A 288358-nucleotide genomic window follows, 5' to 3' on the forward strand; every position below is an offset into this window, starting at 1 on the left:
ACAGATTTCTATGAGCATAATTTATAAGCTTGGGGTTTTTTTGGAATCCTGCCTCTACTGATGTTTAAATATGTGACATTGATCTAAATAGTAGATACAGTAGTAGTAGGTATTACGTAAATTTAATAATGCACATTTCATTGTAGGCATATCTTTGTGATGTCATGCTGTCAAGAAATAAATAGTGGGCATTTTATCTTGCAAGGGGTTATCACAGACACCTCACTGTCACAACCTATTATCATCCCTGTTAGTGATAAGTAGGGGAAGATCAGGTTTATCTTGCAAATGACCTTGAAGCTTCCCTAACTCAGCCCAGCAGAGGCAAGGAAATGTCACAAACCTCTCAGCAGCTGTAATGGTGTCAGGTTTTTGTTAGAATGAGGTCTCATTATGAGGAAAGAAGTCAGAGAAACGAGAATGAAAAGGACAAGCAGCAAACCAAAGACCTCTACTAAAAGAATTTCTTGGATAAGTTAGTAGAAACTTACATTCCCACTCTCACTTGAAGCAGCAGGGTTTTTATCAGGACAGTTCATGCCCTTACACGTGCCTGTGAGTAGGAAAAGGGCAGCTGTGACAGCTATTTGAGATGACCTTATGTTACACCCTTGTAAAAGCTGATGGCAGTGATTTCAGCAGAGCTGGCATTTTGCTCTCCCTCCGGTGTCTCCTACTGGTGACACATCACAGGCAGGCGGCAGCTGGAAAGGGTTCCAGTCCAAAATTAGAAAAGAAGGTAATTAAAAAACACTTGTAGTAAACGTTGCATGCTACAGCAATGTGCAAAAACTATTTAGTGACTGTTTTTTCAACAGTTCTCGTGTTAAATGAGACAACATAGCAACCCAAAAAAATCCTAAGTTCAAATTCTGTATTTTGAAATCATTGTTCTTTCTGAAAATGGACATATAAATTAGTACTATAGGAATTCTGTTTAGGCAGGAGGAAATGGTACCTTCAGTTATGCCTGCAGTGAATAAAGGAAAATAAACCAGTCATAGTTTCCTAAGTTGTTTAAAATGGAAAAAAGAAAAGGACTGAAGAATGTGCTTCCAAAAGTCATCCATACAAAAATACCAATTTTACCACTTAGAAGTCTTAGATATTTTTACACTAGTGAAGCATCTTTGAGTTGCTGACTTCTCTTTTGTTAAGAAAACTGTTACAGTGTGTCAAGCTATACTTGATGCACCTAAAATGTTTAAGATACTCTGAATTATCCATTGCAAAAAACGTCAGATACACACTCACATGCATTCACTCTTGTCCCACTTATCGTATTGACAAGTAGAAAAGACTTTAAGTGGAGTATAAATGATACAGAGCCTCATGAAGCAAGGAAACTTGACTTGATGCTCTGCTTAGCTGACAGAGAACCAAATACTTGACAGCAGTCACAGCAGCAAATGTTACTGGTAAAGTTTTAAAGGATTGCCTGGTAGAAGCAGAAATACACTTCCAAATCTGCTCTGAGATACACATACAGCGTATGTGAAATACACACCAAAATCTGAAAAAGTACCCTTTAATCTGCCCAAAACTAAATGCTGTCTTTCAGTTCAGTTTTTTTCTGATGTATACAGGAGATGTTGGAAGTCTCAGAAGTGTCTGGAAACAATTTCTCTGTGACTGTTGAGAAACGAGTCCTATGTCTTATCCTAAAGAGTTGAATGTGTTTCCAGTGGTCATTTTCTGATTTGTCATATTTTCATGCTTCAAAAAGCATCTTAGAACTCAATAGTAATATATGAAACAAATTAATGTCTGGGTGATAGGTTATCATTCATCAAGGTAATCTGAAGTGATTATTGAAGATCAATTTGTAAGGAAAAATTTCAGTAGGGAAGATAAGATGACAAAGTACAAGTATTTTCTGCTTTTCTGCAGAAATGTAGAAAGTATCCTTAAAAAAAGTAAAATTCATAGGTAAGTTATGAAGCACAAGAATATTGCCTTAGAGAGTACTATGTAGGTCTTCTCTGTGTTCTATCTTAATTTTTTAGTTTGTTTTTTTTTTTTTTTGGCTTGCTTGATTTCATAACACTATCCTGAGTCGATTTGAGTAATTGTGTGGGGTAACTCCACTACTGAGATTATTTGTCTTTTCAGAATTTCTCAGGTAATGTACCTTGGTCTATCCTTGCTCCTTTCTTTGAATCCACCACAAGGATATTTCCAAAATGGCTCTGGCTCTTCTCTGAAATAGAAGAGGGGTGGATTGGAGAGTTGATAACTCAGAGCAAATTGAAGTGGAGAGGAATTAAAGCTGTTCTTTGATCCCCAATTCTGTGGTGTATTCTTGTTAGGGAAAGACATCCCTACAGAAGGTGGATACATGCTTTAGCAAAGGAGAAGGGTTGGGTCTTGTCCCAGTCTATGCATCATCAATATAATTTCATACCTACAGTAATGTGGTAACAGCTGTGGCCTGCTCAGACAGAACTCTCTGGTTTAGTATTAGTAACATCTGAGATCTCTTATCAAATCTAAAAATACTTTTAGGGATTTTTTTTTTTTTTTTTTTTAAACTTCACTCATTAGTTCTAGTGACTGCATGAGGAGCACTCATGACCATTTGGGAAATTCCATAATTTGAGTTCTTATTGTTTTTTCAGAATGTCAAAAATGATCCAAGGAAGGGTTCTAAGGCCCCAATGTAGAATTTATTCCATCTTTGTTTTTGGTTTTTTTATTTTATTTTAATCTTGCCAATCTAACTGGTTGTTGGAGGAGACTGTTAGATGGGGAAATTGATGTGAAATACTTTAAAAATGTATGTGGGGGAAATTCTGTCCTTATTCTGCTCCATATTTATTTATTTATTTATCCCTACCACAATTTTATTGTTTGTATAGCAAAGGGTGTGCTGCTCTTTACTGTTTCATGTACATTTCTGTGAAGGGCATGGAGTATTAATATGGCAGATCTGGTAGCTCCTCACTTCACTGCCCATGAAATAAACTGAGGAAAAAAGAACACAAGGTTACCTGCACAAATACAACACACAGGAAATGTGTTTAGTCTCACAAGATGGCGTATAAGAGAAAATACATTTGTGCATTTAGACTGATGCAAGGTGAATAATTCTTAGCTAGCAATGAACTATGCAGCTGCTGTCATTCTGTGTTCAGAGGTTGGGGTTATATTACTGAGGGCTCCTTAGTGTTTATCCAGAGCTTTTGCAAAGCCTTTTGCAGCAGCTAAACATGAGCTTCCTGCTTTGCTGTTCCTTTATTCACAAAACATGCCATAACTGGGATTTTAATACTTGTATACCGCTTTGATATCAGAGTTTCAAGTGAAATGTGCTGCATATTTACAAGGTACTGATTTGTTTCCATGAACTGGCCCTGGAGCACCTGAGTACAACCAAAGAGATGTATCACAAGGGGAAGCAGAATCTGGTCTGAGGGTACTGGCTGCTATCTTAATAGCAAATCTTTAGAGATAGATCTGTAGAAAGCATCAATTAGTCTCATACTCTACTCAGTTCACAATATCTGGTTTCAGTGACACATTAAGGTTTTCTGGGATTCAGTTGTTCTTGTGGTTCTAAAAGTCAGACAAGAGAGTATTTAGTAGTAGCAGGTGTTAGCAAACTATCATTATGCAGCTCCCTCAGAAACAATTTATGATCTGTTTTATAGATCCTACCACGCTCATGAATCTAAGCTTCATTCTTGATGCAATTGATCAAACTAAGCCTTGTAAAGGCAATAACAAGGCAGAGGGAGGGGATGCTTTTTAGAAGATTCTTTAAGGAAGTGAGAAAATGAAGAAAAAGAAACAGGATGACACTATGCTGGTTAGTACACCCAGCTGATTGATAACCTTATTATTAGCAAAGGCTAAAATGTCCCGCTCTGGGAGCCTTTTGTACAAACACCATTGTAATTGGGTGAGGATGGAAATGGGAGCTTGTGGGGATGCATAAGGGAACAGACACAGTGTTTGGGATTTCAGGCCATTCATTATTTACAAACTGCTTGTGGCTGGTAGCGTTAATTACTTCACTTCTAAAGAAAGTGGAGGGCTTGTTCTGCTTTTCTTGTTGAGAAGAAGCTCTTTACTATGCAGGATTATTTATGTGTTTCCAAGGAAGCAAACTTGTCAGTTGATCTCCTTATTTTATTTAAAAGCTGAAATCATTACAAACTGGTGAAGCAATAGTTGAGGTGAATCATGGCTGTTGGGGAGCTGCAGGAAAAAAGCATTCAAAGCCCCTGCCACAGCCATGCTTGCCATTGGAAGGCGATGAGGCTCCTGCTGATCCCATGGGAATTCACACCATGGGGCAAGGAGCTGGCTGGGATCAGACCAGTGGCCTTTCTCAAAGCAAGACAAAGAGAGAAGGAGAAAGAATGTGTTGCAGTTGTTTGACAGCCCCTGGTAAATTATGCCTCTTACCTGTAAAGTCTCTAAATCCCCTTTCAGCATCTCACAAAGAACAATAATTGTTTATTGATCTAAACGCTAACAATGTATCGCTTGTTCTTCAATAAGGTCTAGAAATGTAACTCAAGGGCAATAACTGCTTTGGATAAACAACAGACTTGATGGATGTGTGGCTTTTTTTTTTTTTTTTTTTTTCTTTTTCTAAACTGTGAGCATACTGTTGAAGCATTTTGTTGTTATCTTGATGTGATCCTTGTACACACCTGTACCTGTATCGGCTTCAGTCTGTCTTTCAAAGTGGCATTCTTCTTAGCAGTGTTTAATACTTCCCTATAAATGGCTGTTTTAAAGCACATAAAATGCAGAATTCTGTTTCAAATAGTTCTTTTTACCTTCCTGCAGCATCTGTGCTTTGTCAGCTGCTCAGATGTTATATAGAAAAATAAAAAGCAAAGTGATACAAGATAAAACACTTGGCAGCATAAACATCAGTGGAGAAGTTTTCCATACAGTACCAGCATACACATTTCCATACACAACCAGTCACACTTCCAGAGGAATGTAATAATATGGAAGTTTGTATTTGTGTATATTTAGTGGATTTTTAAATGAGTCTATTCTGTTTCATTTCAAGATAGAGTGGTAAGGTTAAAATGAAAGTGATTTGATGGCTGCCTAGCAGAGCAACAGGCAGGGGTTCATCCTGGCCTTTGATAATGACACTGACAGCAGGAGGCTCTAACCAAGTATATAAACCTCTGCCTCATGCAGAATGAGTACAACAAAATTTCCAGATGTAGGGCTTTCTCCGACCTGGTAGATCTAGACAGCTGATAAACCCTAGGGTATCTCAGCGACAATTAGTTACTTATCTTTCAATCCTGAAAATGGAGGTGGAAAGTTAAGTAGCCGCATAAAGCTAAACACCTCTGGGACAGGTCTTGGGTCCAAGCTAGGCAGAAATGACAGAAAATCATTGAGAATTGAAGACATTAAAAGGTCAGAAATAAATTGTGATCCAGCCGTGTTTGACCAGTTTATCAGTTGGTATTTTGGTCTCATTTTAAGAATAAAACAACATTTTCCCTTCTCTGAAGCTGTTTGTGTTGACATTAAGGTTTTACCTACCATCTAAATATGTCATCTTATTTAGATGTGTTTCATACTCAAGAAGGGTCATGTTATTAGAGGAAACTTTGAAAACTTTTAGTGGAAATATCAGTGATAGTGTAAGAAATGAGTGGCAGAGGACTGGGAAGATGCAGCTGCCTGACTTAGTTACATTACAGTATATTCTGGTAATTCCTCCTTCCAACACGGTGAGCAAGCCAAAAGGGAAGCTGTTCTTGATTTCTTTGGCATCTCAGATTTTTAGCTTATGTAATTTCTATGCAACTAATCAGATATAGTAGATTTAATGTAGCAAAGACTGTAAATAAAAATAAAATATAGCCCTTTTTTTTATGAATATATCTTTTAAATCCTTTATATGTACTCCTTTTAGATTTGTATCTTTCTGGGGAATTTCAATCACTAAAATATTTCCTCTTCCCTTATCTCCCATATTTACAATTTCTCAGAGACCAGTTCTGGAAATGTAGGATTTTCCTAGAAATTTTAGACCAGTCTTATGAATTTGGAAATAATAATTCCCTTTGCTGCTATAGTCCATGAGGTTCTTGGAGCTGCAGCAGTTTTTGCTAAGTCACTGGGGCCTTGGAATGAGTGCCTAGATATAACCCTATTTGTTTGGATATCCACATCATGGTCTGTGACCCATGGTTCCTGTTAGCCCCCATTTCCAGATCCCAACAAGGAATTAGTCCCTAGCCTTTTTCTGCTTGCTCAGTTATGCTGGTAGCTCAGCGTGATGCACTTCAACAGCCTCAACAATCAGTCTCTTATAGGAACAGATCCTTGCCTTTGCTTGTGCCCAACATACTCACAATAGAGAAGCCAAAACTCAGTCTTTAGCAGAGATCAAAGATTTCTCTGCTGCTTGAACTGAAGGTAAGTTGTTGCTGTCCATTTTGAAAGATTCTCACCAGAAAAGCTCAGACTCCTTTCTCAGGCAAAACTTTTTTTCCAGATGCTTCAGTTGCACTAGGTATTTAGGTGGATTTATATAGAGACAGCAGCTGGATATAAACTAAAGTGAAAATGGATTTTTTTTCATCATTTTTTCTTCTATTCCAACTATTTGCTACATTTCACTATTTAATGTGCTTCTTTTTTTTTTTTTTTTCCTGAGGCTGAAAACTGCTTTCGGCTGCATATCTTGACTCAGTTCAGATGGTGTTTTGTTCTTCACAACTGTAATACTTTGAAAAGAGTTCTGACAAGAAACTTCTTTCTATGTTATTTCATTAAATTTCAAGATTCTGTTTCCCTGGAAATTCTTGGACTGAAAATGATTTAAAAGAAAGTAAAGAAAACACAAGGAATGGCTTCACTGAATGTAGTGGAAATGTTCCTGGAAATCCAGTGTGTGTGTTTCACTGGATACCACCCTTTCTTCTAGGTGAACAACTTCCTAATCTGTGCCAGTCAGAATGATTCATTGTGTTTTACTGGCAAAGCAGTTAGTAGGAAAACTAAGCTGAAGATGAAAAGAACAGCAAAATAGAGAAGAAAATTCAATTGTCTGATTCTTTTGTTCAGATTGATTTTAATTACTCTATTCCTGTTTCTTTAAAAATCTTAACACTGCCTTTTAACTATATGGCTCCTTCCCTAGTAAATTGTATTTTATACCTGAGGAATCTGGGGATTGCTTTGGTTGATTGGTAATGGTTCACATTAAGACATGTGCCGTAGTTTCTCCAGAAACAGCTCTGAGCCACCAACAGCCTGAATATTTAATACACAATATTAGAGTTTAGAGGGAGATGCAGGCAGGGATTTTGGGGGAAATACTGTTTGGAGCAGTCTAAATCTATTCTCTGTGGTTTTGTGCCTCCTGAAATACATGCTACACTCTCTTTTAAATCATCTCCAGGAAATATATTAAGACATATTGGCCATGTCACTGTGTGTTGTGTGGAACTGTGAGTGATTTAGAGGCCCAGTTCTACTTTTTTAGGTAGAAATTCGTAATTTGAACTCCCCTACAGATAGTTGTGGTAATGGGCACTTTAACATTCTGATATGTGGTTGCTACTTGCTTTTCCTTCAGTCAAGTGCATTAGAACTTCAGCATCATTCCTGTGGAATATTTGTAATCAAAATTTTTATTTTTAAGTCGCCTGGCACTAAAAGTGTGAACTCTTAAATATCCAACTATAATTCTGTCTCATCTCTTTTACTGTCTTCTAATCACAAAGGAAATTAGTCAACTTGTCTTCAAGGGCACAAATACTGAATTTGCTGTGGTTCTTTATCTCCTTAAAGTTTGTCAGTGGGATTGGCTGCTATACTGGAATTCTTTGCTAGCTTTGCTCTATTAAGAAATCCAGTGCTTGCTGGAACCCAGTGTGGGCCAAAATCTTCGAGTACTTTGGACTGAAACTTTCTGAAGGGTAAATGTTTTGTAGGTATTAAGAAGAGAATCTGCAAATGCTTGGTCGATATTATTTTTAGGTTTGGTTTGGTTGTTTTTTGTTGTTGTTTTTTTTTTTTTTTCTCTTGTTTTTAATTCCTTCTATGTTTCCGTGTAGATAAGTTTCATGTTGACCTGGCAATGTTTGGCATTTCTATATTTTCTGGATAACTGTCTTATAAACCAGCTGTTGATGATCCTGCTTTTGTACCTGAGGTCAGTATGGGATTCTTTATCTCCTGTAATGGATCTTATTCTGTAGAGCTTGGTATCAACTGAAATTCATCCTGATTTATCCCAGAATGCACTTAAATGCCCAAAGGTGTGAAGTGACTACAGCAAATGGGCAAAAATACTTCTTTAATGACTGCAGATATCTTTTATCTGCTTGCTTCTGATATAAAGACAGGAAAGACTACTCTTTTTAAGTTTACATGATTATTTTAGGGATGATGTCTGGGATAAAATGTTTTGCATTGCTATACACCAGAAAATAGTTTCATTCTCTCTTCTGTGTCGCCATTTTCCCTGTAGCAAAGGAGTCTAAGAGGATTAATTTTGGGGAATATCTTTGAGTGGTATCTAAGGTGGAGATTATCCAAATTCTAACACAGTGCTACTGTACATGTGTGAACTGAGATTCTCAAAGCTTTCAACTTAGCAGAATAGGAGGATATTCTTTCAGAGAACAATTTGAATACTCTCATATCAGGATGAAACCTTTGTCAAAATTAGTTTATTTCTTGGAAGAAGCAGAAATGTGCTAAATGACATGGGAAAGAGAAATAAAAAAATTAAAGAAAAAAGTTGGGCCTTGGGGCTAAAAAATCTTATAGCTACAGTCAGCTGAAGAGAGAGCCCTGTCACGGGAAGTGACTCATAGATTCTACTTCTGGCTGCTGTTGTCACCTCTGCTTACAATACATGTAATATATGAATGAACACTTGGTGAAGTGAGCATTTTATAAGTACACATTTTTTTTTAATCTGAGCATACTTCAAGGATGAAGATAGCAAAGTAAAAGCAATATTACAGGCCTGTGTCCTGCAATTCCTTTGGCACATGCATAGTTTTATGATGCAAATTTACAAGCTGAATGAAGAATATTCTGTTGCTGGTTTTGAGTAGCATTAACACCTTCTTTGCTGTCATTTTGCAAAGCTATTCCAATATTTTTTGTCTTTTTGCTCCTGTATTTGCTGTGATACTCTTTCTTAGGCTCAGCTCATCATTTGTGCACAGGTCTTTGTGGTACACATTAATTTGATAGTTTACTGCAGGTGAAGGAAGTGGGAGGAAACTTTCAAGCAAAAGGAAATGCCACACCTGGACAAGAATAAACTGAAACACAAATAAAAGCAGAGGGCTGGCTGGCTGAAAATCTGCTGGTCAGAAGAGGACCTGGGGGTCTCTGATGGACACCAAGTTGACCATGTCCTGACAATGCACTCCTGCAGCAAAGCCAGCAGCCTCCTGGGCTGCATGAGGCAGAGCATTGCCAGCAGGCCAAGAGAGGTGATGCTTTCCCTGTAGGGAGAACAAACCACAAGCCATGGGGTAGGTGCAGATATCCAAGTCTTTAGCAAAATGCCAACAGATGGCTTTGCATCACCGCTCACTGCAGCTGGATGGATCAGGCTGCTTATATTCATCACCTGCATAGGTCTGTGTTTGGCTGAAATCTGTCCTCAAGCAGATGGTATGGCCAAGTTCTCATCATCAAGCACAGCAAACTCACTCCAGAATACTTTTGCCAAAGACAGAAGAGTGGAATCCCACAATTTTTTATGAACAGAAGGCTTTTATTTCTTCTTTTTCCACCTTGTTGATGTGGCAAGCTGCTAGTCCCTACCACAGAGAGTAGAGGTATTTTGTTTTGTGTCTCAGTTAGAATGCCTAATGGCCCTTCTTACGACAGAAGGGTTTTTTCAGCTCAACTTTTTCTTAGCTGGGTGTGATAAACAGCTGTCAGCACTAAATGCATTGATATTAAGGTGTCCAAATGCTAAGCTGAGCTTCCAGAAATAAGAAAGATGGTTCTTACCCATCTGAGATTCAAGAAACTGAAATGCAATTCATCAAGCTGTGATGGTCAAGTGATGTAAACTTGTGGAAAGTGGAAAAGGCAAAAGCTGTGGGTCTGTGGCTGTCTGCATACATTTGGACATGCACCTTAGGGCTGTGAAGTCACAGAATTTAAATACATCCTCCCTTTTTAAGTCATTTTGGGCCTTTGACCAGACAGCAAGGAGTGCATAGAATGTATGTCTATGTCCAAAGGCAGAAGCAAGAATAACTTGTTTAACTGTATCCATATATAGAGAGACAGGGGGTTATTTTAATAGTAGCTTATTCTAATGAATTATGTAGGATTGGTGGGTGGTTTTTTTCAATTTGCATAGAAACTACTTACATTATTATATCCTTGCTGATGGTTCTGTTGATGAAAACATAAGGAAAGGGGAAAGGTGAAACTATGCTGCCAGTTGTACAGCAATGCTATTATTTAATTCCACAGCTCTGCTGTGAGGTAGCTGTGGAGGATCTGGCTGACAGATTAAAGTATGCTTTTTCTTGTTGTGTCATCTTTTCATAAGAATTCACTCCCCAAATGCTTTACTTGTACATATAATGTACTTACAGAGATAATTGAAATGGTAAAAAATGGGTTAGGAGCATGAGGGACAAATAGAGATTTAACCTGAGATATAATGGTAAGATGGACAAAAAAGAAATGGGTTATTGAAGAGGAGAGGAAGTCAAAGAGCTGGCCTTATTCCTACTGTTATCTAAGAAGTAGAAGAAGCCAATCTATTTTTGTATAAAGACTGTTAAATATGATACAGGTTTGCTGTAGCAAAGGTGACAAAAGACTTTATATACCTTTTTCCCCCCATCTCTGGTATATTGTTTCCTAAATAGTGAAGCAAGAATTGTTGTAAATGATAGAGATGGAGATACAAAATCCCAGGCCCAAATTCAAGTAAATATTAATCCCCATCTGGCATAATTTATTCCATCTCTTTCAATAAATTTGCAATTCTGATCTGCTAGATCTCTGATCAAATTTTTGAAAATACATTTTTGCTTTTTCTTTTAATGACAACTGCATCTAAAGGTTTGTTAACTTGGACTTTATTGTTCAGCCACTGGCTGTCCCTGTAACTTTTGACACAGTGGCTCATACTAAACAAAGGAGACTAAGTAGGACTGCACAGAATGGAGTCCTGACTCTTGGTGTTTTTTCTGAGCAAGTTTCTTCTGCCTCAAATAGGTTATATTTAAAGCACTATAACTCTGTGCTTTCTCTTAACATTTGATTTTTTTTGATATTTATCAATGAACCATTTCCTTTACCTGTGTGGCTGTGTATGTACCTATATGGAGAGATAGAGAAATGTAAACAATATTAATTATAAAGCTGCACAGAAAATAACTAAAATTTAATTATCATGTCACTTTCTTCTTGCAACCTATAGGGAGTCCCATGGGCTTCCTTGGAAGTCTCTTTGGATATACATGTTCATCTGTGCAAGTCAAATTTCTTGGCTGGAATTATCTAATGAGATGACACAGTTCCTTGGATAAAGTCATCTTTAGATTACTTTAGATTAAAAAAGAGATGTAAAAAACCCCCAAATACTTAGTTTTATTTTAAGTGTATGATGACTTTTCACTTTGCATTTGAAATCTAATTAATACCTTTTCATTTTTTTTGTCACATCTGCTTCTTCTTTCTTGCCCTTTCTGGCAGACCATGTCTGTGAGCTAACTGCACAAGCAGCACTTGTTATTTGCTTATTCAAGTATTGCAGGATATTCAATTTCAGATTTGTGAATTAAGGAGAGACAAGATGCCTCCCAGATCTCCAGGTGATGCTTAAAAGAGCTCAGAATTTTATAGTTCACTAGTTAAGATATCTTTCTGAGGTTAAGCTAATGACATTTTTTATACCTTATTAACTATCTGATGGTGCACTAACAAAAATATATTAAACTTTATTTAAAGAAAAAAAGATAACGAATGCAATCACAGGAAACATCAGTTAATTCTGAAAGCCCCAAGCAATATTGCAGAGCTGCACTCTAAGTTTGAATTTAATATATTACAAAAAAATAGAATGTTTATGATCCACTGTTCCTGCCATCTTCTTTAAGTGATTTTTTTTTTCATTTTCTTTTTTCACCTGTTGTATCATGAGTGGGTTAAAAAGCAGAATATGTCTTCCCAGTCTTGATTCCTTGTCCTCAGTAAGGAAATCAAATATACAGAGAAGGAAAAAAAAAAAACAAAACAGGACCAAAAACCTTAAAGAATTACAACATCAGTTAAAAAACATCAGCTATTCTTGGGTCTTTGGAACACCGAGGAGCAACAGAATAAATGATCCAAAATTTTATCTTGCAGGATCCAACTCTGATAATCTGCTTTAGTCTGGCTTCATTATTTCCCTAGCACAAGTCCTAAGTGATGCAAATATGCCTCTTCTCTTGGTTAGAGATGTCTATTTATCTTGTACTAACACCCAAGGATTCAAGCTTTACTGCTGCATCATGTTCTGTATAATTGTCCTACAAAAGCATGGAAAGAAAAAAATTTCTGTTCTGAAGAGCTTCCAATTCAGATACTCTGAGAGGTAATGGGTATTTAAAATGAAGGAAGGAAGGAAGAGTAAGTTGGGAGTTAATTCTGGAAAAAAAAGAATTTTAATCTGGGGCAATAACATGTAAACTGCCTTATACCTGTGAGGTGTTCACAGGTGTGAAAAGGGAAAAAGGTGACAACCAACACCTGCAGCTCCAGAATCATCTTGATTCTGAGCAAAACAGAAGCAGGAATAGTGAATATGGTCGCATGCATTAAAAAATAGTGCTGCTGTTCTCCTTTGTATTATTCAGATAGTCACTTTTACCATCCAGGCTTCAGCACTGATACTGCTGACGATAGTAGCCGTAAAATGGCAAACCCATAAAATATCTTATGCTCAGAAAGGAGTTTGCAGAGATAAATGTGCCAGAAATCTATGAGCCAAAATAGTTATTTTGGCAGAAAAATTTGAACAGATAGAAGTGAAGACATATGGCATTTAGGCCAGAGGGGTGGAAACTGCAGCAGCTGAGACACACAAGAGTGAAGACTTGGATGCAAACTCATTTCTCCTTCTCATTCTGGACAGCTCAAGTGCCTGAAGAACCTTCAAGATCTAGATTATGTTGCATGAGATTATATGAATGGACAGCTAAAAAAAGATTATAAATTGTGTAACTGAGTTGGAGAAAAGTTAAGGTTTTCCTGAATCTGAGACTAGACTAACAGTAAGATATCTAGGGAAGGAAAAGTGAGAGGGCTCTGTTTGAATTGTGCTGAGGTTGGAGGAAAGCTGGGCAGTAACAAGAAAACCTTTGAAAATAAGGCCAAGATGGGTTTAGAGAAAAGAAAGAATTCACAGTCACCTGGACTTTCCTTTAGGAAATATTGCATTAATAAAGTATAAAGTGTGTGTCTACTCCATAGTTTCAAGATTTTCCCAAATGTCCCTGGTTGCCATGGAGATGAGAGCCTAAGGACTGAAAAAATAGTTTGTTGAAATTTAAAATTCTGCTCTGTAATACTAAACATGGGTTTTGCCTAAAGTGTGGAGACTCTTTGGGTCAGAAGAAGAGCAGCTTTTTCTTTCAGAAAGAGTTTGCCAGTGTCAGGAAAAGTATTTTCACTGGTAGTTACAAACAGCTCAATTCAGTGTAAATCCTCTGTGTTCCTTAGAGGAGATATTGTAAGAAATGGGAGCGGTGTTGGTGAGGTTCACCTCCTTGTCTCAACCTGAAATGCTCTGATACATGGAGCAGTGTCAACCAGGCAGGACAAAACACACTTCAAGCTAATAACTGAAGCAAAATGCTCCCTCATCCGTGCGTGGTGAGGCGATAGGGATCTATTCCCCCTGTGTGCAAATTACATCATCCCGCGCATCGCGGGGCTACCAGCGACGGAAGAAAGGGGATTGCTGAGTGAGGATAAAACACAGCCCTCACATTTGTGTGACCAGCATAAAGCCAGAAAACCTGTTTCTGAAGCTATGAGTATGAATCCTCTGTTATTTTCTAAAATATGCCCAGAAAGCTTGCTGCTTCGAAAGAAAAGTGCAGTTCAGGAAATTTCAAAAGGGGAAAAATAATACTGTTGCATTTGCCATTGCTCCTCTGTTTCCTTCATTTTCTCAATACATTACTGGAAATTGAAGACAAGCTTCTGATACGTACATCAAAAGAAAACTTCCCCTGTGATGGATGATAGCAGGACAGGGTCAATAGCAGAGGTGATTTAAGCATTTGCTAAGATTTGGATTATTCCACTGCAATGTCTACAAGGCAAAAACACACTAATAAATACTGAGACACATTATTCCACTTATAGCTCTCTGTTCATAGGAAGAAATCTTTCTGGAAATTCCAAATTTGACATTCCTTCCACCACTTCAGGTGGCTATGATTTCATGTTTGCTTGAAAGATGCTTAAGAAGTGTTTACAGGTATTTAGGAGTAACCAAACCATTCTATGAACTTTGAAACAGAAGAAAATGTAGATTATTAAAGCTCAGAAAGCTCAAAATAATTTACATCATGTTACCTTAATAATTGTATAAGAAAAATAGCATATATTTTTTCATTTTTTTTAAAAGAAATTATTCCTGAGTTGAAGAAAAAGAGTTTACATTAAATTATTGGCTCAGCATATTGATAGTAACAATAACAAACACTAGCAAAACATGCTCCCTTTGGGACAGTATCACTGTCATGAAGAGATATAAAAACGTGTTAGGAAGGAAGGGGAACTGGAAGGAACAAAGAGAAAGATGTAAAATAAAAGCACATTTACACATTTCATAACTGTAGCTATCTCCTCAAGTGAAACAAAGAGGGAGAGGTGGTACGAACAATATTTCCCTGATGAAATATTATTGCCAGGAAGAGAGTCTTGGTGTAGCACAAGCTCCCTATAGTGTACATTTTTTATTCTACAGTCTCATCTACAGCACACTCCTCATCATAATTGCACTAATAGATTTTTGTTTCCTGGAGTGACCAAATGTGTCTTGGCAGGAATCACACAGGCAAGTGTGTCCAGGCAGCATCATCTGTGACCCTTTCCACACTCCCATGGCACAGCCCTCCCCTGGTCAGGAGTGACCAGGCCATGGGGCATAAATTTTTTGGGTCCATAGGACTGGGAGGAGCCCTCTATGCACTGTTAATTCCCTAGCAATCAAATCTGCCAACTTAGGACTTCTTTGCCCTATTGTTTCAGCAATTCAAAAATTATTGTACCACAGTGAAATTCTTTTAATAAAGATTTCATAAATAATTAATGCATATTAGGCCTTAAATAGAAAATATTTATAAGGAATAAATGGTGTTCAATTAAGAAGCATAATTTCCAGTAACTTCTCTTTTTTATTAATATTTAGAGAATTTCTTCTGTAACCCTTTTTAGCAGACTGTTCTGCTTGGGGCTGCTGTTTCAATGGTGCTTCATTCTTGGCCTTGTCATTTAAGTTCCTCATTTAATTTACATATTAAAAATTCAATCAGTTTAATGTACTAGTTTTTCACTGTTTTAAATTAAAGTGGAAAATATATCCCTTTGTATACCACTGAATATCTGAGCCAGTTAAGCAGTTTTAAAGAAATCTTTTTACAAAACTTTCCTTTTCTGTGTTCTTCCAAAAGACAAGGAAGATGATAAATTTTCCTGAACTGAATCTTGAATCTATAAGAAATATGATGATCAATAATAGAATTTTGCTTTGCCAAGGCATCTCTAGGTTTTGCTTTCCTGTAAATTAACCCAGACCACCGATTTCAGTTGAGTTTTTTATCAGACATCTGCTTTCACTATCTATGGCACAGATTGCTCTGGTGATAAGTTGCAGGGTTTAAAAGACCTTTGCTTTTCCACAGTTGTGGCTAATGCTGTTGGGTTATATGAAACCATCCATTTCTGGCACTAGGAGCTCTGTATCTCAGCAGTGCCTGCTGCCTCCAAGTGGGAAGCCCTGGTTTAAGTCCAGAAAAACTAAAGAAAGAGTGGTGTTAACTTTCTGGAGACTCAGGTCAGGACCTGTGACACCACCAAATTGTTTGCCCACAGAGTGCTCAGAAAGTCCTGTCATAGAGGCTCATTGCAGTTTTTAATCTATTTCCATTCAGAGCTTTAACAAATCAAGTCTGAAAGGCAGAAACTACCTCCTGTTCAAAGAAGTACTAAAATGATCCACTTCAGTCAGGTAATCTTGCACTAGATCAGAACCCCTCAGGGAAATATTTAAATTTTGCCAGTTTACACAGAGGAACGGGTCTGGGGCTCTGGAGATATCCTCTGCATATATATATATATATATATAAATTTTTTTTAACTGCAGGAAACAGTGCTGCCAGAGCTGAAGCTAGTGATTTAATCATAGGATTGCTAGGGGCTGCAGTACCCTATCTGCTCAGAAATCAATATCTGTACTCTCAGTTATATTAGAGAAATGTTTACTTCTTTACCTGACCAAGATATTAATTTCTATATGCTGTGTTTCTGATTTTTTTTTTTTTTTTGAGCTAATGATTTGTGGGGAGAGTAGCCTAATTTATTTTGAAATCCTTTAATACTGCACAATTTTCCCGTTATTGACTGGTTATTCTGTGTGTATATATAGCACCATTCACATGCATCAAGATGCTCTGCAAAGGATTTGGAATACTCTGTATGTAGGAAGCAATGCTCTTTGCTAAAATGCAGCCATCAGCAGGGCAGGGTGTAGTAGCAACCTTTTTGTTGCTGGTGCTACTGACTTCAGCTGAGGAGGTGAATAGGAGAACTCAGCCTGTGCATCAGGGGAATTTAAGCAGGTGAAATGCAATTACCTGCGTTGGAATATGATCAGGATACCGGTGCTAAGCCCGTCTGGTGAAAAGCGCTCTGGGATTTTTAATGACCACGAGTCAGAGAACGTTTATTTCTCGTCCTGAGGACAAAACCTCTATTAGCAGAGTGTCTCCTGCCACTCACTGCAATGTTGGTTTAATGCAGACCCGCGGGGAACAGGGTCACCTCCTGTGGCAAGTCACCGCCGCCACATCTGCTCCCTGCGCAGGGGAGGGGGACGCGGAGGCGAGAGGAAAGTGCAGACATTTGCTGGCTGTCACGGGCGGTCTGTGGCAGGACACGGGGCTGGGTGGGATGGCAGGGGCTGCTCCGGTGTGGCTTTGGTAATGGCTGAACGTATTTCCTGGTGGGAGCTGTCCCCAGGGGATTCCCATCCACAGACTGACCTACCTGAGCGTCGTTTGCTTAATGAGAACAGATGAGATCGCGGCTCGAGGTGCTTGGTTACAAAAAGCACATTAAACATGTCAGGGCCACTGATTCTCCCACTATAAAAATTGACAGTGTGGGATTAGCTGGTGCTGCGGTGGAAATCTATTAACACTCGAAGCAGTTTGAATTAGAAGTCTTGATAGAATTACAATTACTTTCCTTCTCCTCTGTGAGCTTTGTTGCTATCTTTGTGTACCTTGTAATGAGAAGACTTATAAGCCAAGGAAGATATTTTCCAAAGTCTTACATGGAGCCATATTTTTCTGTCAGATTTACAAGCCTGTACGTATAAGGGAATAGAAGAAAATGGACAGAGGAAAGAAAGGCAGTGGATTTCTGCTTATCGAGTCTGACAGCACACACCAAAGCATGGAAGTGGGCAAGTGGGGAGGCATAAAGGTCACAGCCTTGGGAACAGACAGGCATTGGTGATGTTCAGAATTACCCAGGACATGGGTAAGAGTATCCTGCTTTCTATACACTCAGTGCAGGCTGATGCAGGTAGAATAATAAGAGAAGGCATCATCTCAGTCAGAGAGATGGATTCATGTAACTTCTTCTGACTGGGATTCTGTTTCCTTTTGTGTTCAAGCTGACAGACAGGAATTAACAATGTGTGCTAGTGCTACAAAGTTGAGGATATGCAATGATTTCCTCATAACTGCATCTAAAAAGTTAGGAAGCTGCAATCTTCTTCACTCCTCTGGTAAGTGACTCCTAGACAGCCCTATAGCAGCAAAGTAAAAAATTACTACCGCTGATTTTAACTTGTGAGTGGAGTGGTGCCAGAATTAGTGCAGCATGAGAGGAGGTAAAGGCAGAAAACCAGGAGATGGAAAAGTGCAGCTGCCTGTTTGGGGAGCTTAGGATGGAAACCTGGGAGAGAGTTTTGAAATACACATTGGCCTGCTGAGCAGCCACAGAAAGGCAAAAAGGGAGGGAGAAAATGATGACTAATATCATCTGGGGGAAAAGTGAGTGACCTATCAGGAATGTAACCCCTGGCCCTTTCATCCCCATGAGAGAAGGGTTATCAAAGGAGGTCATGTAGATAAACAGATCTACATGATCTGTAGATAAATTGTGAGCAGGAAGAAAACCAGAAGGACCTGAGAACTGGTCTCAAGATTTTGACATGAAATAAAAGGCACAATATGGAAAAATATTGCCTGCTGTACGGATGCAGATATGTCATTACATATTTTTTCCCAGATCCCAGTTTGCTTTAAATTAATGGAGACAAAAGAGGGGCGACCATCACACGTGAGCTGCAAGAAAGAGAAGCACTATTAAGTGATTACGCATTATTTATAAAAAGGCATTACTTATAAAAATAGCCTTTGTTTCTCATACTGTACTTCAGATTTCTTATAGAAACTCAGAGATATCTTAGATTTCGTTTTCATCAGGCCTACTGTTTATTTTTTTAACTTCAGAATATTTTAGCTCAAAATGTAAAACTATTCTTTTTAAAGCTCGATCCTTGTGCATCTCAAATAACTCATCTTTGGGTTTAGTTTATATCTTGATCCTTACAAAAGTACAACACCTATATACTCAAGTAATGCCTCTTTTAAATAATCTCTGTTTGTCTTTTGCTGATGGAACTTTCCAACATATTCCAAATTGGTTTTGTTCTATATGTCTTGGTCTTCATCTCTGGATGTTAAAATATTAACATTTTCCATTCCTCATAATGTATTTCAGACCTTCACCTGGCACAGCCATCTTTGAGTCATGCCAAGAAAATAATAATTTTTTTATCTCAATATACAAACTTGTCAGCAGACCCATTTCCAGCAGGGCTCTTTGCGGCCTCTGGTCAGCTTGTAGACCTTATCTCTGGCAGAGAGCATGACATTTCATGCCATTTTCACCCCCTTCTCCAGCAATGTCCAGGTTGCCTGTATTTCCTATTCCTTTACATCCTCCAGGTAATCCTTCCAACATAAAAAGTTCTATCACATGCTCATTTGAGGGTGTCCACTATATATATATGTATATATATATATATATATCACATCTGAATTCAGTTATTTTGGTTCATTTATGCAAAAATTGTATTAATCCCTTTATCTAAGTAACAGTTCATCTGCTGATAATGTCTACAGTTTCAAAGCTCTTGCAGTTCATTGCTTAAAGGTTATATTTCCTTCAGTTGACTAAGAAGAAAATCATCTATGAGATTAAAATATAGGATTAACATTTCCTGAATATAGCACAGGTATGACAAAGGAGAACTTTTAAATTTCGGAAGCTCAAATGTATCCTAATTATGAGGGGAAGACATCTAATTACCATTGTTGATAGTCTATCCAAAGTGCTCAGGGAACTAATATTTACTAATCACTGACAATCTGGGTTTCCAAATATCATAGGTTCTGATTTTTTTTTCATCCATCAATAACTTGACTTTGATATTAGTAAAAATATAGATGGTAATCCAGTTCTGAAAACAGTTTATTTCATTAAAAGCAATAATTCCATTATATCATATGAAATTATTAAATTTATGTTTATCTTTTAATATACTTTTTAATTTCTACAAGAGAAAAAAAAATCTTATATTAATTTATGCTATGTACCGTTAGAAATAATAAAAACCCCTGTAGTCCACAAAGGTCATATTGTCAAATATCCTGTAATGTATTTTATGGTGTCTTCTAACAAAAAGTAATTAAAAGAGTTCATGAAATGGGAGCAAATCAGATAGAGACACTTCCTAAAATCTGTAATGCTAAGTCCACTGTTAACTCCAACACAGAACATTTGAGGAAAAATGGAAAAGAATTATGTTTTAGTTTATAATAAAATCCAGAGCAGAAAGGAAATGTCAGACAAGCATCACATTTTAAGTAACAAGTGAACAAGTCAATATTTGCACTACATAATCAAAATGGACTTAACCACCTTCTCTGTACAGGTCTGGGGAAACAAATGTCTACAAAATTTGAATCAAAGAAAATATTCTTCCTTCATTTTAATCATGAACGACCTTGGAAACTAGCTGGACTTATTTAAACAGATGTTTCTTTCAGTGTATCTCTTTTTGGTATAAAATGATTTCTGTTTTTTTTAAATATTTTTTTAAATATTGTCAGTAAAAGTGCCTTTAAAATATTGGGTAAACTAAAACAAGTAAAATTTTGAGACACCTCTGTCTCCACTAGAAGTTATAAATAGATGGAATGTTTCCAAGCATGGATGAATGGAACAAATGATTTATCAACTAGATCAATATCACTCGCTGTATCTAAAACCAGAAACATGTGAAAGGAGAGCGATATTTTCAGGCAATATATTTTCTTTCCCCTAACTAACCCACAGTGCACCTTGCACCGAAAAGATCCTCTACTTATTTACCTGAACATCTGTCAGGCAATTTGCAAGCTGTTTTCTATTCATGGATTATTTTCATGCCTGCAAAAGAGGGATCCCCCAGAATAGGGGGGCCCAGGGACTCCACCTCGTGCAGCTCTATCTACATAGATGGGGAGATACACCTGGTGAACTCACTTGTAATAATTGGATAACTCTGGTAAAAATAGAAGAAGCAGGGTGCTGAAAATGAGTGCACAGGTGATGCTTTGGAGGGTGTGTGATCCCTGCTCTATTACCTTCTTTCTCTCTTTTGAACTGTTTTATAACAGAGTGACTGAGTCAGTCCACAGCATTTTACAACTGCTCTCACTTTTCTCCAGTGGCTAAGTCACTTTCTCATCTTTTGGAAGCTCTCTGACCTTTATGTTCCTTGATCAGTAAAAAAATCAGTCTCCTGGCCAGTCTTCATGTGCAATGAATTGTCAGGAGGCAAAAGGCCCCTATTTGCATTAATGAGGCTGACAAAGACCAAGCAACACAGGTAGCAGAGAAGGAATTTATTTATGTCCATCCGCTGCACTCGCAGCATGACAGCAGGTGTCTGTTGTTTTACGATATTGAGACCTTCTCAGTGCAGCTCTTTGGTCAAATGGCAGGTTGCACTTAAGGACTATGTGGCTCAAATTTTAACTTCCATTGCAATCTGTGATTCCGGCCACAGGGAAGTTTCATTTGCTAGCTCCCCCCTGGACAGCATGAGGACACCTTGACTTTCTTGCCCTTGGAATGCAATACTCTTCTCTACATATCACAGTGAGGGAGTCCATTTCCCCCAACAATAAGATGGGCTAAAGAGACCTTGTGTTATAAAGACTTATACCAGCTTCTTCCCATAAGAGGTTTGAGCTGAAGAAACAAAAATTATTTCCCTCTCCCTCCAAAATCTTGAAGAAAGAGACAGAATTCCAGATTGCTCAGGACCTACATACTATACCGAGTTCAGGATGAAGTGGGAAAATAATATCCAGAACTAACAGAAACTTAATACATAAGAAATGCTTTTTTATTCTTGTAGACTGTAATTGTATACACAGAGCATGTATAACCTAAGAACATGCATATAAACACGTGAGATATATATATATATATAAAAGGTAATTTACATGTATATAGATAAGCAGTATTATATGTTTTATATATATGGTTATGATTTTATTAAGAAATAAAGGGTAGATGCTTTATAATTAATATTTTTTTTACTTGTGGTGCTTACCTCTTTTCATGCCAAAATGTCTTTTACAATGTCTAAATACAGACAAAAGGTCAAATTCCTTTCCTGGCAATTGCATATTCTAGACCAATCCATATCTTCTAATTTTGGCCTAGAGCTAGGGAAATTCTCTTTTTTGTTCCTGTCAGTGGCAAAACTCCACTTCTGATCCCAGTGGGATCAGAGCTTACACCAAAATGTTATGTGGTACATGTCACCTGCCTGGTGAGACTAAGGCAGGAGCTGTAGCACTTCATTCCCTCCTCTGTTTTCATGCAATACAAAAATAACCTTATAGTGTGTCATCTTCAGGCTGAGGTCTTTGGAAGCAAGGAAACATGAAGATTTCAGCCTTTTTGAGTATGAAGCTGGAGAATATGTCATGTTCTTTCCCCTCACTTTAAAGCTTGCTAAAGTGAATAATCTCCATGCTTCGAAACACAAGATCTGCTGGAAAGGAGAATGTGATGGCTTATTCCTGATGTGCAGTGTGGATATGGCATGATGAGATACCTGGATTTAGATGAACAAATTAACTGTGCTCAGGAGCCACTTGAAATTTTGTTTTGCCCTTTTCTTTTCCCTTGTTGCACAAATGTTTGTGTGCTCTTGTTTACCTCCCACCACCTGGCTTCCCTCTTTCAGAGATTAAAATGTGGAATTTTTTGTTCTGGAAATAAACTAGTTTTTGAAAGGAAGATTATGTATGGAAAGAATTATGTATTCCAGTGTCATTTACGTGGATAATTTGGAACATGTTTTGTGAAAAGGTTTGTATTTACAGGACTTGCATTCTGAAGCTATTGAGAGGTGCCAGGGAGAATGCACTTCTCTTCCTCCTGCTCTTACAGAGTCCTTGTGTGATGCTAATCAGAGCAGATTTACAGAGTGCATAGTAAATAAAGCCTGAACAAAGGGATGTATCTTTAGAAGAAGTAAAGAAAGTATTGACTAGTTGTTAGGAAGAGTAAAGTGTGTATTGTGTGCTCTGAATGGCGCTAGTATTGTAGGGAAAAGGAAACTCACAGTATTAAAGCCAGCCTGTAAGCACAGTCACAGCATACCTTCACGTTTCCATTTAAAGTTGCTGAGGCAACTGCAAACGGCATTTTTCTAGGTTGGTTTTGGTTTTTTTTTTTTGTTTTTTTTTTGTTTGTTTGTTTGGTTGGTTTTTTTGTTGTTGTTTTTGCTTTTGGTTTTTTGGGGTTTTTTTTTGAAAGTTTGGTTTTGAAACATTAATATTCTTTAAAAGGGGAATTTTTGCTTTCACTCAGTATAATTGTATCTATGTTGATTTATAAGTAGACTTTCTGACAATAACAGCTTGCCTTACAGATCTTTGAAGAAAACTTGGCAAAGAGACCTTAGGTTAATGCCTGGTATGAAGCTGTTATTCCCAGCCTCACAGTACACACAAAATTACTGACCTGCCTGAATAAGAAAATTGCCATTTTATCACGAGTTGATTTGCTGTCTGGATAGATCTCTTTAGCTTAAGAACTTTCTGTTTAAGTAATCCTGGAGCAATTTGTTTTGTTTCTAGCTAAGCCTGAACAGTAAATGTATAGGATTTATGCAGAGAAACTAAACATTTGAAAGTCATAGTGGATCAAAAATTGCTGCATTACTAAATTATAAGTGGCCAGGGGTTACTTAGTAAGGTTGCAAAGAGTAAGTGAAAGATACCAAAAAAAGGTTAATTACAGATGTTGAAATACTGTATCAATGCAAATTGCACAATGAACTTGTTTATTACAGCAATTCAGATTTATTCCCAGCTGGTGTGTAAATACAATAAAAATGTTTATGGTATTTGGTTAAATACATTAGCAAAGAATATAATTGATTTTCCCTCAATTTATTAGAAGATAAAGAATGAACAAGTGACCTGGGATGGGCAATGTAATGACAAAGGATATGGAAAGAGTCTCTGCCTTCTTTGGCTCAGTCTTTACTGTGGCAAGGTTGGCTTTCATGCCACTGACATGTCCTGTGTCCAGTGTCAGTCCCTAGAAATGTGGACTGCTAATGGTAGAGGAAGACCCGGCCAGGGGGAGCTTAAGGAAACAGGAGAAGCATAAGTCTGTGGGGCTGGATACGTTCAAGGATGCTGAGGGAACAATCTGAAGTCATTGCAAGGCTTCTTTCTGTCATCTTGGAGAGGCTGTGGCCATTTGAGAATGTCACAAATTATGAGAAAATGGCAAATCAATCTATAGTCATTAAAAGCAAGGGGAAATATTCAGATAACTACAGGCCTGTTAGTCCACCTTTGGCCTTGAATAAGCAAATCCTACAGATTTGCTGTTTGTAGGGACACAAAATACCCCAAACATGTTCTTATCTACTTTGCATTCCCTAAGGGGAAGTTGTGTCTTACAAACCTCTGATTGCCTTTGGGGATGACGTGACTGGTTTGGTGGATGAAGAGAGAGCAGAGGATGTTGTTTATTCTGATGGCAGCAGAGCTTTGGACATGGTCTGTCGTAGTAGAATTTCTGCAGCCAAAGTGGTAAAAATAGGCTGGACAGATGGAAAACTTGCTGGGCTGCCAAATATGATCAGTGGTGTGGAGTCCAACTGGCATGTGATTATTAGTGGCATTCCTCAGCAGCTGATACAGGGGCAAATACTGATTAATGTCTCTATTAATGAGCAGAGTGGTGGGAATGATGACAAATCCTCATCAAGTTTGCAGATGACACCAGTGCTGAGACCAACAAATAAGTTGGAGGGAAGGACTGTCATTCAGAGATAATTCAATAACTTCAAGAAATGGGCTGACAGAAATGTCATGGAGCTCAGTAGTGGCAGACTGAAGAACATAAGGCTAGGGGAAGATCTAAATGTCACTTTCAACTTCTTAAAAAGGATTTATAGAGAAGATGGAGCTAGACTTCTGTCAGAGTTTCACAGCAAAAGGGCAAGAGGCAATGAACAGAGGCTGCAGGATGGGAAAATGTAATTAGATCTAAAATAAAAAATTCTTCACTGTGAGGATGGTTGAACACTGGACTTGGTTGCCCAGGGAGTTTTGGATTCTCCATTTCCAGAGACAGCTAAATTTAAATTATCCCTGCACTGAGATGGGAGTTGATACAGTTGACTCCCAAAGTCATTCCAACCTGGCTTATTTAATGATACCGTGAAGAGGAGACTGAATCACAGAATAACAGAAGTCACAGAAGTCCAGGACCCAAGCTTATAATGTTAGAAAAGGCCTGTTAGATGGTCAAATCTATTATTTCTAAGGGACAAAAAGAGATTTTTTTTTTGACGCAGGCACAGAGGAGGTCTTAGACAAACCTCCCTGTTTGTGAGAATGTAGGCCAGGAACTACCACAGTTACTGCCCTCCACAAAACATTGCTGAGAGTCTTTTGGCCTCTGAAAGACAAACTGTAGCAGAGCAGCACGCCACACATACAGCGGAGCTTTGTTTGCAGTTTAAGTGAGAATGGAGCTCACCCTAATTTATGTCCTGCTGATAAAATAAGAGTCTGGACCTGTGGAAGGACTTCAGTAGGAAGTATTAGGAACTCATTTACTGGCTGAAAACTGCTCAAGTTTTTGTATGACTCCTATGGTAGAAGATTCTCAAATCTTCTGTCCTGAAACCCTAGCAAGTATTTCCAAATACTTTGTTTTAAGGGTTGCAGTTATCCCTAGAGAGAAAATGGAGCCCCTCTTGTTCTATATAGTAGTTAACCAATATGTAGTCATACTGACTTAGATCAGGTATAGCCACTTTCTTGCATTTGACTAACTCTATTTTAGCTTTGACCTTTTCACACACTTTCAACTTTCTTTCAACTAGCTTAATGCTGATTTTCTGTATGCTACTCATATCATTAATGTAGATTTTCTTGTTGTAGACTGGTGTAAGAAAGTCAGAGTTTAAAAACCTGTTCCAGTTGTTAGCAAAACCACGGTCATCCTAAGGAAAGGGGAAAGATTTAATCATTTCCAAGAATTTAGGATGTATTTGTAAGTATTCTGATAATTTTGTTTCATGCTGTGATATACTCCCTTGAGAATCATTGTGATTTTGGTATTTATGGTCATTTGTCCCTCAGCTCATTTGTCACCCTTTAAGGTGTGTCATGAGACATAAATACCAAGGTGCACTTGCAAAATAGATTAATTAAAAGGCATTATATTAATAATTTCTTGTTTATGCCAACAAACAAGTATTATAAGTGAATCTTGCATAAAATCATTGGCTGTGCATACACTAACTTGCACTGTAGAGTGAAATTAGAGTTAAATATGTTCTTTTTCATTTCTTTCCTTCAAGAAGTAAGAATCTATTCGTTTGAATAATTTTTGAGACAATTCAGCACAAGATGCAAACATCAGTGTACATTTTCTTTCTGACAGTACGGCCCTAAGCCTAAGGAATTCATAAATGACTTTTTTGACCTTGATTCTACTCATTTTGCAGACATGAAAATCATTGGTCTAAACTTTGGGGCTTTTTAAATTTTGTTTTTGTTCTAAAGGAATGTTTTAGCTGTGATAAGCACAAAAATTACCAAAGAAGGAGAATTTATGTTGATAGTCTCTCTTTAAAAGCCAAGCATGACTGCAGGAATCTTCTTAATTGATCCTTCAGTCTGTGCACGGTAGATGGACATTGAAGAGAGAATCTTAATTTTCTAACATTTTGTTAGGAACATTGAGATCTATTCTTTCCAAGATGGATGCAAGACACTACATGGCTCAGGAAAGTCGTAATGCAACACCAAGTCTATTATTACCCAATTCACAGCCTCAGATTCAGACATGGTGATGACTGAAAGTCATTACCATCTGACAACTGCTCCATAAATTTACGTCAAAGGCAATGATGATTCCAGTCTGGTTTGCTAAGGGCATCTGTCCGCCTAATAAAATCATCTCTGTTATTGGTTTAGATTTCAAAGACTAAACAGGCATAGAAAACAACCATTCAGACAAAAAGCCCAGGAGTGCAGCAGGGTTGTGCAAATAAATACACACAGCCCTCTCTCCTCCTGGGAGCTTTCTGGAATCCTTAATTGATTCCTAGACCTCAGCCGCTCTGGAACGATAAGCAAACTAAAGGCAGTTTGCTTGGCTGTTTTCCTTGAGAGAGTCCATGATATTTCCTCACAAATATAAAGATGTTGCATTCAATCACTGAGGTTGGAATGGGGATCTGTCTCTCCCAAAAGCAATAATTTTCTGATATAGAACTTAAACATTTTCTGAAGCTCGTGAAGAAGTTTTTCAGTCCCACGTTCCCACTGTTGCAGTTTAATGTTTATAGGATTGCATCTTCAGTGTGAGGCAGTGATTAGCTCCCTGTTTCAGAGGAAAACAAGACATCTGGCAAGCTGTCAAAGCCATATCTTTTCGTACATGTCCTATGTTCTTTTGTTCTCAAAATAAGCAGCATAAATGTGATGAATGTATAGATGTGAGCATATAAATAACTAGTTCAAGCCTTCTTTCATGCAGCCATGTTGAAGGTATCAAAGTCAGGAATTTAGGCCAGCTTATTTCCATAGCTGGAAAATTATCTAGATTTATTTCATTTTCCAATAATGGAAATGAAAAAGAAGCTTTTTTTTTAATGCTATTACTCATAGTGTGTGCAAATTTGTGGGTATTTCATAAAGTAAACTTATTTTTTGCAAAAGACAGGAAAGGGTTTTATTGTAAGCTTATCATGCTTGATTTTTTTTTTTTTTTCCTTTGCATTGCATTTCCAAGTGAGATTAAACCTCTTAGAAACTGATTCTATTCAAAAGCAATTTCATGTAGCAGCTACAGGCCAGTGGATATTCAGCATTTCTTTGACCAGGCCTGACAGGTGTGCAGGTGGTGGTTGCCCTGTTCAGTTGCATCTTCTTAAGTTAGTTTCCCTGCTGGTGTAAACCGATGTCATTCCATGAAATTCAAAGGATATGTCTGAATTTAGTTACAGGTGCATTTTATCGGAAAAGAAAATTCTGAGTGTGTGTTCTGGGTGTATTCAGACCATGTCATCAAAAGCTGAGGCAAGACCTAAATATGAAAGCTGCAGTTCAGCATCTTGCTAAGTTAAGAAGAAAACGGTAAGTGTAAAATTCAAAACTATGTATTGTGGGTTTGGGATGCCTAAGTAAGAGTGTAGTAAAACTGAAATTTTAGATTTCATTTTCCTAGCCGTTCCCCTCTTACATCCCCATTTTCCTGTTGCTATGCAGACAAACATCCTCGGTTATGTTTAGGATGCCTGTTTATAGGGCTTTCTTTCAACCCAATCAGGAAACTGATTTGGGCTAATAAAAAAGGCAGTCAGGGAAGGCTTTTTCCATTTTTAAGAGAGAATCCTAATCAGAGCTGTTGCACAGAGTAGCAAATGATTGTGCCAACGTAGTAGAAAGCAAAGTGCACCATGAGACAGGGGAAGAAATAGTTTAAGGTGCCATTGCCACCAAACACTTTGCATTTGAAACGATATCTTTAGAGGAGTTCCTATAAACATGCAAGTACTGCCGTGTGTTTGTTCAACAACATGCTAACAGCTGCCCACCAAAGACTCCAACAAGTGTAAAAGGGAAAGACAAGTGGGTTTACTTATCAGAGATTCAGATTATGTGGGGAAAACTGGGTTTGATACCAGCTGTATGTCTTTACTTAGAAACCAGGTTCATGATATTTTAGATATTTAGTGTGTGAGTCAAGAAATTTGACTCATAACCTGACATGAAATAAAAAGCAAAGCATATGAGAAAGTAGCAGACCAGAGGGATCAGATTTTCTGGCTGTTACCTTGATACTTTTTTTGGCAAGTGATAAAGGTTAAAGGATAAAGGATTTTAAGCAGCCAAGAGGGTGCACAAGTGAAGCAGGGTCAATATCACAGGAGGAAATAAAAGACATGTTCTTCCCCAAAGTCTAACATATAAAATTGAATAAGATGTCAGCTTTATGTAATATTTACTCTAGGGTGGAAATTAGTAGTTACCTTAGCAACACTGGCATCACCAGAGACATAGCCATGCTGACTCTGATTTACAGAGATGCCTTTACTTTGACAATGTATTAAGTAACCTTTCTGAGTGTTTTACTGTGTTTTTATGATGAACGAGGCACACTGCAACCAAGAAAAATGGAATTCTCCAGATTTCAAAACACTACATGCTGGTCAGATCCTTATCTGGCATAAATCTAAGGCTTCATTTGCCAAGGAAATAATGTTGATTTATTGCAGTGGAAGAACCAGATCATCATTTCGAGCAGCACCATGGTTTATTACCAGTCACTCTTTTAACTTGTCAGCTATGAGGGGCTTTGATTTTGTAATATCATGGTCATGAAAAAGAGAATGGTTAACAACCCTCAGTGCTGCCAGATCTACTGGGGTAATTGAAGTTTGCCTTTGCCTCTAAATTCAGGGTTGGCTTAGATTCCCTTCTGTCACAGAGTGCTTCAAATATTAGCAACACAACAAAGAAGTCATTACTGAAAGCACAGCTTTTTATCAGGAAAGTTCTGCGTTTAGTCCTACGATTCTGCATGGTTCATATTACATGCTAGTTGAATTATTTAATCCAATAAAGTTCTCAGCACTCTGAGTTTCCCTATACACATACCACACAGCCATCTTCAAAGTATACATTAAAGTATGCTGAATCTTATTTTAAATACTCCAAGCAAGAGTGAGTCTCCTGTCTTCCTGGCTGAATTATTAGCTCTCAATACAAGGAAACTGCTCCTTATTTGGATGCTGAATTTACTAAATTTTTAGCTTCTTCAGTCATGTACTGTGAGTGAATTCTGATACTGCCGACTTTCAGGTGAATTTAAAGTATAAGTACACTACTTACCATATTCTGTAAAGTTTTAAAATTATTTTTCTCCATAGTAAACAAAACAGATTGAATTTATGGCATGATTCTCTGAGTTATTTTGGGGATCTTCTTATAACTCTACTAAAATCTCTCCTTAAACCACAAGCACCAAGTGGTGGTACATGTTATCCTTTTACCACCTGTAGACACCTTGTCCCCAGAGGCAAAAACACATTCCTAATTTTGTTTCACTTTTTTATGCCTCCCAGGTCCACAGCTTATTGGGTGCAAGGAAGCTAGGTATTGGTTTTCATTTTGTTCCTCCACTTATATATTCTCTTTGCACCTGGACGTCTTGTCCTGTCAATTTTGAGAACTTGTTCTTTTGGCCAGGATTTCCAGGCATGTATCAGCCAATTCTAAATGGAGGGCTCCAGCCATCATATGGAAGTGGGTTATAAGATGCATGAAGGAAGCCACAACAGCTACCCCATGTACAGAAATCTGAGGTATTGGCCAGGGAAACACACTGAGCATAATGAAAAAAGATGCAGAGTAACCCCATGGCTAAAATGTGAAATTTGTCTATAGATTACAAAGATACAAGCCCCACTTATAAACAATGCTGTGATGTGAGATTTCCAAACATGCTTGCATTAGGCAATTCCCAAACAATGCATATGTGCTGTTTTCTGGCAAATTCTGAGTTAACCAACAACTACTCCATTTCCTGCATTATTGACTCTAGAGCTCATGTCCAAGTTGCTCCCTGCAAAGACTCTGTAGCCTTTCTTTGATTGGTATTTTCTGCAGCAAACTCTGCTGCCCTGCAGGGCAAAATCTTCATTCCTTATTACCAAGTGCATTTTCTTGTATTTTGCCATATTAATATACAATGTTGCTTTGATAGCAACCCAATCACTGAATTTACACCTTTCTGTAGCAGATCTTTTTTTTTTAATTTTTCCTTACTATAATGAACCTTCATGCTACCTACAGACATCACTAGGTATCACACAGACTGCTGATAAAATTACTCAATAATTTTGAATGATAGATTTATCCTTACTGGACTTTGCTAATAATGCATTTACACTCTATAATCAATTATTATTTTTAGAGATCTACCACATATTCAACTCTCATTCCATCTATTGTGCCATGTTAATTTTTTGTTAAAAATCTTGCCAATACCACGGAAAAAACAAGGTAAACACTTTTAAGAAATGCTGGTATATTCCATTGCCATATAAACTAGGCATGTGACCATGTCCAGAAAGAGATAACAGTCCTGTACTTTTTAATAAGACCCACATCTCACAACTACCATTAACTTTCTGGTTCTGATGCCACAGAATCTTGAGTGAACTGACTTTTAATTATGCATAAAGTTTGAATCAAGTAGTGTTTGTTTAGTACCACCAGCAATCTCCTTATCAGAAACCTTTTCTAATATCACAATTTGATCTTGATTTTTAAAATCCTTTAGCACTTTCTCAGATTGATTCAGATCCTTGATTCAAGCCAAAGTCCTTGTTTGTAGGGATGAACTCTACAGCTATTTTTTTGAAAACACCCATTCTAGTCAGGTTAAAACATAATATTTTTAAAAGGTTATGGATTCTGATACTGAATCATATTCTTTTGTTATGCTAATAATTTTCTTTTTTTCCATCCTTGTATTAAATTTGTTGTTCTTGCCATAACATTTTATCTCATGTGGAAACATCCTCTTACTTTGTCTCAAGTGTGATTCCAATTGCCAGCTGTATATTTATTTACCACTACTTCTGATTTTTCTGTCTGGGGTTGATAATGGCCTATTTTATCATCAAATATTTTTTTCTTTTCCTACTATATAAGATATATATCTTTTTTTTTCTTTCTTATTGGTTACAGATTTAGTTTCTGATTGGTTTTGGTTTTTTTACCTAGGGCTGTAAACTTGCTTATTGTCTTCTAAAATTAAACAATTAAAATTAACTTTATGTTACTATGCAAAAATAAATGTGAACTAGTAAATTTATGTTACTAGCAAAAAAAATGTGAAATATAGCTTCAAACTAATGGATTAATTTGTAGCCAATATTTATCAAACACAAAGATTGATCAAATATTAAATATCTGCATTTTCAGTGGGAATTAGAGGTTTTAACTAATTAAAATTTTAATGGTATTAATCTGTCCAGTCTGGGGTGGAGAAGTATGTTAGCCATTTCCAGGGTTTGGGTGTGTTTTGGCTATTACCTGCCTGTTATTTTTGTTCATAATCTTATCAGTTTGTTTTGCATATGCTGTCATTATTTGAGATGAAATCAGGGATTTTTTTAGCTTTTATTTATTCTTCCTATTTCTAATGATTAAGAATAGCTAAGTGAGGTCCCTAGTCCTGTTTGAAATTTCTGTGATCTGTGGACTTTTAATAGATGCTCAAAAGATTACTAATGGTACTGCATAACCCTGGAGGGATTGTGGGAACTGATTAATATCCATTCCCTTGTTTTGCTAAACATACAGAAGATAAGAATATTTAAATGTGCCTGCTTGGGAGCTGGCCTGTATTCCTTTCACCATGAGCTATTTGAAGCCTTTGTAGAATGCGTGGAGCAGACTAGTTCCTGACTTGGTTATTGTACCACTGAAACACTTGTGAGTGAGATGCATGTTTGTGGCTCTCCTTTTCTTCACTGCTAATTTCCAGTTCAAATCCATCCTGACAGGTATTATGCTCTTTGTGCTTTCTACTGCACTCAGTTCATCCCACAAATGAACAGTGCAGGACTGGGTACATCGTTGTTTGAACCAGATCTTAATGAAGGCCACCTATTTGTTCTCATTTCATTCAATTTAGTGTGCAGAAGTCTGAACAGCTGCACATAGAGTAGAAACCCCCCTTAACTGGAAGGTTTCAGGTGTAGAATCTGTCTTCAAGGTGTACAGCTGAACACAGTGCTCTTGAGCCATTGTTCACGCTCTTGCAGCACCAAACCTCCTTGCAGAACAGGTGGGTGCAAGACTGGACACTTTGGCTCTTAGGTTTCCCTTTCTTGAGTCACTACAATATTCTCTTCGCTAGCAAGCTACACAACAAACCAGCTGCCATGTATTAGAGGTGTCAGGAGTTAAGGAATTACTTCCTAAACCCACTATGAACTTGCAAGCAAATGTTATGGGGGGAAAAAAGGGTTCTGTTTAAGTGACAGATGAAACATGTTTTTAATTGCTTTGAGAGCTGCAGAAGTGTCTAGAGAATGGCTGATCCTGTGAATCCTAGTGCATCTAGCCCTGCAGTGTTGCAAGGGCACAATACAAGTCCATGAACTAAGGCAGAGCATGGATAAAATAGAGATGTATAACAGCTCTAGGAAAAAAAAAATAAAAAGAATAAATTAGAAATACTTTTTTCTACTGGTAAACACACGGATAACAGTAACAGTGCCACTTCTGAAAATAAAGGTTAAAATCAACTCCTTAGGTGCAAAAGAAGAAAAGCAAACATTTTTTGCATACATTTCTGGATTCTGTGGATTTCTCCCATAACAGTTTCCTTGGAATTACTTCTTTCTTGATAGGAGGAACTAATTTTTATGTACAGGAGCAGTGCCTGAAGAAATCATTAGGGCAATGAATATTTCAGAAAGAGCATGGGGAGCACTTCGGGGAGAAAGGCATATCAGCAGGAAACCTGTTCTGAGGAAGTTTATGGCATTTTAAATCATTTCCTGGCCTCTTTTTTTGCATGTTAGGAGATCATTATATTGGCAACATATTCATCACAATTTTGAAAGCTGGATTTTTCCCTGCTACAAGGGGAGAGGGTCAACAATAGCTGTGTAAGAAGTGTATTATATTTCTTATTTGCTGCAATAGTGTTTGCATTCTGATTTTATTGTCTGTTGGCATTATTTTTTTTTAATGGGAGTTATGAATGACCAAAGGGTCAGAATAAAAAGCTAGATCTTGTCAATCCACAGATGCGCGGGGTGAGAATATGATACTGAACACAATGAGAGGTGGAAGCTTGTATCTTGCTGCCGATCCTGTGCTTGTCCCCTTTGCTTTAGGTAAGGACACCAGCTCCTGCTCTGCCTGAGTTCCCATAGAAGTGAAATGAGCTGCTGTCACCAGAAAAAATGTTTGCATTGTCTCTGTGCAAGGTAGGGGCTCAGAGTTCCTGTTGCTCATTCCTGTTGTCCTCGGGAGCAAGCCTAGTTTGTGATTCCAGTTTGTGAAGCTAACTATGGGATATAATTTTTTCCCTTCTGCAAGCAACCACACCCCAAAGACAGGAAGCAGCTGTGGTGACAGTGTCCTTTGGAGGCCTTCCCCACCCAGCCCAACACCCAGGTCTGTGTCAGCACATTCACCTGCAACTTCAGGAACTTGTGCTTCTGGGTCCTCCACAATTTTAAGGCCAGGCAATATAAGAGGGGGAGGACAATACAAATTATTTTCTTTCTGTTCTTTCCTAGTTAGTGAAGAAAACAAGAGGGAAGAAGAGAAGTACATAGTCACAGTTTTCTTGTCTGGGGACTGCCTACTCCATCAATAGCAGGCTTGCTTTCAGTTCAGTCATCCCTGAGAGCTGTGCCTGCTGTGAGGGACGAGGACTCATTGACACACCTCCAGGTCTCACTGCCCAACAGGGACAATGAAGAGTGTGCTTAGGTGATGTTTTCTGTGCAATTTTCCTTCCAGGTGATTTTTGAGCCATCATTCCCAGTGCAGTTCTCAGTCTGACTGTGGCTGGGGTTCATAGTCCAGCCAGCAGCTCTGCCCTGCCTGTCTGCAGCTCATTCTGCCTCATAGCACATGGCTCTGAAATGTGCAACTCTGTGCCTGGGTGATAATGAAGATGGTTAAAGGAAGGAGGAAATAACCAAACTAATTCTAAACCTGCTGGAATATCCTGGAGGATTCTGGATAAACCATTGTGACTCAAGTCTTGTCAAAAGTCATCCCTGACTTTAGCCATTTAGGGAAGGATTGATGAACCTTCCTCATGCTGAAATATCTTCACAAGGAGTGAGTTGATCTTGGTTGGCAGCCAGGCACCCACCCAACTTCTTTCTCACTCTTAGTGCTTGGAAGAACAGGGGGACAAAATAAAAAGAGAAGAGATCACGTGCTTAGGTGAAGACAGGGAGATCTCTTGCTAATTACTGACACAGGCAAAACAGACTTGGCATTAATTAATTAATGAGGAAATTAGTTAATGGTAAAAATTAATTTATTGCTAATTAAGCTAGAATTGGATAGTGAGAAACAAAGAAAAAAACTAAAGCATCTTTCCTGCACCCCATCCCTTTCTCCCAGGCTCAACCTCACTCCTTCATTCCCCATTCTATCTCCTCCCCATTCCAAGCCATGTAAGAGGTTGAAGGGTTGTTTCTTTCTCTTAACATCACCTATCCCCTGCTCCAGCATGGGCCCTTCCCGTGGGCTGCAGTCTTTAAGGATAAACCTGCTCCAGTGTGGGCTCTTCATGGGCCCCCCTTCCTTTGGGAAATATCCATCACTCTAGCATGGGGTCTCCCACAGGCTGTAGTGTGAATATCTGTCTCTTCCAGCATGATTTCTCCAAGGGCTGCAGAGGAAGCTCTGCTCCAGCATCTGAAGCACTTCCTCCCCCTTTCCTCACATCTTTTTTTGTTCCCTTTGTCTACTGTGTTCTGCTTTTCCTTAACCAAGTTTTCCTTGAGACACCACTAGCTTTGCTGTATCCTGTGGTAGCTCAATTTTGGAGCCACACAGGGCAGTCCCTGACCTCTTCAGCACCTGAGAGTTGCTGTCTGTTAAAAAACTCTACCATGGCTGGGTGGGATGGAGTTAATTTTCTCCATAGCAGCCTCTGTGGTATTTTACTTACAGAACTGTCTTTATTTCAACCCACGAGTTTTCAGCATTTGTTCTTTGATTCTTTCTTCCATCCCACTGGAAGTGTGGGAACAAGTGAGTGACTGGTTGCCGGCTTAGCTCCTGGCCAGAAACAACCCACTACAAAGTCAGGATTTTGCCCAACAGGTAGCCTCAGGAAGACAGCAGCTCCCAGCTTCTGCTGAGTTGGAAACCTCTGCTTCATGTATAGATAATATACTTGTCACAGCTCAAGGCAGCTTGTGTCACAGATCAGGAGCTCCACAGCAGAAGGAACCTCTCATTACAGGGGAGGGGGACAGGAACTGTCTTGAGATGAAACTTCACTAAAAAGGTTTTGAAACAAATTTAAAAAATGAGTAGGAATAAATTGCCAGGGCCAGGTGCCATTCACCCATGAATATGAAACTGGTGAACTGCTAACTGTGGTTTGCAATATATTCTTTGTATCATCCTCAGTACCCAAGGAAAGAAAGTGCTAAGTATGACAGAAACTTCTAAAAAGAACTCCAGAGCAATCCTAGTTAATATAAACAAGTAAATCAGATTTCCATGAGAATAAATTTGGTAGGAGCTGTAAAATAAGGAGAATTAATTAGCAGAGCCATGAATAAATATGATGCAGCAAATGAAAGTCAATAGGTTTTTTGTAAGGGGAAGTAATTTTTCCCTCTATGTGACAGGCACAGGTGATACAGTCAGTGTCATTTACCTAGTTATGTAAATTAGCCCTGAAACACAGGGCTTCCTGAAAAGCAGGAAATTATCATTAGGAGGTGCCTTTGTTGGATGATAAATCATTAGGAGGTTAGGGTTTATAATGGAAATTCATTATCAGTGAGGGTCCAGGTCCTCTGTTTGGGACTCACCGTGCTCAATATGCAAGCATATTTTCACCTTGGAGAAAGGGATGAATTGGAAAGTTAAACATGGTGACACCAAGCAGGCTGCAAAGATGCTTTGTGTGATGAACAATTAGATAACACGGGGTCAGGCAGTAGATAGTCCCAGTTTTGTGTATTTTTCTTTATATGTGTGCATATGTGCATGTATTTGCAGCCTTGATGAACTCTAAATAAGCTGTCATGCAGGAGTGACCTGTGCTATTGTGAATATCTTAGTTTTTTGAGAAATTTTCCTCATTTTGCACCACTCTGTGTATTTCTAGTACAACGAGAGTTTGAATGCTGTGATGTTGCACTTACCCCATCTCAGAGAAGGAGCATTAGAGCTCAAAACAGCATGTGGAGAACAGGAAGGCCAATTATGGCTTCATATGACAAAAGATGAAAAAGATTAGGTATATTTGTCATGGAAAATAAGTGGCTGAAATAGAGATATGGCCTGAAAATTAATTAATGGGGGGAAATTTAGGTATCAATTCCTGGCTGTTGTACAGGAAGTAGGGGACATCTGTTGAAATTATTGGAAAATAAGATTAAAGCAAGTGAAAATGTTTAGGTTTTGTTTTTTGCTAAGCATGAATTGTGGTGAACATAGTCATACATTTCCATGGGTGTTTGCATACAAATGAGTTCAAAAAGGACAAGGACACTGACAAATGTTAAACTTCGGGGATCTGCATTTATCTGCTGTCTTAGTAAATTTGTATGTTTTAGTCTGCCAGATCTAAGTGACTCAGCATAAGGATCATAAGGATCAATTTAATGCTATTTTACCTAAACATTTCTTCCTAGTCTATAATTTTACAGTCCCGGGAATAATGAAGAAATTTAGCCTTTTCACATTAATTAGTTCTTTTTATATAACTTCTGTTTCTATTATTTAAGTGCAAATAACTGCACTCCTACATCCATGACCAGCTTAGTGGAGAGTCACAGAGGAAAGGCAGCAAATTCCCAGATTAACTAAAAGATTACTTTCCAATGAAACAATACTTTACCTTGGAAACAGAAAAAAAATTTAGTAATGCAAAAAACTGTACTCTTGGTATGTACTGAATGTTGGATCAGCAAGCACTTGCTAATCAGCACCAGAATAGGTGGTCACAGAGGCTGAATTTGTCCTTTTTTACATGTGCCTCCAGATTGCTGGTTGGGAAGACTGGGATATGGGAAAGAATATTTTGCAATTTCCTTAAAGTGCAGCAATCTCTATGAGACAAGGAAGCTTTGTCTTGAAACATTCTGCTGTAGTGTGCTCATAATCCTAATGATACCTAATATTAATAATATATATGGGATATATATTACTTTGCTACAGCATATATATTTTAAAAAGACACTTTGCTTTACCTGGTGGCACTTCTGTGTATTAATCTTGGAGGGAAAATTGGAAGGAGAAAGGGTGGATGTTTCCAAGCTAATATAGACAAGGACAAGGTTTCTCACCTGCAGGAAGGGATAGAGGCTGAGGCTTGCTAAAGAAGTAACCTAAAGAGGAGTTCCCTAGGCTGTAATTAGGCATCTGTCTGCTTTGCTGTGGTGCAAGGCGCCTACAACAAATCATGTGGAGAGGCTGGGTGCTCATCACACTTCAAGGCAAAAAAGTGCCTAAATATGACCTTTGGTAACCCAGCTTCAGGAATTTATGTTTAAATGATGCAACACCCTTTGTGAGAATTGTCTAGAAATGTTTGTTTATGGTGGTATGTTTCATGATTTTCACCACGAAAAGAAGTTATACTTTGAAACATCTGAAAATTGCAAGTTCACTGAAAAATCTCATTTGTAAAATTATCATGTTCTCTTTTTCTGTTTTCTGCCTTAGAATCACATCTCAACCTTTAAAGGACAAGTGCCGCTACCTTGTGAAAATGTGCTCTCAGCCTTGCTCTTCAAAGTTCAGATCAAGCAGTGCTGCCAAGATGTATCCTTCTGTGGCAAATAATTCACAGATGCCAGCTCATTGGAGAATCCAAAAGCTTTGTCTTATGCCAGCCTAACTTCAGCAGTATTTTCCAGAGCTGTGGATTAAGTTTGCTGAAGCAAAAAAATGACGATGTGTCTGATCTATTTCAGCAGCTCTGCCAGACGTGAAGATGATTCATCAGTGTTCCCTCTCTAATAGTGACTATCTCCAGTGGGCAGTAAAGAATGACCAAACTGACTATCAGATGGCAAGGAGCACAAGTTGGAACAGCATTTGCCTTGCTCACTTTGTACTCGATTGTGTATCCAGGCATTCCCATCTAGACTTGCAGGGGTTGCTCGAGCATTTAATTGCTTGAATTCCAATGAGCTGAAACTGCTTGGTTCAGGAGATAGCATAATAATGGCATTCTCCTGAGGTGGCTATATAATTTTTTTAAGCTTTACTGACGAGCTAGAAATAGTCACAGATTTTAAATGTTGCCAATGATTGTATTCAAAAAGCATGGAAAATATGAGCCTACATTTTCTGCTACACCTGTGCTCCTTCAGGAGCAGCAGAAGAAGGGAATGTGGGCTTCACATGGAACTACCTAATTATCTGTCTGAGTACACACCGGCTTTGGCCACTGTTCCAAATTACACCATACTGTGGTCCCAAAAGGGGATAGTCTGATGCTAAACCCTCCCACTCCTGTACCACTCTGTAACCGCATCAAGATTTGGGAGAACTGACTCCATGTTAGCTCGAGTTTTGCAGTGCTTGAAGTACTCAGACTAGAGGTGTTTTGCCATTATGAAGGTGGCAAGAAAGATCAGACTAGCTAAGAGACTCAGGGAAGAGGGAAGTGTAAAATATTGCAAACTTGGATTCTGTATTTCACATGTATTTGAGGAAAAATGGATGTCTTCCAGCTTTGTGTATGAATTGTATCACTGGGGTATCTGGTATCCAACTAAGCATGCACCTACCATGTGTCAGTAATTGCAAATGAGATGATTTTCTCAAATTTGCTACTTCACAACCTTTGTATGGGGTTTTTCAGTTGTTTTTTTTGGTTGGTTGGGGTTTTTTTTTTAATAGTTTTTCCCATAGAGTTTGCATGAGAGAGTGAAGGTTTCCCATGTAGAAGAAGACAAAGTGCATGGACTTGGGATACAAATCCAACTAGAGAAAAACATTACCAAAGAAGTCCAGATAGACAGTGACTCATGTAAAACACAGCTTGACGTTTGAGCATGCAAGGTGATTCGTGGGATGTGGCTTAAAAACTCCCAATTTTTTATGTTTCTTTATGGGGAAGGCTGTCAAATCTGGAATAGAATATAGGATTTATTTTTATTTCAGGGTAGAAATTGTCTTTTTGATTTTCAGTCTGCAAAAGATGAGCACTTGCCAGTGCACATTTATACACAGCCAAAAAAAGAGAGAGCATGCTTGGGCCAAGCAGGAGCAGAATTAGTTACAGGCTCTGGTTTTTCTCCACAGCATGATTTATATTGATACGTTCATTTTGTTAAATGGCATAAAACTTCGTATTTTTCACTGGTTTAAATAAGAAAAGGTCATACTGTTGTAATCCTTATGGCTGTGACTTAGGTAAGTAGAATAGGAATAAGAATTCTCCCCTTACAGATGAATAATTCTCTTCAGGCTTTCACTTAATTTTACACTATGGACTATATAAATACGACCCTTTTTCTGCCTGGGAGATAATCTGAGCTCCAGTTTAACAAGCCTTATTTATAGCATGGGGTTCTTTCACTTTAAATGTTCATTTTTCTGGGATTACCTTCTCCTTAAGACAAAGCATCTTCTGACTGGGTTTACACCTGAGAAGGAGGTACACGATAATTGATGCTAGGTTTGAAGAATGGCAAAAATAGCAACATAAGATCTGAACTTCCTTCATAATGCTTTCTTTTCTCCTGGGGAGGTAGGGTGGGTAGGAAAAGACATAATAGGCCCTTGAAGAAGCAGAGAGAAATAGAGAAAAACTTGTGATAAACCTCATATTCTTGTTATAATTGCTTCTTAGAGTCACTTCTCTGCTGATAAGGCTTGTGTGCTGCTTCTTCTTCCAATCTCAGTTTAAATTCCTAGTTTAACCATACGTACCTTCCCTCTGGTAAACAGTGATTTGACTGTGCCAGTAGCATTATTTTACTATCAAGGATACTTAGAGGTGATAACACTGTGCAGTGTAACTTTACTTGGCATAGTACTTACCTGTTTCCTTAATATATTCACTTCCACTTGTAATTCTAATATGGAAAGACAAATGCTGTAATCCATGGATAATTAAGAGTCTAGACTAATTCTGTCACGTCAGTGCTTTCTTTATCTGTCCCTAATCAGATTAAACACCTTAATTTAGACATTATTGACATTGTAGATTGCAGAACTCCAAGGAAGCTGCTACAGTGTATCATGTAGTTGGAGTTGTTGTGAATTTACTGGCCATTTATAATCTGTAATATTTTGCAAAGGGTACAAAAAATGAATTATGGAATCCAAAAGTATATTCTAACATAAGGAAAAATGAAAGTACCCATCTGTCAAGACATTAACTCTATTGGCCCACTTATCTTCTCAAGAGAGAGGTCACTAAAAGAAAGTAGAGATGAGGGAATTATTTTCTCAATAACTTTTTGCTGCAGCTGAGAGTTGCACAATGAGTTGCACTGTAAATATTAGTGAATCAACACAAAATCAGTCCATTAATTAGAGAACTCACAAGCTGTTTGTTCTTTATTTCAAAATCAACTGTAGTCACAAATGTTTTGATATAAATGTTGGCAATAGCCAACATGCAGGAGGACTGGTTTAAATTTGGACTTTCTGTATTGTAGCCAACCCTGGCTCGCTAACATGGTTTGCACCTAATAAGAACATACTTTGATCATGGGCTGCTTGTGTGTTCCTAATGGGATTTCATGGAATAAAACCACAAATGATATCTCAGGATATATCAGGAAAAGTCTTCTAGTAAAGATGAAGAACTTGTAATTACAAAATTGCATCAGCAATTATGACCAAGTTTTATTTTTATCTCTGTTCCAAAATATATTTGAATAATTATCATTAGCTTTAAAAGACCTTCTCCTTCCATGGTTTTGTTAATTCTCTTCTAACTACTTCTTCTCTTGATCAGAACAATATATTTTTAAAACAGTTGATTTGAGAGTGTGTACTTATGATGATGCCAGTCAGTTCTGAACACAAATTAAATTGTGACCTTGACTCTGGAAGGTTATGGCTTGCTTTGTACTTAGTCTTTGCTCACAGCATCAGCAGTTGGCACATCACAGGTAGTGCCCATTTTCTCTTGAGTCTGCTTTGGCAAAAGAGGTCATCACAAAGCATCTGTATTCTCACTTGGAATATCCTGACAAGAGCTGTATTTAATTTTTAAGTTAAAGTAACTATTGCTCTGATCTTAAAACAGAAGGCCAGATTTATCCTGAGTGAAATGCCTACTGAATTTGTTTTACTCTGGATAAGTTTATTTTCCCATGTCAGATTTCAGCCTAAGGCAATTGCTTCTGAAAGTTTATTTTGCAATGTCTTATATGTGTTTGCAGAAATGTTTCTCTCTGTAAATAATGCCCAAAAGCTGTTGTACAACACAGTGCAATACCATTAAAATGCAGACTCTGTGAATTTGAAATACCACTGGACAATTGATGATAGAACAATGGAAGAGATGAATTTATCTTAGAGAATATTATGCTGTTCTTCATGACTCTCAGACCCACACAAAGTACTGAATCAGATTTTTTCCATTATTGGCACTATAAAATTTAACTGAGAGCTGCACAAAATATACTTGTATAATATGCATCAATCACAGATGCTGTAATCTGAGCAATAATAGTGCTAACTTGGCTTGGAGAAAAAGGCTACTATTTGGTAAGTTGTGTTCTTTAATGTCATTTAGGTACTCAGGATGTTTTTACCCTTTAGGTTTTTTTCCTAAGCTGTAAACCCAGAAAGGAATGAATGAGACGGGAGGAAGAAAAGACAGAAATTATTGTGCTCATATCAAATGCTAGGCTAAGAAAATCTCTCAGCTAATTGTTTGTAAGATGGACTAGCTACAGGGTTGTAAACTAATTAGGATATAATTCCCACCATTTGATAGAATAGATGCTACAAAACATTGTATCTAAGCTTTTTTACCAAATGCATTCTGCACTACGGATCAAAATTAACATTTAAATTCGTCCTGCTGACTCCCCTGCCAAAAGCCCAATTCGGTTTCCAGAACTTTGCACACGCTTATTAAAATGGGAGTTTTTAATACTATAATTTTTCTCTTTTTCTTTGTCGCACTTACATAATTCTCAGAACTGTTTCTCTTTCATTTGTGTACCAGTTACAGGTCTCCTGCTGGTCTAGATGGGACACAGATAGAACCCCAGTATAAATCATCCACTGATTCTTCATGAATCGCTTTTGACTTGCATGTTATTCATTCTGGTTTATTTTTGAGTTGTGCATTCCTCTTGTAGCTTATATATAAGTTAATGAAAATTGTCCCCCCATGCTCCTAAGGCATGAGGATCTTACCCTTATTTACGAGAAACTGAAACCTGAACCAAGCAGGTGGTGTATATGCTTGTAGCTGGATGTAACTCTGGTGACAAGGACAGTGGTGTTAAGTGTGCTAAAGATATATATTGACCCACACAAGGACCCCAAGTTGTCCAGAGAAATTTTGGCTGCCCCATCCCCGGAAGTGTTTAAGGCGAGGTTGAATGGAGCTCTGAGCAGCCTGGTCTAGAGGAAGCTGTCCCTGCCCATGGCAGGGGAGTTGGAGCTGAATGATCCTTAAGGTCTCTTCCAACCCAAACCATTCTCTGATTCTACGGTATAGAGGATGAGATGAGCCCACCTTCAGAAGGGCCAGAATGGCCTCAGTCTCACTCACACCACGTGAGTCGCTGTGTGCATGCCTTGAAACCTCTCACAAGATCAGAGTGTTCTGAAGGACCACCCTGAGCTCAGGTTTCATGACATGATCGTGTGGCTAAACTTTACTGCCAGTGGTCTAGAACGGCAGGACTACTGCCATGTCCAGCTCAATTCTGACTCTTCAATCCAAAAACTAGGTAAGCAGTAGAATTTGGTTTTGTAGACATACACCCTAGCGAGATGGCAGCCTTGATTGCATTAAAAAAATTAATAGAATTAATGATTTCACTTCTTGTTTTGAGTTTCTTTTGAGAGAGGACAAAGTAGTGAAGTGATTTTAAATTAAATGACTTTATAAAAAAGTCCACTTAATGCAAAGATTATACAAATTACTGCATCTGTAATATGATAGTTGTCATGGTAGTTTGGTTTGCTATTGAATACTAGAGTCAATAGTCTCCAAAATCCTGTTGACAATTTCAGACTTCAAAATAACCATTTTATTCTGCAGTTCTTATTACATGCATTTAGCAAGTATCACCCTTTGTTTGTGATGTTAGAAGTGCTATTTTTTTAATCTCTGTTCTTATTCAGATTGTAAGGAGAGATCAACCAACATTCAGAAGTAGAAATGTAATCCGCACTGGGGTGTGGATTTACCTCTTTATCCTGTTGAAAACAGAAAGTCATGCAATGCTGTGCTTATACCCTGTGTTCCCTCAAAACTATGCACCACATGTCACTGGGTATTCTGGGGCTGGATTTTTGAGCCTCCTGGTGATGATGAAGGCTTTTGTCTTACTCTTCTATCTGATTTCAGTAAGACTCCCTATTATTTTCTTTTTAGGCTGAAGCTGTTGTGGAAGTTGCCATCTAACTGTGTTCATGTTTCACCTCTGATGCATTCAGTTTGTCTGCACTCCTTAGACTTCTAGAAAGCAGAGACAATTCTTTTCAATTTTTTAGAAGGACCTTCCTGATAAGAGCAGTGCATTCTAGAAAAGTTCCTCACTGTTATGGTGTTTCAGAAATATCTCTAAAGGTGAGAAGGTATTGGAAATTGCTGTTATTGCATCAGTGTTGATCATGCTTCTGCACCCAAAAGTATTTCAAGTTTTTGAAGGACATTTGTTGCTTAAGGCCACCTTATGCCTGATGTCACTACTACAGCACCTATCATTTTCTAGATAGGTAAAAAGACTTGAAGTTTATAAAAAATATTGCTGGAATATTGACAGGTGTGCATTTGTTTTGCCTTTTTTAACAAAACCAGGTATTTCTGTTACTGATTAATGTCATCAGCAAATGAAGGTAACTCAAAATGGGTTATGCCCATTTATGATTCTCTTGATTCCAACAATAAATAATGCAAAAGTAGCAGGGCATGACAAACCCTTATTTTAATCTTTAGCTTCCTCTGCTAATTCTTGGATGCTGATCATCACCTCTGTACAATCAGGATGATCACAAGGAACCTGAAGCATTTTGATTACACTGTCCTATCACTTCCTACTATTTTTTTTCACAAAACTATTTCTCGAATGGTCTTTTGGCTAGAAATACCTTCTCTCATATAATTATTTATTATCCTGCACTTTATAAAGAGGTTTAATATTTTTCCTTTGAGGGGGTTATTTTTTGAACCTGCAAAACTCAAACTTTTTTATGGTACTGAACAGAAGTGTATAAAGAAACAATTCTCATTTACGTATTATATAGTTGAAAAGAAAAATTATGCAAGCATATAATTATGAGATATTTGTAAAATGGAGAAGAGAGACCTCTACAGTAAGTTGAATTATCACCTTATTAAGTGAATATTGCTGAAAATTTTCCCCAAAACAAATGCACGTACACATGTATAATTTCTGTTCTCCAGTCTGCTATCACTGCAGTTGTCAGAGTCACAAAATGTGCACAATATCTCCAGCAATGTCATATCTCTGGCCTACATGTGGCGCAGTGTTTGACTTTGTTCTCTTCAGGATACCTGTCATCTACAAAGCAGGCAGCCTGCAGCTTCCACAATCTGGCCATTTTTAGATCTTGGCAGTGCTCTGAGAGAGCTACTCATTCACAGGACGTACTTGTCATCATCACCAATTCTTCATTTTTGTATTTTCAGAGCATCACAGGTAATAACAGAATGGAGTACTTGATAATCTGATATAGACCTTAAGATACATTTCTTCAGAGGTGTTTCACACAGCTCCTTCAATATTTGTATCCAGAAAAAAAGGATTCAGCTGGCTTCTATCTCTGCTTTCCTCTTCATCTTTCCTAGAGTTCTGCTCTTTAAGCTTTAACATCATTTTTTGCAGCTAGCAGAGAAGATGATACTTTCAAACCTTGAGTGAGTCAAGTCCAGTTGAAAAATGCAGGACGAAGCTTCAAAGCCCAGGATTTACCAATAAGATCCATAGAAGCTAAGGTTCATATCATTTGAACTAAATCTTGCAAACTTAGAGATACTGTGTTTTTTGGAAAATATTTTGCAATTTCACAATTAATTCCTACTGTAAGTCTGACATGATACTATGAAGTATATATGCTTAATGCATATATTGTAATAATACCATTGTCAAAATGTTAAAATATATTTAGTATGTATTTGATAAGTTAATTAGGAATGGATTGGCAAAGCTGTTTCAACAAGCTACAAATATATGTGTAAAGGCAAACAGCTCCAGTTTTTTTCCCTGTGTGAATAATGATATCATAATGTTACAAAACTACAGGCCACAATTTGGTTCACTGATCTGGGATGAAAAGGAAAAGTACATCTATTTTTTATAAGGTATACTATATATATGTGATGCAGAGGGGGAAAAAAATTTGCATTTTAGTTTTCTAAATATTTGTTAAAAAACAAGATCTTGACTATGGCTTCAGTAATATAAATAGGAAATCTGCTCAGTGGAATGAATATGCCTAATACCAGTATAGGATTATTTCCCTGCCAATGGAAAAATGAGCTTCTTTGTAACAATTTCACAGCAACAAGAAAGTTGAGGAACCTTTTAAAAATGCAGGAGATTTGAAAGGCATACCGTCTGCCAAGCATGCTTCTGAAAATAACTTTATACAGAAACTGTACTGAAACTTTTCCTAGACATCAAATCAGTCATAGATGCTTGAAGAAAGAATTATTCAGATCCCTTAAGGCATTTAAGTATCCAATGATTTTGAGGGACACCAATTGAGATTTTCAAGGATCTTTAACAAGTTAGATACTTTTCTCCCTTTGGCTTCATCTGTTTAGTCAATTGCAGGACGAAAAAAAAGAAAAAAGGACTCTTTTAAAGCCTTACAAAAGTAATCTATAAAATTGCTGTTAATGACCACACTAATGCAGTATTTTGCTGGAAAAGTATTTTTCCAAAGTACGGGTAATCTAAACTACAACTCATAAAAGATTGACTTACCTGGTGTAAGGACCATATTGCACTTTTGTAATCATATATGAATTTGATTATTTTAGTAATGAAAATATGCAATTAAAAAGAACAATAGAAGCGATTGTAAAAGGTGAGGGTGAATGTGAAATATGGACCAAATGTTTCTATACTATTGAACAAAGCAAAGCAGCCTGAATACAATACTTTTATCTATAGAACAGAGACTTTGAAAGCAAAAATGGTTTATTTCACACAGTAATTTAACTCAGTTCAAAGACACACATGATTAAGTTTCTTGCAGAGCTCTGGTGCAACCAGGTAGTGACAGATGAAATAAGTATTTTCATTTTTGTTTTACTACCTGCCATAGTAGTCAATTATACCTGATCATATAAAAATATATAATAATTTTTATTAAAGCCCATAATTTAATGTCAAGATGTTAACCTTTCCCCATATTATTTTCTTCCTACAGTTTTCTGAGCATATGGCTCTTGACTCTTCCAGCTAAACTCCTCATGTTTTAACTGCAGATACCCGGAATAGACATTTCTCACAAAGGTAGCATTCATTTTTCCTTTTTGAAAAGCTTCTTGAACTTTAGAACTGCCCTCAGCTTTCTTCAATAGATGATTTGTTTCACTTATTTTTCTATTTTCCATTTCTAATTTTCAAGTCTGCAATTAAAAATGTTTGACATTTTACCAATCAGAAGCAAAGAGGTAGCTAATAAAAGACATGGAGTCTAATATGTTTAGAAACTGTGCAAAAACTCTGATATTTTCATTCTGTAGAGGAGACCCAGACCTTGATAAACTAGCAGAAAGAATTACCAATACTCTTTCTGTTGTTAAGTTTCACTGGAGAGCTATAAATGTTAAACAGAGGCTTAAACAGAAGGTGGAAATTTGAGACCAGTTTTCAGCAGGTTTTGTTTAAATTTGTCAAAAATATGTTCTGCAGAAAGTATTTGGCTTGTGTTTGTATGAGTGAGAATCCAGTCACTACTTTCACATCACATGGAGGCAATAAAGATAAAAATGAAGGCAAAAATGCATATTATATTAAGACACAATTTGTAAACATCGATCTATCCATATGAGTTCCTTACTTGTTAGTCCTTTCACCTGTAATTTACTCCTCATTCATTCTTTTGGACTACTCTGTATTAAACATTTTCAATTAGTAGAGCTTTTCAATTTAGCAACTTAAATTAAACTCTTGATTTAACAGTTACTGCAACAACTTTTGTTAGATGTAAGAAAGCAGTTTATTTGACCAAAAGTCTCCAACTGTTAAAGAAAATGAGAACCTGACATTTTCTATGATTTTATGATACTGGCTACATTTCAATAGCTACCTATACAGAATATAGTCTAGCCTGTTACATACTTTTGGTATTTTTCTTGTACATATAATCATGAATGCTATCAGTACGTAGGCCTCACTGGTGGTGATAACCTAAATAAGGCAAAATGATTTTTTAAAACCCACAAAGAATTGTATTTAATATTTTTATCTTCCCAAGGCTATGCCAGGAACAGAAATTAGTACATGATCTCAGACAAATTGCATTAAACCAAATGGGATCTTGAATAAAAATAATATTATTTAAGTTATAAAATGTTCTACTTGAAAATGTTTAATCCAAATGACTTATTTTTAGTACTGCCAGGAGCAATATGCAGATATTTGCAACTACATTATTGAATTTCTGCTTAAAGCTGAATAAAAGGCAAATGCTCTACTGCTTTTAGAGAGATTGCATTTATATCCATATGTATGCATATATGTATCTCTATGGTGTTCTCATTCTGATGCACAGGAGTCTCTGTGTATAGGGAGGAAGGGTAAATGGGACTTACATCAGTATTTAAGAAGGTCAGAATATGCCAGGTGTTTCCAGCAGAAGGCAATAGACTGGCATGGGAGCTGGGATTGATCCAGTGAACCATAGGATCTGCAGCTCACAGCGCAGCAAGTATGCCAGGCACATACTAAACCCAGAAACTTGTTCAGTTCTTCAGACTCTGCTCTGTGGCAAAACTTAAAAGGGCTCCTTTTTATGAGTTGAAATATACATTTATGAGTAGTAAAATTTTACTTAACTGATATCTCCTTTAAAACTGAGTAGCCTGGTAAGAAAATGCCAGTATATACACCCCAAATATGCACAGAAAATTACTGTTCTTTTTTAGTGTGTATAGGAGACTCATCAGAAACACAGCTTGATCTTAATTTCTTTATGCTGAGACCCTTCTACACTCTATTAAAGGGAGAGAACCTTAGAGACGGCTTAGAAAAAGCTCCGTAATTTCTTGTACAGTAAGCTTCCCACTCAGCAAACTACATAATTATCGGGTTTATTTATCTGGGATTCCTCCTCTGCCCCATCTGATGTCCATGGGGAGACTGGGGTGCCAGCTAATGCGCGCTCCAGTGTGGCTGCTCTCTTTTCCCAGGCTAGAAGAGCCACAGTTCTCAAGAAGCCCAAGAGCTACACACAGCATGAAAACCCACATGAAATTGCTTCCATTTAGCCACTGTGGTAGATTCTATATGGCCTCAGTGCATGCGAGGTGTAGAAGGGTTTTGAAGTCAGCTTAAGCCCTTTTCTAGGAGTTAAACTACAAATAACATTGACTGCAGCAACAAATTTTTCCCTTAAAAAAATAGAGGGTTTATTTTTTCCCCCATACTACTCATGGGATGTTTTTTCCCCCCAAGGTTTTATATAGTGTTTTCACTGAAAAAAATTCTAGCAATTTAAAAGATTTCCACTACATGGTGGAGAAGAAAGAGAAGCAAGAGAAATAGCATAGGTGCAGAGGATTTAACAGCTTTTTTTATTTGGGGGTTTTTTTGTGGTTTTTGTTTGTTTGCTTTTTTATTTGTTTGGGTTTTGTTTTGGTTTGGAGGGTTTTTTTTGGAAATAACACATGTAAAGCTAAAGACCTAAAACTGCTTTTGCCTTGTTGACACAGATAGACTTTCACTAATACAAAAGTAGATAGGATTAAGCCAAAACTGAGTGTACAATGAACAGGAGCAGGCCAGTTCAAGGTTGAAATGGTGTTACCTTACAAGTTTGATCCAAAACCGTGTCAAATCAGTGGCATGGTTTTTACGAAGTTGTGTGACTCACAAATTAAATGTTGTTTCAAAAGTGGTCATTATTGAAGAGCAGTATAAAAAGAAAGAATAAAATACAAGAGATTTTTAATAGGTATACTTAGTGTATGAACAGTATAAAAGAAAAGATTAAAATACAAGAAACTTGTAATAGGTTTATTTAGTGTATGTGTGCTGTGTTTCTCCATATAATCTGCTGAATGTGAACCACTGCAAAATGTCATTCTCTGGTTACATTTTCTGGGAATTGGAGCCCTGTTAATGTCAGGTTAGGTACATCAAAATTTTTGCAGCACGTGGCCTTCTAATCTGCCAGGATCTTAGCTGACACTTAGTAAATGACTATCCAAATGTCTTTTCCTAAGCTGCTTCACAGAAGAATTTCCAAACTCTAAACCAAATTATTTCAGGACTATTCTTAACTGGGCATAGTACCCAAAGTAGTTCTGGAAACACGGGTTGAAAACTGGGAGAAGTGGGTTTTAACTGCTAACAATACTAAGGCAATTTCAGTAGCGGAATTGCATCATACATTCACTTCTATATAACTCGTTTTAATTCCTTAGCACCAGTCATCTCAGTTATTTAAAAGAAATAATTTCTTAGATTACTAAGTTTAGCTTGTTTAAAGCTTTGTAAAGAATCACAGGAAATATCTACAACCTAAATAAGTTAATAGTCCTAAGTGTTATAATTAAATCACTGTTTTCTTGTTCAGGCATGCTGAACCATCTTTAGGACATTAAATTTCATTAATTATTTCATGATGTGTTGCTTCAGTGTTTCTTTCAATTCTGTCACTCATTTTGAGACCAGATAAAAAAAAGGTGAGGGGAAAGTGGCTATACATTCATTGGTCACTTGCTTTGCAGTCTGAAATCTACTTCTTGAAAGAACTATGAGAACAGGTATACAAAAATCTTCATAGTGTTTTATTACGGCATCCTGCAGTGGTAGGGAGGAGAGGAGAGATCCAATAGGCAGGAATTGTGCAGCAAGATTGATTTATTTAATTATTTTACAAACTCTTTTATAGACTTTTTTCTTCATAGTCTAATTGGACAAAGGATCAGCCACCCCTTGGGGTGATTGGCTAAAATCCTAAAACATCCATTGTCAAAATATTTTTCTACTGTACCATAAACAAGGCTTTGAAAGGTCACAGGCCTTCATAGTTTATAGAACTCTGCTACCACGTTCGTGAGAGAGAAAAGTATCTCAGGGGACTGGAAAGAAGCAAGAAAAATTCTTGCTAGCAGCAATATTGTATCCACACTGTTTTCCAGCTCAGAAATTCTATTCAGCAATTAAATTGTCTTTTCTTGTTTCTACAGGTTGTAGAACTTGTTGTTCTAGTGTTTTAATTGATTTAATGCACAAAATGTCCAGGAGGGTGTGGGGTGGTGTCAAGATTTTTTGACTTTAAGCCAGTAAGATGTCACAGCATGAGAACAATATATGGGGGACTTTTAGGTTCCAACCAATTGCTTGGGCAGCACAGATGGCCTGTCTGATTATTAGTTATTCTCTGACAAGTCAAAGGTCAAAATGGGAACAATTTCAAGTGAGGATTTGGATTATTTATTCAAGAAAAATTCAACAACAACTTTGATATTTTCCCTAAAAGGCTGCAAACGTACTTCTTTTTTTAAAGCAAAATTCTGAGGAATGTGGCAAGGCTACATGAAAAATTGATATGGGAAGTAATTATTGTGGCTGGCTAGCATTATGTAAACTTGTAGGAACAATTATCATAGAAAATTTTTGACTTTACCTTTCTTTTTCTTTATCAGGTGGCCAGTATTTGATGCCTTTACATTTCCATTAGGAAAACGTGGTATGGATCAGTTGTCTTCTGATATAAATGACTGTAATCTATAATAATGCAGAGGAAGCTGAACAAGGCTCAGCTTTTCCATTGAATTGCCTGGTTGGTTGTTTCTGCTCTCTTTCTCCTTATTTCTGGGCACTTACAGTCATTAATGCACTTCCAGCTATCAGGATGCTGCCTTTGGTCTTGCAGACTATCCTAAACTAATCCTTTGGTCCTTATTCTTAATTTTTAACAAACATGCAGCCTCACACAGTGGCCTTCTGTTCTTAAAGTTATTGTTAGAAGAACTGTAATTACCTAAGCCTACCTAGGCTTGAGTGATAGGCTACAGCATTAAATTGAAGTAGATCTGTGATGGAACAAATACGTACCCTGAAGGAAAATCAAGGAGAAAAATCTCTATAGTGTGGAAGCATTCTTGGAATGAAATTATAACTTAGTTTTCCTTCTAAATGACTATTACAGTAGTTTGGTTTCTGTTCCTCAGAATAAATGGTGTAATGGTTAAATGACAGAATTCATCAGTTTTGAAGAAATGGCAAAATTTAAACTGAATTGTTAAACAACTTGCTTTATTGAGTAATTTTGAACCTAAAGTGGCAACTTATAAATTATGCCAAATGCCATATTGTCACAACTCCTGCCTTTTCCACAGTTCCACCAATACTTTTCTCTCAAGAATATCTCCTTAGTTATGTTTTACTATCTCCTTCTCTTGGCAATGAAACTTTGAAACAATTAATGGCTTAGAATCGCTTAATTGCCGAAGAGGGATCTTGCCAAATGCATTTTGAAAAAACTAAATAGAGAGAAGGCTAATTAAATTACTTTTGTAGTGATTCTAAGAATTCCTGCCTTTTTTCATGGGTTCCCTACCTGATCCTACAAATGTCACTTTTTGGATTAATGCTGTATCTGTGTATTTTTCACACTCAGAATTTATGTAGATCTTCCAAGATTGGGGGACTGGGGAATGGAGGTTGTGGTCACCCCATAATCGTTCCTCTCTGCCGCTCCTTACTCCTCACAGTTTTCCCCAGCCCAAGTGTGGGTCCTTTCCACAGGCCACAATTCTTTGTGATAAACCTGCTCCTGTTCCTTCAGGTCATTGCCTTCTGCTCCACCACAGGGTCCTCCATGGCTGCAGTATGGTTATCTATTCCACAGGCTGCTTCAGCATCTGGAGCACCTCCTCTTCCTCCTTCTCCTCTTCCTTCTCTCACTTTGGTGCTCACAGGGCTGTTTCTCACACTATTTTTGGTCCCTTTTCTCCCTGTCCAGCATTTTCTCCCCTTCCTTAACTGTGTTTTCCCAGCAGTGCCACCAGTGTTGATGTCCTGTGGCACATCCATTGTGGATCTGGCTGTGTCCAGGACAGGGCAGCCACTGGGCTTCTCTGACAGAGGTCACTCCTGCAGCCCCCTTGCTGCCAACACCTTGACACAGACACCCCACACTTAAATACATCATCTCTCCTTTCTTGTAGCACTTTCAAGGTTTTGCAGTGCTGGCTTCCCCACTTCAAATCTCATATTTACTTGCAATCCATCAATAACCTAATTTAACATTGAATCTCAGTGATTAAGCTGAAAATGTGCTCTTTGAAGCTTGTACTTGTGAGAGGTGTGGGATTTGCTTCACATGTGACAAGCTGTGTGAGCTGCATAATATCATTTGCTATCCCTCGCTGGTGGAGGTAATTCCTGATTCTTCTTACTCTGGAAAAAAAATCCAAGAGTTTACAAGCATTGCTATGTCCTGCACTCATCAATATTATTTTAAGAGTAATGAGGCTTTTATTTTTTTTTTTTAAATAAACCAGCAACAATGGACTCAACATCTAATGCCCATAAATTCTTATGCTGGACAGGCAGGAATGAAAATGACATTGTCTCTGAGGATGCTGCATGCCATACCCTGCTTACAGGCTCCCCAAGGCAGTGGTCACAGCCCCAAGCCTGCCAGAGTTCAAGAATGCTTGGACAATGCTCTCAGGCACAGGTTGTGACTCTTGGGGATGGTTCTGTGCAGGGCCAGGAGTGGGATTTGATGAGCCTTGTGAGTCCCTTCCAACTCAGCAAGTTCTGTGATGCTGTGATCCTATTTAATAAGTAGCTTGTACTAATATTATTTAGTTCTCCATCCTAATCCATCGGGTGTTTATCAAACTGAACTGTGTGCTGTGAAACTTAGCTCAGTGCACTTATCTCAGTATTTATTTGAGTAATTCTGCAGTGATGGAGAGTTACTCTGTGCTTCCCTGCTGCAGCTCCTCTGTGAACGTGCACCTGGGCAGGAGGGAGGGACATTAAAAATAGTATTCCACTGCTGTGCCCCCTGGGAATAAAGATTAATGGGAGTCCCAGCAGACTAATGTCTCATACAGGCTTTGGAGAGGGAACTTTGCCTAGACTTGGGTGAAAGTAGGAGGATGCACAGGATGCAACCTCTCTCTTAAAAGTGAAGGAAATAGTACCTTAGCTTTATGCAGCATATCTGTTTTCTGTGAAAATGCATAATGAAAATTTCCATCTTACAGGTGGGATTTTGAGCCACAGAGTAAATGATTTGTCCTAAGTCACATAGCTGAAACAAGGAATTGCATTTGGATTTTTGAAACTGCAAGCCAAAATCTTTTTCTGTGTTCTGTTTTTCAAAAAATAATGAAATCATACCAAGAACTAAAAAGTCATTGATATTGCAATGGAGTATGAATATTACAAACCATCAGTTATTGGAATTAACTTCAATGGCTATTAAAATGCACACAAATTTAGACAGTCATTCAAATGTGTGGTTTTGAATGTATTTGTGTTTAAGTAGGATAAAGCTCAATAGGGCTTGTTCCCTGAATTTTGACCTGGACTTGTTTCTAATTTATGAACCCTAATATTTAGCAATCTAAAGGCTAATGTTGTTTATAGATGTTGAATGCTAATAATTCTATTCTATTGTATAAATATGTATTTACATTGGAAAATCCTTATGAAGCTGAATTAAAGCAAATGTAAATATCAGGGTTAATTTTTGCACATTTTCAAGTACATACCAGAAGGGAAGAGCAAAATTGGTCATTATGAGTACATAGTGATGAAAAATGGCTAGACACAATAAAGGATAATTTCTTTGGTTTCCAGAGCATAATGGAGTATGAATCATATTTAAAATTAATGACTGAGAAGACAGATCATGATTTGAATGTCATCAGTAGCTATTTTACTCCTCCCTAGAGCTGCAACAAGCCTTTTATGAGAGATGAGTTCCTGCAAACAAGCCCTTCTAAGCTGTCTGGAAGCTCCTAATTTATAACAGAGCTTTAGAAAATGTTTTATTTTTACTTCTTTCCATGTCTGTGGTAAGAGTAGCAGACTGAGAACATCACCTTACTGTCCAGCAAGTGATGTGCAGTTGTTTGCAAGTAATTTTTCAAATGTAAATTTTTGAGGGAAAGCGTTGGCAGCACATGTCCATGCTATTGTTTCTCTTTAAGTGAACCTTTAAATCCTGTCACTCTGTATATGGGGTAGACATTAAGTAAAGATAATGAGTCAACAATAAGTCTTTCTCAAGAAAAAGGCATCCTGGTGTTTTTGATACTGAAAGATATTGAGCAGGAGCAGCAATGAAAGGAGAAAATTAGGCTGGTTTTTTATTTCCACATGTATGTAAAGTAATTTTTTTTCTCAGCATCAGCAACAGTCCTGTATTGAAAGTTGAAATCTGCTGTTGGAGATCAAACTTCTACTAAAAGATGAAGCACACCTTTTGTTTCAAAGGGCTGCAGGTTAAACCTTTCCTGACATTCAAACTTTGTGTTTACTGAAGCTGTTGTGCACATTCAGTTCACAGGTTGTCCTTAAGCTGTTGGAGTTATTACAGTGGTGTATTACCTTTCATCCTACCCACCAAATCTCTCATGGCTCATTTGCCGTGCACAACGACATTCTGCGAGATTGTTTTCACTTTTCAGTAACTTATATCACAGAGTATTTCAGGTTCAGCCATAACTCTATTTTCACTGACAGGCTCTGCTCTGCTCTTCCTTTTGGAGCTAGCTCTTGAGGGGAGCACTCATAAAGCATGGCCACTTAGGATCTCAGTTTAAAGGACCTGCCAAATTACACCTTCAAATAGGCATGAAGGCAGGATCACAAGTTGAAAGCAGGAATTGGAACGGTTTATTTTTACAAGCAGAGATAGACCAGAAGGGATACTTCCACGTATAATACCTAAAATAATAGTCAGACTTCTGGTTTAGTGCATCGTTCTTTATGCTGCACTGTCCTATTTATAGTCTTGTAATGTCAGAAAACCACTTTCTATTGTATTTAGGTTCTCTTATTTTATGGCAATATCTAGAAAGATACAGACACAATTCTGCTAAAGGTAGCTGAAATTTTGTTGAGAAATGTTCCCCTTCACATATACATTACAGTATATTGTTTTGCAGGAGCTGGAATGGGTACAATGAAAGTTAAGAACTCTGGTGATCTGTAGCCTGGCAACTTCAACAGTGGCCTTAGATTTGGAAGGAACAGATATACTCAAGTTATTGCTCTGGTGAAAAAAATTCTGGGGATATATATATATGTATATAAATATACACACACACGTACATAAATGTATGTATTTTATATATATGTATGTGTGTGTGTGTGTAGTATGAAATAACAAAAACTAAAATTATCTCTCTGCATACTACTTTTGTACATCCTAGGGCACAGTATCCTGACTATTACATGGCAGGATTCTGTCATCTTAATCAATACATCCTAAAACAAAAAAAAAGAAAGTGTATAAATACACCCCACCCCCAATATTTTGTATCATTTTCTTGATAGGCTTACTTCTTATTTCAGTGTGATGAAAAGCTAAGTGTCAACAACTGGAATTTAAAAAAGAAAAGTGACTGCTGTCTCTTGATCAGTTTTAATGTTATTTTCCATTCTCACTACCAAGGAGGCTCGTGAGCTACACCCTCTGCTCCTGATGACTCCTCAGTTAACAAAGCACAAGGACTAAAGGAAAGTACCCACCTTTTTCACATCTTGGAAGGGATGGTAATGGTGGCAAGTTCATGGGAACATGAATAAATGGAAGGCATCCTCTGGTGTAGGAAGACAACCAATGCAAGTTATAAAACTGCTACTTCTAAAGGTAGTTGTCTCTAGACATTTCTCTGTTGCACCTTTTATTTTGCATAAGGCACACCTGATACAGCATTGTTGTGTGTAGGAGTGGTTCTGATGGCTTAGAAAGGCAACCCAAATTACGTATGAACAGCTAGTTCCAATGCTCATAGAAACACATTAGAAAAACATTACTCAGAAGCAATAATCTGAGATCCCAAACACGTTTTTTCCCCATTAACGATATTTTAAAATGCAGAAAGCACTTCTGTGAAGCATGAAGGATGGTCAGGGTTAGCTAATGAGGCTGATAGGTACAATTGCTGCATGCTTGATCTGCCTTGGACCCTAATGCTTATTTGGACATGTCTTATTATTGTGTGGGTGTTAAGTCTGTCCAAGCTCATAATCAGTAGATATATGGTCATTCACAGTGTTTATGTCTCTGTCTTGGGAAGCTGGAACAAAGTGATCAGGATGTACTTTGCTAGGTTCATACAGAAAATTTCTCATGGACAATCTGAGCAAACTAATTGCTGGCATTAACATGGGAGTCATATGAGCTGTGATAATGATACAGATAATGAACCCCCCACCTCTGGCCATCACTTTATTACTTACAAGGTCAGTAAAGAATTTATTCAACCCTGAGTTGCATTTTATAATTGCCTATTTGTACCTGGGAAGATTTTGATACTGTACAGTATCTCCAGATATCATTCATTGACTGTAAAAGGGCTTTAAGTGCATCCGAAAAAAGAATAGTGGGGACCCACTGTCAAAGTGTGTTGGGAAATGGAGAGTCAAAAACCCCATAATTTTCAGTCATGGATCTTTGAGCTTTAGAGGAAACAGTCTGAACTGACAGCTTAGCAATAGCTTAGCAGATTTATAAAAAGCGTACATCAACAAAATGGTGATAACTTGATGGTGCATGAACATACTGAACCAAGTAGGGCAGTGCTTTGCTAAGTGTAGTTCTGTTGTGTTGATATGACTGCTCAATCTCACAGACAGCAACATTCAGGCTGCATTTCTTTTTTAGCTGTATGAAAAGCCTGGGGAGAGTAGGATTTTAATTAAAGCTGGTTTTGCAAAGGCTGTGGACTTGGGTTTAGGCAGTTTGAGTTAATTATCCCAGGCACAGAGGCACAGGTGTCTGTCAGTGTCAGGGAGTTAAAATGATGCCCACAGCAAAGAATTCTGCCAACATCTCCAGTGTGAACTGTGACTTAGTGCTTGGTCAGACCCAGGCCCCTTTTCTAAGAAGAGCTCCTGTGCAGTTGGCAGGTGCCTCTGAGCTGACAAGAGGTGCTCTTTCCTGCCGTTTCACACCCACAGAGGTGCTAGCTCTCCATTTCTAAAAACACATTCCTACAGCCAGTCACCTGTAAAAGGTGGAAAAATGATCCTAATAGCCATGAGGTGGCCAGGAAGAATTTCCTGAAGTATCTCTTAGCTTGCACTACTCATTTAAACAGGGAGCTCCTTAGCAGGACTGGTTCTCAGCTGGCTACCAGCCCAAGGAATGACTAGATTTCCACTAAGCATTTCAGTAGTTTTGGTTAGATGTTTTAGCTGTAGGAAATTACTTAGTATAGACCTAAATCTACTATGTGATCCCAAATCTCCTGCTCACTGTTTGCCTACAGTGGCATGGCTCTTATTTGCATATTTTTAGGGATCATGGGACTACCCCTGTTTGAAACAGCTCTGCCAGTAGCTTCAGCTAAAATCAGATCAAATGTCCACTATGGTAAAAAGTTCTGGATACTCAGCACACACCTTTTAAGATTAAGAAGCTGTAGCTACCCTCCTCACTATTTTTCCTGGACAAATGAGAATAAAGAGATTTTTATCTTTCAAGAAAGATTAATAGTAAAAGTATGTATCAGCTTAGCTAAGGAAGTTAATCAAATCAGGTTTAAGTTATTCCAGGTGTTTTTCTTATCTTAATTTAAAAAAAAAAAAATCAAATGGCAATCAATTTAAAAAAAACCCCAAACCTCCAACAATAGTAAAGAAACATACAAAGAAATAATAAATAAAAAATTATCTTTATTTAAATTTTACATTTCCAATTACTTCTGGCTGTAAAATTACTCCATGAGTAAAATTCCATGAAGTAGATTTAAGTTTTTAATTTAAATAGTAAAAAGCAGTTGTAATTTTTTCCCCCAAGCATCTTAAACCAGAGATTTCCAATCACTTTTTTAACATAACAATTGGAAAAGCATTCACTTAGTCTGCTTTTAATCTAGCTAGTAATAAGTTCAATCAGACTACACCTTGATTTTATTATGAAAGTCTAAAGACAACTGTAAGTTTTAAAATCAGTCTAAGAATTTGTTTTTATAAGAATATGATTCTAAAAAATCAGAGTGGAATAACTCTGTAACTTTTTAGAATTTAATATGATTTCAAAATATGCTATTTTGCAGTAAAGCTTCAAGGCAAAAATTGCTGCCACAGCATGGCATAGCAGAGGGATATCTCAGCCATCCCTGCTTATTATGCCAGCAAACCAGGTGAATCTCATCCAAAGAGCTCTATAAACTCTCCTCACATGGTGGATCTGGGCCATAACTTTGCTAGGACCTTGTCAAACTATACACACTGTGCTTTTTATATTCCTGCAGGACATCCCATACACACTGGGGTTTTTTTCTGGTTTCCCCAGGAGGAGCTCTGCCATTCCACTGTGGTTCTCCTAGGAAAACAGCGTCCAGCACCTGTCTGTCCTTGGCAGAGAGCTGCAGCCTGCTCACTGCCTCCTCCTGGGCAGATTTTAGGGCAAGGACACAGCCTATGTATGCTGAAGGATTTGCTGTAAGTTGGAACTGATACTCCCAGGGACTGGAACAGAAATGTAAACTCAGTGATCAGCTGATGTGGAAGAAAAGGAGAAAAAAAGTTGCTTCAGGTCTGCCCTACTGTCTGCACACTGTCGGACCTTGTGGGAATTTTAGATTAAGTTTGCTGCCTGAATTTTTGCTAGTAACAGGAGGGTACAGTATCAGGCAATTTTACAAGTGTGGCTGCTGCACTGAAATATTAAAAATTTTTTTTTTCCTTGTACTTTTGACCTGTGAGACAGGAAACTCCCTGTTCTGAGAATTAAAGCAGCAACGCAGTTTAGGTTTCAGCTGAAATGGAAATGGAGAATTCTTGATATGACAATTGGTGGGTTAAGTATTTGTTTAAAACCAAAACCAACATAGGCAGCTAAATTGCACCATCTGGAGCAAGAGGCAGATGTAAGCATCTTTATTTAAGAATCAGTTTCTTATTATTTATAAAAGATGTGTGGTATTAATTCACTCAGTTTTTTTTTTTATCAGGGAGCATCATTCATGGGAAATAGCTTTGCGTAGACATCTGGAATAGAAATTTCTTAATCATTTTGTATAATAAATCCAGAATAAATGCTAATTATTAATAGTCAAGATTGCTTAAGGATTTCAGACCAGCCAACAGCCTGAACAAAACACAGGCAGATGCTTTAGTCAGGCTGTAAGGAAGACTGATAATTATAAGCAAAGCCAGGGAAGTGACCTTTTATTGTGGCAGGAACTGCAAGCATCACCACACTCCTCACCACCACACGCTGCTCAAATTAGACCCATCCATTGACTGCATCTAGAGAACCTTGTTTTCCAGCTGGTACTCTGGGCCTTTCAACCTTAGGCTGCTGGGCATTCAGAAACTGAGGCGCATAAAATCATCAGTCATCTTCTAAATTTTATAGAGAAAGTGGTATTTTCATAAGAATGCAGTCATTTTGTTTTCACAATACTAATTTTTTGTCAATGATTAATGAAAGAGTAATCAGCTTTTACAGGGCTTGACTGGCAAAATGACTTTATTTATTCAGTGTTTACAGAAAAGGAGCGTATGAGAAATAATTTATATGTGATCCTCAGAAACTTTTTAAGCTTCATCCAAGTTTGTTCAAAGTGAATATATAAATATAAAGATAAAATAAGGCAGTAATCTATGTATATTCAGCCAGAAACAGACTATGATTTAGAGCCTCTTAGGATAAAAAATAATGAATGAAAAAGACTGCTTAATTAAAACTTAACATTAAGTTGTGCTCTTTTATAAAGGTCCATCTAATTCTGTGCAATTTTTTCCAGATGGAAGGCATGCAAAAGATAGATTATACTAGCAGAAAGAAAGAAAGAAAGAACTTCAGTGAGACTAAGGCAACATTAATAAAGCAACCATTAGCACATTTATAGAGCTTTGATAGAGGAAGATGTAGGAAAAGAAAGTATTTTAAAGAAGCTGCCACCAAAGAAACATAGAAAAGTTTAGTTTTGAATATGTGGCTATTTTTTAATCTTAAGGACTCTTATTTAACTCTAAACATAATTTATGGGATGTACAATTAAAATGTCTGCCTAAATATAAATGTGCATTATACTGCCTATCCAAAGAAAGCTACTCAATTCTTGTGCTGTGACCTAACATACCAAGAAAGGCCAAAATTATTTGTTCTTCAGTGGATCTTTGTTTTTAGTGAACATGCAGTCAGCATCAGGATTTATCACGGTCGAAAAATTAGGCCCTGGCAATTCTGCTCGGTGAAATTCAATTTAGATTTAATTAGAGATGCACTGGAGTCAAGACACATGGCTTCAAGAAGCTGTTGTTGATACTGAAGGGGTAAAAGTTACCTTTGTTTTATTGGAACTCCCATTGACAGTGACCCATGAAGATTTGCCTTTCGGGTTGGGTGGCTGTAGCCACCACGGGCTCAAAACAGCACCTGGGGCAGGCGAGGGCCCCCATCAGCAGAGTGACAGACATTGCACTGTCAGCAGCCATGTACTCCTGGTCTTGTGTCTAAACTTGGTTTGTTACCTAATCCAGCTGCTTTTCACATTGATTTGTCATAATTATCTTCACACGTCTGAGGACAGAACCTGATTAATCTCTATCACCACTAGCGCCTTTTTTTTTTGTTTTATAATGACTAGTTATAATTTATAATGACTAAATAAAATTTGCAATGATTAATATGTTATTTCTTTAAAACTATCAGTTTTTAGAAACTATCTGTTTATTTACCTATTGTCAGAAAAATAGCTAAAATTCCTATCGGGACTCGAAAGCGATAAAAATCCAACAGAAAGAAAACCTATCAACACATTTAATAAGGTGGCTTAATGGTCTCAGACTGCTTTCAGATTATTTTAACTTTAATTAGCATTTTTGAAAACAGAGATGTTCAGCATGGCATAAGTTTCTTCTCAGCTGAAAAAAACAAAGTTAGAAATTGATCTTTGCCCTACAAGTTGACACAGCATTGTCTGGTGGCCTGAAAATCCTGTAACAGCACTGGAATGACTGAAGCATCTCTAAGACCAATACTTTTTTCCTGTAAGACAATGATGTTAGAGGTTTATAAAGGATTGCTCTTGCAATATTGTTTCTTTCACTGGTGTTATGGAATTGGGATATCTGTAGGTTGCTGGTCGACAGTTCATTTCTGGATGGCAATTACACCTTTTTCATTACATTTAAGAGCTCTGCTACAGATGAGTAGCATATGGTATTGGCTAAGGAGATGAGACTTTAATGAGATATAGAACATGCCAACAAAACGCATGTTAAATTGCAATGACACGCTTGTGTTGGTAGCATGTGATGTTGTGAAATTAAATTCCTGACAAGACAATAGAAACAAATGCACTTCAGCAAGCCTGTAGTCACCCAGCTTGTCCTCGAGCTGGTCCAGGAGACAGGGTAAGTGGAGGCTGCTGGAAGGGAGAAGGGTAGGATTGGGTTCTTTCCCTGTTCTGCTGTACAATTTTGTAAAATAATTTCATCCTTATCCTCTGATTTTGCACAAGGATGTAATGAGGCACAGTATTACTTACTGAAGTTGTAAGTATGGCTGGTGCTACACAAGAATCTCCCAAAAAGTGTTGCATCTGTCTTAGACACACAGATTTTCAAACAGCTAAACAACAAAAACAATCTACAATAGACTGTGAGTGATATGTGACTTGCTGTAACCTGGAACCATGCACACTATTTAATTAGCACCACTGAAAATTTTCCATCTGGGAATACAAAAACCAGTCTTCTCTTCAGCTCAAGCAGTGGCTGTTAAGCCTGCAGAAGGAAACAGCAGCACCCCTGAGTATCTCTGACACTTTGACTTTTGTGCCTGGACTCCCAAATCACCCATTTTTTGTAAGGAAGAGTAAAAGTAATAACACTAATAATATTGTTGTGAGTAGCTCACAAGGTTTGGAAGGGTTTGGTAACATCATTACTCTGTCTTGGGAGAAATTAAAGAAATTAAATGTTAGATTCCTAGCCAAGGAATACAGATCCAACAGACATAACCTAGGCTGGCATCATTTGATGGGTAAAATGAAGCTATAAGTGTTCCATTAAGCTTGTTCCTCTTGGGTCCCTCTAACACTCTCCAAGCTTCCTCTTGCCCTCCCTGAAATGCAGAGAAATACATGTTAGAAAAGTAAAGCGTGTAAATATCTTGTTTTCTTACCATGCCTTGGTAAAACAGCCAGTTAATTAAACATTAGAGCTTTCATCCCTCAGTCTTCCCAAAGCATCCTGAGTCTCATGGTGCAAATGTATTTGTCAGAAAAAAAAATTACATTTTATCTTTTTATGAAGAGTTTATTCATGTTTGTTTCATCTTGACAAAATTTGGAAAGCAAAAGGTAAGGAAAGCTTGCAGTCCAAGTTATTGAGAAATTGCATTTTTTCAGGTAGAAGAATTTTCTAGGAAATACCCCTACATTTGAACTAGAAATAATCTGAAATATTCAATCATTTGTGACTTTTAAGGAAATCCAAATGTCTTTGTGAACTTCATGGGTTGTTTTTTATATCTGTTGTAGAATTTAAACTAAAATCTAATCCTAGATGCAAATTTAATTTTTAGAACAGATCTGAACCAGAGAGAATCATCACAATTCCAGTTGTAGTATACTTGAGGGGGAAAAAAATAAAAATCTGAAGAACAACCATGGCATTATCCATAACATACATCTAAGATATGTGAACTGCAGGTGAGTGCAGATGTTCTTAAGATATCTTTAAAGCAGATTACTCTGGCAGTTCAGCTTCAGGAGCTGAACATTAGCTAGCTCTGGTTATCACACCAGATGCCAAAGTGAGTTTTGCACCATGCTGATCTTCAGGATGCCTTCAGCAGTCAGACAGCTTCACTGTGTCCCACGGTGGCTGTGTACACACATTTGTGCACTTTGCTGTGTCTTTTACTAGTGACCTATTCTGTTAGCTTCTTCTTGAAAGACAGGAATCTCTCTCCTCATGCTACTAGCAGGAAAAACTTTCCTGTACTTGGCACAGCAAAAGAACAATGATAACATCTTACAGTAGCGATGGAGCACAAGGAAAAGTCAGTTTATGTGTGAGCGGAGGATTTTCAGGGCACGGTTTGGTTTGCATGATTCTGCTGAGATCTGCAGGCTGGATTCACACACGATGGGCACCCTCCTCTCCAGAGCTGCGTGCACTTAGTGAGCTGTCTGAGCACACTTTCCCTGCCAAGGCTCCGTGGCTGTGCTGCTATGGGAAGGCTGGGTAGGAAGCAGGACAGGCAGTCTGAGCCCCAGGGGCTGTCTGATGGAGATTATCCTCAACCCATCTGATGTTATCTCCTCCTGGAGACTTGAGGCCCAGAGAACACCCTTGCTATTTCCTACGTGTCAGTTGTTTTTAAAACCCCTTTGGACTTGCAGTGCCTATGGCTTGTGCACTTGCTTTTGGCAGGGAGCTGCTAGGATCAATAAAGATTTGTGGAGACTTGCTGTTTCTATGCCAGCTACTTTCTAAAAAATTTATTTTCCCCTCTTAAAGCAAAAAAAAAAAAAAAAAAAAAAAAAAGAAAAAAAGTGTCTTTGAAATCATTCAGAGACCAAGGATCTTAGCCGAGGCCTGTGTGGATCTGACAGTGTGGGAAGATGATTGGAGAGGGAGCTGAAATATCCAGCTTGGCAATTTTATTCGTACTTGCTCCCTTGTACTCCCTATTCACACTTCTCCCTGCTGGCACACCCTTATTTATCTCTTACCTTGAGCCGAAGATATTGTGCTATTTTGAGAGAGATTTTCCAAAGGAACTGTAGCGTCTCCTTGGGATGATGGATCCTGGTAAAAAGATTCTTTTGTTCACTTGGTTTTGCACAAAGAATCATCTGTTTCCTCCTAATAGGTTTTTCTTCTAGGCAAATGTCTTTTAACAATGAGAATTAGAAACAAATTATATTCAGCTATTCAGACCTTGCAAGGAAAGCACAAGGACTGCCAGCCTTATGCCTTTGCCTTTTTCCTTGTTTGAGAAGCAGGCTAAAGGACAAATGCTGCACTGTGCTCTCTGCTCCCAAGTACGTGAATGGTAATGTTATATATATGTTATAGGTATTTTTAAAAATATCTACTGTAATCTGCATAATACATATATGTATATTTTGTTTGTAAATGTTCCAGTGATATAAAGACAATAAAGTATATGGTAACAGGCTTTTTTCAGCCCATTTAGCCATTGCATTGCATGAAAGGAAAGATTGTATATCTGGGTGATTTTTTTCCACAGCGAACAGTAGCTCTTCAATTATTTTCTCACTTTTTTTATCAGGGCTATTTTCATCCTCACAGGTTTTTGCAGGATGGGGATTGTGCATCTATACTATGGGAACATGATTATCCATGAGTGTGGTACCTGGACAGTGATGTGCTCAGAAATTAATTTTGCTTTTTATTACAGAGAAGGACAAAGAAGAACAAAACTTGGGGAAAAAGTTTCCCTCATTAAATATTTACAATTTCAGCTCCAGATTCAGGAAAGGTAAGCTCTGAGTCATTACTTTTTATTTTTAGTATCCAATCTACTTGGAAATGAATGGAACACAATAACCTTCAAATCCCTTCAGAAGTTGTGAGTTACATGAAATCATTTATTTGAAAAGCACCATGAGATAATGGAGGGTGTATTAGGTTGGCCAGATTCTGATAGCAGGGAGGGCTACAGGGGTGGCTGCTATGAGAAGCGGCTGGAAACTTCCCCCATGTGTGACAGAGCCAGTGCCAGGTGGCTCCAGGATGGACCTGCCACTGGTCAAGGCTCAGCCCACCAGTGACAGTGGTTGTGCCTTGGGGATAACACATTTAAGAAGGGGGAAAAATGTGTGGTGACAGCCAGAGAGGGGAGTGAGAATGTGTGAGAGGAACAGCTCTGCAGACACCCAGGTGAGTGCAGAAGGAGGGGCAGGAGGTGCTGCAGGCACCAGGGGATGAGATTCCCCTGCAGCCCCTGGTGAGACCGTGGTGAGGCAGCTGTGCCCCTGCAGCACGTGGAGGGCACAGGGGAGCAGAGATCCACCTGCAGTCCAGGGAGTCTAGAACAGGAGGATGCCTGGAGGAAGCTGTGACTTCATGGGAAGTCTGTACTGGAGCAGGGTCCTGGCAGGGACCTGTGAGCCTGTGGAGAAAGGAGCCCATGCTGGAGCAGGTTTCCTGGCAGGACTTGTGACCCCCACAGGGGCCCCATGTTGGGGCAGTATGTTCCTGAAGGATTGTAGCCCATGGGCAGGATCCACACTGGAAGAGTTTGTGCAGCCCATGGGAAGGACTCCCTTTGGAGAAGATTATGGAGGACTGTGAAGAACTGTCTTCCATGGGAGGAACCCCATGCTGGAACAGGGAGAGTGTGAGGATTCCTTCCTCCTGAGGAAAAAGGAGTGGCAGAGATGTGATAAACAGATTTCAGACTCCATTCCTTGTCCCCTGCACTGCTGGAGGGGAGGAGGTCGAGAGAGTTGGGAGTGAAGGTGAGCCTGGAAACAAGGGAGGGGTGGAGGGAACATATTTTTAAGATTTATCCTTTATTTCTCATTATCCTATTCTGATTTGATTGGCAGTAAATCAAATCAACTTCCCCAAGTTGAGTCTGTTTTGCCCACGACAGTAACCAATTTGTGATCTCTCCCTGTCCTTATCCCAACCCATGAACCTTTAGGTATATTTTCTCACCCCTGCCTGCATGAGGAGGGGAGAGAAAGAGTGGCTTTAGTGTGAAAGGGTGTCCTGGAGCCCAGGCATGTTCAAGCCACAACAGAGTTGTTGGCTGGGAGATGTAAGGCACCTTATTCCTGCAAATACCCATTTTTTGACTCCACTTTTCCCATATTTAAAATTAGAAGTCTGGAGAGAAGAATATGAATTGATTTTGTGAAATTGTTTTGTGTTATGTTAATTTAAAATGATCAGCTAGCACAGCAGTAATGATCACAGAGGATTGTTCTTTTGCAACAAAGATAACGTATCATTGATCTGATGCTTCAAAATTCATCAGAGACTTTTAAGGCCACAAGAGAGTGTTTTGATCAGCTAGGCCTGACTTCTTGCACAAGAAAACCACAGAGAATTCCACTAACAATTCCTGCAGAAGTTGTGCTTCTGGACAAACACAGTACTTTTGTTTGTAGGGGCTCCTTAAAGTGGAAATAAGGCTTTCTGCCCTAGACTTTTATGTTCACTAGGTATTTTTTAACTTCTTTTCAAAGCACAGCTGAAGATTTAATTTCATTTTATCTCTGACTTGAGGTATATATTAAAATCATGAGTGGATTTCTGGAAGTGAATGAAAGACACAAGTTATCTGTGAACATTTGAGTAAGAAAACTGAGCCAAAATCCATGATAAAATGCTGAAGTATCATCCACCCAGTGGAGATTTAAAAAACCATGCCACATAAATAAATGCAAAGAAAGGAAAAATGGCTAAAGTCGTAATCCAGTGAAACACTAAAGCGTGCCTGGGACTGTAAATAGCGTGAGAAGTTGCACCAAAGGCAATGAGAGTGTTAAAAGTTTCAGAAGACATAAGCATGCCTCTAAGTGCTTTAATAGACTGAAATTGAAGTGCCTAGTCACAATCATTAATTCCTTTTAGCAAGGAGGTAGAACAGAGTTTATGAGACACTCAGTAAAATAAATTACAAAACAGAAAGAACTATAAGAAAAACTTCTTTTCAACAGTGATGTTTGTGGTATTAGCTAAGGATCAACCTCAAATGAGGTTCCCACTGTGCAGTGTAATGCATCTCAGGAAGCACTAGGTGCTACTGGATCTGCAGAACATTCAAGCTAAAGAGAATGCACCATTTTCAAGAAAACACTCTCTTCCATTATTTTATTGTCTGCCATATTATTTCCTCTTGTTTTAGTCTTGATTCTGTTTTCAGTTACATTGTTTTCCTCCCAGTGCAGAAGCCTTTGGTTTGCATTTCTCAGCTCCCAGAACCACCCCTGAAGAAAAAAGGGCAGCAGCCCTGCAGGTGAGATGTACCATAACATCTTTTCAAAGACTGAAGTGCTTTATTTTCGAAGAAGCCGAAGTACATAATTGAACAGAGTTGCCATGATTAAAATGCAATTAAGGTTGTGAAGCCCTTGAGCATCTTAAATTGTGGCATGATACAATATTTATCAGGCTTCAGAACACATAATCACATCTTTGGCCATCCAGCCATGTTTTGCTTTTTCCCTATGCAAGATTAACCCTCTATGACAATTTGATGCAGCTAAACTTATCACTTCTGTATATGACACCTTAAAAATTCTGAGGTGGAAGAGTAAGGACTAGAATTGCACAGAAGACAAGCCAATGAAGTGACAAGAAAATACCCATGCTTAAGCATTCATTTAAAAAGATGTTTTTTTTTTTACTGTTAGTGAATAATGGAGCTAATACAACATTCTGACAGGCATAAACCTATTGAATAATTCTGATACTGCAATCTACAGGTGACTCAAAAGCAATAAATTGAATGATGTTAGTTTTATGCAAGAAATAATCTTCTAAAAGTCAGTAAAAGGCAAATGTATAATTCATATGGTTAATATTTGAGGTATTTTGAAGGTAAGTTCACACATTTCTTGTGTTTATATGCACATGGTTTAAAAAAAAAATTAAAGGAATAAATGACCTTCAGTTAAAAACTTGGCAACCATTTCAAATTCTACTTCTAAATTTGACTTTGTCATGTCTGCTTATTAAGGATATAATTCATCGCTTGGGAGTCTGCTCTGAAATACCAGTATCTATCATAAATGCTCAACAATTTTTTAATGTATCTGCTTTCAGACATTGGCACAGGATCAGCTTCAATGACTAGGTCAAATTCGGGTGTTGCTAGATGACACTGTGGGCTCTAATGGCAGCTTTGTGAATCTGCTGAAGAACTAAACTACTGTGGTTCAAAAGATTTATGGTTATTTTGATTGTTTGTCACATTTAGAAGTGGAGACAAGAAGATCTTGTGACCTGTACCTAAATCAGAACAAAAGGTTGCCACCCTTACACACAGACAGCCTTAATTAGCTATTAAAAATGCTGTCCTGAGTTTCTCTGGTTTGTTTGTTTTTTCCAGGTAGGAAGACTTGTTCTGGAGGGGAAACAAATATAGCCACCATATATTTTTCCTTAGAAATAACTGCCTGTAAGCAGAACAGATTTTTACCTTTAGGAACTTATTAATGTTTAACAGATTTTTGCCTGTTGTGATACTACTTATTATACCTTCATGCATACAATAAAGTCTATACTCATCAGTTAGGTGTTGAACAGACACAATCTGTCTGTCTGTCTAGAGACATCAAATCCAAAACTCCTTCCAAATTCAAAAGAAGGGGATTTAAAATAGAGCAATTTACCCAATAGCGCAGCAGACTGAGGACTAGAGATGCTACTGTGTTTAAGAGCTGAAGACTCAGCTTTCAGTGTTAACAATACAATTACCACAACTTCCAAACAGCAACTACAGCAGCAATAGAAAAGAGAATTATACCTGTTTTACACAGCCTTAAAACTGAAAATTTGCTTGTTTGGAGAGGCAAAAAAAGCTCTTAAAATGAGATTGTAAAAGATCATCCTAATTTCTGCCTAATCTTGCCCTTGCTGCTTCCTCTTTTCATTACGCATCTTCACACTGCCCTTCGGAGAGCAGCATGAGCCCCTTGCCCCTTTCCCTGCCCTCACCTTCTGCCTCCACAGGCTCAGCCACCACCGTGGGAGTTTCACAGGTTCTCCAGGCAGTGCTTTCCAACCCTCGTGCTAAAAGCAGGAGGCAGATAGAAATCTTCCCATGTTAGAGACATACTTGGGAACCATTTTGAGCCATCATCAAGGAGCAGTTTAGCAGGTGGACAAAACATATAGGGGGATGTGAGGAGAGTAAATGCTACTTGACCACACAGCTGAGGAATGATTGTTTGTTTCTGAAGGGGGTGGGCTTGATAATACCAATCACTTTGTTCTGTGTCTGCAATGCAGAAGTTCCTCTCTGCTAATCTTGGCACTGACATTGAAATTGATGTGTGGCCTTTAGGTAAGTCACTTAATCAATGTGTTTGTAAAATGAGGATAATAGCATTTATTTGCCTGCCTGAAATGGATGCAGTAAGGACAAACTAGTTAATGCTGTGAAATGCTATTTACTAGTAATTGCAAGTATTATTATGCTGTGGACTTAAACCTCTCCTTGACTGGTAATTGAAATAGCTGAAGAACCAAATAAAAGTCAGAAATGTAAAGGTGACAGAGGTTTCAGCTAAGGTGCAGCTGGTTAATCCGCTTCCTTTTCATGGAGGTAATTATGCTTTAACTGAGGCAATATACATCAAAAATGTCTCAAGCATGTACCTGCTCTTACTCAGAAACAGAATGAGAGGAAATAGTATGGGATTCATATTTGAGTCGGTGGGTAATGTGCCATTGATAATGGGTCAAGGGAGGAGCTGGGTGTAACGCAGAAAAATACGTGTTCAAGCCTCTGTCCTGGGATGCAGGTGCACTCAGGTGTCCTGAGAGCAGGACGAGCAGTGTAGATAAGACAGAATTAGATGCATCATTACCATTTTCAACCCAATTAACATCCCTGCTCTTCAGGATTAAATAAGGTCTGTACCTCGCCTTTTGGCATGGCAGGCTAAAAAAAAAAAAAGTCCTAAGGGTGAGCAGAATGAATAATGTTGTAGAGCAGTATGAAGTAGATTAGGAAATGAATTACAGTAAACTGGCTTATCTGTGAGCTGTGCTCTGAGAACTCTTCTGAGGGTTCAGACTGGCCCCCCTTCTCCCACAGATGTTTCTTTGAGAAGGCAGGAACGTAAGATGGCTGCCTGGGGGGGCCTAAAGAACCAGGTCCTCCAAAAAATTTTCTTTTTGCCATGTGTAATACTACTAAGAATCATCCTGTTACAAACAATCGTGTTTGGTTGATGCAGTAGTTATAATAAACTTAGGTTTCTCTAACAACTAATAAAGGAGTTTAATCCTTCTTTATGCTGAGTGAAAGCTAACCAGCAGGGTAAGTGCCTCTGACTTGACTGGAACTTGGGGAAATAACTGCTTCAGGAATGTTACACATATCTCACTTCAGCTGCTTAATATTTTCATGGTGAATTTGCTTGAAATTTATCAAGGAAGCAGGGACTCAGACTGTGATTGGCAGTATCTCCAAAAATACATCAAGAGTTATGAAAAAAGAAGTGGTGGAATTGTTAACTGAGGAATGACTTACTTTGCCTTTATCCATTTACAGCCTTGCTTTCCAATTTTAAGTTTTACAATCCAAACTTGGGGCAAACCCAGCCAGGTGGCTGCATCTCCAGAGCAGCAGTGATAAACACCCAGGGGCACCCGTGGCTCTTGGCAATACTGCTTGGCATGCTGTTGGCAGGATGGCTTCCTGCATGTACTGGAGTGGATAAACTTTCCACCAAGCTACAGAGGGAGAAACATTTTGCTTTCTTCTGTAAAACAGTTTCTTGGGGAGATTGCAAGTCACTGCACAGTGGTGTAGAACCCGGGAGAACTGTCACACAAGGCAAATCATCCTTCAGCTTCCTGTGTTAGTAAGGTTAGAAACAGAAAGGTGCCTCTTTGGGCCTCATCAAAACCTGCTAGCTGTAGGACACTCAAAATAGGAAAAATCAAATGTACTGTAAGCCAGACATTAAAGGGATACGCTTATGAGAAGGAGATTTATATTCAGAAATAAAGAATATGGGATGCCGTAGGCTTCTCAGGTTCAAAGAGGGTGTCTCAGGGGAGTTCTGCTACAGTAATACGTGGGCAGAGCCCTGTCACTCAGAAAGACTGCACTGAAGAGATTAGACAAAGGCAAGGTCCAGCAACTGCTCTGATCCCATGGGAGACAGTGCCAATGGATATAAAGGCACTGCTGTCTGCCAGACAGTGAATGCTTAGAAACATTTCTGGGAATATTTTGTCAAATTGGTAAAAGAACATGCTCAGTAAGTTAATGTTCCTTGTGGGTTTTGATAATCATAGCCTTACAGAAAAATCACTCAAAATGGCATTTGAGTAGCCAGGTCAAAATGTCTAGCAGTGGCAGTGTGCTAGGTATCCACAGGTAACAGGAATATCATACAAGTTCAGTTGAAACAAGACAAAGGCACTATATTTTCCAGATATGAATTCTAGTCCCAGATTATCATGGTCCCTTCCAACCCAGGCCATTCTATTACTCTATGATTATCTGTGGATTACCTACAGATCAAAAATAATGCACAGATGAGATTTTAAATTCACAGAAAAGACTTTAAACAACTGGGGAAAAAGTTTCTAAAAGAATAATGCTCTGTAGTTCCCTTCAATACCAGAGCGGACACAGTTAAGTACTTAAATAATCATGTACTACTTCTGGTTAGGTTTATGCTAAAAAATCGGCCAAGCTCCAATAAGATACAGCAAATTTTATTTTGTAAGGTTTCCTCTAGTACCACATGCTTGGAATGTGCACTGAAATATTTCTTCTATACTTTGTTGCTTTGTGATGATGATGGTCATGATGGAGATGCCTGTTCTATAGAAAAAATTCTACAGATGGATTGCCCATCTTATTAGGAACAGTGAATCCTTACCTGGATTTTAGGCAAGCACTGTCACTACCCAGTGCTCAGCAGCTCCTTGTTTGTCTTGCCTCTCTGACAGTTATCCCACAAGTGACCCATTTGGCACTTCACAAACTCTGGACATCCATCTACATACACATAGAGAAAATCGGGATCTTATTTCAACAGCTGAAAGGAAAATCAAACAAGGCCGCATACGCTACTAGTTTTTTTAGGATATATTTGGAGGTGCCAAGAGGATGGAGCCAGGCTTTTTTGGTGGTACTAAGGAATAGCACAAGAGGCAAAGGGCAGAAAATGGTGCACAAGGAAGTTCCACCTGGATATAAGGAAGAACTTTACAGTGACCGTGCACTGGAACAGGTTGCCCAGAGAGGTTGTGGATCTCCCTCTGGACATACCAGAAATATCTAGATGCAATCCTGTGCCATGTGCTCTAGGATGATCCTGCTTGAGCAGGGAGGGTGGACCAGATGACCCACTGTGGTCCCTTCCAACCTGACCCACTCTGTGATATTTTTACTCACCATCCACTGCACTCCTGGAGGTATATTGGGAAAAGATGGCATTGTAGCCACATCTTAAACTGTGATTACACAGGGACTCTCCGTGTGCTGGGACAGGGAATATGGGAAATGGCAAGGGCAGTTCTGTGGAACCAAAGAGACACAGATCTGGTGATGTACATTCAGATCTGGTGGTGTCCATTCAGATCTGATGTACATATTCTCCAGCCTTTTCTCCTTACCAAGAGTTTTCCACGTATACTGTAGGAGCAAAGGAATGTTTTGGCCCTGCTTCCAGGCTACAGATGTCCCTGGCACCACTCACCTCAAGTTCTAAAGTTCAAGCACATTGCTACGTTTTACTACTCATGTTTTCTGCCATGAGTGGCATTGTTGTAAAGTCAGTAATTCAGCACCCGGAATATAAGGTGGAGAAGAGCCGTGGATTGTCTCATCTGAGCTTACTGACTCAGAAGTCCTGTGCTCTATTCAAATTTTCTCTAAAAAGAAATAGATGCTGACTTGTTTAGAATAGAAATGTATGTTTAAAAAATAATCTTTCTCCATTTTCCATGTTTTTACTTCATTTGACCTAGTTATTCCAGGCAAGTGACAGTTTTAACCAACAAGAAACTCGGTTTTCATTGATACAGCAGCAAGGTATGTCATTCTGCCAGCAAAGACACATTCACTGAGTGTTATGGTAATTATTATGTACATTAGAAAAGGAGACTTTCCATCCACCTTCAATGAGCTATTCTTAGCACCAGAAGTATTTCCCAACTCGTTATAGGAGAAGGAGATTTAACCTTACCCTGTCAAACTTAAAGAGACAGATCAAAAGTGTTACAAGAGGGGGAATTCCAAGTCATCTCAATTATGTGGCACCACATGAAATAATTATATTTGGTTACCCTTCAGAACGATATGTTCTTGAGGGGTAACTTTTATGTACTGCTCCTCCAAACATGGCCACACTCTGAGTGTGCTGCTTTTGATTTTTAAATAGCTCACACAGCTATAACCCCTGTGTGTTATCTCTAATGATGAATGACAGTATTGTATTTACAAGCAGATTCTTGATTCGTTCTTGAAAGATTTTTTTTCCCTTAACTATCCTGGTTCACAATGTAAGACAAAAGAAATTAAAGGCTTTGTTGAATCTTCTCTAACATAATGGAAAGTTATCAGAGAAGATTTTGTACTTTTTACTAATAGAGATAATACACAATGCAAAATAATTTTTTGAAAAGAAGAAAAAGAATAAAACTAATCAAACCTCCTTCAGTTAATATGCAAACCTGCACTCAAAGCACTATGTAAAATATATTAACCTTAAAGTCACAATGTACCCAATTTAAACCCAGAAAAAGACTTGTTTCTGAGTATTGAATAGGTTATAAAATTAATTTAATTTAGTACAGAAATACAACAGAACCCACCTCAGTTCCTCAGTACTGGAAAAGGTCTTGATGTTTATGAAAAACAGTACCCTGATATAAAAATGAAATCATGTGAACAAGCAGGACGGACACCAAAAGCTGAAATACTTCAGTTTATTCTAAAAATGAAAAAACAGGACAAGACATTTGACTGTTTCACGTTAAATTTGCAAAACATTTCTAGATTTAAGAAAAACAGAGACAAGAGGTGATTGCCTTTTTTTTACATTAATAGGAATATCTATACTTCACGGCATAGAAAGGAAATTAGAAAACCAGGAAACATATGGCACTTATTTTTCTGTTGCAGGCAGTGTTGGTGTTTGTTTTTACAGTTACGAATACTCAAGCCTTCCTTTTGCAGAAAAGGAATGGCTCCTTGTGCGGCTCCTTGCAAAACCAGAGTAATATTTTGATGACACTTGCATCTCATATTTCACAGTCCTGTCCCTTCATCAACATGCAATGACATTGTGGAGAAACCATCATGCCTATCTCATCCATTGATATGCTACTCAATTTTCTTCCATGTAACTTTAAATTCCTTAGGGATGTCAATGCCACACGACTTACTGTAAAATAATGGGGAAAAAAATCAATGTTAAGTCAAAAAAGAACTAGAAAAGAGAGAGGGAGAAGATACACATGCAAGCACATAAATCAAGAAAATAAACCTAAACCAAAAAGTATTACTTTGGGATCTTACAAATTTAATAAAGGCAGTATTTATAAAAACAGAGCTAGCATGAAAACTCCTAAACCACGAAAACAATTATACTGGAGAAGTCGGCTTAAAAGCTTTATTTCAAGCAATGTAATACAACTCAGATACAGAGCTCTTAACAAGTCTTCATGTAAATCTTGTTCAGAATTGCAAGTAACCCAGCAACTTGGACATAAACCTGAAAAAAATCCTAGTATTAATCACTTGTAGTAGTGCTAGAGTGGTTTCAACCTACCAGAACACACATTTTTGGCAAGCACAGAGATAAGACTGAGAACAAGTCCATCCATTGAAAAATGCAAAGAATGTGTATGATATTTTATAGTGCTAAGAAAATAATAAGAAATGAACAGTTGGTCTTGCTTTATCCTCACTTTTGGTGTGCCTAATACATGTCCTCATTTGTCAGCCCTTTTAAATGTTAGGTATATCAGATGACTTAAGTCAGATTGATATTCACAGTGAGTGTCTTTTAATGGTATGATTGGAATAACAATTTGATCGTACAGAAGGTTACGTTCCTTGCGACTCAAGGGTTCCTGAATGACAGCAAAGTAGTCAAAATTCACAGAAATTACACATATGTATAAAAAACAGTCCAGTGAAGATGTGAGTCTGTTTTGAAATGACAAATAAAAGCACACAGAAGTAAGAAGATAAATGAGTATTTGGCACTATGTAACACAAATGACACAAAGAAAATTTTGGTGGATGCAGCTAAATTATGTGCTTTTCAGTTAGACACAGAAGTAATTTAAAGTCAGAGAAGCTAAAACATCCTATGCAACATGACACAGTTAATACTTGCCCTTAGGTCCTGCAGAGGAAGGTTTTGTGTTCAGAGGACGAAGGTCCAGATTTAGAGAATGACTCAGCTCCCTTTGTAAGTGTTCCTTGTGCATGTGTTGAATCAGATGACAACACAGGAGCTGCTGAGGACACAGCTGAAGGAGTGCTTCGGTCAAGAAGCAACAGATAATTCGTGAATTTTAAGAGTAATTCGTTATTTTAACTGTGTGCAGCTGAAACAGTGGAAGGAGGAGATAGAACAAATAATTCTAACAGTGTGGACAATTATCTTATGAATAAAGAAATCTCTTTATTTGCATAAATTGATTCCTTAGCCATAAACAGTAAAAGAACCAGATAATTACAACCAGAAAAAATTCAGGAGAGGACTTAGTCTGGTTTATGAGACTAAGCTTAATGAGGGTAAGACATGAAAGGCTTCTGAAAAGATTCCTAATTTAGAGTGTACTATTCCTACTAGAGAGTACTATTATGGCTACTCCTTGACTACGATCAGCTTGACTGACCACAGACAGTGAACTGTATCACTGATTAAAAAAAGTTAAATTTATAGAAGGTTGGTATTAAGGCAAAAATATATATCTATAACAATTTATAAATATAATAATGTATATAACAATCATATAATATATATAACAATGTATTATATATCTATAATAAGATATATAACAACGTATAATAACATAAATCTGTAATGGCAATTTTGCCTGGAACATTGTGTTATGAGATTCTGTGATGGCACAAAGCAAATGGCAGATGGGTTCCAGAGACTCAGAATCCCTACGGGTCCACGAGTTCTCATTTATCCCACCACAATTATTCATATTTCAAATTCTTTGAGGAAAAAGAGCTGGAATAAAAGAAGACATAAAAATATTTGTTATTTTTTAGCAGGACATAGCATTTTGAATACTTAAGTATTTCTACAGCATATTTATCAACAGTTGGCTAATGTAAGACTATTGCACAATGAGCTGATTTGCTCATGGCCCCAAAAGCCATGGATATAAATTTTTGTTGTAACATCTGTTGGGATTTTAACATAAATTTGGTAAATTCTACAAAAGCAGAATAAATTGGAAGAGATATTGGGCTCAAGTTTTTCATGTTCTATATTGACAAACTACTGAATTGCAGACAGGCTGTAAAACAGGCCTTTGAACAGTATAAACATTCATGATGTCTTCCATTTATAGATGCTTTTCTTGAGTAGCTCAATGACAAATTTGAACTTAACAATGCAGTGACCTCCAGTTTTATACAGCTCTGCTGACTGTGCATTTCAGCAAAACTACTGTGATTTTGAAAAATCAGCCTGTCTCTAACTTGTCTCCTGGATTCTCCACTAAGGAATCACAGTTTTATATTGCTGAAACTACTGATTTTAGTAAAGTAAATGGTTGAGTGATAGAGAAATAAAATTGCAGAGAATGGTAGAAATCTGAGAGCCCTGGAGTGAAGATATTGTGCAATATTCAGACTGGTTGGGAAATAGGTAAGAGAGAAGCAGATGGTGTAAGGAAAAGGTTTAAAAATAAAAGCAAATTTACCCAAGGCTGAGGAATTGGAATCCCTCAATGTGAACATCACTGTTCTTGTGAAGGCCTCAGGGGCTGATGACTTATAAAGCAAGTCCTGTCTCTTGTCTGCATCAGGAAGACTGACAAGCTCAGGACTTAGAGGCACACTGGAAGGGTGACCAGAACATCAGAAAAGTGGGGCATTTCTGCATTAATCAGATAATTTATACTGTTACAATATTTACTGGACTAACAAATTCTTAGTAAATTCTTAGCAATGTGTATGTGGTGTAGAAAAGAAGATTTTCAGTGTAACAAGTCAGGGGAAGACATGGGAAAACCCATCTGTGAACCCTTCTAGTTGGGCTGGTGAACAACCAAGCCTCTGCAAAAAGGAGAAAGCCTACAGTCGTCATAGAAGACTTGGAATGAATGTATCAGAGGTGTGCAGTCCTGTGTTCTGGCAATTATCCCATTTACTGTAAAATAAAAGAATTTTGGGCAACCCAGGTGCTTCAGGGTCACTAACGATCCAAGGAAAGCAGAGAAACAGTAGTTATATCAATTTATGATCTGGCTATGACTCACTCCAGCCAAGCCTTGCGCTGGTAAGTGGCATGTTTTGTGAGGGACAAAGGAAACTTTGTTGAAAATCTGAGAGAAAGAGGAGAAAACAGAAGGCAGTCAGAGAAAGCTGCTGATAGGTGGACACTGAATGGAAACTGATACTTGCTTTAAAAGCCTCTGATCATAGTCCTGTGTGATCAGAGACCTCTGTTTCTGCCCCTTTCTCATGACCCAGCTAAGTAGAGACAGTTTTTGTTATGGCTTTACCTGTAAAGTACAAAATCAGGTAGACTGACAGAGGAATCAAGGAAGGAGAAAACCAAATCCAACCTCTTACTACACATGCCCACTCTGCCCCTAGAAATACCTGCCCTCCTCTCTTTTTGTAGAAGAAATGGCTGAGGGAACGGTACATTCAGCAGGGACTAAGTCTTGGAGATGCAGATTCTTGCAAACCAGCTCTTCCTGCAGGAGCAACTGCCTGCTGTGACACTGTATGAGTTTGAACACTGTATGAGTTTGAAAAGGAGGCCCAGAATGTGACAGATTGTATCGTCTGAGGATGGATCACAAGCCAAAAGAAAGCAGAGATGTATTAGGACCAGAAAAAGCTGTCAGTCTCTGTTGGAAGTTTATGTGGTTGAGACAGGCCAGCCTTGAATTATGACCAGGGTGTATTTTAAGACTTGTAGTGGATGTCCTGGACACAGAAATGCATTCAGTTTTAAGGTCAGTAGACACTGGAACAGTACAGAATGAGCTAGCAAGCCGTATAAGGGAAGAAGTGATCTAGGGGACACTAAATACTAGCAAGTGAGAAAAACAAATAAAAAGTCCATCAGAATGCATGACTCAGATGCTGTAAAATCTGCTCTTTCTTTTTGTCAGCATTCACTCTCATATAATCTTCTCTGGTAAAAGTGGCAAAAGGGGGATGACAAAGTGAAAAGAGGCAGAAAAGTAGTCCATGCACACATGCAATGGTAGGAAATAGTGCAGTAAGGAAATAGTCAGACCAAGAACAAACACACATGGAAGCAACAGAAGAAAACTGGGGAAGGAATGCAATCCTGGAACTAGCAGATCACTAACTGAAGAGTGCCATAAGGAAAAGTGCAATTAATTGCTTATGCCCCACCTTTACAGACACCAAGGTGAACTTCCCCACTTGGGGATGGCCTGCCTTCCTGGCGGAACTACGGGACAAGCAGAAAATGAAGAGCCTGGATGCTGCCTGAGAAGATAATATAATGCAGAAAGAACCAAAGAAGCTGGATATTCATGCAGGAGAATTCAGAACTGCTGTGAGCAGGGGGACTGCTGATGTGTGACGATGCCTTGCTGCAGGAGCTGATGGTACAAGAGTGAGGAAACCTGCACCGAGTGGCTGCTCAAGCTCAAACGAGATTGGGCACCAATATTAACCATTTTTTGAGTAGGATTAGGTAATGGAATACAACATCCAGAGAGAATTTTGAGAGATAAACAGAAGGCTCAGATACATCAAAAAGGAAGGGTGATTGAGGAAAACTGACTGAGAGCCATCAGCACTTAAACTATTCTAATGGAACTGGGACTGCATTAACTTGGAAAACCAAAATTTACCCATATAATACATGATAGTAATTAATACATTACCAGTGAAGGTTGCTATTTGGATTAAAATATAAATATTTAGCTGTTCATTGCAAAGAATTGTCATCTAATGAAAGTTACCTAATAATATGAAGAAAATTTTTTTACTAAGTAGTAATGAAGTTTTATTACTACATACTTCAACATAAAATATTCAGGAAACAGAAATGCAGCTAATAATCCTGTATGTCCTCAGAAACCCATACTGAGGGAGGTGCTGGGTGCCTGGGTAACTAAGATAACTATTAATTATATTTGCTCTTTTTATTTCCCACAGATAACGCAGTTTAAGAAATCCCTTCCAAATCACACTGTAAGCTGCGTATCCCTTAGTTTTCTTTACTGCATAATTTTATTAAGCTGCCTACATATGGAAAAAGTGAAAAGTCATGCCACTTTTCTTTTAACAGAAATGCCATGGCTGATTTTAAAAACAAGCATGATATAAACCTTTCTAATAAGAGAAAAAGGATCCAACCTAAAGGATTTATCTCTAAGCAAGAAAAATCCTGTGTGAAGACAGATTAGTTCTTCCTAATCCATGAATATTGATGTTACTAACAAAAATGTCTGTGTGTACATATTTGTCTTGGATGAAGATTTCTGTATTTATAGAAATGTAGAGTTTTGAGTGTTCTAAGAGGAAAAGGTGAATCACCGAGGCATAAAAATTTTTCTATGGAAAATTGTATTGCATACAATACAATCACCTATGGCAACGGATTGCACACCTGTAAGTGTAGCTCTGTATCACTGGGATTGTGAAGGCTACACCTTCAGTTATTGTACTGGGGATATTCCAAGACAGAAATAGTAGAAACTATGGGTCCCTAAACTGATAGGGTATCAAAATGCGACTTATAGTACATGACCTTATGTGATTATTCAATTAATTCAGGTAACTTTGGAGATCTAAAGGTATAGCATTTCTGAGATGAGAAACGTGCATGTGAAGATGGGTAATTGAACATGATAGATGTTCTTCATAGTGTCTTTAGGCAGATTCCAGAAAAACAACGGCTCAAAACATGCATTATGTATGTAAGGAAATTAGTTTTCCATGTTTTGATAAATGCTCAGATCAGAATTTGACAAAGATGTAATTATGAAATAGCTCCAGTCATTGTGCAGTTATCTATGTAGGATCCAGTTACGTTCGGATACCTTCAGAAATCACTGTGCACCATCTCAGAGTGTGTAAAATGCACACTGACAAGCACACATGAAATGTAAAGATATAAATAACGCCACTACTTTAAAAGTAAGACTGTGGTCTCTAACATCTACAGAAACCTGAGCTTAGCTTTACACCTTACAGTTGTAATTTTAGTTGCTCAGTGGTTGTATAATTATACATAATTATACTCTCAGACCCTTTTGTGTGCTAAAGCATTTTCTGTATAACAAGTATGCATTGCATATATGTATATATAAATGCATTATTAATAAGGGTGTTGGGTTTTGTTTTTGTGGTTTTTTTTTTTTTTTTCCAAATGAATCCAACATTTTGAAAAATGATACTGTTAAAATATTCACTGGACTAACAAGAAGTTCTTAGTTCCATATTTGGTGTTTTCTTCTGACTATAGAAAGATTTTGAGTGTAGCACTAAGGATCTGGTCCCTGTCCCATCTTTCTGTTCATTCAACACATTGCTGGTTGCACCTGAGAATCAGTTGGGTCAAATGCCACTGACTGCCATTAAAAAGTAAACCAGAACTAATACTGATAAGATCTAAAAAACTGTCTGTGGAAAGCATTTTGGACTTCCAAAAGTTCTGCATTTCACACACAGTTTGCACCAGATTCATCTGCTCTTCCTGAGGTGAAGTCGGGATAGACTTGAATTCATGAATACAACTGAGATACTATTCTGCTTTTTGAAAACAAAAATAGTTCTATACATACTAATGAATTTATATTGACAGAGCTGTCAGAGCATTAGCAGTATCCATCTCCTCCTTTCTTCTCACCTCACTTGACCTCCCAAAGGATTAGATGTGTTACCCTCTGAACGATTATCTGGCAACCTCACTTTCTCTTCTGAGTAAAAGGCCAGGCCACCTAAATGCCTGTACTGTTTCAGGAGGGAATATGGGACTATGCAGCCCAGAAACGCCCAAGGTAATATAATTCCTCAGGCGTTTTAGGAAAGACCTGACAATGAACAGCAAGAAAGCAAAATTGCTGCTGTTGCTGTGGGGTTTCATTCTCAGTTCTAAGTGTATTGGATATAAAGCATACAATATTTGGTGAGTGCTAATAAGTTGCTTGTTTAATAGCAATACATTGTTAAAAAAGCCTCAGCAATAATAGCAAGAATGTTCCTCTGGGGTAACTATCCAGAGAGCTCAAGCTACTTATTTTCTAAGTGTTACACATAAACACACATTGGTAAGACAGAGGTGACAGCTACCAAGTAGTGTGGTATGGCATTAAAGGAGAGAGTCCAGAATGTTTTATGGTCTTCCCCTAATGCATAAACACATATGCAAACAACAGGAAACAGCAGTACTGGGAGTTGTAGAAAGTTGTTACTATTGGCAGTAATTACTTCTGAGAAATACAGAAGGCATACAACCAATAGAGTACCTACAACATCCAAAAATATTATGAACTTCCTGAAGGTTTTATTTGTATTTTGTATCTGTGAACTGTTTCACAAATTCTTACCTGATTTTTTAGTAAGACTCGTAGACATTTTCACAACAAATATTGTTCTACATCTGCGGATATTTTAAAATTGGTATCACACTTTGAAGTATCTTGATTAATGTGTAAACAACTTTAAAAGGTATTTACATTTTTTGATATTCTGTTATACAAAATAAGGACACCAAAGCATAATCACACTGCAATATTGTGAAAGCAAGAAGAAGTCATTATTTAGGACTTTCAGGTTGTTGGAATGTGTTTTTATTTTGCTCTGAATAGTAAGTGAAAATGGCATTCCCATCAACTGTGCTCACTGGAATCTTACAACCCTGAAACTGGCTTTTTAGTGTTTCAGATTGTATATTTGTTTTGATCTTTCAAGATGTGTGGTTATGTAAAGCTCCTGAAACCATGACAGGGCAAAGGTAATACCTTAAAAGACAGTATCAATACCCTATTTTTCTTATAAATTCCAACCCAAAAATTCTTAAGCCTATGAACTAATTAATAAATATATCAATGTATACTTGGAATGTTTGCTGCAATTTTCAAGGATATGTGCTTTGTTCTTCATATGTAATCAAACAGTTCAATCCTTGCTTAAGTACAGTTTTAATTATGGAACACTGACATGATGTGTCATGCAGCTGTGCAACACTGACCATTTCTTTTCTCCTATGTGTCTCACCTTGGCAAATCCAAAGATAGGGATAAGTGTCATGGGATCACAGAAAAGCTTGTTATGGAAGGGACCTTTAAAGGTCACCTACTACAACCACCCTGCAATAAGCTACAGCTCCACAACCAATGCTTGACCCCTCTGGGAAGACTACTGAGATAAAGGATAATTATTTTTTTTAACGGGGGCATTTGCACTGGGTCTGGATGACAGCTGTGCAGTTAAATACTTATGGATCCTTGAACAAATAACATGGGGAAGTATGGCTGGCCAATGTGGCAAAACAAGATAATTTTCTTACAAATTTTGAAGTCCACTTTGTGTTAAGTACTGAATGTGCAGAAACCAGTCCAAAAGTGGGAAGTTGCAATGGATACTGTAACATGCTCAGGTGTCTGACACCTCTTTAAAGGATAGGGGATCCTTCAGGAATCCATTCTTCTGGAATACTGAAGCATAAATCTTTTTGAACAGCTGTCTCTGTCCACAGAAACACCTTTTCTTGATAGGTCGCATTATGAGATCCAGTATAGGCATGAGTGACAGCTTGTCAGTCCTTGCTCATGGACTACCTCTCATCTTTAAGTCATGGAAAGGTGCAATGGAAATAAAAAATACAAACATCTCTCTACATGAAAGCAAGCAAAGTGGGCCAACCATAACCAGATGTAAAAAGACTTTCAGGAAAAGGAGTTGGGAGGAGTTTTGCCCAGACTGAAATGATAACAAGTCTTGATATAGCCATTAAGTATTGAACAGAACCATACAAAGGACGTGCCTTGTGACTTGTCACTTTGAGAGACCAGCAACTCTTACATGTTCTCAACAGAGGGTTAAAAAATATCCTGCTGCCTTTGGTACCTGCCATCTCTTCTCAGGTTAAACTGTGGGATTGGGCAGTCTCTGTATTAGCTGCAGAACAGAAGCCTGTACCACAAAGGCAACTCAGACAGGCCTGGAAGCATCTTACAGAGCCAGGCCAGGACCAGGACCCAGGTCTGCTCTAAGCCACTTGGTTTAGAAGAACCTGAAATTTGTGCTGTAAGAGCCAGTCAAGGCCAGAGACCTCACAGATCCATTCTGGCTGAAATATGAACAGACGCACTATTGATGAGGAAGAATCTGAACCAGTGCCTTAATGACAAAAAAAGGATTTTTTAACTTAGTTCCTATGGTTTATCATCTCTGTCATCTTTTTTTTTTTGCAAGATAAGTGCAAAATATTAGTGAATCAAAATGGAGGTGTTGCATGGTAGGAGCAGCCATTTTTATCTTCAAAATTTAGATTTATCTTTGAACTTTGCATATTAAAAAAAATCTAAATTGATTTTATAATTTTAATTATACCGTTACTGCTCGCATCACTATGCAAAAATTTAAAGTATACATAACTTAAGCATGAACATCCTTTGAAAGATGACTTTAGAGTAATTGATACACTCCAGCCTCACTGGTAACTGGGTGCGAGACACATGCCTTAGACACCATTCTTATATGATCCACTGCTGTCTACATAAAAGAGCAGTTATTCCCAACAGTCCTCCTCTTTCTGTTTGCACTGGCAGCAGCAGCTGGCAGCTTTGTATCCATCCCTGCCAAATGCACAAAGACACATTCAGCTGTTGGGACAGTATTCATTGTCTGAGCTGCTGGTTTCGCCTCCAGGTAGAGGACTAAATGGCAGTGTCCTGAGAGCCAACCTCGGCTCATGGTGGGGACACCAGGATCATGGTGTAATCAATGATCACAATAGCATATGCCTTAGTATCTTGGATTTAATTGTGACAAAGCAGGCAGATAAAATCATGCCCAAGTTGTAAAATGAAACATGAGTAGATACAAATGGTATGCTTGTTCATATCCTGGTTCACAGAGTGTTAAATATATCATTGGGGCTTTCTCTGTTACAGAGACAGGGGCTATCTGCAGAATTTAACTTCCTGAAGTTCAGGGTTGCTTGTATATGAGGCTGGATGCTATGTCGTTTCTGCTTAAAATGAATGTTAGAAGGGGTCCCTGTCTCCAGGGAGGTGCAAGCCACAGCTACATTCCTACACAAATTGCTCATTTATAGATGTCTCTCTTGTGTTTATGCTTAAAAGCTAATAACAATGCTGTGAACTTGCTTGAGCTTCCTGACAATGAATAAAACAAACAAACAAAAAAGTGCTAAGGAGTGGAACTCCTGTTTCCAATGCTCATGCATTCAAAGGCTGCAGGAATTGCTCTCCCACCTCCACTTCAAACAGCAGGTACCCTCTCCAGTACTAAACACCTGGAAGCCCCAAAGCAGCAGCACATGCAACTTTTGTAAAAAACCCAGTTTCCTGGCTCTTGATAATAAGCTGGAATTTATCTTTTCCTTTTAGTTGACCAAGCTAGTTAAGTGTGAGAGTAAGGGTGACACATTTGCAGAAGAAAACACACACACAATATGAGGAAAGAAGCAAAAAGACGATGGTAAGAGTTGTTAAACTCAGGCACTGAAAGCACTGCCATGCAGAAAGTTTTGAGAAGCCTGGGAAATTTTAAAAACAGTTTTTCAGTCTCCAGTGACTGAAGAAATTGTGGCCACTGTGGGAAAAAAGAAATCTTGATGTATCAGAGCTGGATATGACAAGTAGTTCTGATACAGCATAGATGCTACTTGTTTCAATAACCAAACCAAAACTCCTTGGGCCTTCTGTTGGGGTAACTGCTCTAGCTAACAGTATAATTATTGCCCTACACAGTCTTTGGACAGAATACTTGTTGCACTCCACAAGGAAAAAAAGGAACAAAGGTACTTTGGTTTTGCCTGTTTAGTTAGAAACTGCTACAAGGAAGGAAATACAGTGCAGTTAAGTGTACATGCACTGTTGATGAAACAAATCATTACGGAAACTTTCACTGTAGCCAGTTTTGGGTGAAGTAATAAATGAACTGTTAGTGTCCATCACACACGGTGCTGTTAGTCACCTGGCAGACAGGAAGGAGAAACAGCACTTAAATTCAGAGGAAGCCAAGATAGGGAGGATGAGTCCAACTGAGGACAACAATTTTGGAGATGGTTGTGGGAACGAGTTAAGGTATCTAGAAGCTGAAAAGTTCATAAACTGTGGCTGAAAAGCATTCAAAAGAGGCGTCTAAATAAACTTTCTCACTACATGTCTAAACAAAGCAAAATTGCTGGACCTTAAATAAAAGTGCTCAGTGCTGGCCTAGAGGCATGGTCAGCCTGGTGATTAGTTGCCTTGGATATTTGGTGGCCTATCCAAAAACGAGACATGCTGATATTAGGTCAAAAACTTCCACAGCAATCTACCTGTGCTATTCAGCATTTAGAGCTGCACTAGGATCAGTTGAACTAATCTTACCACGTTTGGAAATTTTTCTGTGTCTGATAAAGCAACATTTTACAGTACAGACTCGGTGTTTATGAGAAGTCATGGACGTCCCCAGAGTCTTGTTTTGCTGAGCTGTCTATGAGCACGCCAGCACCCTATCAAACAGTCGAGAAATTTATTCCAGCAGTCATGATGATGCCAAATCTGCTTTGGGGGGTGTTGATGTTGGCTGGGGTGTGCGGTGGGTTTTACGTGTGTGGGAACGCGAAGTTCACCCGGCAGCTGACACGCTGAAAAAGACATCAAAGAGCCACTAAGAAAACAAACTGGGGGACCGCCGAGCCACGGCACGCAGACATCCCCCTCCTGCCGGGCGGGTCGGCTCCCGCAGATGCTTTTTTTTTTTTTCCCCCCCAGTTGTTTTTATTTCCTCTGCTGTCACCCCATGCTGTTCGGAGACCGGCGCTTCTCGCGCACCGCCCGCGGCCCCTTCCCGCCCCGCGGGCAGCGACCCGGGGCTGCCGGACCGAAGCCATCGCCGAGGGGAGGCCGGGCCGGGCCAGACCGGGAACCACCGGCACCCCCTCCCGCAGCCGCGGAGCCCCGGCTCCGCCGCACCGCGGGCGGGGAGGAGCGGCGGAGGCGGCCCCGGCGGCGCCCCGGGCGGTGGGCGGGGAGAGGCAGGGGCGCCCGGCCGCCCGCCCGGCCCCCTCCCCGGCTGTATTTAGCGGCGGCGCGGATCACGGGGAGCCCGCGGTGGCGACATGGCTGCCGCCAGCACGGAGCCCCTGCAGCCGCCCAGGCTGCAGCAGCTGCTGGAGCGGGATCCTTACCTGGCGCCCTTCCGGACCGACTTCCAGCGCAGGTACCGCCGCGTGGAGGGGAGCGCGGAGCGGCCGCCCGCCCGCCTCTGGGGGCGCCGGGGCGGGCGGTGTCCCCTCCCCCGCGCTGCTCTCCCCTCCCCTCGGCCGGGGCGGCTCCGCTTCCCTTCCGGCGGAGGCGCCGCTGCCGCGGGCGGAGCCGCTGCCAGGGCTCGGCGAGGCCTCCCGGGCCGGGGCGCTGCAGGGAGGCCTCGCCCGCGGGCTTCCCCGCCGGCCTGGTGGGGCCGGGCCGTCCCGTCCGGAGCCGGCACCCCCCGGGCTCTGCGGCGCCTCGGGCGGCAGCGCCGCGCCCCGCGGGCCCTCCCGAGAGCGGCGGGGGGGCGGCGGTGGCAGCCGGGCCCGTGGGCGCAGCCGGGGACAGCTTGCGGCAATCACGGAACCATAGAAGGGTTGGGGTTGGAAGGGACCTTAAACTTCATCTGGTTCCAGCCTCCCTGCTGTGGGCAGGGACACTTTCCACTTGTCCAGGTTGCTTAGAGCTGCATCCAACCTGGCTTTGAACACTTACATGGATGGCGCAGCCACAACTTCACTGGGTAACCTGTTCCAGTGCCTCACCACCCTTACAGTAAAGAATTTTTTTCTGATACCTAATCTAAACCTACTCAGCATGAACCCATTTCCCCTTGACCTGTCACTACATGTAAATAATCTAGCCCCATCTTTCCTATAAGTTCCCTTCAGCTACTGTAAGGCTGCCATTAGGTCACCCCTAAGCCTTCTATTTTGCAGGCAGCGCAATCCCAGTTCTCTCACCTCATAGAAGAGGTGCTTCATCAATTTGGTGGCCTCCACTGGACTCGTTCCAAAAGATCAATGCCCTTCCTGTGTTGGGGATCCCAGAGATGGATGCAGTCAGGCTGTGAGGTTGATGCACTGAGTTGCTGTCACTAACAAAAGTGTTTTTCTGTTTATCTGTAAATAAACTGCTTCTGAATCTCGTCTTTCTGGAGAATTTTCCTGCATGTTTTGAGGTATCCCTGAACCGCCAGCTCAGCTGTTCGGCAGACCTGCAATGTGTGAAGTAGCAGAGCGTGCGTTAGGTTGGTGCCGGGTTGCCGGTCTGAGCATCCCTTTTTTTGTGCCTCTCGCTGGGAACTGTGACACCAACCCTCTGTCCAGGCCCTGGGTGAGAGCCTGCTAGCAGCAGCCTGGGCAGAGGAGGCCTGCATCCTGCAGAGCCAGGCTGCTGGCCTGGAAAAGCTGCTGAAACCTCACCCGCTGGTTGAACACAGCCATTGGGAGCTTTTATGCTGCACATTTATATGTTGTGTTTCACTAGTGGTCCTCTGGCAATAAAAATAATTGTAGTACTGACCAATGCACTGTGTCCCAGAAGTCTGGAAAAGTCTCTGTGTGTGAGGGATGTAAGAGGAGGTATCTTTTTTTTAAAGTCATTGGCTTTTTTTGTCTGTTACTATGTTCTATATGGTTTAACATTGCCTGGTGTCCTGTTGGGTTCTGGCATTGAATAGTGGTAAGTCTAGATCTTGTAAAATAGGATTAAGGATTGAGTAAACTATTAGGCTGACTTGCAGAGCATTTTCTCAAACTAATCTCTTAATGATAGAACAACTGAGAGTTTCATACAATGGCTTCTGACAAGCTCCTGGCCATGCATGCAGTGCTGTAAAGCACCTAATTCTTTCAGTGGGGAGCTAGGGTGTAGGAATTAATAAATGGGCAGATCTGGCTCTTAATAAAAGTATTCATTAAAACATTTGGGCTTGCTGAGTGTGCCTGCCATCAAAACAGATGTGTTGTGGTTAGTGGTGGTTGTATTTATGAGGATAGTATGACTGTTCTGAGTACTGTGAGTTTGCAAAACTTTTGTGTGCTTCTCAGGTTTGTGCATCTGGAGCATAGAACTTCAGATGGTCCTGTCTGTATCTTGTCGCTTTCTGGCTCCTGGACCTCCAACTGGTCAGTTGCCATAGAATTATTGTGGAAACATGTATACTGTTAATTAATTTAAAAGAATAAAGGAAAACTTTTGTGGCAGTGTGTGATAAACTGGATGTTTTATTCTAAGCCCGAAGAAGCAGCAGGAGAAGGATGGTAGAGTGTACCAAGGAGGAGGAATTGTAAGCACAGGGAAATGCCTGTTGGTGGCTGCATGCAATGGTCATTACAGTTTCTGTGAATTGTGATTCAGTCTGTATTTAATGCTTCAAGTGTGTTTTATCAAGAGTGCCCAGGAAAAAGGAGTTCTGCAGCCTAATTGCTGTTTGTGTGAAGAACCAGTTCTTTAGGGCCTTCAGTATATGGGATTTGCTTGCTTGATGTCCAGTTCCTGAGCTGGGGGAGGTGGTGAACAGCCCTGCACAAGTGTGTGCACTGTGTCTGAAATCCTGAGCAGCGTGGAGCTATGTGATCTTTGTTCCAGACTGAAGGATGCTGATGCATTTAACTGGTGGTTGCATGACCCATCACTGTGGTATGGCACTCGTTAAATAACCCAATGGATCTGGTTTCCTACACCATACATGATGCAGGAAAAGGCTGTGATGAAGCTGCTAGGCATATGTGCTGTTAAGCAAATCTGTGTGTTAAGTGTTGATTGATTGTCAGCTGCTTGCCATGGCCTCATCATAGATAGGACAGGAGGACTATCTATTAGCAATGAATTTACTTTTGTAGAATAGGAAAACTGAGTAGAAATCATGCTACTCAACTGCTGAACCAGTGGCAATCTGTTCATTATTCCTTCTGATGCTGCTGACTGATTTCCTCTAACTTTGCTCCTGATACCCCCTGCCCAGTGACATTTCTTTTTTTCCCACTTGAATAGTTTAGACAACAAAAGTACATGTGGTCTCTCAGTTCAGAAGGTTGAGTTTTTCCTGATAAAGGGGACAGGAGGCAGATTTGGTGCCTGGCACCCTGTTGCACTAAAAGTATTTTACTAGCTTGGATTAGGAAGCTTTGGGAAAGAATAGAAGTGAAGGAGACTTGTTCAAATATAGTATATGTGGATGCATTTCCTGTAGTAGTCTGGATCTCTTCTTAGAGTTTGCAGTGATATTGACCTTACTTAATATTAAACTAAATCATCATGGAGTGATGGAAATTTTATAGCTTATAGTTATTGTACTGTGTATTACCTAAAGAAATAAAAATTGGGGCTTTTGGCAGAGGATTAAGGATGCTTGAGAAACAAAGCTTTTAAACATTTGTTGGTGGAGATCCTTATATTATGCCTTGTGCAGTAACATGTGAAATAGTCCTCCCTTTTTCTTGCTCAGTGAAAGTTTTGTAGAAGTGATGGTAAATAAAAGACTTGGGGCCAATCTTGGTAGTGACATCAGCAAGTTGCTGAGAGTTGCCCTTTGGGCTTGAGCCTATCTGCTCTCTTGTCTGTGGCACTGCGTTAGCATGGCCAGATGATTGTTAGTAAAGAACTTTATAGCTGTGTATCCATGACTGTGTGACTTCTGCACAGGTGACTTGGTTATTCTCACACCCAAAGACTGACCATTTCTGGTGCTGGATTGGGATGCTCAAGACCTTGTGGGGTTGTGCCAGGTCACTGAGGATGTGTTTCTTCAGCCCCCTTGGGCAGTCTCTCCCTGTGTTTGGCTACCCAAATTCTGGGAATTTCTTTTTTAATACTGTAACTTAGCTTGATGCAACTTTGTTGCTTCTGATCTGTTTTCCCTGTTTCTCTTGGAGAACAGCCTGGCTCGTTCTTTTCTTTAGGCACTTCCAGCTAACTGTCCCTGTAGATAGCTTAGAACTGTGAGTGGATATGAGCAGCCCACGCCTCCTCAAGTTAGCTTTTGCACATCTGTTCTGAGGAAACCCATCTTTCAGGCCCTACCTGTGTGCCATAGTAGATAACAGACCAGGAACAAAAAGCTGTCTTCTGGAGAGGCTCTAGTGTGTTCCTGCTCATCTATGCCTTGAGCAAGTGCAGGCCTCTCTTGCTGGGGTTCACATCTGCCTCTCCTACCCTGTGCTGTGCTCCTGCACCCTCAGGATGGTGACCAAGTCTGCACAGCAGCGTAGCTAATACTGAGATCTTTGTGCATTCTTTTGTTTTTCCTTTCTCTCGAAGGGAGTGGGTTGCTGAAGGACAGACAGGCTTTAGTCACATCAGACTGGATTCTGCAATGTAATATGATTATCCTGATTCACCTTGAGAATTGCCAGATTCATGATGAAATGAATCGTGATGTTGCCTCAAGTTCTGAAAATTTTCCTCTTGCTTTCAAGGACTGTCTCCTTTAACCTCTTGTAAAGTGTAGCTTTGTGCTTTAAGACAACTGACTGCTTTTCTTCTTTCATAAAGCCTCCAAAAACTGCTGAATGAGTGCTTTGGTAGGAACAAAGGGCTTCTGTAAAGAAGTAATGCCTAAAATGTGGTGGTAGGACCTAGTAATGCCGTAAGCATGGGGGATAGTTAAATGAGTGACTGGGGAAAGAAAGACTTCCAGTCACCTTCCCATTTCAATACTTTGCCATGCCTGGGCATGTTGCAAATGGCGTTCATGGGGAAAATAGAAATCTGTAATTTTTTTCTTTTGATGAATGCCTGAATTTGATCCTGAGTTGAGGAAGGAGTATCTTCTTTGGGATGAGGGGAAATCAGTGTATATATAGCGAACTGCTCAGTCTTGACCCAAATACACACTATTCAGATCTCTAAACAAGAATCTGCTTAAAAAAACAAACAAAAAAAATCCTCAAGTGATAGTGTTTGTGTAGGGTATCACTGTGCTACATTGTTTGACCATCTGATATGTTTTCCCACAGGTATTTTGTTAAGTCTCAAGTGTTATTTAGACTAAAGACTTTGTATAATTTAGCATGTGTTTTTAGTCTTTTACCTCTTAGAGCATAATTGGTTCAATTAAAACCATTAATGCCTGTGGTGTAATTTCATTTTATGGTATTACAAACTGGTGTTAGAAAGTGCTGCCTATTAGAATTTTCCGCTATAACAATGCACATGGCTTGTTATATTTTACCAGTCCATGCAACTGCCTCTGTAACCTACTGACTATGTAATCTTTGGTGAAAGCTTTTTTTGAATAGTTCAATTTATAGAATAAATAAGAAAAATAATACCGATGCATAGCTTCAGTCTTTGTTCTCAAAAAACATTGATTTCTTCAACTAGATAAAATGCTTGGCCATGTGTATGGGTTGAGAGAGAGGAGTTCCATTCCTTCTCAAGTGTTGGTGAGTTGGTCAAGATGGGAACATCTACTCAGTGGCTGTTGCAGCAGTATCAATTACCAAGATGTCCTGTCACTTGGTTCGTAGCTTTCTCGTAGTGTTCGTAGCTCCCTCCATTCTTACAAAAGGGAAGAACTTGCCATTCTTCCCTTTTTATCTCCCATTTTGTATCTGCTTAATATCAGTTTAATGCTGCTTCGTGGTTCTGTCTTTTAAAATATATTTTGAAGATGAACAGTGGTGGGTGTCTGACTGAGATATTGAAAATGTGCCGAGTTGGGTGTGATAGGGCTGAGTAGGACGGCAGCTGTTGGGGTCTAGCAGGCTTGGGAATGGCAGTTGAAGGGCGACTAAGCTGGAATCCTATTTCTAGATGAAGATGGAGAGAGGAGAAGGACTGGAGTATGATCTGTCACAGAATTGACACAATTCTTATGTATCATCAGAAAAAGTGGATTTTCCTTGTCTATTTTATCACATACAGACTGTTGTATTGGGTGTGCAGAACTAAGTATTTGTGAAAAACTGTGTCATATACATGGTTGTATTTTTACTGGTTTTGGTGGCATCCCATCAGTTCAGTATGATTCTAGAACCCTGCCAATTTAATCCTTCTGCCTTATGGTAGTCTCTAACTCATGTGCATTTGGATTACTAACCGTGACAAGTGTAGTTGACTGTCTCACTGATGACCTTAATTTTTAAGTGTGTGAGGAAGTACTTGCATAGGCCAATGTACATCTAGCATATGTGTGACTGGTGTAGTCCTCATCAAAAGATTCAAGTTGGAATTGTGTTAATAGCTGCCAGATTTATGAAAAGGCAGTGAAATATAATGACGTAGGTATTGCTTTTCATTAGCAGAGCAGTTGCCTCTGTTTAAAAGTTAAAACTTGGTATTCTCTGAAGAAATGAATTGAGGCCTCCTCAGCTCTGTTATGTAGTGTTAGCATATCTGAGCATGCTGGATCAACTCTGAAAATTTGCCTGGAATTCTAGAACAATTTATTACATGACCAGGAATCTGATAACTGTTTCATTGTAATAGTGAGGAAAAAGCTTTGTCTTGCTGAATACTTTACATTCAGGTATTTATGCATGTTTCTTCTCTACTTCAAAGCTGTAAAGAAGGCATTCTTATGGAGGACTGTCTTAAATTGACATCCTATCTCCTGAAGATACTTTTCTCCCCCTGTTCAATTTCAATATTTATGTATAGACACTTCTCTTTCAGTCTCCCTGTTACCTTTTATTTACTCCCACTATCTAATCCTAGCTGTTCCTTCATCTTCTGCCTTCCACAAAAGAGAGCTCCTTTTGGCTTGTGCAGTGGCAGCGATCTAAAAGCTCTCACTCATGCTTCCGTTTGCTTTGTATTTTCTGCACCTTTGTTTCATACAGTTATTCATCAGGTTAAAAAGAAAATAATGTCTTCAGGCAAAGTGTCTAGTGCAACAAGATCAGGTTTTTGTATTTAAAATGTTTAAAACATAAGTTTTCTTCTGGAAAAAGAATATTCAGCAAAAAAAAGTTTCTACCTAGAATATGGCTGCCTCTTCCCCAAGTATCTGACAGTTTGATGCTCTTATAGCACCTCATGTTAAGAAATTGAGGGCCAGTTGTTAGAGATGAGTCCTGCTCATTCTACAAAGAATAGGCCCCCAAGATGCTGCTCTTGGAAATGCCTCGTTAGAATGTTATCTGGGCATTATTTGCAATTAAAATTTAGTATAGGCTCGTGGTAAAATAGATGTCTGAAGACCTGTCAAAGGACCAAGGTCAATTCATTCTATTACGTGAACATGTTGAAAAAACTGTTCCATGAATCTGGGAATTTCTAAGGCTAAACTTACTTGAACTTACTCTCTTGGGTATACTTAACAACAAAAAAGCCTTACTGACAGTTTTAGTCACTCAACTCTGATTCCATTGACTGGTATTACTTGCAGGTAGCTCTAATGCTTTCTGTTACACACACTCCTTTTCTCTTTGAAGCTGTTCTTCAGGCACAGGATACTTTGCTTCCTTTGTATCCTTGCTGTCCTGATGTGTTGCTTTGCCTCTCTTAGTGCTTAGCATGTCTGCCCTTGTGCTTAGTGATGGAAAGAGAAAATATTTTCAAAGTGGAGCATGAAGATCCAATAAGGGTGGACCTACATTCTCCAGAGAAGGAGTGCCACTGCTCAAAGGTTATGCCAAGTTCAAAAAAAATGTAGCCTAGATGTACGAAAGGAACTGAGTGATGCTCGGTCACACAAAATTAACTGAGATGTGTATAGTTCATGGAATAGAAAATGTGAGTTTCAGCCCTTGTTGCCTGAATTAGTGTTGTGCTCATTGAGTGATTTGTGTGTTTCTCAGTCTTTAAAGGGAGGTTGGGGTCTGGATTCTCTCACAAGAGGTTCAGGTATGACATGCCAAAGTAAGGATGCTGTCCTTGATGGTAGGAATAAAAAAGTGGAGGAATCTTGCCAAAGTATTATATTAGGAGAATGTGGACTTCAAGCTTATCCATATTTCTTCTTTAATTTGTTTCACTCAAAGCCAAACCCTACCTTTTCAGTCAAGAAAAGGCTTCTGGAAGTGTGGATAAGTTGACGTACACAAACAGACTACACTGATCTTGAATGGTGCTTGCTAATCTGCATGATTCTAAGATAATTACTTCTCTATTTCTGGGCATTGTTTAGGGTCTGGTTGTCACTTTTTCCTCATCCTTCTCTTCAAGAGGGGGCTGCTAGAGAAGGTTCTTTAGGAGACATTGCCTTGGGACAAGTGAAAAATAGACTTAGTGCTGATCACAGATGTAGGTAGGTTATTACTGTTAGTGTGGGGACTTTTTTTTTTTTTTTGAGAAAACAATATATTAGATGGTGGCTAAACTGTGCCAATGGTGTGGATCAGACTTCTGGTTTGAGGGCACTCTCTTTTTCATAATGTGTCCCTGAGAGGCAGGCTACATTTATGTACAGGATGTGTACCTCCAGGCATTCCCCATGGTCACATGTGAATGCATTATCATCATCAGATCCACGTTTTTGGTGGTGTAAGCATTAGATAAGATGATTTGGAAGAAAGGCAGGAGGGCCAGGGGGAATTGTCTGAAAGACTCCTATTAAAATCACGCTGAGTTACTGTGTGTTGTAAATGAAAACATGCTGCACTACCACAACTGTTTGGAAATTGCCCATCTAGAATGTATTCACTGCATGAACATAAGAGTCAGCAGCTCATTTTAGCAGCTTTAGGGGGCATCCTGATTGTACTGTACCTGCTATCCCAGCAAAAAAAAAAAAAAAAGAGTTTAATAAATTCTGTCTTGTGTGTCAGGCTTAAGCAAGTTAACATTATTATTTGACACCTGTTAGTAGTTAACATAATTGCTTGATACCTATTGTAGTATATGTCCCTAGTATAAATGTTCCTGCTATGATAGGGATTGGTAAGCTGTAAGGTAATGGATGCTTTCCATTCCAAGAAAAAAAAAAAAAATCCATTTCCATCATAAGAAATTATGACTCTTTGATCACTTTCAGCAAGGTTTAATTAGACCTGAATAAACAGTTCTTTCTTACAAATGCCTCTCCTTTAGGAAATTGTCGAAGCTTTATAGAAATACGGAATTTGCAATGCTGCTTTCACTGCCAGCTTTTTTGGGCAAATTTGGGCAGCATGTAAATACTTGCACAATAGGTTTGTATTGTTGCACAAACAGTAGTAATGACTCCATAGAAACATTTGTGACATAGCAGATGTGATGGTTTAGGACAGGGGCTGGTACTGGGGCTCTCCAGAGCTTAGAGCTAAAATTCTACTTTTTGAGAAGGAGAAATTAGACAACAATCTATACTTGGTACATCAAGGTAAGACTTAAGGCAAATACTTCGTGTTGGTTCTCAAATCCTTTCTCAGTCTGTGTGTTGATGGGATTTGTCATCTTGTGTTATGTCCGTGTCCCACCCTTCTGCAGCTGTCCTTCTCACTCCCCAAAAACCTTTGACATCCCTAAGAGAAATACAGAAGGAATGAAGAAAAATCCCTCCTTGGTAAGAAAGGAAGGAACAGAGCTGAAAAAAGACAAGCTTTACAACTTCAGGGGCTGTTTAGACTACAGCTTCCTTTGAGAATGTTAAAGCAGTGGAGAACAAGGTAAAGCTTCTGCATGCTGAATGAGCCAGGTGATTTAAATCTACTGTCTGAACAGCCAAATCCTCTCTCTCAGTTGACGTGAACTCCCAAGCTTTAACTTAATCTTTGGAAAGCTCACGGATCATTGTATCTTTCAAGTTGAATAGATGGATATTGTTTTTAATAAAATATTTCACTTCTGGGAAGTAAACAGTACGTGTCTAGTTCTGCCAATGGCATGGCCCTCTCTGAACATCTTCTGTACATTTTCTATTGTCACTTAAAGAGGAAGTTATTTAGAAAAATACAGCTTAAAAAAAATCATCGTCAGAATATCATTAAATCTTTTATCTTGTAAGTAGTGTGGTGGCTGTACTGTCTTCTCCCTTTGGTCCAGCCTTCAGGAGGCTTAAATAGTTGTATCAATTTGCCCATGTTCTTTTTAGTTAAGGTGCTCTTTGTACCTGTGCTTCTATTTTTCTTCAGCCCTTGGCTACTTTCTTGATGCTGGTTATCAATTGTTTTGAGCAACGACAGGTACTTTTGGGTTACTGCACTAATTTCAGCACGTAGCATGAGTAGAAAAATAATCTCTTCTTTGGCAAGTTCCAAAGTGGTGGGAGAGAGGCTGCAGCAAAGCATGGCATTTGGGTTACACACTTTCAGTCTGTGTCCATTGTCTAGGCAGCTTTTCCCTTTCTTGGAGAAAGCAAATCCAAAGAGGCAGTCCTGGCTGCTTTGTCAGGCAGTGAGGGGGAAAGTCTAAAGTGATAAAGGGATTAAAAAGGTCAGTTGAGGTAGGAGTTTGGTACTGGTAAGAGTATCAGAAAGGTCTGTGTTTTAACTCTTTGCTCCCTGCCCTGCCTCCACATGCAACCTCCAAACACAAACCTCCCCCCCTAAAAAGGGAGAGGAAGTAGATCCCTACAGCTGTGTTTAGTCTGTGCCAAATTCAGGGTAGTTGTATCTTAGCTTCTAGTGGTGTAGAGTTTGTTTTGAGTGTGAAAGCTAGTTTTTCTTTTGTTTGCTGTGCAGCTTTTTATTTATTTTCCCCAAAGACCATAAAAATATCTTTATTAATTGCACTTTATGTGCTTAATGCATAAGTGTATACAGACACAGCTTTTTCTGGGGAGTTTTAGCTAGTCTGTGTGTAAATCCGGCCTCCACTAGAGTTTGTTGGCAAGTTTAACTATGGTTTATGGATTTCATTGACTTAATCTATGGTGTATTTGTTACAAATTTTCTAATAAGAGTTCCTTAATGCTTAATATGATAAACATCTGAAAAGTTTTTTCAAAATATTGCTACTGTATTTTAATCCTGTTTACAACAGTTGGAAAGTATTTAAGGAAAAAAAAATCAGGCTTGTAACAGTTTTCTTTAAATAGCAGATTACTGTTAAAAAATCTGCTTGTTTTGCAGTGTAATTTGAATGTGATGACAGTGATTAGTTCTTTCAGACAAAAATTTATAAATAAGAAATGTTATCATTTAGAGATATTTACCAAACTTCTTTGTATTTTCTTTGTTTCATCAAAAAGTTTTGGACGGAAGAGCTTTTTCTATTTGCTACTTGTCCTAAAATAAGTAAGTGTATGAGTTCATAAATCGGATTATTTGCTACTTCACTTGAACACTGCAAATTCATGTAGTTAAAAACACTTCAAAGCTGAAGACTCCCCATTCATCTCCTTCCTGTGCTCTCAGTTTTAGATGCCACACAGTTGAAGTGTATGTAGCTGTAGGTAGGTGAATGTAAAACTTTTCCTCAAAAATTCAAAACCCTAATAATTAGTATGGTGCTTCTTTTTTTTTCTCTTTTTGGGGAAGAGTCTTTGGATCAAAATGTCACTGTCTAACCAAGTAGTGTATGAAATGAGTGTTGTTTTCATGTTGCTGTGGGAGACGATGGTTGAAAAGCTCAAGTTTGCAGGAGGGCAGGACTGGGGGAAATTAGAGAAGTTTACTACCAGACTTAATATTGCCACATGCTGATATTATGTGGGCACATTTAGCTTTGTTACTTGCATATAAATTCCACCCCTCTATCCCCTGAATTTGCCATGAAGTGAATGCTGGTTTATGGCAGAAGTGGTCTTTTGTCCAACTTGAATGTATTTTGTTCCAGAGATAGGTGTGAGCATGTTTTAGGACTGAAGATGGCACATAAAGTATTTTAAAATTCACTTTGTCCTCACACACAGGTAGCGACTGCTGCTCAGGTGAACCTTCAGGCTGCTCAAGCCTTAAGAGCAACTCCAAACAGAGCAGGTGTCACCAGCTCCTCTTCTGCAAGGCTCCCAGTACAGTGGGTTTCAACAGATTTCATGCATCTATTGCTTAAACTGTTTCAGTTAACTTTTTCAACTGAATAATAATTTCTTGGTGCTGATAAGGTTATTAAAAGGCAATGAAAGACTCAATCTATAAATCTGGTTGTTCAAAAATATGCTTTTTCTTCTGAGGAAAGCAATCCTCTTCTTCCCTGAACTGATAATAGGATGAAAAAATGTTGATAGTATAGAGGTTAACCTAGACCTTTACACCTTTAATAGGTACAAAGTATCTGTGGGTTCCAAATGAATCAAATTAATACACTCAGTTTGTGTTTGGAGATGTGTATATTTCAGCTACTGCTTGTGAATTGAGGAAGGACAAGAAAAGCTTTACTAAAAAGATTAGCTGGCTAAATACAACTAATGATTATTCTCACTTGAAATTTTATTAAATTTGGACCAAAATAGGGCTTGGATGTCTACTATTTTAGCACAGCCAGTAAAGCAGGAATGTTGTTACTGCACAGTAACAATGACTGGATTAAAATGTCTTTGCATTGTGAATAGGATCTCTTCTGGACCATGAAGTTATGGACTGAGTATTACAAGATAACAAAAAACGATGTCTTTGAGTGTGACTATTAGGCATTCTGTATTTTGGCCAAGCGATTTGGCTTTTTGCTTAGCAGTAAGTAGCATAAACAATGACATCAACAGACTTTCTTCTAAAGCAGAAGCAAATACTTCATCTGTGATGGGGGCTGTTGAGTTGCAGAATAAGAAGTAAGGCATGACCTGCCCTAATATCACAAATAACATAGTGCCATCAAAGTAGGCATCAGACTGAGCTTTCAGCAACAGTCAGGGTTGTCTTGAGTGATTTCCAGCTTAAAATGTAGGTAGCTGTAAGTGGCAATTATGTCCATGAAGTGTCATTGTAGACCACTTTGACCAAAATGACTTCTGACAGAAACACCTCCCAAGCCCTACAGATGCAGGAAATGCCAAGTCTGTCAAGATCTGATTCTTCTCCAGGTATCTCACTGAACAGCTTGTTTGTCCTTATGTGGTAGAGTTCAGTGTAGTTTGCTGCAAACTCAGTACCTGTCAGTTACTGTTGTTGAATTTTAACAGTGTTTCCTCAAAAATGAGTGGTGGGTCCTGGGGTGTAGGTTGGATAATTGCACTCCTTGTCAGGGAAACCAAAAGAGGGAGTTATTGAAGTAGAAAGTCCCCAGAAAGTAATAAAAGTCCACAAAAAGACATTACCAGTATAGCATACAATATTGACGCAGTTTATGGTGTAAGAGCATGCTTTTCATAATAGAAGTTGTTGCTGGTGCCCAGTCCAACTGTGTTACAAACCCTGTAGTGATGAATTCTTTCATCTAATGGCATATCCAGTAAAGACTTTTGCAGCAAGAAGGACATTGCTCACCAGTAGCGTTTGCTAATACACTGACAAGCATTTCTAATGTAAACCTGGTTTTAGAGCAGCAGTCTTCACATTTGGGAAGGTTAGAGACAGATCCTGGGTACGCTTGCATAATTCCTTTAGGTGGTGCTGGGGCTGACTGAAGTACAAGGTCTGACACCACATTTGTGCAACTTGTGGACTTTACCAAAGAGGAAACACACTGAACTTCAGGTATTTGACTCCACTGATTACTGTGGGTTATCAGTTTCAAAGGCTGCTCTGGGTATTATTGACTCTTGTCAGCAGCCTCTGTATGTAATTGCTTGTTTAAATAACTGTAAAAATGCCACTGAGATTTCTCCACAGATAGGTTTTTATTAAATGCTTCATGACATTTGTCTAATTCAAGCCATGTTTAGTCTGTGTGAAGGAAAGCAATGTGATAGTAGTAAACTGTGGTGATTTTTGTATTTATTTTTTGACATTTTTTTCCAAACTAAGGTTTGTCTGTCCAGTCCTTGCTTGCTCAAAAGAACAGATGTACTAAGTGTGTCAATATTTTTTCTTTTTGCTGTTCCCTTATTCTGTTTCTTAAGTTTATCTTGGTTCCCTTTCCTAGGCTGTGTGGATTGTCTGCCAGGAACTGTAAGAAATTCAGGGATTTGTCAGAAGGGAGAAGCATTTTAGCTTCTGGAACCTTTTCTGGCATTCATTCTGTCGATATTGCTCTGTGATAGGTGTCAGACAACATGGTGCTTACAGTCATGTCTGTTACAATGCTGTTTAATGCAGACAATGCATCGATATTGTTGAGTTGAACAGGTATGGGTTTTATCCTTTGGTTTTTCCACGATGTGATGATGACTAGTTGAGGAAAAGCGGGAGAATTAAGACCAGAAGTGGCTTGCGCTGTGTTTTGGTGTTTGTGGGGATTTTATTTTTTAGTTTTGGTGGCATTACTCCTGGTATTTCCAGTGAGTGCTGCTAGTTAGAGCAAGATAAGACAGATCTGTATCAGAGAAACATGGTATAAAACCTTAAAATTCCTAGATTAACTTGTTTACCACCTTTTTGGAGTGGTTGGAAGCTGACACTTGCTTCTTCCTGGCACAGAGAAACACAATTTTGATATGATGGCTCCAAATGGCTTTGATGCTTCTGATCGTGCAAAAGTGTAAGTGATGAGTAGGAGAAGAATAAGGATAAGCTTTTGTTTTTCAAGGACTATAATTCTTGTGGTAAGGAAACTGTAATACAAAAGTAGTCTTAAACAGTATTTTGTGGCTGTTTTTGTAATGTCTTTCATACTTTGCAATGGTGTATTTCCATGAAGTTTATCAGGTGTATGGGTATTTTTATTTTAAACTAGAAGGTGGGGGTTTTTAATATGTCTGTAGTAGATTAGCTTTCTGAATCTATTTTGCTGAAATTTTTGATTCTCAAATGTCAGTGCAAAGAAAGTACTCCATCCCCTGCAGCTTGTAAATTACTTTTCTGGCTTTCTAAAGCTTTGTGCAGAATAGGCTGAGGTTGCATGAACAGCTCTGTTGGAGAAGATAGAAGGGAATTGAAGAGTGCTAGTTAAGAGTTCTCTGGGTCTTGCTGTGCTTCATCAAGGTGGTGTTCCTGCTGTGGTTTGCTTTCCCCTTCAGAAGAGAAGAGGCATTGTAGAAACCTCAAAATTCAGTGGGGTATGAGCTTTTACCTGGTAAAAATCTAATAGCCTGTAAGAAGTAAAGAGGCATCTAGAAAACAGGAGAGATGGCAGTGCTGTTGTGCATGTGCTTTGGCAATGAATGCATCATTTGTTAGGCTAAAAGCTTTGGCTTAAAATTTTCGTTTTTCTTGCTGTTTCTATTGATACTCTTTCCTCAACTGATCCAATTGTGAATTATGAAAGAAACCATGAGGAAATTGAAGCAAGGAGAAAATTGTGGTCTTGACAGATGCACTCAGGAAAGGTTCCTTTGTGATGTGGAATAAAGTGGGGAGGTATTACAGATTACATGTATGACAGCTATTTATTAAACAGTATTAAAATTGTGTATATCCCCAGCAAACAAGCTGTTTGCTTGGGGGATAGTCTCCTACAGTTGTGGTGTAGGATGTCAGATTATAAGTTTAGTGTTTCAAAACTTCTATTGACTTGGAAGCCTGGATAACTGGTGATGTGGTGAGGATAAATATTAGGATACTGTTGCACAGACTACCATGAGATTCTAATATACTTTGCTGCTTCTGCGATTCATAATATAGCCAAAGCAAGTTTGGGATTGAATGAATGTAGTGGGATTTCATACACTCACAGGCATGTACACACACAGTGGCTGTTGCAATATAAATTTGGATTCCTGTCTTATCTAATAACTTCACTCTGCAACTTTAAAAAACCCTTCACTGCTTCAACAAAAATAAAATTAAAAGGTTTGGGTGTTGTGAGAGCCAAGGCAAACTTGGGAGCAGAAGGAAAAGAAAATAGGAAATGCAGATTTGCAGACAATCTCTAAAGGTTGTGATGAAACCTTGGGTTACATCTCTTCCAGAAAAAGTGTCCAGACTCTGCGGTGTTCTGTTTTCCAGCTATGAAGGGGAAGTGTGTGGTATGGGAGTTGCCTGGGTAGGGTTTTTTAATAATAGTTAGGGTGGTCATAAGATGACAGGAGCAAACAGGTTGCAATTGCAACCTGTAGTGTTGCTTTTCATGATGGTTATTGCAGTGACATGGTAATTGCAGATCACATGAAATCTCAATAACTTTGGTGGTGGATTATTGCGTTTGCCTGCTTGTTCCTTTGTGCTCTGCTGTGATAGCTGACAAGGGAGATGGCCAAATGCAGGGAGCTTAAATAATTGCATCATTGTATCGTGTGTCTACCTGAGCAAGATGGCTATCGACCTTCAGGTGAAATAATGGCATATTTCAGTGTGAGTCTTCACTAATTCTTAGTGTTCTGATATCCTGACTAGATATGACTAAGAAATTTTTATGAGTAGATAGTCATGTAACTGCTTTTTGTTAAATTTTTGGAAATACAGGTAACTGTCAAATCTTAAAGGAATAGCTTCTGCATTATTCATGTTGCAATTTGTATTGGGTACGATTGTGTCAGTGCTCCAGGGAATGCTGTACATTACAGGAAATGTTTGTACCCTACCAAAACCCAGCTGAACAAAAATCAAGTCATAATACATTTCTGACAATGCACAACCCTTGTGATCACTATAAAGGTATCTTGAATTTAACTATTATAAAAGGATAAAATATACAGACTTTTTGTGTGTTTTCAGATCTTAACAAATATCTGCATCACATCTTCTGTTTGCTCTTTACATTAATTACCTCATTCCTGCCATGAGAACCGTTTCCTTGTAAGCATTTATTGTGTTCTTTTTACACAGGGAGCAATCTGGAGTATGTATTGTTGGTGTGCAGGGCAGCATTTCAAGGTCTTTGAGAAGTTTGGGATTCTGAGGCTGATAAAATGAATCTTTCTTTTGAAAAAATACAGCAGTTGGCTTATTTTGCAAGGTAGTGGAGGGAATTCACTCCATAGCATTAATTACAAAATAAAGCAAAATATTCTAGAAAGATGGAAATTTGATACTCAAACACCTAAGTACTTGGTAGTAATCTAGAACAGTTTTTTTTAATTGTTCCTGTAATGTCTATGGTGTATTTGTGTTGTAAGTGTTCTGAATAAAAGTACCTGTGGAACAAAATCTGTCTGATTCTGTGTTGTTGTTATAACTTATATATTTTAATAGCACTGAAATACTCAATTGGAATATGCTGCATACAACTGAAACTCTATGAAAACTCATGAACGAGGTGACCTCAGGGCTGAGGGAGTAGAGGATATTGTCAGTTTGTATGGAGCTGGTGGCATGGGATCATACAGCTCAGAAATAAAGGAGATTACAAGTGCAAACTAAAATTGTGGTGGCATTTGTTCTTCAGTTTTCCAAGTTGTTAAAAAATGGTTATTTGGCTACTCAGCTGTGTTCAAGGTGTGTTATTAATGGATTTGATGGGGGGGTGCTCTGTGTGTGTGTGTTTTCTGTGACCTTTTGGGTGTGGGGTTTTGTGGTTTTGTTTATTTTTTTTTTCCGTTCTGAATTTCTCTGTGAACTGTCCAAGGAGTGAGGATTTTCTGAACTCTAGCAGTAAGCAAAATTTGAAGTTCACTGAATGGTCCTCGAATAGCTGTCCTGGATGGAAATTAAACTTAGTTTTAGGTTTATTTTTGTTTCTGGGAGAACAAACGAAATAGGAAATCAATAATTAAGTAGGATGAGATAGTTTCTTTTGCGTTCAACCCCATAGCCGCTGCTTTCACACCACCCTCCCACCAAAACCCAACCAGCCAGCAACAAAAAAAACCCCAACAAACAAAACCGCCCACAAAACACTTTGGCCACTAGTTGCTACTTAGAATTTATTCTTAAAGGAAAAACGAAGGGTGCCTGACACTGAATTTTGGTCTAGAAAGAGCTAGCTGACCAGCAATGAGACAAGATTTAGTTTTTAAGTTTAGGCCTTGCATTCTGTTTGTTTTAGTAAAATGTTACCATATCATGTTCATTGTCATTCATGTCATTCATTTGCTGGCATCTGCCTCTCCCAAAATACATACTTTGGAAGTGCTTACCTGTTTTGCTCAATCATTTTATATGTAAATAATGAGCTAATTAAAGAACAGTTTTTCCCTTCAAGATACCTTAAACTTTTAACAGAATTGATTTTGTTTTGTTTTCATAGGTTTGGTTTGTTTTATGTTGTTTTTTCCTGTGTGACTTGGCTATGTGTGAGCTGTTTGCAATGTCAGATTCATAAAATTGTATCGTGGACACTTGTACCTGTTTTGAGACCTATATGGAGAAAAGTTGCCCTGTTACTTGGGGAGTTCGAAGCCTGCCTTTGCTCCGAACTGGGGTGAAGGGGAGGAGGAAGGTCTTCCTAAAAGGGAAAGTTGTGGGCAGGTCAGGTCCTGGCTGTGACACCCTGCTTTTCGCTTGTCCTGGATTTGGGAAGTGCTGGGAGCCTGAGGAGCTAAGTGGGAGGGCTGGTGGGGAAGCTCAGTAGGTTCTGTGTGCTGTTGAAGGGTCTCATAGAACAGAGTTGTATAATATGTGCAAGTTGAGATTTGTGTTGGAGGATAGATGTGAGCCTCCCCCAAAGTCAAGTGTCAGACCTAAGTGCAATGCAGATCTAGCAACTCTTTTAATACTGGAAAAGAGGGATGAATTAGTGGTTTGGACTCTTTAGTATTGTCCAGAACACTTTTTGTTCATACTGTTCATTACATATACTGACTGTGCTTTCATGGATCTTGTTTTTGTGGATTTTACCTCAGTAAGCAACCTGAAAATTGATGCTTGATTAGGAATAATTGATAAACATAGGAAGCTTCTCTTAAGAAGTTGTCTGGTAAGTTGAAAATTTGTTTTTTTCAGCTGTATTTCTTAAAATCATCAAATGGTTTGCATTGGAAAAGACCTTAAAGATTATGCAGTTCCAACCCCACTGCCATGCACAGGGGTGTCATCCAGTGCATGTAAAGGAAAAAAGAACATTTAAATTTGAAACTTGATTGTTGTTCTCCTCCTCACATGATATGTACATCTTGTGCTGGAAACCTTAAATGAGCTTTTGCTCCATGTAGGACATGAAACATAACTGCAGTCACAATCACCCACTCTGTGGCTTAACATTTAAAAGAAATTAAGAGTTCATTTCGTGTGCACATTCTTAAAGGCACTAAATGCTCAGCTCAATAAAAAGGAGTGAGAATAATTAGGAATTTTTTTGAGAGTAAGTGAATGATAGACTGTACGAATTCAGTCTTCCTTCAGATTTAGAAATAAAGTAGGTACATATTAACAGCTCTTTGCTGTGTAAGAGGCTACATAATATATGGCATTACACTAATTCTAGCCATCACACTGCAGTGAATCAAACTGTCTAACTCCCTCCTTGGTGATGTAGAGGTGTGTTTTGTGCTTTGCAAAGGAAGACAGATGCTAAACTTCTTTCAAGCTAGTAGCTGGGCTGTTTTGTCCATGTTTTTTTCTGTTTTAGCCTTGTGGAATTCCTGTGTGCATAGATACACAAATGAAGAAAATTAATGCAAGCTTAGGGGGAGGTGTTTGTGATTGCCAGTAATCCAAGATATATTAGGATGCTTTGGCATTTGCAGTGCTTGTAGTATTTCTGTCATGGTCTCCATTGTTGTTTTTATATATCTTACATTCTTTGTGGTGGTTTTTAATTTTTTTTTTTTTTAGCAGTAGCTACAGTAGATGTGAAGTACTAAATGTTCACAGAACAATTCTGGTTGAAGGGGACCTCTCAATGCTGCTTGTGTGTCAGCTTCCTGCTCAGGACTGGGCCGATATTGAATTGGGACTGGACTGGTCACGATTTTGTTTTCTTGTATGTCAAACCTACAGGAACAGAGATTCTGCGCCCTCTCTGGGGCCTTGGTCCTAAGGGAATATTTATTTCCTTCTCTTTAGCTGGCACCTCCTGTCAATTTTTGCATATGTTTTACTTGCAAATCTTTCCTCCTGTACCAGTTCAGGTGACAACTGAGAAAAGCTTCTAACTGGCAGTGCACAAACTGTGCGTGTTAGGAGGGAAAGAATAGGAGATTATGCCTATAGATGGTAATGTATGTGTAGCTTTGTAGAAGCTGAATGTGAGTTCAAGCTCTCCAAGAATAGAAGGAAAAGTTTAAGTATGGTTTTTTTTTGGGAGGGTTATATGCAGCTTACAGGTTATAGGTTTATTTATGGGATAATAGATAACCAAGCTACTCTGATGTAAAGAATACAATGTGATGAAAAATTAAACACATTAATTCTTTGCATAGCTAACAATACTGTTTTTCTTCCTTGATTCCTTGGAAGCATTAGTACCAGCTTTATTCTTCATATGCAGCTCACAAATGAAAAGATTAATTTGCTAAAAAAACTGTGAATACTTGAAGTTTTGGCTCATGGTTTTTCTGCTTTGTTATTCCCTTGTCCTGGTGCATATCAGGTTGACCTCAAATAAGGAGGCTGTGCTGACTGAAGCTTTGGGACTAACCTGTTGTCCTTCTTGGCTGCAGTTTGTAGGCTTTTCTCTGGCAGCTCTCCAGGCTGGGAATTGGAGCTAGTAGTATTTTCTAGGCTTAGTTCCAGTAAAAGAGATATTACTTTTATGTTTTGTTGTATGAGTTTCAGGTGGGAGAGGGGATGTAAGCAATCAGATTTGCAGATACTCATATATATACTTATATTTTTCAATCAAGACTATAGTGCACTGCTTTTTCTATTTTGTACTTTAAAAATAGACAGGTACTTTAAAATACAGCTCTTCAAGCAGGCCAGCCAGTACAAATTGTCTGAGTTCCTTTATACAGAGTTAAAAAGCATACAAAGTAGTCACAAGGATGTCATAATGAGTGGAAAATTACTAAGAAGGGAAATTCTATCCAACATATAATCCATTACTATGTTGCTCAACCTATTTGCTGTGTAAGTGTATCCATCTGAAGTGAGTGCTTAGTAATTAATTTTCTACAAAAAGTGTTTTGTATAAACAAAGCTTATGTCAAAATTTTATATGAAAGATGTCTCTAACTTAAGTAGTTTTAGAAGGTGCTTAAGCAGACAAGATAAATCTGAAGTTTCAAAAACCAATTTTATCTACTCAGTAAATAGATTGTTCATCTTACATTTCATAACTCCTAATATTAGACAAGTGTTTATTCCATGATCTCTGAAGTTTTCCTAGTAGTACTTCATAGTAAGACTAATTCCACCTGCATGTGCAGCGTATCAGGATGACTAACCCTGGCAATGCCAGGCTTTCTGAGTTTGTGGTTTTGCTTTGAATTGTTGCAAGCGGTTTCCTGTGTGTCCCAAGTTACCCCATCACTTCAGATATGTAAAATTCTGCTGTAAACTTCACTTGTTTGTCTTGCTGTGCCTTGAGTTATTAAGAGATTTGAGTCTTGCATAGTAATGAAGTACTGGTTAATACTCTCTCCTGTCTTTTGTTTGCAATTTTCTTTAGTCATATCAATCCAAAACTTGAATCATGAGCTTTCTAATGTTGTGACAGCCATGTCACATTGTAGAGAAAATTCACGTGCTTGCAGGCTGCAAATTAATGATGTCTGAGATTATTGGGCTGTCCCTAACATCAAGTACAGCTACAATCCCATCAGAAGAGAGGTGTCTCTGAAGTTATGTCAGAGCTTAAATCGTGTGGAAGTGGCTATGTGGGATGAATCCAACAGCTGGGCAGTGTTTCTTCTGCAGTTACGTGCTTAACAAATTTGTGTGATGCAGCAAATCATACAGTTTTAGTCAGATTAGAGATTATGTCAAAGAGATACAGTACCTTAATGTTTCATAAGAGTAGCCAGGCTATGTAAAAGCTGAAGTGTTCCGTTTTCTATAAACGTTAAAATATTCAGTATAACAACTTGGAGAATCTGATGTTTACCTTTTTTTGGATAATACAAACTAGTTAATGACTAGTATTTCTTATCTTGGTATTCATTCTAACTGAAGTCTGAAAAAATGTGTTTAGACTGCACCTTGAAAATGCTTGGCTGTGACTGACATAAACTGTTGTATAAACTACTCACAGCAGCCCTTAACAGCAATAGTTCCTTTTAGCTTGCTTGTCTTCTGTGGGAATAGACTTGATTGCCTGGGACTAGTTACAGACATTTCTCAAGTACACAAGTTCTAATTATACTTCTAGTACATTGACAGTAAATTATAAAGACTTGGCATTGTGGGCTGTTTAAGAGTGCTTGGCTTCCCTTGTTGGTCCCGTCTGCAGTGAAAGTGGTTAAGAATTAAATTTAGAAAAGTCTGTGCTGTGAAGCCACTGTGGTGCTTCTGCTGAGGTGACTGGAGCAGCTGTGATAATGGTGTTCCTTCCCCCACCCCAAATATCCCCGATCTTATTTTCCAGTCACTAGAGGTCTTCTACAAAGGCTGCTTTTCCCAGGCATTAAAGGGAACCCAGCAAGCAGAGGAGGAGTGCTGGGGGAGTTGAATGTGTGGTCTGTGTGAACAGCCCCCACAGCTCCTGAGCCTGCAGAGACAACACTCCCTGATCAAACCAGTGACGACTGATCAAAGCTGGCATAGTGGGCAGTAATAAAAGCAGTAGTCCTTCCTTCTCATTCCATGTTTAATACTTGTTTTTCTAGCTATGATGCTGTGTGAAAATCTCACACAGGCTGTTCTTTCCTGGAGTACTGTGAAGTTTTGTTGGTTACAATAAAATACAGAGGTAAATGAAAAGTGTGTGATATCAAACACTTAAAGGCCAGCAAGAAACATACAATGGCAGTATATTTGTGTGCATGACAGAGGGATTTGGAGTATATGTTTGTGCATGGCAAAAAGAAAACAAATCATGTCTTTTAGATGACACAAGTGCATGCACATTCTAAAACTAATAGAATGTAAAGCATTATTTAATTAGGTGGAATACTGTAGGTTTATGGAGAGGAAAATTGTTACAGGGAGAAAGGTTTGGAGAGGTAGTAAAGAAGCTAGGTGTTGCAATAGGTATCTTTTCTCAAACCATCTTTTTCAGTCTCTTAAGATGGCTGTCCATTTAAATCTGTTTCAAGTTTGACAAAGAAACAACCCTGTAGTAAGGGGAGGTTCTGTTTGTTTGATATTTATCAAGAATGAGAATTTTTATTTAAGTTTCTAACACATCTTTCAAATAGAGACCTATACAATAGTTTGAATATACAACACGTTGATCTGGTCTGTTATATCATGACTTTAATTTCTGAAACATATTTTTAAGGGAGGTGAAATAAGACTTGTGGAAATGAGCAATGAAGCTAGAGCAGCTAGAGCAGCTGGGCAGTTTTCTGTCAGGGAATTCAAATAACAATTCTTACTCCATCACGTTGCCGCCAAAGTGGGATGAGTGGCGAAGGTCGTGAGGAATATCTGGTGTTTTTTTTCAAATAAATCAGGAGTTCTGATTTAAAAGCTTTTTTCAGTTTGGTAGACAAATAAAACTTCCAGTTTTAATTTCTTTTGAATTTATTTAGAAAGATAGATCTTCAGCCTTGTGTTGAGCTTCATTTGTTGCAGTTAATGTTACTTGCAGCTTTTCAATGTGGTAGTCAAACTGATGCAGCAGCCTTGAAATCCAAGTTTGAAAAGAATCCCATGTCTGCTTGTGTTTGCTGCAGTGGCAAGCTAATAAAAATCCCAAACCCACAATATACAAACCAGCTTCAAACCAAAATTAAAGAGTTATTGAAGTCTATTATTTTGTCACTGTGCAGGGCTTTTACAATCCGTGGGAGGTGTGTGAGCTGGTTCTCACTGCACAAATAAATGTTTTAGAAATGGTACCAACTGGTGCTTCCAGGTTACTGAAGTCCTGCAAGAATTAATAACACTTGACCACCATGAGGGAAAATACAAATTATTTTTTTAAAAAATTCTGGTTTTTTTTTCCCTGAAGCCTCTTGCACAGCTACTTTGTTTTGATTCCAGCTTTGTAGTAGTGCTGTAGTAATCCCTGACTCTTTCCCCCAAACTAGACTTTGATTTCTGTTAACACAAAGGTGGTCTGTTAGCAATAGTTGGCAGTAGAATCAAATGGGAATTGATAAGCTGTTGTTGACAGCTTCATTAAAATGAATTCTGGTAAATAAAATATCTGAGTTCTGTCTAGATTAAGGTACTTTTGAGCATATGTTGATGAGTAGAAATGGTTTTGGAATGTTCCATTAATAAATACATGCTTAGAAAAGGAGCAATAAGCTGCTTTTAGCATGGGGAGAAAATCTAATCTGTGGTTTCCAGGTAAATAGTACGGAATAACAGGAAGAATTTGTGAAATTGCAAGAAAAATGCATTAGTAAACCAGATGAATTTTTGACTGTATTGTGTCCCTATTACAAGCAAATTAATAATGATATTGTTCCTGTAGGTTACCTGTGAATGTGATTAACGTTCAGTATTACATTTTCTAGTGCATTTTGGCAATATGGAAACCTGAATGTTTAACAAGAACACAATTTCAAATTAAAGCAATAAATCAGAGTTAGTGAAATAAGGTGTGCAGTGTGTCCCACTCCTCGGCAGTCACCGAGAGAGAGCAGTGTCTTATCCCACTACTTTTGGCAGCAGGAGCCTCTTTATCAGCTACTGTCTTTCCAGTCACGCTTGTGTTCACGTCTTTGCTACATGCTCTGCTGATTACCTTGGAAAAGGGCAATGCTGTAACTGTTCAACTGACCTTTCAGTTTATTTTCTCTTGTGTAATATGAAACATGAGCTAACGCAGCCTTAGTCTACTGATTCCGAGAAAATCTGTCGCTGCATTTCTGCAGCTTTCTGCTCAGATGTGATGGGGTTTCTCAGTAGTTACATTAATTCCAGAAACTCCATCGAGTTCAGATATCATCACAACAGTGCAGCAAATTATTATAGCTAGAAGAGGGGCTTTAGTGTACAATTCATGCATAGTAAAGACTACTTAGCAGAGGAATAGCGAAACAATGACTATTAAATGAAGAAATCCTATACCTAAATAAATGAAATTATGCTACTGGTAAATTTTTCTCCTTACATACAGAGAAAAAAATATATAGAACTCTCATTATTTTGTAATTGCTGTCTTATTTAGCCTGTGTCCTCATGATAGGGAAGCTGTCTTGAGTGTTTAGTCAGATACAGATATACATAGCTGTGCCATTTCAGGAGGTTGTAACACAGCTCAGTATTGTCAGGTTTGGGGGTTTGTCTGTGGTTTTTTTTTTGCTTTTTATTTTTCTTTGTTTGGGTTTTTTTGTCTTATTTTGTTCCTTGAGGAGTGTGTGCTTCAGTTGTTTAGTTTTTTTTAAATTACTATGTACCTTTTATTCCATTAGAGGGTTAAAGTAAATGGCTTTCTTTCAGGAACTGTTGATACATGCTCACTTCTTTCTTCTCCTCTCCTGGAATTGATGTCTCTAAGTAGTTTGCTGGGCTTGTGATGGAAAGAAAATGCCTCTTGGTCCTTCTAAACACTAGTAATTTATTACACTTACCTTGTGAGGTGCATCCATGTGTTTCTAATAAACTGAAGTGGGTGAGAGATGAACAGGAGTGTGTATAAGAGAGCATCTAAATATTGGCCAGGGGGAGGTGGGCGGGGAGCGGGATTGTTTTTAGGATTGGGATTGGCTTAGATAAACCAGTGGAGGAATTGTTAATGCAATCATTTATTAAGTTATCATTTGGTACATTTTATAATCTCTCCTGCATTTGGTTCTGAATTGAGAACCGTGTGTGTTCATTCTGAAGCTGATGGCAAAAACATTACAGCTGTCAAATTCTGCCAAAGCCACTAAGTTACCTTAATGGTTAAAGCAGGGAAGGGAACTTTAAAGGTTAAGAAGGTCAGCAACAAATAATCTTCTTGCTAAAATACTATGGAATGATATTTATCTGTATTAGACCTTGCAGTTTATAGGTCTTTACGTCTCTGCTAGAAATTGCTGGTAGGATGTCAAGAAAATCGGTAGTTTCTCTTTTTCTGCCCATTTTTTGTCATGCTTCTACGTACTAGACTTTTTGTTAGGGCTTGACTTGCATGTCATTGTACTTTAAATTGCTTGGAAAAGAAGTGATGCTGAATCAGATGCCTTGTTTTGTGTTGATGGCTTTCAAAAGAGCAAGTGATTATGCATTATTTATCCCAAGCAAATCTTTCTTAATTTTTGATGCTGCATTTAGTTTGAGATATGAACCACATTAGTGTTCTATGCATAAATGCTTTACCTCAGCATTCTGAAATCATGAAACATCCAAAGAGAATTGGGAGTTATTCATTATCTGCCAAGTAGAGAAAATTTGGAAAAGCTTTTTTTGAAGTTTTTGCTTTTCTTGCTCACTCTTACAAGTTGTCTGCTGGATGGTCTTCCAGTAGCTAGTAAAAAAACACATTTTTGGTAGGAATTACAGCAGAAGTGGTTTAACTGTGTAAGTTCCCCCATTTATTTGGATAACTGTTGATTTTATTACCCCTGAAAAGGGGCTTAGTGTCACTGGCCAACCTGCAGAAACCTTAGTTTTCAGCTAAAAGTGTGATTTAATTTGCCCCTGATGTTCTAGAGAGGCAAATTCCTTTGTAGGGAACAATTTTGTGAATGGAGCAATTGGAATGTTTGGGAAATTCAGATTTAGCTGCAGAAAGACTTCTTAAGATCATGATTTCAGAATCATGTAACAACTTTATTTTTAACCTGCAGAAACAGAAAATTAAGTGGTCATCTCCTGAGTCTTTATAATCATCATCCATTGCTATCCTGTGTTTCTAAAGCATCTCTCTCACAATTGTTCAAAGGTTGCATGTGTTGCTTGTTGTTGATGTTCCTTAATGCATTTCAATGTGTATTAAAAAGATTGCCTGAACAGGACAGGACTTGTCTATGTGGCAAGTCCAAGTCAATCAGCTACAACTATGAAATTGGTAAAAGTTAAAGATACAGTAAATCTGTTGTTTTGAAGTAGTCATACCTACCCAAGATTTACTGTGCCTTTAGTTCCTATTTTTCTTAAGTGTGACTACTCTGTGTAATACTCTGAATAGCTAAATGAAAAGTGGATAACAGAGGGTGGAGAAAAGAATGAAGTAAAACCCAAGGCTCCTGTTTTGGTATATTTTCCCTAGTGATAAATGAAATTGAAGAAGAAGAAGCTGCAAACAGGAATTTGCTTCTGTTGCATAATTCTAGTTCAGCGTGGTCTGGTCCCTTTCTGCCTGGGCTACAGAAATTTGCTTTAGGAAGAGCTTTATCTCTCCTACTTCAGTCTTCCTTCAATCCACTGCTTTCTAACCTACTGAATGACAAGAACTTGAGGGAATAACTGGCTACAGAGTAAAGGGGAAGATGGGAATCAGGGCCTCACTAATCTGAGCAGGGACTCTGCACTGACTTTGGTGTCAGTGAAAGTCTTTGTAGCTGCATCTTCAAAGGCATTGCAGCAATATTAGAAAAAGGTGATTTGTGAACAACTTCATAAAGCTATGGACTGTGGTTTTGTCTTTAACACTGACATTAATTTCAGTGTTTGTATTTGCTGGAAAATGGAGGATTTGGTTACAGAGAGTACCTTACTGGGTATTTTCTTTCATATCCTGTTCCCTTTGGTATCTGCAGAACTGGGCTTTCCATATGGATACCAGATACCATTATCAAAGTCTCTCCTACTTGCTTTCATCTTTTGAATAAATTGGCATTAATACTGGGCCAATACTGTAGAAATAAACTATGACAAGAAAGCTGATGTGGACAAAAATCTGAAAGATGAAGAGCTACTAAAATCAGCATCATAAGCAGAAGAGGGGCTAAAATCATTAATTTCAGTGTTGTTGCCACAGGTCTTACAATAAGCTGACTGACTGTTCTATAAACTGCAATAACAACAGCTTTGTAAAAAAGCATGAGTATGGACATAAAGATGTGTTGAAGTTTTGCAGCTATCTTGGGGTTCAGCACCAGACTCTTTAAATGAGAGTATCTTCTATGCTGCCAAGGCCTTTTTAGTCACATTAGTTACTGTGATGCCTAAGAAACTGAAGCTGATCTGGTTAAATCTAAAAGTTTAAAATACTACAATACCTCTTTGTTATTTTACAAGGTGGCCAGGAAGGAGTTAGTGCCTGTTCTGCTTAGAAGAATAAAGATGTGAAAGTTTTATGTGGAGCTCTAACTCAAAGTTTTGACTTACCATCAGACTCTTCAATAATTTGCCAAAAGTCTTATTTCAATAAAGCAGTCTACTTTGGGGAGGAAGGAGACACTTAGCTTTATTTTTCTTATACTCCATATTGAGGCTACCAACTTTAATATATGCCTGAGACTTTTTTAATGGGTTCAATAGTTGAATTAAGTCAGTGGTCATAGGAACTGCAGAACCAGGGGTGTTTGTATATCAAAGTTATGAATTAAATAGAACACTTTTTTTTTTTTTTTAAAGAAGGCTATATATTTTTGCATTAAACTGAGAACTCTTCACTTCTACTGTGTAAATTTTGGCTATATAGGTATCCATAAGACAAAATATTTGAGGGTGTTTCAGTGGTAGAAGTGTGAGGAATAAGTGCTCACCTGACATGTCAATTCTTGAAGTGGCCGCTGATACAATATTGTCTTTACATGTTCATTGGAATGTTACTTTATTGGCAAGATACTTGTTTTCTGGATAGCCATTATACTAATTCATGTTTGATGTTTTAATCCTGCTTCTATGGAAAGTCAGCCAATTCCTACACTTCTATTGTAAGGCTTTAAACAAAGCTGCGTATAAAGCATGGGATTTAAAGCAATGCTGTGTTACAAATTATGAATGTAACAATGGGAAAAGACTGTTGTGACCTTGTTTCAGGTGATGTTTACTATTACCGGTGTTTCACAGTGACATAATCGTGGAGAGGGGAAAAATTGTTGGTGTAAAGGCATTTGGTAACAGTGTAGTACTTAGTTTCAAACTAGGTGTTCAGTGTTGGGGGAATGCTAAGAATGAAGTCTTTTCAGTAAGTCTAAAGAAAACTATTTCAGTGTTTCAGTTTTAAGAAACATTGATCTATTAACAGAGGTGAGATGAATGAATATGGGACTTGAAAAGCTTGCTTTTTCATAAAAACTCCAGGAGCCAGGAATACACCAGAAGCAGTCCCCTTCTGCTGCCTGCACTTGTCAGATGTGTGTTGCTGTACCTGTAGTAAAGGCCTTTGCGTGCAACTTCTTTCAGTCACTTCAGACCCTCTGTACCTGAAGTTCTGTGGATCCTCTTGTTTGCTCTGTTTAGGGTTTTTTTTTTCCCCAAAGGTAATAGTTGTACTTTTCAAGTCACAGTTGGGTACAGTTTTTACCTTGTAATCCTCATCAGTGTCAATGTTAATGACAGGAAATTGAAAAATCTTAAGGGACTTCGAAGTCAGTTGTTAGGCTCTGAGAACTTGAAAAGTACGAAGACAGAAGTTGGTCTTTTGTTGTGCCTTATAGCTCTAGATGCTGAGGTTGACTGTTTCCATGTACAGAATTTTGAGATTTTCATTTATGAGATGCATCCAGAGTCTGTCATAAGTCATACAAGTATATATATGCATAAGTGAACATGACATAACTTTCAGTGTTGAAGAGGAGATCACAAAATGTAGTCTTAATCAAGTGTTTATCTCTGGTTTTAAGACTTGTATACTAATAGTGAACAATATAGATATTTGGAATTGGTTGAACAACAACAACAAAAAAATCCTGTAATTTTCTATGTGTAATCCTGGGGGTTTGCTTTGGAAGATAAAAAAAAAAAAAAAAAAAGTGTTTAACAAGCCTTAGTAAGGTAGAAATGAAAGCTGAAATATCTGTGAAAGCAAAACCTTAAAGTTCCCTAAATCTGGACATGAGCATGTACTTAACTCAGTCCTTCCCTTCAAAGGAGCAACAGAGTACAGTTGCTGCTTTACAAGACCTTTCTGCTGTTTTGCAAGGCCTTCTATGACAAGTAATGTTGTTCTGTGTCCAGGTGTATTTCATCTCCTGAGAGGAGTTTTTGGAATAGTTCACAGCAAAAGTAACTGACCCATTTTGGAAGTTGGTGGTTTTTTGGTAAATTTTGAGCAAAGTACAATTCTTGACTGGATAATCTCAGGAGGTGGCTAAAGAAAAAATTCTTTCTAGATTATAATTTTAAATCAATTACAGAGATCACTAGTTGTTGCAAAAATCTTTATTTCTGCAATGTGATGTAGCATTAATAGTACCTGAATTAACTTGGTCTATTCCAAGCAACATGCTTTTGTACAAATTGAGGGAGCATTCTTGCTCAATGTACAGGATGCTGTGTTGTCTGTTCCAAATCTGTCCTATATAAAAAGCTGTTATTGTAAAAATGTTATACATCCTTGCTCAACAATTCCTCTAATCATTCACTTTCTTGCCTCTTCTCCCTCTCCCCAAAAAAATAATTTATTGACCATGTAATCTGCTCACCACTCTTTGTAAAGTGGGCAAAGAGTAGTCTTTTTTTACAGTAATACTCATGATCATTTCATATATTAAATGCCATGGTCTCTTTGTGTTATGGTTTGCTTAAACTCTGAATTTCCTGAAACACAAAAATTGGAGCAGTGGGTGTATTCTTAGTACTTTTATGACAAAAATCAAGAGCTTATGATGTGTGTATTACTGTCAGTGATTTTTCCTAAAGATACAGAACCACATAATTGCCTTCTGAAAATCCATTTTCATCCATCCCACACTCACGTCCTGAATTTGTTAGATGTTTCTTTCTTTGGAATGAGATGAATGGGTTTGATTCCTAGGGAGGGATGATGTTGAGGGAGAGGAGTAGGCCACTGGCATGCATTGCACCTCTAGGTGATGTGAATTGCATCATACCCTTTTTCTTTTCTGCACTGAGATTTCAGTACTTCTTTATGGCCTGCTGTTCCTGTCTAGTAATAAAGGATTCATTTCCTTCAGCAGCTTTCAGGGGGTTTTGACTGACTTGTTTAAAAGTAAAGCTCACCACTTTTTACTTTTTGCTCAATGTGGGAAATGCTATATCCAACTAATCATGTTCTTAAAGCTGTGAAAATGTATTTGTGGTATGAGTGGGGAGGAAAAGAATAATTTTGGTTAGATAACATAATTCAAAACTTCCTCGTCTATTTTTACCTGTGTCAGGCTCATTGCTTCACTTAGATCTTCTCTGAAGCTACAGCAGCTACCTATAGTAAAACAGATCCTGCTTCAGCCACAGGGGGACAAGGTGGAAACAATGCATGTGGCAGGCAGCAATTTTGAAAAAGCTTTTGTATGGCAAAGAAATAGGGATGGCAGATAACACCCCAAATATACTTCTTGTTATATAATTTTTTCCCCTAACAAATTAAATATATATATATACACACACAAAAAGTATATCTAAATGTACATAACTATATTTCTTGTATCGTATTTTAAAGAATGACTTAAATTTCAAAGCTATAGTGGTTGTTTTGGTTTTTTCCCCAAGGAAAATAATTTGAATTTACCAGATGATATATGTTGAACTTCTGGGGCTGTTTATGACTTGCTCTGTTTCTGTATTTAAGCTTTATATAAATCTTTGTGATTGCAATTGTTTAAAATATAAGTCAGTCAACTGAGTTTGTATATGTATATAATACCCTTATAGTTGGAAATCTGACAAAATATTCTCCCTCAAGCACATAAATGAAATTGATTATCAGAGCAGTAGTAGTTAGTAATGCACTTCTGAGGATTATGCCCATGAGCAAATTTTAAAGGAATAATGCAAGTGGATGGGCAAAAATAGTTATGAATGTATTTGCTACAGTGTATCCTGGAGGGATTTTAAAATCTTTCTCCTTTTAAAGATGAGCATCAGTCTTAATAATAAAATAATAAAAACTTGCTGGGAGATTAACCTTGAAAGTAGTCACAGTAGTCTAATACGGGTTATGCTGTTTACCTTAACTAGTAATTAGACATTTTAATCTTCTACCTTGAACTAATTAAGGGCCAAAAAACAGATCACAGAGTTCTAAGTCCTGACACTGCAGGCAGACCGCTGCTTCTTTTTCCTTAACCAACAAGGTGTTATTCCATAGTGCTGGTTTAGTACTTCTATTTTCTAGTGCAAAACACAGGAAGTGTAATAAGGCAGACAGGTTTGGTTTTGCTGGCGTTCTTACTGGTTTTTATACACTTCAGAAGATTCTTTATAATTTATGGAAACACAAATACATTTCCAATTTACCTTGGGAGTGAAATATTTAAAACAAACGAACAAAAAAACTGCTGTATAGGTAGCATTATTTAAATGTTCAACTGCAGCTTTTAGCTGTGCTTCTGCTCAAAATAGCTCATAACTTAGGGGTCAAAGTTGGCTCTCTTGTTTATATTGTACCCCTGATGTTACCATCAATTCCAGAAGCATACTTGCAGAAAACATAGCAAAATATGGCAAAAACCTCAAAGCTGTTACTAGCAAAGTTTGTATTACAGGTTTAGGGCATTTCTGTTCCTACTGGTGTAAGTAGGGTATAGTCCAAATAATTACTTTTATGAAGCTGTAATTTTTTTCAAATTGTTGCAGTGTCAGGGACTGACTGCAAAGTCTTGCTGATCATCTCTGTAAAGAGGTCACCTAATGAGCCCCTTCCAGCAAGGACCAGTCCATGCTGTCATGCTGTACCGCAAACTTTTCGATGGCCTGAGATTGTCTGTCTATTAAAACTGGCTGTGAGAGATGTGGCAGGCCTATCCAGCTCTCCCTAGGAGGCTTATGTCTGATATTAATAAGATGGAGGGAAAAGTGCTGGGCTGTTCAGAGTGTAAAGTTCTCCTGTTGTGTAGTAATACTGGGATTTCTTGGCTGCCAATCAGGAGTTGTAGTTCTAGACTGAAAGTGCAAAATGTTCCTGTAAAGTAGAGAAAGCACTGACAAACACAAAGATTGCAACTTTAGACAGTGTAACAACCATGGAAAAATTGTATGGTTTGTATTTGATTTTTTTTTTTTTCTATTCCTGTAGAGAGCAGTGAATCTCATGTTAGTGTGTTTTATTTGATTTTTCTTTTTTTAGGTTTTGACACTTGTTAATGTAAGAGAGATACTCGCTAATCTTTCTAAAAAATGTTCTCTGTTTTCATTGCAAGGTATTCTCTGTTTTATAACCACTTGAAGAACATTGAGGAAAGTGAAGGCGGCCTTGATAAATTTACAAAAAGTTACAAAACCTTCGGAGTTAACCAACTCGCGGATGGTGGAATATACTGTAAAGAGTGGGCACCAGGAGCAGAAGCAGTGTTTCTTGCAGGTGACTTCAGTAAGTATTCTTAGGAAAATTTCTTCTCCCCTGAACAATGTTTTACAGCAATATTCTCTTCTTTTAAAGAAAATTTTGTCGCAGTGATGAAATTCTGATAGTAAAAATGTATGTCATGGCTTAAATGAATAATATTTTCCTCTGTGTTGCAGTAGCTTATGAAGATATATGTTCCTGTTGCATGGTCAGTGTTATGCATTTTTTTTTAATACCCCAAAGGCGCAGTGACTCATGTCACACTGCAACTTGAGGCTGTGTCTAAACTACCTGAAGTTCTTTTTAAAGCTTTATAACTGGGCTTTTATAAAACTATATGCAGAGAAACCAAAATAACAGTAAAATAATTTGCTTTATCTTCTTTTACTGATCGAGCAACAGTGCTGTCTAAGGACCAAGGCCCTTGAGAATTCTCACCCATCCTGAGAGTTTAGTAAAAAGTTCTGCTGGAAAATGGTAGCCTAAAATCAAACTAAATACTACTGAAAGAGTAGCTACTCTGTTTTTTTGAGGGCAAAAGTAGGAAAGATGTTAGCAGAATGGGAAAGGGGCAAGGTTACATGAAGGAATTGCATTGCTTGCTCTGAGAACCAGGAAGACTCTCTTTGAATTTGAAACAAAAATATAAATTTGTTTCTTATTTAAAGGCTATCTACGCTCAAATTATGTTTTGAAAATTTTTAAATGAAGGTGACATTCCTTATTGCTCTTCAATCCTACAATTCAATTCCTCTCTCTCCTTTCTGTTTGGAGTTTTGGAGAGCTTTGTTCTGTTTTTCTCTTTTACCTCTCTCTCTTCAGGGTTAGGGATTAGTCCATCAAGGTACCAGGTCTTGCATTTCTGGTTCTTACTGAACAGGGACTTAATCTGTGAAATTATTTTGTTCATTTAACCACATTTCAGAAGTGTGCAGTATTATTTGTCCAAGTTTGGTTTTGCAAAAATACTGATCTGGGGAGTGTTCAGTGTATTTATATTACAAAATTGCAATAGGAAAAAAAGTGATTTGAAGCAGTTAATTACTTCTGCTTAAACACAAAGCTGAATGTTGACCATTCCTTACCCCTGTCTGAGGAAACTATTGAAAGGAAAATCTCTTTAGGAGGGTTTTTATTTAAAAGAAAAAAAAAAAAAACCAAAACAAAAAAACCAAAAAAAACCCCAAAAAAACCCCCAAACCAACAACTAAACTTCTTTTTTTGATGCAGAAGTTGAACAGAAAAGTTAGTGCAGCACTGTTTTCAGCCATGATCCTGTTTGATATGATTAACCTAGTGAATGATAAAGTAGCTTTCCTTGATGTACTGCTTGTCATTCTATTGGAATAGACATTGATAAATAGGTTAGTGTAGTTCTTGCATTTTCATATTGAAATTGGATATGCCATCTAATTCAAAACTGAATAATGAATCGTGCATAGTTCACCTACTACTATATAACAGTGACTTCAGGTATCAATATAGACTGCATGGCAGGTAGATCAGGTTATTTTCATAGGTCAATTTTATGTGTATAAACATGAAGAAAATTCTCCTCCTTGTCCCCCTCTTCCACTTGCTGCAACCCCCCCCCCCCATTGCTCAAGGTTTTCATGGGGTGGGTGTAGGTTAAATTACTTAACACAACTAAAGACTGGAGTGCATTTATTTTAAATACATATTTTAAGAGATGGTAATATTAAAAACAGATTATGAATGATATGTTTAATATTTTGAAAAGAGGCTATAACTTGTAAATTGGCTTAGGCTGCGGGGGGAAGTATATGTATACCAGAATAGGGCACCTAAAAACTGGAATGGTTTTCTAAACCCTACTTTGTTTAAAATAGTTGATGTAATACATCATATGGAGCAGAAATTTGGGAGTAATATCTTAGAGTAGTTGTATCTAGACCCGGATGGAATATGGCAATAAGAAGTGAAAAAAAAAAAAAAAAAAAAAAAACTGAAAAGAAATTCATTTTAATGTGGAAAAACTGTTTCTCCTATATATCAGTCAGTCATAGTAAGGTATTCATTCCCAAAGGGGACAATAGCATACTTGGAAAGACTAGAGGAATGGAAGATTGTCATTCAATTCATATGATCTTGAATAATATCCTCATGAGAAATTGGATTGCAAAACCCTAAGATTTAGAGTCAGATTGCTGCAGATGTGTTTAATTAAAACTGAATCCCTTTAACCTTTCTTTAAGTTTTCAAGCAGGTTAAAGTCTCAAACTAAATTTATGATTATATTGTGTTTAAATTGGCTATCGGGATTGCTTTTAATAGGATTTTTTAAAATAATTTTTTTTATAAAGAGAACTGTAGTGTAACCACATCAGGGGAAGTTGGAAATCTTAGACAAAGAAATAAACATTGAACTTAGATGACAGAAGCTCTTTAGGTTTTAAACTGAAATAGGGTGGTATATAATATAAAAACTGTCAATTCATGCTTTGTTTTTGGAGATGGATAGCAGTATTTTCCTTGATAATACAGTATTATCTGAGAATCTCTTAATGTTTGACGGAAAGACACAAAGTATTAGTCTCTACTATTTCATCTTAAGTTTTTTGAGGACCGAAAACTAGTAAAAATGGCAAATATAGGTTGCTTGCAGACCTTGAATTTTTGTTCAAAATATATAATAAAACTGATAGTTGATAATATCTTTTTTATTAATTATGCCTAAGATAAACATGAATAATTTATTTCTGTAGTTATATACATGTGAAGCCTCAGTCCTGTACATGTGAAGTTTATTGTGAATGATTTTTATGCTTTATAACAGACAATAAAAGCTTTGCTACTAAGGTATTTTGACCTGAATTATGGTATTTTTTTTGCCTTATTCTGAGAAACTTGTAATGAATGGTATCACTCCAATTTATAGAAAAATTCTTAGTATGACTGTGCATTTTGGGAAAAGAAAGAGCTAGAAACTAGTAATAACACACAAATCTGTATGTGGATTGGAGAATGAAAAACATGAATTCAAGAAAATCCCAATGCTTTTAGAGCTGTTTTTGTCTCTTTAAAACTCTATAATTAGAGAGAAAGAAAAAGTATTGTATCTGGTGTTTTAGTACGATGAGGTGTATTAAATGAACAGCCAAAAACATTAAGATTTGTCAATTAGTACTTTCAGCATCTCAGTAAATCAAGTGTATAAGGCAATTAGTCAGTTGAATTTCCAATAACAGAGGCACTGTCAACATTATAGCTCCTTCAAAAGCTCTCAGTGATAACACTGAATATTTCATTTGTGTGCTCTATTGCTGAGGAACCCGGTCACTGCTGGCAATTTATTGCTACTTTAGAGTTGGCTATTTCAAAATAAGTCACTGAACTGTGAGTTTTGAGAGTAACCCACAGAATTTATTTGGGAATTGGAACACTCACATTTGTATTTGGTCATGCAGAGGCTCAGTGGGTTATTTGTAAACAATTCCTTGATTTTAAAAAGAAAGCTTCTGGTTTTAAGAAGCTTGAGAGTAAGTACGCATATATTAATTTGGAAGTTGGCATTTGCTATAATACATTGTTATATTTGTGGTTTCTGTTCTTTTATTTGTCTTCCCTTCCATCCTTCCCAATTAACGTTGATCTAAAATACTGATCAGTCTGGAATGTCTGTTTGGTTTGGTTTCTGCTTCCTTTTTCTGCTGGAGTTGGAGGGTGGAGGGAGGGTTGGTTCTGGGAGGATGTTTGCCTATTATTTAAACTCAGACAGGATTCCTTCAGAGTGAAAAGAGAGGACCTTAATCCACCAGCCTTCATAGTTTGGGTATCTGACAGCTGATTGCAGACTTTATGTAGAATGTTTTGGGGCTTTTGATTCCAGATTTTTACTGAAATGGATTCTAGGTATTGTCATGATATCATACTGAATGTCTTACTGCTTCCTTCCAGGATTTTTATAGAAAAATAGCTAAGTTTGATGAGTAAAGTCAAACAGTGTCATATTTCTCTGGGTGCAGATGATTGAAAGCAATAGACTGAAATATAAGGTGGCATTAATATGCAGGGAAACATCCTATCTAAGAAGTAATGATGCTTGTTTTTACGTCAGTGTTTGAGCTGTTTGATCAATTTCCAACAGCTCAAGAGCAGGATCATTAACATAATCTTCTTAAAAAGTGATTAATGTGAGGAAAGGAAGACCTAATTGGTCACTGTGTAGAACAGAATAGTGTCCTTGGAGAATCTCTCAAATTGTGTTGTGATTTCATATTCTAATCAAGTGGAATAAAGGTATCTTGTTGAGATACTGGAATTTTGATGCCCTTTCCCTTGTCTGAACTGCTCCTTGTCTGACTGACTTTCTTCAAGGATGCTGTGTGAGTATTTTCTGAACTCTCTATTCTCTTTAGGTGTCTTTCAGTTGATCGGAAAGTTTGTGGAAATATAATTGCTATGAGAGATGAATTGATTCCACTTGAGAATTCAGCCTTAGTTTGTGAATTTTTTTCACTTTTGAAAAAATAACTCCAGTTTTTATATTGTACAAAGTCAATGGTTTTGTTAAAATGCGAGAAGAACGCCTTTCTTCTAGGAGAAGCAAGAGAAGTGTTCATTTCTGGTGTGAAACTCCAAGTTCAGGCATGAGCCTCAGAGGTGTATGGCTATATACCTGTCAATGTGAAAACAAAACCAGGAGGTTGAAGAAGGAGTCACTTTAATTATCATATAGCAAGAAATATTGCATTTAAATTGAGTTTTTTGTCACAAATGGTAGAACCCAAACCTTTGTAGCTTTGAATTCAATTCTACATTAAAGCTCAGTTCATGCTTCTTTGGCATACTAAGGGTGTAGTTTTGAGCAAGAAGTTCCCTTGTGCCTCCTGTTGCTGAGGTAAGATGTAATGTTTAAATAATTGGCTGGGTTTGGAAGATCTAATCACAGAGATGAGAGGAAACAAAGTATCAGGCTGTTGAAGGTGTCTTCTGTGTTGGATTAAGACATAGCTGGGGCCTGAACTTTTGTACAGAAGCTCTTGCCTTTGTGCATGGTTTATGGGTATTCTGCGATGGTGTCATTTTTCCCCTAAGACCTATTCAAGCTGATTATTTGAACTTCTACTGGTAATCTTCTCAGCCTTTTCCTGTTTGCAGTTATTGTCAGAATCTTTGAAGTCTATGTTCTCAAACTAAAATATTTCTTCTGACATTTTTCTTTTTCATCTTCATAATAGTCTACTAATCACTTGTTGGTTAGTTGAGTTTGTTATTTTTCTTTTCTTCCCTCAGGCATTTTTGGCTAAGTTTTGCTGAAAATCAGAAAACCAAGCAGTAAAACTGAGAGAATCATGGGCCACTCTCTCTTTGAAGAGAATCTTCAGTTTTCAGGGAGTTTTATGTTCTTTATGCCTCTGGCATACAAAGCAATGTTTTCTGTTATAATCTTTCTAAGTGAGCTCCTCTCCAGGGGTAATTAGTAAACAGTGGGTTTAAGTAGGACCATCTGGGGCAGATGGGTATTGCTTTGCATTTATTTTTAAATCATGAGCCACAGGCTTGCAATCATGGACTGTGGCTGGGAACAGGAGGGATTAACAGGAGCATCTGGCGTTGCTGGCAGGTGAAGGCGAAAGTTCAGGCAACTTCAGTGGAATTATCAAATCTGTCTGTGGAGAGCAGAAATATTTAAAAAGGTAGAGAAATGTAACCATTCCCTTTCTGAAGGAGGGAAGAGATGTGGTTCTAATAGAGGTCATGAAAATCTTTTTAATATTGTAAGAATTCAGTGGTTTTGGTGAACATGATTAACTCCATGCAGGTTCCCCTGGGTGAGTTTAATAAAAACTGGGCCTAAGACTTTTTTGCTGTAACTTTTAATTTTGCTCAATATTCATCACCTGGCATATATGGTTCAGTTTGTGCATTGTAATCAAGAGGTGTAACTCCATTGGGAAGAGTTTCATGAGAAGCCATGGGGACATCTGGGGGAAGAAGACAGAAAGAAAGAATTTAGGGTAAGTCCCCCAAGATGGGTCTTGACTATCATAAATCCTAACCAGTTTTTAAAGCAAACTTCTTGCAACTTCTTAACATCTTTGTTACATTTTTCATCTTTCTTCTGTTTTCATTTTTCTGTGGAATGTTTATTTGAGACAGTCTAACTGTTTATAGTTAAAAAAAAAAACCCAACTTTTTTAAAGTGCTGTATTCTACATCCTTTTACCGTGCCCTGAAATAAAAGAAATATATGTATTTTAACATATGAACACTGTCTATAGTTGCAGTTTAGACATTTTATTAGGGAGCATTGCTTTATTGCCAAGGTGTTTGTTTGATGTTGGTCTTAGATATTAGTAGTGTTTGTTTAACTGTTTTTCTTGATTGAAACTTCAGTGTAAAGCCAAGGGGGAGGAACCATCTAAATCTTACTAATATGCAAGCTCTTCTGCTGTTAAGCAATAGTTTAGTAAATACTTTCCTTCTGCTAATATGTGTAATTTGTCTCCACTATCCAAATACTTTAATCATGATAAAAACTATCATCTAAATGACGTATTGAATTAATTGCATTTCTGTTTTACTCTCCACCGTGAAATGAGTACGTACCAGAATATGGCATAGTTATTTTGTCTGGCGTAGTTATTTTTGTCACATTGTGTGGCCTTGTTTAATTTGTGTCTTTCAGTATTCTTTGACTAAAGATTGGCAGTTCTTGGGTTTAAACAGCTATACAAATACAACCAGCAACTTTGAAAGCAGTCTGGTCTTTCTCTGAAACTCAACACATCCATCCGTTGCTAGGGAAGCCAATTCTTTTGTTGCACAGCAGATAATATTTGTGATTGCAGATGTTTAGGAAAATACATATGCTGATGAATAGAACTTCTTCATTTCTCTACCTGCCCTGCTGTGACTTCCATGGTGGCAAAAGTGATGATCCTGCTTTTAACCCTGACATGTTTAGTTGCAATGTTGTTTTATACAAGTGAGTTAATATTCTTAAACTGAAGGATGCTTATTCTTCTTTCAGTGATGTGTGAGTTTTGGTTTGTTGATTTTTTTTTTTTTTTTTTTTTTTTTTTTTTTTTTTTTTTTTTTAATTACAGGAGGCCGTGGCATGCAAATGGATTACCATAGAGGAAGAATAACACGTGTTGCTTTAATGTCTTTTAATTCAATTTTCTGTGTTGACTAGTTCCTATTTAGCTTAAGAGTCTGTTGCCTTGAACTACATGAAATAGATGTTTCAAGGCAAAAAGAAAAAAAAGCCATTTTGAAACTTAGCTTGTTACTTCCTTCTAGCCTAGAAATTATTCCATTGCTGAAGTGTGTCAGTTCAGAAGTGGTATCTTCACTCCATTCATAGGAGTTAACCTTGAATGTACTTACAAACACTCAAGACCCCCTTGGCAGGTGTCTGTTCAGCGGGACAGGCCATAGTGACCATCCTTGCACATCTCCAGTGCTCAGTAAATCCAAAGAGGACAAAGAATCTTGAATTACGGGATTTAAGCTTGCTTCAGTAAATTTTTTAATGACAAAGGAATCTTCCTGAAGACTTAAAACCGTGGCATTTCATTTTGCCCCTTTTGAATGAGTGTGTAGTATCAGGTATAAAAGTATTTGTGTCTGCACTCACTGAAGTTTATTCTGAGAAAAATGGAACTCAGAGTTTGGATTGTAATTGCATGCATTTTAAGATGAACACTTAGTATTATTTCTTATATTGCAGATGGCTGGAATCCGTTTTCTCATCCATATAAGAAGTTGGAATATGGGAAGTGGGAGTTGTTCATTCCACCCAAAGATGGCTGTTCTCCTGTGCCCCATGGATCAAAGCTAAAGGTGTTGTTTCTAGACTTACTCTAATTTTTGTAACCCTTCTTACTCAGTTGTCCATTTTGTTTTCTTTTAAGTAACTTTATTATCTTCTAATTGTTCTAAGTAGGAGAATCAGTTTGTCCAGCTGAGCAAGGTGACCTAAAGGAGTGAAACATTAAGTATCACAAAGAGAGTTAGATTTTTGGAACCGGCATCTGTGGCTGAAATGTGGTTATAGTGTATTGCACCATGTTATAAGATGAAAACTGTTTGCATATTGATAATCTGAAAAAGAAGATTTAAGTAATGTACAGATAAAATCTTTCCATATTTGATGGAACTATGTGTTAAGATCCTATTAAAATATCAATACATTGGTAATTTTTGAGATCTTTTTAACCACAGCTTTTCAGGTGATCTTTTTTTTGTTATTTTAATGAATGGTATATGCAGATTTGTAAAACTTCTACTTATCCCTTAGGAATTCAGAGTATTGAGTGGAAGGCTTAAGTAAGTGAAACTGAATACAGTTGTATTTCATGAGCATCCATGAGCTTAAAATGCTGTCTTCCAGAAATTAATGGAAAATTTCTTTGAGCTGTCAAATGCCACAATTGTTATGCTTAGTGCAGACACACCTAATGACAACTAACTAACAGCTGAGTTGATTATTTCTAGGTGAATATTGATTTAAATCAGAGATATGCTTCATTTCACTCAGAACCTGAATTTCAGAGATTCTGGGTGCTAATGGAGGGCAGTAATAAGTAGTTAAGGACAGAAATGTACTGAGATTGTCTATAGACTAGGAGAATTAAGAAACTTGGAGCATTTGTATAATACTGCTACATTTTCAGAGATCCCATCAACAAAATTCCTAATTTTTCTGCTGAAAATCAGCTTAAGGAAACAAGAAATCTGTTAAAACAAAGATATGTATAAAAATGCTCTGGAAATGCTTACTCAGTGTGTGTGCTTATCTCTATGCTTTTTGTTATGGCTTATGAAGTCATCCCAGTAATATATATGGATAAATTGAAATTTAGGAATAATCATTCAAGGACAAGAAAGCTGTTTTTATTTTACAGAGCAGGAAAGAAAACAGTTGTCTGCAATTCAGAAATGCTGTGATTATGCAGTAATGTATGAGAGTACAGAATGGTTATTTAATATTTTCCATGGTTTTGAGATATAAGTAGGTTAGATTTTTGATTGTTGCTAAATTTACCTTCTGTGTTTTATCTACAAAACTATTGACTCATCTGCTGTAGAATATTCTGTGCTCTTTGTAAAGATAAGAGGTGTGAATGAGGATGAGTGTTGATAATTATTAACATAATAGCAAAAAAAGCATAGATTCTTAAATACTTTTGGAGCAACATAAGATGACTTTTTTCTCTTAGATAATCGCTGGTCATATCTCCTTATTTTGAAGTACAGGTCTTGATAGTATTTTCTTCCTGTTCAGCATTTTCTTTGAAATATAAACTCCATAAAGCAAAGACTGCATTATATGTAATTTGTTTAGTATGCAGAATTTCTACTGATTGCACTTGGTACTGATGTACTTGTAAGATGAATTGCTTTACTTCTGTAGTTGCTCTGAGTTTACAGAAAAAGCCAGAAGATACCCACTGGCAGACTAGAATGTGAGTTTTTCCTTTTTTTTTTGATTGTTCTAGGCTTTTTCTACCCTGCCACTTTAGTTGTGCTTTCCATGGTCAATTTTAGACAAAGATACGTGGCTGTCACTGATGCTCAAAATACATTATTGTCCAACAGGCTTGTGAAGCAGGAACTGCCTGTCTGCATGTGAAACAAATTTGCTTAGGAGTATCCTTAAAAAAAAGAAAAAGACCATGTATTTAGAAACTTGATTCCTGAATGTATGTAGTCATAATTGATGACTCCATCCATATGGAGCTGCACCCAACCTCATCTGTAGCTTTGCTAGTAATCTCTCATGACACTTTGTTTTTGTCCTGTGGTGCCTTCAGGACTGAATCTAACACTTCACAATGTGTGCTTGTAATGTAGTCAGATGATGGGACTAAGAGAAAAAACCAAAAAGGTCTCGAGTTAAAGTAGTTCAAAGATGGTTTATCACAAAAGCTATTGGAATATTCACATAGTAGGCATGTACCTTACCCTCATGCTACAGCTGATCTTATCCTCTCCCATTCCACTGATGGGTTCAGGAAACTTCTGCTTTTCGTTAAGGTTTCCTTGAGCTACGTGGTTCTGTTAGTTTATGATTGTTCATAAATGTCTGTGTTTCTGGGAACATGAGGACTTGTGTGTTAGAGAATAGTTGTGCAGTTCTTTGTTCATATAGAAGCTGAGATATTGGACTGCCTGCAGATGGAAATTGCTATGCAGATTGCAGAGGTAATGTTGAAATACACAGGTATTGGTGTCTGCACTAGACTAGGCAGCAGACATCTTTCTAGTAATGAAAGTATTTCCCATTTTTCTTTACTAAAGAAGCATAAGATAATCACAGTTTCTTTTGCCAGTATGATTCTTAAATATTTAAGTTAAAGTAGTCAAGTTCAGACACTATTGTGGTGATTAATCTGTAGGAGGAAGAAATGTCTCCTCCAGAAGGTCCTTATCTATAGCTTCTGTCTATGCTGTTTTGATCTTAACTTCTACAGGCGAATGCCAAGTTCTGAAATGGTAACAAGGTCATTTCTTTTAAATAAGTAATATCTAAGCCAGAATGGGAAATGGATGTAGTGTAGTTGCTGACACTAATTTAGATGAGGTCAAAAAATATTTTTGTGGGAAAATAAATGAGGAGCAGAGGTCAAATGTTTGCCTGTTCTCAGTAGTAGCAGGCTGTCTACTCTAGCTCTTCAGGCAGTCTTCTCATAAGTAAATGTAAACATTGAAGAAAATGAGTAATTAAAAAACATGCTGTAAATCTTCTGACACTTTTCTGTATGAGGAGATGGATGCTTATGACAGTTCAATGACTCCCTTGTGGATTTTGACATCCATCTACAAAATAAGGTTACCTGCTAGAAAAGGGCATCTTTTTTCTTTCTCCCATGGATCAATTGGGAGCTTAGAGTGAGTTAAGTGAACAAATATAGTTGCTGCTGTGGTAGTATAGTGTTGGCTTTTAAGCTTCTGACAGATGTCAAGGGGAGCACAGATTAAAACCCAAAACCAAATTTTATGCCTTAATAAGTAAAGCCTCTTTACCTCTCTTTATTTGTAACGGGGTAGTTTGAAAGTTATTTTCCTTAAACATCAGCGTGTTTGACATTCTACAGTGATAGCAGTTGGGGTGCAAGTATTTGTCTTTTGTGGTAGAAAATGACAGATTTTTTTTTCCTTCATTGTTGGTATTCTTAATTACCTTTTTACAGGACACAGCAAGCTTTTAAAAAAAAATTTCATGGATAGACTTTTATAGCATGTCTCATCCTGTGTGGTCGTATTAATGCAGGAGTTTAATCAGTGTTCCACTTTGTCCTTTTACTGTTTATTTCTAAATGATTTTTCCAACTGCTTAAATGTACCTGTGAATTAAGTTTTCACTGTAGTTGGCAAGATCCTAATTTTGAAATAGTGTCAGTGGAGTTCAGTCATGGGGATAGTATTGGTAAAAATTGAGATCTTAGTATCTGCATTGGGGAACTTATTTAATAGCTTAATGCTATTTACAGGAATGCCAAGGAACAACACAGAAAATGGAAAACAACTGGCAACTTGAATCCTATAAGAACTCAAACCTAGTTGAAAATACTTTCCAAATTCATGGTCAAGTTCTACAATATTTTCACACATCTCAAAAAAATAGATGGCAAGATCAGTACTTAAAAAAAAAATTGGCATTTATGGTAGAGCTACCTGCTGCTCTGGAACATTGAATAGGAAAAGAATTGGTATAGCAGTACCACTAAATTTTCTTTTGTGAGCTGGAGAGGGTATATTAAAATAGAGGATATATTAAAATATTGCTTAACTTTCTAATAATGACAATAGAGATGTGATTTCTGAAATTATTACCAGAACAATAATATTTTAGAGTAATAAACTCATCTGAGACTTTAGTTAACCATGTGCTGGGTAGGTGCATGAATCAATATATGCAACTAAATATCACTTGTATATTCATGAGATGTAATTCATACAATTTTCATGGAAAGAACACCTCAGAAAGTGGCAGAAACTTTTTAAAAACTCTGCATTCCATTATTTGCTGAGTCTTTATCCTTTTCTTCTTCCCATGTCAGTGTATGTATATATGTATATTCAATGTATTTAAATGGTGACGTTTATAGTCTTTTTTGAGGGACCATCTTGTACTGTAATGAGGTGATTAGATTTGATATCTTGTGCACTGGTTAACACAATATTTTTCGACTGATATTCTGCTCTTGCGTGTGTGAGTGGTTTCAGTGATTGCTGAACCGCAGTTATAGGTGCCAAGTCCAATATAGGATTGGGGCAAGCACGAACAACACAATTCTTTTATAAGTTTGTACAAAGTGCTTTCAAAGTTTACTACGATTGGTTTTAATAGTTTTCCCGTCCAAAGGTATTACCCTTTTTAATATTCAAGTGTGCAAAGGAAGAACTACATTGAGTCAGAACATTAACAGTTTATTAATCATGATTAAAAGTACCAGAAAGTACATTTGTATTCATGAGGTGCTGGGTAGAGGAAAGCTAGTTGTGAAGAATAGTTTTAAAACGTAATCCTTACAGTTTTACCACTGTATCCTATACTTCGTAGTAGGTCTGCTTGCTCTGTGTTTAACTTGTAAACCTTGAAAAGGAATCAAATATGGTGAGCAGGTAGGTTAATCTGTGTCAGGGAACCACTGCTAGTAAAGTTCATCAAGTGTAATTACTGTCACTGATGAAATAGATGGTGTTGCATCTGACCCTACTGATCAGGAGGTGCAGCAGCATAGTACCAGACTGGTGTGGAGTTCAGGTCTCATGAACTTCAAGCAGTCTGAAGTCAAAAATGTGTTTATAATGAGAACATGAAAAACCAGGAAATCTTTTAATAATGTCAGGCTGGTGGCTAGAGTTCTAGGGACAGAGGTGTTAAAGATGTGGTGAACTTTCAGGGTTGTAAGATGTGAACATAAACATAGAATACCTGGTTGGAAGGGACCTCAAGGATTCTCTGGTCCAACCATTCTTGGCAAAACCATGGCCTAGTCACGATGGCCCAGCGCCCTGTCTAGCTGTATCTTGAGTGCCCAACCTTGGGGAGTCCAGCACTTCCCTGGGAAGATTGTTCTCATTGTGGGATAGGTTATGTGCAGTCAGGTGGCTTTTAGAAAGGGAGTCTTGGGTACCCTGAGCAGAGGTACTAAACTTGATTTCAGTGGAAAGCTTCCTGAAGAAATGTTTGCTGTTTCCTTATATGTATACATTGAAATACTTCTAATTATTCTGGTTCGTACCTTAGCTTGGGGGAAGAAGGAATATCCTTGCTCAGTCTGCTAAGTTCTGTATCACTTAAATGTCCTGTCTTAAATGGTCAGTAGGATGCAAAAAAACACAATCCAAAAAGCAATCACCAGGTCTGCAAAGTTGAACAGTGAATGAAACAAGTGTTCTGCAGCATCACGGTACCTAACCTATGTGCAAGAAGAAACAGACATGGCATTCCTGGGATTTTGAATCTTACAGAACAGGATTGAAGTTATGTATTGTATACATTTCTAGATATAAGTCATGCTGAAGGGGAGTAGAACATTAATTCTGTGGCAGTACCCTTCATGTTTCACCATGTGATAGTGAGCCATGACCCTTCAGGAAGTTATTGTAGACTTTTTTGGGTTGCAAATGAAGTTTGCCAGCAGGAAGAGTTGTTATCTCATTGGGAGGTAAATGATCTCTTGATGTTGCCTGTTTGGATTTAGTAAACAATTTGCAACTCCTCATGGACTCATAGAAGAGGTTGCAGCACCGCTGAACCATTGTTATGCAGTGGGCTGTTGTTCTTTGGAGCCTTTGTTGCAGACTGAGTTCAGTACTTGAGAATATTCTTGTTCAGTTATTTTGGCAGGCTTAGTTCCCCTGTGACTTGAAGATTGCACAGTTCTCTGGTAGGAGGTTTTGCTATTTAAAAATACTTTAAAATACCTTACTTTTTAGTTTATCCATACAGAAGACTAATTGTTTCAATTACTATGAGGTGTATGTTTAAGAAAATGTGATTTTTTTTTTTTTCTTCCTTGAGGAAAAGAGGGAGACCTCTTAAAGAAGAGGTCTTGAGACAGAATTTGAGAGTCCATATTAAGAGTATATATATGCATGGCTGTGATTCTTATGGGAATTGTTTTTATTTGGAGGATAGGATCACTTTCTAGGGAAAGCTCCTGACATTCTCTGCAGTGTGGCACAGCCACCCAGTAGCAAGGTGCATTATGCAGCAGTTGTCCTTGATACAAATGCTTTATAGTTGAGGATAAGTAATACTTAATGCTTGGGTGCTCCATTACATACTTCATCAGCTTCTTTTCTACTTGGCATGGCTTGAAACAACTCTAATAAGTTACACTTACTGTATGTGTATTGTATGTGTAATGTGCTTTATTATTATAGGTGCTTTTCAAACCATGCTCATGTACCCCAAGCCTCTTAATTAAGAGACCAACAGAATACACACAGGAATGCTTTTATATTGTGCATACAAATTGTTATAGTCTTTCACCTTCATCACTGTTTTTATAGTAACTTGTTTCTGGTTAAGTCATGGGGGGGGGGAATCTTTTTTGAACTGAGTGTTTTAGAGATTCCAGTTTTCCTTTGATTTATTAATTTTATTTTGGAAAAAGTTTTTAAAAATCAGGATTCTAGACTGAAAGAAAAATTTGAATGCTTTCCCTCAGCACAGATGTGTTTTCCCTTTGTGAAAATAAACTGGCTGTCCCTCATACCTAATAATGCTGCCTCTGCATAATTAACAGTTATAAATCCATGTACTTGGATGATTAAGTGAAGTATTTTCTATGCATTTGACTGTTAAAATCAATTGGGAATGTTTCTGTGTGATGTTGCTTTCATTTTTAGCAACTCTCCTATGGTTTCCTGGATTTTGACAGTTTGATTTTCCTCTGGTATTTTTATCTGCATAGAAATTTTATAATACTAGGCTGCTGGCTTCGTCTTTTGAATTACTTTTTTTATTCAAATACCTAATACATTGTTTTCTGTATTTTTGTTAATACTAGTTTCTCTTTGTTTTCTAAGAGAAGCACAGGAATAGAAAAAGGAACAAAAGCTTTCCTTTTTTTACCTGATCTAGTAAACTAGTTAAAGTATGTTCCGAAGTTCTTCAATGCAATTGAAGTACTAAAATCACAAATGGAGCTGCATCTCCCTCTTTTGGAAAATCGAGGCATGACTTCATGACTTGGCTTAGAAGGATAGGCTTTTGTCTTTTTCATATCTTGATTGTATTTTATTTTTAGTTTATTTCCTTTCCCTGAGGGAGAAGGGAAGGGGAAAGAAGGGGGAATTGTGAACAAATATTTAATGTCCATAATAAGTTTAGATTGTAATAGCTGATGTTGTGATGTATTTACAGAGCAAATAAATCTCCAGTGCTTTCTGAATGACACAGATTTGTCTGCAGAACTTTGTTAAACATGTAAAACACCTGAAAAGTACTATTATGTCTGATAACTAAGGCATATTTTTTTCAATATTTGATTTAAATGCTTGCCCCTTTAGCAGGTTTCCTTTCCAGAAAACTGTTAGGAGGAAAAACAGCAAACCAGACAGCTTTGTATCAGCTGACATAGTTTTGACAGTAATCATAAAATGATGAGGAAAATAAAGCTGGGGGAAGGAATAATGTAACTAGTGTTCTATTACTTTTTCTTGCCAGTGTAACCAATTTGCAATTTAGGAAGGAGAACAGCCTGGAAGAAGTAACATGCTGTCCAGTCTTTGCAAAACTTCATTTCAAGGTTTATACTCAATTCACTGTAAGGAAATAACTTCAGTGAGTACAAGCACCTTGACAGATACACTTGATTTCTTGGTTATTTGGAACAGTATGAATGGAGTATGGTAGTTTTTCAGGGGAAGTTGAGTTCTGGAAAGATCTCCCATTTTCCATGCCTCTTGCCCCACCAGTTTGGGTAAAGGTTCATTTGGGAAGGTACTCCTAAACTAGGGGAAGCTGAAGTGTTGAAGAGCTTCTGATTCATTTGCTTCCTTGCTGCCTCTCCTGAGCTTTGTTACAGGGCTATGCAGGAGAAAGAAGGGCGAGGCAGTGGTGGAGAAGCTGTGTTTGCTTCTTCATTTCTTGCCTTCTATTTCTGAGGCTATTAAAGGGAAAAAAATATCTGGCCTCTAAAATCTGTTAGGTAGAGTGAGACAATCACAGAATAATGCTCTTTAGTGTTCTGTTCAATCCCAAATTTTTATCAGGCTTTGTATTTTTATCTAAAGCTTCTTTAAAGCAAACTGTCAGAGAAGAAACTTTAGATTTCAGTCCTGGGCTCCGCAGCAGGTTGCACTGTGTTGTCAGAAAGTGTTCTGCTGTGCTCCCAGGCATTAAGAACCAAACATACCAAAATGCTGCCTCTATGCTCTAGTGCTTCTCTCACCAACTTGTACTGACCTGTAGAAAGAAAGGAGTAGTTGCTCTCTGTTTTCCTCTGTGTTTGTGAGGTGGTGATATGATTTTATTTGCTGTTGTAAATGGCCTCAGTGTACACTGTCCACTGGCAAAAGATCATCAGAACTGTGCATTCTGTCCTGGGTGCTAAAGTCAGGACTGATACTTTTTGTGGAAGAAAAAGGGCAGGCAGGGGTGTACAGGGAAGGGTACTTTCAGCTGCTAGATCGTAGCAAGGTGGGGGTCAGTCTCTTCTCCCAGGTAAGGAGTGACAGGACAAGGAGGAATGTCCTCAAGTTGTGTCAGAAGAAGTGTAGATTGGATATTAGGAAAAACTTCTTCACTGGAAGAGTGGTCATGCATTGGAACAGGGAAGTCCTGGAGTTGCAATCCCCAGAAGTTTTCAAGAAAACATATGGATGTGACACTCGGGGACATGGCTTAGTTGTGAGCACAGTGGTGCTGGGTTAACTGATGCCTTTTCCTGGTCTTAAAATCAAGAGTCAAACATGGTTAGAAGGGAAAAAGGGATTTTACCTTGGTATTTATTTTAAGGATCCTTAGGGGCACTACATCCAGGTTGAATGCACCCCAATGCCCACCGCAATGCACACCCCCAAAAGATCAGGTATAACATTATAGGTGTTACTAATTAGCAGATCTATCAAAGATTCCCCAATGAGAGGCTCGAATCAGCCCCCCTCCCCAAGGAATCTTCCCCTGGATGGTTCTATCTTAGTTTGCAGAATGTGTTCTGGAGAGGACCTTGGGGTCTGGGTCACACTGATCCCTAGCTACGAAGCTTCTAAAATGTTTAGTCTCCTAGCTGAACAAACAAGTCCAAGAATGTAGGCAAAAAGCACTAAGAATACAGAAGTTGTAAAAAGGTGCAACAGGGGTATAAAAGAAAAGACAAATAATCTTCATGGCATCAAACAGACTCAATCTTTTCCAACCTAAACAATTCTGTGATTCTCTTTCTGGAGCAACTTGAGGGTGTTGAGAAAAGGATGTACAATTTCAGGAAAAAGAGAATAGCAGGATTGTATTGGTGTCTTGAATGCAGGACATGTCTTTGAAAATGAACAGCACTTATGAAATAAAATCTAAGACCAGGTTTTCTTACAGGAGCAATGTGTCCAAAGTATATTGGGTCAAATTCTTTTGTATTCTTGTAAATTTATAGTGCTTTTTCTTGGTTACCCTATTTATCTACAGCAAATGTAAAAAGGTAAACTTTGATTTTCTACAGTGCACATTATACTAAAAAAATCTTGATATTCAAGCAGTTGTTTTCAGTCTTCATGTACTTATAGAACAACTGAGGGAGGGAAATATCTTGATGATAAATTTCTAGTAAATTTCATGTAGTAGAAAAACCTTGTTATGTTATCACAGCATCTAATATAAACTTCCTAGGGAGTCTTTAAGAGTTTATCCTGCCCTTGTTTTATGTTTTGGCTTGAACTTGCTTTTAAATCAGATGCGTGTTATTGAGATGAGATGACGTTTCCACCTGTATTCCTCTGGCTTTTATATTTGGATAATTTTGTGTCAGAAATGAATAGATCTGAAGCTGATGAAATACTATAGATTGTAAAATGCTGAAATAATAGCTTATTGCCCTTATATAACAGCTTACTGACATTTCCGTATTTATATTAAAGCTAGTCCACACTCTCATTTATTAGCTATTGTTGATTTGATGGCCAATTTAATTTCATCGTTGTATTAAAAGCCACATATACCAAGAATCATTCTAAATGCTTTCACGCTATTAAAGTAATGAAATAATAATACAGTGTTTCAGAGCAATTTATTGGCTTGCATATATTCATCAGTTAGTTAGTTATCATTTCCTCATTTTCCTTTCCCCAACTTGAGTATAAATGATAAACCACTATATAACAAATTTCTCAAACAGCAGAAAGATGTCTAAATTCTTTATATATATATTTTTTTTTTTTTTTAAGAACTAGTCCAGAAGATTATAGTTTTAAATCAAAATAAATATCTGAAAAATAAGGAATGACAGCATGTTTTTTTATTTCTGATGTTTGACCCTGTCTCCTAATTAATGGAAACAGAGGCAGACACCTTATGGGAGCACATCATAATTAAATGAAATGCTCATGTATGGATTTGAAGTCTGCTTTAGATGCAGGAACTGAAAGCTAAAGGAGTGGTTGCTGAGCAGAGGATTTGTCTGATCTTGTACAACTGTCCCTTGAATTATTCTCTCACACTGTTCTGGAGATCTATGTGTGTGTACTTTGGAAGTTGGGGTAGCCAAATGGAGCTGATGTGAAGAGAAGATGAAGGTAGGCAAACACAAAGAAAAAAGGGATATTCATAAACATACGAATTTTAAATGTGGTAGTTTGTGTCCTGCTCTCCTGCACAGTTTCATCTGTCATAAATAGCAAAACCAAATTAAGCTCTATTTTTACAGGTGGATTTATGTTTTAGCTGAATTTGTATTTGTGACAAAGCTTTTAAATTTGTTGTAAGCCTTTCATACTTTTTAGTAATTATAGATTGTTGTCTTGGTTTGAAAGACAGGTGTCTGCTAAGGAAGGCAGGAGCCTCCCTTGAAATGAAAAATGCCACCCCCTTCCCTCCAAATGGTTATAATTTTGAAATCAAGGGGCTTTTAGGCAAAGATATGGGAAATAGGAATAACAGTTCTTTACTATTATATATCTATATGTGTAGAACCAGTCAAACAAACAGCAATAACTGTGGCAGTAACAGCAAACAGAACCACAAACCCAGTGCCAGCCCTCTCGGCTGTTGGGCCCTTTCCCCTCGGGTGCAGTTCCGCTCGCAGCCGGCAGGGGCGCTGGCGGCTCCCGGTGAGCAGGGCAGGTGCGATGGTTCCCCCGCGGCTGCAGGGGGCGCTCCGGAGCGAGCTCGGGAAGCACGCGGCACCGGTGCCCTGGGATCCCGGGAAGGATGGAACAAAGGCTTCACAAACCCCTGGGCAGCTGATCCCGGTGTCCGGCCGGACCCTCGGGAACAGCAGGCTGGAACGGCAGGGACGAGCACAAATCCTGGGTGGCAGACGAGATGTATCGAACTCCGGAGCTGCAGTGGGAACCCCCGGAGGTCTCTGCAGGCAGGGCGTGCGGGGCTACAGGGTAGCAAAGGCTCAAAGCAACGGTGGGGTCAGGGCGGCTGCAGCCCGGCTCCCAGCAGGGCAGGGAAAGGTGGGCTTGGGAATCCTGGGGTTTCTCCCTGAGGCACCCAAGCAGATGGTGAAAAGGTCCCTCTTTTACCAAGGTGAGGTGTTAGGGTCCCGGTGCAACAGCCGCTCCAGCGGGCGAGCTCCACTCATGGTAGAAGGAAGGCAGCCAAAAAAGCAGAAGCCTGCAGTGCTGACAAAGGCAGCCTCTCTCTCCCTCTGAGAACAACTGCCCACAAACTCAGGTGAAACAAAGTAGCCCCGTTGGACCCCTCCCTCTGTGGCCAGGTCTTTTGTTTCTCCCAAGCACCCAGCAATTTGTCACCCCAGCAACATATATGGGAAAAATTCCTCAAGAGAAAAAAGAAAACAGAAGGGGAATTCCTAAAACCCCAACAATCGTGTAAGGAAAAAATGTGTGGTGTCTCTTCATAAAGAAGCCAGAAGATCTCACTGAGTCACAGTAGGTTGAAAATTGCCTGAATGTAAGCACAGAGTTCTCCTTTAAATGCCCCAAGACATCCAGAAGGAGTTGGCAAATGTACTGTGGGTGATATAAAAGGCCTGTGTTATTTTGGAAAGGCAGAATAATGGGATACCCAAGAGTCTCAAATGCCTGAAAAATCAAGGCCTCTCAATCTCACTTGTCCTGCATTGGCAGCATCATTACATTAAATGAGACCTATTTCAGCTTCTGAATTGCTCCTATGTGTTATTGCCTTTTCTTTATCATACTGGACTGACCTCAGAGTGATGGTTTCCCCTTAACTGTAATAAACTGCTTTTGAGAGTTATAAACATCATCAAACAGACTCATAGCCCCTATATTAAGTTTTATCGTACAGCTTACTCCCCATTTCATGAATTTCCTATCCTCTAGTGGAAAGACATGGAACACATTGTCACTTTGGTACTAATGGTGTTGTGAGAAATAGGTCCTGCTTTGTCTTCCTGCAGTCCAGAAATTGGAAAATTGAGATGCACTTTCGCACACTAGTTTTTGCATACCTTCAAAGCCAGCCTTTGTTGGTTGTGTTTTCTCTGACTTCAGTCATACATTTGTTTTTCTACTGTTCTGTATTCAGATCTGAAAGTTCTTCAAAACTAATCACTTAGTAGCACTGATACTGTAAAACTCAGGTTTAAGGGCATGTTTTTTCTATGCTGGATGCAGTCATCTGTGAAGTCCATAGCACTTACTGTGGGATATGCCCAGCCACTGCCCTGGAGGGATGTCTGCTGAGATAAGAGATTTTGCAATCACCCAGCAGGACTCCCTGGAAAGGACTTTTGAGTCATGGTGAGGAAAAGTAGACCCACAATCCTTTGGGAGACCCTATGCAGATCGTTCTGTAACCCATTGGTCTATCCCCGACCCTCTGTAATCCATTGGTCCCCTTGCTGATCCCCTGTATCCCTATAAAAGACCAGCGCACCTCTGTGGGAGAGAGCTCTCGTCCCTCGCCTTCCCTTCGCCGGAGGGAACCCACAATAAAGCTCTCTTCGTGCGGAACCAGCCATACGGGTCCTCTCATCTCTCTCTCTGGTCTGGTTTGGCCTAGAGGCTGCCCTGCAGAGCTGAGCTGAAATCACGAGCTGATAATCACTAAAGAGCTGACAGCTTCTGCAAGGGCTCCTCTGCCAGCAGCTGAGAGGAAGACACCGGACCTCGGGAAGGCGATTCCTTTCGGGACCATCTCCCCGGACCGGTCACCTCTTCCTGGGTCACAGCCTCTGACCCCACCACCAGCTGTAATAACTTACCACAGTGGTTTGGGATGTTAAACTTCAAGATGCTGAACACTTCAGACAGAAACTTTGAAAATACACCCGACATCCCTATAATGGAAAATGAATACCAAACATAAATTTTTAACCTCTCCATACAAAAGATGTACAGTGTAGGTTAAGGTCTTCACTTTTTTTGTTTTGCAGTTGTACTTATATAAACTGTGTGTCTGTGCCATGTCCATTTTTAGAGCAAATTGACTTTTTAATGTCAGGTTTTGAAGGACGTTTTCATTCCATCTTTCTGACACTCATTTGTGTGAGACCATTTATTTACATGTATTTATATCTCACTTGGAAGCCAGAATCGTGTGACATTCCAAGGTCTCATCAAGGATTTTGAATGCTTACCAGTAGGGGAGTGGGGGGGGAGAAATGCTGAACTATTTAGGTGAGCTGTTTGTAAAGTCGATGTAGGCAAATTCAGCATGACTTACTTTGAATTTCCTACATTCTTCTGTTAGAAGTTTCCAATGGGAAAGCCATCTTGGAGACTATGAAATAGGGGGAAAAAAAGCTCTTTTTAATAGAATTCTAGACAGGCTTGCTGTTTTAAGACATTTCCCTCTCTACACACACGCACAAAATCATGTTGTCCATGTATTATACAGTTTGATAATGTATTTATCTCATGTTTCAAAGAGGTAGTTAATGTAGATGGTGGCAAGTTCTTTACCACTTATTTTTTCTTCATTTCATTCTGTCTAAATTTGGGCAATTGTGCTGGTTTGGACAAATTTGGAAGAAAAATAGCCTCTGATACAAGTCAGGTTACAACCAGCCCTCCCCCACCAGGTTTGGGAAAAAATGAGTTTTCCTCGAAGGAAAGTGAAAGAGATAGAAACTATTTATTTAACAAACACACAGGAGAAGGATAATGATGGTAAATAATAAAACCTCTCACTGTGGAGAGAAACCTGGGAAAATTTCAGAGTCCTTCCGTAGATCTCTCTCCCCATCCTTCGAGCTGGGTTGTGGTGGGCCCACCTCCGGGCCTCGGTGGAGAACTCTCCTGAAGTGTTCTGATGTTGAAACAGTCCAAAAAAAGAAGAAGGAAAAAAACCAAAGTCACAGGAAAAACAAAGTTCAACTCTCTGTCTCTCTCTGGAGTAAAAGGGCCGAAAGCTGGCTGAAAAGCAAGCAAGCTGCTTCCTCTGCTCTTGCTGCTGTTAGCTCAATGCAGAGAGCTGTCTCTATCTCTGTGTCCTTGAAACAAACTGCATTGAAAAGTTTTGCTCAGGTTTTTTTTTTTCTCTTCCCCCTCTCAGGCTCAGTTTAAAGGCATAGAAAGGCACAAAATTAATTTCTGGGCATAGAACGGCTATAGGGGATACACATCCTAAAAGTCACCCCAAGACAGCAGTGTAAATATTACTCTTTTGAGATCCTGGTTTCTTTCTTCTTAACCAGTTTTCTCTGTTTTTTAACTATTTGGGGAGGATGTATTAGTTTGTGTCAGAAACTTGGATTTCCTTTGTCCCCCTGCACTTGTCCTCTTGTTGGAGTGTTTTCTGTAATAATAGGATCAGAAGCACAGGGGCTATTTTTACCTAGGATTTTCTTTAACTAAAGTCTAAATAAGTGTAAAACAGGTTACTTGTGATGAGAGGTTAAGCTTTTGTCAATTTGCTTGGTTCACTTGACATGTGTTTCATGCTGTAGTAGTATGCATTTTAAAAGCTTTATTTAATGAGGGCTCTAGTTTTTTTATCAAATAGTGAGATGTGCCTCCTCATATACATTGAGGAATGATCAGGGCCTCTAGAAAATGATGTAGGTAAATCCCAAGGCCAGCTTGAAGAAGCCTAATTTAATGTACATTATGGTTTTATGTATGTTCTTTAGAGAACTATTTTTTGAGTTAATGAGAAAATGTAAAGTCAGCTATAAATTGTTGATGAACTAAGTAGTAGCTAGTTAGGCTGCAACTTTTATGAATTTGTTTTTACTCATTTCAAACTAATTTGGAGGAAAAGTACAGTATCTGCTAAACAGATTTGTAGGTACTCTGTCAAAATGGCTGTGTAATGACTATATTCAGTATTCCTTACATGTAAAATCTGTAACAGCACATTCAGAGTATACACAGCAGCTAATTTTTATATCTGGACACTGCAGAGAAGGGACCACAAGTCATAATTTGGGGTGAGTGGAGCAAGAGATTTTACCTGTCTTTGTTTTATGTGTGCTTTATATTTTTACTCCTTTTGTTGCAACACTTATTTATCTGTAATTGTTTCAAGAAATAGCAAAAATATGGGAATTAAAGGTGTCAGACTGTTTGCAGTAGTTATTTTTGTCAGTCTTGGGCTGAATTGCTATTTGTTTTGTGGTGCCATTCAGCTTTTTCCAGTTTTTTTTTTTTTTTCTTTTTTTTTTGCTCTTGCTTCAGCTAAGCATGATGGTGTGAGAGTTCTATCTCAAGAAACTTCAGAAAACATTATTTGAAGTCTTTTTATTTCTAACTTTATTAATAAACTTTATACAATATCAGGAGAGAGGAATAAGCTGAGTACAGACCTTGTTAATTAAGCCTAGGAGAGACTCTGTAAATGGTATTCACATAAAATTAAGAAAGGTATTAAACAAGCATAGGAGCTAAGAATTGAAATTGTCGGGGATCACCTGATAGATCTGTAAGGACACTGAGTTGATTATGCATCTACAAAGTAGAGAAGGAAAGGATTCAACTTTACCAGCTCTAGGGTTGTAATAATTGTTTTTCTTGACTCTGCTTTCTCTGTGGACAGCCCATGATACTCAAAAATTGCAGCAACAAATGAGCAAGCTTGAGGTTTGTACTGTTGGGGTGAGTTTAATCTATGACCATGGCTGGATATATTTGAAAAATGTTTCTTAAGACCACCTACACTGTAAAGAAAGCAAAGAATAAATTTTATGATTACTTGTTTAAAATAAGTGCTCCCCCACTTTTTTTGGAGATTTTTCTGATATTTGCATGGTTTAATTTCATGACTTCTGTTGTTGGAGAAATGTATCCTTTTCTTTTGAGCATGGGAGTTTTCTTGTATCTTTGCATAATAGAACTGAAAGTAAAGTTCTAAAACCAAAATTTAGATTGTGAGCCTTAAAACAGAGCAGACTCTATAAAGTTTGACTGTTCAAGTGTGTAAACCCAACCCTTAGAATGGTAGATCTGCACCATTTTTTATGGCTCTACGTTATTACTATCATAATATATGACAAGTAAATATATGTATTTCTTGGAAGTTTTAGTTTTATCTATTAAAATTCTGTCTGTGAAAGTTGCTAGAAACTTGTACAACTTCCTGTAAGTCTCTCAGTTCCTGGAAAGTGAAATCATTAAACTTGGCTTTGTAAGTGTTTTGAATAAATGAAAAACTAGTACTTGAACAAAATGAGTTCCGAATAAATGGTAAATCAAATGCACTGGTGTCTCACAAATGAGGGGAAATATAGTCAGTTTAAGTCACTACAGAACAACAGAAGTTCCTGTACTTTGTCAGAAGGATGGGGTACAGAGATTGGTTGTGCAGTATATCTATAGAAGTGTTAGTTGAAAAAGTGAAATAACTGGTTGATCATTTAAATGGTTTTCTAATATCTTTTTTTCCCCCAACCTTTTCATTGCTTAATAGTTTAAATTAAAGACTGTGCGTGACTGAATTAATATACCATAATAAAGAAATTTAAGTTTTCCCCTCCAGTATCATCTTTGGATTAAACCAGTACTACAGCTAATTAATGTTCTGAATGTAGATTAATTACTTCACATTTCTTAAATGTGCTCACCCTTCATAAGCCTGTCTAGTATGAATTACACTAAAATACTAGAAAAAAGGAATGTCAACATGAGTAGGTTATTATATGCAGTAATTGTCTTATTTCTGTGATGGGTAAATTGAGGCAAAATCATAAAGGAAACAATAGCATCACCAGAAGTGTGATATTAGAAAGAGGAGATAAGTTTTATTATCTTAAGAGTAATTTGCAGATTGTCAATGCTATATCAGCAAGGAGAATCTTCACAGTGTTGATGTAATTTGCAGAAGTACTCTTTGGGTCAGCTTTGCTAGTGCAGTTAACGGAATAAATTTTCCATGCAACTGTACAATCTTTGCAATAACTTTCTCAGCTTTTTATGATGAGGTTTTTGGTATTAATTACTCCATCTTATAAAACCTATTTTGAATTGTTGGAATTAATACTATGTACTGAGGCACAGCAATCATACTTCCCTTGCCTTTTTCCTGTCAACTTCCATTAACCTTCTGCATATACATATTTTCCTCTTTGTTGGTCTAGATGACTATTAAAAGGTCCCTTTCAACTAAAGTATGCCACGATTCTGTGATCTTGCCTTCTTCCATGGTCGGGTTAAGGATACAGATAATCTATCAAAACAGTGAAAGACACTTGCCAGAGGTGAAAAGGCAATTCTTTGGTAATTTTGTCTTCCAGACTACCTGTTATGAATTAAGAGCAATGACAATTCACTTTTTTAAACCAAAAAAAGAAAAAAAAGAATGGGGAAAAAAGCTCAACCCACTTCCCTTTTTATTTGAAGCTTCTTATAACTTCATGGTTTTTCTTACAAAATAAAAAAGCCCCATAAAACCAACAACCAAACTAAAAGTGTCCGTCATCAATTTTTTCAAAAAACCAGAATTAAGAATTCCATGCCTTCACTTGCTTGTACATTTCTAGGTTTTAAATTTGCAGACCATCTGTGTTACTGTTTTAGTGGCACCCAAGATACCAAGCAAAACTAGAGTGGTGCTGTTCCTTCTGTGCTGAGGAGAGGGAAGGTGGGATAGGGTGGGAGGAGGTGAGAGAGGTGGAACTTTTTCTTCATCTTTACCCAAAAGCTGTCCTGTGCTGCTTGTGTGATCTGTGGTTCCAGTCTGTGTGACATTGTTAAGGACTCACAGACCATGGAAAAGAAGATGAAATTAAGATACTAAAATTGCCTTACTAGATTGTTTGTTTGCCAACACTTCTCATCCTAATGGCATTATACTGCATGTCTATTTAAATTTATAACAACATGGAAAGGAAATACCAATGACAGGGGTAATTAGGGAACCTAACAGTAATCCATTTGGGAAGGCTTCTGCTCCCATTACTTATATAAAGCTTGTATATATCCTCACCTTTCAGCTCTTGCTGGTGAACATCACTCCTGTCTGACATGTCTGGTTTACTGTCCCTTTGCAAATCATCTCTGCGAGCAGGGTCGTTCTTCCTTCTCTTGACTTGCATTGTGTGTTTGTGTGTTCTTTAAATTAAATTTCTCTGTAGCCTACTATTTCATTCCCTGCTAAGGCTTGCATAGAAGGTGTTCTGTGAGTTATAAGTGACTGCCTGCATATGTTGTGTTATTTTATAGGTGGTGATTCGTGCTCAAAACGGCGCCCTCCTCTATCGTATTTCACCCTGGGCAAGATATGTGGTCCGTGATGAAGACAAAGTGAATTATGATTGGGTTCACTGGAATCCACCACAGTCATATATAGTAAGGCTTCAGTATTATTTTCAAGAGGTGTATTGTGTTATCTTTGTATCCCTGTTTGGAAGAAAATAAAAGGAGATAGCAAACTAGTTAAAACAGCTACCTGAGAAATGAAGGGCTTTTATTCATGGCTTTGACAGAAATAAGTATCTTTAATGATGGATGGTTTTGACCTGCTTTTTCAGCCTCCTGTAGAATATATTAAAAAATAGTTATTAATGTGGTATTTTAAACTTGGTTTCCCACCTGTTAGGCAAGATTGACAAGTATTCTGGGACAAGATGGCTCTTTGTGGTAGGGGGGAGAGCAGGGAATTATCTGTACTTGATTTAAGGACTGGTTATCTACAAATGTGAAGTTCAGTACTCAACATTGTTAATTTTGTATGAAGTCAGAAAGAAACTTTAAAAAATAAGGTGCCCACGCTCCAGTCAAAGCCCAGTTTCTTTGTATCAGGAAAATCCCGTTATTGAATTTAAAGCCCTCTTACTTCTCATGCACTGCTGTAAGGGAGAGAACTCTTTGCATGATATGTGAAATATACCCTAGGAGAACATTTGGAAACTTTGGACTGTCTGAGTGATGTTGTTTCATATTAAACTTTTTGATGTTTTCCCTGAAAAATGGTATGCAGTGTTTTATATTAGAGGTGCTGTAGCCTCTATTTTGAGTTAAATTCAATTCAAATTATGAAGAGAAAAGGTTACTGACATGGAAAATACTTTCTTAAAAAATAGATAACATACTGTACAGTAACTCTTATTGAAGTCCATAGTCTTTATCAGTTTAGTGGCCTACTCTGTATATGATGCTGTGTGACACCTCAATCCCCTGTGAGAAAAGGAATTTGTAGGTATTTGGAAATGCAGTGATTGGGATGACCTCGAGTGAAAAGAAGGCCAGAACACTCGGGTGAAGACAAGGCCTTACTGGAAAAAAAAAGTACTTTTGTGAATAGTAGAGGTGGAAATAAAACAGAGGTAACAAGCCTCAACCAAAAGTTTTATTCTTCACATTGTTTCTTTAATTTCTGTTCACATGTGTGTATTCAACTAATTTTGTTCTGCCTTTTCAAAATGTCACCTGAATAATAAACAAAAAAATAGGATATTAACTTCAATGGCCTCTATATTCTTCAAATGTTTTCACCCATCTAGAAATGCTGTGTACTCATCTCAAGACTTGGCATTTTTTAATTATATTTTAATCCTAAGTAATTAGAATATAGGTGATTCTGTGCTGTGGAACTGTATTCTTTAGGCGTAAAACATTTATTAATTTCAATTAAGAGAAGACAGCGATTTCACATATCTGCAAAAAGCAGATAATGCTTAAAAAATAAAATCCTATCTTACTGTTTTCTCTATCTTCAAACAAGCTTCATAATAATTCAGAAGGACTCCAAAGCTGTTCCTAATGACAACTTTTTGTTTTTTTCCTTATAGCATAAGAATCCTTCCCCCAAGAGATTAAAAAGCCTAAGAATCTATGAATCACATGTGGGAATTGCTTCCCCAGAAGGGAAAGTAGCTTCTTATAAAAACTTCACATACAATGTACTACCTAGAATAAAGGATCTTGGTAAGTAATACCAGGAATGCTTGAAGAGATAATTTTTTTTGTGCCCGTGCTCTTGTTAGAAAAGATAACTGTCAAGTATTTATAGATTTTTTTGCATTTTACAATTATACATACTATAAAAATAGATTTTATTTTTATAGTAGGTGAGCGAAAAATTATAAACACGTGAAATCTATGGAGAACAAACAAAGACCAAAATAGGATATGTGAATCAAAACCCATTCCAGATTTTTAAGGAAAATATGATTGTTAAAGCCTAGGTAAGTATTACCAGGCAATTTGCTTTTGGCATGGTTTGCTTTCAGCTTGGAAAAGGATCTGTTTTAGTGACAGTCTTCAGAAAATAACTTCATCCTTAATTGGTTCTACTAATGTAAAACTTAGTCCTAAGGAGAGACAAAATAAATACCTGCATATTTTTTCTTTGTTTTGCCAGAATAAGCATGCTAGACTTTTTTTATCCCTGAACAGTAGCTCTGAAGCATCAGAACAAGGAAACTTTAAATGTGAAAAATCTTCTTCAGGAAAAGAATTTCTAGTATATTGGAGAGGGTGTGTGAAAGAGCTGGTAATGTTATCTCAGGAAACAGAGCAAAACTGTTCACCTCAATTTCTCTTTAACTACTTTTTCCCGTGGTGTCTTTGCACTGTTTCTGTAATGGACAATGTTAGAACTTACTGGCTTTTACTGCCTTTTGATGAAATATGTATTTTACACTCTGCTGTAAAATAATCATGACATCCATAGCTGAAACCTCTGTGGATGGTGGCTGTGTTTGTGTTTGATTTTTTTAAATTTTATTTATCAGAGTGCCTGAAGAAGACATGGTCTTGTAGCTTTACATGTTGAGTCAGTGTTTTGTGGCTTTTGCCTTTCAATAATCTTGAGCTTGCAGGTGAGATGAGGGAGTTTGCACATCTGGAAGTCTGTAATAAAAAAGTAAATTTGGATTTTACATTACATATCTGTGACTCTTTACTGCAAAGGAATTTCACTTGTCCCAGGAAGTTAATAGCATTTACAGAATTAGGAAAGCATTCTGCTTTGCCTACAAATTTTTCTTTGTGGAGAAATGTATTGAAAAGTCTGATTCACCAAATAATAAAAGCAGTATCAAATTGAGGTAGGGTATACAGAAATGATAACTAACGTTCCTTCTTGTTTACATTAAGTAAACATTGTGGAAATTAAGCACTTCTAAAATACATTTTTAAGGTCTGTTAGATTCAGTTCTGGAATGTCTTACTTCTTAGGACAAGCTTAAATACATCACTGTATGAGAGCTGTAATGTATTACTAGTTTGTAGAAATATGTGCATGACAAATAGCGAAATAAATAGCAAGCAAATTGAATGAGATTAATTTGATGTAATGTTGCTATTTATAAAAATGCTGTAAATAAAAATAAGTACAATAAGCCTGAATTTTAAACCAGCAATGAATCTGACAAATTGCTGCGCTCATGCCAACTGTCTTCTAATAATACCTCTGGTTTTAAATGTCACAGCAATAAAAAACCCAGAAAGAATAAAAAAAATCCCACAGCATCTTGTTGAAACTAAGGAATGAAGTGAAGATTTTCTTCAAACTGATAGAGAAGTGGTGATGGTGTGAGTCTCAACAGCCTGTAGATAACACCTGATTCTTTAGAGTTCCCTTCCTTGAGAATGCACTGAACTATCTTAGGTGATACCACCCTGTGTCCCCCAGCCCTCCTGGACTTCCTTGGTTCTTGAGTGAACTCAGAATTAAAGCACATTACACTTGTGTTTTCTCTTTTCGGAAGACTCTTGTAGAGAGAGGATGTAACTATTAAAGTTGGAAAAAGTGGTTCTGAAGGGGTAAAATGATTTCATATGGCGTGAAGTTGTAGTATTGTCTCTAAGCTGGAGAGATGTGAGTCTGACAGATGGACCACTTGGTGGATAAGGAATTGGAAGGATGGTCACACTCAGAGTTTCAGTCAATGACTTGATGTCCAAGTGCAGACCAGGGATGGGGTGGCTTCAAACTGAAGGAGGGTGTATTTAGATTGGACATTAGGAAAAAACTCTTTACTCTGAGGGTGCTGAGGCACTGGAATGGTTACTCAGAGAAGTTATGGATGCCCCATCCCTGGAAGGCATGTTGACCAACATGGTGTAGTGGAAGGTGTCCTTGCCCATGGCAGAGTGGGAACTAGAGGATCTTTCAGTTCCCTTCCAATCCAAACCATCCTGTGATTCTATCAGAGTATGTGTGTCTGGTGACTAACCCTACACCCCCGGACTGCAAGTGTCAGGAGCGAAGCAGAAGTTCAGGACATGCAGGTTGGCATAACTAGTATTGGGAAGGTAAATAAAGATTACACGCATTTCTGTCTACATCTAGGAGATTCAATATGTGTAGGTCACTTGACAAATTGACTGTTTCATTTGTAATGGAGATCATGTAAGTATAAACTATTAGGTAGAATTTCTTCTTGAAAGTTACTGAATCTTTAGTTGCTAACTGTTAGGGTCAGAGGCAGCTAAAATGAGAGAAGATTGGAATGGATATGTTACAGATATTGAATACTCCTTTAACTGTCCTGAATGCATTTGTTTGTTATATTTGTTTTTATTATAGGCTATAACTGTGTCCAGCTGATGGCTATTATGGAACATGCATACTATGCCAGTTTTGGTTATCAGGTCACGAGTTTCTTTGCAGCATCAAGGTAGGTTTAAGTGCTCCAGCATCTTCTCTGTTCTTTTCCCTTTCTTCCTTTCCACTGAAGTCAGTATTGCCTTGCAGGTGTGTGTTTGTAGCAATGGGAAGCAATGGCTTAGGTATTTGCTCTACCTTCCTCTTAAATGTGAAACCAATTTGGCAGAGTGATCAGCTGGTCTGTGAAACACTTTGGATAGGATAGAGACAAAAAGTTTATAAGTAACTTCAGCTGCCATAGCGTGTTCTGGGTAATCCACCTTCAGCAGTCTTTATGCATGGGTTTGGGGTTGTGGAATTCTTGGCAGTAACAAGCAGGATGTGTAGGGCTTTTATGACAAACAGAACTGTACACTGTTCATAATGAACTTGATTAAAGTCATGGCTCTGTGTATTCTGTGGGAACCTGTTCCCAGGCTTGTAACAGACTGTACTTAGATTTGAGATGTAGAGTGAAAATAGATGAAAAATTACTTCAGGTAGTTGTTAAGAAAATCATGATAAATCTGGAAGTTTTGATTTTTTTTTGTTTGTTTGTTTTATTTTGATTTTTTTGGTTTCTTTTTGTTTTAATCTTGGAGCATCTTAAGTGGCTGAATTTAGATAGGAAGTTTTTAACTGGCTTAATTAGTTAAAAAAAGGTGTGTCAGACACAGGAGACAAAAATCTTCATTTAAAAATAAGAAAATGGTGTAGTATCTAAGTCAAATAACTAAGCAGGAAAACAGCTGATGGTGTATTTTGTGGACTTTGTGGATGTACATTTACTTTTGTGTAATCATTGTGTTACTTTATTCCAGCAATATGAATATATTCTTGTCCCTTATGAACTAAGGAAATGTTCAATATTAAATAGCAGCTTTAAGTTGTATCTGTTATCTTTTATACTGAATTTGATGTATTATTAAAAAGGGAAAAATAAAACTGAATCTACTTCTGCAAAACATTGTGCGGATGATGGAATTTTTATAATGAAAAATGGTTTGAAATGTTAGTTTGTAAGCCATAGCTACTGCTTAAGAGGCTGAAAAAGTAACCTGTGTATATCTGTAAAGTGGAGAACTGCTGACTTCGATGTGGTTTCCATGATGACTGTTCAGTATTGCCAGCCTAAGTCCTGATTGTACCACGCTGCATTTCCACAGCCGGTACGGAACTCCAGATGACCTGAAGGAAATGATTGACGTTGCTCACTCAATGGGCATCACGGTCCTGCTTGATGTGGTGCACAGCCACGCCTCAAAAAACTCAGAAGATGGTCTCAACCAGTTTGATGGTACGGATTCTTGTTTCTTCCATTCTGGATATAGAGGCAATCACCAGCTCTGGGACAGCAGGCTCTTTGACTATGCAAAGTGAGTATAAAATGGCACTTCAGCTGTGCTAGTGGTTATTATTTCATACCAGTTCTATTAAAACTACACTCCTTGCTAAACTGGTAAAGTCATTTGGATTGTTCAACAGTTGCAGTATGTGGAGTTAAATTCCTCTACTTGCCTAAATGCTTAAAATCTAACACTAAATGATAGTATTTCAATTTTGTTATTTTCCTGTCATCCATGGCTACCTATGTGCGTGTTATATACCATGTGCATTGTATGTATTATATAATGGTGTAGTTACTTTTATTTAAAAATATATTTCTATATAAATACAAATTTCAATATCTGTTATATAGGAATATATAATTGTGTTTTTTATGCATTCTAGAATATTAATATTTTCCTGCTATATAGTATATTGCATATATATAATAGATAATGTTTCTGTATAAAAAGAAAAGCTGATGAAAACTTGTAAACTCTGGAAATTTATTGCCAAACTGTCAGGTTGTTGAAATGCAGGAAAAGTTTCCCCCCAGGACAACTAACTCCATTTTAAAGAGCTTCTGGAGGTCAATCAACAGTTAATACAGAACAGGGGTCATTTTCAGTAGACAGTTCTAGAGACCCAGTTTGGTCAAGCTTAATTAACCAGTATAAATATAGTGTGTGTCAAAGCATGTATTAATGCCAGATGATTAGCAGTATTTAATATTGTTTACTCTTGTATTCTCTGAGGCATTGGAGGCAAGGAGATTGATCTTGTATGCTGAATGTTTCAGTGGTTTAAATGGAGAAACAGGCACAAGCAGCCCACTTATTTTAGTCTCCCTCTCACATTTTTCCCATTTGTTCTTCCCTGAACCACCTTGATTCTTCCCTTGCTTGTCTTTGTTTCCCTAAACATTCCACAATAAGTTTTGCATATCTTCACATCTCCTTAAAGCATGTCTTAATAAATTCTGTACAGAATCAGTCACTTATTCCAGGATAAATTCTCCTATTTCCCCCCTTGAGATGCATGATAATCTTGTGTGACCTTCTTATCAATTACAAAGTTCTGTTTTAACCCTTTCAAGGTTACGTTTGAATGGTTCCTGTGGTGGCTCATCACTCAGCAACTGTAGAGTTCTGGTCTCTTGTTAACCTGATAGTTGTTAACCTGTGTGCTTCAGGTTCAATTTCCTTTTTCTCCTGTTTTTCTCCCTTGCTTGCCTTGAATTGCCAAGGACTGGATGGATATGATTACGTTGCACTATTACAAAAGTCATGTTACATAGCATAGGTCAGTTGTTTAATGGAACTCATGGTGTCAAATAAACCAAGTGGGCAGTGTGAAAACTGACTTATGCACTTCAGTACTTAGTAGGATGAGCTGTTCTTTATTTACTTATTATTTGGGACAATTTATTGTTTCAGGGGGAGTTTTTGAGTTGTGATTTAATTACTGTAAGAAATCCATTTTAGTCCTTCCTATTAAGCTTTAAATTCATATTCAAATAAGTTCAAATTCAAACTGTATTTCAAATAATCTTAAAGCTTTAATATCAATATGATAGCACTGCACATTTTATTTCATTTGATGCTTACGAATAATCAACAAGTGTGTGAGTACCAATATCTCTAGTGGGGAAATAGAATGCAGTTATGGACCTTTCTCTGTTTCAAACTGAGGCAAGTTCTTCCTGCTGGGAAAGAAAGTGCTGCTGAGTGTTTGGAAGGATTTGTAAGTGAGAGAAACAACAAGCTCATTTTGTGGTAGCTGTTAAGCATTTCTTCGGAAGTGAAGAACTGCTTCCATGGCTCGGTTTGGTCAGTGATATGTACCTGTTGGTACCTGTGGAATTTCTTTTCATGCTATGGGATTGGAATAGGTGCCAGACTGAATGCTGGAAAGGGGAAGTGGAAGAGCTGTGAGAGAAGGAGATGAGATTAGGGAGTAGCAAAGACCAGAGAAACTGAAACTCTTCACTGGATGACTGAGGGTCCCTCAAATGTCATTTCCTATCCCCTGCCCTCTTGCAATATTCAACAACAAATTTGGGGTTGTGGAAGCCCTTCCTTTCCTTTCAAGCCTAGGAAGCTGTGAGCTTTTTCTAGTCATTAAGGGTTTCTGCCATCCTAATACCTGAGACAGTAAATATTCTCTATGTGTTTATAGTCAAGTTTTAAGGCTGAAGAGTTATAATCCTCATGTTTATTGTAAGTTTGATGGAACTGAATAAAGAATAGCATTCATGTTTTTCCCCTATTATTTGTGTGTGCAGGTCCCAAGGAAAATTCTGAAAGAATCAAACTGACATTTCGTTGAAAATGTTGGGTTTGGGGTTTTTTTCCCCCCATTTAATCTGTATTGGCATGCTGCTAATTTCCATACCAGTGGATGAGCAGCTCTAGTCTGGACGAGGGGAGTATAAAAATCTGAGAGAGAGACTCAAGTTGCTGGCAAATGTTGAAAGTTTGCTCAAAATAAATGACAGCAAACACGGTCTATTGAATGGTCTACAGAAAAACTTGCTTGCTGAGTGAAATTTCTACAGCTAGAACAGCCTTCTATCCTGTACAGAGCTTGTACTAAATCCCTTTCCTTCTGTAGTGGGAAGAACTGTTAAATCTACAGGTACTTAAACATCAAATGCAAAGAATGCTCAATTCACTTTGGAATTGAGAGAAACTAATTCTCTACCGTGAAAGAGATTAAGGAACAATTGCTTTATCAGTTTAGTCTGTCTACATTTTCTTTGAAAGCCAAGATGTAAGTAAGTTTATCTCACAGCATTTGCAAGATTATTCAGTTGTCTGTGAAGGGGACTGTGAATACTTGCTGTAACAGAATGTGGCAAAAGATCTGTATCCATGCCAGAAAAACCCGATTATATCCCTTATGTATTTAAATTCTATTTTTTAGTAAAATTCATGTAAGTAGAGAGTAAATCCAAGAAAAGCAATAGTAAAACTGTTCAACAGACAACCTGGATATTGGATCTTGCACCACAGTGCTACTTAAAAAGATGAAGGAATCTTTTGTATTTATTTTTTTTATCCATATTTATACAAGTGTTGTATGAACAGGGAGATTTGCTGTAAATTGTGAACAGCATTTTAAAATTATGCTGTTCATGATGTCACAGGAGAGTAGAAACTCAATTTAATTGAAATGAGAACTTGCAGGTAAGTTAACTGGCTGATAGAAAAATACTTTTTGCTTAACTTCTTTCAATAAAAGCATACAAACTGTGCTTTAAAAATCAACCAAAGATATTCAGAAATAAACTTTAATAATTTTAATAGCTCTTGCACGTTCTTGTGAGTTTTTCTAAAATCTAGATCCTGAGTGGTTTTTTTTTTTCCTCAAATATGTTAATTTGGTGAATCTTCTTCTCCATCATCTCCATCCTGCCTGTCTATATCTGTGTCTACCCCCTGTTTCCCTCAGCGACCAACCCAAAAACCAGAACCTCAAAGCTTCGGTGAGAATTGCCGTTGATTTTAATATTTTCTGTTGCGAAACAAACTTTTATATAATTTGCCTTGGTTCCTGTTAAAAATTGTGACTTTTCTAGCCCTGAATTCATGAGAGGGAAATGCTTTAATATAAAAGGGGTGCCAGAAACTCCAGACCTGTACTCTAGTTGGCACTGTCTAGTTAATTTTGGAGGAAGTTAATGGTCTCCCACCTTAGGTAAGAATTCTACTTGTAATTAATTTTGCACAAGGGAAGTATGTAGAAGCTGCTACAAAGTATAATAATTTTTTCTTCCTAAAATCATATTCAAAGGTTATTCAGGCTACCAGGTTCATTAGAAGTGATGCTGTAGGCTCTGGAGACCAGGTGGGATCACAACTGGAGTGATTGATTGTGTTTTAATTTAAATTAATTTCTCCAAATAGCAAATGTGTCTAAAATACTAATCAGGAAAACAATTTAAAAATAATTGTCAACAAGCTAAACAAGCTATTACCTAGTAAAGATTTTTCCCACAGCACTACATAAATAGAATGTGTAAATGATGTTGCCTTTCTAGACTTGTTGAGGTCTGAGAGTATTGTTTTGACTTTCAAGGCTTTTCCTGTTTTGTCATTAGACTTTGTGGGATTCTATTCTGTCTTAATCCAATTCTGAATGTCAGTAGGTATACTGATATATTTCTGTGAGCCTTTAGGAATAATGGTAGAAGTAAAATTCAGAAATCATGTGGTGTCTTAAGTTTTTTGGTTTTGGTGTTTTGTTTTTTTGGTTTTTTTTTGTTTTTTTTTTTGGTTTGTTGTTTGTTTGGGGTTTTGGGGGGGTAGGGGGGGGTTTGGTTTGGTTTGTTTTTTTAATACTATGACCCTTTTCGCCTGAGCACTTAGGCAAAATTTTAAGTTATTTCACAGTGTAGGAGATGACTTTGGTACAAAAGTAAGAGTTTGATTTACAATCTGGATTCAATTTTAATTAGTCCAGCTTCCTTGAATGCAGCAGTATAATCAGTAAGAGATGATGTTGGTTACAAGGATTTAGGGCCAGCAGATGTCTCGGCATCTCCTTTGGGCCTTTTTTGAGGCCTTATTTTCAAGGCTTTTTGAGACTGGATGTTGTGTCCATATTTTGAGGGTTAAAAGTCATAACTAAGCTGTGTAATGGAAGAAATCTTTTATTTAGTTTTTTTCCTCCTCCTTCATTTTCATGGAGTTTCGAGTGACATCCACGGCAGATGTGCTTTGAAATGCTACAGGTAGGGTTAATGTATATAAACACTTTGTCCCATGAGCCACAGTTTTTACATCAGGACAACAGATGACTTGCTAGTCCCCTGCTGCCAGTCCAGATGTTCTCTCCAGCTCGGTCTTCTGAACTTCTGGTGGAACAGCTGATTATAGCTCAGTACTTTTTTTTTTCTTTTTTTTTTTTCTTTCTCTTTTTTTTCTTTTTTAACTCAGTTTTTCTTAAAGTGGGTTATAAGCTGCAATAGCTCAGAAAATGCTTTTAACCTTGCTGTCAATGCTGCAGAAACAGGGCAGCTGTCAGGTGCTGAAGTTTGTGTGCTTGTTCTGGTGTAGGTGGCCTCCTTCCCAGCTTGCCCCTCCAGAGTGGGGTGGGTCACCTGAAGCTTTTCTCCGTTGTCCTGTGGTCCACCCTCGGGCGGGTATCTTGGGTGCTCTCTTGCATCTAAAACATCCACCTATGTTTGGATGCTGAGACAGTGGCCTTTTCTGCCACCCAGTGTTTAAATCCTGCATAAACCTTATGCTGTATTATCTGGGGAGAAAAGGTCCACTGATTTTGCTTGACTTTGGGATCAGACTCTTTAAAGATATATTTATCTTCTAACATCCTCAGCAGCCTCTGTTAAGCTCGGTGTTTAGTTCTTCCTTGAACAGCTGTTCTTCACCCAAATTGTTTTTCTTTCTTCTGATTGCCTACTTTGCCAGTCTTTATCTGCCCCTGGGATATATTAGTAGGTGGAGTGAATTGGAACATAAATCTTTCAGAGCTTAGTGTTTGGTTAGTAGAGGTACCTGTCTGGGCTCATAATTCCCTAAACATAGCTGTCCAGAATAGTTTTTGGTTTTGTTTTCCTTCAATTCAGTGATGAATTCTAAATATCAGTGAAGGTAAAGACTTGTTGCCTTCTTTGGGAACATCCCCATGGTTTGTAACAGTTTTCAGGATGAAATGGATGCACTCCTATGTGGATACAAATATTGCTGCTAGCAAGAATTTTTCTTGCTTCTTTCCAGTCCCGTGAGATACTTTTCTCTCTCACGAAGATATTAGCACAGTTCTATAAACTATGAACACCTGTGACCTTGCAAAGCCTTGTTTATGGTACAGTAGAAAAATATTTTGACAATGGATGTTTTAGGATTTTAGCCAATCACCCCAAGGGATGGCTCATCCTTTGACCAATTAGACTGTGAAGAAAAAAGTCTATAAAAGAGTTTGTAAAATAATTAAATAAATGAATCTTGCTGCACAATTCCTGCCTGCTGGATCTCTCTTCTTCTCCCTACCACTGCAGGATGCTGTGATACTGCTACTCGTTATTGCTTATACCATCAGCATTTTAAATAGATGTAAGTTAGTGCTCTGTGCAGTACCCCACGGTGTTAGAGATTCAGGTTCCTTGCCTAGTGCACTTAAGGAAAATTGGCACATGAGCATGAGATACAGACTGCAGATATCACATTGTGTGTGATCTTGGCATCTACCTCAGGGGCCCTTTATTCACACATGTTTTAGAGTACAAAGATTTGACTGCAAACTTCATGCACACAAAGGATAGGTAGGATTTAAAAGCTGCTGGAACACTCATTACCTCCGAGGTGACACCTGAGCAGACTCTGCTGGCCAGGCAGGTGTCAGGTGGGAGAAAGGAGACTGCCATTACTTGTCACAGACCCTTGATGGTACTGGGTTATCCTCTTTACTGTTTTGTGCTTTTCCACATTCTTCCTTTTGAATCCTAGTGCTCCTAACAATCCTTTCTGTCTGTAACTTTACCTTTCTTACCTTGTATACTTCAAATCTAAAGACGTTTTTCAATTTTCTCTCAGCTAAGGAATTTTCTTAGAAGCTTAAGGGATACAGTTTGGGACACAGGAAGAGAGGGAAAAGCAAATAGGGGTAGCTTGCTCATAATTAGTGAATCATATTCAGTTGACTTCTCAGAGTGTAAGAACTGAAGTGTTCTCTTCTGCAGCTTCTGAGGATTTGGCACGGTAAATGTGACATTCTCCCAGCTGCATTTAGGCAGTAGTAAGGACATCCAATGTCATGCCATGGTTGTCACAAACATGTTTTCATTGGGGAGAATCTTTGGCCATAATTCCAGCTAAACTAAAGGTAATACAGTGAGAGTTGTCAATGAGAGATTCTCAGTCATGTGATGTCTTCGTGGTATACTGTTGATTCTAGGGTAATTACAATAGAACGGGGATGTGAGTTGTGTTTCATTATGTAAAACATAAAGCTGTGCTGATTTTAATTCATTTCCTGCCAGTCTTCCTCTACTAAATTAGTTTAGGAAAGCTCTGTATTTAAAGATCTGCATAATATGCATTGGAATTTCATTTGGCTGGCAAAGATTATTTCTTAATGACTGTTTTAAGGAAGCACTGCTTGCAGTGTCATCGTGAGATTTTTATTCTTCCCCCCACTCCTCATAAATGTAATTATTTTGATTAAAGATTGTCTTTCAAAACACTGTCTGCCTATGTTCCTTAGCACTCTGTTTCTAATAGACTGGACTTTGATGGTGACTGTGACAGTATAAAAATAATTTATAAAATTTAAACCTTAAAGTCTCATACCTTCTGTGCCTAAAAAATCTTTGTTTCTTTTTGTTTTCTCCTCTTTTTAGTCATCATTGTGAATACTAGTAAGTAAACACTTTCAAGTATGGGGACATTGCAGTTTATAAATTGCCATTTTTGAAGGGAATGATTACTGAAAGCATTGACAGAAGGGATGATATATAGGAACTTGCTGCAATGTAATCAGAAAAATTAAAATAATAGTGCAAAAAAAAAAAATCCAGCCATGATCATATAATTTATAGTATATGCAGTCTAGAGCTGCTGTATAATTGCTTTATTTTTAAATTTTTTAAATTTTTAATTAAACAAGCTTAATTATTTTACTCTACTGTACTTTGGTATAACAGACTGTGAAGCTTTAAATCCATAGGTGCTCTAAAACTCAGAGCTTCACGTAAGGATCCATGTAGGTTTCTTTGAAGTGTCCAGTTTCTCAAATTAACCTCCAATGCAGCATTCACAGCTTTGTGTGAAGTTTCTAAAACGTAGCTGCAAAAAAATTGGTACAGCAATTAAGCAAGATATTGAGATGTGAAGAAAGGCACACTGAAAAAATGCAGTCAGTAGTTCTAAATTTTGTCAGGTAGCACATTTCGAAATATAGAGGTCACCACTTGTAGCCAATTAAATTCAATCATATCTTGAAAAAAGATAGTCACACTTACCTGAAGCTGATTATGGTATTTCAAGAAATATCTAAACTTAGCCAAAATTCCACACATTGCAGAGAATCATTTTGCATCAGTCTAAATGCAGTAACGATCTGGCATTTAGTAATCCACACTTGAATTAACAATTTTCACAGCGTTCTTAAGTGATTACATGAGCAGCATCTGTTGTGAATAGAAGATTGTGCTGGAGAAAAGGCTGATGGTTGTGTAAGTTTGAGAAGAATCCACAACTTGGGAAATATGGGATGCTGACTTGCTTCTAATAGGGTTTCATCCCAAGAAATTCAAGGTTGGAGGAAAATCATGCATGGCAGGGAAAGAAGATGGAAACATTAAGATGATTGTCTGGGTTTCTTTGATTCTAGTATATACATTTTGTATAATGCACAGATCCACTTGAAATCCATTTTTTGAAAGCTCAGTGGAGAGAGCAGAAAATAAATAACAACAGGGAACAAACCAATTAACAACTATGTCTACAAAGTAGGAAAATATCAAAATGCTGTAGCATTTCCAAAAGCCAGTAGCATATGTATGGCTAACAGATCAGAAATAATCTGCAAATAATTATGTTGATCGAATTTATTACTTACAGTCTTGAAATGGGATGCCATGTTTTCTTGAGGACACCATAAAGACAAAAGTTCCTGTCTGTAGAAGGTGATTGAAAGTGGAGATGGAGAGCAATGCATACACCAGAGCTGGGCAGCCTGCTGCTTCAGGGAGTGGCTGTCTCTGTCCAGACAAATTGCTTCCCACCTGTAGCCACTGACTGAGATTCAGCTTGTGATGAGACTGTACTGGTGATAGTATGCTAAAATTTAGGGAGTATTTATAAGGATTCACTCAGCTCTGTATGAACTTCTCTGTAGGGGTTATTTAAATGCCAAAATTACTTTGAAAGTGATGTGTTATTGAGAGAAATTTTATTAGAGTTCATACTAAAGAAATAGCAAGAAATTATTGGTGAAATTATAAAGATAAAAAATAAAAATGGTTCTACTGTTCCTGTTATAATAGTAATAGATGGACAGGGAGCAGCTTTTGGTTCTGGTCTGGCTGATTTAGTTACAGGAGAAGTCAGAAGAACTGAAATAGTGTACCATGTCAAATGTGTCTTAATGAATAAGGAAGGTACTGTATTAAAAGCTTTATCCCTGGGAACAGAGCAAATTGTTCTAAACCAGGTCAGGAAAAAGAGTGGTTGGTGGTTTTTTGGGTCTCTTTTTTTAAAGTATTCTATATTTGCTTGGCTATTGTCCCCATACATTTGCTTTGGGCAATTTCTTGTAAAAAAGGTATCTTTATAGAATTCTTTCTAGTTTGCCATGAGAACTGCAATCAAACACTTGTTTGTCCTGGTTCATCCCTGTGTCTCCTCTTTGATAAGGGGGCTAACTCTGTACCCAATATTTGTATGTATCTATATTACAATTCCTTGTCAGCTCCTGAAAATTGGTGTAAAGTTATTTGGAAAAAAATAAAGAAAGTAATTGCTGTAGTTATTACTTAATAGTTTAGATAGCTGACACAAGTTTTTCTAAGTTATTCTACTACAATTAATTTAATGAGTTTATTTCAGGGAGAGGGAAGCGAGCGTACAAGTAATACTTTGTAGACCTTACTCCTCTTGATTTATTTTGTCTTACTGCACAATAATTAAGTCCTGTCAAGTGTAGTTTTAAGGATAGATACATGTGAGCAAATAAACAAGAATGAAAAAGCACATCCATAGTCACTACTATGTGCTCTAGTAATTTTTTTCTGTAGGAGACGACTTAATTTGTTCAAACAAAGAGCTGAGTATGAAGTTCTCTGAAGAATTATTAAGTAAAAGTATGGATTTTTTTAGTATCTATGATATATTTAGTCGTTGCACAAAGAGTGTTTAACTGAGTGTATTTGTCAAAAGGCTTCACAGTGAAGAGAAGAATGCTCTTTGCCATCTTTATTTTTATTCTTTATTCCTTTAAGATATGTGAAGAAAGTAAAGTAATGACTGTTGTCACTTTGCTGATTAAATAAACACATTAGATAGCCTCTTCTTGGCTGCAGGGATTTATGTAAACACCATAGAATTTGTCATGTGAAGTCATATTCCTTTCTCCCTGTCAAAAAAAGAGTTAGACCCTCCAGCCTGTGTTTTTAACCCACAAAGCTTCAGAGATTGGCACTGTCCTTTACTGTTTTCTTCAGTGCTTTAGAGTGATCAACTTTTTCCCCTCTTGCTGTTTGTTATTTGGCAACATTTTTATTGCTCTGTAGCATACCTTTGATTAGGGCATGATATTTTAGAACACATTTGGCTTATTATTAGTATATCCAAATTTTCTAAGAGAGATCTCCAGTAGAGTAATAGTGAATTGGTGAATAGTGAATAGAGTGAACAGTGAATAGGGAAATTGGTGTCTTTTGAGGAAAGCATCCATTTGTTATTAAACCACAGCTCCAAGGGAGATAATCCCTATTAGTACTATGAGTACAGTGTTACATTTTTGTACCCCGACCTTTTGCAAGCAGGTGGAGGCAGTGCTAAATTCCCCCTTGTCTTCCTTCCCTTCCCTTCTCCCCTGAAGGAAAAAAAAAAAAAAGGTGGAAAAAACCATTTAAGTTATTGTTTCATTTATTATGACACCAAGTTAGTCAGCCTGGTAAATAATCAGAACAATAAATAAGAAGAAGAAGAATTTTTCATGCAGAGGAAATATATCTACTTCACTGGCTTCAAGTGTCAAGTTTATCTGAAAGAATGACATTTTGTGACTCTAAATGATGTAGCCACAGCTACAAGCCAAAAACATTTCTTATTCTGAATTATGTCATTTAATTAGAACAGATTTCTGTTACTTTATTTAGTTTTAAATGGACTAAGCTTGGACATTCAGAAGCAAGTTCTAAAAGTTGGTGTTTAAGGAACCAAATAGCATAATCTTTCAAAATGCTAAATATACAGTTGGTTTTAGGGATAACAAGTAGGTGAACTACTTTTTTCTTGTTGAAATTTAACTCTTGCTATTAAGATTCTGTAGATAGTTTCTGTGTTCAAAGAATTGGTGAATTAGAGTAATTAGTCAGCCAAACACAGAAGAAAAAAAAATATCCCAAAAGATCTCCACTGCTCTTTCTCCCATTTTCTGATTTGAGTGTTTAGTGTTTATTACCCTGGATTTTTAGACTATTCACTACCCAGAAATCTGAAATTCTGTATTTCTCTTTCTACAAATTAGCTGGGGGCTTTTAAGCACTCTAGGGTGGATGCTTAGGCCCTGTAAGTGATTCACAAAGTGAATGCTTTTTGGAGAGGAAAAAAGTCAACTACAAAACACTAAAATTTGCATTATCAATGTTTTCAGGCTTCCTTTGCCACCACCTTCTTGGATAAGGGCATTGGAAAAGATGAAAATCTACTTTGACTTTGTTATAAGAAATTCCAAGGTAATTGTTTTATCACTGTGTTAACTGGGGAGGAAACTGAAAGTCTGTCAGGAAATGGGCAAACTGAAACAACTTTCAGCTGGATGTTCTTTCCAACCCCTACCCAGTGTTGGCTAAAAAAGGTAGTGACTTATAAAAAGTAGTGCAAAATAGCATTCTTATAAACTCATTAAGTGTGTACTGGAAAGAGGGAATGTTTCATGGCTTTCATCAACAGTTGCTCTTAGCACAGAACCATCCTTACCCAAACTTGGAAAAACAGAAACATTTGATTAGAGTCTGAGGCTTGAGCAGCTCATTTGCCAGCAATCCTAGACTGTCAGTATATGCAGGGGCAAACTTGTTTTAAACTATTTCAGAGACTCTTAGCTTTAGTTTTCTTTGTATTTTGTCCTGGCCTAGACAATGAAACTTGTTTTCTATAATATTATGAAGCTTTCACTTCAGATATGTTTTAATTAAAAGTTGCCATCATTCTGCTACCACATAAGCCAGGATCAGTAACAGATGCACTGAAATATGATCTGAAATAGAGGCTATCTGTACTAGGAATAGTTGATCACATTTCAGTTAAAAATCATGGAATTTCATTAAAAGACCTTACTGTCAAAAATAGACATGTTTCCAGTGTATGAATTATACTGGTAGATTAATATGTCCACATGGAGATCAGTAACAAGTGGTGTCCCTGAGGAACTTAGTGGGATGGAAGTTTGGGGATGGCACCAAACTGGGCGGTGCAGTTGATTGGCTTGAGGGAAGGGATGCAGGACAGGACACAGGTGGCAGGACAAGGGGCAACAGTTTCAAACTGAAAGGGTAGATTTAGATCATAAGGAAGGACATAAGGACAAAACTTTTCATGATGAGGATGCTGAGACACCAACGAGGTTGTCTAAAGAGGCTGTGGATGCCCTATCGTTAGAAATGTTTAAGTTCAGGTTGGACAGGACTCCAAGCTGACGATGTCCTGCCCAAGGCAGGGGAGTTTTGACTAGATGATCCTTAAGGTCCCTTCCAACACAGATCATACTGTGGTTCTGTGATTTTGTGAAAGTTCTCGTGCATTAATCAGTTATCTTAGAAGAACAGAAGTTGGTTTAAAACTGTCAAAGGGTTCTATTGCCTTGTCGTGAGAGTTGCCATTCCATTGTTGACTTAAAAATGTTAATACAGTACTCAAAGCTCTTTGAAATGTGGAGGACCGTTTTGTTTTTAAGCAACTTTCTGAGGAAGCTGTAGGCAGTAGAATATGATTTTTGTAATTTATGTCCAAGGACACTGATTATTCTCTCAATATTTACAAGATACTATCTGAGGTTTCCATTGTCCCAAGTTAATTTCAGTGAATTAGTGGAAATACAGCTGGATACATTTTGGCACAGTATCTTTCCCACCTGTCATTAGTGGAGCATACAACTTTGGTGGCTACAGAAAGATGGTGAATATGTTAGAATGTGTTCAGGTCACAAGAGGTTTTAAAATAGGTGCATAATTATTGAAAAATAGAATAATGGATAAAACAAAGTATAGCTGTGAATCAATACAAGAATTACATTGTAGCTATTTATGCCAGAGACTATTCAAATAATAATTTTGCTATGTATTTTACTAAGCAAAGCTACTGTAACAATCTATCATAAATGTGTTTATTATTCTCATATTAATCTTCATGAAGCACAAATTATATAGTTGAAATGACAGTATCTAGTAGGAAATTGAGATTAAAAACTAGGTGTCTTTGTATACGAACCTGTTTTTCAGGTCTCTGAGATGAAAAAGTATTTATGAAGCATACAGAAAGTGTATTTGCAAGTTCACAACTCTATTGGTACAGCACAATCTGAGCTAATATCTTTCTTGAATTACATTTCTGAAGAATGTAACTTCAAAAAGTGCAGCGAAGAGAGAAATACTGCACCGTGCTTAAGGATGGTTTCCTTTTTAATATGAACTCTGTACTTCAGATCTGCTGTGATGGTTTGTGCAAATGCAACAGCTTTGCATTCTGTGCTTCCTGAAGGGGAGTGGGCACTGATCCATGCCCAGGTTGGCTTTGCCAGGTGGCTGCCTAACCTTGCAGATCTCCTGAATCCTGTGCTGGGGATGATCTAAGACAATCTTCAGGCTCTTTGAGCTTTCCACTGGAAATGTTTTTCTGTGAAGGTAATAATTCATTGTACAAACTTTTCTGCCCTTCATGCCAAAGTTTGTCATGTGGTTGAGAATCTTGTACCATGGTGCTGAAAAGAACATTCTGAACTGGATCCAGAGCAGTTGCTCATGTTGAGGATAAAATCTGGAATCTTAAGAGGAAGTAATCTAAGCTTTGTATTAGCTAAGATTAGTATAAAAAGTGAACTTCCCTTAGCCCCTGCTTCCCCAGGGTTGGAAATCTGTAGATCACCACTCAGGATGTGGAGTCAGTATCTCAGAAGCTTCCTGTGTTGTCTGTACTGCATGATGACTGATAATGAACACTTTTACTCATCTTAAAATTTTCTTATCCTTCTGTAGATTTGGCGTTGCTACCAACTGCCTAGTTGGGAGGAAGGGAAGGATAGACTTTTAGTCAATAAAATACAGACAGGCAACTAAGTCTTCAGGGATTCAGTGTGTCTGTCTCTGAGGGTCTCAAGTAAAAGGATATTCAGATAATATGTTCTAAGCCGATGGTAAAATGCTGGTAAAATGCAAAAGTTTGCCCCTTTTTTAGTCTTCTCTATGTGATAATAACTATTCCTTGTGGCTTTTGATTTTGCTGTGTTAACATAAAAAGCAGCTGACATGCTTTGTTGCTTGAGGATTAATGTTTTGCTTTGGGAATTTAAAAGTAATTACTTTAAAAAAATAATCTGTAGTAGCATATGGACACTGAATGGTAGACTGATAAGGTATTGTACAGGGTATCATGGTATAGATAAACCTGAGCCTCACACCACTGCAGCAACTCTGATTTGCCATCATCTGTGCACAGAAAAGACTTTTCAATCATCAGTGGGCTCTAACTTTTAGAAAAACAGGTATTTGATTATATGTTTGTACTAATGCTGGAATTTTCTCAAGGGCAGAGGTCTGGTCTTGTTTCACTTCTCTAGTGCTTTTTTTGGGGATTTTTCAAAATGTTCTCTTTTGTGAAGAATTCTACTTCTTGGCTTCTTAAATACCTGTTGCTATTCATTAGCATTAGGAAAAAAAAAAAAAAAGGCACCTGAATTCCAATTAAACCAGTTTGTATTTTCATTTTGAAGGTACAGGAAAAATACAAATGCTTTAAATATTTTTGTGTGTGAACCAGACACCCCCTCAGTGTCCCTTTGGAGTCACTATCTGAGCATAAATTAGGGAACCAGTATTTTAAAATAAAAAATGAAATTAGGTTTATAGAAAGCACTGTTTCAGACTTCTCTGAAATGGTTCTGATGTTAACAATTTGCCAAGTTGTTAATATTTTTGTCACTGCTAATGGAATGAATTGATTTTGAGTGTAATTTTGTTTTGGTATAAAGGGAATAAAGAAAGTTGAGAATAATTGTTTTCTATTCTTATACATACATAATAGCATACTATTTCTGGGGAGAAAAAGCACCTCAAAATAAAGTAATTAAATCTCCCTTGACACTTGATTCTGTACCAGCCCCCATCTCAACTCTGGTGCTGTTTTCTGGGTAAAGTTCAGGATAATGGTCTATTTAAAATCAAAAGTCACCAGATCTGTAATAGTTTGTAGCTATTTCTGCACTACATTTAGACTTATTTTGAAAGCAAACTCAGTGTTGAACAGTAAACTACTGTGAAATGTTTGAGATCTCAGTTTAATTATGGAAATAATGAATTTCATTTAATTGTATGCAAATTCTGACAGTATGTCTTTAAAGTTGTGATTTAGTTGTATTTTGCAGAACAGCAAGTTTTGTTTGTTAATTTTCAGGGTTGATTATATGACCAAACAAATTTAATATTTTCTAAGAAGGTTACTTTGGGAGTATAGAATTTTAAATAAACCCAAATATTTTTGTTTTATTAGTGTATAATTTACTTGGGTAGAGTATAAGTGGGACAAATGCTAATTTATCCAAATCATAGCTGAAATCCATGTACACTTTATCAGTACTTAAAAGAGTTTTGTAATATTACTTTTGATACTTTTCTCTATTTTAAAATGTGTATGCCCTGCAGGCTCTGTTAAAACTGCAGGTAATTGTCTTCAGTACTTACTTTTTTTTTTCTTTTCTATTTACCTGATGAAGCCCACAGAGCAAAAAGCATCAAGAATATTACATTTCATTACAATAAGTACCTACCTGCTCTGCCTCCAAGGCTGTTCTTATACTCACATTTTGCAGGACATAACCTTTGCTGAGTAGTATTTGAATTATTGCTTCCATTTCATAGGGCAAATAACTGAATGCTTTATTTGATATTAGTTTACTCCTACCAAGTGTGGATAGGACTAGCCAGAAAAATGTAAGCCTAGAACATTGCTGTGTACTTGATATATTAAACCCTTATATAGTCTATAGTTCATTTGAGGAGAAAATTTCTTTTTATGCAAATGGCATTTCAGTAAAGTCATGTGAATATATTCATAAACTTCTTTAATTCATTGGCAAAATATGAGAGAGACTTGATGCAGAATCAGCCTGCACAATTAAAATGATGTGTCTTTTCAAGGAATGATCAAATGTCTAAGCAATTGAAAATTGGGGAATTCTTTCACCTTGCTGTATGGCACTGCTTTGTACCAACAGAGGAAGTAGAATTTTGAGGGGGAAAAAGTTAAAATACTTTCATGAACACTTCAGAACTACTGGTTCTGTATGACTAAAATATGTGTCTATTTCTAAGAAATCATTTTCCCAAAGTAATTACTGAATATGAGTCTATAAGTCTAATAAATGCATATTGCTATTATATTGTTTACAGCATATTGAAAAAAAGTGCTTTCTCCCTACATAGCAGTGGACTTATGGGGCATCAGGATTAATGGTTCCAGAAAGGCTGTTCTCTGGTATGGCAGTCTGGAAGTACAATTTTAACTAAACTGGAAAATCCTCTGCATCTTCAAAGCTGCTCTCTTGTCTGCTCTCAAAACAGCAGCTGCATAATAACCAGTGTTCTGCTTACTAGAATTTTTAAATAGAAAAGTGTAAATGTATTGTACATAATGTATGTTATATGCAATATATATTAGTATTGTTATATATTTTTTCTATTTTTATATATATATATACATACACATATAGAGCCAAACTGCTTCTCTTATGAAAAAAAGCTGAGGGAGCTCAGACTCTTTTGTTTGGAGAAAAGAAGGTTCAGGGGAGACCTTACTGCTCTCTACAACTTCCTGACAGGAGGGTGTAGCATGGTGGGGTTGGTCTCTTCTCCCAGGTAGCAAGTGACAGGATGAGAGGAAATGGCCTCACATTGCTCCAGGGGAAGTTTAGACTATATATCAGGAAGAATGTCTTCACTGAAAGGGTGAGCATGTGTAACAGGCTGCCCAGGGAAGTGCTGGAAGAACCATCCCTGGCAATGTTAAAAATGTGTGGATGTGGCGCATATAGGGACATGGTTTAGTAGTGAACACAGTGCTATTAATGGTTGTGCTCAATGATCTTGGAGATCTTGTCCAACCTAACCCATTCTGTGGTTCTATATATTATGCATATAATATGTCTATTTGTCTGTGGCTTATGGAGAATTGGAATTTTGCCCACAAAAAAGGCACAGAAATAATTGTGCAACCCTGCATCCAATTAAATTAATTTACCACTCCTAACATTTGCCTAAGAGAAATCAGTGTGATTTAGTTTGTGAAAGAACTTCAGATCTTTACTGAACAAATGCCTCCAAATTTGAAAATAGTCCTTTCACTTTGAGTTCTCATGACGTTTTCATAATACTACTTAAATAATTAAGGACTTTTTTTCCTGAATGCTGGCCTTGAAATTCTCAAATACTTTTGAGCTTTTCCATTTAAATTCAGGGAATGGAATGTTAAGGCTTAAGCAAAGATGTCTTCTGCCACAACTGTTGATAAAAGTATCCATTATTTTTTACTGTTAGAGGAAACTTTAAATCTTTCAGTAAATTATTTGATATAGTCTGTAATTATGTAACATTATCAGCTTTGTAATTATGCTGGCATCAATAAATCCTCAATTTCTGTGGCTAAGAATAAAACTCTCTTCCTGGATTTAGAGGTTAATTTGCTGCTTCTGTCTCCTCTAGGGACTGATATAGGGGAAATGGCATGTTGCTTCTGACCCCTTTTGCTCCCAGGTTATCATACGCCCCAAGAGGACAGCTCTTTTGTTTGTTGTCTGCACAGTCCATTTTGGAGACATAAAGCAGTTTGGATTGCCAAACAAAAATTCTTTTGGTCTGTTAAGGACTTCATCTCATTCTGTTGACTGATAGAGATGAGTATGTTGCCATGGAATGCTGTTTGCAATAACTGGAGTGCAGGTGTTGAGAGCAGTGTAGGGATGTGAGTCAGGATTGTCCCTTGGTTTAAAAAGGCACTGGGGCACTGCTTCAGTTACTCAACCCCTTATGGCTAAAGAGGGCTGGGGATCTTGGCAATGATATTATGTAGATGGCAGAAGGGAATTACTTGTGGTAAATTAAGGAGGTCGAAATTCAAAGGGATTTATTGTTGCTGTTGTTATTTTCCAAATAGGTCGAGACTGGTTACCCTTTTGTATAACTTTAATCAAACAAAGTAACAGGGAAACTGCTCTGTGCTCATAAGCATTGGTGAAAAACACTTCTCTATCAGATCTAGATGTTTTGGCCATAAAATAACTTGTACCAGATTCAGTGAAAGTTAGCATTATAGTTAGCAATGTATTCATTAGACTGAATTCTAATTTCTTTGTTTAGCAATCTTTTGATTGAATTTAAGCCAGGTAGCTGTTGAAATGTTTGGGGGTAGTTTGAGAAATAGTATTTTAGCAATTCAGTGCTACTATGTGTTAAGTTAATTAAGCACTAAGAACTGAAACAGGTATATCATCATAAAAGTTGAGATTCTTATAAGGTCAGCAGTTCTCCAATACATAGTAATAAATGCAATTCCTGAAGGTCAGCATTAATATGGTTCAAGAATTACATCTTCAAACTGTATTAAACACAGCCAATATTATTTTTTGTCCATAGTGACAAAATTAACTGGTTTAAATGCATTGCTTGCATCTAAATATTTCATGTTCATCATGGATTGGAATTTAAAATGCTTTTGGTGAATCATTATTTTGCTTTTTTATTAGTATAGAGGAAAAGAGTAAATAATAAGTGTGTCTTGTAAGCAATTTCACAGATTTTCTGCTGATCTAGTATAGGAAAGTTGTTAAATTTCTCATCACCTCATGAAACCAGGTCATCTAGGTAGATGTGCTCATTTCACTTTTTCAAACAAGAAATCTGTTTTTTCAATAAGTGAGCTATGGGCGCCAAGGGTTGGGAAAAAAAAATCCAGTAATACTTCTCTGCAAAGACCTTCTTTGTTTTGAATGTCTGAGTGAATTCTGAATTACTTAGATTTCTTGCACTGTAAATCATTCTGTTCCTTAATGATGATACAGTATAACCTTCCTCTCTTTGATCATGCATGCAAGGAAAGAACTTTCTCAATTTTGTAATATGCAAAAATGTGAGATTTTTAGGATATCATTTAAGATATGGCTTTTTTCCAGAAGAAATTACATTCTTAATGGGTGCTATCCTGTTTCCATATCTGTCTGTAAAATACAAGAATGTACTGTTCAAGAAATGCTCCTGAATTACTCCTTCTGCGGCGAATGTATCACAATTATGCCTCTTAAATTTTAGCCTCTGCTGGCTTTCTGCAAAGTTATTTGTTCAGGCAACTTCTATGTCTAATATTGCTCCTCCAATGAACAAATTGACTTGGATGAAAAAATGAACCTCTGTATGGTTTGTGTCATTTGCATGTTTCAAAAACTGTTATTCTGGCTCATGTTTTGGAGCTGTGTAGTTATCTCTCTAAAAGTCAATCTGGTTGCTAGTACTTGATATATTTCCTAAAAATTGTCCTAAAGCTGAATTTTTCCAAGTTTAGACTAAAATCAGAGTTAATGTGATTGTTTATTTATTTATTTATGATTTTCTCTCCCATGTGCAATCAGATGCTTGGAAAACATCTGCTGCTCCTACTCAGGTTTTTGATCTCATCAATTTTCTAACTAATACTTTGGTGCAACAAATTCATCTTGTTTGTTCTTATTGTAGTCACTTTTTCATCTAAAAGTCATTACAGTTTATTTTCATACTAGTTCTCCATCTTTTCCCAAAAATCAATCTTCAGTGCCAGCAATGGTGGAAAAAATTACATTTGTTATCCGTTTTGAGACTCCTGTGTATGTTTTACAAATGTACAAATCCTCTTCAGCATCTTAAGGACCTTGAGGTTATAAAGTCAAGCAGTTTGTAATGAGAAGAAATAACTTTTAAGTCTGGATGGTGCTTGTAGTAATTAATGTACTCTTTGTACATGCATTATCTTAATTCTGTGTGAGATACTATTTTTATTAGCTAAAATACTGTGCTTTTTTCTCGTGGTATTTGGCTTGCAGGAAATAGCTTTCTGTGAATTTCATGCTGAGTCAGAAAGAGATACAGCAAACATTTGTACAAAATTGCTTTTTTGTGACTGGTTTGCCAGTTTGTAGGACTTTTGATACTTTTCTATCCCTTTCAATATCAGAGCATTCTCAATCTTGTTCATTCGCTGCAAACCATCTCACCTGAGATATAATAAATATATGAAAGGTTCTTGAGACAACCTCCTGAGATCTTCCTAGTGTAGTGTTAACTTGTGAATTGGATGATTTGAAGCAGGGGGGTGTAGAGATGGAACAACAACAAAAAAAATCTTGTTATGTAATGTATGCCCAGGAAAGGTGTTGAACTGAGGGAATTCACAGTGAGCTGATTCACATTTCCTAAATCTGGAGATTTTGATTTGGTAACATTTCTGTGTTTATATGCACGAGTGTGTATCTCTTTACAGTGCATGCAAAAAGAAGGAGAAATATTATAACTCTATGGAAGCAAATAATAATTGGCTATTTAGTGAGATCAGGATTTGACTTTATAGTATGTCCATAGCTTCCCATCTTTTCCTGTAATACCACTTACTCAAGACTTAAAGCATCCCTCATATGAGGAAGTTTTTTGGAGGAAGGAAAGCGGGACATTTGTTTTGTCAAAACTGAGTTTATTCCTTGTGTCATAATCTCTTCCTGAATTTACTGTTTCTGATGTCTTTTTAATGAGATACAGGAAGTGTCCCCTTCACTGCCTTATGCCTGCATAAATTGTCATGTGGTTTGTGCAAGGTTACCCCTTCTGTCTCAGAAGGTGGCTGGAGAAACGCTGCATGTTGCTGTGTGGCTGGTGCTCTTCTCTGAACAGAAACTTGGTAGGAAGCGGGGTCATAGATCTGCTGTCTTGGGAAATTGGTTAGAGAGAAATCATCACATTGGCAAGTGTTGAAGACATGGGCAAAACCAGTTCCACTACATCACGAGATGGATGAATGAGGTGGGCGAGCTCTTTGGAGATGTGGCTTGCAGGAGATGCACCTGAAGGTGTCAGAGAGGGCTGTGTCTTGGTGGGTGAACAGTAGAAACAAGATGTGAGGATCTTTTGAAGCTAAAGAGACCAGTGTCCTGGGAGAGGAGGTGATGAATAGTAGGAAAACTGTTCATGAAACTATTTTGTTCCTTAATACCAGATTCTGTTCATGAATGTTTCCATGTGCTTGCTCACTTTAGAACCTCCTTTATATTTCGATTTCATCTCTGTGCTTTGTGTATGTGTGTGTGTCATACCCCATTCCTGTTCTGAATTTCAAAATATTTCTCCTCAACTTCCCCTTGGTTTACTTTTCAAATGTGTAAATTTGCCACACATTAGGTGATTTGGTACTCTACTGGTGACATGTGATTTGTAATTAATTGGGAAAGGCAGCTTTCTGACAGCAGCTATGCCTAAAATTTGCTGTAAATCCATAAAATCTTGGGGAGAAAATCTTGCCTATTAAAATTTTATTTCCATTTCTATAACATCTCTCCCCATCTTTAGAGAGGGAAAGGAAAATTACACCAGCAAGTATGGGTAGTAAAATACAGTATATGTGTTCAGACACTACCTTGTTAGATGTCTGTGTAGATAGCTGACAGTTTTTATAACCTCCTATTTCCAGTCCTTAAGATTTTGTGCGATAAAAAGACAAAGACTTAAAGACAAATATTTTAGGAAAAGGTTAATGAAAAACAGGGAAGAAGTCATTAAAATGGTAAAATGTATAGTACAAGTACCATATGTGCAAGTGGGGAACATGGTATAAGGAACTCTAGTTGATCCCAAGGTTTTTAAAGCTTAGTAAACTCTGCTCATGTTGTTTCAGCTGGGAAGTCTTGAGATTCCTTCTGTCTAATTTGAGGATGTGGATTGAAGACTATCGCTTCGATGGATTCCGATTTGATGGTGTTACGTCTATGTTGTATCACCACCACGGCATTGGTAAGCAATTTATCTGCTCTGATCTCAGCAGTCCCCTTGCAGTTGTGTTGCTGTAAATTTTGCTGTTTCTCAGAGGGGAAAAAGGGGTTTAGCACAGGAGCTAGCACAGGAGCTAGCTCATCAACAGAGCTTGAAACTAGATGGGAGGGGGAAAGGGTCAAACCCAGGCTTGCCAGTGATGAGCAATGGGATGGCTCACCCAAAACTTGAGGACATAAGCACTAGGGATATTCCTCAATCTGCTCCACAAGTTGTTGGCTACAACCAACCACACTGGAAGTTCTTCTGTACCAACACACACAGCATGAGGAGGAAACAAGAGGAGCTTGAAGCTTTGGCTCAGTCCCAGGGATGTGACATCATTGGTATAAGCAAAGCTGGTGTGATGAGTGACTTGAGTGCCACAGTGGATGGTTGGATGGGAGCACAGCACAGCTGGCACAAACAGGTTCAGAAGATTCCTGAAACACCTGAATGATACAGGGTGTGATTCTTGGGGATGGTCCTGTGCAGGGCTAGGAGCTGGACTCAGTGATCCTGATGGGTCTCTTCCAACTCAGGAGATTCTGTGAATGATCAAAAAATTCCAGATCTGCTAGTATCTTGCTTTGTTGCTATGAGGATAGATGGAAAATCATTAATACGTTTTGTGCTTATAAAATGAAATATTGTATAAAATACCTGTGTTTTCTAAAAAAAGCTTGACTGTGGCTTTTAAAACTCCTTGTCTTATTAGGCACAGGGTTCAGTGGAGATTACAATGAGTATTTTGGCCTGCATGTGGATGAAGATGCTTTGTGTTACCTGATGCTGGCCAATCACATGATTAATTCCTTGCACCCAGAATGCATAACCATAGCAGAGGTAAGATCATTTTGCCATCCTCAGTACATTAATACTGATTATTTTGCTTTAGGATGTGAATTTCCTGTTAATTATCAAGTCATACTTTGGGTACTCAAGCAATGACATGAGCTGAAAAATATTAATTAGTGGACAGACTTTGCCTGGTGGGGAAAAATGATCTGAATATGCACTTTGGGAATTTTCTCTGCATTAATAGATTATTAATTAATGTGGCAATTCCTTTTTCTTGTTTTTCTCTTCATCACCTTGAACTTGTAATGAGAATTGTTTTTATTAGTTTATTGCTTGTGCATCGTAACCATTTGTCAGTAGTGCTCTGTAGTACTAAAGATTAACAGCCCTAACGATGTTTTGCATATTTTGAATTATATTGGTATATCTGACAATTACCCTTCAAATTAAATGTAATAAACTTATAAATGTTGAATATATAGGCTAATTTAAATGTATTATTAATTTCTCCAGGTTTCTAAAGGAGTAAATAAGACTGTATTATTTGAGTTGATTGAGATCAATTTTTTTGACTGAAAAATGTTTCTGGGACATGGAGCTTCTAAGAGTAGGAGACAGCAGAGTTTTCAAAATTCTATTAATATTTTCACTGATATTTTGTCTTTATCCAGAAGAAAAATCATTTAAACATTGAGGATTTTTTCTGTTATTATGTTTAAATAATTCATTTTGTTTAAAAGAAAAAGTTGGATCAATCTGGTATCATTAGGGACTATATGGATTTCTAATAAAAGGGTTTGTGTTGCTTTAGAGTTCTCTATCTTTAGGAAACAAAATACTGCTTATATTAATTTCTTACTTATGGTAAAGTTTTTATAGACAACCACTGCTAAGAGCTACATGACAAGCTACCAAAACAGCATTTGGGGAGCAATCAGTAGCAAACTTGAGGTGGTTTCTTTGAGCTGTAGGCTTATTTGAAATTAAATCAGTTAATTTTCTAGGTAGTCCTAGATTATAAGCATTCCTACCACAGAAATTCTGAGTTTAGTTGTCTTGTATTACCTGGCCTAAGAGTTCTTTTTTTTAATAAGATGTGTCTTCAGTTTCTCCTGCTTAAGTTGAGAGCTGCTTCTTTTTCAATACATAATTTTCTGCCTCGGGAAGTTGCTACATGAATCATAGAATTGATCAATGTGCTGCATGGTTAAAGGAGAATTTCAGAAGGAGAAACTATTGACATAATTGAAAATTACAAAAGGCAATGAAGAATGTCAGCTTGCCTATAGAATCAGTGCCATGTGAGAAAAATGTTTTTCTCCAGCCATAACTAATTATAATAAATTCCTTAATTAATGTAATTAATTGATGATTTTTACAGCTTTTTAATATTCTGTATATTCACTGTCTTAGTAATTGCTAATTTTTTAGGTGTTACTGAGTATACACTTATTTTTCGTTTTGGTCTTCTAAATAAAGCGGTGATTAAAGTTCTTTATAATGGGAAGAAAAAAATGTTAAGTAAAATTATATCATGCCTGAAGTATTATAAACATAAACAGGCAAAAAAAGAGTACACTGTGGTTTCTATTTTGACATGCATTTCTTTTCAAACTTGGCCTGAACAAATGCTTAGAAATTAGCTGTTTAATCACAGCATCATAGAATGGCCTGGGTTGGAAGGGACCTTAAAGATCATCAGGTTCCAACTCCCTTCCATGAACAGAGAACACCTTCTGTGAGGCCAGGTTGCTCAGAGCCCCATCCAACCTGGCCTTGAACGCTTCCAGGGATGGGGCAGCCACAATTTCTCTGGGCAACCTGAGCCAGTGCCTCACCACCCTCACAGTAAAGAATTTCTTCTTAATATTTAATCTAAACCTGCTATTTTTCTATTTGAAACCATTCCCCCTCGTCCCGTCACTACACACCCTTGCAAAGAGTCTTTTCCGTCATTCTTGTGGGCTCCCTTCGGGGACTGGAAGGCCACAATTAGGTCACCACAAAGCCTTGTTTTCCCCCAGACTGAATAATCCCAATTGTCTCATCCTTTCCTCATAGCAGAGGTGCTCCATCCCTCTTACCATCTTCATGACCCTCCTCTGGGCTGGCTCCAGCAGGTCCCTGTCCTTGCTGTGCTGGGACCCCAGAGCTGGATGCAGCACTGCAGGTGGGGTCTCAGCAGAGCGGGGCAGAGGGGCAGAATCCCCTCCCTGCCCTGCTGCCCACGGGGCTTTGGATGCAGCCGAGCACACGGGGGTTTCTGGGCTCCCAGAGCACACGGCCGGGGCATGTCCAGCCTCTCACCCACCAGAACCCCCAAATCCTTCTCCCAGGGCTGCTCTGGATCTGTTCATCCCCAGCCTGGATTGATAACGGGGTTTGCCCCAGCCCAGCTGCAGTCCCTTGGACTTGTCTTGTTAAACCTCGTGAGACTCCCACAGGCCCGCTTAAACTGGTTCCAATACAGACATCACTGAGAAATGTGATTCCTGTCTGAGGCCAGCATGCCTGGTGCTATGGCCATTCCAGTGTCAAAAACCCCAAAATTTTGGCAGTGACACCAGCCATAGAGCAATGTATGAATAGACTCAGTCCATCTACTTCTTTCAATGTTGCTGCCTTCAACTAGAGTTATAGAGAATAGGGCTTCTGCCTCAGCTTCCCATACCAACTGCCCCAAGGCCCTGGAGTCCTTTTTGATCTCCCTTGGATCATGTGTTGCCACTTCATTGGCCCCCTATGTGGAAGATCAGTAATGGGTTGTAGTTACCAGGCTAGGAAGTTTCCTGGTAGAAGTACATTTGATGGAAGATCTACTAAACAAACTAATTATGATTTTTTTTGTTGTTGTTGTGTCCAGTGAAAATTTGTAGACATAGGTATAAATACTCTTAAATTTGGAATTTTACTTCCCAAAAATCTGGATTTCAATATTGTGACTAATGTAGATGGGAGCTGCTTAAATCTCAGACTTGGACCTAGTCCAGGTAGGCATCATGGCATCACAGAAAAAGGCTTTTGTTTCATATCATCTTGTCCTGTATAACCTGGAGACCAATAGTCTGTGTCAATCCTTTCTGACTGATTTAGGTGTTATTGAACTTTTTATCACAACTAAAAGTTTGTAAAGAATTTCCACTTCACTGTTCATTTTTTACAGCGTGTGGAATGTGGATGCAGTTTTCTGTGTGATCCAATGGCTGCTGACTGAAGGGGGTAATGCCCTCCTTTGATCTCCTGGCTTTGCTGTTCACACAGCCTGGGATGTGCTGGCCATCCCTGCTGCCAGGCCAGGCCAAGCTGCTGGCTCAGGCTCGGCTTGCTGCTGGCCCACAGCCCCAGGCCCTTCCTTCCCAGCAGAGCTGCTCCCCAGCCTGGCTGGCCCAGCTCGTATGGATGCAGGATGAGGCCCATCCCAGGGTCGGGATTAACTCGGTGTCATTCTGTGGTGACATTTCTGCTGATTGATTCCTCCAGCCAGTCCCTCTGGATGGCAGCCCTGCCTTCCACTCCTGGGATGCCATCCATGAGCTTTGTGGTGGTCTGGTTGGTCTCCTCCCTTATGTCAGTGTCTGTGCATGCCTGTATGTGTATATGTGTATGACTTCATGTGTAAATATCTTTTTCACTATTCCAGTGCAGCAACTGGATTGAAAACTGGACTGAATCCAGAAAATCAAAATGAGCTTCCTAATTAAGCCCTGTTTTTTTCTAGTCAGTATTAATTCCATAAAGTCTCTTGTATAGAAGCGAGAGGTGTTTGTTAATCCATAACCACTGTCAGTGAGAATCCATTTCCCCACAGAAGTTAATAAAATTGAGTACTGATGGATATTTTGAAATTATTGGAGACTTGCATTTTCTGTCCAGATAACTTTAGAAAAGAATGCTGTGTGATAAAATTGCCTAACAACATGGTGAAATAAATATTTTGAGAACTTGGAATTACAAATTTAAGAATAGTCAGCTTCCATCAATATGAAACTGGAAAATTATGCAGTAAGAGCATGTCACTTTCCAGGACTAGCTGGATCAATAGGTTTGGTTTTGGGAAAAGAGCAGAGATTGTATTTTTCTTCCTCAGAGTACTTTATATTTAAACTTTTTTTATGCCATTCCTTATGCAAAATATCAATAAACAAAATGAAGGTTTAATTTGTCTTTTGTTGACTACCTTGTACTTTCTATTGATTGCTTGGAGCTCAAGAGAGCTAATTATTTCAAACTCTGCATCTACTGAGGACTCTTCCCGTTCAAATATCTACTGGATTAAAATATTTTGAGGAAGAGTATTTGGTGAGAAAAGTCATAATGCTTTTCTTAGTAACTTTTGTGTTCAAACAGCACATCTGGGTGTAGTAATAACTGATTTAAATTTATTACTTTCTCTCTTAACTAGGTCAATCTGTGAAGCTGTTTATACAGTGTTTACATACAAGTGTAACTCCAGGGTAGAAAATAAGTAGTAATATTTTCAGTGCTGTGGAAATTATGTTGTGGGGTGTTTGATCTGTTTCAGGATGTCTCTGGAATGCCAGCTCTCTGTCGGCCTGTCGCAGAGGGAGGAGGGGGTTTTGATTATCGGCTTGCCATGGCCATTCCGGATAAGTGGATACAGGTGAGAACTTCCTAAGAAATACATTGTGCTCTTCCAAGTTTCTCTGTCAGTGCATACACATAAACACTTCTGAACCCTTCTGACAAGTTTTGCTTTCTCTTCTGTTAATGTGCTATTGAAATAAATTCTGACAGGCTTGAGCACAGGTATTACAGGCTGAAATGAGAGCTGTCAGATGTTATGTAGGTTTCAGGTGAGGAAGTTCAGGAGCTGGGATTTGCATTCCAGCTGATAATTGTTTTCTTCATACAATACACATAAACTCAATTTCTTTGAAATGATCTGTATCTTGCAACAGCTGTAGAATGTGTAATCTATATTGAATGTGAACAGGTAGTTTAAAAAAGTTTATATGCATATAAATATAAAAAATACCCAATAAAGAATCACTCCAAAAACATGCAATAAACCCTCCTGACACTAGATGTAGAAATTGGCATTGAATATAGATAGGCCTGAAAGTTTAAGCAAAGTAGACTTAAGTGAATTACACAAACACTTGCAATTGGTACAGGGGGTTACAAAAAGAGTAATAAAAATCTGTAAATGCTGAAGAACAATAAGATATTAGTAAGTTCTGACTACAATAAGGATTTATATCACCTTTTCCTTCATATAGAGAGTCACAAGAAAAGGCATAAAACCCCAAGTGATCTGAAAAGGCTTCTAGTGATGTTTTAGAGAATGTTTTTCAGTTAGAAGATTACACCCAAATCCCTTGGGCTGTCACAATGATCTGAAAACAATAAATGTTTTATATGAACATTAATGCTTCAATAAATATAGTGAGTAGCTAAAAATAATTTTAAAAATTAACTTACCTTCAGCATCTTTCAATTTTGTAACTAGGAGGTAGAAGGGCAATTGAAAAACAGATTTCAGACCTCTTTTCTGAAGATAAACTTGACAGCTTTTCCAACAGAGACAGCTTCATTAAAATTTGGAATGTGTAGTTTAGATATTTAGGTCCTGGAATACAGCAAGGGCTCATATTTTTTTAACAATAAATACCTAATTGTGATGTTTTTTGCATTTCTTGGAGTTTTGTTATTTTGTTTTTTGGTTTTTACTTTGTTCCTTACCACACTTTAGAGCAGGCAATATGAGCAGTTTCCTGGGTAGGCAAAATGCAAGTGGCCAAGTTCATGTTACATGGGGAAAAAAACAGGCTGTAGAATTTTAGAAGTGAAAAAAATTGATAATCTGATATAGCAATCTCTGATATGGTCTGATTAATTTAATTCACAGTACTTGGATAGGAAACATAATAGTGCTGCAGTAAATTCTGTTGTTTAACTGGAGGAAATGTCACTTTTTCCAGCTTAAAAACGTACTTGACATGGGGCAGCATGCGACACTGATGAGATGTTGGGTGCAAATCGGTTATGCTTGGGATTGTACAAGAACTTGTAGTGATGCAGGCAGGAAGCTTCTTGCCAAGGAAACTGCATATGAGTGACCACAGTAGAGAGATGGAGTTAGAGAAAGAGGTGATGGCAGTTTGTTACCACATTTCTTGAAGGGAAAAATAAAGCTGAGATGATTGGAAGGGAAAAGTTTAGAAAGAGTTTATCAGCTGTTATCAAACTCTCCTAGACTGCTTGCTCTCATTTCTCTCCAGTTTTTAAGTACATACCTGTTAATAGTTATTAAGTTTTCTAGGCAACTTGCTAAAATCAGTTTGAAAACTAGAGAATCTCCAAAAGATTCCATGAAAGAATTCTGAAGGATCTGTAAAAGTAAGAAAGAGAAACTGTTTGTCCCAGCAGTGGCTGTACTAGTTCAGATGAAGGATAGATGTAGTACATAACACGATGCTGCCTAGGGCTCTGGATGTGTTCAGAGCCAGAATTTATGGACTTAAAAAAAAAAAAAAATCCACAAAGAAAGGGAAAGAAAAGACTGTTTAGGAGTATGTGGGCAGTTACAATTATAATGTTAAATTTTACAGCGTGATATTGGCCATCTTGGTGCTATTGCCTTTTTATCAATTCTATTTTTATGTCTATATATTTGCATATATGCATTTAAGTCGTAGTGATCAATGGAGGTCTACAAAGTGTTGTAGAAAAAACGAAAAAACTAACAATGACATTGAGCTAGATTTAGCAGAGGAAGGAAATAATGTGATATGAGGCAGAAAATTCCTATTAGTGGGATTTAGTTTCAATTTCTAAAAATCAAGAGGTGGCGGCACCACACTGCCCAGTGGTTAAGCTTTAGTTGGAAGCTCCCACATGCCAGGGTAGCATCTCCTGATACTGTAAATCAGGCAGGTGTGTGCCCACATTTTTCTTCCTTGATTTTGGTGCAGTGCTCTCTTGCAGGTCCTATCAAACACATTATCCACTGTATCAGAGGAGTCACATGATAAATGGCAACTCCTGTTGTCCGTGCTTCCCCAGGGAGGTAGAGGAGAAACAAAGGATTCTAGTTATTATCATTATGTGATAAAATTGAAAAGAAAAAAAAAAATCTCTTTGGATTATCAGAGAAAGCTCATCACTTCAAAACTTGGGAACACAAGAACACAGTTCACAATCCATTAGAAATTTCTGTGCCAGGATGATGTTATGTGCTTTTAGTTAAAACATCAATAACTTTTCAGAGATCTTTCTTTTATTTCTGTAGATAATTAAGGAGCTGAAAGATGAAGACTGGAATATGGGCAATATTGTGCATACATTAACAAACAGACGGTATGAAGAAAAATACATTGCTTATGCAGAGAGTCACGACCAGGTATTTTCAGCTGTTTGTTTGTTCATAAGCAAGTAAAAGATCTTGTTTAGAGGCTTGGTGGGCTTTATTTTTTAAAGATGAAAAAGGAGTTGAGAAGGATGGCAAGAATTTCAGAAATAGGTAGATTTGGGCTACTGCTCTTTTTTTTTTTTTACCTTTTTGTTTTTTGGTGGTTTTTGGTTGCTATTTTTTTGTTTGTTTGTTTCTGGGGTTTTTTTGTTTTGTTGGTTTGTTTCCTTTTCTTGTTTTTGTTGTTTGGGGGGGGTTTTTTATTTTTTTTGGTTTTGCTGTGTTTTTATTTTGCGATAAAAATCCTTCATTTTCCTAAAGGAATCCTTCCTGGAGTGCATGGGTAGTTGGTTTTCAGTTTTATTTTATTTTTAAGAGACAAGTCAAAGGTGTATAACCCATACTTTTGAAAATCCAGTTTCTGTTAAGTAAGCTGGAACACTACTTATGATAAGGGTAAACAATATCCCAATTTAAGAAATTTGTTTGTAACTTGGATTGCAAACATCCTCTTTTGAGACCTAAATGAAATATTCTGTAACAGTCTGGTTGAAACCACAGCAATTGTAATAGTTCTTTGTGTGGAAAAATGAAAAAGTAATAACAAAAAAGTGGATAACACTCATCTCCCACAATCTTTTTAACCCTTGTTTCTGAAGAGTCAGCAAACACGTAATTTGGGAATTGTGAAATTAGGAGTTTTAAATGTTTTATTAGAAAATGGATATTTTATTTAAGTAACTTATCTTCAACTCTTTCCTTTACATAGTAGAGGTTGATATTTTAATTCCTGTACTTTCAACAATGAATGTCAACAGAAGTGTCCGAAACGAGTTGTATACTTTAAGAAGTGCATTCTGAGTTTACCATTCATTATATCCATTTTGTGTACCTATTTACATTCTAATCTCAGAGTCTGTTGCAGTGTTCATTTAATGCATTCTTCTGGTAAAGAACTTCAGAAATTACTTGGAAATGCATATTTTTCTATGATAAGCTGCTTTCATCAAAACTGATCCTTCACCCTAAAACATGACATAAAACATTACTGTTGCTGTTCTTTTATTTCATGCTGATTTTTAGCAATTGAGTTGTTTTCCATATCACTATGAAATTTCAGTTTAGAATGTCATACTTTGGGAAAAAATCTCATTATTTTAAATGAAAATAAAACAATGATTACGGATGTACATCAGGCTGATGTGTGAAAAGTAGGATAGAGAAACAAAAAGGAAGTGTAGATAAAATTCAGTCTAAAGATGTCTGGAGTGATGCATGTGAGGGTACAATCCTGGTTTCTTACATGATGTAATGGGCTAGGAGCTGGCTGTTGCCAGTCAGAGTACAAGGCCTTGTGGTTATAAGGAGAGTGTGAAAACAGCAACTCCAAAGCTAATAGCTGTCAAAAAAGCGGATGCAGTCCTGGAATTATTATGAGTGGAATGGAGCAAAGAGCACCATCAGTATGCCACTGCAGTCTTTCATGGTTTGTGTGCATCTTGAGTGTTGGAGGCAGGTTTGGTCCTGTATCTTAAAGGATATACTGGAAAAAATGCTGTGAGAGAGGAATAGCAGCTGCAGATTGATTTTCATAAGAAAAAAACTAAACAGAGTAAGATTCTTTGGGGTAGCAAAGAGATCATTGAAGGAGGAAATACATCCATTTATAAAATCCCAGCTGCCACAGAAAGCACTTAGCTTCTCTTCCAATGGAAAGATTAGGGGATATTAAATGGCAGTAACAAATGCCACATTCTGAGTCCAGAAAATAGTTGTTCATTGCAGTCTTCAGTCTTGTCATTGTTGCATAGGGATTTTTTTTCCCTTTAAATAAACTATTTTTTACTTAAGGGAATAATCTAGATATGCTGTTATATTGTCAGTTGGAAAATGAAAGGATGATGGTGCTTTTCAGCTAGACCTGTTTACAATCCATCTGTATCTCTGGAATTTAGTAGGTTTTCCTTCAAGAGTATGAAATAAGAATTGGTCTAATTGAACAAAAATCAGCTATTTAAATATAAATGCTCCAAAATGTTTTTAACTACCTGCCTACTAATACATAGAGTAGCATTTTGTGGCCTTTCTCAAGTAGCAAGTTAGTAATTCAGCTTTTTCTTTTGTGTGAAATCACAGAAAACCAATCACATTCTTGACTGCATGTAAATGAATCCTTCATACTCACTCTGCATATCTAAATCAGAGTTTTGTTACTACCCAATTATTTTTGCATTCCAAGGACTTTTGCTTTAGACGTTTGCTTTCTTATTTTCTGTGTTTCCTATAAAAATTCCCAAATGGTCACTTTTCACTCACTGAGTTGATGCTGATGTTTCACATTTGATATCTGTAGGTGAAAGAGTTCTTAGAAGTAATTATGCAGTTTGATCCCATCAGGTGAAATGTAGGGCCAGGGGTTAGGCAGTGGCCGGTCCATTATCATGTACACTCAATCCAGGAGCCCCAGTAAGGGAGGGAGGATGGCAAGGGGAAAACAGACAATTGGGGCTGACACCAACTCAGCTCATGGACATCCCTGCCTCAGTTTACATCTTTCAGTTTTTGTCAGCAGATGAGATCTATATTGCACATCACCCAATGCACAGATGCAGTGATCAGAATGTAGGGTCACCGTGACCTGATGGGCAGTGGCAGGATGTTTCCTTCAGGAACAGGGGCTGTATCATGCACACTGAGCCACGTCCTTGTTCCTCAGCAATCTTGCAAGTCCTCCCCATACTGACCTCCTGCTTTAAAAAAATAAATAAAAGATTTAGAAACAGTTCTATTACACCCAAGGGTTTTCTTCAGTGTCTTTTTGAACTGTTCTAGGCACTGGTTGGTGATAAGACACTGGCCTTTCGCCTGATGGATGCAGAGATGTACACAAACATGAGTGTGCTCATGCCTCTGACGCCAGTTATTGATCGTGGGATACAGCTTCATAAAATGATTCGTCTCATTACTCATGCACTTGGAGGAGAGAGCTATCTGAACTTCATGGGTAAGTAATCTCAGGAAAAAGTCTCTCATTTTCTCATCTACAGAATGCGTGGCAGGGAAATAAAGTGATCTGACATCATCTTACATCCACAGTATTTATCACAGTGCTGAAATTTGGAGCATAAATGCTTTTATAGATTTATTACAAAAGGTAATATGCGTTGTTTTTCTGTCTGTAAGATGCATTATAAGACAAGAAAATAAAATCAAGATGGTTCCTAACTGTAAGAGAAATAACTTTTACAACTCAGACTAGTATTTTAAGTGCTGTTCTGCAAGTTTGTCAGGTGGTGAGCTGTGGCTCATGCAGCTGGGTTGAATTTCATCTCTATTCTTTTACACCCCTAAATTTTTTAGGGTAACAGTGAATTTACTGAAGATAGCTCTGTGCTTATTTCAGTAATTAATTGTCAGGAAGCAGTCTGGAATCAGTTGACTTATTTCCTTCCTTCTTAGTGCTTAATGAGGTAGGCAAGGACAAATCACAGACAAAGGAGGCACATTCTGCTATCCAAGCACAGAAATTGTAAGTTAGTGGTACTTTCTTCTGGTCCATAAGCTGTAAAATAAAACTGTTGCATTACTTCCTAAACATGGTTGCTACAAGAAAGTTCAATTGTTAGTCTAATTTAATCAGCAAGTTACAGTTTCATGTCGTCATCTTAAAAGTTCAATGTTCTTAACTTCATCCAAAATTCCAAAGCTGTTTGTGTTGTTTTTTACCACATTCAGTCCTGTAATATCTTTGCAAAATAGTTCTTACTTTAGAGTAAAAATATTGTAATATGGTCTGACTAGTTCTGTATAGCAGTTGGGATAGTCTCATGGGGAAAAAAAAGACTGAAAGCCTGCTACAAAATCACCATCTCAGTTTTCTGATAATGTAACACTTGAAAATTATGGAAATTTTAGCTTAGTATTGTCTTCTATTTTTGTGGTTAAATGTTTTGTTATATAAAGTCTAAGGGGACTGCTGGAAGTACACTGCTCTTCTTCCATAACGGTGTATTTAACATCATATTTTCTGATTAACAAAATGACAGACATAAGACAATGGCAACACTGGATTTAAGCATGCCTGTACTGGTATATGTTCTCTTTCTTTGTATTAGGAGAAGATTCAGAAAATACTGTGTTGATTTTCTTAAAAATAATTGAAGCAACTTTGGTACAGAACAAATTAATTCACTATATGCATACCAGTAAAACTATTATTTCCAATAAAATGCAGGGTTGGTTTTTTCTTTCTTAAGATGAAGAAGAGTTAATGAAATGAATATTTATGATATGTGCAATCAGATACCAAAATGTTCAAGGTATGAGGTGTCTGCTTCCATCCAAACTAGTGGTACTACAATAGTTAAGGAGGCAGGTGTTTACAAAATACTCCAGCTAAACTGCAGGTGTCTTCGCCCCAGATTGACTTAGTAAGATTAGAAATATAATCAGTAATGCAATATGGCATGTTAAATCCAGTGTGTCAATGCTGGCTGATTGAGCAATTAATATTGGGTATCTCTGAGTACTGCAAATGGTTCAGTAACTATATTATAGTTTGCTGTATGTAAAAGGTGAAAAGACTGTAATAACTGTTGGAGGAGAAACCATATAAATTCAGAATGCTGTGGATTTAAAATTCATGTAGCAACGTACTATCTAGTTAAGCAAATAAAGTGACAAATGAGTTCTTAACTTGCAGGTTTGTGTGAATGCAAAAGGTAAGAAAGAGAAGCCTCCTGTGGGGTGGGGGAAGGAGTGGAAATCTTTCACAATGCCTGGAGAAGGCATTCCAGGTGCCTCTGTTCTTCCCTAGGTCCTTCTGTTAAGAATCTTGCCCCTTCTGTCTCTGAAAACACAGCAAAGAAACACCCTGCTTTCTGAATGCTTTGTTCACCTTAAGGAAGAGCAAACCTCATCTAAAAAATGTTGTGTCAGGAGTGGAAATCTGTGTTCTCAAATATATCCTGGAATTTCTCTTTGAAGATCTGGAATAATATTTAATTAGACACATGTTGGAGCATCGTTTGGGCTCCATATGTGCAAGCAGATTCCTGTTGGTAGAAGTTGTGCATCAAACACTAATTGTGGCTTTCTCTCATCTTTCTCACTTTTCACACTGTCTTCTGTGTTCTCTGTCCTTCTTATATGTATCTCTAAGAAACCACTGCAAAAATCCTGGAAGTTGTGATTCTGTTTTTCATGTTTCTGGATGTTTAATTTTCACTGGAGGCTTTTATTTTTCTTCCCACTTGCTTATATCCCAGTATTGGCAATGAGTGATGTATGCAAACCTTAATGTGGATAGGAAAGTTCTGTTGTTTCACTAAATTGGTTCCCTTGTAACAAAAACCTTTGGGAGTATTCTTTCCTCCAGTCTGTGTTTTGGTTTTATGTGCAGCTTTCCAAGTGATCTCTTGGGCTTCGTGTGTGCATCTGGCATGGAAGACTTAACCTAGATAGGGAAAAACTCCATATGCTTGGCTGAAAATGATAAACGTCCTGTTGCAGTGAATGCACTCTCTGGGAGGCCAGTTTGTTTCATAGTAATAGTAAAAAAGTAGCAATTGTTTTGAAACTTTGCTGTGTCTAAATTCTCTTCTTTCAGAGCAGGTAGAAAGCAACAATCCCAATATAGCTGTAGTTTGTGCAACCCAGCTCCTGTTTTAGACTGATGTTAATACTGAGACAGACCAGTTACGAGTCAGAAGTTGTCACAGAGTTTTAGGAAATCACAAAAATTCCAAGTTCTTCTACACAATGCTTTAGTTAGGAGCACATATGTTTGCTTCTTAAGGGGTTTCTTTCTTTACTAATTTTCTATGAAGACCTTGACATAGACAATGCACATTTAAATGTCTGAACTTTAATGACACTTATAGGCTCAAGCAGTTACAATGTGTGTATATTAAATAGTGGAAGTAGTATTTTTAATTGTAAATAATAAAAACCTCTCTCTTCCTACTCAAGTATTTTTATTTGTAATTATATTGGAATACCATGCACATCTAATTAACTTAAAACCAGAAAAGTATATGCAAAAATATTTAGAGCCATAGATCTCTGTCCTCCCTAATATCAGGATTTGAAAACAAATCCAAAATAAAAACTTTGTATCTCACTGAAATTCTTAATTGTCAATTTTAGTCCTCTACAAAGTAACAAAAGGGCTTGAGATTGAGCGAAATTCCTCAATCACTAAACAAGGACTAGAAGAAGTTGTTATAAGACTTCTAGAGTATTACAAGAATCTTCTGATCTCAGCTTGAAAATAAAGCAACCACTGTTGTTACCCAGCAATGCTTAACTTCAGTGTAAAGACTCATACATATTTCCTGACAATAATACTTGAACTTACCACTACAAAACTGTTCTGTCTCTGCATCCTTGCATTTTCTTTTTGCTTCATTTTTCATTCTGCCCCTGAAGACAAGCTGTAGACAACGGTAATTGCTGTTCTTTAAATGTTCCTTTTCTATTTTCTTGTTCATTGCATGTGCCCTGCACTTAGGGAAACCCTGCAGGAGGTGTAAAACAGCTGTGCCAGTTCTTCAGAGGACTTATTTCCATGGTCTCTCCTTGTCTTGCAAGATATATCTGTGTCTAGATTTAGACAAGCAAGAGTAGTTGTTTTAATGCCTTGAATATACATACCCAAAATAGCATTTTGGGTCCTTTAGATCCTTCATTGCACAAATACTTACTGTTTTATGCCACTATAGGGTCTTGCTTTTCATCTTGCTAACAATAATTTCCTTGGTTCTTTTTTGTTTGTTTGTTTGAAATTGGCTTAAGCTCAAATCTATTGATTTAAATGGAGATTAGTTCCTACATGAACTTCTAGTACTATTTTTCATGACTCTCCCATAGTAAAACAACTCTTAATTAAGACTCCAGAGGCCAAGTTTCACTCCCTGAAAAACAACTTCTGAGACTATATATGTATATATATATATATAAATATATCAATATATAGCTAGGAAGTGATTTGAAGTAACTAGAACATTTTTTGCCATCATGAGCACTGACTGATGATGTTACTGTTTGGGTTGACGTTTACCTGTTTCAGTACTATCAAAGTTGTCTGTTAAGTTTCCTCTTTCCCACTTGTTAATTCATTTACTCAGTAGTTCTATCCACCTTCTATAATCTTAGGGTGTTTTGCATGCACCAAAAGTGGTTTCTTGTGATGAGACCTTGTTCTTTCTTTACCCTTAAAAATAAAATGCTATGCATCATCTATTCCTCAGTATTTTAGAGAGAGAAACTTAGATATTTTTTCAGCTACTTACTTTTAAATTAAGGAATTTCATAACAGCAGGCTCTTGAAAAAATATTGACAAACAAGAAAAGGAATGGTACAAAAACTGTATTAGTAGCACCAATATCAGTGTGAGAAAGGTGTGTACCATTTTTTTTGAGAATATTAATTAAAAACCTGAAATAAAAATGATACAGTGATATAAATAGGAATGGTACTTTAAACAGAATTTGAACCACTATTTTATTGCTACCCATTCTAGGTGAAAAAGGAGTTGTATCAAGAACAAGGATATTTAGCTTAAACCTAAGGGAGTTTGGTTCCCTTTGGCATGTTGCATTTTTACATTTTCTTCTGATCACTTTCTTATGCTTCTTACATCTGTGCACTGGTAACAGGGTGACTTTTTAGACCATCACCTAAAGAGTGGCCTTTGGAGAGCAGATGCTCTTCAAACTTGCTCAGTTCAGTCAACTCCTCTTGATAAGCAGCCTTGAAGTGCTCACTTGGTACAGGCTGCAGCTTTAGGAGAGGTGGTTTGAAGTCATCCTTCTTAGTATGCTTGCCTAGGATAGGTGACAAATGTCCTGCCAGTCCCAGGGGGTGCTTTAATTCCCTGGCAGCCTGACAGAAAACAATTATGTTCCCTTAAAGGTAAAAAACAAGGGTGTAATCTGAAATCATCCCTGCAGTTTCTCAGAGACTTAGTGACAGACCACCTACAACTTTGTTGCATAATCCCCCATATGCAGCCCCACTCACAACTTGGGTTGGGCAGTGGCAGTGGGCAGAATCCAAATTTATCTATTAGGCTTCATTAATCACTTTGACAGTTTCTTCTGCAAGGCCTAGAGGTGCAAAAAAACCCAACACCTTGTAACTGAAGCACAATGTCATAATGCCTTATTTGTTTTATGTTAATATTTGTTCATTTAGAGTTGATTGAAACAAGCTTCATTGCTACACTTGCTCAAAACACATTAGAGTGACTGGAAGAAAAGCAATTAAAGAGAGAGACTGTCTCATAATTTAAAACTCAATATCCCACAGACCTGTCTTATCCCACCTCTCTTCACAAATTAAGTATGTCCAAATATTAGGAATCTGTTGTGGGAGTTGATTGTACATCCTCCTGGAAAGTGTCGGGAATAAAGCACTATACATGTGTGTATGTTATTCAAATAAATAAATAAAATTATTAGCAGCAGCAGTCTGGATGTGATGGTGTATCCATGTCCACACTATGACCTCTCAAGGCAGAAACCTTGAAACAGAAACCTTCATAGCCAGCAGCATCCTCAGAACTGCTTGAGAATCAACAGTTGCTGCAAGTGAGTTGATGGACTGAAATCCAGGTAGGATTTTCCAGGATTGTAGAGGGAATAGCCTTAATTGAGGTCACTGACATGAGTGGTACTTTATTTTTCTCTGAGTAATGCTGATGTTTCCTGAGTTTGTACCCACATCTGCTGGGTATTGGATATGACTGCATTACCAGTGGAGAAGATTTGTAGTGTATCAAGGCATTCTGACATCATGCTTACAAGGTATTGGGCTTTTTTAAGGATGAGACTGCTATTTTTTTTAAATTTTATTTATTTAATTTATCAATATGCTTATTGGCATCATTTAACCATGAAATACTGCTGTTGAAACTTCTGCTAGTGTCTCAAGCCTTGTGCCTAGGGCTCCATCTGTTGCCTTGAATGTTGTATGATTTGTACAGCTCATGCTTCAGACTTGTGACATCTCCTCTACCAGTGTGTGAATGCATGCAGCCTGGTCTGCTAATATAATACTTGATGTTATATGAGGGCTTGCTAAAGAATAATGAATGAAGTTGTAAAATAAATCTCAAAGTTATTGGAGTTACAAGAGTTCTATTTCTGTTTGTATGACAGCCTTCATTTTTGCTTTATTGTTGTTTTATTTGTTGTTTTGAAGAACACAGAAATAGGCCTCTATATATTTTTATTTTATATAACTTTACACTATATATTATAACTGTACTATGTATTAAAGCTTTCAGCACAGATTTTTAGAGGAATTTCTCTTTTCAGTTGTTTAAAAATGCGATTTATTACAGAAATTATGAAAAAAATCATATTATGAAAAGCTTTTTTCACACCTTGATTTCTGACTCTACAGGACATGGCTATTATTCTCTCCTGACATAATTGTGTTTGTTTGGTGATTTGTTCTTTCCATAACTATAAGATTCAGAATTTATTTACAGTAAACTACAATTAAAGTATTTACAAATGACATTGATTAGTTTTACTTAGATGTCTTTTATGGAAAAATATAATTAAAGATAGATCCAAAGACTGCAATAATCTGACCAAATTGTATTTTGTTTTCATTTTCTTGATGTTAAATTCAAATACATTTAAAATCAACAGATTTACCTGACTTTTAGACTTTCTTGCTTTTTTTAAATTCAGAATGCAAGCTCTGTAGTAAAAGCTCTGTCATAAAAATGCATCTTAAATTTCTTGGGAGTTGTGCATATAAACACAGAGTTTTGTATGTAAGAATCTGTTTTGATTAGACTTTAGGCATTGTACGAAATTAAGATTTGAGTAAAAGACAATATATTTGCCTAGTAGGATGGAACTGCTAAGTTTTTAAAATTTGATAATATATAGAAAATTTTTTTGTATCTACATATGCAAATTTCTATATTTGTGCATAAAGGTTTCTTCACTCGATGATTCATTGTGTAAGCAATTAAACGTAGCCATTTTAGACTTTCTATGTTGTGGCTAACTTTGATTCAAACGAAATGCTTTGAATATCTTCTGTTTATATACTCTTGAAGTTCTTTAAACTCTTACATATTACAATTACTTTAAAAATAGCATAAAGCTTGGTTCACTCTATGAACAATTTGTTAATCATTAGTGCTTCAAAAGAGCCTTTGCATTGTAAGGTGGTGTGAGCTGATTTTGCTCAGACTTCGAGTGCTCTGGGTCCTTGGTTGAAAGACATAATGCAAAACTGAAAGGAAATTAAAAATACTTTCAGATTTTCAAGTATTTTTTCAAGATTTTTAAATTGATCTGTTGATAAAACTGAAGTCCAGTATTCAGGTCTCCATTATAATTTACCTTTTTGAGAGAGATATAGACTTGTTTGGGGGGATTTTCTCTCTGTTGTACCTTCTTCAATAAGTTCTTGTAATAACATGTAGTTTTCACACAGAACTTGGCCTCTGCCATGTCACAAAGCAGATGAGTAAAGTTAATTTCTGAGTTTATCAGTGTCATTAATGAAATGCTTAGTGCAGGAGGTCACTCATTTCCTGGATGCCACGTGTCTACAGGAGTGTTGCACCTGATAAAAACTAAATCTATGCTAGAAGTTTATGTGTAAGAGCAGGGAAAAAAGAGTAAGCAGGCAGGGGTAAATATGACATGGATGTTAAAGCTTTTGTCTTTTCTCCCTACTGCTCACTGTACTTCATGCACTTTTGATGCTGATAATTTATCAGTACTTGTTCTAAGTTACTTATTTCTGAAACTCCCAGTGCTGAAAAGAAGCCGCAGCAGCCTCTTACCACACCCAGATATGTTTTACTTCTGCTTTTTGCAGTCTGTCTGTACTCAGAAGTCTGGAAAGGGCTGAGAGAAAAATGGAACTATTTTGTTCAAAGCCATCTACCAAAGAGCAAAAAATTTCTTTCTGATTATACTTTGTAGACTGGTTTTAAAAGAGATAGAGAGAGATGATCCAAATCAAGTAATTGAGCAACATCAGACTCTAGTGAGCTGGTGCAGGAGCATGCAGAGGAATCTGTTAATCACAAGCCTGTCTCTGGTGACACACTGCTCTTTCTCAGACTGGTTTTGGGCAGTGCAGAGCCAGATAGAATTAAACCCCATGTGTTACTCCATAAGGAATTCCTGGTTTGAGACATGAACTGAGCAGGTGACATTTTGTATTTGTAAAGTCTGAAGAATAGATCATTAGGCGTATATTCCAATTTGGGTTTTAATGCGTGCAGTTGAGGTAATTTGAAATGAGTTCATCTCAGTAGTGTCATTAATTCCTCAAATCAATGTAGCTTAAGCTGAGATAACACTTTGTGATGACATTGGAATAAAAAAATAGGCGTCTTTATGTGTTCAAGAGCTTATTTTCACAAGATGTTATTAGCTTAAAATCTTCTCATTGTCCCAATTTTTTTGAGGCCATCAATCCAACACACACAGAGGAATTTGCTAGAATGAGAATTTGAGCAACATTGTAGTTAAATTTGCATTGATCTTCAAGAGACAAGGTATTTTCTGTTTTTCCTGAGAAGTGGTAAAGTCTGCAGAGCAAAGCATATTAGCACTAGAACATCTTAGAGAAATGTTGACCTGTCTTTCTCAGATGTCCTTTGAGATCTTCAATTTGAAATTCCATAGAATTGTAGAATGTTTTGGGTTGGAAGGGAAACAACAAAAAGATCATCTTAAACATTATCTAGTTCCATCCCTCCTGCCATGGGCTGGGGCACTTCACTAGACCAGGTTGCTCTGAGCCCCATCCAGCCTGGCCTTGGATAATTCCAGAGATGGGGCATCCACAACCTCTCTGGACAACTTCTCCAGTGTCTCACCACGCTCACAATAAAGAATTTCTTGCTAATATCTGATCTAAATACACCCTCTTTCTTAAAACTGTGTGGGCATCAGGTGTCACTGGAATGTATCACAACATGCTTTGTCTTGGAGCTACATTTCTGTTGTAATTTGTTATAACCTTGTTGAAGTTTGGAAAAAGTGCTTGAAAGCACTCTAACTCACTTGGTGTGCTTCCATGTGGCAAGACATTTAATGGAAAAATGTTCTTATATAGTATCAGTCACAGAGAGGTAGCTGAGTGCTGGTGTTGGAGGGAGGAGAGGTGTGCAAGGTAGGACGAGGATCAGGACAGTGGGAGGGTGAAGGCAGTGCACAGTCAGGTTGGTGTTGAACTGAGGGCGCCATTAGCCCACGGCAGTCACTTTATCTTTCCAGCTAAAAAGATGCATTCCTATACATAATTCAGGGTAATATTTTTTTCTGTGAGCTCATGGAAATCAAGAGAATAGAGTGGAAATGAGGTATTTTAGTTTTACTTCAGAGTTAAGTGTTATGAGGTTAATCTTGAGTATGAACACAGAGCTGATTTTAGTAAGCTTTCAAGAAGGGAGAGGTGGAATTTATAGTGGAGTAAATTAGAAAGGGAGTTTATGAAGACAATAAAATTACTTTTGGCTGAAAAGGAAATGAATTTTGTTGGAGGGGGATTGCTTTTGGGGTTTTGTTTGATCTTTTTGTTTTTCCATATAGTCCAGGTACCTTTTGAGTTGGAATGCCTTGTTGAATATAAACCACTTCTATCTTAAAGCACAACTTAAAAGTGCAGGGCAGGAGGAGTAACAGGGCAAGTGACTAATGTCTCAAGGAGAACAGGATTATTCACAAAGCCAAAAGTATTATTGCAGTCTTTTTACAGCTAGAAGCTTAGAAACTTCTACTCAGTTGGGATAAATATTCTGATCTTCTTGTGAAATTCAGAGCAGGTCCTGCAAGCAAGGTATTTTCATAGAAATCTTCTCAAGTGGCATTTTTAGAGAGATTATTTAAAAGCAATCTAGTAATCCACTCACTCCTGATTTAAGAGTCAATCCATAGACTATGAAACAGCTCCCTTAAGCCTCTCTTTTTTTTTTAATCCAGCTAACTGCTAATACAAAATACTGCAGGAAAGGCTGGATCGTCTTGATGGTTGTATTATAGGGCAACTCTTTGCGCAGCTTAAGCTCACAACCTTTATCTTCATAGTGGAGAAATGCATGGTCTTATTTCAAAACACTAATGGGGGGAAAAAAGGATATCTGGTGGAAAATACTAACCTGTGTTAACGTACACTCTTGGATTGGCAGCATGCTTTTCCACTATTTATCTTGAGCTCCTAAAAACAAACAAAAAACTTGGTTCAAGCTGAGCTGTTCTTGTTTATTTTCACAATGGGTTATTTATTGTAGTTCCTAATGGCTGCCACCATTTTAGCAAGCGAGGAATTGCACACAATATTGCTGGAAGGGAAAAGTGCAGATGTCTGAACATGGGTGGACTTCCATAACTCACATTTTTCTTTCGTCTAACCCAAGATAGTGCAAGTGCTAGTTATTCATAGATACCAAAATATGATGTGAATGTATATTCTATTTTCCATGTCTTCACTTACCATGCTTTTTTCCTCCTTGTGTACTATTTAGCTGTACTTAAACAGCTTTTGTATATCTTCTTGAATATGTGAGTGGTTAATTCTTTAAAACTCTGTAGTTTTCAATACATTTTGTTTAGCTTGGGGAAAAGGAGGCTCAGACATGACCTTATCTCTCTCTACAACCACCTGAGAGGAGTTTTTAGCCAGGTGGGGGTGGTAGGATAAGAAGAAATGCTGTCAAGTTGTGCCAGGGAAAATTTAGGTTAGGTATTAAGAAATTTTGTCACTGAAAGGGTGGTCAGACACTGGTACAGGCTGCCTAGGGAAGGGGTGGAGTCACCATCCCTGGAGGTGTTCATCAGATGTGGTGGCTCTTGGGGGCATGGTTTAGTGGTGGACTTTGCAGATAACTGTAATGATTCTATGACTATTCAAAGACACAAGCTGAGAAGCATGCCAGAGTACTGACATATTAATTTCAATAGATGTAAAGAAAACTTGCCTTATTTGTGCAAATTTCCTCAGTATGTGAAATTTATTGTTCCATTTGGAGAGAGAAAAAAAAAAAAGAGAAAGAAAAATCAATATTGCACTAAGCTTGTTACAGTTCTGGCTGTGACTAGTCTTAGAAATACAGTATAGTTTATTAATATCCTGCTTTCCTATTTATGGGTTGGAAAGGGGTGTCCTGATTAAATGTGAAGCAGGGAGTATCTTCATTTGAAATAGTTTTCATTTCCTGGAGTTCATACATAATTGAAGTTTTCAGAGAAATTGTGAAATTCCCTTTTTGTATTTACTGGTTGCTTTTATATTTGTAGCCCAGGAAGACTGTATTTTTAGGTTTTTAATTCCTACACAGATGGCTATTGCTTGGTTTGTACACTGCACATGAGAGTAGAGAACTAAATCCATTGCTTGCTTCTGGAAACTGAAACACAGGAAGAGGCTTGTAGAAATACATAAAATTTATCTTAGTAAAGGTGCTGTCTACACATCATAGTCTCTCAGTAAGTTTTTGATTTGTGGTTTTTTTTCATTTCCCAGTTTATGAATGGGTGATGTGATCCATGTCTGAGATACCCCGAGGCTGGGCTCAGAGACATGAGAAGTTTTTACTAGGCCCCTGCTAGGGCCCTGTCTGTCTTCTCCCCTCCTGCTGTTACCATGACATAGTAGGTTTTTCAAAGGATATGTTGTTTTCTGACAGTAAAATGTTCCCATTAAGATCTAAATAAGAAAACAAGTATTGGAATAAGCTACCACCATAATGTGGCTGTGTAAAGGAATGAAATGGAACAAAACAAAATGAGTAATGACATTGGCAAATAATTTTTTGCAGATACAAGGTGTAATTTTACTTGTTTCAGAGGATTCTTCTCCCCTTTTTTATAGATAATCCATGTAAAGCATTTATCACTTGAACAAGTTTATTTTTTTAAGGAAAGAACCCACAAAGGAATGAAAAATCATTACTGAGAAATTTCATATGTCCAATTCAAAATGTCTTTGTGCAAGTAATCTCTAATGGGTTCTTGTCTGTGTTTTGTGTTTTGCCTTTGTCATTTTGAATTTCCATAAAGCATTGCTGGAAGGGGAGAGGAGAAATCGTCTTGGTGTTTGTACATATTTGGCTTTCCTCAAACAGTTGTAGCAGCACTTTTCAGACATGGCAGCGGGTCTGGGTTTTTTTTTCTGAGATCAAAGTTTTCTTTTTCCCTTGACAAGGAAGTTTTGTCTTAAAGGCACAAAAAGCATTATGTGCCTAATAGGGTTGCAGTATATTTTCAGCTTGGCCCCTAAAAAAGCTGTATCACTTCTTTGTGTACAGTGCAATGACAGCATGAAGTGGAGTACTTTGAATGCACTCCTATTTCAGTGAATTGAAACACTATTTTTGGAAATGATATTTTGAAAAAATGAATGCATGCATACAGAATAAATTCCAGCAGTTATGTGAAACTTTGGGGTGGGAAAAGGAGCAATACGTATGAACATACATTTTTAGTAAAAAGTTGATCAAGGAAGTTAGAGGTGGCTACCTAAATGAGATGGCTTTTATTACTTTGTATACTAGTTCAGAAGTATTTGTTTCAAAACTGAAAAACAAGTTAAAATTTTATCAAGTTATAAGCAGCTGTAATGTAATCTAGGAATAGTTTCTACTCTGATTCTTATTTATTGGTGTAAATTTGTTTTCTGTCCATTAACTTGGTGTCACAAGAAAAATCTAAAATTTTTAGTTAGTTGTGTCTTGAAAGGCTCACAGCTATGCCTTCAGCTGATTTAGGTCTTGGAGCTAATCTAAATATATTTTGAGCATAATATGAATACTGTCATGTTTGCCTCTGTATATAGCAAATTGTTGAATTTCAAAGCCAGAAGAGATAGCTGTCATCTGCAAATAAAGAAGCATGAGATAATGGAATGAACAGAGGGGATGGCTCATGGTGAACCTCTTTTAACTAGAAGTTGAATCTCAAAAGTTCACAGTTCTAGACTGTTCTTTTACAGCTACTTACTTGTTTCCTAACCTCCTTTGAATAAAGGTATTTGAAAAAAATCATGTGTGAAGACAGATAACCAATCTGACTTCATGATACCTTCCCTTCTCATGGGAATTACTCTGGACAAAAATTAGCGGTCTTGTCTATGAAGACATTTGTTCAGTCATCCCTTTTTTGGTTTCCACCATCCAAAATGCAGCTTTCCCTCCCACCTGCACCACAGGGATGGTGGGGAAGAGCACGGGATCACTTTTCAGTGGTGTGCCCCATACTAGAGTTCTTAATGTACAGGCTATTATGTGTCTGGAGTTACCTATGTAATGTGCCCATCAGCAGGAAATGGAGTGTGTTACTGGGTCTTGGATTTCCCAGTTGTTTGAAAAATTTTCTCTATTAAGCCCTGAAAATTGGTGGACAGAATAGAAAATTGGCAGAAGCTCTGCATGATGATACTCAGAGTACCTCTTAAAAGCTCTTTATCAAATGACCTGTTATTAGGGAGCAAACGTCCATAATCTTTTCTCCAGTCTTTCTGGCTGAGGTGAGAGTGATTACCCAAAGGAATGGGAGTGGAATCATGCCACTTAAGTCAGGGCATATTGTGACTCTTCTGATGTCTCTTAAAGCTGATTTTTAAGGCATGCCCTCTTCAGAAGTACAAGGGAAGGAGAATGTGAAGGAATAACTAAACATGCAGAAAGGGATTTTTTGGCCACAACTGCTTTTTGAGAGGCTATGGTACTATTGCTGAAGTCTGATTTGTTTCTGTATTATGTTTTAAATTTTAATGAACAACTTGTTTTAAGCCTGTTTTCACAATATTGTGAGATTTATTTTTTCCTGTCTCTTTACATAACAAAAACAACAACAGTGACAAAATCCAAACCAAAACAAAACAACAAAAAAACACAAAAAACCCCACAAAAACCCACAAAAAAAGCCCCAAACAAACAAAGAAAAAAAAAAAACCAACACAAAAAAAGTTGAACACCTTCTTGGATTAATGTGCTCAGTTCCTATAGATTTTGGTGCCTGTTTGATAATTCACCTGCTGCTTGCAGCAAAGGTGCCATCAGTACCAATTCCTTTAAGTCCCTTTTTTGTCTGAGCAGTGGTTTTGCTTCAGCTTTCAAAACTGTTGCCTGCTCGTCTGTATCTGAATTATTTCCTTCTCTGTTTTTTTTTTCCTTCTCCCACTTCTCCCTTGTGCTGACACTGGTTAATGTTCAGGTGAGCCAAGACTATCTTTACATTGTGAATCCAGCCCATTTGGTCATCAGTATATGTATAAAGCTCAGGCCCCAGCCTGAACTGTAGCTGCAGTCTCCACAAGCCCACTGTGCCAATCATACTGGAACACCTGCAGTTAGTCTGGTATAACTAATTGTAGATTAGTATTAGAAAGTGATGCTCTTCAGAGGCAGGCTCTTAATTACAGCCTTTCTTTGTCCTCTTCTGGCATTGTAAACAGTCATAAAAGAATTTTAATAATATGCAAGTGTTATATTGCTATGATATTTTAACTTTTCCTTTTTTGTGACTAAAGATGGCTCAAGGATCAGGTTTAAGATGCTTAAAAACCAAATTTTATGACACTTCCTTTCATGTAAGATGTGCATGCATAACATCCCCATGAAGCAATTGTAAATCTATGGTAAATTTTAAAATCTGATGCAGTGAGCATTCCAAGACTTAAGGTTTTTTGTGGAAGCAGCACATATCAATGACTTTAAATGAATTCTGATTTTTAACGTTATTCAGGTGCAGTCTGATAGACACATTGTGTCTTGCAAGAAGTTCAGAATGACTCTTTGAGAACTGTATGAGACTTGGTCCCTATTCTAGTAAGAAGGAGAGAGAAGACCAGGGCAATTGCGACCTTGAACAGGTCAGAATTACATCATCACAGGTTTTTCTCATTAATACACACCTTTTGTGCACTTCATTAATAGATCTCATTTACAGACAAGGCATTCAGTTTAAGCCATGCATTTTCCATTCAAGAGCAGTTGACTTTAATACACAGAGTAATAGTCATAAGTAAATTAGTTGATTATCAGACAGATGAGACTCTTCTTAAAACCTGCCCCTTTGGTAGCATGGCAAAGTACTAGAGACCCTTGAATCCTGATCTCTCCCTGTTCTTTCTAAAAAAACCCCCAAACTTGAAAATTTAAAGATCCATTTCCACATAGAAAAAAACAGCACCAAAAAACCAACAAAAACTCCACCCAACAATACAAATAATCTTGACTTAGACATCCTGGTTACGACTGACTCTAATGAGCAGAGATCTTGCAACAAATTATGCTGTCACTGTAAGATTTGTATGCTAGGAGTTTTGAAAAATGCTAAAACAAATAAAAATGACTTAGAAAAATTGCTTTCAAGCATCTGGTTAGAGTCTTACATAAACTACTCATCATCTTGCATTTTTTATGTAAGAGTATCTTAAGAAAATCCCCCATAAAACAAAAACAAACAAAAAAAGCCCCAAACTGTGAAGCTAACAATGAACAAGATGAAGTGGGGGGAAGCAAAAGACTCTGAAACAATGAATGCAAAAAGTACATAAGTTGATGTGGGACATTCTTCTAATATACACATCAATTATGTTTATACCAACATAGATATTTACCATCCATTGAAGATATGCTTTTGAAATGCCCAGCAAAGCAGTAATTTTGTTCTTTGGAATATCAGTGTATTTCAAAGCTAATTTTCTTCCCAGATTAAGAGTCAAATTATTGTGAGAGGAAAAATCAGGAAATTATTTACACTTGATAGAGTTTAAACTGGTTATGGTACTTGGTTATTTATTTACTAGTAAACAGAAGGAAAATGAATCATGATGTAAATGTACTGTTTAATTTGGCATAGGCCTAATGAGAATTTGAAACTCTTGAGGCTTCCTCTTTCCTACACATTCAGTTATTTTCGTGAATCTCCTTATCTCATGTATACTGTCATGTATAACATTTACTTTAATAAGTATAGAAAAATGCATTATTTAGCTGATATATCCTGTCTCAGGACTATTTTAAACTATTAATAAAGTGAATCTCAAAATGTGGATTTTGGTGGGGTTTTTTTTGGTATTTATATTTTCCCCAGCATGTTTGAGTTTTACAGATGGCTCATATTTCATTCATCCCTCAGAAGTAGCCCTTGAAGCCAAAGGAGTAGCTGGCTAATCTTTTCCAGAGTCAGTACTTGGCATTTATTTTCATCTGTTGTGTAAAAAAAACAAACCAATAACAAAAATCTCATGCAAAACCAAACTGCGAACAAAAACGCCCAAAACCTTAACCTGATATGACCTTGGTTCCTCAGTGCATGATTATTTAGCATCAATCTCACGCATTCTTTTGCTGTGAGGTAGAAGTGCAATAAAAACTCAAATGCCTTCTTGCAAAGTAGTGAAATTGAAGTAACTGTAGAAAGAAAATGCACTTCTGAACAGTAGGAAGTCTGGATTTTGCTAGGGCTATGCTTTTTTATCAGCTCGCTGGGGTGAGTCTGTTTCTTAAAACAAATTATTTGAGGACACTCGGTAAGAGAAACCTGACTTTAAAATGCTCGCAAGTCATTTTGGAAGACTTACTGCATTCTGAAACATTGCTAACATACAATTCTGGATCACAATATTTGCCTTTCTCCTTAATGATGGTTTTGGGTTTAATGACCAAACACTCCACATATTATGCTGGAGTGGTGTTGTCAAACTCCATAGTAATCGAACAACTGAAAAATACATCTGTATGTTCCCAATCTTTATTTTCTGAACAGTATTTAATTGGAAAATACAATTATGGTCAAAAAACTTCTTTGACGTGTTGCCATGATGTTTCATTGCTGAAGTAGGAACATGGAAAGGTAGGATTTTAATGTAAAAAGTTTCTTATCTAATATGATGTGTGGCTTATTTCAGAATCATTTTACTATTTTTTCACTTTTCAGTGTGGTAAAATTCTCTGCTAACATTCAAGATTTTCTGCATGAGAGTTCTATAAGTTGATATCAAAATTTATACTCCTTTCTTTCTATAAACTTTTATTTTAAGAATAGGATATTGAATTTTACTCTGCATTATGGTTTCTGCATATTTTTATTTTTGCTTTGTCCAAGGACATGGAAAAGGCCTTTGATCTTTGCAACTCACCTCAGAGATAAATGTCTAAGACTAAACTATTTCCAGACCTGATTGTATAGGGATTGTATTTACTCAGAGCAGGTTGGTTAATAATACATTCACCAGAACTGTGCTGGAGTGTAAAATGTTTAAACACTGAAAGTTCACATTCAGCTGTCATCGAGCACAAATATATCAGATTACTCTGTTACTCTTTGGTGCTCTGCACACTTTCCCATTTGTTCCATATCTCCAAATGAAGTGTAGTGCTTGGACATGTCATACATGTTTGAAAGACCTGCTGGGGACCAAGCTCACAGATGGGCATCTCAAACTCCAGGATAGCTTTATTAAGTGAAGCAGATCTATGAATGAACAGATATCAATGAAATGTGATCAGACAATGTGAAACAAACTCCTGGAGTAAAGGCTGTCACTCTGCAACCTTGTGCTTGAAGTGCAAGCCATGTTTCAGCCTGGCTGCTCTCATACATCTAGAGAGCATACATTTGAACACAGCAGTGATAACCTGCCAACAGGAACTTCTGCTCAGTTATTTTCACAAAGAGTTTGAGGAGCAAGAAGACAGGCAGCACATCCTAAATGTTAGTGAATGTACTGCTGTAAAACATGGGGATAGCCTGGTCCCTGTTGCAGTGGAGGCTCCTATAGGGAGAATATTGCACACTGGAAATATTCCAGAATAAGACTAGCTCACTTGCAGTACATCTAACTCTGTAGCTATTTTTCTGCTTGATTTTGCCATTTGTTTGTTTGTTCCAACTAATTCGTAAGCAAATATCCTTGTATATCTAAAGTATGGTTTAACTTAGGTGTTAGTTGCACCTAAGATTTCAGGTGTTGTGTAGAATTGTGTGTAGAAACAAATGCACCAATTGATTGCTTCTTTTTAATATAATATGTTTACTTGTATTTGTGTATATGCAAGTTCATAGCAGGAGACATTACAGTAACAGGTTGCTGATTCCTGCAAACAAAACACTTATTGTATCTTCCAAATTCAAAAATCACTTACGTAACATTCAGAAAACAACTCCATTTTCTTATCTGCATTAAAGCATAACTGGTATGGGAACTTAGAAATACCATTGATTGGTTTTCTGCATCAGAGGAGTCTTAACATTGGCAGCCTTGAGACTGAGTGCATCAAGGATCTCTGCACTCTTTAAGAACTGTGCAACAGTTCACCACTTCAGGTGCTGTAGTGGCTGTTTGGGGTTTTCCATTTCTTTGAGGAAAAGGTAGTGTAGGATATGATGCTGTGCTTTTTCAAAGACTTTTACAGTAATCACATAATTCTGTTTTTGAAAATACCTTAGTACCCAGGTTCACTGGAAACAGTGGCAGATGAGAGATGTTTAAAATTACAAAGGTCTTGATATTTTCTAAAGCAAATGTTTTTAGGAAGTTTATAAATACATTCTCAGCATGGCAGGGTTGAACCAGCCTCAGGTGCAGGGCAGGAGGCAGCTGGCAGAAAGAAGCTTTAATCTCAAAGCAGTGATATGTGAGTCTAGGAAGAATCTTGGGAATGTACTCTTTTGAGGACATTAGGTAAGAAGTGTTTTAGACCTGCAACCAGAAGTATACTCTGATGGCTGATTTGTACTGTTTCAAGAAAACTGGGCCTTCTCACAATACACCTTCTGTTTTGATTACTGACATCTATTTTAGGTTGCCTATTTTTCCCCCTGCTTTGTTTAAAGTTTATTCCAAATTTTAATTTCAAATTTTCTCATTTTGTGCTGTTAGCAAATGCATAGTTATTTAAGTAATTAGATTTATTCCTGTAACAAGAACAATAATACTGAACTTTCATTTTTTATTTACTTAACATAAAAAGCTTTAACTTTCTTATGCATTAAATACTGTTTAAATGGTCTTTTTCTTCAGTTTACATTTTCTTTCTCAATCTTTTATATGCTTTTTCAAAATTTGACAATGAAATTCTTACTGACACCAGAAAGAAAACTGCTAGTTGTTGAATATCCCAGGGTGAAAGACTTGCCAGCTTTCTTGGACCTCTTTCTGTTCCAGTCTTGTCCTGAATTCACTTTGTAAGCCCATTAACCTGTCAGTTGTGGTACCAGTCAATATTTGGCAGTGCACCATGCTGAAAGTTTTAGCTAGAACTTCTCTGACTGCATCTTCTGTTGAAAAAATTTATTGATACTGATTTATATACTTTTGTTAGATTTGGGGGGGGTTTTTTGTCTGTTTGTGTTGTTGTTTTTTTTTTTTTAACCTTTTCAATGTGTTGTGCAATATTGTTGTTCTTAAATATTTTAGTGAGCTCTTGGAAGAGCTCCAAACCTGACTAAATAATGTATACTGTGCGTGTTCACGTAGAGCCTGGTGGAAATGTCACGGTATCAAAGTCATCTCTTGTTTTTACCAGGATGCAGCTAATAGGAAACAGCAAAATGGCAACTGTTTCAGTGTAAAAGCACCCCAAAGAGTTTAATTGATACTTTATTGTTTTAAATACTATATGAGGGGGTTGAGTAAGTTGTACGTCAGACATATATTATTCTACACTGGAAAAAGGGGGCTGAAATGTAAACTTTGAGGCCTGCAAGTTTCAAAGAGTGGATTAATAAAATAATTATCCTCTCAAGATCCTTTCTAGTGTAGGTAACTTCTCTTGATACTCTTTTTTTTTTTTCTTGTATGTTAGTGTGAACTGCAGAAGCTCTTGTTCTGCCCAGTAAACAATCAAGGGAAAACATTCATCTGGGAACCGAATACTGTTGTCAGTGAGGCCACTAATATTTTATTGAATATTCTTTTGATGGAACACTAAACATAAGTAAATGAAAGGATAATTTATTCCAGATAAATGTTGGGGTTTTTTTCCTGTGTAAATATAGTTCTGCTAAATACCAGCATGTGGGCATAGCCATCATATGCTTGCTTCTGTTGAAAAATAAATCATGGTAAGCAATGCCATGTCTTGCCTACTATGCCCGTGCCTGCTTACTCCTCTGTGTAAGAAATCTTCTCAGCCATCCAGCCCTTCCTAATACAGGTACAGAGTTGGCGCTTCTGAGGAGAATTGCTTTATTTCTTGCTATTTGGTTTTGGGTTTTTTTTTCTGTAATTGATCTGACAAAAGAGAGATGTGGGTTCAACATCTGAGAACTGAGCAATGCCATTTGGTATGGTTGGCATTTTTGTTGGAACGACTGAAAAATTATCTCCTTTAAGAAGCTGGAACTATTTTATCAATGTTATAAAACTGTGTGGTACAGTAACTCCCAACTTTTAAACATCAGTAGGAAATGAGTGAAGACAGAGCAACCCTTGATGGGAAGTGGGAATGGGAGAGAAGCAACAGGAACTGTATCCCTGCACAGAGTACTGTGTCCCTGTGTGATTTAGGGCAAGCATTTTAAGGACTCAATCCTTTCCCGTGTCTTGGGTACATTGGAGGCATCCTTGTGTTTCCTTGTGACTGTATCACCCCAGAGGAGATGCATTCTTCAATCCTTTAATACAGGGAAGGTTAAGTATTCCCTCCCTTCTCCCCTAGGAAATACAGAAGATCCAAGCTGCAAAGCAAATATGGTGTTCATCCTGATTTTTATCTTTCATAATTTGGGAGGAGACAATATCTGGTATTTTCAGAAAATGGGAGAAAAATACAGTTTTTCACAGAACTGGCTTTACCAATTGCCCTCTCTACCATTAATTCATGCTAGAGATTTCCTCTAGCCTGGATTTTATGCAGAAGTTAAAATATAATTTGCCTAAATTGGTTTTGTTAGTCTTGTCTGACCCAATATGTCATTGAATGACAATGCTAGAGGATTAAAAAAATATTAAAGTCTTCATGGCATCTAACCCAGGTGTTTCAGGAGTCCATTTGGAATTTCACTTTATTTTTGTGTGGATTACAAGACTAAAGGAATGCTTACAGTGAGGCTCATTCTCTCATCATTCAGAGGCAGTATAGTGTTTATTGTTTGGGTTTGGTAGTAATGAATGTTAAGAAGATTTGGTACAAATATGAGTAAATACAGAGTATCAGAATTACTTAACACCCAAGAGCTTTGCAATGAGAGAAAATGAAGATTCATTGTTTGAAGTGTTTATTGTTTGAAATAATGATAAATACCATATGCTATCTAGATCTGATTTACATTGATTCTATTTGTAGCCTGCAAATTGTTGCACTGTCGTCATCGTTCACAAAGGCACTGAAATTAAATTCAAACCAGTTACAGCTCCTGGATGACTTAATTATCTGGCTTCTGTAAATTGGTGTAACTCCACATACATTGATAGATATACTTTAAGGTGAAGCTGTTGGAATTTTGTCCCAATGTGTCCAGTCTCCAGCTCATCAGCTTTAAATAGGAACTTTTCGTAGTGTTTTAGATCATTTAAAACCTTGTTTAGCCTTATACACCTAATTAAACTTCTTACCTTTGTTGTATGAAATAAACTACTTGTTTTAACTATTTTTAAAGTATTTAGTGTCATATGTAATTCAAAATGCAAACAACTCCAAATAACAGGAATCTCTTTAAACTGCCTGCTCCATCTTTTAAATATCCCTTCAGTTCTGCTTATTCTTTGAGAGAGAATTGCTACTAAAGATGTCTAAAGAAGAGAGATCAAGAAAACTTTAATGACCTGTGGGGTGCAACTTCAAAAGAATCCACAGCAGCCCAACTCCTTTGTGGTGTAAATGCATTTCTAGCCTCATAAACAAGGGTGACATACATTTTCATTATGGTAGTAGAAAGTTAATTTATTTGTTGGAATTGTGATCTTGAAATCTTGTACATAATAAAGTTGTCCAGTGTGCACAATATGCAGGAAACAGCAAACTTCAATTAATTCCTAGATAAAATTAGCATGCATTGCTCTTCAAGGATTTGTCTTTGTTTTGTTTCTCTAATCAAAACTTCAGTTAATTTCAGCTGTGTTCTCTGCCTCCCCCGTGTTAGTTCCATTGTCTTGATTTGCATCATTTGTGGCAGCTGGCTTCTTGTCAATCTGTAGTTTGGACACTTACAAACAGCAAAGTAATGGGAGGAAAAGGAATCCCGGTAGTTCTTCTTGATAGTTGTGAAAGCCTCTAAACATAGAAGTGAATGTTGCTGATTCTTGTCAGAGATGAGAAGTGTAACATGGAGAAGGAGGCAGATCATGCTTCACACTTACTGAACCAGTAGTTATCTCTAGAAATAAGAGTTGGTCACTTATCTGTGCCTTTCCTTTCCTAGTCCTTCCTGTCATTTGTTATGAAGTTAAACTAGTAAAAAATAGCAATTAAAAAAAAATAGTATTAGATGTGGGGGTTTTTATAGGATGCATGGCCTTAATGCATCACAAGATGCAGATGCATCCTAAATATTACTTTCTTTTCCCTTTACCACAGTTTAAAAACCTAACCAAAACTACTTGAATTCATTCTGTTACAATTTATGAACAAGTTTTCTTCCTATAAAGAGAAACCAAGTGACCCTTTTACAGTCAAGCAACTAGTACAACAACAGGAGCATATTGTCCAGACGGTGCTCATAGACACAGACTGTCAAAGTACATGCAGTGTTTAGACCTTGGCTTGTGTTTTTGGCAACAGAAAGTATCTTAGTCTTTTGTCAAATTGCACTGTGCTAAATTCCCTTTTTTTCTTAATAGCCATTAGTAATAGTTAGGAAATTAGGACTGCTTTGAGTATTTTGCTCCACTTATATTGTTCTTTTCAAAAAGCCAAGACCACAAAACAGCACTGGAGCCGCACTAGTTACTGTGATGGGGAAATAGGCAAAGCAAGTGGACGTGAGGGAGTTATGCATTATAAACCTGAAGGAAGCATGCTCTACTTACAGTGAAATAGTCCATGGAAATTATGGGCTAGTTCAGTCTAATTTATTTGCTATCTTCTATTGCTTATTTTCCCCATTTTTGTTTTTTTCTTGAACAAATAGGTATGATTTCCTTGCCTATCAATTCAAGATATGTATCATCTCTGACTTTCTGATGTTTTTTGCCGTCTTTAGCTGAGCTATCTCATGTAGTTCATCTTTTCAATAGTGTGCAAATCATGAAAGAAGGTAATACCTTGCCTAGCTCTTCAGAGAATATTGAATTTGGTTAGATACAGTGTCTGTTTTGTAGCAATAGCTTTCCTCATTTTCCAAACCGTATTGTTAGCACAGTTTAAGAGCTCAGTCCAGCATTATTCCAAGGTCATTTTGAAAGTCCTGCTGTGATTCTGATTCTTTTGTATTTGTCTCCACTTTTGAGCTGAATATGAAATTTAGTGGTTTAGCTTTTGAATAGGAAATTTAATTTACAACTTGTCAGTTCGTTTACAAAGCGGATACCACTCTGAAGGATTCTCCTAAATATATATGAGGCTTTTGTCTTTTATTCTCTGTTCATTTCTTTGTTCCTGTGAAGCATGGAATTATAAAAATCACTTCACAAATTGAAGTTCATAGTTGTCACTGCTGCCTGTATCCTCCAGGCCTTTTAGGCAGTGCCAGCTAGGTGGGCCAGCAGATGGGTGGTAGATGCACATGCTGGGTATCCAGCCAAGAATCTTTTGTCTTCCCTGGGTATCCCTGCCCTTTGTTGGCCCACAGAGCTCCAGTTCATTGAAAAAAGCTGAGTAACAGTTTGTAGAAATGCGAGGATTTTTCTTTTTCTGTTCTTTTTTTTTTGTTTTGGTACAAGGCCTCTTAAGTTTCATCATGTTACTTTCTATACATATTTCCAGGTACACGTTTATGGTGAGTGGGGTGTGTCTAATCTGTGAAATGTTTGTCATGAATCAACTGTCATGGCCTGTGAAATGAGTGTTTAGCTTGCAAGGTAATTGATACCCTTTAATCCTGTATCAAATGAATAGTCCAAAATGACTGAGAGTCTGCAGGACAGCAGGTCATAGCATGAGTTAGAATTATTAAATGCATTTGGAGTTGTCTCAAACTGTAATAATGACAGTATATCAACCAAGAAAACTTTGGATACATTAAAGTCACTCAAAATATTCAGTCCCAAATGAGGTCTTGCTTTGAATCTTTAGCTTTAACAGCTGAGATTTGCTTTGGAAATTCTACATAAGAGAAGCTAAACTTTTTCTTGATTAAATGTCAACATTTTCCTTCTTTTTGAATGTGATCCAAGTCCGAATAAACCTGTTCTTTGTCTTCAAGAGAAGTCTGCTCAGTAGTTTTGTGGGCTAGATAATCTGGTTGAGACTGGCAGACTTGTGAAGCTACTACTATAGAAAATCAAATTGAGACATAATGGCACTTAGCTACACACAAATATTTTTGGGAAATTTTAAAGCATGGCATGATAGCATGGAGTTTACAATTCTTTCATCACTTTGTACTTCCCCTGGAGTCCATGGATATTTTGCTCTTGTGGTTTTAATGGCCAAACAAACTTGCTAACATGAATGGAAGTTCTGAGAGATGTATTAATAAATGAGAGACATAATAATAAAATGACTGGTTTATGTATGGAAGCAGATTCTGTGGAATTTAAAACTTGTAGAAAGGAAATGCACATTAATATATTTTGCTTCTGCAGGCTTAGTGTATTCTTAGCATGTGATTTCACAGATCCTTAATATTTTTAAATACAGGTAATGAATTTGGACATCCAGAATGGCTTGACTTCCCCAGAATAGGGAATAATGAGAGCTACCACTATGCCAGAAGACAGTTTAATCTTACTGAGGATGATCTTCTTCGCTATAAATTCCTAAATGCCTTTGATAGAGATATGAATAAATTGGAGGAAAGATTTGGCTGGCTTGCATCTCCCCAGGTAAGCTGTATATACAAAGTGGTAAGTTTTAGTCACCAGTTGAGTACATGTGTAGAGTAACAACATTCCCAAATTTGCATGCTGAAATTTTAAACACTATAGTGCGCTGTGTAATGCCTCATCATGTATTTCAAGTTGTCAAAACATGGCACTGAAATATCTTCCACAGATAATAGAAACCTGAAACAGTCTTGTTTTAGCTTCATAGCATGGTCTTTTCCTATTATTTTTCCTATTTTTATTTAGTATCTTTGGATTGGATAAAGCAGACTATAAAATTGTCCGTAATCCGATCCAAGAATTGCTTTCAAAAAGAATAAATTGTTCTGACACTACACTTTATAAAGACAATTACTCCATTTCTGAGGAAAAACTCTCAATAGAATCTAGTGTAAGTTATAGTTTCCCAGTTCTCAGCCTGCCACTTCTGTATTTGCATTTTTTACACTAGTATCACACTGTAATTCTTATGAAAGAAGCTAAATTATTATCATTTCTCAGTATTTAATTATTTCATACTAGTCATAATCCACTTTAGAAATTTTTTTTAAAAATTGATATCTACTTATTTATTAATGGCTTGAGCAAATAGAACAAAGGTGGTATGTGCAGCTGTTTAATGTGGCTTATCAAACCTGGTTCTTACACAGATTTCTAAAACACAACCAAAAAAACCACATCCAGTGCTTCATTTTCCAAGTTAATAACAGTGTATGTGATGCAGATCCCCATAACAAGTAGGTTGAAGATTTCATTTGACAAAAAGAAATCCATTTTTTACTAAAGGAAAGTGTGATGGAAAGACCATGTTACCAGTCTTTGAGCAAGAATTTTTCAAGTGCTCTGTGCTGAACAGGGTTCTACCTCCTTAATTTTACGTTGCCTTATAAAAAGTAAGCTAGAGTTTAGTAATCAAAAACTTTATATGACATTTCATAGATAAACGATTTCATTTTGGATGTTAATTCCTTTATCTCTGTCACTTGAATATTTACCTATATTCCTTGAAATGAGGTACAGAAGCAGTGGGGTTTTTCTTGGTTTTGTTAATTTAGTTAGAAATGAAATATTTTAAGGTGTTGATTTGTTTTTTTCCCCTAGGCCTATGTGAGTGAAAAGCATGAATCCAATAAGGTCATAGCATTTGAGAGAGCAGGTCTCATTTTTATTTTCAACTTCCATCCATACCAAAGTTATGTGGACTACAGAGTGGGTATTGAAACACCAGGAAAATATCCTTTTCTATACTGTTTTGCTTGTGAGGAAAATTTTAGAAGTTGAAAGCTGATCTTATTTCTTTTTTTTCTAATATGAATACAACCTGTAGTTAAAAGGTAAGAAATCACTTATTTGTCACCAATATAATCTTGCTTTAATTCTTTGTGTAGAGCAAAAAGATAATTCAGAAATCTGTTTCCTTCATAAGAGATAAGTTCGTAGAAAGCAAAAGTAAAAAATTGCAATATAAAGGCTTGTGATGCTTTGTTTTTTTGGAATTCTGTTGAGGTATGAAAAAGCAAGTAACTCCCACTTCCTAAATAAACTACAGACAGCCACTACAGTGGGATGATTCTGTGCATGGAGTCACACAGGAAAGTGCATTAGTGAAAACCTTCTTCAGGAAGTTTGTATTTGTACATTTCTACTTTAAAACTGGGTGGACTGAGAATGTGCTCTTAGATCAGCTGAGCAGTAAATGAATACTCAAATAATTGGTTGGTTTTGCATTTGTGTCCAAATTCTGAGTGTTGAGGGAGATTCCAAAAATTAAAGCTGATTTTCAGGAGGAATTTTAGTTGCCCAAATTCAGTTTCTTTCTTTGCCAAACACAGCTTAGTGACTTGTACTGTGACAGTTTAAAGCGCTGATGGTTTAAAGTTCCAGTTTTAGCCTACTCTTTATTTATCAGCCATTCTGGGTAATTCTGCATTTCAGTTGCTTTAGTTCAGTCACGGAATCGTAGAATAGTTTGGGTTGGAAGGGACTTTTTAAACACCATCTTGTCCCTGCAGTGAGCAGGGCTATCTTCAACTAGATCAGGTTGCTTGTCCAGCCTGACCTTGAATGTATTCAGGAATGGAGCATCCACCACCTCCCTGAGCAACCTGTTCCAGTGTTTATCCACCCTCAGTGTAAAACAATTCTTTCTTATATTTAGTCTGAATTGACCCTCCTTCAGTTTAAAACCATTCCCCTTTGTCCTAGCACAACAGGCCCTGATAAAAGGTTTGTCCCCAGCTTTCTTCTGGGCCCCGTTCAGGTACTGGAAAGCTGCAGTAAGGTCTCCCCAGAGCCTTCTCTTCTTCAGGCTGAACAACCTCAACTCTTTAAGTCTTCACAGCCCTCTAATCACGTTCATGGCCTTCTCTGGACTCTCTCTAACAGGTTCATGTCTTTCCTATCTTGAGGATCCCAGAGCTGCACACAGTACTTTGTGGGAGGGAGAGCTCACCAGAGAAGAGCAGAGAAGCTATTTAGTATCTAGGGGAATTTCCTTATCTATTTTCTTTAAATATGTTGAGGTGTTTTAATGTTGATTAGGGTTTTTTCCTAACTTCTCTCCTGCTATTAGAACCATGAATTTTATGTATAGTTTTTTAATGGAACCATTTAACCTAAGACTTCAAAAAAGTATGTCCTATTACTAGGACGTATGGTACCTTGCTAATAAATCCTCAGAACAACTTCTCCACTTGAAAAGGAATTCTTTATGATCTCTTTGAAACTTGGACATGAAGAGGAAGTACCTAAAAGCAAAAGTTTGTTGTTAGTCAGTTTGTTTCTTTTGATAAGTTAGTGGACTTTTAATTTGATACCCTTTGCTGTTATAAGCCAGAAGAGACAAATTGCTGTAATATATTGATTAAATGGTTTTTAATTAAACATTTTTCTGAATGATACTGGGAATTGTGGGAAATGGGATGATCCTTTCACTGCTTAGGTTTGAGTTTGTTTTGTGGATTGAACTAGTCAAATGAGTGCATACAGCACTTGTCATTAAATTTGCCTTTATTAAGGACAGCTTTGGCCTATCAGTATATTGTAGTGATATATAAGCTTCTTTTATATAGAGCTTCTCAGATATGTTAACAGGTATGTTAAAGGTACAGAGCTTCCTGCCTGGCCTGCATTTTTGTAGGGAGTCCTCTGTTCTGAACTCACTGAAATTGTCATTCTTCTTTCAGCTGTTCTGTGTTCATAGGCTGTTAGCATAACAAAGGTAATTCTACTTTTATAAGAGAAGTTGTAGGCAATAGACATTAGAGTTCTGCTGGTCCCACCTGGTTTGGAAAGTCTTTCTGTGGATATTCAGCCAGTCAATGTCTATATGAAAAGTCACAGTCGGTTTGGGGTCAGTTTTTCCTTCCTCCTTATACTTCAGTCTTCACTCTTGACTTATTTTCCTTGACATTCAGTTGCTGTGTTGTACGACTTGTTCTCCTAAGATTCTGTACCTTGGTGTGAGGAATTCAAGGAATGAGACCTTAATTTTATGTGTGAGCATGGGAGTCCATAAATGCTGAGCAGTATGAATTGCTGCTAGCTTATCTCTGTTTGTATTTTGACATTTGATGTTGTCATATACTCCTAAAGCAGGAAAAAAATGACATGGGAAAGAGTGCTTTCTTCGTTTTACATGTTGCCATTTTTGCATAGCATGTATTGCAAAGCATTGTAGTCCCAGACTGAATGAATACCAGAGTGGCATGAATTTAGGGTTCATAAGGACATTCAGGTACTCATCTTTTCTCTCTGTTGAGCAGTGACAGGGTCTGAGGGGATGGTATGAAGCTGTGTCAGATTTAGATTGGATATTAGGAAAAGGTTCTTTACCCAGAGGGTGGTTGGTCACTGGACCAGGCTCCCCAGGGCAGTGGTCACAGCACCAAACCTGACAGAGATCAGGAGCATTTGGACAGTGCTTTCAGGCAAGTGTGATTCTTGGGGCTGTCCTGTGCTGGACCAGGAGCTGTACTTGGATCCTAGTGTCTCTCTTCCAACTCAGGATATTCTGTGATTTGAAGTCAGAGTTGTCCATAAGCAAACAGCTAGATTCAACCTGAGGAATCACAAATATTGTCATCAAAGTGCTGCAAAAGCATACTTTTAAAAAAAATCCCCACATTAATTCAGGCTCTCTGACATTTACAGCGTGCACCTCGAGCTTCTAATGAACAAGGAAGGTCATTTAAATGAGTCAGTGGCATGCGAGTGCTGGAGGCAAAGACGCCGCTTTGAAGTGCGGTTGTGTAACTGTCCCTGCCTGGTAGAATTCTGGCACGTTGAGACAAAGGACTTAATTTAGGATCAGTCAAATACTGAATTCCATCAAGGTAGTTGATACTTAAGGTTAATAGGTGTGAATAAGAAATATAGCATACTAATGTGGGAATGCATCTTTGATCTGCATGGGAGAAGACGGAGTCTGTGTAAGTATCAGAGTGGTATATTCTAGTGCCCGATTTCTGAGTCATGTGAAGGAAAAAGAAAAAAACATTTCTGTGCTTATGCTGGAATTTTACTTCATAAATTATGCTCTTTCAGAAGCCTTTTCATGAGAAAGGCAGCTTGAACTAACAAATTATTTCTGCCTAATTTGCTTCAGTTTTGAGGTAGCTGAATAATCAACATCTAGGTCAGCTGTCTCTAGTTTTCTGGTTGTAGATAAAACTTTGAATGTTAACAGGAAAACCATTCATAAGTTTCTGATTTTATGTTTTTAATACTACCTAGGCCTTTCTGTGGGATAGTTCTTGGATTCCAAGGCCAGTCTGCAGTGAAAATTCAATATGGAAACCTTCTTTCCTCTATTCAAAAGGAACATGGCTGAAAGGATGGAGAAATAACAGAAAAGGGGCTTAAAGATTTCGGAAACGACTCCTTTTCCTTCCTTGAGATTCCACACTTGATTTTGTTAAATAATTTTTCGTCTGTGTTGGAAGTCTCATTAAAATGAAGCTATATGTATGTATTCCCCCCCTTTTTTAACAAAGTTTGTTATCTTGGCTTAAAAGTAAATCTGCATTTTATGTTTATAATCACCAAGCAACATGAATTGATGTATTTCTAAATTTACATGTGGTTTAAACAAAAATCATATTTGGCTGAAGCAAAAAGGGACAGTACTGCCTCCCTCTCAGTACTTGTGCATGTGTCGAGTGCTTAAATGGCTTCAACTGTCATTGAAATATCCTGAGCTTAATTTTATCAGGCCAAGGTGTTTAACTTCATTACCAAATTTAGCCAAATACTCTCCATATGCTTTTTGTCACTTCTAGGTTGAATCCTGAGTCTTCAAAATTAACAGTGTGTGGAGAGGAGCAACAGTGGTACCCTTCATCTTGAAATTATTTATGCTAGTTTTTCAGTGAAATTCAAGAATTATTAAAAACAAAATGGCCAAATCACTTTAGACTCTATCACCCCCACAAGCACCACTTTGATTCTTTTATCAGCAGTAAGTGTTGGAAAAAATACGAATTATCCTATTGTATGATTTGCATTTACTTTGCAAATGTGTCACTAAACATGTAGAAGATTAAATTTAAAAATTGTGTTAAAGTATGTATTTCAAAACATTGTGAAAGCACAGTAATTCAGTAATTAATATGGTAGATAATGTGTCAGTTTTTCCATTTTCGGCTCTATCTATACAAGGGTTCATTGCTTTTGCTGCTCTCCTCCCTTGTAGTGGGTAGGAAGTTTAGTTGGAGCACCAAACTGAACAGAAATCAGTTTGGTTTTTTCAGGTTTTTTTTTTCCAGTGAGAATACAGGCTAGTATTTCCAACACTGTCACTAAAACAAAAGAGACCTCACTGCATAAAAAAATCCTTCTATTATGTACTTAGTTAAAATGTACATCTGTTGTTTAACATTTTTGTGAAAGTAATCTTCAGAGAACTAGATGCCTGAAAAATTCTGAAATGTGAAAACTGACTTTTTTGTGAGGCTTTAAGTTGGAAGGCAAATGCACATGTTTACCAAACCAGTTATTTTTCCCAGCCAAATATCTAATTTGTTAAGATCTTAAAATTCTTTTGTGACCCCATTATTCAGGATCTGGTTAACAGTATTTACACAAAATAGGCTATATATGTGTGAAGACATGGTGATATTAACTTCAGCAGTGCTCTCTGGCAATACAGACGTAATTTTATGAATTGTTTTTAAAACAGCATGGCCATAACGATGGCATTTGCTGTAAATAGTTTTAAGGGAATCATTAAACATGTAAGGACTTTCAACAACATTGATAACTTATTAAATGTAATGTGTAGTGTAGATCACAGATGCAAGCCGTGAAATGCTCCATGGAGACATTCTCCTGCCATGTTAATAAAAAATGTAGTGGAACAGTAGCAGACATTGCTGCTGCTGAAAGGACACTGAAGAGTGACTAGATCTTGTATTTTTGTGGCTTTGCTTGTTGTACATGACAACAAATGGATGGTAATTTGAACGTGTTTATAAGATAAAGGAGGGGAGAGGTGTGTGTGGTGTGCACATGAAGGCCTTTGAGGACTGAAGCTGGCAAAGTATAATTTTCCAAATTTTTTTTTTTTTTTTTAATAAGGAAAGATAACAAGCATGAGGATCTTTGGGCACCTGCCCTGTAGAACTCAACAACTAGCTTGGCAGTTTTGGACCATTCCTTCATTTTGCTGCAAACACTTGTGGGGAAGGGATTAGTTACCATTCGTGGTTTGGGAGATAATTGACAGCTTTGCTCTTTTCCTCATGTGCATTTACTTTTCTTCATTGCAATCTTCTAGACTGAAGTGTCTCAGAGGAAATTTGTGGTTACTTCTGTGTGATGTCATGCTTCAGCCTTCCTTGTCACTAGAGATTTCAATCAATAAGGCTGGTGGTTGGGAAATTTTCCAGCTCATCTGATGGAACTGTGTAAAGAGACTTGAAAACAATTCTGTTTATATCACAATCCTTCAGGTTTTGAGCAGGCCTGTTTTCAAAAGGTTGAGCAAACACAGAAGCCCAAGAACAGCTTGAGAACCACTGACTTTTTTGAAAGAGTGTTGCTTCACTCATCCCTAATCCTATTAAATACAAGCTCTAGGAAAATAAGATTCTTCCACAGCTTAGAATAGAGGAAGCAGATTGTGGGTTATAGAGCACTGTTATTTCCCTCTCTTTTTTGGGTGGTGGGCAATGGGGATTGCTTTCTGTTGTAATTTCAGGAGGGAAAAAGATGCTTTAATTATGTCCAATCAAGAAAATACAAGGTACTGAAATAATAAAAAAATTAAAATATTCTATTTGGTTTTGTCTCATATAAGAAAAAATTGACTTTTGAACATGAGTTAGATCTCTATTTCCCCATTTATTTCCTTATGTTTTCTGACTTTATTGTTTCAACTTTATCTTTTATTTTTCACTTAATCAGTTAGAATCCTTTTAAGTAACTACAGGTATTCCAACTCATTGCTACACTTTGTTAAATAATTCAACCCATTTTAACAACTCCAGTCAGAATGTTTGTCTCTTAAAAAGACTTCTCTTAGAATATATTCTTTCTTTTGTTCCTCTGTGCTGTAATAATTCAAACTTTTTTTTTCAGAAGACTCTCAAAGGAGTTGTGGGGTTTTCTTCTGTAAAATTACATGCTTTTCTCATTGACACTTGGTCAGATTCTGACAGACTGTAAAATATTGCTAAATACCGATGGATTTTGATGGTCACAATTATGTTACTTCTTAAATGCAATTCAAATGCATCCTTTTGTTTAGTGGTACATTTTTAGTCTAGTTTGTCACCTGAAGTGCTGTGCATATCTGATGTAATGTAATAAACTTATTATTCATGGCAGATTGCAGAAGACACTGGCAGGTACTCTCTTTCATAGGAGTCACTATGCTAAAGTTAAATTTTCAGGACAAAACTTCATATGACTTCTATGTGTTCTGAATGGTTTTCCACTCTTAGGTTTGTTATGATTTTTGCTTTATATTGAATATATCAGCATGCTTCCATTCCTGCAGTTCTAGATTTTTTGCTTTGATTTCTTTCCTGTTTAAGAGTAATTTGGCACAGTTCCTTAACAGTTGCCTTTAAGTATAAAATCCTTCTGGATTCTGATGCTGGAGAATATGGAGGGCATCAAAGGCTGGACCACAATACAGAGTACTTCTCTGAAGAATATCCTCACAATTATCGACCTAATTCAATTATGGTAAGTAAATTGTTTGGGGTGTTTGTTTGTTTGGAGGGGGTTTGTTTGCTTTTTTAAATTCTACTTTAATCTGTGTAAGTCTTGCAATTCTTTGGGCAAATATGGAGTCTATTTTAGTATCTGGGAGAGGGGGAAATTTTAATTTATTTCCTGAAATTAACCTTTGTCTAAATACAGTAGAGATAATAACATTATGATTTGATTTTAACCAATAATGTTAACTAATTTTTCTCTTTCAACCTTACTTTTATATTTCCATGCACTTTTGCAGTGTCTGGCGCACAGTGTTCCTTGCCAACATGCATGAAAACCTACTAATATGCTTTTGAGTTACTATTCTTGATATTATAATTTGCTTTATATTCATGTCTGAGAAACTCCATCTTCATGCTTGCTTTGTTTGAAGCTCTGCAGAAACTGAATCTTGGTTTGCTGTCTTAAAATCATGTGCTTAACTCTAAGAATTACAGCAAATCATGCATTTGCCAACTAGCTTTTTCCGACTCAGTTTACAGAAAAACTTTGCCAAATGGAACAGAATTTCTCTGTTCACATCAAGAATTTCAAAGATCTCTAAAGTGGTATGAGTAATGGACAAAGACTTTCCAACAAATCACCTGAGATGAATTGGGAGACATATCCTTGCATACAATTTCTGTTAGCTGAGGTGGTCACTAATAAAACTCTACCTTTCTTAATTGCTCTTGAAATCAGAATCATTACAATTAGCAATTTGAATACTATATTTTCCCCATTCTTTATGTATACATATATATGTGCACATATTTCCCATTCTTTATGCATTCACATATGTCTGTATGCTCACAAGCACAAGAAAATAAGATTCAAAAAGGCTGAGAATTAAGGCAAGAGTTCACTGAAAAAATTCTCGAAACACTTATATTGCTGAGTAGATTTTTATACTTAAAACATTTGTGTGGGTGAGGGGTATGTGTCTCTATGCACAGGTGTATTGGTACACATGAACACCTGCAAATAAGTTACACTTGTAACCTTAAGAGCCTGCAAAATGGAGCATTTGCACTGATTTGTGTGGGCCACTCCTCTTCCATGGCAGAACGGAACATGAATTTCTAATGTCACATCTAAACTTTTCTCATGAGATCTAAACTCCTGAGAATGATTGTCACTTCTAATCTCTCCCTCTCTTTCTTTCACTGTATCCAGAGTATTGGCATTTCTTTCATTTGCCTGATTTAAAATAATTTCATTACATAAAAAATTTTTGCGCTTTCGTTGTGCTTGATGTAAAGGATCTTAGGAATGGTTTTTTGTGGGGTTTTTTTTAAAGTATCTGCATGTGACAATGTCCTCATAATGTGGGTAAGTATTTGTGCTAATTTGAAATGAAAGGTCTAGGATTTCATTCCTGAAGGTTATGTAGCAAAGTAATGCTTCCAGAATTCTTGCTTCGTGTGCCCAATTCAAATACATTGCCTAGGTGATTGGAGAGTATCTTAATTATCTATCACTAACTTTTGCAAGCCAACTAACTGTAATTCGGAATGTATATTTCACATTTGGTCCGTTTGATGGTGAGTGCAAGCCATCCAAGGCAGAAAAAAGAATGACAGAATGTGAAGCTGCTGTTTGTTAGGAGCATGTGGAAGATAAGGCATGTGGCAAACACAGCAGCAAATGCACTTGTGCAGCATAAGCTGTGGCATGGCAATGGCACCTCTAGGTAAGAAAGAAACCCAGCAGCGTGGGTCAGGTAAACTTTCTCTCACGTCCTTCATATTCACAATTCACAGACCACCTTCAGCCAACCCCCCAGAGGATGCCCCATGCACCAAATAAAGGTAAAATACCAGTGAAAGGACACCGAGTAAAAGTAACTGGGGAAAAAAACCTGGAAAACCTAAATTCAGCAAATAGATCTTCATGTAAGGAAGAACAGAAGTTACAGTAAATGCCTCCAGCTGCTATTTTGCAGTAAAACAAAGATGTTTTATTTTAAATAGCAATTTACATTGAAGTTATTGGGTAATTTGTCCTGTTTAGGTGTTTCTTTAGGCTTAATTGCAGTTTCTAAAATCCAACTCAAAAGTCTTCCCATCAGATTTCTTTTCAAGTAATGTATGATGCCACCCTGATAAACTCATAAAAGTTATTTTCCTGCCATTTAATAATTATTTTATTCTCTTTTCATAATGCATGAGACTTAAGTTTGTTCTTTCAAAAATTTTAGTTCCTCCTCCACCACAAACTTCAAGGAGGTAGTTTTTTAATGACAGATGCACCTCCCTTAAGGTGTATGAGTAAACATTGTCAGCAAAACATGCCCAGAGGGTCGTGACAAAATGAAATCACATGCAATAATTCTGCTTCTCAAGTCAAGCTTAAATAGCACCCAAATGCGTTACAAAAATAAAAGATTAAATGTGACATGATTCATTCTAAAAAAATCACCTAATAAAAGAAATATTCAAGATGGCATATCAAAATGAGAAGAAGGGAGATATGAAATTCCTGTAGCAAAGAATCCTGGAAGAAGATGAAGCTTTGTAAGTGCTGCTGAGCATTTCACTGTACAATTTTCAGGCTTGTTTAGTAAAGCTATTAGAGGGCCAGAATTCAAAATCATCAGAAACACCCTGAAAATGCCATAGAAAGTGCACAGAAATTTCCTTTGTAATATGACTTATTTAAATAATTGTACTAATTTTTCCATTTCACTGCTTTTTTATAATGGATTGTTAACAAATATATGAAATGTACATAACATTCCATGTAATCAAACTTTCTAATAACGAGCTGTGAACCATTTTGTCACTTTTTACCACAGCTTCATTTCTGTTTACAATTCCACTGTGGTATTCTCATACTTGTCTTTTTTGGGGTATGCTTTATAAAAGATGTGTGCTTTTTCAATGCTTCTACAAACCTTTAGTCTTGCTTATGTCTCATCATCTCTTTGCAAGATGTAAATTAAGTGCTGCACACACATTTCAACCCCTGCCAGATCTTAGTGTCCCTTTAGGGATTAATTCATTTGTTGGTAACGAATTTGGCTTTTGTGGTTGGATGTGAAATTTAGGTGTGGGGCAGGGGGAAGAAGTAGTATAATATTTTAATAACATGTCACTCAAAATGTTTTGTTGGTCTTTTCTAAGGTATCCAACTTGACTGAATTTTACTGTAGGAAAGAGCTAGCTATCAATAAGTGTCCTACTAAATTTTTTGTACCCCAGCAAAAGTTTGGATTTATATGAAAATGGAGGGGGGTTATACTTTGTGCACCAACAGAACTGAGTAATAAGGCTAAGTGGAATATTGCAGAGGATGTTGTGTCATTGGAAAAGTAGTATATGATTTATTGTGAAATATAATTGCTTAACATATTTCAACTTCCATAGATTTACTTTTTCTGTAGTTCATTCCAATTAGTTAAAAAAATAAATAGATGTCAGAGTATTCCTTTTCTGTTGTCCCCAGTGCTGTCTTTTTTCTGATTCTCTATTTTTGGCATTCAGTGACATAATCTTTTCACATTAAATGAAAGTGAAATTATGTAGTTTATTTTAAGAATATCCTTATTATAGGCTTGGGTTTTTAACCTTGACCTCAATGTATACTATTCAATGTCAAAGTGCAACTTCCTGCTTCCTTGAGTCTGTGGACAAATTAAAATACTCCCATAGACTGAAATGATCTAAAAGCTTTTAGTGACCTTAGCTTTGAAAATACTCATTTAAATAACTTTCATGATAAGGATTTATGTATGGAATTTTAAGGGACTGATGTAATCTTTAACTGTTGTCTCCCCTGGCATGCACAGATATACAGATTAAATGAAAGAACATTTGTAGTTAACTGTTCAAACGAGGTGAATCAGTCAGAATTTAATACCAGAAAGGTCTTTTTGATTTTTAGCTCTTGATGATTAAGACTTCTAAATGCATTTGTTCATCTTCATTGGTTGTTTGACTTCTTAAAACCACCAGCAAATGTAATGCTTCCAAAGTTACTCTGTCAGTAATTTTGTTTTATCCTATCTTCCTTCTCAGTCTACTTGTTTTTCAGGGGGTTTTGCCATCTCTTTTAGAGTACTTTTTGTCAATGTGAAAGAAGAGTGCGAAGATAATACAGGAGCAATTTTGAGACACACCCTGTGCAATATATGGACTTCTTTTGCATAAATGAAGCAAGACAGTCTAAGAAATTATTTTCTGCATATTCATGCTGTATAGCTGTAAATTGAAAAACAAATTGGAAGGCAGAACTTCACATTCTTTTAAGCGTACCTTCTTTGTCATGTGCAATATCTAGCAAAATGAAAACCAAAATGTGTGAGGTTTTGTATAGTAAATTATAGTCAGAAAGGAAGAGCTATCATCTATTTTATTCTTTGATGGTTAATTATATTCTCAGAATAGTGTCCGTGTGTGACAATTAGTGGTGATACAGGGACAGGAGATTGTCTAAAGCCCTCATTTTAATTAAAAGTTTGGGATAATGTTGGCACAGACTCTTGTGACATTGCCTTCTGCATCTACCAGCTGCAATATGTGCTACTGAGTATTTTTCTGCAGTGCCTGATCTAGCTCTGAGTTCTAGTAATTCTCCCATCTGTTACAAAATGACCTTGAAATTATTTTTAGGGCTTGGTGTTTTCCAGTCCTGAAAGTCAGATGAAGAGTAGTTCATTGCAGTTCCAGCCAATTTCAGTTGTGCTTGCACCTGGTACTGAATTAGTCTGACAGATCTGAAAGTAGCAGTTGTCATTTGCAGAATCTCTTGCTTGTGGGTTTTTAGATACATTTGGAGATTGCTGAGTATTTTAGTCCTCTCCTGGAATATATAAGGTGATATTTCTGCTTGTAGCTGCTGCTGTTCACAGGTGCTTCCTACATGTAGAATTCCTGTACTCTTCTTAACTCTTTTAATGTCTTTTTTTTTCCTTGAAGTTATCTGGATATTCATAGGAAAAAACGTATAAGGAGTAAGTGTTTGGCTGAAAACATCTTGCATTCCTGGCCAGTAGTAGTACCAGTTGTTTTTTCCCTGTTTGTGAGATAGCCATCATGAATAGACTATGATCGTGACAGAACTCCATGTGTGTTGGTGGCAAAGCAGTTGGCTTTAAAAAAATCTCCTTTTTTTTTTTTTTTTTTGTCTCTTTACTAGAGATACTGTTTGAATGCCAGAAGCCTTCATCTGTGTGGGACTTGCCTCGTTGCAGACAGTGTAACTGCCTCATATTGACATGCAGTATAAAAAGGTCAAAGGTGCTAACAAAAACCTGTTTTGTATTTGATTTATAAACAAGATTCCTGTCCCCCACCATCTTCTTTGTTAGCACATCTGCTGATGAAGTAACAGCAGTTACTCCATTCCTGCCAAATTGAGAATAAAAAGACTTTCAGTGATATTTTATGACTAAATGTTTGAAAGTTAACTTTGTCAAAAACTGTCTTTGCAGCTGAGTCATCCTGTCTCAAACAGATTTGATGTCTCCAGTTCCCATGTTACACTCCCCCATCGGAAAAGGCCTCATGAACCTTCCTGAGTGTCTTTTTAGATGTCTTGATGGCTTCCTAAAGTAGTGGAGTTTGTGTGAACCTTAGAGGGCTCGAGGTTGTGAGTTAGCAATTGGTATAGAGAGCAGAGGGACAATTTGCTGAGATCTAAAGACATGAATAACCTGGTCTGACCTCAGAGCTCACCCTGCTGAAAGCAGGGAGTTTGGGTCTCCTGAGGGCCTTTCCAGCATGGGTGAGCCTGGAAGGGAGGAAGTGGCTGGAAAGGGTGTTCAGGATGAGCAGAAAGCTTGACCCAGAAGAGAGACTCTGATGGTGATTTGATTGATGCGAATCAAGATGTGGGTTAGCTATGAATAAATTCTCTTTAGTGTTCTGTTCTTTGGGTTTTCACTTCTGTCCATGTTCATCAAGTGAGCCTTGGGAAATGGTGAAGGAGACAGGAATGGGATAAAACTTGAGATCAGAAAAAGCAGGTTAAAAGAACAGAGATCAATAGAACTGAAGCTGGTAATTGAAAGTATATAATTCAGCAACAGTATATGAAAGAATAAACTTCTGAGACACGCTTCCCAGGATATGGAAAAAATAAAAAATTGCATATCTCTGATAATGTTTTTTGCTGATGAATACCTAGGTTTCCTGTGATGGTTTTAATCAGGAAATCTCTTTGTACTTTCAGTATACTTGTCTATTTATAGATAGCTATATATCTCAGGCTGTATACTATATATATAATGAAGAAGGGCAAGAAGGTGATTTTGCAAATCCACTGATTGGAAGAGCACCTTAAGAAAAAAAAAGGCAAGTCCCTTGACAAAGGGAAGACTCAAAACTTTGATGGACAATATGGACAATACAGGAGTAGTCAGTGCCTTTTTTCGGCTCTGACTCCAAGGGCAAAGCCTGCTTTCAGACCCTTTCTGTGTGACAGTGCACCACTGAAAATAAAGTGGCAGAGCAATAGGTTAAAGATGCTGTATATAAGTGAGATACACCCAGAGGCTTGGATGATTTCAGTGATGTGATTGCAAGGCTATTGTCTGAGAAAAATCATAGTGGCCAGGGGAAATTTCTGACAACTGAACTAAGGCTGAAAAGGAAGGCTGAGGGGTCTGTAGGGAAGTTCCTCAAGAAGTCAAGAACCACCTCCTCTTGGAATCTCTGTCCAGGCAAGTGGGTTACATGAGATGGGTCAGTCAGAAAGCCATCCTGGATTTAGCAAAGTCAGAACATGCACGGTCAGCCTGATTGCTGTCTTGATGAAATGACTCAAGCTGTATGCACAAGGTTACTCCAGTCAGTTCAGTAAGACTTTCAACCTGGTCTCCTGCAACATTCCTGCCTAAGAGCTGAGGATCTACAGGGCTGGATAAGATTGTTGGGTCACTGGGTTTGGCTGGGCCACTGCAATGCCAGCAATCAGAGGCCCAGTGTCCAGCTGCTGTTTGGTATCGAGGATACTGATACTGTTTGGACTCTTGAGCAGTGACCAGCATGATGAGACAGAGCACAGTTGTAGGTGACACTGAATTGGAGTGAACCATTGATCAATTGAATGTTGAAGGTCCAATCCAGACATATCTAGAGCTAAGGATTGTCCATACTTTTATATATTTGAAGGTGTCTGGTCTCAAACATACAATAAAACGCTTGCATTTCAACTTATCCTGTCAGCAGTGGATTCCTGGCTTTTTTAATCGTGTCATTTAGTGGCAGATTGAAGGATATGCTTGGAGCACAGTCAACTTGGTACAATGGCTTGAAACAGTCAGTACAGTCAGGAAAAATATGGAGAAAATAAATTTAAGTTAAGGGGATATGTTACTACGAGAGTGGTAATTCAGGTGAAAGGGGCTGAAAGAAAAGGAATAATATTGGAGTGAAAAGGCTGAGTAAGTTCTGTGGTTCAGGCTATCAGAAGGAGGAGTGGAGGTGAGAAATCTGGGCTGAAAACCCTGCTGGGATCCTGGGCATATAATCTTCCAGTTTGCACCTTACCTCAGGAAAGACGAGTGATCTTCCCAACCTCGCTGGTCACATTTTTCTTCCTCAGTCCATCACACAAATGTTCTGAGTTCTGTCTGTTGGAACAAGTAACAAAGCCACAGCACACAGAACATAGTATTTCTGGAAATATTGTTGGACTGGGGGAAAGGAATACTACTTATGTATTTGTAACAAGTATTATCTAATACTTGTATAGTACTTTTCCTTTTAAAAAAATTGTACACCAGTGGAATGAATAATTAGTAATCTTATTTGTAATTATTAATATGTTTAATCAACAATTGGTATTTTTTTCATTGTTCATGCCTTAATTGTTGCTTTTTGTAGCAAATAGCCTTGGAGGTGGTTACACTGACCAATGAAATAAGATTAGGAGATAGTGCCATATGTGGCTTTTCTATGGTTTAGCAAGAAGCCCACCAACATGAAAAACTCTAAAATGCATATTTAATTTCCCTAGGTAAGGACAAAGTATGTGACTAAAGTAATAAGCTGGCAGATACTTCTCTTCACAGCAAATGGAAAACACATCTGTCATTAGTTTAAATACAATCATCTGCACAAATTCTGAAATTGTGCTTAAACCAGTTTTAAAATCCTGATTGTCGGTGAAGTGGTTGGAGCTGGATGATCCACACTGCTCTCAGATTCTCAGATGATGTAAATTGACTTTAAAGGAATTGGGCTAATTTACTCCTCCTAGGATCTGACACATTATTGACCAGAATATAACTGAGAATTGCTGTGTCCTCTGTTAACGTTAATTTTTATTCTCTTAACTGAAGTAACATTTTACAAATTCTTTCTTAGAAAACTTATTTCTGTTTGTTCCTTCTCCTTTCTCACTTCATCATCCAAACCCAGAGCGATGAATTTCTCAGTACACAACTTCAAAATCTCTCCTTTATCTATATGTTTTGAGGTAGTTGACTTCATTAAGTGTTTCCTCTCCTGCACAGGTTTATAGAAGCTATTTATCACAGAAACCTTAGGGGAAATCATTATGTTCACTGCCTTTCAAGTAGCATTGGACACAGTTCTGTCTGGTTCAGTGAAGATCAGCTGTTCTTTCCCTTTTTCTCCTTTTCCTAAAGCTCTTTCCTTTATTGCTTTACTCTGTTTTGAAAACAATGAAAGCCTTTCATGCCATCAGGCTCTCGTTAGCAGATAACGCAGTCGAAATTGCAGAATATTAGACATTCCACAGAGGTGAAGGATAGTCTAAAAGAGGACGTTGTCAGACTGAAGCCAATAATCTTCAATCTTGTGTTACCTTTTATAATTGCATTTTTATTGACTTGTTCAGAAAACACATTCATAGACCTGACAATTGATGGAGTACCGTGTATCAAGGTAATTGGTGGATAGCACATATCGGTCTTGTTTGCTGATGGTGACCGCTCAGCTTGGAAGGAATGCCGTGAAAAATACATCGCCACATTTTGTGATCTATGAGGACTCTTTTGATTATATGTGTTATTTTTGTGGTATGCAGGGAAAAAAGGGGAAGACAAATGCGATCATTTACATGGTTAATTTTGATTCTGTCCAATCTTGAGAGTGAGTTTTATTGCTCAGACACTGACATTCCATAGACATGCCAAGAGTGTGAACAATATGCTGCTGTGTCATATTGCTGGTATTTACCTGTAGCAAATGACATCACAGGCCTTGGGACAACTGTAATTCACAGCAGAAGGGAGTTGCAAAACTTTGTCATTTATCATTGACCAGTCTGTTGACCTAGATGTCCTCAGGTTTCTGAAACTGGTCGTTGTAAGTCATATGAGGCCCTCTCCTGGTAGCCACCTAAAATATATCATGATGAGATATTTAAAAAAAAAAAAAAAAAAGTAGAAAAGAGATTGAAAATAGATTGTAATCAGTCTGCCTTTTAAATTTTTATCTTGTGTAATTCCAGTGCTAGGGACTAAGCAGTCAATAATCATACTTTAAATATTATATTTATGACCCAAAACACTGCACAAATGAAAGATTTTTAACAGTTAAAATATGGGGATTTTTTCCAAATGCTGTTATTAAGAAGTTGGGTCCTGTAAGGTTTCTGGGTTTTTCAGCTGTTCTTGTTCTTGTCACGTTTTTCCCAGGTGTACATTCCAAGCAGAGTGGCTCTTGTGCTTCAGAACACGGATATCCCAAAGTGAAGTTCTCTGTAACTACCACCAAGGAAGCAAGTCACCAAGAAGTGCTGATACACTGTACTAGTACTAAGTATAACAAAACTTGCTCTAAGGAGGCTTTCTGAGACTGAGTATAGTAATATTAGGTGTTTAAAATGTAAGATTAATATTCACATGTAATTGCAGAGCTCTTGACTTGCTAGACCCTCTTTTGAGGAAGCTTTACAAAGAGGCAGAAAGGAAAACGTTGGGTTTGTAGTTCTAGTAGTACAAAATTACACTTAAGGTGTTGCAAAGCAGCAGGTATTCTCAATTAAAATGTTGTTTACAGAACTTTATCAGGAATGATAAGAGTGATCCTGCTCCAAAGTTTGTAATTTCTTATAATCCTCATTTTGATAGTGAATTCAAATATTCATTATATATTAATGCTTCTTACTAAAAGTAAGTAGTTTGCTTAAATAAAACAGAAGTTTTTGGCTAAAAGGCAGCCTTAACGGTTTGTGGGACCTAATTTGAGGCTCCTCTTCTTCAATGAAGTCTAACATGGAATTAGAAATGTTTATCCAAAAGGATGAGAAGGTCCTCTGAGAGTCTTGTACTTTGCCATTTTTTATTTAATTAAAAATGCACAAAAATGCTGGCCAGCAAAACGAGCGGGCCGGTTGAGTGGTGGCCTGCTGATGCTATTGTGTGTGCTGGTTATCTGCTCCCACCTAATCGCTTAGTCTGAGCATCTCACTTGTTGCAGCTGGACAAAAGTCACACAACTCTTCTACTTAGATCACTAAAATGTTCAGTGAGAAGCATGTTTTGGTCTTAATGCAACAATACCACACTGGAAGAGGTACTTAAAGTGCAGTTCTTCCCACTGCATTTATTTCACTGACATCAGGACCTTGCAGTACTGATTTCACTACTTCCAGAAGCTGCCTTTCAGCTTGGAACATGATGATGTTCTTGCACTTTTATAACTTTTGAAACATTGCTTCTCATGAAGAAGCAGTCTCAAAATACAGTGATCAAACTAAGGTGGTTTTTTTTGATTAAAATTAAGATAGTTAATTATTGGAGTGCTGCTAAGATAATTCAAGTGAGTTCCTTCACGAGCTACAACTTTTTTGTAAAGAGTAAGATTTTGTATATTTGAAAATGTATTGCAGAGTATTCTGGAAAATTAATACCAAATTAACGAGACATGCTTTATTTTGTTCCATTTATTTAAAAACATATTTGAATTGGTTCTGAAATGAATGTCTTTTGTACAAATCTGAATTTTCTAACTTTTAAAGTAGCCAAAGAGGAAGATGTCCGTGACCATTTCCAAGTCATAATTTTACCCAGTTTCCTTTGTGAACCATTGTGTAAACTACTGAAGAGTTGGTGCCAACACTGACAATCTATTCACAGTTCTTGGAATGCTTACTTGTGGCTTACTTCCTAAGCAAAATAAGGGATGGAATAATGCAGCATGATGGAAAAGAGTCTTTTGCAGAGTTCACACTGAGAAGACTTTGTGGACATCCCCAGTCTGATATGTTCTGTGTGGCAGAGAATGTTATATTGCAGTTGAGTACCATAGGATCATGCTTCATTTTCCTCTACACCAGTTTGATCATTGTTTGGTTGTGGGCTAATAAAAGCATTCCTGTTACGCTATGACTTTAAATAAAATATACTGAACTGTTTTAGCAACTGGAACTGATTATCTTTTTTTTTTTCCCAGATTGTTTTCCTTGTAGTGAAATAACGAGCAACTTCTAATACATGTTATATTTACATTGTATTGATCTAATATGTTTTATAGGGTGGTTTGTTTTTTTTTTTTTGTTTGTTTTTTTTTTTACTGGCACCAGTTCCAGGTTTCAAAATGTAATGCAAGGCAAGCGTCTGTGTCAAAACTTTTTCCAAGAGAAGGAATAAATGTATGATGTGAAGTAAAAACTGTAAAATTACATGCAAAATAAACTCTGAGGAGGAGAAAACAAATACATATATGGTTTCATTCCTTGCATTGTAAAACGATTTTACAGTGGTCTTAACACTGAAAGATTACATTTTGCCCCATCCTGAAATCAGGGACTTGTCTTGGTCAAAAAAAAAATCATAATGAGATTGGTAGAATATTTTTTCCTATGCATATTTTCTTTAACATAGTGATAGATTAGTAAAAATGAACCACAAAATTTGCAAGGTAAACATGCAACTACAGAAAGCATAATAATTAGGGTTTTTTGGAGCCCACCTCTGCATTTGTGAGAGTGCTACTGCCTGTCTTGCAAGGCTGGAAAATTTTCCCTTGCAATACCCCTGGAAAGCCAATTTCTTCCTCCTGCTGTTTGAATTTTGATGGATTATGAAGAGAAATTAAGCTTTCACCTTCCTTCTAGTGACACTCTGATTGCAACCAAGGCTCCTCCTTACGGTCATGTTCTGAGGCTGTCACCATGTCTGGTTGAAGCCTGACACACTCTGAGAAGCACAGGAGCTCCAGAGCTTTTTTGCTTGGCCACACCTCAAATCAGCACTCCTTAGTTCTGTCACAGAAGTAAATGAAGTGGTCTGTGGTGATTTATCCCAGGGCACAAAGCTCTCCACAGATATTCAGACATAGTGAAGGAACACTCTTTAAAGATAACCTTTCTTAGTCTACAGGACTGATAAGGATTTATATTTCAACATTTAGAAATGCAGACCTCCCCGTCACCTGGGAGTTCTTGGTAGCCCTGGCCACAGAAGTTGTTGCTCCACAATTTCTCTAACACTCCATGAGAACTCAAGCTCACCTTCACCTGCCAGTTCATCTAAAGTTTCAGACTGACCTTCCCTCTGTCTTGCACTCTGTGTGTGAAGGGTTCTTTGTACTTAATAATTCGATTTACTCTCCAGACCAAGTGGTTATTATGATAACAGGCAGGCGTCCACTACACTGCGGTGTTCTATGAGCAATGAATTTTAATTTCCATGCTGTTTTCTCCTCCTCCCACAACTCAAGCTTTACTGTCCTGAGGTTTATTTTAAAGATGAAGAATGGAGTCATTGTTTAAAATTGGTGAGTACTTCTGGAAAACAAATTTTAGTGGAAAAAACTCCACTTTGTGGGGTTTCTTTCCTATGAAGTTTTTCTTGCTCATTCTATTCAATTTAGTAAAGACTTTTAACCATGTGCTCTGAAAGATGGGAATGTGGTGCTGGTAGTACTCTGCCAAAGGGAGAGCAGCTGTGTGAACAGTAAGATACCAGATAAGCAATTGTGTGGTACTTGCAGATATTGCAAGGGGATATTTTTGTGTATTAATCTGTCAGTCACAGTTCTGCTTTCAAACGAAGTTTTAAGCATCTTGAAGTAGTTTTAGCTTCCCCATTTTTTTCATGACTCCAGGTTCTTAACAGCCCATCAGTGGTTAAAGGAAGAACTTCCTGTCTATTTAAGTCTCATTTCTTAGAGCTTAAAAGTAACTCAGTAGTTAAGAGTGAAGGGTAACTGAATGAACATCAGAAATTGTTTCCTTAAATAAATGTGGACATTATATTCTGAATATGTTAAGGTGTATGATTTGTCTGTCTTCTGCTTCATAATTTGATTTTCTAGGGATTTAAGTATTCTGCATTTAAGTGTTTTATCATTGACTGATGTTTCCAAACTGGGTGTGTTGTCATTGTTGAACTACTGCTACGGAGATGAAGCAGTGTTTTACATATTTTCATATATCATACCTTGGCTTGGATCCCAGTTTCATAAAAATCAGCCTGTAAGTGGCATCTTTGTAACAATTAATTGGAAGAGTTTGCCAAGGAAGATTCTGGACATGTGTGTGTTTTCACACCTCAGAGTTTATGGTGCAAGTGTTTTGAAAGGGTTGAGAGTGTAATTTGCTGTGATGGAGACCTGTCTCTTATGCCAATCTTACTTTTTAATTCGGTTTAGATTATCTAGAGTTGGTTTCAGATCCTTGAGGAGAGAAGCAGCTTCTTTCTGAAAGTTTCACAAGCATTTAAGAAAAAAAAGGAAATCCAAAGGGTTTGGTCATGTTTGCCTTTACATAGAGAGAAAAGGATTTATTTTCTTCATGCAATGTTTCCTTTAGGTAGGCTTTGTCAGGTTTTGATTTATGTGAAAATAAGCTGCAGTAGTTGTGATGGGCTGACATATGACTGCTCTTATTAAAAATAATTATATAAGTTGTTGGGTAAAAATAACTCCAGTTTAATACGCTAAAAATATTCTGCTTGTGGAAAGGTAGAAACAAAAGCTAATGATGACTCATTAGATGAGACAAATTATGTTTTTCATGCCTGTGAGTACAATATGTACCCCGTAAATATAAATAAGTTTTGGCTATTCATGGGAAATTAAAGCCTAAAATAAATTAGGAGAAAATGTAAGCACTTGTATGTATTGAAGAAATCAGTCTCAACTTAGCTGCTGGTTTTGCATTTTTACAAAGCTAATCTGAACTCTTAAAAAAAAATCTCAAGTGAACTAGGTCTGAAAACTGTCTTAAAAAGTTAAGACAGATAATAATTTCTCAATATTAGGAGAGTATTAAAATTGATGCAGCACTAATTATCCATGCCATTTGACTCAACGTCAAATTAACTTCAAATTTTCAGCATTGTTAAAAGCTAGGAGTGAACTTTCTCCACTTGCTTGTTTCTTCTGACTGTGCCACAGATGACAATTTAAATGTATAGAACAAGGACAGTCTGTTATTGACTATTCGATGCTTTACCTCGTTTTGTCTTTGCTGGTGGTATGAGGTTTATGACAGAACAGGTACAGTGCATTTAGGAAGAGAGCTGTGTCTGCAAACACTGAAGAAACCAAGCTGCCAGTGCTGTAATGGGTGTCGTGGTTTAGCCCCAGGCAGCAACCACGCCTGAGGCAGCCACTCAAAGCATCAGAAAGGTAAAAGCTGGAAAACTCATGGGTTGAGATAAAGACAGCTTACTAGGAAAAGCAAAAGCCATGCACACAAGCAGAGCAAAACAAGGAATTCATTCCCTGCTTCCCATGGTTGGACAGGCCTTTAGCCATCTCCAGGAGATCAAGGCCCCGTCATGCCTAACACTGACTTGGGAAGACAAACACCATCATCACTCCAAATGTGCCTTCCTTCTTCCCCCCACTTTATATACTGACCACGATGTCACATGGTCTGGAATATCCCTTTGGTCAGTTGGATCACCTGTCCTGGCTGCGTCTCTTCCCAACCTCCCAGGCACCCCCAGCCTCCCTGCCAGCATGGAAGTGTGAGAAACAGAAAAAGCCTTGGCCTGTTGTAAGCCCTGCTCAGCAATAACAAAAACATCTCTATTACCCTCACTGTGTTCTGCACAAATCCAAAACACAGCCCCATACCAGCCACTGTGAAGAAATCTAACTCTACCCCAGCCAAGACCAGCACAGAGGGACTTGGGAGCGAGCACCCAGCTGTCCCGGGATACTGGGTCTGGTGGGGCAGGTTCATGCTAAAATAGTGTTAATAAATCAGTGTTTTGGCTGTTGCTGAATGGTGCTTGCACAGTGTGAAGGCTTTCTATTTCCTATCCTGTCCTCACTCACCCCTTGCCAGGAAGTGCCTGGACATCTTCCTGCTCATGAGAAGTTGTGAATGAATTCCTGTTTCTGCTTTGCTTGCACGTGCTCCTTTTGCTCTCCCTGTTAAAGTATTGTCTTCATCCACAAGCATTCTCACCTTCCTTCTATTCCTGGAGGAGAGGGAAGTAACCGAGCTGCTTGTGAGGGTGTTTGGCTGTTTTCTGGGATCAACCCACCACTTCCAGCAAAATCTGAGTGAGCTGTGCACCTCAGAAGGAAGTTGGCTGGTGGGATGAAAGCAGGTGAAGTTGCATGAAGTAGTTTGAAAGTCATTTGAAGTCAAAGGTAAGAGATAAATCCCAGCCTTCCTTAGTTGCCTTTCACAAAACACTGAGTGTGTATCTTGTGTTTGCTTGGGTTGTAGAGTGACACAACTGGAGTAGGTTAATTATCCTGCTGTTGAGGTATCACCTGTATGAAGGAACAAAGTCTATGTATTCAGTCCATTTCATGCTAAAAATCCTTGGGCCTGTTCTTTTTCAGTAGTAGCATATGATCATCCCTGTAGAAAAGTGTAAAAATACTTTTCTACTTCAAAATGGAAGTAATTTCTAATGTAAAATCCTTCATAAAAGTTTATTTACTATTAAGGGGGAGTAGGGGAGAGAAGCTTCTGTCTAAAGACTACCTTCTGGTACAATAAAGATATGGGAAATTAACTGAAGTGAAAACCTGATCTTTCAAATGTATGGAATTCTAACCATCACTTTTGTACAAAGCTACTTTCAATCTGTTGAGTGCTGCTTCTGGTGTTTTGTTGGGTTTTTTTGTTCATAACTGTGGTTTTAGCCCAAATGCAACGCTCTGAGTCTTTCTGTATTCTGTAATCTGTGTCACTACTACTTATGAAAGTTTGAGGCAATCACAGTTTTCAGTCATCAGTCAGAAGTTGGGGTTAGCCTTGCTTTGGGAGTTTCTAGGGTGAGGATACGAGGAAAGACTGAAGATGTTTCGTGGTTTTGTTAAATACCACTTAAATTCCTGCCTTTGCAATTCCACTAAGCATTTTAAATCTTTGACTATGGCAGGGTTTTGTGAGAAAACAGCTAGCCCTATGCAGCACCAGAAAAAGCATGTCTTTCATCTGGCATGAGAAAGCCAATTATGCAGACACATCATGTCCAAAACTGAGATGTATTTTTCTATCCAGGTTTGTTTATCTGAAGGGACCTAGTGTTGATCACTTCATGAAATGGAGCAGATGGGCTGTATGGCATAGAGAACAGGTTTTAGTGCAAAAAAACCTATTTTCCCAAGGCAAAAAATGTTCCAGTATTTCAAATATGGGAGTTTTTTCATGAAAAATATTGGATTATGACAAGTGAGCACTTTCATAGGAAGATATTTGTCAAAAATCCTTCCAGAACTGTTCTATAAAAATAAAACTACTGTTCAAAATCAATGCTTACATTATGTGCAAAGCATGGGACACTCACAGCTTTAACTCTGTTAGTATATGCAGCTGCTTAAAGGGTTTTCATTAAATTTGTTGTGTAATTGAATTACTGAGCAATTTTTATGAAGAAAAAAGAAAAGATTTTTAATAATCATGTAAAGTGATAGGGCTATTGGGTTGGCTTTCCACAGGCCCCCTTGGGCTTCTAAAATTCCAGTCACCCATGTAGCTTTGTCTGGTGCCTGTTGGGAGCTTGGCAGGCAGTGGTTTGGCCAAGCTGCTGCCCTCAGCATCTTCTTTCCTAGGTGGGCCAAGCTGTCCTGGTTGTGGTCCTTGCACAAATGCTGGCGATGCCAAGTGATGAACAGGACTGGGGTACTGATTTTGTGGAAATATAACTCTCTAGAATGGCATAAGCTGCCAAGATCTGTAGCTCTAGCTGGGAAACTGATTCTTTACAATTGAAAGACGTCTCAGTCTCCCTGCAACCTGTCAGTGGGGCTGACTGCTGCATTCAATACTTGTGTTTGCTCTAGTTGTGCTATTACACAGAACTCACTCTTCCTTCTATTTTTCAATAACCTTCTGGATCTACCAGCCCCTGTTCCTCAAGCTTATCAGATAAGTGCAATGCAATACCTCATACTCATGGATTAACATAGTGGACAGTTCTTTATGATAGTTAACTCCATTTTAAAAATTCCCAAGGAATCATTCAGTAATGTAAGTATTTAGAAACATGCTGAATATGATTTGCCTAACTGGGTAGAGCTGGTACAAAACATGAAAGGAGCAAATATCCTGGAGTTATGCATCTGCTGCTGCTACAGAAGCTCTCACTGGGAAACACTTTCCTTGCACTGCCTGCTTGTTACAGTGGCTGATTGTAATAGTCCCATTTAAGCTTGAGTGGTGATACACACCTTGTTATGTAAAACACTGTGCAAGGTTGTTTAAACATGAAAGATAATTGCTGATTTCTTGCTGGCTGTAGCTCACAGGTAGACATTCCTGTGACTGATTAAATACACTGACCTTTAGCATTACCAGCCTTGATGGGTTTAAAGCCATGTATGCTTTGATGCGAGGCATAGCTTTCAATCTGTCTTGTCTGCGTTTGCTTTTTCCTGAACACAGAGCTTGTGAATCTTCCTGTTTATTCTGGACAATGTAAGCAGGTGTCTGATGTGCCTGTGCTCCCTGCAGAGTCCTGCCACATCCCAGGACGATGCCATGGTCAGCCCTGTGTGCCTCCAGCTGTTTTCTTTCTGTTGCATCGAGCCATATGGATCTTCTGAGCAGCCCTTGTTCCTCTATCCCTTCCTATTTTTCTGTCTCCCACCCCCTGGGAGATGTTGATGTGCAAGTATTTACAAGGGTTTGCACCCATCAAAAGAGTTATTAAACACAAATCTCTTAGGTGCTTGGAGACACAGGGAACTGCAGCAGAATCAATTGTGTTGGCCCATGTTTTACTTCATCCTTAAAGTTCCAGTTTCTACCTCTTCCCCAGATTTCATGGATTCCGCCACTCTGGTCTGGGGGCCCCTTTTCAGGGCTGTCCCTGACCTGAAAGGATCAGTAGCAGTGTTTCAGCTGTTGCCTTCACAGCAATGACTAGAACAGCACAGATGTAAGCTGCAATCAGAGCTGTGCAAATGAACCACCTTCAGCTCCTGAAATTTATTCCTCCATGTCCTCTGCTGAGCAGTGCTTGTATGTTGCAGTTTGGGAATTTTCCTCATGAGGAAAAATGGTAAGTCTGAGTATGTCTTTGCATATATCTCAAAGTCAGTTTTGTGTTCCACACATCTTTACTTTGCAGAGCTGATATGTGGCGGGTGACTTGCCCAGAATTTGAGAGAATCACTCCAAAACTCACCAGGTAGAGCCTTTTGCTCTGAGGGAAGCAAAGCAAAGTATGAAGACGTGAAGGGCTTGTGATGACACAGCACCTGCTGAGGTTGCTCTGATGCCCAGTGTGTGAGTGAGTGAGTTCATGTGAGTCCTGCTGCAACCTGCTGGTTTGATACAACCAGATTCACCCTCTTCCCACCTCTTTTAGGGGAGCCAGTCATGTCCATACCAGTATGCAGGTACTGCCTATGCTCCAGGGATTACAGAACTCAGGTGACAGAGTGACCAAGGTAAACAAGGATATGAAATGCCAAGTGCCCAGCACATTCACACAGAGTTTAGTGTTTCTAACTCCCAGTTCTTGCTGGAATTGATCAGGTGCTCACCTCATCTTTCACAGTGACTGCTGCTGGCAAAAGACACAAGGAGCCAGCAGCAGGTACCTGTCAGATAACCCTCTTTCTGGGGAAGGCAGGTGTGTTTGGGGATGGAGGGCCTGTGATAGGGGAATCGATGTGGAGCACAGATATCCAGATATCTCCGGTAGGTGTCTGTAGTGAAGCTGTTTCTCCTGCTTTGAAATCTTCTGTTAATGTATCTCTCAGTCACAGAAATGTGAGTAAAAGGCCCTTATTTTTAAAGTGCACATTCTGTAGTATTTTGTACCCACTTCTTTCTGCATCTCTAAGTCGCATCATTAGCAACAGCAACCTACTGTTGCACAGTATTTCCGCAAATTATGCTGCTTAATTAACCAAGTGATGTGTAATAATGCTATGTGGCATTTTTCTAGAAGTGTTACCGAAAAGGCCTGAGCCTCTTAAAGTGATAACAGGAAGGTTGTAGTTGAGTTCAGAAAGATAAATGTGCTGCAAATTGCTTGGTAGCCCTGCAAGTCTGTGTCTACAGCAGTGGTTCAGATCAGAGCAGTAATGAGCGGTTTTGAAGTGACTCCCCTGATGGTCTCCTTTTACCACATGATAACGCAGTTCCCAGAGCAATTTTGGGACAGAAAAATGTAGGTTCTTTAGAGGTGGAAATAAACAGCAGCCTCTTCTCCAAAAGCACTCTAAATGTCCCTTGGTGTGATTTGCTTAGACCCCCAATATCTCCATGCACAGCCTCTGTCCACTGCAAGGACTTCCCACGTGCATCAAATAAATCTTCCTGTCAGGAAGCTTCAGCATAGGAGGTGAGACGGGCTCTAATCCAGAGCATACTGCCCAAACCACGTGGAATAGCAGTGCAAGGAGCTCAGCAGCCACTTTGATCTGTTCCTAAAATTTTGCTAACACAGATGTAACATAATAGGCCAGCGCTATTATTCCTAAATATGCAAGACTTTACTACTGTCAATCCATATTCCTTGGCTTAAGCCCTGTTCTTTATGTAACACTGCAAACCAAATTAAAGTTATAGAAATGTTTCTGGAACTATTTACACAGAACTGATGTTGTGAATCTGCAATTATTTTTGCAGTTATCTTAATGTAGCTGTTATGGCATAATAACAGCCTTTAGTCATTGTTTTTCTGCCTGCTATGGCAAATAATGTGCTTGTCTAATGCAACAGAAACTGCAGTCAGTAGCAAAATCTTTAATATCTAATTTACTAGACCTTATTTTGCACTTTTTCATCTGAAATGCAGATTTATAAATTGAAGCAGTGCATGTAACATTTCAGTGAATGAAATCATTACCAACAGGATGTTTGGATGGCAACTGTAATTTGGCTGGGGAGGTTTTTTTAGTGGGACTAATTTGTCTTCATGTGCCAGAAGATTTTTTAAAAGCTAACACGTTTTATGTCGTTGTTGGTGGGGGTTTTTTTGGTTTTTTGGGTTTTTTTTATATGAGGAGGTTTTTGATTTATTTAGCAGCACATAGTGAAACATTTAGCTCCCCTCACCCCCTGCAGCCTCCCTGTTTCATTTCCAGGCTGCTTCACCTGAGGGTTGCCATTCCCACTCGTACAGCCATAAGCTCAAAATCAGGAGTTGGTTCTCAGTATTTGAGTTTGGCTCTTCCTGGTGCCACAAACAGCACCTGAAGGGAACCCACATGAAAGATGGAGAGGGACTATTTACACAGGCATGTAGTGACAGGACAAGGGGGAATGGCTTCAGGCTGAAAGCAGGTTTAGATTAGATATTAGGAAAAAAAAATCTTTACTGTGAGGATGGTGAGGTGCTGGCACAGGTTGCCCAGGGAGGTTGTGGCTGCCCCATCCCTGGAAGTGTTCAAGGCCAGGTTGGATGGGGCTTGGAGCAACCTGAGATAGTGGAAGGGTGTCCCCTGCTCATGACAGGGGGGTTGAAATGAGATGATCTTTACAGTCTCTTCCAACCCAAACCATTCTATAATTCCATGATTAAGTTCACATGAGGGATAGTGGGGGATGATTTGCGTCTTCAACAAGAGCTCAGAAGTAAAAGTGATCCAGGCCCACTTGACAGATCTGTCACAAAGAGGATGCACTGCAGGATATTCATTCACTGCTTTCAGAGCTTGCAATGTATTTCTCTTACTAAATTCTTCCTTAATTGCAGTAATGAAAAGAGCCCACCTCTGTGCTGGATGGGATGAACACTGCCCTTGATGCCCTTCACATATTTGATTTTTCTCATTTTCCACTGCATTTTGTCATTGCGCTGTAATGTTGCATTCTGCAGCAAGTGGAGTAATCATGGAGGGTATGGAGAGTATCAATGTTGTGTGATAAAGGTACAGCAAAGGTATGGAAAGGTATAAATGGCAAAAGCTGTATTTCTGGAGTAGGTAAAGGAGACCTCCAGGTGCTGCCCATCTTTGGTCACTGGAGACATGCACTGCCCAGGCATCTTGTGGATGCAGGGTATTACAGCAGAAGTCACAAAAAAATTACTGACTTCAAATAGACTTGTTACTTAAAGAATAATCCCTGTTTATGCTTTCATTCAATATCACAGAAAGCAAAAATTATTTATAAATACAGTTTAACTTCCACTAAAGCTTAAAAAAAAAAAAAATTGAAGAAATTTTAAGAGAGCTAAGCAAAAGTATTAAAGCTGTCACTCTCATTCCAGCTGTCCAGGAAAATTTGTTTCTGTTTCTGTAAAAATCCAGCAATAACTTAAAATTAATTTCTCTGCCTAAGCAGACCTCAGTGTCTTTCTGGGTGAAGAATGGAATTTACTGGGGGGTTTTTCAGCACACTGATAATATACAAATATTTAAGAATCATATAAAGAGTTCTCATTTTTTTTGCTGCCAAGGTAAAGCAATGTTCTGTGGTGCTTCAAACAGTTAATTTGGCCCAATCATCATTTTTGGACATCTTGGTCTTAATGTGCCTGGGGAACTTAGCAAGGTGGACCTGGGCTCCTTGATCCTGAGTAGGGGAAAAGCCGGACTGGATCTTTGTCATGACCTTAAGTGGAAATGGTACTAAAGCACCACTTTGTGCTTTTAGGAATACCTGGCCTACTGTGTCCGTCTTGTCTCTCCTTTTTAAGGCTGTTTTGTCTCCACAGAAAGCACATGTGTACGTTTCTGGATGTGTGTGTGCCCTATGCATGTGCAAGATTGCATCAATACTTATCAGAATCCATCTGTTTTAGGGTCAGGAACAGCTCGTGTTTGTGTGCCTGAACAAACATAACACAAAAGTTCTGGTTTACTTAGGAAACTCGTAGACATTTAGGCATAACAAATAAATAATGGAAACTTTCTTAACATGTCATCAGACTGTTCATTTACAGAGATTTGAGGTTTTTAGGGGTTTTTTTTAGCAATAGGATGAAAAGACTGATCTTCCTCTTGTGGAGTTTTGCTACTGAGCCTTTTTTTTGTAGGCTGTGCATTCATTAAGTAATATATACAGACAGGCAAATACTACATGCCTGTATATTTCTTTCACATTATATTTATTTAAATATTAAGTGAAACTGTTGCCCTGACAACTTGATAAAGCAGCCATAGAGTCTGTGTACTCCTGAATGCTCTTGCTTTAGTAGTTTCAATGCTATTTGTTTGTTCAGTGAATTCCTTTGAATCTTTCATTGAAGGGGGTTCCCTTAAGGAAGTGAATCAGGGAAGTTCTGGGATTACAAATTCTAGGTTGGTGGGAACTGTATTTCCTCCTTAAAGCTGTGGCTTTGTCTTGGTAACACAGAGATGTCATTACCAGAACTCTGATACCTTGGGATCAGAATTACATGAAGTGGAAAGCAGAATTCAAGGCTGAGTATACTGAATTTGCAGAAGTCTTTTAATATTGTAAATTAGCACAAAAATTTAGCCTCATCAGGCTACATGTGAATTATGAAATGGAATTTAGGTTCCTACAATTCCTGAGATATAGATATAGATAGATATAGATATCTCAGTCAAATAATAATCATATTATAAGAGCTGATAATGATTGGCAAAGTATTACATCTTTTTGATTACTTTGCCTTCACCATCAGTACTTTTGCTGCATCCCCAATCTGCTCTGCTGTGATTTACCTGGTTATTTTATTGCAAGTTCTCTCAACAAGCTCCCAGAAGTCCCTGAAATTGTTGTGCCACTTATCTCATAATGTCTGATAACCTCTGCAGCCGACTCCCCTGGGTCACTCAGGTTCTTGCTTTCAGGATGACAGTGCCTTGGATGTTCCTTTAGCACCATGGAGCCTTGGCCTAAGCACCCTTTGGTGCTTTCTCATTGATAATTACTCCATGAGAGAAAAGGAATGCACAGGAATGTGCAGAAGTGAATAAGCAAAATGAACAAGTCTACACGTGGTATAAGCCACTGCAGAGGGGTTCACCTGTTACACCTGTGTCAGAGAGGTGCTGCTGTGCCCCACCACTTCTCTTTGGCCACTTGAGACAGGAATTTAAGAACTTGCTTAATTGAGGGATGCCAGTGAGAGAAAAGCCTTAGAGAGGAATATACATTTTATTCTTTTTATTTTGTGTTCCTTTTTCCTTCAGGACTGGGGAGCTCAGTATCACATAGAAATGTCACACAGATATGCAAGGAATCACTCTGCTTGACTCGTATCAAATCACACTGGAGCTCCTACATCTTGCCTTTTGAAAAAAATCCCTGGAATTACTCTGTAGGAAGTGCTGCAAAAGCTCGTTTAAGGTCAATTAAAGCAGTCACAGTACTGTCAGAGTTGCCAAATCCAACCCAGGCCATTTATTTTCTGGCTCCCTTTTGCTTACCGTTTGCCAATTATAAATGTGTTTTCCCCTCAATTATTGAAAAGTGCAAATGCTTTTATGCTCTCCTGATTTATATATATTTTTAAATTAAATTTTGAAGGACTGTGGTGCTTATGATGAGAGTTAAACACATTTCATATCTTAATAAGCCTATTTTTATATTATGCTGCTTGAACTACAATCATGCTAAGGAATGGAGTGGGGGGAATAAAATTAATGGGTTACTCCTGAAGTAGAAAAAATTATTCATTTTCGATAAAAGATCTTTTTGATAATTTACTCTTGACTTCACTACTTGATTTATCTCATCTTCTCACATTAATTTGTTTTTAATTTTTTTCCCTTATGAGGTTTTCTAGCTGCAGTAACAGCTCCAAGATGGTTGGATTGATGAGCTACAAAATTTCACATTTTTGAACTAAAAGAAAAAATGGCTTAAACACTTGAGCTAACAAGAAATATAACTTTCATGTAATAAACTAGAAATTCAACTTTCCAGTGCCTTGATTTAAGGTGCTGGAAATTGATTATTTAGTTCACCTGCTCCATCTAGAGTAGATATGAACTAAAGCTGCTTGGGCTCTCCCTTGAGTTACCACTTATGGGCTCAAACCTCAATTGTTCAGTAAAGTTTTTGACTATAGCAGCCCCTATTTCCAGGCATGTTTCCGAGTGCATTTCCTGCATTTTCTTGTTTTCCCTCAGCTGTGTAGTTCTTTCCTCAAATATTCCCTGTACATCTCCCTGAATCCTCGTTAAAATTTTAGCCCAGGTGAAATTATCAGTGTTATTACATCTCAGCATTCTCAGTGCACATGTTTTTATCTCATTTGCAGCCTGTTGGTGTGCTCTCAGAATGAACTAGGCTGGTCAGAATTAACAATCCTTGTAGGGCAGTTATGTTAGTTAATATAGAGTCAATATATTGCTTTCACTTCTGCAATGATTTTAAGAACCTAGCCTGCTACTTACAGCAAATGCAGGGAGATTAGAGTGAAAGAAAAAACAAAAAGGCAAATGAAATGAGAAAATAATGAAGTAATTAGAAACATTAAAGTTGAAGACAAACTGGTTTAATCCAGACAAAAATAATTTTGTTGAAACTATGGACTGCACTAAGGACTGTGAGTGATTCAGAAAAAGAAAAGGAGGATACTTTCTGAGTTAGTTGACCAAATGTGACAGGTCAGTAATAGAACCTATCTGAATCAAATGGTAAAAATCTTCTGTCATATTCTTTGTCAAAATTAAAAAAAACAAACAAACACTCTCCAAAACCACTCAAAAAACAAACAGCCCCCCCCTCCCCAACTTCCCCCTCCCTCCCACCCAAGAAAACAACCAGAAAAGGAAAAAAAAACAAAAACCCAAACCCAAAACCAAAGCACCTGTGGACAGGGAGAAGAGTTAAAAGGACTTTGGCAGATCAGCTGGATTTACTGAAAGAAGGAAGATCGTTGCTCTGTACCCTCAAGAACTTCCTGCTGCTTTCCCCCAGTACCTGTTCTGTTCTTTCTTCAGTGGTTTTCATCCACCTTATTCTGTGACTGTGCCCCAAAACAACCCAAGGTGATTCCAACAGCACCTGCGAGGCATCAGAACACCTGCCCAGGCACTGAACTGCCCAGACTGGCCAGGTGATGGTCTGGACCAGACAGCTGAAAGGAGCAGTTTCAGCTGAGATGCACAGTCTGTGCCTTCATGGATGACGGATCACATTTTATCCACATATATATAAAATAAGCATTTTCCCCTTTACTAATCTCCTCTGTTTGTCTGAGGTGGCAGCAACACAGCATGAATCAATTGAGGTTCAATAGGAACTCTGTTTCTTTCTTCTGTACTAAGAAATATTACTCCATGTACAACAGTACTGAATATCCCCTCTCTAGAAACATAAATCTGATAGTTTTTAGTAAGTTTATCTTGTGCAAGTGTTGAATATCAAAGTCTTATTGTCATACTATTATTTTTTCTTTAGAGTATTCTAATTCTTTCTCCCTGTTATCTTTGAACTAATAAGTTATCAAACTGTGTAGTGAAATGTTCTCAAGCTGTAACCTTTAAAAGATCCTATTTTCATCAATTTATAAGTTCTTGGGCAACAGCTCACATGTATGACATATCCATCTTCAACATTTTCTTGGTTGAGTACCATAGATGGTGAATTTTGTATTTGAATGATTTAATATAAAGCCCAACTTAAATTTAAGTTCTTCTTTTCCATAACCTGATACCTTAAGTCTTTGGTGTTTACATACAGATATTTTTTAAAGATTTGTGACTCAAAAAAGAGCAATTTTTATTCTTACTTGATAATTATCTCTAAATTTGTGTGACTTTTATTCTTACTTAAGGTAGTCTGAGAGAGTATAACTTTTTTGCCCTCCCCAGGTGCTTACAGCCCTCAAGTGTTGCCTGTTCCACTAATACACCCACATTTTCTTTTCCACCCTTTCCTTTTATTCAATTCTTGGCCAATTTGCAATGATTTTTGTCCTTCATTGTTAATTAGTAACTGAGCAATCACCAATAGTGTTCCAATTTTGTGAGATATTTAGTGGATTGGTTATGTATGACATTTAAAGCACCTAGATTCTAGGCTCTTCTAGCATATGCTGTGATTAGAATAATGAATACAAATGTGAAGGAGGAAAAAAAAAGAAACAAAACAGGCTGTTCCATATCCGAGCTTTTTTAGACTCGCCTTTTGCCTTTTAAATAATTTTTCTACTTCCATGAAGGAAAGAGATGAGCTTTGCAGCTTATGCTGGGAGGTCAATGGCCCAAGGCTGCTCTGAGGAATGAGGGGAATGAGCCCAGCACTGTGCCTGCCTGCTTGGCAAGCCCTGTTCACTGCTGTTCCTGTGCTTCTGACCACAGCTGGAGTTGAGAGGGGTTTTCAGATCACAACAAATGTCTTAGGTAGGGTAACTTTCCCTGGAAACCTCCAGGCACTGAATACATCTCCTGGAAGAGCAGTAGTGTTTTCACAGGGAAAAAAAAAGGAAAGAAAAAAAGAAAAAAAAATCCTCTAGTGAGTGCCTTTAAACATTATTTTCAGAATTCAAGTTAATGAGTTGCATTTTTCAAGTTCAGCTTGACAGGAGGTGTGTAACACCACCAGAAGCAATCCTTGCCACAGCATTAGCACTCATCTTCTACCAGGCCTAAACCACTGCTGAATTTTTGCTCCCAGCTCCACAGATATCTCTGCCTGAAAACAAGTGTGTGTAGCTTTCTGTAGTACAGAGGAGTGCCAGGTGAAGTTTGAGTCTATTTGGCTGTTATTTTTCAATGGCTTTTGCCAGATGTTCAGATTTTAAATAGCCGTTCAGAAGAAATGTAGGCATAGGCAAATATCAGCTCCCCTGGCTCGGGTGCTGGGTCTTGTCTGCTCATCCAGAGTCTTTTGACAGCTCTCTAGAAGCTGCCCCTGTGTGGTTGGCAGGAGCACAGAAGGGTCTGGTTCCATCAGTAAAACTGTGTTAACTCAATCTACATTTGACTGGAGATTTTGCAGATCTTTGACAACCTTTCCAACCTCACCCAGTCTATTATGTCCACTCACTTACTGAAATCTATTCTAATCGATGAAAGGGACACTGCATTTCTTGGGAATAGGCTTTGGCTTGCTTGCTTTGCTTCCTGTAAATCTCCATAGGCTCCTGCTGGAGGGAAGCAGGTCTATTGCTCCTTAAACTGCCAGGCAAGGAATCAACCCTTTGTTAGGCCCAGACAATATTGGTAGATTAGTAGCACCTTGTAACTTGAACTGAAGAGGTGAGGCATGAAGATTTATGTGTTTTTTGAATAGATTGATTTTCTTTTTGCTTCTCTAGTGTCTTCATTTTCCAGGTGATGGTGTCACTTCACCCAGTTCCCACATATAAGCACTACTTAATAATCAAAAAAGTCATATTCATCTGACATTGTTTGGTTTCTGTAAAACTTACTGTATACCCAGAATTAATGAAAGAGCATAATGCATTTCAAAATACTTTTTTTCTTTTCTCACAAATTTACACAACCAAAGCAATTGCTAAAAATTTTCCAGTTGTTCAGTGGGACAATGTTTTCATGTTAGTAAGGGCTGTTTTTGACCCTAATGTCAGAAGTCTAGTTGGAAAAGAGTGAAATGGTAAATAACACAAGAAAAGTTTTAAATATCAGGTGTGTCAAAAGGGTATGAACTGGTTGTATTTAGATCTTACAGTTTTGAGTTTGGAAATATTGAATCTTACCAATGTTGAATTTTGAATTGAGTTGAATACATATTGAATTTTACAAATGTTTCCCTCATGCATTTTTAATGAGTACATGCAGTCAGAGTGCTTTACTTTAATAGATGCCCTGGGTTTAAAACAAGTCACATGCAGGAAATGCTCTATATATTTATAAAAGAAATGAGCATTACCTGTACAGTGGCAGACTCAGTCTTGCCCAGTGAAAACTACAGACAGAAAATGTAATCCTCCCACCCCCAATTCAGCTTCACCCGTCTTTTAGGAGATGCCCAGAGAAAGTGACATCTGTTTTCAGAATAGAAAATATTTGCATTCTAAAGATTGCAGCAATTTTATTAAGGCATTAGAATCATCTCTCTCTTTTTTTTTTTTTCTCCTTAATCTTCTTATTCTCTTTTAATATTACTCATTTTGTAGTTTTATGGAGTTTAATTTGGGGGAGAATTATTTACAAAGCTATTTCTTTTAGATTTGGGTTGGGGTTTTTTCTTTTGGTTTGGTTTGTTTTTTAGGTTTTTTTATATATGTTTACAGGGTTCCTTCTTTGCTTTCTAAGAGGCAGTGGTGGTTAGAGTTTCTTTTTACTGAATTACCAGGGGGAAAAGCGGCATCTGAAAAATCAGAATAGTGTTTCCTGTGTGATCATCTGTTCCTGCTGTTTATGCTTCACCTGGATACCTAATCCTTTTAGCAGTGCAGAAGATTTTGAAGCTACAGACAAGAGATTATGGCTCCAGGTGAGGGATAAGCAGTTGATCAAATGAATGAAGGAGAAAAAGAGATTGTTTCAATGCAAATATTCCCTACTAATTAGGGCTAGGGAGAAGAATTGAGAAGAAATGTGATTAGTAGTCTCTCTGTCTGTCTCAATAGGATTTCTTTTTTTCCCAAGGAGAACACCTTAAAATTATCGTAAGGGATTTAATCAATTCTTCAGGAGACCAGTATTACCTGTACAGTTAGTACCACACTCTTGTGTCAGCTTTGTGAATGTTTTATCTGTCATTTGTAATATATGTTTGTTTTAAGCTTCCTTTGGAGCAGAATTTTGCAGGGTCAGGAGCTAAGGATCAGGAGGAAGGCTCTGTCGAGGCTGCTTGGTCAATGTTTTCCATGACTTTGCTTGCAGAAATAACACATCACCACTTCATTTTGGACTTAGAAGCATGTATATTTCTGAATTTTATCTCTCTTGGCAAACAGTGAGTGAGGTAACAACTCAGCAAAAGTCTTCCTTGCCAGAGGATCACTCTTTTCAATCATGAAGATATTGGAGCCCACAGTAGCAGCCAGTGCAGTCAGGTCTTTAGCATGTTTAGCACTTTCCTCTTAGTGTACTCTGTGCTCTGACTCGTCCACAGAAAATCTTCCACGCCTTGTGTGACACAAAGAGCAAACTAAGACACTAATTAGCTAAATAACACTAGAGCTACTCCTTTCCCCACATCCTGTCCCTGAGAGGAACACATCAGAACAGAGGCAGTTTTCTGCTGGTTTTACCTGGACCTCTGGGTCCCACTGCAATTCATATATTTGGAGTTTTTCTCAAGCATTTAGTCATCTGTCTTCCCTTCCCGTTATCTTTGCAGGAAGTTGTGGCCACGATTGGAAATTAGTGGATTTTACTGAAGTTAATCCAATTTGCAAATAGAAGCGAACTGGAAACTGCATGCTTAATTTCATCTTAGCCTAAGTTGGTGTTTGAACTTCTGCAGAGCAGTCGCAGGGTATTTTGTTCCCATGTGCAGGTTTTGTTTCTTCAGTTCTCAGAAAACTGCAACAGAAATGGGAAATACTTGTCTCCAAATCAACACAAATGCCAGAATGAGGGTGACATGGCTTGTCCAGTGTCCTAATGTTTAACTGGTGCAGCTGAGAAGAAAGTGGAGTTATTCTGTTCTGACCCTAAAGCCTGGTCCATGCCTCTTTACTGGTACCACTCTGTGCTTTTCATTGTCTTTTAAAAGAAAAAAAAAAAAAAACAGAACACCAACAAACCATGGCTCAAAGACAGCATTTGAGTTAAGTACAGAGAGAAAGAATTATTTATTGTGTGAACTATGCTGTAGACTCAGAAAACCTCATAAATTGTTTCCCAATGTGTATGTGCAAGACTCAATTAAATGCAGGTAATTAAAAGCTCTTTCACAGAACTGACAAAACAACTTCCCTACCTGTGGAGACCTTCCTTCTGAAAAGAAATTACCAGTTCCCAAACATGCTTGGGATTAAAACAGAAATTTACTAAGCATTTTCATGTCTTTTAAAAGGACACTCGATTTACTTGTGACAGGCATGCTATTTTACACTCCTGTTCTTTTATTTAAGCTAAAAATAAAATTCTGACATGTTCCATAGAAAATAACAGAGAATAGAGAGAAGAAATGCAAAATATTGTTTGTTGTTATGGATGATTTAAAGTTTTACCACCTAGCACAGCTGTCTGAGTAGGTGCAATAAGGTGAACTCAACATACAATACACCACATGATAGTAGAGAAAATAATTTGCAATTAAATTAGGTGGCCCATGCAGTCTAATATATTCATCCATGAAAAAAATAGATGGATGCTAACACTTGAGTCAGTATTTAAATCTGAGAGTGGTGCTATTAATAATCAAATTCATTAAGAAAGGTATCTGCAGTATATCTAATTAATTGACTGCTGCACAATACTAGTCTTTTCCAGCTTTTGAAGTCAGCCAGTATTTATAGCAAAAAAGTGCTGCTAGGGACTTTTAAGTTGTAATTAATAATTATTATGTCCCATCATTTAAAAGGCTTGTCCCATCAATATGCTGCTTCTGTTTATTGCTTAGGAGTCTTGCAATAACTAAAAGTAAAATGGTGGAAAGTAAATTAAGTTCTACATTATAGAGATATTAATGGGGGAAAAATACACCTTGTACAATTAACAACAAAGGAGTCAAGTGTTTCTTCAAAAAATAAGAGCCATGCTTCTACTGAAATATGTGAAATACATAAAATACGGAGTTTTAAACCAAAATTGAATCTATCAAGTATAGTTATGACAGATTTCAGGTTACAAGAATAATTTTCAGGTTTTAGATAGCACTAGTAGATAAAGTATTACTGGACGATTTTTAGGCCCCTTCCAGCCCCACCCATTCTGTCAGAGCAGCCCCCAAGGAACTGTTCAGGTGGAAAGGCAAAGGAGTGGAGTGAGGAAGTGACGTTTTCAAGGTCAGGGCTGATGTCAGTGCAGCAAATGGATGGCTGAAATCAGGTACTTTTCTGAACAAAAAAAAGCTGTGTTTTTCTCTCTCTCTCATTCACTGATGCAGACTTCTGGTCCTTTCCTTGTTAAGCACATGTGAGCCCAGCTGTTTCTTAAACTTTATGTCTGGTCACAGCCTCTGCTAGTTCAAAAGGGGAAAAAACCTTTCCTGAGATAACTTCAGAACAATCAGTGAAGCTGCACTGATGTCTTTTTCAAGCAGCTGTTACTTGGGCCCTAAAGTTGTGCATTGAGTGAAAGATATTTTTCCTGCTCTTAGGTAGAAGCCCAGGCTGTAGGTTCTGCTGACAGCTCCTGTTCAGCTGCACCTCAGCCTGGAGATGGACAGTCCTTTCTTTATTGTTTTTGTATGGCAAAATTCTCTCCAGTGAGATTAATCTAAGTATCTTTATGCTGTTACTGTTGGGAGAAAACCAGCATGTTTCAGAGGATGGAAAATGCTTCACTGTTCCCATGTGGTAGCTCCCGGTGAGATGTATTTTCTCAGTGATACGGAACAGTTGTCTCATAACTTTGTTTTACCTTTGTCCTTCTAATGCTCCTTATGTTATAGGAACATTGATAATTCTAGATCCTAATCTTTCTTCACAAGCTTCTGAATGATATTTTCATTTGCTGTACCACTGAATCTGTTGGTCCCCCAGGCAGAGACAAGAAAAGAGCCAACCCAAAATTCTTTGAGAGAGTTTTCAAGGTTCACGTTATACTACCCTTTGATGAGCAGGCCAGAGTACCTGCTCATCAAAGATGAGCTACCAATGAGCCATTTTTGTTCCCCACAATATTTTCTGCTATAACATGTTTGAATGTTTTTCAATATTTCATTTAATTTCTCAAACCTCAGGGAAGTATCGGTGAGGTTTCAGAGCCCTTTGACTTGCAGCCTGAGAAACCAACATCCAGTCCATTTGCTGGTTTTTCCATTATTTTGCTCATTTTAGAGCACAACATATGGAGTTCACCATCTTCTGGCAAACGATGCTAGAAATGTTTATTGATAATCCCTCTCCACACTTCTTTTCACTCCATCCCCTGGGTTTCTACATGAGCATGGGTAGCTTGCATAATTTGGCTGAGAAAGTTACTGCCCTCAGCTGCAGAGTGTAAATCAGCAACTACTTCCATTTACACTGGAGTTCTGCACTGTAAACTATGTGGTTCAAGGTCTGCTTTTGGATCAGATAAAACATCTTCGCGGCGGTGTCTGCGCGAAAAATTAACTGTGTACTGTCTGAAAATAAAGCATCTTGTTTGTAATTAAGCCCCCTTTTTATATTCTTTGCTTAGTGAATCTAGATGACTTTTCTCTCCTAAGTGACACATTCATTACAGAATTACTGTGGTGATTTGAGGAGCAGCAGCTGAGATTATTATGAGTTCTTCTGGAATTGGTGGGACACAGGCGGAATATAGCATGAGTTTTCTGTCCAGCAACATTTAGTATCTGGAGGAGGCAGATTGATGCTACTTGCTGCTGCTGGCTGTCTCATTCTGTATGTGTCTGGCACCTTAGGGCAATTGCTTTGGATTAGAGATGGCACTGAGCACGCAAAGGAAAAATGGCACTTTGTTGTGTGGTGAGAGAGCGCCTCACAACAGCCCTTTGAACCAGCTCATTTGTTCTAGTCGCTGGCTGGGAGTCCTGTGACTTTATCTGGTACATGCAGGCATGAAAAAGGAAAAAAAAAGAAAGAGCCTACTTATGCTCAAGGTTGGTCTGTGGGCCAGTTTTTCAGTGTGTGAGTTGTGTTATGAACATTTGTTTATCCAGGCAGTTATCTGCTCACCTGTGTGCTCGTGCTGGTAACCAGGAATAATGGGCGCTCTCTGTCAGAGCCCAGACACGCAATGGCACAATTGTTTCATTCTTCTGCAGTGTGCTTTTTTTCTGTTTTGTTTCTCCAAGTGGCCTACTGCACACTGAGTAGCTTAAGCTGCCATTATCTGTGACTAGCAGCAGTTATATAGATAAATGAAATCATTGTATTTGCCTTATTGGCAGCATAGTGGGTGGAAAATCTAATGGCCTCATTTGCTGGAGCATTTTGGCATTCACTTTTAGCTTCATGGGGCCTCTATCATCCATTAGCTTTTACTAGTTAATACTCTCAATATTTACCCTGGTTCTTAAATAACTCTGTTTTACATAAGAATATAAGATAAAGCCAGCAGGAACATTTTAATGTTCTGATTATGGTATTATTTAGGAGAAGAAAAAACAACTCGATGGCTGAATTTTGCACCTTGCAACTTGTAGTTAATTAGCAAAATCCCCTCAGCTGGTGGTTTGGGCTGGTGGCAAAAAAAGTTGTGATGGATTGTTAAAGGGTGAGAAGGATGATTTGTTCCTACAAAAGAGACAAAAATTACCTGTTCATTGTGCGCCTAATTTCCTTTCTTGAATAAATAGCAGAGGACACAACTACGATTATACATTTTCCTATACAGATGAACATTTTGACACTAGGAAGGAAGCTTTTTTCCACTTAAGGAATGATATATGGGTATGTAGGCATGTTTCTCTTCTCTATTGACAAAACAACTCAGGTTTAAGAGTTTTCTTATGTGTGCTTCAACTTTTATCTCTGAATCACTAATAACGAAATAGAAAACTTTACACGAAACGCGGATGTTGTTCACTTTGCAGATAAAAAAACTTTTCCCAGCTTTTTAATTCCTCTTCTGTTTGTGCTGTATTTACCTGAAGATGTTTGCATGAATCTGTAACCTCTCCCTTGCAATCCTGTTTGCTACAGGTGTGGTCACTTGTAAGCCTGTCAGGAAGGACTGGGGAAGAGGTAACAGGCACTAAGTGGATATTCCCCAAACTGTTATGGGAAAAAAAAAATTGATGGATAATATGCATTTTCAGAAACCTTTCCATTTTAAGTACATATTTAAAAAGTCTCTTTTAGTGACATCTTTGCTTTTGAAATATTCATATTGCACTGCTGCAGTGTGACTCTGTTTAGGCCTGTGTTTCATTAACCATTCTCTTGTCAATTTTCCACAGCTTCCTCAGCCAGATCCCTTTCGGTTTGCTGTGTTCCATGGTTGGCTTCAGATCAGAAATTATGTTTCGGAGTGTAAAGAAAATTTAGTTAGCTTTGGATTTCTCCATATGTTTTGAATCAGGAGAGCTGTAAAGATGCAATTTAATGGACGATGCAATAATTGGATTTTAGATCTTTAGAAAAAGCAAGGCAGATTTGAACCAAGAATATATTTTGTAGGTTTGCATTCTTAAGACATTTGATTTTCACTTGTTCTCTGTAATTAATGGAAATCTGCTGTAATTTTTATATTGTGAGATGGATCAGCAAATGGGCTGGAGAGGTGTTTCTCCCACTGGATTTTTAGACCTCTGGTCTCATCCAGACCTCTATGTTCAGCTGAGATCAGGCACACTCTGAATAAACCTCCATTTCTGTGCTATTATAAAAGTCTGGTTGACCAGCTCTCACATACCTTGTACATTATAGATACGTTTGGTAGGCAGGCAGATGACTCCTGAGATGACTTCAGGCAAGTGAAACACTGAAACTTCCTTTGCCTTGCTTTGTCAGTGTTCATGAAGAGAAAACTTTGAATTTTAAATCATATTTAGAAAACTCTTCAGGGAACACTAATTATATATATATATATATATATATACACAAATGCATGTATGTGTGTGTATACATATGTATATACAAAAACGTACATAACAAAAGTGTGGATCTAGATTGTTTTCAAGCAAAAATTAGGGTTAGGAAGAACTTTTTTCGTTACTGTAAATATGATTACTGTGAAACAAACAGTCCATTTTTACAGTCAACATGCACATTCTGGTTTTGTTGGATATATATGGATTTGTGTTTGTGCCTTCTGAGTCCAGGTTGGTTCACAAGTTTGATTACGTGAAATGGGTCTCAATTTTCAGAAATAGCCACAAAATGATCAGGAAATGAAAAGTGTACCTGATTTTACCTTTGATTAGATATTTTACTGTTGTGTAGGCAGAGGGAAGATGCTCCCTGTAATAACCTAGAACAGCAGAGAGAATCGGGTACTTTCAGTATTCTGAAGTCCCTTGGTACTAATCCTTTAAGCACTCTCCAGCAGATTGGGAAGTTGATCTAACCTTTGCTGTCAGTACCTATCAGCCAACCTTGCACTCAGTAAATGAATGAGCTGAGCAGGTACAGGGTTGCAAACTTACCGTTTATTTGAAGTTCTTGCAGTAAGTGTTGTCTATTGCAGAATCTGGTTTTAGGTATGTTTTGGAGGCTTTTAAAAATGCTGTAGCCTTTGCTTTATAAAAGGAAAAAACCTCAAAATTATGTGTGGTTTCTTTCACTGTTTCAAAAGCTCTTAAAGCTTTTTATTTCAAACCAAGAGTTTGAACTTTTTGTATGACTTGGAGTTCCCAGTACTAGAGGAAATCTGTATCTCTATTGTTAAAATTTAAAGATCTCTCGCCTCATGATCCAAAAAATGATTTTGTGCCCTACCTAAGCTGCTTCTGTCCAAGGACAGAAAGAGTGAAATACAGCAATGAGAGTTTTGGTAATTGTCCTTGACCTTTTCTGCACATCCAAAACAAGTGTTCTTTAACCTTTTTGTGATAGAAGAGGCTACTGCCTTTTTTCACGCCCCAGAGTGTGTGTTGCAGGTTTTCAGGAGTTTTGTAGGTCCTCCAGCTCTGATGATACTTTGAGACATATACTGTAAAACACTAAACCAGGTAAGATGAGGCACAATACAGGAGTGCAGTGCAAAAAATAACTGTCTTGATGTTGAAAGGGCTGTGAATACATACCTATACTATTTTAATGGACCATCCAAGGTGGCTAGAATTATTTTTTCTCAGCAATGTAGCCAAGATTTCTATCTTCATGAACAGGTATTTATTTCTCTAGGCTTGATTGAGCTTCCATCACATGATAAAAGTATCTGGAGGAAGAGTAAGCACTGAGAAGGTTCCCCAGACCTGATACATATCCCTGTATTATGATTTGAAGGTCGAAGTCTTAATTGATTCTCTACCTGAGGAAGGCAGACCCTTGCTTGTCCTTTCCCATGAAAGTCTCCTAATTGTAAAGCTGGAGGCTAGATTGGCCAGTCTTTTAGAAAAAAAGTGAAGGATTGTCTCCACAGCCCCGTGATAAGGGCACTCCCCGGGCAAAGAGAGGACTGAAGATTGATCCATGCTCCCCGTATCAAGTGCAAAACCCAGTGCAATCCTAATTACTGCACTGCTATGACACATTTATCATCACTGTTCCCTGTCTGCCGTCTCTGCTTAGTGTTTCACAAGACAAGAAGCAAGCTGAGAATGCCAGCCCTGTCACTGCATTCCTGGTCTAGAGAGGGACAAAGGCATGGTGATGCTTATTTATTTTGTCCATGAATGAAATGCTCTGCTCCTAGGTTGTTAGGAAAAGAAAAATAGCAGCACAACTTCCACTTCTATTTCTAGCTGTTTTTAAAAGGAAAGTGTAAATTGCCTGCCTGTGTTAAAAAGGTTCCCAGGTCCTGCAGGGCTGTGGATCCTGACTGAATTAAAACCGCTAACACAGATCACATAGAGACACATGAGAAAGATGAAATTTTAAGCACTTCTCTCTTCCGCATTTCCTTCCAGGTAGTTTGGATGATCTTTGAATTATACAGGAACTGAGAGCTTAAAATGGGCCTTCTGTAAATTTTGTGGAGGGATGTGGGTGTCAAAAAGCCAAGAATCACCATGTTTTAGTCCTGTGTAGCATTGGACTGCAGTGGCAATGCTGGCATTCTCAGCTTGCTTTTTTGTCTTGTGAATTATTTTAGTAGAGCCAGTGGATAAGAATGAGTAATTATGGAGGTGTCATAGCAGCACCATAATTAGGATTGCATTGAGCTTTGCAGTTAAATTTTATGCCTAATGCTCCCCTGCTGTCCCCCATCAGTGCACCACATTTGAAGTACAGCTACAATTAAGCCATCATAAAATAGAGTACACAACTAGACAAAATGATTAAAAGGAGCCTGAATCCATGTGTTCTTAGTCTGGAATGACTTTCTTATGACTTTGGTTGTTCTTGCTATAGGTTGTAGATTTCCAAGCACTACAGTTTGGTAATTTCTCACTCTGCCCCTCTATTAATATTATAGTATGTCACCTTGGGCCCTATTATTTGTCCAATTGCAACATCCACTGTGACAGAATAGAACTATAAATATTCTTGGCTCTGTTTATGCTTGAATAGTTCAACATGCCTCAGATGCCTAGGCATAGTTTGTGAACACAGCTATATAATAATCCATAGGATATAAAGCCAGTTCTCCTTTTGAAATATACATTGGGGTTTGTTTTCTTTAGCCTGGATATTCACATCAGTGTTGTTTTCCAGGAAGCAGGCAGAACATGAATGAAAAAGTCTCACTGTGCTGTTGAAGCCCAGAGCACCTGCAAAAAACTGCTGGAGTTTGAAATAACCCCGGGGTTATTTGTCTTGTTCTTCTTTTATATAGCATTTGTTAATTTCTTTTTTCCTGTGGTATTCTGCATAAGGCATGAGGTAGCATCCATCTGGTAGAATACAGCCAAGAGTGAATAAATGGCTTAATTTGGGGGTTTAAAAACTAAATGGAACACCTATGTACTTACTGAATCAAACAAGCTAACTAATGATTCAGGTTTAGGGGTTAGGTTTTCAAGTCTGCTTCCAACACCTACATCTTCTAGCAAAGCATGTAGGGTTGCAGATGTGCCCCAGAGCAATTATTATTAGGTGTCTCTGTGTGGGTGAGGCTGTATAATCCAGTTCAATATTTGGGAGCTACCTGTGAGAGAGGTGGAAAGGCTTTCTCTGTTGTATTTTTCCCAAGCCTTTAGGACCTGGAATAGAAGACGAACGAGAAGAGGAGGAAGGGAGGAGCATTGTAGCTGAGAACAAGGAGTGGGAGAGGTGACCTGGGAGTAGAGAAGGGAAGAGAAGTTGTGTGGAGATGGTCTGGGAACAGCCAGCACACGGCTGTGTGCAGCCCCTAGTCCCCCTGCACGGAACCAGGGCTAGGAAGCAGCACCAGCTCCAGGGAACCAGCGCAGACCTGGCACTGCTCGCCAGGAAATCTCAGTGGGAATGACTCCATGTCCTGTACCAGCCTTGATTTTCTGGGAGTCAGGAGTCCCCACATAGCCCCTAGCCTTGGATAAAAGGGGGACGACCCATTCAGTAATCCCATTTTTTAGGTCCAGGGGTCATGTGCTGAACTGGCACAGTTCAGAGTCCCAGTCCATATGTGGGTGTGTGTGCTGTGTGTGTAGAGATGTTGGGGATCACCACCTTATTTGATGGCAGTGACAATCAGAATCTCTCTGACTTGCCCTTTTCCAGACACATTGTTTTACTGCTGGGATCTCCTTCTGCAAAGTTATTGGGCTCCATGGAGTAGTAACAGAGAGCCTGAGTTATACAGGAATTTGTGTTTGCTCATCTAATGAGACTGACATTTGTGGGCCTGCTACAAATTAATGCAGCATTCTGATGTAGGGCTGAGCAGGGGTCCTAGAAGCAGGTTTTCCTGTTGTTTACAAGTTGTTTTGCTTGTAAAACCGTTCAGAGAATCCCTACCAGATAAACCATTCAAACTTAGTGAAGTTCTCATTTATGAAGACCTTACTTTGGGAGGAAGATGGGTTACTGTAATTTTTGCAGGCATGTGTCCTGTTTCAGAAAATATTTCATTGCTTGAAAATACTGTTGCTTTTCTTTTCTCTAGAGCCTGCAATGCACTTCAGGCAGAGAAATACATTTTATTCCAGGAACTTTCGCAATAAACGAAATGTTATTTATTCTATTTTTGTTACACTTTGCACTACAAAAGCATTAATATCTTTTAATAACTCATTAAACTGACAGTCATTACAGCAGATTAATTTAAAAACATTAGTGAAAACACTGTAAACGGCGCTGAGGCCAAAATGTGTGCAATCACCAAAGTTTACTAAAGAATGCCATCTAGAGGGCTTTGACAGAGCAGAAAGAACATTTTAATGTTTTCAGGGAAGCATCACTATAGTATCTCTGTAAGTATTTTGTCTTAGCTGTATGTAATCTTAGTCAAAATTCAGCTTTCTGCATGAAGCCATGAGCGAGCATGCAAGTTTTGACTGGTGACAGGGAATAAGCTGAGGTTAGTTCCATCATTTTTCTGATTCGAAAAAGCAATTTAAAACGGAGTGCAGTTTACAGGTTAGAGTTTTTATCTCCTGTGTATGCAGCAAGACACTCAGTTTTCATTCACTTCATCTTTTTGATGTAGAACATAAAAAAGACTTTTCAAATGGTGCTGCATAATAAATATTTGCATCAACCTTACAGTAGAGAATAATAGGTAAATGTCCTCTTGTGAATATAGATGAGTGAAACTGCCAAAAACATGAGGAATAATTTTTCTTTCTACTGCTGCCTGTGTCTTAACAGGCAGTGAAACGAAGCTTGATAATTCTGAAAGCAAAGAAACTTTTGCTTGAAAAGAAAAAAAAAAGAAAAAAATGGAGTGGCAATAATAGCGTCCATGAAGTTCATTCAGTAGAAAGGAATTCTGTAATAATCTTACAAGATAATAAAAAAAAAAAATTCACATCCAGATGGCAATGGGCATTGCATTTATGTGACAGGACTGTAGTCATATCACTCCCTTAGAACATGGGGAAATGGGATTTGGAATGCATTTTGCATGATTAGATACAGCAGGAGTGCCGAGGAAACATTAAATTTTGAATTTGAATTGAGTAATGTTGGTGATCCAGGGCTTTCTTATCCCAAAGGTGATCCTGAACCTCTTGGTAAGATGGGGAAAATTAATACTGTAGTGTGCATCCTACTCTGTCTTCCATAAATATCTGCTGGGTTACCTTTCAAATGGCAGTTTTCTCATCTAAGTATTCCGGGCAAGACTTGACTTTATACCCTGTAGCTCCTGGTGGTTCATTTCTGAGGGCAAAAGGAGGAGAGAGACCGGGAAATGGAAGCAAGTGGCCTCTGGTCTTATTTTGAATGGGCTGAGAACTTAAAACGGCACAAAGGTGTGTGTGTGTGAATTTCCTTTTCATGTTTAAAAGACAGGAAGGTACCAAACTGGTCCATTTTCAACTTTATTTTTAGGGTAGAATGAAAGCAAGTAGTCCCAGCAGGAACCTCCCCATGTGAACACAGAGGTTATGCAAGGACATATAGAGAGATCTGTCTCGGGCAAATCTGAGCTTTGATTCAAGTTTTACATGTGACTAATTGTGAACTGGTTTTACCTTTTCCTGAGGAAAAATTGGAGCAAAGATTGCTCGTGGAAGGATTTTCTTCATTTCTTCTTTTCTTTCTTACTTTGGCCTCACTATAAATGATGTAGTTGAGTGCACCCATTATGGAGAAAGGACCAAATATTGCATTCTGATAATAAATGTGGAGTTGAGTCTGTGATGGAAATCTTTGCTGATATAAAGGAAGATTTCTCAGTGTGGCTTTGTAGAGGGGGAAAGAAAAAGCTTTTGCACTTTCTGGAGACTCGGGCAGCAGGGAATAAATTGTGCTGGTTATTTAAGTCCAGATTTTTGTCAGGAGAAAAATCAGTCTGAGACACTAAAGAATGAGGCAGAGAGAAGCTCAAGTCTCCAGCAGACTCTGTGCGTTCCCAGCATGGAAGCTGGATTTGGTTCTTCCCAACCAAAGAAAGAAGCCAGTCTGTTTTATTTGTATTTTAATGCAGGATAGGATTAGATGAGAGTCCATGTGCGTACAGGCTTTCTTTTTCATGGATGATTCTCTAATATTTCCTTCAATTATTACTTCAGCAGATCAGTATTACAAAAGCTGCTGGTCAGAGGCTCCTGAAAGCAGCTGGCACAGAGGTAATTTTGGAGAGACAGGGAGTGATGTTCAGCCTTGGGTGGAATTGTGCTTGTGGATGTGCACATAAAGATCCTAGGAAGGAGCAAAGCTGCAATCCGCTCCACAGCGTAGATAACAATATTAACAAGTAATTAAAACTTGATTCCCTCCTCCATCTTCCCCTGCACTGTTCCTCACCTACCTTTAAAAATAACCTAAAAACTGGTTATGAATATTAACCTTTCTGCTGCTACAGAGAAACACAACATGCGCTGGTGGATTAATAATTAAAATCAGGAAAATAAGAGCACCAGCACTCGAGGGAGTCACCAGCAATAACGTTATTGAAACATCCAATTTAAGAGTCAGAATTTCTCAAATAATTTAAATGTTAACTTTTAAGATGACCTATAAAAGATCAAACAACATATAAATCATCAGCAACTACACCAACTTTTTGCATAATTGGAAGTTTGTAATTGTCCTGTTTCTCTGTCTCTCTATGTTAGGAGAAACAGTGAAGCCTCAGAAGCTCAGACATCTTTTTAGAGGGGGTGTACACAAACAAATGAAATTTGAGCACTTCAAGTGAGATAAATACTGCAGCCAGAGGAGGAGAGGTGAGGAAAAAAAGATAAGTGATTAGATGCTGAACTCCATGCAGCCAGCATTAGGTTTTTGCCTATAATCAGGCCTGCCCTGCTACAAAGGTGGTCTGAATGTCTCTGTATTATAATATGGGCACTGGTATGCTTGAACGAAAGCCAAACCTGTGCTGCAGGTTTTGTAAGGACTTCTGGGAATTGCTAGCCTTCTTCTAAAGCTGTGGCTTGCTTATTCTTTAACCCAGGCAATTTTTTTTGTTCTGTTTCTTGTTTTGCTCTCATTTTCTTTCTGCCTCTTACTTGTTGAGGAGAATATCTTAGCCTGATCTTCTGGCATTCTCCTTAACAAATAGTTCTTCAAGCCCTTCCTAGCTTTGCCCTTGGATCAAGCACTCAAGGCCCTTTAGACCCCAGGAAAAATCTCCTGTGGGATATGTGTGTGTCACAGTGGGTTCTAAACAAAGCCAATTAGTCCATACAAGTTGTTTTAACCTTGCTGCATGGTCCTGTCTTGTACAAAGTAAATGTGAAAATCTGAGCCAAGCTTTTCCTCTAGCTCTGAGGCTGCATCCATGATATTTCCTGGTAACAGCTCATAGAGCTGTTGTTTGGTTTCTATTTCTTCCTCTTTTCTTTTTTTAATTTAGAAATGGAGGTTATTGTCAAAATAACATTTTTTTCCTCTCTTCAGTTTTCTAGCTGCTGCCTCTTTGAATACCTCTTTGCACTGAAGGGCCTCTAGATGTGCTTCAGAGGAAGCCTGCCAAAATTTCAGAACCCTGCTGTTTCTCAGTGAGGAGAGAGCACTCTCTCAGATACTGATCTCAATAAAAGAGAGTTTTTGTCATTAATAGCGACTAACAATGGGAAAAGCATTAAATCTCAGGGATCTAAAATGAAATAGATGAGGAGTAAAAAGCTGTCATGCAGCGAATTTTATTCCATGGAGGTTAAACAAGGAATTATTGTATCTTCTGCATTATTCTTCTGAATTATTGTATCCTTCTGGTTGCTCAAAGAAACAGGAAACCAGGGGAGTTAGTGTTTCACACCAAAGATCTGAAATCTTCATGAATGTTAAAAAAATGTGGTAATGTTTGCCTCCACTGTAAGTGCTGAATATTGCTTATTTTTCAGTTGAAAGTTACCTCCTCTGTCTTTTCCCATGTCCAAATGGTCTTGCTGTTGTCATATTGATTGAAAGTAAGTTACCTTTTTCTTACCTGTGGTAAGTTCCTGTTGTCTGAGAAAGGAGGGGCAGCACTGTGCAGTGTTTTGTCTGGAGTCTCTCTAATTGGGACTCTGCCTGTGTGCTACAGGTCTTTTTGATTTTCAGCACTCCCGGAGGCAAACTTGATTTAAATCATAACATTGGAAGTAAAATATGTATGTGTGTGGGGAAAGTAGTTTTTTAAATACTTTGGGTTGTGTAAGAATTTATAACAGAAAATGTGGCTTGAAAGTCCACATTTCTTTTTCCCCCTTCATCTTTTGTGGGCTTAGTCCACTGTAAAAGTATTAAGGCTCCAATTTCTAGTCTTTCTAATTTGAAGCACATTGCCTTTGCCCACTGCCATGCCATGTTTGTTTATTCTACATGTTGCTGTATCATCCAGGGGCCAATATTATCATGTAAACCTTGGAATGCTCTTTGATGTACAGCAAAACAGGAGGACACAATTTTTCCACTCCCCAAAGTCCCTGTCCTTCCCTATCTTTTGGAGGTAACATAGTATGTGTCTTACAGTATTAACTGTTCAGCTATGTGCATGTATCACCTCTCATCCACCCATCTCCTCCCTGAGCAACCATCATTAACTCTTTGAACTCCTATGGCTACAAGAGTAAAGAACAGGTTTGATAAATGCTTAAATGAATAAAACAGTACAGTGTGAGAAAGAGATAGAAATGTGAATTTTTGAAACGTAATGGTAATTTAAGGGAGTCTTGAATTCTCTCCACTACCTCCATCCTACTTCTAGGTGCCTCTGATTGCCCTGCATTCGTGTCTCTGCTCTACCTTCTTTTCCTGTACTGTGTAGTTTATTCTCCCTCTGTTAGTCTGTTATATCCTCATTTGTATACAGTGTGTTTTCCTTCCTTTTCCAGGAATAGGCCTATTTCTTCCCCTTGAGCACTCTCATTTCCCTCTCCATTGCTCCCCCCACTTGCCTGAGATTTTCAATCATCACTTCATGGCAGTGGTCTCTGAACCTCCCTGTGCTCACATTGCGCTACCTGCCACGGAAAGAAAAACACATTACCTGATTCATTTTAGAAATTATTTTACAGTATGTCAAGATAAAAGGGCTTGGGGATATAAACAAGGTCAGAAATATTTTGAGATCAGGTAGATGTAATTAGAACACAGGCTGTTGATTAGATTGCTTTATTTTGCAACAATGCGAGTTTAATCATGTTGGAAATTGGTTACGGAATTTCTTGTGGTGATTAGATATTTCTATCATGTTTTAGTCTCCTTTAATTACACAAATAAATACTGGTTGTTTACTTTTTCAGCTTACTTTCTTCCTGTCAGCATGCAGACAGTATCTAGGCCTGCTGCTCAGCAGCCACGCTGAGTGTGACCAGATTCCTCACAGCACCTGCTGGGAGAGGAGAGGAGAGCTCAGTGCTCTTCCATCATGAGAGGATCGCTCATCACCTGCTTCCCAATTCACCCCTCCGCCTGATCAAAGCTCTGTCTCCCTCTGTCCAAAACCCCAGACTCCAAAGACGAAGTGACTGTGTCCAGTTCTCCATACAGAAATGCTTTTCTTGAGCAAAACCACAAAAATCAAGAAAGCACCTTGATGCCCGAATTGCTGAGGGTAAGCACAGGGCCCTGTTGCTGTGTGATGCACTTAGCAGGGTCAGAGCTGAGCCTGGATGTCTGGGATATCGTCCAGAGCAATGTGGTGGGCTGTAAGGATGGCCCAGGGATGGTATTGCCATGGCAGTGTGATGGCAGTGCTGAGGAATGCATTTGGTGCAGGGAGCTCAGGGTGCAGCTGCAGATGGAGCTGCAGGTTGAGCTTTGGGTGGGAGCCTGAGACAAGAGGCCATGAACTGCCACCCTTGGCACAACAAAGGGCACAGGGACCTGCGGCACAGCCAGGTGAGGGACACTGAGAGGCACGGCAGGAGCCCTTGGCTCGATGGCTCAGGAGGAAGAGCGAGACTTTGTCATGCTTGGACTGTGAGTGGATGAAAGCTCAGGGGTTCCTTTGTTCAGGGTCCCTCCATGGAGGCACCAGCTCAGGCTGTTCCTGTGTTACTGCTCTGTGGATAAACGGCTTTGTGGAATGAGACCTGTGATACTCTGCTTTGGGAAACCTGGGATTGAGCCAGTGAGGAAACCTGGTCTGGCTGTGAGTGGGTGTGCAAGGAGTGCAGCAGGGACCTGCTGGGTCACTGGAGCCGAACCTGGGAAGGGGCCTCAGTGCCAGTCTGTGACACTGGGAGTGTGGCTGCCAGAGAGTCTAGTGAATGGTCACATGGGGAAGTTTCCTTAGCAGAAGGACCTGAGTTTAAATGGCTGCTCCTGCACTATGCAGAGTTGGCCTCAGCTCTTCCATCCCTGGCCATGCTCACATCCAGTCTCCTGTGCAGATGCACTGACACAGGTGCACCAGATCCCTTTATTGAAATATATACACATAAATGTTGTGCTAGGCTTGCAAAAATAGGTAAATAACTTACTTAGGAAACAGCAGAAACATCTCAGCATTCTTCCACCCTTTGGCCTGTGAGGCTGCATTCTCACTGAAGTAAAGGTCCCCTACTTCCTTGGCAGTTTATGTTAGCTCCCTGCCAGGTTCTGTGCTGTCCCTGCTACGTGTGGCACCGCTGGTTCCCAGGGGAGGGAGAGCAGAGCTGTCAGACCCCTGCCTTTGCTGACACAGAACAGTGCACATGGCAGCAGGAGTTGGCCAGGTCAGGCAGATCCAGGCTGCCATTCCCACAGATCAGGTTTTGTACTCTGGACATATTGAGGTCCAACTGATGAGATGTCAATGCTCCTCCTAGGCTTCTGCATGGCATGTGTGAGAGCTTGTTGTCCTTCAGCATGACAGAGGAAATTTGTGGGATACCAGGAAACTGAATGTACCAAACTGGGCCTGATAATCTTGCAAGAAAACGGATTCATTTTTTCAATTATCCTCCCACATTTTGAGCTTCTTGAATCAGTTTCTCACAGCTACCTGGCCAGATTGTTCACACTCTGCCTGGGCTGCCACTCTTGTACAGTTTCTATGGCATCTAATGCACCCACAGGCTCAGCAGATAACAATTCTATGGCTTTACTGTTATATTATATAACATATCATAACTATCCTCCCATAATTATTTCCCAATTGCAGAGAACTTATTTTTCTCTCCTTCCTGTCTCTACTCTGATGTGTCAAATACAGTCTGCTTCAAAATTTGCAGGTACATGTTATCTTGTGGGCAGGGACAACAATTTCCAACATTAATGCCTCTAACATTAAGAAATAGATGACTTAGTATGTGATTCTGCATTATTGAGGCTTAGGAACTTTTCTGCATTTATCTGCAACATTAAATTCTATAAAGTAAACTTTTACAATTGTTGTTAACAGAACTTTTTTCCTGCAACAGAAGTCTATTTAACTTTGGGCAATCTCTCTGTGTGCCATCCCAAACTCCAACTAAAGGCATAGGACATGGCAAAAGGCAGTAGCTGTGTGTGTATATATCCAGACAGTAATATTGTCCTCTTAAGGTACTGTTTCAGGGGAGAGAGAGTGTGACAGGTAAAGGTTTTTGTGTCTCTTTCCCCTGTAGATTGTTTTTCAGAACTTAATTCTAATATGCATGCTGCTGGATGCAACTTCTGATGATATGAGAAGCTGTTCCTAGAAATAGGTCAATATGGTGAGGAATTAAAGGGAAAATATTGAGAAGAGAATAGACAAATGAATTTTTTGATACCAGGAAAATAATGTTGATGAGAATTCCAGAGAAAGAGATGGTAGTAGAAAGATAAGGAGTGTATTTGAATATGCAAATTTGAAACATACGAAGACTTATGGAACAAAATAGAGGAGATCAGAATAGTAAAATAAAAAAATTGATTGGTTATTTCAAGACGTGAATAGAAAATATGGTCCTCATCAGGACAGCTCTGTTACTTTTTCTATTAGAGACTGAATGTTCAGTCCTGCTTCCTCACTTCTTTTTTTTTAGTTGAAGGTTTTCTGTGGCAATATTGCATTCTTTTCAACCAAACCACTGTTTCCTCAGTCATGTATCGATCCAGAAACATCATCAGAACATTCTGTGGCTCATACGCCTGTCTCTTAATGATAGAGTTGCCTCTCAGAATGAATGGTCTTATATTCCTGGAGTGAATTCTCATATGGCCAAATAGGCTTTTTGAACCAAAGAAAGTAGTGTGCGATTCAGAACATCTCCAGTTTAATGTATTTCCTTTCCTCCTCTCTCCTAGTTCACCCTGGTTTGGAAGAAACCAGTTCAAATCTGATACTGTTAAAACTGTAAAAAGTTAACATAAAAAAGGAGAAGCATTTCTCCACAGTGAATACCAAAACATATTTGATAACACTGCCTTAGTGTAAGTGTGATAAACCAGTTTTTAGCATAGCATTCTAGATCATTTCTCTGCATAATACCTAGCAACTCTTTGGCAGAGTAATCCATAAAGGCAAAATAATACATAAAAGATGCAGTACACAGAAGAGATGAATACAGGGCACAGATTTCCTTCTGAGGTCCAAGCTGTGTCATGAGAGGAAGCACATTCAGATACCTTCTGTCCATCCACAAAAGTCAGGATGCCTCATCTTTGCAGCTTTGAAATTAAGTCCTTATCTCTTAATGAGGTAAGTAATGTTTTGCCTAGGCCAAACTCACAGAATACAGAATTTCAGGGTCTCTGAGGTAAATTAGTTTTTATTACCCCATGCATGCTTGGGTTAAAAGCACTGAGAGATGTGTGTGTTCTCTTGCAGGGAGGTGACAGAATACCACCAGCCCTTCAAGCTTCTCCTCCCCACAGTCTCTGGTCACAGTCCCCCAGTGTTATCCAGGGACAGAGGTTCAATGGGGTAGAGTGATCATGTATGATGGCTTGTAGCATGAGAGCAGTTCCCACAGGAGAGGTTGTTTACACAGCCCATTTGGGTGAAGCACAGAGATTGCCTCCCCTCCTGAGAGGTGGGTACACTTTCCGAGCAGGACTTGTGAGGCTCAAGAAGCTCCTGAGCATCATTCACCATTATTAAACAGTCATGACAATGTTCTGTGGCTCCCCATCATTTTCAGGCCAGCAGTGTCAAAATCCATGACGTGTCCCTGAGACAGAAAATCGGTGTTCTCGTTTTAGCCATGCAGATGATGAAGCAGAACGGGGCGATGAATCTGTCGCAAGGACAAACACAGTAGGACTGTGGCAATGGCAGAAACATTAATGGGATTTTTCTGTCGTAATCAAAAGATGGCATTTCCAGCAGACCAAGAATTAGACTCTAGGCTGAGGGTGAATCTTGGGGGAAAGATGTGCAATGATTACACTGATTCCTTCTCCCTCACCACAGGCTTAATGTTATTTAATGATTGTTTTACAGCAGTGCCCCTGGGCTCTACTGTGCTAGGCTCCTTGCACACAATTAAAACCAGAGATAATCCTTACCCCAAACCATAGGGTATAGACTGTTATAACTTTAAAATAACCAAGATTTCCCTAGAGAAAAAAACCCCAAACCCTAATCTGGCTGTATTTCAGCCAGAATATTGGGGAATTTTCCCAGTGCTCTCACAGGAAAAGGAGATACAATATATTGGGTTTATCGTTTACTAATAAGTTACATAACAAATTAAAAGAGAGTATACTAAAGATTTTTGTCATTATTTTCATCAGTTCGTTCAAATCTTCTCTGCAGCGCAAACTGTAAAGAAAAGAAAAGCTGAGATTGATGTGGTTTCTATTTTACTTTTTTTAAACTTTTTTTCATCTTTACATCTGAGGTAAATGTGCTAAACAGTAAATCCCAACCTGACAGATTTCATCAGGTCTCTGTATAACAAGCACTCTCTTTCAATCTTAAAATGTCACCACTGTATAAACCTTTTCAATGTTCCCTCCTGTTCTCTGAGCCCTTTATAAACCCATTATGATTTTAAAAAGATTTTATTTCTCACAGCTCCTGCATAGGGAAGGTAAAACCAATTGCATTCTTTCCAGTATGTTGTGACCTGAGGTAATTTCCAGAGTGCTTGAATTGAAACTTTTATGAAGGATATGCACCCATTTGGCCCCTAACGAGAAAAAATGTGATCGCATACATTGCTTAAGCTGTTAAAGATAAAAAAATGCCCATAAATATGATTGTGTCACTTTAAATATTTGGAGTATACTAAAGAAAGTAAATAACACTAAAATTTTCACTGCAGCAGCCGACAGCTGGCTGGCTTTAAATCTTAGTGGAAACAACATTCTGGATGCTCAGAGCCTCCACTGTTCCATTTCAGCTAAAGGCAGGATTACTTGAGCTGTATTATATCCTCCATCTCATTTTCAGCTCTATTGCACCAATTATGCAGCCTGGAGGCTTATAGAGGCTTATATTGAGTTTCAGATAGATATAAGAAAGTCGTCTATATTCTCTGTGATAAAAATAGTCATTAATTACTGAGATTTGTAAACCGCTTAGCATCCTTCTTAATGTGGTACATCAGGCACTTTACTGCATTCTATAGCTAATCACCAAAAAAGTGTGGGGAATGTGAAGAATTCGTGAAGAATGTGATCTTTCTTACTTGGAATTGAATGCTGGAGTTAGAGGGATGAACAGAAAAGGCTCAGCCACTTCAGTATGAATTTGGTTTTCAAGGGCTTCGTTGTCTGTGTCTATAAAATCGATTAAACATTGATGCTGGAAGCAGCCCCTTGTGCAGGGTTCACCAATATAATCAAAGGTCTTGTGGAATCTGCACGGTGGTGTGATTGCACATATATGAAGAAAAAGAAGCCTTATCCAAACAGAAGAGATATTTTCAAGTGCAGGAGGATACCAGAGTGAATTAACAAAAGCCCTTTTAGACTTCTTCGAAAAGGCAGGAACAACAACAAAGATTTGCTGAATTTTCTACCCGTGTTAATTATGCACCAACCACTAGAACGACAAAATGGCTAATTATCATTCTTCTGTTGGTGGGCTTTCATAAAGTGAAAGACAACTGATCAATAATAATTTAAAAAATCCATTCAAATCATTTTTTAAATGTCTGAACCTCATATGCTAAATCAGATAGGATTACTAGGGAGTAACTTCAGCTTTCAGTTTGTTGTGGTGGTTGGATTTTTTTTTTTTTTTTTTGTTGGTTTTCTTTTTAAGAGCAAGAAATTCAGTCTATTAAAGGAAAACTCATTTAACCTGTGTGGGTTTTAAACATTTATTTACCGCTTAATTTTTCTTAATTTGAAAAGTCTCCATTTGCATCTTTTCCTTGATTCTCCTGAGATGGATGATTTAATTACAGAAGCAAATGGGTTTAAGTCTTTTATGGCTTCCATTACCTCAGGAGAGAAGTGGTTCTCTTTGCATAACTTATCCACATAAACTTGCCTGTCTAGTTGGGAAACAACAACTGGAATCAAGATACAAAGATATTCCTAAAACCTTCACCTGTCATGCAGTAGAAAAAGCACTCTCAGGTGAGTTTTCACAATAGGATCAGCTAATGGGGATTCTCTGGCAGTCCACTGGACTGACTAAAAGTAGACCCAGACTCTAAAGCAAAGCAGCAGTGAAGACTGATATGTTTAGAGGTATTAACTGAATCACAGCAGGGATTTCATCTATTCCAGAGCTGAATCAGGCTCCAGCCACGGAGAATCATTAGCAGATCAGCATCCATTGCTCACTGCAAAGTCCTTCAGGAGAAAAATCATAACAAAATCCAGAAAATTATCTGAGATATAAACTCTGAACAACTGAATTTAGGGATCATTCCTTCTATTATGTTTGTGTAATTAAATATTATGAGTGAACTACCATTTTAGGCTGTACTAATCTTTATATATTGCTACACCCCCTAAGAGTCCAGTTATGAAACTGTGAACTTAATTTTATTTAGGACTTCAGACAGAAAACCACACCTCACAGTTTCCAAAATAATGTTTCACCATTGACAGAAGACAGCCTATTTATTTTTTCACAATTGACTAATTTTAGGAAAAGTTTCAAATATGTCACATCAGCCTGCTTTTGTAAAATTTTCTTCTTACTTTCTTCTTAATATTAATGACAAGACCAAATAGGGTCTTACTCATTTATTTCTGTGTTTGTCCATGTCCCTTTAGGTTTGTACCTCTGATGGGGTATGGGAATCTTGGTGATGGAGTATCCAAGCACTGCATGTGGCTCTTGAACTTCTGTGAGCAGGTAGAGGTAGACAAATTCATCCTGGCAGTTTTGAAGTGTCATAAACAGCAGGGACCTGAAAAGAGAAAAGGTTTTTCAAATTATTTACCATTAATTACTTTTAGTGTAGAGTACACTTAGCATTTTAAAGATGCAAAGAAAATCTTGTGCTGACTGAGAAAGGTATATGCATGAATTGAAATTTTTTATTTTCTCCCAGTATGTATTCCCATCTTTTAAATTTTACCCAGTGTTTTTCCTGACCTTCATATCTTCTGCAAACAAGCAATTACTATTCATGGCATTTTCCATCAGATTTGCTTGCTGTTATGTATTGGTTCTAAAATTACAGGTCTCATCCAGTTTTAATTTTTTTCCTTGTCACCAATACTATTACAGATTATGCCATGACTGTGCACCAGAAGTACTTGCAGCACTGTGGAAAGGAAATTCACATCCTTATTTAGTGCTTTCATAATATTTCTCTATTTAGGAAATGGGACAACCTGCAATGCAGATTTCATAGCTTTTAAACACTACTTTACTCTTAATACTTTTCTCCCCAATTTGCTGCAACAAGATAATTGTACTGACTGTGCAATGGTGAGTGAAAAAAAGATTGGAGTATGTGGCATTCCAGTGTTTTTGACAGCCTGATGTATTGCAGCTTGAAACATACAAGTCTTTTCAGTGTTATTCTCTTGTGCTCATTAAAATTGAGAACAAGCTTTAGGAATCTGACACTACTTTTCCTTCTGTTTTTAACGAAGAGCAGAAATAAGCCTTTTGCACCAATCCCATTCACATGTTCTTACTTGTAACCGAGGGGCTAATTTCCTCTTTCACTTTCATTCTCATTTTCAATCTGAGCCTGAAGGAAAATGAGGATGGAGACGGCCGAGTGGCACCTCCAATATCTGTGAAATCGGATGACAGCATTCTGTGCTGAGTACAAGTAAGGGCAATACCTGACTCTGCAACTATTATCTCTGTGAGATGGTGGCCAAGGAGAAGGAATTACATGACTTTGTAATGTAGGAGAGGAAAAGACCAAGTCCAATAATTTTGGTTTAATATGACCTTTGAGTGCACTCCCAGTGCAACCTGAGCTTTCTGTCACCAGTTCAGCTGTCACGTGGCTCTTGTCCCTAGTGCAAGACTTCTTTCTTGCAGAAACAGGAGGGATAGGGAGAGGAGAGCTTTAGAGTCAGTTATCAGGATGCAGTGAAATAGCATTCTTGATGGGGTTTCTGCTAAGGGGCTCAGTCCTGTGCAAATGCTCAAAATTAGGTAACTCATTTCACAGAAACTCATTTCCTCTCCTCATGGAAGTATGTCTTGGGTTATGGTAAAATCTGGATCAAGTTCTGCCTTATTCCCTATAAATCACCATGGACAACAGAGCAGGAAACTTCATACCAGAGAAGGGATTGGGTCAAACAACATAAACATTGGTCCTGGAAAGAAAAGAATATTCCTGTCAAGTGATAATAACTCTGCCATGTGCCTTAGGTTCCCTGGGTTGACACTTGACACTTGCCTGGTGTCACTTATATACCTCCATGGCCATAAAGATTTGATTAGGAGTGTGGTAGTTCAGCAGAGCAAAGTGAAAGATGGGCTATCATTCCAGCAGATAAATGTCTCAGATAAGTCAATCTGACTTTTGTACTTTGAGTTTAGTATCTATCGTATACCAGCCAAAACAACCTTTTAGATTTAATAGGACAGTCTCTTGACTTTCTGAAAGTTGCAGTTCACTGGGCATTATTCCAAAAAGCATCCATTTCCAGCATTGAAATGACTTTCAGGATCAAACCACTCTTTGCATCTCTGGTTTTCACTAAGATTGCGCTGTATCCATTATCCTGTGAAAACTAAAGACAAAGCAGCAGTAACTTTTCTCTCTCACTTAATCACCACCGTTAAGAGCTAGGGTTGTAAGGGCAGTGCCCAGTGGCAAATTTTCACATTAAGGTGTACTGTGAGAACTCCCTAAGCCTGACATAGGAGATTTTAAGTACTGTCCCATGAAAAATATAAAATTTTTTCTGTTCACTCTGCCAGCTGAATATTCAGAGGCAAAATTCAGGTGGCTTTGAAAAGGTTATGTCTTTTAATGAAGGTGCAATATTTGAAGACTCTTAAGGGATTATAGAGATCAACAAACTAAATGATAAAACCTTTTCTTTTTGTGAAGTAGACAGAGCATTGCTGTAGCCTACTTGGGAGAGAAATCTTTGTGTTTTCCCCTAAAGGCTGTGGAAGTTAGGCTTTAGGTTCAACAAAAATTTGGGCAAAATAATAGGAAAAATAAATCACATATATCTGGAATTATTTTGAAGGGGAAACAGATGGCTATGTTTTATTGACTTTTATTTTCATCTCTTCACAAATATTTGTATTCATGTGAGTGAAATTTTATACATGTAAAAGTTTGAGAAATAGACTTTTAGGTTGTAAGCTGAAATCAGTTTCGTACTATAGCATATCCATTTCAGGTAAAAGTGAAAGTAATAGATTTCTGGGTTTCCAATTAAATTTGTCAGAAGGCTCTTTTCTCTCTCTTCCCTGACTTCCTCTCTCTTCCCTAGGTAGCACTCCAAGTAGAAATGGGTCATGATTTTAGAAAAAAATTCTTGACTGAAAAGGTGGCCAGGCATTGGAACAGGCTGCCCAGGGAAATGATGGAATCAACATCCCTGGAGGCAGGTTGTGACATTTAGGGTCATGGTTTAGTGGTGAATGTGGCAGTCACGAATTAATTGTTTGACTCCATGGTCTCAGAGGTCTTTTCCAACCTAAATGATTCTATGATTCTGAATGACCCAGTTCCTTGCTGTCCCAATTGCCACCATTACCTATCTCCATATACAAATTCAGTACTCCATAGAGCAATTCAGTCTCTCCAATAGTGAGACTTCTCTAATATTTTACTTTATAGAATAACTATAGAAAACTGTCTCAAACAGATCTTTAACAGTCCCAACATAAAAATTATTTCTTCTTCAGCTTAGGGTGATTGTTGATCTCTCTTCATTGGGTTTTTTCTCTTTCTTTCTATCAGAAAGACTTCTGACACAATGATCACACTTCTTCCCCATCCATAACAAACTTCTTTCCAACCAGAACTACCTTGGTGGGCTGAGAAGTACATGCTGCTGGTAACAAGTTGAATCTTTTTCCTGAATATCTAAACAAGATCTGGGGGGACCTGTTTTGAGAAATTCCCTCCCTCTTCCTGCACATCCCCCTGCCCTTGCTGTTTTCTGTCACTCCTGTGCCGGTGATATCTGCCAATGAATAAGGAGGGTATATCAAGAGAGAAATCCTTCTCTGAACCAAGCAAATCTGCACTGAAATACACTCTTCCAAAGTTTCAGCAAGGAGATAACATTCTTGTGATGCCTCCAGCACAGCCCCACATCAGGCGAACCAGAAACCTTAGAGGTAGGATGAATTTCAGGTAACACAGCTACACATCCTTGCAGTGAGAGCAATCCCCCATTAGGGATTTTAGCTAACTTTCTTAGCCTAATCCAAATCATCTGGCCAGAGATATTTAGAGGTGCTCAGAAAGAAATAGTTTTTCAAAAGAAAAACCCAGACCCCTTAACTTTTTATTCATTAACCTGGCTTCCCTTAATTGCTTTTGCTTCAGTCTGTCTCTTCCAGGAATGTACTTAAATATAATGAAGTGTTATCGTCAAGAAAGGGAAGAGCTGAAATATATCCCAAGGTGACCTACTACAAACAGCAATATTAATTCTCTAAACACGATATTCAAGCTTGTCATAGGCTAAATGCTACCAACATAAGATCTCCAAATAATTACAGACTGCAGTCACACTGAGAAAAATAAAAGTATCTTTGTGAGCATTAATTTATTTATTTGCTCTCCATAGTCTATGTACAGACAAGTGGCAGCTGCAGATGTCTAGTTCACATGCTACCTAAGAGGTAATGGTTTCCTTCTATAGCTTTGACTGGTGGTGAACGAGAGGAGTGTGGTCAAATTAACAGTGAAAATGGGTTTCATAAATGTAGCAGTATTGAACCTATTCCAATATTGGTATTTGGTTAAATTATTTCCTTGGCTAGTAATCAGATACGTAATTCTAAAAGTAAACAGGTAACTTTAGAGTCCTCCAGAATTCAGAGCTGGATATAATTCCTTCATCCTCTTTTTCATCTGACTATTGAGCAAGTGTCGCATTCTCCAGAAGGGAAGCAACATGCTAAGAAAAGGTGTAGTAGATGTTGGTTTCCATAGAGCTCTTTAACTTATTAATTTTTATTTAATAATTGTTTGGGCTTTTCTTAACTACTTATATTTTATTCAGACTAAGTATTACTGTTTGAAACTAATAATCAATGATCACATCTGGAAAACAACAGAGGGGCTGGTAATATTGATTACAAATCTAACATTCCCTTAGCCAACACTGCCTCAAGCTAAAAAGCTTTTAACATTTTAGAGTCAGGCAGCTTTTCTCCTTCCCCAAGAGTCTCTAGCTCTGCATTATAAAACACTGAGCTGTATTTTCAAATGCTTTTCCAAAAAGATCAATCAGTTGTTTTCTATTTAAAAGGCAAGGGAATAATCCTATTCATCTTTCATCTGAAAACTTCCTGGGAGATTTTGAGGAGTTCCTTGGATGAGGACCCTTCCCCATCTTCATTCTACAAATGCCCCTGACTGTTAAATTCAGTGGCATATGGGCTCCCAGACACCTGTGTGTTTCTGCACAAAGCCTCAGAAAGCTTTTCCTTGTGCTAGTTTCCAAAGTTTTTATAGGCCTATAGCTGGCATCCAGCATGTAAGGAGCTTCCATCCCTCTGAGGTGTTGCTGACTGCAGCAGAGAGCAGCAGAGCTCACAAGCACTGAGAGGAGTCGAGTGTCTTAGAGGTTAAGATGCAAACTCTTCACCCAGATAATGGAAATTGCTCTGTTGACAGGGATTACACCTTCAAGCATTGACCTTATGCCATTCAAGTGAGTTTAAGATGCAGTTGTGTAAAAGACTGCTTTAAACATAACTCCACCTTATCTATGGAGAGTTTTCTTGGTCATTAAATAATGATGAGGAGAAGCTTTATGAAAGCATCTTGAAGTGTTGCCAATAATCTTATGCATAATAAGTGCTAGTTGAGCTTGTGGGTTTTTTCATGTTCTGTTCTTTTCTGAGACAGCTTCTCAGCTTGATGGAAAGCTGTTTGTCATCTTGGGCAGGAAATATGCTCACAGCTTTTCCAGGACTAATGGTGGTGGGTAGAGTGGGGTGTGTAAATCAAAGATGTATAGGGCCAAATATTATGGGTTTTACTAACAATTAACGAGAGGAAAGACTAAAATGTTTGCCCAGCAACACCTCTGGTCTGGGTGTTTTTTTGGTTTTTTCTCCTCATTGTAGACCTGTGAGTTCTGTATGTGGCTCCTAATGAAAGCCTGCTGGGTTTAGACACCCTTAAGTCTTAAACTTCATTGTATCCCTTGGAATCAGAAAGTGGATGTGTGTAGCAGATGTTCACAGCACGCTTTGCCTCATTGTAATTCCTACAATACTTGGTTCCTTATCTTTAACCCATTTCTGAAATCGATGGTGTCAAGCCTTTCTGGCTTCACATAATCTAATATGTTTTAAAAAATGATTTTTCTTGCCATCTTATTCTTTCTGCCTCGCTTCTGCATCTTCCATCGACTTTAATTAAGCTTTCCTTGGGCTTGTGACCTTGGTGAGCTTTTAAAAATAAAGTGAACTGACTTGCAAAGTGATTTTTCCCAATCTTTTTTTAGCCCTGCTGGAAATTCCCTTTGTGTGATGTTTGAAAATATAGGTTGTTCATTTTGGGATCATCATATGGGCGTGGTGTGGCAACAAGGAGAAACCTCAGCCATCTAATTACTAAATTATAGTAAATAATTTCATTTCTCTATAATTTCTCGTTTGACTTTTCTAACCCTTTAAGACCTAACTGTACACTGTTGTTTTTTAAAAGAAAGATGGAAAAAAAATTGTTCTTTCAGACAGGCAGTATTGAAAGAAAACCTTTTAAAAAAAGTAGAGATCAGAGTAGAAGATGTGTAGAAACACCTAACACAGATTCTCAGCATGCTTGTTATCTTCCTTACCATTTTTGCCCCCCAAAAATTCCTAGAATAGTTGGGTAGAAGGAGATGACTCTTCTTAACTCCATTTATAATTACAGTCGTCTGGCTTCCATTGGAAGTGTGAATAGTAGCTTTTGTCCTGATTTTCACTGCTATGGAATCTACTGCACACTGTCATACTCTGGGAGGCTGAACCCCTGAAGCTGACAGTATAGGTGGTATATCTACAGAGGGTCTTACAAGCAGAATGACTAAATGGGTCTAAAACTTCAAAGGATTTTTTTGGTTTGTTAGCTTGGTAACACTTTCTTACTCGGAATCATTCTTTTTCCAGCTTCTGTGCCTTGTGAATGGTAAGGAATGGACAAGCCCAGGAGTGTACAATCCCACACAGAGCTTTATCTAGCTTTGTAATTACCTGCCTTTGCACAGGCTTCTCTTCCTGTGTTCACGGGAGGGCTCCAGGAGCTGGCAGAGTGTGCGTGACCTGCCCGAGCCTGGCTCTAGCAAAAATCACATCATGCTGGAGCACCCACTGGGGTCAAGAAATGAAGGCAGTATTGGATGTGGCTGCACAGAACAAACTCACAGCAGGAGGGAGAAAAAAGCTTTTATAGGCACTACATAATGTAGTAAATAACGTAATACAAATTTTAGTAAAGGCTGGAATTTTAGTTTAAGTCTGGGTAAACACTACAGGGAAGACTACAGTGTGCTTTGACCTAGTGACCAATAGAAGCACAACTCCTCATTTATTTTTGCTAGGAATATACTTTGGATTAGCCACTACTTGTTACTTGTAAGCTCCTTCCTTTTGAAAAAAAAAAAGAAAAATCCAATCTCTTCAAAGAGATTATGCTCAGTGTTAGCAAAAACCAAACCTTGAATTAACTGTGTCTGACTACTGCTAAATTCAGCAATCCTTGATATGATGCATTTAAAACTCTCCAAATTCCTAGTATTCCTGAAGCCATATTCGAATATGTTGTAATTTTTCACTGCAGACAAGGCCTTTTCATGAGGTTTTGAACAACAGATTTTTTTTTTTCTATTTAGATGACTTAGTGTAGAGCCCAGCAAACTGCACCGGGTACCTGCAGCAGTGTTCAGACCTGGAAACAGAATATCAGACCAAAAAAGTGTGACACTTTCCTAGCTCTGCAGCAGTGCTTTTGTGATCCATGTGTATCCTGTGCTTGGAATGAGCCTGAGTGTCCCTAATGTCCCACTGCAGTGCTCTTTACGACACAGCCTCACTGAGCAACAGGGGACGACTCACTGCTGTGAAATGAGACACGTGTCTTCCAGTGCTACTAGACCAAGTCATAACCCTGATCTTAAAGAGCATTGATTTAGTCACTCAGGTCAAATTTAATATAAGGTGTTAATGATGTCATAAAATGATTAATATCCACTCCTTGCTGTCTATGAAAAGTGAATGTTTCAAACAGCTATGACATTCAAGTAACACCATATTTCTTTTTTTCTCTTTTTAGTTTTTTGGAGTCAGTCTATTGTTGCTACCACATTAAAGAGAAAAGTGAGAAGAAGGATGTTGAAAGCAGACAGATTGCAAATTATTTTTCATGTGCGTTTTTTGTCATGAAGCACTTCTTGTTATTTTCAAAAGTATTTGAGTGTTTTTCTGCTCCAGTTTGGAAGGTAGGCAATTTGCCTCCACTAGGACTGCAAGCCTTGAGCCTTTTAAGTAAACTTGTATTGAAAGATATGAGATGATGAAGGAATAAGAGAGCTGCTCCTCAGAAGAGCCTGGGCCTTTGGACAATAGGGATACTGCTTTTGGGATGGAATGGGCACTATGTGCTATTCCAGCTATGTGCTGGGATGAAGTGCATCCTTTTGCCTGGCATTTCACCTAAACAGAAACTTCTGCTGTCACACAGTCTGTTGCATTCTGTACAGACATTCTGCTCTTCAAAAACAAACACCTTTTTTCCATATGGCTTGAATTAATTTACTGACACATTTGCAGATTGGGGGTGTTTGGGGGCAATGGAATTCTCTGCCTGTGCTAAAACACACAAAGATGCAAATGTTTTCCTAGATTTACTGAGGATGAAGGTAAGCCCTCAAGTTCCTGAGCATAGCTCAATGTTTGATTTAATAAATCTGCTAGATAAGAGTGAGGCTTTTTTTTTTTTTTGGTCATAATCTGGAATATGTACAACATCAGCAAGGAATTTTCAGGCAATTTTATTTTGGTATCTGAAACTCAGCATCTCTTAAGCGACTTAAAATTAAATTACCACTTTTTACAGTCCCCTTAGGAGTTCATATTTAGTCAACAACAGTTAGGATTCAGTTTCAAATAATTCATTGCTCCCTGTCCTGGTGGTATGAGCTAGTATTCATGCAGGACAGATTTATAAACTTGATTTTGAAGCTGCATTTGCGGGGACATTTTGGAAATTTCCTTTCACTTATAGGTAGATCCAGACCATTTGATAAGACCTATGATCCCAGTGCCTTAAATATTTTCTATGTTAGTGAGTGGCTGCTCAAAGTGTATTATGGCAGGTCAGATCCATTCTAGGCTTGTCTAATGAGACAGTTTCAAATTTAAAATGTAGGTTACTTGTATCCATAAATAGATGCTGGGTTAGAGGTAGATTCCTTGAATACAGGGCTGCTTTATTCACCAGCATTCTGAATCTGCCCAAGGTGGCAGTTTGGTGGTCTGCTCCCTTTGTTTAGAGAGCAAAGCAGCATGACAGAAAAGGGCCAAAGGTGTCATAAGTGTTGGTCAGCCTGCAAAAGGTGTCCTGGGTTTATTTGGGTCCTTTTGACAATTGCATACTTACCCTCCAGGTTTTCCCAGGCTCAAGTGTCCATTAAACCAGATCTTTGGCATTTTAGCTCTTTCAGGTTGATGTAAATTAGAAGCTCATTATGAGATTTCTAAGCAGAATTGCATAAATGGAGATGAGGATGTTAGGTGATATTGCTCTCGAATTTTTAGACTTCTGAAATGGAAATGGTTTGTTTTTTCAGGTATAAAAAATGATCATGACACACAAGTAAGGGTGATATGGTTTTGCCCTTATCATATCTTCTGATAAAATAACTTGAATTTCCAATACATGTAACTTTTCATGTTACTAGTTGGTGAAATTCCTTGTAGTTTCAGATATGAACAGAGCCATTTTTTCTTGGCATACTGATCATTCCTTAGATCAAAAATTTATCTTGCGTTCACTTTTATTTCAATGTGCCCATAAACGTTTTCCTGACTGAAACTGCTGCAATTCAGTGCATACACGCTGCATTTGAAATAGTCCCAACAGAACCTGGTGACAAATCTTCCCATGTGGAGGACAGTTGCCCATGTGAGAACAGATAGGAATTAAACTGAAAGTCATGTTACAGGTCAACTTCAAAGAGGATTTCTGTTCATGTTTTATTGTTTTCCCACTTTACTCCCGGTCATGAACTGTATATGACTGATGTTTCTGCAAGCTTTGAGAAATCCATCGGTATTGCATTGGATTCATCATCTTTCCTGACAGAAAAATTGATAAATAGGATGTGCTTCATAGTTAATTCTTATCCTTGCTATACAGACCATATGCATGAAAGGAATAGCTCTGTGATTGTGAAGAAACTCATGGCAGAGCATGCATTCAAAATGATACGTGCAGATGAAGAACATCTGAAAATTTGCTTTCATAGTCTGTCTGATCAATATCTGTAACTGAGGAAAAAGGGATTCTGTGTCTAGACACGTAAAGATGCATATCAGTTACACTACAATAAGTTTTAAGGCAAGGTACACAGCTTCTTGGCAGATGGTAATTCATTCTTTTGAACTTCCTGTTTTCCTCCCTGACTCTTGAGTTGTCATGATAAACTTGGCACTGTTTTGTTGCTTGGAAGAAAGTTAGCTCTGTGACAGAGGAGCATGTGTGTTGTATGAGTATGTACCCATGCCTTAAATCATTATTGTATAACACACCCTCAGGCACTGTTGCATCTATTTGCAGAATAGATGGATTGCTGAGCTTTTTGAATTTGAATAAATCATCTCTGACCAAAACATCTGAGAAGCTCCCAACTGCTGGAACATCCTCTGATATGTGTTTCTAAATCTCTCTGGGTAAAAGGTTGAAAGTGTTGAGAACAGCCAAGTAAGAAACCCAAGAAGAGATGCAAAGCAGAGAGAGGTGGTATCAAGGAAGAGAAGGCTGAACAGTGTGGTGAGCTGAAGTGCTGCTAATTATGGAGGGCCAAAGTTGCTCCTGCTGTGGAAACCAAGCCCAAAACCTGCAGCTTGTTCTGCCAGCTGTGGCTATTTGATTTGTATTCAAATGGTTACCAGAAGGCCTCACCAATGATGAGTTCAGTTACAGCAGGTGTTGGACAGTGCATGAACATTCAGGCCATTGGGCACAACCTACAGGCTAAAAAAAACAGTTCAGTCTTCCCATTTTATTACAATCACTAGGAAGTAAGTGACCAAACAAGATTTATGGGTCTGTGTCAGCATGACTATAAAGGTCAGCTATTGTTTATTATAGTAATCTGATATATTTAAAAGATACAAGGGGAATAAAAATGTTTCAATGTACCAAAAAAAGAGCAGTGTAGGAAAAATCCAAGTCCTATAAGTAGAAATGTAATGATATTCCAATCAGCCTTGCCAACGGGGCAAAGGAGTTCTAGGAGGAATAGTAATACAGAGAATCAGATTTGTCTTGCAGGCTTCAAATAGTACCAATGAGAAAAATTTTAAAGTCTAAAAAATTACTTGAACCTTCTTAGATTTCTCCCTGACCACTCTTTACATGCTCACAGGCATCTTCTTTTTAGCAGAAATATGGATGCTATCACTATCCCAAGTGGAAAACCTGTTCACATGAAAAAATTAATACGAGTAATCTGAAAATGGAGAACAGAGAAAGGAGAGCTTGGAACGATTCAAGGCAATGTGTGTAGCCTTCATACTGGAAATGTTTACACATATTTAATTCTTTTTGCTTTCCTTTGTTTTCCAGCCTTGTGGATGACAATTCTCTCTTACAAGTTTCTATCTTCCTTATGTTAATATAAATCAGCAGTTGTAAAAAGGAAAATGTTATGGTTTTATTTTTCTGAAAGCAACTTTTCCTACCTTTATCTCTTGTTGGGAAAAAGCCTAACTCAAATACAAGTTGTAATTAAGGTCAAAGATTGTCACTTTAAACAATCTTGGTTCAAATTTATCTTGTCAATATTAGGGAAAGTTAAGCAGCTATGGCAAAAAAACCCACCAATTGCTTATGACATAAAATTCTCCTTTCTAGCAGTATATTAAATTAGATGTCTCTGCTGCTGTCTTTGCTTTTTTAAGCTCCATCACGATTATATTAGTCAGTGTGTGAATGTCCCTGGCTTTCCAACTCTAACTGTAGTGGCAGTTCAGATCAGCTGAATTTGTGTTCTTCCATTTAATTTGTGCTCAGTAAGGAATATGAATCACTCTCTCATAAAAGCCCGTGTGGAAAGCTAAGAATTTGGACCAGTGAATTTCTGAGAGTGGGTGCTTGCTTCAAGGGAGTTGTATGCAGCCGTGTCCAAAAGAGGCAGCCCTGTTTTCAGAGCTGAAGATGAGTTATCTTAGTGAAGAATTCCTTGTTCACATGTGTTGTTTTGGGTGGTTTTTTGTCTTAATGGGAGCAGGGGTATTGGGTCAGAATATATTCTCTTTTCAGAGACCTGAAGGAAAACCTGGCTGTCAAAATACATTTGGAGTGAGAGACAGGCAGTCCTCTCATCTAAGAGGGAATTGAGGGGCCCTGACTGATGGCATCTGAGCACTGCCTAACACTTTTGAGGGATGACCATTCCAGATCTGTCCTTCAAAGATGCCTTTTTGCTCCAGCTCCAATTACACTTGTTTAAAAGAGAGAGGGGGAAAAAAGACAAACAAATGGCCCACAACAGGTTTCTAGTTGATAGCATGGATTCAGGAGAGCTTGTTAGAGTGAACAGATATTACTTTCCAATATCTCTGCAATAAAATTTTGCTGCCAGCAGGAATCCATATTTTTAGAGAAAAATAAACCAAGATTGTTTAGCCAGATGTATTACAATAGACCTTGGAGTGTGGCTGGGGAAGAACACATAGTTAGCAAAGAAATAAATCTTTAAGTTAAATGTATTTATTGCCAAATGATATAATTCAGGTTTTTATGTACTGGATCATCTTAAATTTAATGGCTAACCAAAAAAGAAAAAGAAAGCACTTGAAAAGGGATAATATAAAAAAAAATAAAATGAGGGAGAAAAGGGAGTGAAAGATGATTAAAAATCTGTGCTAATAAGCTGAGCTCTGCTTTGCTAGAGGCATGTTTAGCATTGGAGAATAACCAGAATGTACGAATGAGATTAAAGCTCTGCAGTAATAGTGGGGTTGTGCAGTCAATGTGCATTTCCAGAACTGCAGAAAAATTAAAATTATGATCACTTCTTAAGGAGGTTTGTTTTAAACTGACTGATACAGCTACATGTTTTCTAGTAGATATGAATCTAAAGATAAAATTGACCTAAGTTGTCAGATGTTTTAAGATTTGGAGATTTTATATATACCTATAACAAGTTATTATATAAATTAACTTACCACAGTGCCATCACTGACTTCTTTTTTTCTTTTTTTCTTTCCTTTAGGATAATATAAATATAAGTGCTTCCTATTTAAGTGCAAGAACTTCTTGCCTTTCTAAAACTCTGGCTACTTTGAATCATCAGAGAGCATCAAGGCAGGTAGTTCTAAACTAAGTCTCTCACTTCAGCCATGTGCTGAAGATTTTTTTCAGTGCTGTCTCCTCTCTCTTTCCTGAAGAGCTCTAAACCTGCATGAAAAATAGTGGAACAGAAAACTTTAAGGATTATTGGTAAAATGTGATGGTGGTGTGGGTTCCTGTAACTATGCCTTGGGTTAATAAAGGGCAAACGGGTGAGTTACAGACAGTGTGCCTTGTTCTTCTGTCTTAAGGATAATGTGAATACTTACTGACTCCAAAAACATATTGTGAGGCTTCATAAATAAGTATTGCCTTTTACAGGAATATATCTAAGTCTTATCAATTAACCTTGTATTGGCTAAAAGTTAGATGTTGATTTGGAGTCAATAGTGACAGACCATTTCATTGAAGGAATTCTTGATATCATTTGGTAAAATGCTGAGGTTTGCAATTAATATATTGTAGGTTCCAAAGTGATAAGATTCTTACAGGACTGTAAATTACTTATTTCCCGTTCTGCTTTCTGCAAGTAGGTTCTAGCAGTTCATGAAAAGCAGCAGAAAATTTCCATTAAAAGAGTCCTCTTGGATTTTGTACACACAGTGTGTGGAAACAAAAGACATTCTTGTTGTTTAATTACATTGTATGGGAGAAATCATGAGTTAAATTGTCGGTATTTTTATTTGGGTTTGCTTTTAAAAGAGGGTCAATCTGCAGCTGACTTAATGGTGGCAACCTGGTAGTGAGTTACATTGGGCACTTTAAGGTGTATATGCCAGCTGAGAGCAGATAACCCTTCTGCACTGGCCCGGGAGAGGAACCAGTTTCAGGAGCATTGTGCCACAGATGCTGCCACAAATAAAGGTGCTAGCAACCATGGTGTTCCTCTTAATTGTCCTGAAAATTATACTGGAAATGATGATCCTCATCATGGAAGTGATTATTCTGCATTCAAAGGGTCTGCACCTGCTTTTACTGAGTTCAGCAGTAGCTCTGAAAGGGACTAAAGTCAGTGCTAGCAGTATATTTGCAGTTTAACAGTGAGCACAATTTCATCCAGCCCCCTGCTCCTTTCTTTTTTTTAACAGCAATTAATTTCAGCAATTACTCTTCCTCTTTTCTGGTTTATTGCCTGGATACTGCTAAGGCCAGTGTTGTGACTGTAGTATCAATTTTACTGGAGGTTTACTGCCCAGCTCCCTCAAACCCTACTAATTGCTAACATGGGTGGCACTAAGGGAACAGGAATGATATAGGAGGTACAAGGCAAGGGAAAAGTTTAAGGCCAGAGCTGCTGAAAGGAGTATTTGTGAAGCCCTCTGAGGATGCCAGCTCCCAGCAAGCAGGACTGACTCACAAGTGAGCTACAAATGTGCAGCCTCTGTGTAAGCTGAGCATCCTTGATATTCTTGTGAGAGCAGCAGCCATGCTCCCACTCAGCCTGCACTCAGAGAGGATCAGCTGGGATCTGGAAGCTTCACAAGTGCATGAATTCAGGGCTGGCCCTGCCATAAGCTGGATGAGAGACACTGCATTTCAATTCGGAATGAACTCCACACCACTGTGGCTTCCAGACTAGAGCTGGCCTGTTCCTTGTTGGTTTGGAGGACAAGCCACTGGAATTTGTACCTGTGGGGAAATACATTCTGCTGACTGATCTCCCTGGGAAGAGAAAAGTGGGGGTAACCTCATGCAGTGTGCAAAGACACAAAGCCATTAAAAAACTCAATGATGTCTTCAAAAAAAAGGAACAGAAAAAATATTTTTCTTCTGTCATTTTTCATATAATCCAGTGTGTTGTAACTGAGAGAATATTTGCTTTTTACTGTTGTATGAAGTGAAAAAGGGTTATACTTTTTTCTATTCCATTTTTAATTAGTTTTTTGTTTACTAATACCTGGGACAGGCAAGTGACAGAAAAATCTTTGTCATAATGGTTGGAGAGCTATCTTAAAGTTTTCATTTTGGGCAGTATGCAGTGTGGAGAAAAGTCTAGGTATGCCAGGATTTTCATATTGTTCAAAAGGTTTTTAAGGTCAGAATGGATTATTCTGATAAGAATGTGACCTCCTGTCTGCAGCATGTGCCCCAAAACTTAACCTGTCAGAGGAGTTTCATTTTTTGTCTTGCTGCCTTTAGCTCACCTTGCCTAGTCTACTGTGAATATTCAAGATTTGACAGGCTTCAAGGAAAATATATTGGATTTAATAAACATACCCATCAAATTGAATGGGTCTAATATTCTGGGTCTAATATGATATTTTCAGGGGAATCCATCACAACAGTATTTTTCTTTTCTTTAGGATGTGTATGTGCACACACTTCCCAATCATCCTGAGTGATTAAACACTTCCTGAGAATGGCTGACCTTCTCAAAGACCTTTCTGACCTAATTGCTGCAGTGGATGAATTCACCTTTCTGAAGATTTTTTCTTTTTGCTCTGCTCAGGTTTTTCAGTTGGGGCCCATGTTGGGCTCTAAAGACACCCATCATGGCCTTTACAGTACACAAAGTGCACAACCAAAAATTATTATTTTCACATAAGTAGGGAGGATATGTAGCAAATGTTATGCAGTCATCATCGCCAGCTCCCACTTCCTAATGACATTCCCAGTCTCATCAAAAACCAAAACAAAAAACAAACAAGAAAACAAGAAATACACACCCCAAAGCAGGCAATACTTATTTCACAGATATGATAATGATGGTGTACTGACTAGATGAAGGATTGCACCTGAGATCCTCTTGCTCTGCTAGTTTCTAAAGCCACCTCTGTACTATTAGGTTTTTTTATAATGCTTCTTATATTTTAGAGCTTTCTGTGCGAAAACATTTGGGGGAGGGTCTGAGGAGAAATGTTGCATTAGGTTAGGTAGAAGGAGATGCTTCTCACTAATTTATCAGTCTTTTAGTCTCTAATATTTTCAGTGTGGGAAAGAGCTATAGTATGGGCAAGCTTTTTTTATGTATTCATTTCTGTTTCAGGGGCCTGTCAGTAATGGAACATGATATAAGTGGGAAGTGGAACAAGCACCCTCAGCCAAAAGCTATGGCATAGACATAAGTAGCTGAGTTACCTCTTGGCCGAGCCCAATTTTGCTGACACCTGAGGAAAAATGACAAGATTATCAGGCTGGCATTGACAGCATTAGCATGGGCTGACAGCTTTTATATCCATTAGGTCCTACAGCAGAGATGACCCAGTTAAGGGGAGTGCCCCAACTGAGAGGTGCTCACCCTTCCCAGGCCTGTGTGAGGAAAACAAGCAGATCCCCCTGACTAATCACATTAGTGCTGCTGACAGCCTCTGCCGTGCCTCGAGGATTTTGCAGCTCTGTTGCTGTGCCAGTGGGGTTGTGTGTGGGTGATAGCTTGTGCATCAGGCTCTCCTCTGGCTTGTTGAGAGCATGGTGGATTACTCCCTTTCGTGTTTTGGCTGCACTTGCTGAGAACTTCTCCAGCAGCTAAAGCTGCTATTTTTAAGCAGCCACAAGAAACTGATTTATCTGTCAGTGCAGGGGAATGTGCTTTGCAAAGCAGTAAGCTACATATCTGGGTCACACACTGTATGGAGTGAGGCAGCTGTGTGCAGCTCAGTCAGGAATTAGACAGCTATCAAACGTTGGGTTTGGGGGAGAAGAAAAAAGAATCCTCAAACGGCAGGGAAGGAGTCTTCTTTGGGATAAGAATCACCATATGCTAAGCTGCTTTCTTGCCACCAGCTAGACAGCTGTACTTTAAACTGTCTAGAGGAATAAAGTAAACCGGCCTCTTTATTCCCCAATTTTTAAAGGGAAAGGAAAAGCACTTTTTAATTGGTTGGTCTTTGTTTTGGACATCAGTAACAGGAACAGGTACCCATAAGGCCCCCTCTTAAGCCATCTTAGCCTACTTGTACTATTACTGTAATTTTAAAAACGTGGGTTGTATGCACGGGTATTTTCATTACAAAAGCAGCCTAGCCCAGCATTCTTTAGAATAAGAGAGGGGCAGAAAATCAGCCTGTACCTCTCCTGTGGGAGTCTGAGACAGTCCTTGAACAACTTCACTGGAAAATAAATTCCCTAACCATTGGCTACACGAACTCATGATGGGATAGGTTGTGTCCCTTTGCTTCCATGAGGCTCCCAGCTCGAAAGGAAGTCCATGTGCAATGCAAAGCAGAAACAGCAGGATCTCATGAATTCAGCTTTCAGGATATTGCAAAAGTGTGGCAATAAAGGTATCATTGACATGGGCAGAGCCCAATTATCCATCTGAAGACACAAGGATAAGACAGGGAACACCAAGGTCCACAAGATGATGAAGTTCCATCATTGTGTCATCCTTGCCTAGCCTGGCCTGGCCTGGTGGATCCCTGACACCACAACGTGGTAGGAATTTGTGGCTTGTGACAGCAGCTCTCCAATGGGTGAGTAGAAACAGAACAGAACATGGCACGAGAAAAAGTACAGCTGCTGCCTTAAGAAAAAACTTAACATGTTCTGGGATTGTTGCATTCTATTTTCATCCCATTTTTCTTCCTAATTTTCTTTAGCACAGCTTATTATTGTAAGTTTTTAGCTTGTGTGGTATCCTAATACAAAATCTGTAAAGACAAAGATGCATCAATTAGATCATGTCTAAGATCATGATCATGATCTTTTTTTCCCTTTAACATTTTTCAATTAAACTACCTGATTGGCTTGGAGAGGAGTGATTTGGAAAAGGTAGGAGTTTCATTTATTGTTTCTTATGAGCTCATCAGACTGGATTGATGCTAACTGGTTTATGTAAAAAACCCCAACAACAAAAAACCAAAAAACAAACCATGCAAACCCATGAGAGGTCCTGCATGATTGTTTTCACAAACTTGTTTTAGTTATTTTCTCTTCTGATAGTGAGATGGCAGTGAACTAAATTTAGCAGCTGAAAACTAAAAATTGTACTTCCTATATTCAATAGGAATAGCAATATCTGTCTTTTGAAAATTGTTTTTTCTTTTCCTTCTCCTTCCCTTTCTTCCCCTCTCTTCTGGTCCCTGGTCGATGCAGCCGCCTTTTAGCTGTCAAGAGCACTAACATGGCATTGTGGTGCCGAGCCTGTAGGTTCTGAAGAGGCTCAGTAGGTATCACTCTGTTCCCCCAAATCCACTCACATTCTGTGCTTTAATATACCTTTGTATTGAAGCGTTTGCCTGAACTGAAGCTCCTTTTTTTTCCAAGACCTGGCTTTCTGAATATAGTCCAAAGCTCATTAACAGTATTTAATTCTGCAGGGGTTTGTAATCTAGTAAAGGGCAGAACAGATTAAGTCAAATTGATGTCTACCTCACTGTCATGGTTTAACCCTGGCTGGCAAA

The 288358-nt window shown here is 38.0% G+C and overlaps 1 protein-coding gene and 2 long non-coding RNA genes across 7 annotated transcripts; 2 read left to right on the plus strand and 1 right to left on the minus strand.

The window, feature by feature from the left end:
* Positions 1 to 60656: 60656 nt before the first annotated feature.
* LOC109144574 lies at positions 60657 to 87643 on the minus strand. 2 transcript variants are annotated; one of them, XR_005602503.1, is made up of 6 exons: positions 87460 to 87643; positions 86657 to 86916; positions 74711 to 77094; positions 72772 to 72890; positions 64897 to 64972; positions 60657 to 63278 (listed from the first exon to the last, which is right to left on the minus strand). It is a non-coding gene; the product is annotated as an uncharacterized LOC109144574 (long non-coding RNA). The 2 variants fall into 2 exon arrangements; XR_005602502.1 differs by lacking the exons at positions 60657 to 63278; positions 64897 to 64972 and adding an exon at positions 66140 to 66547 and having other exon boundaries at positions 87460 to 87642.
* On the plus strand, positions 65157 to 80484 carry LOC109144575. 3 transcript variants are annotated; one of them, XR_002045427.3, is made up of 4 exons: positions 65157 to 65219; positions 65589 to 65669; positions 68087 to 68159; positions 79478 to 80484. It is a non-coding gene; the product is annotated as an uncharacterized LOC109144575 (long non-coding RNA). The 3 variants fall into 3 exon arrangements; XR_002045426.3 differs by having other exon boundaries at positions 68092 to 68159; XR_002045425.3 differs by lacking the exon at positions 68087 to 68159.
* On the plus strand, positions 87313 to 230729 carry GBE1 (1,4-alpha-glucan branching enzyme 1). 2 transcript variants are annotated; one of them, XM_039556091.1, is made up of 17 exons: positions 87313 to 87491; positions 120219 to 120388; positions 128064 to 128176; positions 147104 to 147229; positions 148672 to 148807; positions 151416 to 151506; positions 152642 to 152851; positions 174665 to 174780; positions 175517 to 175644; positions 180122 to 180220; positions 182852 to 182962; positions 185804 to 185975; positions 210709 to 210893; positions 211995 to 212125; positions 218966 to 219083; positions 220859 to 220906; positions 228706 to 230729. In XM_039556091.1, the coding sequence occupies exons 1-17, from the start codon at positions 87391 to 87393 to the stop codon at positions 228760 to 228762; spliced, it is 2112 nt and encodes a 703-aa protein (XP_039412025.1). In that variant the 5' UTR covers positions 87313 to 87390; the 3' UTR covers positions 228763 to 230729. The 2 variants fall into 2 exon arrangements, with proteins under 2 accessions (XP_039412025.1, XP_039412028.1); XM_039556094.1 differs by lacking the exon at positions 220859 to 220906 and having other exon boundaries at positions 87315 to 87491.
* Positions 230730 to 288358: the final 57629 nt, after the last annotated feature.

Source organism: Corvus cornix, chromosome 1 (genome assembly GCF_000738735.6).
Source record: "Corvus cornix cornix isolate S_Up_H32 chromosome 1, ASM73873v5, whole genome shotgun sequence".
Taxonomy (NCBI): domain Eukaryota; kingdom Metazoa; phylum Chordata; class Aves; order Passeriformes; family Corvidae; genus Corvus; species Corvus cornix.

Bases quoted from the DNA above. Each gene is read 5' to 3' on its own strand.
- GBE1 (XM_039556091.1), top strand. From the start codon at position 87,391: ATGGCTGCCGCCAGCACGGAGCCCCTGCAGCCGCCCAGGCTGCAGCAG. The intron at 182,963-185,803 runs GTATTTTCAGCT...GAACTGTTCTAG, and splicing joins ATGCAGAGAGTCACGACCAG to GCACTGGTTGGTGATAAGAC. The intron at 185,976-210,708 runs GTAAGTAATCTC...TTTTAAATACAG, and splicing joins GAGCTATCTGAACTTCATGG to GTAATGAATTTGGACATCCA.